The sequence below is a fragment of the Uranotaenia lowii genome, chromosome 3, assembly GCF_029784155.1.
Source record: "Uranotaenia lowii strain MFRU-FL chromosome 3, ASM2978415v1, whole genome shotgun sequence".
In the NCBI taxonomy this organism is placed as follows: Eukaryota; Metazoa; Arthropoda; class Insecta; order Diptera; family Culicidae; genus Uranotaenia; species Uranotaenia lowii.
Genome location: NC_073693.1, coordinates 176233286 through 176468499, shown reverse-complemented (window position 1 = coordinate 176468499; position 235214 = coordinate 176233286). Strand labels below are relative to the sequence as shown.

The 235214-nt window shown below is 34.8% G+C and overlaps 2 protein-coding genes across 3 annotated transcripts; both read left to right on the top strand.

Annotated features, from left to right (window-relative positions):
• Positions 1-3612: 3612 nt before the first annotated feature.
• On the top strand, positions 3613-231804 carry LOC129755719 (uncharacterized). 2 transcript variants are annotated; one of them, XM_055752341.1, is made up of 12 exons: positions 3613-5012; positions 31468-31659; positions 91160-91179; positions 139264-139908; positions 153003-153107; positions 153229-153327; positions 190720-190830; positions 201587-201838; positions 201901-201981; positions 219774-220294; positions 220352-220648; positions 220763-231804. In XM_055752341.1, exons 4-12 carry the CDS (start codon positions 139482-139484, stop codon positions 224573-224575), a joined length of 5706 nt encoding a protein of 1901 aa, XP_055608316.1. In that variant the 5' UTR covers positions 3613-5012; positions 31468-31659; positions 91160-91179; positions 139264-139481; the 3' UTR covers positions 224576-231804. The 2 variants fall into 2 exon arrangements, with proteins under 2 accessions (XP_055608316.1, XP_055608318.1); XM_055752343.1 differs by lacking the exon at positions 31468-31659.
• On the top strand, positions 33542-34909 carry LOC129752865 (uncharacterized). Its single transcript, XM_055748653.1, has 2 exons — positions 33542-33916; positions 34055-34909. Exons 1-2 carry the CDS (start codon positions 33542-33544, stop codon positions 34907-34909), a joined length of 1230 nt encoding a protein of 409 aa, XP_055604628.1.
• Positions 231805-235214: the final 3410 nt, after the last annotated feature.

Here is a 235214-nt window from a genome sequence, read left to right as displayed (position 1 = left end):
ACATTGCGTCATGCAAAAATCAACCGGTCAATGAAATTTATGTCACAAACAGTGTAAAGTTAGATCTGTTTGATTTAAAATTGAATGCAAATATTTAACTTCTGCCTTTTTATATTTCGTTAGTTTGCGCACAAAGTAAACAATTCGAAAAATTATTCGAAAACGAGTCGATCAAAGGCTACCTACAGCAGCACTTCTAGAGTCTTTTAAAGTCGTAAGTATAAGTGAAATGAAGAATGCGGTTGAAACTGACTAGTTTTTTCTCCATTACAGCAAGGTCAGATTTTTTCGCAGAGGCTGATATCCGGACAGTTTTTATCCGAATAAACTTTTGTCAGATCAATTCAAGTGTACAAGTGCTAAGCGAAAGATCATGATTTTCCGGAACCATTCGAGGATACTGATGATGCTGGAATGCAGTAAAAACATCCCCGTGCTGGGAATCCGGATGCAACAAGAATTCCAGCTTGACGCTTTCCGTGATGGTGTTTTAATTTTCAGTTTTGTAAATAAATGTGAATTAAAAATAATACATGTGGGCTAGACTGCTCCAAATGACCTGACTTTTGAAAAAGTTATACGCTGCAGGCTTAAATTGATCCTGGGCATAGTATAAGAACTCATGCCAATTTTGGGCCAGATCGGACCACGGGAAGGGGTCGCTCAACAGCCTGAAGTTTGTATGGGATTTTGAGACATTTTGTTCGAGAGGAACATGAAAAGCTAGTTTTTCATCAATAACTTTTGTCTCCTTCGACCGATTTCTTTCAAAAACAAGTTTTCTTAAAGCCTAAATAATGACAAATATTTCATCCGAAGATAGCATTTCAATTAAAGTTAAGATAAAATAGTTATTAAGTCCATTAAGCTCCAACTTTTTTAAGGGTGATATTCATCACTGTTTTAATGAGGCGACTAAATGTCCGGCCAGAACACTCAATGTGAAATGCATGCCGTTTCGTCAAATAATGACCGATTTTAAAAATTGTTGTTGCGCTCGATTGCAATTTTTAATGTTTTTCTGATATATGAGTTTGGATGATATTCACATGATAGTTCGAAAAAAAGTAGGGGCGGAAAAATGCTTGACAAATTAAAAAAATTGCATAACCACAGGGGCTTAGGAACATGACAGAACGATTTGTGATGCCAAAAAACCGTTTTTCATCAATAATTTTGGTTCCCATCGGCCGATTCCTTTCAAAAACGTTTTTCTAAAATTCAAATTATGAAAAATATTTCATCCGAAGACTGCAATTCGATAAGAGTTAAGATTAAAAGTAGGAACGACGTAGGAAGGATATACCACACCACAACACTTTACGCATAACAGTTTCTGCAAAATTTCTATAGTATCTAAAACACTTTTTGGCGAAAGGTGATAGAAAAACGTTGCTAAACAGTATTCACGCGTAAAACGCTCCTCTGCCACCACCTTTCGTATGTTCGAAACCTCGGTTTAGGGGAAAAAAGGACTTTTTGAGGAATTGCTCTTTTTGGATGGAAAATGTGAGAAAAATGTAAATGGACCTTTTTTCGAAAAATTTTCATTTTATCGGCATCATAAAGCGTTGGTCCATGTTTTTTTCGATCTAAAAAAATTGTTGGCTGTTGGGTCTGGAGTAACAACCATTCTGATTAGATTTTTTGAGAAAAAAAAGATCCCGATGTAGGTAGAAAAGATGAAACATAAACTCCGCCCAAAGGCGGAAATTTGTACAATAGACTGCCCCAAATTTTTATAGAAAATTCGAAACCTGCGAAATGTTATCCTAACTCTTATCGAAACGCAGCCTTCGGATGAAATATTTTTCATAATTTAGGCTTTTAGAAAAACCGTTATTGATGAAAAACGGTTTTTTTTGGCATCACAAATCATGTTCCTAAGCTTATGCAATTTTTTTAAATTGTCAAGCATTTTCCGCCCCTACTTTTTTTCCGAATTATCAAGTGAATATCATCCAAACTCAAATATCTTAAACACATTAAAAAATGCAATCGAGCGCAACAACAATGTTTAAAATCGGTCATTATTTGACGAAACGGCATGCATTTCACATTGAGTGTTCTGGTCGGACATTTAGTCGCCTCATTAAAACAGTGATGAATATCACCCTTAAAAAAGTTAGCCAATTTTTGGAGCTTAATAACTTTTTTTTATCTTAACTTTAATTGAAATGCTATCTTCGGATGAAATATTTGTCATTATTTAGGCTTTAAGAAAACGCCTTTTTGAAAGAAATCGGTCGAAGGAGACAAAAGTTATTGACAAAAAACTAGTTTTTCATGTGAGCGACCTCTCGAGCAAAATGTCTCAAAATCCCATACAAACTTCAGGCTCGTTGGGCGACTCCTTCCCGTGGTCCGATCTGGCCCAAATTTGGCATGAGATCTTGTACTAGGCCCAGGTTCAATTTAAGCCTGCAGCGTATAACATTTCACAGGTTTTAAATTTCCCATACAAATTTGGGGCAGTCTAATGTGGGCGTATTCATTCAAAGACAAAAGCAAAAACCTGAATATTTAGCAAAAATATCAATATTTACGCTAATAAATTTAAAAATTTACGTTCCAGTGTATTTTTACACGATGGCTTTTGTGATCCGATCTCGTGCATTGATTTCAATCTAAATTTACACGCCTCAAAAATTTCATCCTGGAAAAAAAATAAACCGTGATAGAATTTTACATCGAAATCGATGTTCCGTTTTCGTGCATCGTTTTCGATCTAAATTTACACGAATTTTTCTTGCTGTGTAGTAGTAATCGCAGTTTGTTAAGTAAATTTCACTTTTTGTTCAACTTACCAGTATGTTATAAAAATGCTATGAAACAAATTTCTTGTACAAAGTTCAGACTTTGGATCTCTAAATGACACAACCCTAAATTTCGGAATTATGTTTGGAGACCGAAATTCAAAACCCCTGAATGTAGGCAAAAAAATGATCTTGTTGAATGAAAGGGCTCCAGGAAGTCTGAATGTACAATTAACTAGTCTGACTCAAGGCAAATTATCTTCCTGTGTAAATTTTATGTTGATGTTTATTTTTTTAAATTGGTATAAGTTGGCTTGATGGCTTTTTTTCATAAAATTCTAAAATTAAAATTTAAAAACAATTTTGTGATATTAATTGCATTGGTTTTTCTCTACAATGATCTTGGAAGGAAAATAAATTGGTTTTGTTAAGTCAACACCAGGTCGGCTTAGAGCTCTAGTAGAACCTCAATCAGCTCACCCACCACCAGGAAAGCGAAAAGCACGTGGTCCGAAGAATCTCTTTCTCTCGACCTCGAAGAAGGAAGATCTCCTGTAAATTTTTCTCTCCACCTGTTCATGTTCTCTGATCGCGAGCAGCTGACTGGTGCTCGAATCGAGCAGCAGCCCTACGGACGGATAGACCCCAGCCACAGCTCCAAAGTAAAGCGAAGAAAACTTCCCAAGAGCACCGCTTCTCGGGGGAAAGAAATTGTTGCCACTTTACTTCGCCACCTCTTCGTCTTCGGCTGACGATTGTGGCTGGCCATCTGCTTCTGGCTTTTCTGCTCTGCTAGCTTGGTTGGTTGGTTAGTTGGTTTGATGAAGTATCAGGGGGTACTCACGGAATCATCACGCCAAGATGCTCGCATTCGCCGTTTGACCAGCGGCCTTGGCGGACTTTTCTTCGTCCTTCTGATCCGGTGTCGTCTTTTCTTAGATTCGAGTCTAGCTCGAGCTACAAATTACTGAACGGTAACTGTGAATCGGTGCCGTTGTCCGGAGGATTAATCCTTAAAGTGCAATTGCCGGTAATTTTCGGGTTTCCTGCTTCTACTAACGGTCAAGTCTCTGACTTAAAAATAGAAGAAAAAAAAACGTTGCATCTGAAAAGGTTGAGTGAGCACAGGAAATTAGTGTTTGAACTTTGCACAATTTTAGAGGCTATATTGGTGTAGTTTTTTTTTTGTTACTGGAAAATCAAAGCTATCAAGATATTAAGTGTTGCTAAGTGTTATCGATTACGAGTAGTAATGATGCGATAAGAGCGATTGCGCGGATAAAAAGAATCCAACAAACGAAAGCGACAAGAGATCTCGCAATTGAAAAAGTGAAAAGTGTAAGGCATTAGCAAAACGTAAACGGGCAGAAAAGATATATAGAACAAGAGTTGTGTGAAAAACTTCAACCTGCCGGGGGAGTTGCTTTGTTCCGACAGATAGATATTACTGACTTGCTGCTGCTACTGCTGCCGATGGTCGGTGACTTAAGTCGATCGCATCTGTTGCGCGAGCTCCGGAGACCAAGTCTTTTGTTCCGCAGACGGTTTTGGGCGTGAAACGACGACGACGTTCTGCTTTTTTCCCATTCACAAAGTGAAAACATGGGCAAAAGAAGTGAAAAGAAAGCAAATAAGGTGTGATTAGGTTAATAAAAGAGTACAATTAAATAAATGTGGCCTCCGTGAATGGAGTAATGAACAAGTGTAAAGCCATCAAGAAGCGAAGCGTAGCGTCAAAGTGTTTGCCTTGAAAAGCTGTGGATTGGCGAAATTTTCGGTTGTTTTTATTCGTTTCTTTCGTCTTGATCATGGGTGTTTTCTAACCGATGATCGTTAAATCAATTGTCGCGCCTAAACGCAACTCCGGCCGAGACTCCGGTAAATGACCAGAAAAGTCCAATAAACTTCCCCAGCAGCAACGGTGTGTCCAACGTGTGTCATTTCGTCGTGGTTAAGCCCATTTAATAAAGTCGATCTGGGCAAGGCTCAAGTGCTGCTCAAGACTTTGAGCTGTGGTTTAGCCGTTTGAAACTGCTCCGGCTCTGCGGTTGGAATATCAAGTGAAGTGTTGTGATCTAAGCTAATTGGTCGGAACAGAAGGAAGGAAGGAAACGTAAACCTAAACATTACATGAACCACACCATCATCAGGCATCAAGCAAAAGTGCGGGGAAGGATGGTTAATAGCTGGTCAAGCTGATGAAGTGGACTACATGAAGTGTTAAATTGTTTTCCCGTTGATGGTCGCTTTGATGAGGTAGGTTGAAATGGGTGATCTAGATGATTGAAGACAGCCCCCATGAAAAGAGTTTTTCAACTCCATACCCATCGTTTCGTGTAGGAAATCGATAAGATGTCAATAAGATAATTAGCTGCGTGTTTACATTTTCTATAAAAATTAAAACGTCATTCTCGATTGATGGAAAACAGGTAGTTATTTTCTGAGACGACCCAAAGCATGTGAATATTATCGTTACGAAAAGAGAATGAATAAAAATAACTGTTTTGCAAATCTGTTGAAATGAAAACAAAAAAAACTGGAGCCTATTGGTTATTTGCAAAAGCTCATAGAACAAAACTATGTTAATTTATGGCAAACACTGAGGAATTTATCAAAATGAAATTTCCTGCTTTAAAAATTTACAAAATTTTATTATTTGAAGTTTTAAGCCAGAAACAGCTGTCTTGATGACCTCATTCCCAATATGTTTAAAATGGAATGAGAAGTGAAAATATTGGGAAAATACTTTTTCAAGCATGGAATTTCCTTAAATTCAACTATGTCTGCGGAGAAAGGGGCTAGTACTACGCCTTCCAGGACCATCCAACGAAAACAGTGATGAGCCAAAACAAGTGGTTTGATCGGAGAGATGTTCAAGATAAGTCATTTTTGTTTATTTATACATTTAATTAACTAATTAGACAATTCTATTAATGACAAGTAGTTTCCGTGCCAATTTTGAAAATTCTAATGTTTTGAATATTCGGAGCAAGGATCGAAAAATGACGTTGGAAAATTTCACCGTCATCTTGTGTTAGAACTTCTACACAAGTCAGGTTGCATGTCGAAAGGTGTGTTTCCACACTACTCAAAGCCCAAAAAGCTTCCAATTGTTACCACATACTATCATTTACAAAGTGGCGTTAGTGTGACATCTCATTCTAAAATTTTTAAAACTGTTTTTATATGAATGCAATTTACAGTCCTAAAATAAGTTAAAATTCTTCGTTAAAATACTTCAACACAAATAATCAAATATTCCAACACAAACATTCAAATTTCAAAGTACAGGAATGGATCATTTTATTGTTGTTGTGTTAAAATGATGAAAGGCATAAACAAAGACAAGAAGAATAATAACGTACTCTTATTATTCTTTGGGACTCAGACATAAGTTCTGGCTGTGGAAGTACGATTAGTGATTAGTGAGAATCAGCTGTCTTGATGACCTCAAGTTTCTTTGGCTGAACAAGTTTTTTTAAGACTTAGTCTAAACGCATTGTTGCCTTCAACAAAGGTGATAATAAAATCAAATCTTTTTAAAAGAAGAAATGCCCTTCAGTGCTATAAAGATAGAATTGGCTAAAAACTCACAATTTTTTTTCAAGTGTTATTCCTTATTTTTCCTAATTTTATTTCGATTTGAATTTGGGCATATGTTTTGAATCCCAGTTCCAAGTGATTTAATTCATAATTGATGATTTTTTTTATCTTTTAAACGCCGTATCATCGAAGTAGAAGATCATTGGCAAAATATTAAAAGAAAAAAATTAAATGTACAAACAACTTAAACTATTGAAAAAAAGTTTCTTGGCATAAATATTTGAATAATAAGTGTTGGTTAACAAAGTTATTTTCACCCACAAAATTAATTTAACTTTGTTCTTAATTCATACAGTAGACGATTGAAACATTAAACGGTATATTATCGAAATCATTATTTGAAAGATAAATACAACAATCCTTAAATGCATAACCTTTTCTTGAAATTGGTGTAGCAAGCAATTTCCTTTTTCTGGTCTTTAGGGATTTAAAACAATGTTTGTTCATTCATTTTTTTTTTTGTAAATTCTTTATTTGAAACGGCTCATACCTTTAGGCTTTAAGGAGCCAAACTCTTTTTTTTTTTTACAATAGTTTGCTTACTTCTAGTTCACTTTTTTTTAAAATTTGTTCATTCATGTATTATATTTTTCTGCATTATTTTATTTTATTGCTTCAGCAATTGCTGATGCAGTAAATTAAAAAAAACTGTTTGTTTAAATAGCAGAAATTTAATTGTAACTACTTAATACTTAAAATATGGATTAATAACACAAAGTCTGTTAGTACTGAGTTTACGAAACAGATATCCTAAATGATGAATGTTGCAACATGAAGTATTCATTTCAATCCTTCTCATAGTGCTTCTTTATTGGAATTGCTTAGTCTTAAAGATGAATATCGTTTTTCACTTTTTAATCTTGGATAATCTACGAAATTTTTTTTTTGAAGTTCAATGTTTTGACCATTTTTAAGGGAAAAATATATTTGAGTCTAAACCATATATTAATATAGAACAATAATTTTGCTTACTGAGTCGACCAATTTTTCCAATTAATGTGGGATAATCGGGAATTCCTGAGATTTTTTAATCGATCGGAATTCCCGGGATTTTTTAATCGATCGGAATTCCCGGGATAAACTCTGTAATACTCTCTCGGTGCATTTCATGATTTTAGCATTTCTAAAATACAGCTACTTATTTGTTTAGTAATTATTTTTATTTATTTATTATGACAGCTTCATACACAGCATTTTTTTTTTTGGAGTCAGCAAAATGTTTCCCTTGTCCCGCTGACTTCCAGCAATGTGAATTGCTGAAAATGATCAGGAAACTCGATTGCTAGAAATCCAGCTATATTTAAAAAAATCGAACTTTGTTCATTTTTTAATTAGCAAATACAAAAACAAATTCGAGTTTGGCAGACCGATTGGTGGTTTTCAGCAATGCAGATCAAGTGCTGGAAAAATCAGCAAGACGACGGAGAATGTTTACTGGTTTCCAGCAAAATTTTGGATTGCTGAAAGTTTCCAACAATTTTTCGAGGCAAAAATTTACTGTGTAAGAGATACCTGCAGACATATTTTTTGTTTTCTGAATATCCTTTTTGACTACAAAACAATCTTCTGATAAGCATGTAGCAAAGCAAGATCTTTTGGTTTCTATATATTTTCTTACATCTGTTTAATAGTGCCAGTTGTCTGTGAAAAAAAAAAACGTGAAATTTGAGTACCATTTAACATCAACAATGCATTTATTTTCGCTTCAAACAATTTGAATGTAAATCAGCACGTTGTTTTTGCGCTTTGTACTCACCGTTTATTCCAAACAACACTTGTCACGGTATTTTCCAAGTTTTATGTATTAAAAATTTGAGCATCAAAATGAAAATTGAAATCATATCTGCTTTCACGCAAAGCATAAGGAACTTATTGGTCTTAAACTAAGGTTTCCAGTTTGTACGGTTTTATCCGGGTTTGCCCGGATATTTGACACAAAATTTAGAAACAGTTCAGCCCAGCCTGGTTGCCCGGATTTAATTGAAAATGCCCGGATTTTTTCAATTTATTTGGAAAATCATGCAAAAAAATGCGGTTAATTTTTTTTTATTTAGCCACCAAAACCAACATTTTTGAGAAGATTTTGCAAAAATAATCATAAAAAGTTTTTTTTTAAGCCTACAATACGATTTAAAATCTGTTTATGAACTTTGATTAAATAATTTTTTTTTCAATTTTTTTTTATCTTGATTTTTGTTGAGTAATTTCTGGGTTTGACAAAATTCGCCCAGATATTGCCCTGATCTTTGGTCATCAATTCAGAAATGAAATGCCCGGATACAACAAGGTTTTTATAGAAAATTGCCCGGTTTGTTCGGCCCGGATACGTGCTGAAAAAATTCTGGCAAACTTATCCAAAACGGAAAAGTAAAGTTTTCGTACATTCCTTGATACACGCATCATAAATCTCGGGTCTTGTCCCGCATTTTTCACTTTTTTTCGGCTTACACTGAGAAATAAAAGAAACAAAATTCAGCCTTAATTTGAAATCATTGTTTAAAACAGAAAAGCATTCAAATATGATTTTGTTTACTAGTTTATTCAAAACAAGCATAAGACACATTCGACGCACTTACGTCCTGAGATTCGGAACTTTCAAATAACTCCTACAGCAAAAAAATCTGTGTTTCCTGATGAGGATGATTCAACGCATTCGCATATTTTCATCATATCTGTTTGGAAAAATTTAGCCTCTCACCATCTTTTGCATTTTCTGACAGCGTGTAATTTCAAAATTAAATGCTCTAAAAGTTGGAACGATACATGAACTCGCAGATAAACAAGAAGCATTTTGTGAGACTAAAAAAAATTGTTATATTTTTTAAGTTACCGGAGACTTTATCCTTTACTAAAGGAGACTTGATCCTTAAAGCAGGGTGCCCTGAACCTAGGCAATATTCTAGTAAAATCCGAAGGTCCGTCAACTATTTTTTTCCATATTAGTTCTCATTTCACAGTTTTTAGGTATCAGACAAAGAGAATTCCAAAAGTTTGTCTACTACCATCATTGCATACTCTACTAAGGCGCAATTATCTGGTTTTTAGATAAATACAGTATTTTTAAGTCGTTTTTAACAGATAATTACTAGATAAACATTAGTTTCAGACATATATTAGTAATTTCGTGATAACCAATGATCACGATCCATTCAGAAGAAAAATATATCGCTTTGGACTCTAGGGATAAATTATACCCATAACATTCATTTCGAAAACCTTCATTCTCCAAAAAATTGAGGGTTTCCTATTGTTTTGAAAAGGCATTATGAAGTTCATATTATACTCTAACGATTGACATTTTGAAATAAGTATTTTTATTATAATTTTTTTATTTGAAAAACATTTTATAGTGATAAAAAAGATCTTCAAATCACATTTTGTTGAATTTTTCAAATAAATTTCAATACCTCAAAAAATAAATTTTTGAAATTTTTTGAAATAACCCCGATCAAAAGGGAATAACAAAATTATATCAAGATGAGATATTTTGATACTTTCTATCTGAATGAGTTATAATTCAATACTCGTAGGATGTTAAAATAACTTAAATTATATCAAAAAATCTATACGATCATAGCTAAATTATATCAGTTTTTGATATGCTCTTATCAAGATTATATCTCGTTCAAATAGCATAGTTTGATATTGGACAGAACAAATAATATCAAAATTATAACTTATCAAGATATGAGTGCTTAGAGAAAATTTTCTAGTGGAAGGTCAATAAACCACATTATTTGATAAAACCATGCCCCATTTTTGGCTTCCCAAAAATTTGATTCAATTTCGTTAATGTAAGGTTTGAACCGTTGACTTCGATGTCCGTGTTTCAGAAAAAGTTGTACGTATATCAAAATAAGATATAGTCATTTTATTCTAGGACAATCCGAAAAAAATCTTGATAATTGAATTTGAGCTCAACCCCATTCAAGTTTGTCAATCAGAATAAGATATTGTTGGGAACTGGGCACCCTGCCTGAGAGTACATACAGGCGCCTTCTCAGTGTACACCGACGGTTCTTGAAACTAATGAAGAGAGACGCAGAGGTAAACAAACAGACGCAACAACGACCGACATCCGTCGTTTCCATAGTTACTTGGTATAACATTTCGCTGTGACATAGAACGTGGTCTATCAAGAAGAGAACTTTTGTAACTACTTAATTTTTTCATGTTTAAAACATCTTATTTAATTTTCCCTTTACTATTAGTAGTTGCGCCTGAGAGTTTCCCGACCAGGAGGGAAAAACTAAATTATATCAAGACGAGATATTTTGATACTAATATTTTTCCTCTAAATGAGTTATTATTTAGTACTCGTAGGATGTTAAAATATCTCAAATTATATCAAAAAATCTATGCGATCATAGTAGAATTATATCAATTTAAGATATGCTCCTTACAAGATTATATCTCGTTCAGATAGCATAGTTTGATATTGGGCAGAACAAAACCTATCAAAATTATAACTTATCAAGATATGAGTGCTTCGAGAAAATTTTCTAGTGGAATGTCAATAAACCACATTATTTGCTAAAACCATGCCCCATTTTTGGTTTCCCAAAACTTGGATTCAATTTTATGAATCTGTTGAGCGAAACTCATAAACGTACGGTTTGGGCCGTTAACTTCGATGTCCGTGTTTCAGAAAAAGTTGTACGCATATCAAAATAAGATATAATCATTTTATTTAAGGACAATCCGAAAAAAATCTTGATCATTGAAAATGAGCTCAACCCCATTCAAGTCTGTCAATCAGAATAAGATATAATTCAGATTGGAAAAACTTAAAATCGAAAATTTAGTGTACTTAATTATAACTGAATCAGATGTAAATATCTTAGTGAGATACGTTTGAGTTATTATTTTGATATGCTCTCCTGATCGGGTTACGTGGGCCTAGCCATATAGTGCGATTACGAAGAAATCTATACTTATTGCGCAAGGTAGAATGTGAGGTTACATTTCCTAAACCCCTAAATACTTATTCTAAAAACTGTTTATCAGCCCCACAACATCGGCAGGAATAGCTAACCGAGAATAGTTGTTGGAAATAATTTAAGAGAAAACTATTAATGTAAGTTTGTTATTCCTTAAAACTATATCTGAACTTATCATGAATTCAATAAATTGTAGTTTGGAGCGTTTCGCTATCGGAATCAGTTTTTTCGTCTTTTCCCACCAACAACAATATAATTCAGATTGGAGAAACTTAAAATCGAAAATTTGGGGTACTTAATTATAACTGAATCTGATGTAAATATCTTTGTGAGATACGTTTGAGTTATTATTTTGATATGCTCTCCTGATCGGGACAGCATTGTTTTTTGTTCTATTTGACAAATTTGTCTAGAACATTTGATATTTGTAAGACATTCCTGTTGCGAGAGATAGCGAAGGAATCAAGTATCCTCATTCTCCTCTATAGTTTTCACATTTAATAATTAATTTAGCCACACTTTAGAAACACTTTAAATTCGAAGATAATAAATCCCCAATTTTCGCTGTTTTCAAAGAAAAAAGCTCATTATTGATTGCTAGTTATCTATCCAAAACTAATGTTAAATTTATCTATTATATAAAATTCTCTTGTAACGGTGTTTGTAGTACTACTCCTCCGGAATGACGATTCAAATGAAATTATTTTTAGAATATTCTTTAGGCATGCGAATCGGTTTATATCTAATAAAAATAACAAAAAGTCGCATCAATTGTCCGTAATAATTTTTTTTGTAGTTTTTTGAGTCAAATTAAAGTCATGACATCCATTTTTTTCGAGATTTTCTTTCCTTTGGCGGGGTTTGTTTTTCGTCTCCATGGTCGAGGCGTCGCGAGCAAACGTCGCGAGAGAATAGTAACCATGGCATAGCTTACTGGTTAGTAGGAACATTTGGGCGCGTATTTTTCAACCAAGCATAGTTTCAATGCAAGTGATGGCGCTTTGAAGCCTGGATGAGTTTTTTTTTCTTCTTCTTGATTCCTAGCTTATTTGTACAGTACATGGTAATGAATGCGCCTAAATGTGACCCAGATTGAAAGTTGGCCGAATGAATAAATCATATTACATTTTTTTTGCCAAAATCTGAAATTGAATAGTCATGGCATTTGTAGAGATTTTTTTTTATGGGTTTGTTTTTCGTCTCCATGGGCGAGGCGTTGCGAGCAAACGTCGTTGCAAGAGGATAGTAACCGAAGCATACTGTTCATTGATCACTGGAAAATTTTAACAATTAGGCGCCTGTTTCTCAACCAAGTACCTATATTGCTTATGCACGTGGGGGCGATATGCAACCTAGATGTGTTTTTTTCTTGCTTATTTGTACACAGCACATGGTTATGGATGACGCCTAGATGTGACACGGATTGATATTTTGACGATCGAATCATAACCATATTAACAATTTTAAATAATAAAATCATTTTTATTTCGTGTTAATTTAAGTAATAAATTTTTGTCCAAAAATATGAATTAGGTAATGATGCATATGAAATAATGGTATGACACTTAGCGAACGTTTGAAAAAGAAATTGGGAAGCTTTTCATTTCGTATAATCCAATACGCCTAGAACGTTACTTTTGATTTATATTGATAACAGAAAAAAGAATCAGATGTTGTTGATAGATATAGATCGAAAACATTTTTTGAACATGTACAACTGCACTTAACTGTAGATGTATAAAGCGCCATCAATTTTTCAGAAGAACAACTGAAATCCTTTGAAAAAATTAGATAGGATTGAAATATTTAAAGGCCGAATGCAGAGAACTTTTTGATTTTTTGCAAGCGTAAGTTGAAGTTATCAATAAAATAATCTATGTACTCTTTCATAACAAAAAGTGAGGATATGCATTTTCCTGGAAAAATTTTAAACCAAGAAGGTAAACTAGAGCAAAAGCAACTTTCAACTTTTACAAAAAAAAAGTGTAAATTATTTCTTCATCTAAAAATTGTTGGGCCCAAATAAACAATCTGACTAAATATACTCATCTTTTTTTTTAAATCATTCACCGAAAAACTGTTTACACGTTTACTGTTTGTTTACACACAATTCAAGTACGTACTTAACATGAAAAGTGTGTTTTTGTTTTACATATTTTGTCTAAATAGAAGAGACTTTTGATTCACTTTTCGGTTGAAAAGTTTTTTTGTGATTGATATTCCAGGGGCAGCATATTTTTATGATGAATTTTTAATGTAATCTAAAGGTGTTAAAAATAATATTAATTTCTGTCAGCCTGAACAGATTATTTCTTTTCGATCTATTAAATTTTTAAAAAATCTGCTTTTCAATTGAATGTTATTGAATCTTGAAAATATTACATAATCCTAAATGAAATCGCAGGGTACCACTAACAATGTTTAGGAAATTTTGAAATCAGAACATCCCAATGCTTCAATTAGAATCTTTAAAATAATAGGTTAAATTGGCACATAGGCGCTTTAAGATAAAAAAAAGAAAAAAAATGCTGTTATTCGGCTGAATAACAAAAACTCTAAACTTTTTTTCCTCCTTTCAAAACCAGTCGTTTCTTTGATTCATTGATTTGAAGTTCAAAGGAATTTAATTTTTCTCTCGAATAATTAAAACAAATAGGAACTGGCACTACACAAGATTTAATGTCATAACAAGTGCATTTGGGAACACTTTAAGTTGAAATGTGCTATTTCTATAAGTTTAGTAACAGGTAAAACATTTTTGAACATGATCTTGGTGAAAATATGGATTTTAATTCAAACTGCTTCGAAGAAAGAGGATAGTGAACAAAAAGTTGTTTGAAAATGGTTACTCTCTATTTTTGTTTATTTCTTCAGCTCTAAAAAATACACCTTCCAAAGCTAATTGGGAGCTGATAACGCTGCGTTAGTCATAATATTAGTCAAAAACTCCAAAAAATGTCCCGATATTAAAAGTTCTATTTTCATAAAGATTCATATGCAATATATTCCAATAAATAAGGAACTTTTGATTTCGATTTAAACCTTTACCCTTCATTTCATGATTTTTTATTTTCTTTCAAAAATCATTTCAAACAGTTGGAAATGATGTGTATATCAAGAAAAAAAATTAAAATAATATACGATTATTCCCTTTTTTCATACATTTATTGTTGCAAATTTGTTACTTTATGAAACGAAGGGTTAATGTGCACTTGAACAAAGCGGAATAAATCAACTGAATGGAATACAACAAATAAAACATACATAATATCAACATACCGTTATTTATGAAACCAGTTACAAAAAATGGATTTTTTTTTGCATGAGGCTTGCCAAGTTCGATAATTACGTCAAGTGCTGGAAAGAAATCGAATTTGCAACCATTTTAAAGAAAAGTAAATAAAAAAGTATTCATCTAAGATGTATGTAACATTTATTGAAGGTTATTTTTGGATAATTTAATTAGAGAGCCGTAGAATTGAGTTAAAATTCTTAGGTTTTATTCCGATAGAATTAAGCGGGACAATTCGAGTAAACGGAAAGGAGGGAAATATAAAGAAGCTAGGAAAAATGGAAAACTGACGCCAAGTTGAACATGGTAAGAAGAAGTTTACCGGGTCTGCTAGTATATCAATAGAAAGCTAATAACTGGACCAACAAAACCTACTCAAAAAATTATACGAACTCGTCCGAACTCTGAAGGTTATAACTTACTGAAAAAAGGCATAATGAAAAAAATCAGCAAATTATGCAAAAAAAAATCCTCTAAAAAGTCGTAACGTCACGCTGGAATGTATCATAAGCATTTTTATCAGAGTTTATATAAGACGGGATTAGATACTTCGTTTCTTTTTCAGCATTCCATTAAGATTCTGGTTCAGTTGAACGTTCTTTGAGCATATTCAACCGATTCAAATAACTTTGGATTGGAGCAAATATTCTTAAGTTGCTTTCTGATGATCACGGCTCCGAACTTTTCGCTGGAATCCTAGCAGAAACGCCTGAATTCATACATCACATTTAAGTTTTTCTTGAAATATGCCTGGGTGATCATGTCACACGGCAAAAATAGAAAACCTCTCCACTTCTGGCACATTTGCTTCTAAAATTATCAGAATGTAAATAGAAAAGCGATCTTCGTTTTATACAGAAGATAATAATTTTCAAGTGGATTTCGAAGCTCTCAACTCTTTTATTCTTTGATTGAGTTCAGCGGCTGGATTCAAACAATGCTGAACCATCTACTTCATTTCGATTATTTCAATTTTGGTAAACTCTTTCATTTTCACCAACAATGGGCTTGTTTTGCATATGTAGATACCTACTTTTAACCGCTCCACACACACTGGAATGAGCGCAAAATCTGATCCCAGTGTGGGTCAAATGTTAACACCTGCGGACCGCTCAAAGCAATGAGTCAATGGGTCTATTTGACAACATGATTACCCTCGGCTCGGCAATATTTTGGAGCTTGAAAGAAGAGTATGAGTGCTTTCGTTAGCCAAGCACTGAATTTACACCACCTGTCCGAACGAGAATGGATGGTTTGAATGCCAAATAGAGTTTCTGCTGACTCAGCGCGCCCGTCGATTGGATTGCCTGTTTATGTAGGTACCGGACTGGATAGAGAAGCATCCGCGGGAAAAACAACCTCACGAATGCAGATGATTCCCCAGATGGTGGCTCAGGTTAAGGGCCACTCGCCCATACCTTACTATGGGTCGATGAAATAGGTGAGGAGCTTGGGTACGGAATCAGGCCAACCTTGAGCAAAGGCATGTGAAGTCGAACGCAGGAGAGCAAAACCGTGCCTATAATTATGTGAGTCAAAGTATTTAAAACGGGTGGAACTTTACCAGCATGTCCTGCAATTAGCGCAGCGACGGCAAATAGGAATTATCCACTTTCCGACCAGAGCCAATCGTTTGGTGTAGTTCGGTAGGTCCTGAGAATAGGTATTAAGCTGGGCAGGTCGTTTGGTGATATGCGCTCTCCCTTTGCCACTTCTCAAGAAGCAATCACTTTAACAATTCACTGGAGCTTATTATCTCGATTCTAATTGCTAGCTCTAGCTTCTGTTCAAAATGTGGTGAAGTGAGAATGATACGATTTATCTCGAGTACGTTGACTGGTGAAAAATTGGAATATTTTTGGATCTTTCCTTTTTCGAGCTTTTAAAAATCAGACATGTTTCGCACGTTCGATGTAGGAAAATGTTGTATCCCATTGGATAAAATGGCTTTCGTAGAATAGGGTAAAATTGGAATAATTGTGCTGACGCAAGTTGACAACAATCTACAAATAATTCGTTTCAACTTTCGGGACTTAAAAGTTCACTGATTTATGGCGTCGAAGTTAAAACATAACGTTCTGTTGCACAATAAAAAATAATAAATGAAAAATTGTCAAATTTCATATCATGACAAGGGTGGTTTGGAAAAATTGAAAATTGTGATGTGCAATCATAGGGTTAATCAGGACATGAGCTTGAAAATGTCTCGCATGACTTAAGATATAGCTTTTAGCGCAGGAATTCTGGAAAAATTATTAAATTTCTTTGATTACACAAGGCAACAAAATTTATATTTATCCGAGGTGCAAAGCACTCTAGAATAGGGTTACCATACGTGCTCTTTTTTTCTGTGAGAGCTATTTAATCAGAAAAAATGAACTTGTTTGTTCAATATATGAAGTGAGTTTACCACATATTATACAAGAAATATGAAAGAAATACAACTTACAAAAATTTTCAATACTTAACCTAAATATCCCGTATTTATGAAGGCATCTTTGAATCGTATTTAACAGGGAGCGCAATAAGTGCCTTTGAGTATACAATAAACCTTTGAACATTTATCAAAGAGCACACAAGCAATATACGTTTCAATAATGTTTCGTAGCGCATAAATCTTACGCCTAAAATCTATTTTTGAAATCAACTATTTTATCGCATTTGGTGTGGTTTGTCAGCATAACATCAAAAATACCTTCCGTTCAAATAATCCAATAAGGAATATTGAGTCCCTGACTTTTCTCTTTTCATTAGTTGGAAAAAAATTATGAGAAAATGTATAATTATCAATTATGGGATATCTAAGCTTTCAAGAAATTTTTCTGAGGGTATTCGGGCCGTGCAAAATTTGGCAAACTCCAATTTCAAAATTTCAATTGAAGAACCGAGCAATATCCGGACAAATCTGACCAAAATCCAGGCTTTTCTCTTGACAATTCAAGAGAAAACGCGAAAAATCAACACATGAAAAATTATTATTTATTGAGTCACATCAGCAGTGTTCAATTCAAATTTTATATTTCTAATAAATGTTTGCCCGTGTATTCTGATGAAATAAGCTCAAAAAATCATACATAATGTAAAAAATTTAGTTATGGTTTAGATTTGGCTTAGAATTTTAATAAATCCGGGCAGTTTTCCTCGATATCTGGGAAACCGGGCCGGACCACATTCTAGAATGTTTAGGCATACGTCATTCCTTTTACTCACAAAAAGTTGACAGTATTTGAAAGTCTTTAAATAACTCAGATTTTTTAAATAAAGTTTTCCTTTCTGTTTTGGAATTTGTTTATTGTACTCTTTTTAGCACTGCGGGATATGGTAACCCTACTCTAGAACTGATTTAGACAAATTTAGGGGCGCTGGTCCCATATATGCAATAAGTTTACTAGGAAGCTCTTGCTTTCGAAATAACTTTGGAAGATGGTTAAAATTTCAAATAATCAATTTGTGCATTTTTTTTATTGGCATAACTGTAGAAAATTTCAAATATTTCTAAAACTGAGGTTTTGCTTCAATTATCAACTTTCTCGAAGATCGCGAGTAATTTTGACTTCTAAGAATAAAGTTTCAGAAGTTTTCATATACCATTTTTCTCAATTTCGCAAAAAAACGACAATTTTGACGAAAAAAAAAAAATACCCCAATTCGAATCCTAGACATTCCTTCAACCAGAAGTCAATTTTTTTTGCAGTCTTCAACAAAGTTCTTGATTGAATCCAAATCTTTAATACCAAATACTAGCAGACGTTTTTTAAGCGGTGTCATAAAAAGTTGTACTGTTATCTATTTAAATTACTAAAAATTGTAGAACTTATATTGTCTAAAGCTTGATATCTCTGAATCTTTAGGGGAGAATGAGGATACTTGATTCCTTAGCTATATCTCGAATCTGGAGTGACTTACAAAGATCAAATGTTCTAGAAAAATGTGCCAAATAGAGCAAAACAACAATGCTTCAAGCTAAAAAAATTTTCCAACCTTTTTTTCATAAAAAGTTTTCTAAACTGTTCATTATGGGTTCAATTGATCTCTAGAGTTAAAAAAAGTAAAATTTTTTTCTGCATATCCAAAAAACTGATTTTCTCTAATATTTAGAAAAAAGCGCCCTAAGTATGCGATGAAAGTCGAGTTGAGACCAAATTTTGGAATATTTTTCTTCTGGCATTAGACTATGGTGTAATGAGAACAAACATCACCAAAAAGTCAATTGGTATTCTATCTTGGTATTCTGTTTGATTTTTTTCTAAGGATTAGGGCCCCCAGAATAAAGGATGAAATCTCCTCCAACAAAGGATCAAGTTTCCTTTAACTTTTAAAATATCGCAATTTTTTCACTCCCACGAAAATGCTTCTAGTTTATTTACGGGTTAAAGTATTGTTCTTACTTTTGGAGCATAGCAATTTTGAGTTAGGCTAGGGACACCATACTTTCTTTTTAAGGAGTACATGTACTCTTTTTGATCGAGAAATGGGCGTATCTACTCTTTTTTGTGAAATTTTACCAAATGCACTCTTTTTTGTTGAAAGACATTTCATAAAAAAAAAACCAACTTATTTCCATTTTATGAAGTTGCAAAACCTATGCAAAACCTACGAAAGGAATACAGCTTACTATAAATTACTTTATTATTTTGTTTTAATAATTATACATTTTTAGTCGTCGCCCTTGAGTATGAAAACAATATCAATATGCACAAAATATACAAGACTATTTTGAAAGAAAATTTATGATTTTCATGTAAGTGACGTAACCACCAAGACATTAACAGTATTTGGTTAAATTGAAATATTAATCCGCCAGCAATAAATTTTACTTCGGAAGTCCGGACTTCCGACTCCCGACAAAGAAAAGTGAAGTACTAGATTGTCTGTGTTTTGTTGCCAGTTCACCAGCGACGTTTCTAAAAATTTCATTTAAATGGACAATATCTCGGTGCCATCTCAGATAGCACAAAATATGTACAGTAGAACTCCGCTTATCCGAGCTCTGGTTATCCGAGCTCACACGTTATCCGAGCCATAATTGTTGTTCAAAATCAGTGTAAAAATGTGTTTTATCATCGCGATATATTGCATAGCTTTAAAATTGACGTATTTAGAAAATTTAAAATCTAAACTTACCAGAGACGTCGATTAAAAAGAAAAGTAAAATCCATGTAAGAACCGAGCTATGCGCTTGGATGATATGCAATACCAGAGCAAAAAGATAGGTTTTATCAAAGTATTTCTTTTAATCCGACGTTTCACTATGGTCTATGGTTTCGATATGGTCTCTCCCCCCGGGGCAAATTGTGGTTTAACACACAATGAGTACATTTTACTCATGGCGTTTTACAGGACAATTTGTAACCAAAATACAATCTTTGAACAGCCATAACATTTTTGTTTTAAGTCCAATCGAGTTGCAGTCTTCAGGTGAAACGTTAGTCTTAATTGGAATTTTAATAAAATCTACATAATGAAGCAATCGATTGGTAAAGAAAAAAAATTTATGATGAAAAATCAGTGTTTATGCTTCTTTAGAACACTATGTCTCAGAATCCCTTTCACACTTGAGATTCAGTGCAACCCCTTCCTGTTGTCCGATTCTGCTCAAATTTGGCATATGGCCTTCTGATGACTCCCTTAAACCATCCAAGTCTTTTTTTGAAAGTATTTTGATTTGAAAGTGGGTATTTATTAAGGCAAATTTTATAAATTAAATAAAAAATATCCTTATTTGTGATTTTTATTAAGGAATAAACCGTGAATAGCTCTTCACTCAATGATACAAATAACATGTTTTGTTCAGCAAAGTTTAAGTACACAAAAATTCGCATCTCTTGATGGCGTTGGTATCAAACATATTTTACGCTTGGTACACATTTTTGTCAGTTGAATTCAAAATTTTTGGACCAAAAAATTTTTTTTTCTTGGAAATAGCTTGCTTGTTTTACATTTTTATACAAATTTGGTTAATTTTTCATTTTTTACATGTAGTATTTAACTCAAACAATATTAAATAAATATAAAATATATAAATTTTATGAAAATTTTTGGACCCAGAATTTATTTAAAATCAAATCTTTTGGAGGTGGACTTTTTTCAAAATCGCGCTTGCGCATGATTTTTTTTAGTCGGCCCCATACAAAAGTTTGTTTTGCACATCCAAATCTACCATTAGGAAGGTGAGTCCCCAAATTTCCAGAAGCTATGCAATTTTGGGACACCCTACTGCACATCCTTTTGCATACCATCCGGGCGCAAAGCTCGATACTTGTATTGATCTTGTGTCAATCTGATGGCTGGGTGAAATCAGGATAGCTAGATTCATAGTTATACTACTCCGTTGCTTGCATATGTATTAATAGGCCTGCCAAAAAATAGTTCTAGAAATTTCACAAAAATGTATGGTTTTTTTTAATATGAGTTTTCTTGCAAAACTATTGATTTTAAAATTCTGCAAAAAAATATAAAAATGTTCACCAAAGTATCTTCAATGCATTAAGCGCTTATGCGAATGAAAAACATATTGTTTACGAGAATTTTCTATCGAGTTAAAAAAATAGCATTTTGCTAAATTCCTTACTGTTGATTTATTTTTTTAAATTTTGTTGGATCTAAAATAAAGTAGCATTCATTACAATTTGTTATAAGTCATTTTTTAGCATATTTTTACAACTATATTTGAAAAAAATGCTTTCCGAAATTCGAATATTTTGCTGAAATACTGCTAAATTGCCAAAGAAAAGCTGTCTCGTAGTCAGAATATTGAACGCTTTTGATCAAAAATTTTACTAATTACTACACAAGTTATTCCAAAGTATGCGACTGATTACTTATTTTAGCAATAGGACCCCTCAATTTTCCATAAATTGTAATTTTGTTTCAAATCCCTACATATCATCCGAAATTTCATAACTATTTTTGACCCTGCATTTACACGGCTCTATTGATTGAAGTTAAGCGCAATGTAATACCTAATGATCTACCTATCTTGGGGTGAAATAACGCGGGAGCTCAGAACATTTAACGTTTATCCTGACTTTTAGGATAAATGATCCCAATGTACTCTTTTTGGTGTCTCGAGATATGGTAACCCTAAGTTAGGCGCTGTCAAAAAGTGCAAAAATCCGCGAATAGAGTTGTTTTTGACATTTCTTACGCACACTTGCTGAGCGTGTACAGATGAGACGGGACAATTAACCTCAAAAACTTTCGGTACAAAAAACGCGCAGCTGGTCGACACACATGGTCGTTTTTTGATATTAATTGTCCCAAAATTGAGAAGTGTTGGTGAAACAACCAGCATAATATCACGAACACTACCAGTGGCAAATAGGACTATTGCTAATTTTTTTTTTCCAAAAAGGTATGTTGAAAATAAGAAAATGGGATCTAGTATCCCCATTCTCCCAAAAAAAAATCTGAATCTTTGATTGAATAGAGGATAAAAAATAGATTCAAAATCAGTTTTAGTTTTTCAATAAGGTTTGTTGGTTCTTCAGTTATTAACCCTCATCCGCATTAGATTTCATTACCATAATCAGCACTAGGAGTGTCAATTTGACACCACAAGCTCAAATCGTCATAACTTTTGGCGTGTTAAACCGATTTAAACAAAATTTACATCAAAAGAAACCTTGTAATGTCAGTAAAATATGTTTGGAACATTATTTACAGCTAAAGTTACAAGTTTTCTCGTTATTTAGCATGAAAGAAAAAAAAATCCGAAAAAACAAGCCTCACGAAAACTGCTGTAGTTCATATATTACACGTCCAAAAAAATATTGGTCTTATGCATATGAAAGCTGAAGTTAATGCCTACATCATGAAGATAAGCAATATTTTTTTTAATTTTTTTTAATGAAATTGTCACAAAAAGTTCAAAAAAGTGGTCTAAAAACCTACTTTTCATTCGATTTTTAGATTGAGTTCACTCTCTGCCTTCGAGACGATCAGTCGTGTTTTCAACCGAGTGCTAGTTTCGAACAAAAAGGACAACTGTTTTTATTATTAGATGTGTAATACGGTGAGGCTGAAATGAGCCCTTCACCAGGAGATCATCCTGGTCGGACCGTTCCTGAATGGATGGACACGGAAAACTTGCAAGGAAGGCTTTACTATATGTTCCTTCGTGCTAAACCTGGTCACACACTCCCCAAAAACCCTTTCGTTATTGGGAGATCAGTTGAAGAATATGCCGGAAAGGTGGAAGGAGGTTTCTATGAAAAGCGAAAGTCATGGTACGTGGTAAAAATACGGAGCAAAGATCAAGGTAGGAAACTTTTCACTCTTACTGCTTTGAAAGATGGCACGCCAATTGAAATTGGTCGCCATCCGGAGCTTAACTCGCGGAAATTTGTCGTTTTTTGCAACGAAGTAGAAGACATGACCGATAAAGAATTGGAGGAAGAACTCGCTTCTCAAAAGATAACGAATGTCCGTCGCATTACGAAGAAAGTAGCTGGTAAAATTGTTAACACTCCAACTCTTGTGTTAACAATAAACTGTACTGTGATACCTGAGTTCATCAATTTTGGTTTGCTCAGAGTCAGAACTAGACCTTACTATCCGCAACCGATGCTGTGCCGTCGGTGTTTAACTTACGGCCACCCAAAAATACGATGCCAGAACGAAATAGCTTGTAACATTTGTTCCTCTAACCACGAAAGCCAAAATTGCACATCAAAAGCAAAATTCTGTCAGAATTGCAAACAAAACCATTCGCCGACTGATAGGGCTTGCCCTATATGGATGTTGGAATCTGCAGCACTTAAGCTTAAGACCGAGCAAAGAATTACATTAACAGCCGCACGCAAGCAAATCGAAGGAAACAGCACCAACTCTAGCTACGCCGACGTCGTAAAGCGACAAATTCAAACGCACAACAATAAAGCCCGCAAAAATCAACCAGTCAAGAAAGCACCACAACCAGAACATCCAGAGAAAAAAGAAGAACAACATCAACAGCAGCAACCAACAAAGCCAATTCCGAAAAGAGATCACCTCACCGCAGTTGCAAAAACACCAGTTCCTGTGCTGGAATCTGAGTCCCCCCCAAGAAAGAGAATCACTTCACAGCCAACCCCTCCCGTGCCGGTCGAAAATGTGGAAGATGAAAATCTACACACAGTTGATGACAACTGCACAATATTGACCCGTGCACGGACCGCTCGTATGAAAACCTATCCTCATTCCTCTTCCCTTCCCAAATCCTGACCTTCCGTCATTCCCCCCTCAATTTTTATATTATATAATTGACCCACGGCCCCTAAAAACTTGTAAAAGTAAGAGCCTAAATAAAAGTTATTTGAATTAAAAAAATTATTCGATTGCTAGTAAATACTGATTGAGCGATGGTAGAGTTTTAGAAAAAATATGACAACAAACTTTATAAAAATTCTAACATTTTGCTGTCTTTAGATTTTTGATGCAACAAAAATTGTAATTACTGGAATTTTTCAAAGTTCACTACTTTGCGCAATTTTTTACAAATTGAAATTTCATCTGTTTTTGTGGTCCACCGTCAGGTTGTACCCGGATTTTTAGTGTTTTTACTTTGTTTGGACCAATCAAAGGTATATTCATTGGAAAGCAAATTTAATCTACATTCTAGTGAGGTGCAACAAATCACGCTGTGAAATTTCACAAAAATATGAAAATTATAAACGTATAATCATTCCTGAATTTCTAGAACCACAAGCACACGTCCAGCAAAACGTGTTTGTTTGTGCTCTCCGAGTAGGTACGGTGGGTGGTGATTTGGGAAGAGAGCCAAGCCGAGAGCCGAAATAATGCCGAAATCCAACCAAGAAACGCACGACACGCATCATTATTTCGGCTCTCGGCTTCAGCTTTCATATGCATAAGGCAAATATTTTTTTGGACGTGTAACATATGAACAACAGCAGTTTTCGTGAGGCATGTTTTTTCGGATTTTTTTCTTTCATGCTGAATAACGAGAAAACTTGTAACTTTAGCTGTATAAAATGTTCTAAACATATTTTACTGACATTACAAGGTTTCTATTGATATAAGTTTTATATGAAGTTCATAATAATTCAAACGACATAGATTTTACTTTTGTGGTGTCAAAATGACACCCAAAGTCGGAAAAGGGAGTTTTTTTGTCCAGGCTTCCAGGGTTCGTCCATAAAAAAAGTAATGATGCAATATTGAAGAACTTTTGAATTCATTTAGGGTCCCCGAAGAAATTTTTGTATTTTGAAGCTTCTGAAAAAAGTTACAAGCCTTCAAACTTGCAATGGTGTCAAAATGACACTCTAATGCGGATGAGGGTTAAATAAATTAAGGGTTAATTTTCTTTCAACGAAGAACTGGCTTCATTTTTCGTCGTATTTCGATGAATCATCCTCGATTCGATTGGATAATTTCCAGGACCCGTTCTAATCGCCAAATTCGGCTGTTAACTCGTGAGCTCGTTCTGCCAACCTTGTTATTGGCGAAATGAAGAATCGATCTTAAATTCGATTTGTACAGGCGTCGTAGTAAATGTTCAGAACATTGTTTATATTTCACCACTTGAACGGGTTTCACTATTCACACATGAGCGGGCCAGTCAAAATAAATTATATCTAATAGCGATGTTTCAGTCTCAACCATACTGACACTTTTCATTCATTCGAGTGTGGAGATTTTTTATTTTTGTGTATGTATATCGACAGAAGACTGTCTCGGTTGTGCATACTTTTCATCATAGATCGCATCACACATCAACTTTTTTTTCATTTTTTTTTTGCTGCTAATTTAGTGTCCGTAAATTGAATACGCACGCAAAAACCAATTTTATTTTCTTTCTATCACTTTTTCTCCAAACGACTACTGTTGAAATCAGCTAAAGCCGTTGCGCGGTAAAGCGCCGAGGCAAATTTTCCGTTCGGATCTAGAGCGAAGAAAATTGCTTCATTATATTTTAATAATTATAAGCCAATCATTAGAGTGGCCGGCGGAAAAGAAGAGAAAAAAATAGCTACTGGTACGCGTCATGCGTCCATCTCATTGAACAAAAATCGTAGATTGTTTGAATAGTGCAAGCATTAGTTCGAGCAGCCCTGAAATCATTGTTGTTCCTATATCAAATCAAGTCCAAACCACCACCGGAGAGGAATGTCGAGTCGAGAGGGAAATTCATTCATTCCGGTATTCTCAGCTTGAAAACGTTTCCGTTGAAGAGTGGAATGAAAATTTCACACAACTTAATTAATAAAACAAACTTTACTTTTCAATTTCACATCGAATTCACACTATCGATACGAAGGTGAAAAAATAAACTAGAAAGAGGAAATCGATGTTTGGTGAGGGTACTGGGAAGTCAAGAGTATTCCCACTGTTATGTTAGTTCGGGGTTTGGTTTCGCTTGGTTTGTAGAGCAGTTGCATTTCCTAAGGCTGCTAACCTTAAATTTAGATCGTCGCTGGCATGGCAGGAGCACCCGAAATGCAAATCCAATTGCTCACTACGGGTGGCTTATACTGCCCACCTTCCTAAATTTTTAATTAAATCGAACGGGTGTTTTCAGTTGCCCTCCAACTCAACATGTGATCTTTCCAGAAACATACACTCAAATGGGGTAAATGGGGACAGTTTTCGAGCAGTTTACGTTTTATATAAGTACCCGGCTTATCCGAGCCTCCATTTTCATGTAAGATCCACATATTTACCGAGCAATGCAACCGGATGACAAGCTAAACCAGAGGGAAACGATATTGTTTTCTATTATTTTCGTGTTATTCGAGGTTTCACTTATCCGAGATTCTCCGACTACTTTGAATAAGCGGTGTTCTACTTTATTTATGTCTTATCAAACTCATATGGTCTAGATGGTGAATTTTGTAGGTATAAACATTACCGAAAAAGACGTTTCTGATCGCATTCGTGAATTATTTAACACGTTCGTCACCATGGGACCCATATTCGTGAGACGGGTGTACTTCCTGGGAGGCTCCGTCCCATCAAAAACGTGTGACGCTCCCTTACTCAAGTTAGCCACTCAGTTTAGTCACACGTTTCAAATGGTAGAGTTTTCGATCTTTTCATTTTCGCTCCTAGAATTTCTTTTGCCCGGCTAGTAAAACTATCAAAATGAGCGTGGCGACGAATGTGTTAAACTATATGGGCCCATCAGTCAATGAATTTAACGAAAATATTTAACTGGAATTCTAGCGAAGATTGAGAGCGAAAATCTTCTGTGAAAACGGTAGATTTTCTCCAGTTTATCATTACAGTATTATCCCGGTTATCTGAGATTGTCCTACCGCCGACGCCGGATTACACGATTGAAATTGTTAAATCCTTTCCTTTTGCTCTGGTTTTGCATACCATCCAGGCGCATAGCTCATGAATACATGAATTTTGTTATGCTGTATTTAAATGACGTTTTTGACAAGTTTAATAAAACACAACTTCACATGGATTTTGCACGGAAATGGTGGCTTGATAAACGTTGAAGCTCGGATATGCGAAGTTTTACTGTATTCAAAACGGTTGGTGAAAATCATGTACATAGTTAAGAAAATCTTTCTTTTCAACCCTCTTGATATTTTTTTTTGAGATTTTTCTCTTTGCTAGCCCCGTGATAAGTGAGCTTAGGAATGTTTCTTTTTTCATTAGGGGAGGGTGGGGATACTTGATTCCCTTTTCTTATTTTCACCATATCTTTTTGGAAAAATTTAGCAACCCGCCGTCTTTTACATTTCCTGACAGCTTGTAACTTCAAGTTTCTATGCTCCAAAAATTAGAACGACACTTGATCCCGTAGATGAACTAGAAGCATTTTCGTGGGAGTAAAAAAATGCGATATTTTTGAAGTTAGGGGAGACTTGATTCCCTATTCAAGGAGACTTGATCTTTTATTCGGGAAGCCCTATTACTTGTAAAAAATCAAACAAAACCCCAAGAAAGAATGTCAATTGACTATTTTGGTCATGTTTGTTCTCATTTCACAATTTATAGTTGACAGAAGAAGGAAATTCTATAACTTTGTCTCAACGCTAAAGACATTGCATACTTGAAGGCGCTCTTTTCTATAATTAAGAGAAAATTAATCATTTTAGCCCTTTTCTTCAGACAATTATTGGATAGATATAAGTTTTTGGATAAATATTAGTAAACTCGTAATCAGCTATGATAACGATCAATTCATAGAGAAAATGCCGTTTTTAACTCTAGGGATCAGTTGTACCCATAATCAACATTTTGGAATACTTTTTCTGAAAAAAGTTGAGAGTTTTCCATTGCATTGAAAATATGGTATTATTAATGTGGTATTACGCTCAAATGATTGATATATTAGAACAAATATTTTTTAATAATTTGTCCATGAAAGGAACATTTTAAAGTGATGAAAAAAGATCTTCATGTTACATTTTATGAAAGTTTTCAAACAAAGTTCAATTACTCAAACAATTATTTTGTTAAAATTTTTTGAACTGCAAGCATTGTTGTTTTGCTCATTTGGCACATTTTTCTAGAACATTTGATTCTCCCCTATTTAGAGAGTTTGCGACCTTTTTTCACCAAATTTGTCTTAAAAGGATTCTTCACTCTTCACAATATGTATTATACTTGAGACATGGTACATATACTATTTACAGTGTACGTACATTATTTAGTTTTTCAATTAACTACTAAATTAACCTAACCCTTAATTAACTAGAGGAGAGTGAGGTATTTTGGGTCACTTTTTTGTTTGCTTCATAACTTCTTTCAAAATAAAAAAAATCAATTACAACAACTTATGGCTGTTTCAAAAATATGATGTTTTTTTTTGTTTAGAAAATTTACGTGAATGGTAGGCCATCAAATTGAAACGGTTTTAAACAGATGCAAACTTTTGCAAGACTTTCAATTGAAGTATTATCACTATTCTGTTAGTTTTCTTCTGGATATATTGAAGAAAATAAAATAGAATTTTTTACGATCAAAATATTTCCATTCTTTCAAAGCAAACATTTTGAAAAAATTCTCCAAATATTTAGTAAGTGACCCATTACTTGCAATTTAATAGCTTTTGAGTGATTTGTTGATATTTCATGAAAAATAAATATGGGAAAGATTAATTAAGTAAGTAATTAACTTTTAGAAAGAATTAAAAATACTGTATTTATCTACAAACTAGAAAATTGCGCCATAAAGTATGCAATGACTCTAGGGTAGTAGACAAACTTTCAGAATACTTACAAACTGTTACATGAGCACTTATATGTCAAAAAATAGTCAACCTCGGATGTTTGCCTAGGGTAAGGGCACCCTCAAGTCTCCTTCACTTAAGGTCAAGTCTTCTTTAAAGACTTTAAAGCACAATTTTTTAGTCTCCTGAAATGATTCTAGTTCATCTACGAGTTCATGCATCATTCTAACTTTTGGAGCATATATACTTGAAATTACACTCTGTTAGAAAATGCAAAAGACGACGAGTTGCCAAATTGCCCCAAAAGGATATAATGAAAATAAGAAAAAGAGATCAAGTATCTCTATTCTCCCCTACCAAAAAAATCTAGAACATAAGTGGCGAAAATATTAAAGAGTGATTTTTATTCGATTTAGTGCATGAATAGAAAAATTTAGGGAGAAAAATCAAAATTAACAAAAGAAAGTTATTCAAAACTCATGAACCTGATTTCCAGAAATCAGACGAAATGCTCAAAAACAGACCGACATGACATTCATGTCATGTAGGAGTTATCGAAATCTAAGTGTTGTATTATTTGAAGTATATTTGCCCTCAATCACCATCGCACAGGATACGCAAAAACAGGGCCAATCAACAGCATGATGATCAACACTGTGAAGCCATTGACTTCACAACATCTCAGCATAAACTCAAAGAGTATTTTAAGTCATTGAACTCACAAACATAATTATTTTTACATTTTTGTATAGTTTGTAAGCCGAACCAACAATATTTATCGATTTTTAAAAACGAGTTATCTCCAAGCAGAATCACGTTGCATTCATGGAATCGATAATTTTGAAATTTTAATGTAAATTGTATTTTTTCGCCATAAGTGAGATTTAAAATAATTTTCTTTAACATTTTCTCAACTTTTGTTTATATTTGAAGGGCTCTTAATAAATTTGAACTCTCAAATGTGAATGCAAAGTTTCTAATTTACGTGTTGTTTTACTAGGAAATTATATTTCATCAAATTTCAGTTTCAGATTTCAGATTTCAGATAAAGATTTCCGATTCAGATTTTAGATTCAGATTTCAGATCAAGATTTCAGATTCAGATTTCAGATTCAGATTTCAGATTCAGATTTCAGATTCAGATTTCAGATTCAGATTTCAGATTCAGATTTCAGATTCAGATTTCAGATTCAGATTTCAGATTCAGATTTCAGATTCAGATTTCAGATTCAGATTTCAGATTCAGATTTCAGATTCAGATTTCAGATTCAGATTTCAGATTCAGATTTCAGATTCAGATTTCAGATTCAGATTTCAGATTCAGATTTCAGATTCAGATTTCAGATTCAGATTTCAGATTCAGATTTCAGATTCAGATTTCAGATTCAGATTTCAGATTCAGATTTCAGATTCAGATTCAGATTCAGATTTCAGATTCAGATTTCAGATTCAGATTTCAGATTCAGATTTCAGATTCAGATTTCAGATTCAGATTTCAGATTCAGATTTCAGATTCAGATTTCAGATTCAGATTTCAGATTCAGATTTCAGATTCAGATTTCAGATTCAGATTTCAGATTCAGATTTCAGATTCAGATTTCAGATTCAGATTTCAGATTCAGATTTCAGATTCAGATTTCAGATTCAGATTTCAGATTCAGATTTCAGATTCAGATTTCAGATTCAGATTTCAGATTCAGATTTCAGAGTCAGATTTCAGATTCAGATTTCAGATTCAGATTTCAGATTCAGATTTCAGATTCAGATTTCAGATTTCAGATTTCAGATTTCAGATTCAGATTTCAGATTCAGATTTCAGATTCAGATTTCAGATTCAGATTTCAGATTCAGATTTCAGATTTCAGATTCAGATTTCAGATTCAGATTTCAGATCTAGGTTTCAGATCTAGGTTTCAGATTTAGATTTTAAATTTATATTTCAGATCGAATATTTCAAAGATTTTTTTTTGTTTTAAGTTGATCTGTTAAGAATAAAAAAGTTTCGAAATTCCATTTGGTTTTCGTCACAAAAATCACGATTTATCTCTGGTAGCTTTCAAAATTAAAGGTTTTTTTCTGGGCACCTGCACTACTTTGAATCTTTTGCCCACTCATGTGACTAACAAGACTGTTTGCCATCATCAGGTTGTCAGTTTCACACCATTGCTTTTCCGAATCGAATAGCAGCAAAAATAAATTGTGCACTTGAAAGTCATTTCGTTTTATTTTGATTTCTATTTGTGTCTCGCTCGACACTTATCTCATTTTTTTTTTTCAAATAGAAATGAGATTGCCGTTGCTGGCTCATTAAGCATAAATTCACGGCTTCAGAAATGGTTGAGGAACCGCGAAGAGTGAAGATGTGTGCATATTCATCTATTGAGATGAAACAAACATCGACATGTAACAGAAGAAAAAATAACACAAAATAAATGGAAAGAGTTCACAACACTTTTGTTTTCCATCACAGAGCATCAAGTTTCTAGCAATTTGAATGTGTCGAATTGGGCTTTCAGTATGGCTTCGAAATAATACACTTCATTACTGAGTAGCGAGCTTACCTATATGTGGGCATTTTGAAATTCCATTCGGCTGCCCTGAAGAAGCTACTTTTGCGAATGCCCGAATTTCTATCGGATGAAGTGCAACAAGGGAGAGCTCCAGCTGCCCACAAGCTTATTAAACCTAAACCATGAACTTAATTTAAGATCGACCTTTTTTTGCTCCCCTCTCGTTCCAGAGATCGATCAACACTCGCCCAAAATCATCGATGCTTCATCAACTGAACACCTCCTCGGTCTCGGTATAACACAACTTCCGTGAGAATGATTTTATTTGCTAGCTGATCTTCTTCATTTTTCGACCCGCTTCTCGACGTTCCCCTGGTGCGCTATCCGCAATATTACGGAATTGGGGAGTGAAATCGGACTAACTGTAAGTCTTGTTGAATTTCGTTTCCTCTTGCAGTTTCAATTGCTTCAGCCAGCAGTTTTCGGCTTATTGAGGGCCACTCGATCAGTGAGCTCGCTCTGGCTTGGTTGAGTTTTTACGTTGAAAAATGATTGCACAACTAGCCATTAACGATGTTTACCAGAAGAAAACCTCGCGAAGCTTCTGTAACTGCATTCTTTTTTGTTATTTTGACTTTGATTGTTGATTCGTACTTAATCTCTTAAGACATTTGATTGTAGCTTTTGTGAATGATGTATAATTGACGCAAAATTTTTATTCTGTATTTGTTCTCAATATACACTTTCGTTTGAAGACCTTTCCAACTTTTCGAATGATTCCACCATTTTTTTAACCATAAAATTATCAACGACTTGTTTTCGATATTTTTTTTCTCGATTCATCTGAAAAGAATTTTTATCAAATTAATTGATTAGTGTTTCTTAACTAAGGTATGATTGAATCTGTGATTGGATCTTAATATTTTATTTAATTATTTAATGATTGAAAACATTCAATCGTAGTCTCCGACTTCAAAAGATCCAATTTTTGATAAGTAGGGAAGAATGAGGATACTTGATCCCTGGGGATACTCGTTGGAGTACAATATGAACTTCATTATGCCATATTTCCAAAGCAATAGTAAACTCTCAATTTTTTTAGGTAATATTTTCCAAAATCTCTCGTTCATCTACGGGTTTATGTATCGTTATTTCTTTTGTGCATATGAACATGATATTATTCGCCTTCAGAAGATGCAACAAATGGCTAGTTGCTAAATTTTTCCATAAAGATATGATGAACATAAGAAATGGAGATCAAGTATCCCCATTCTCCCTCACTGATTAAATTTTTTACTAGGATTAGGCGCTAAGTAGACTTTTTCGTTATGATTGAATTTACTTTTTGAAACAGAAGAGGTCTTTGATAATAATTCTCCATCTAACTTTATTCAATCATTATAAAAGGAAATTATTCAATATATGACGGTTATATTTTAAAATCCTTTTTGGAAATTTTCATATTTTAAATTTTTTTAACTAATATTGAACCAGCTAGTGATACACAGTTCCTCAATTTTGCTCGACTTCCTCTCAAATGTTGAAGCCCATATGGAGCTTTAAAATTTCTTCTCAGAATTGGAAACAACGTCACAGCTCATGTATTCCTGCAGGAGATAAAAAAAGCTGTTTACCAAACTTCACGCCTCGGAGCCCTCACTTGATGTGCTTTGGCGTCTCCTTTCTCCAATGCCGGCTGGCTATCTGGCTAGTTGGCTGAAGTCTCACGCAAAGTTCATCGGATGCGCTCGCTCACCACAGCACACTTGTTTTCATAATTAATTTAAACATGATTCATATTCATTATGAGTGTAGTTTTTGCGCTTCGAATATTGTTTGTAGTTTGAAGACAGTAGTGTGCGCGATATTTATTTTACGTTAAGTAAGCAATTCACCGCCTAAGCAAGATAGTAATTTAGGTCGTTGTTTACACAACTTATGTAGAAGAGGTCACATGAGCAAAGATATCAAAATGAAAAACGAGTTATTATTCTAGACGTTCAATTTTGATGAATCTTAAAGGGCGAACACGTAATTATTGCGACTCCGAAAATGTTATGCCAATTTTCTTAAAATGTTTAGAATCAAATTAATAATCATAATGATATCATGAATTATTAATCGCTTTGGAGTGTTTGTAAACAGTGACACTACGTCGAAGGATATTTATCATTATGAATTGGGACACGATCGGGAAAGCGACAAACATAAACCTGGATATTTTTATCGAAATGATAGAGCTCTGCTTGGAGAGCTGCTATTTCATTTTTGGTCAAAAATTCTACCGGCAAAAAGAAGGCACAGCGATGGGTAGCCCTACTTCACCAATCTTATGCGATTTGGTGATGGAAGGCCTTCTGCGAAATTGCACCAAAAAACTCGATTTCCCAGTACCCCTGCTGATCAAATATGTTGATGACTTATTACTAGCTTTGCCCAACAACCAACTAACCCACGTACTCCAGACGTTCAACTCCTATCATCCAAAAATGCAATTTACGATGGAAACAGCCAAAAACAACAGTATCGCTTTTCTAGATACTTTCATCACCATTAATGAAGACAGGACGTTGAGCACTGAATGGTACAGCAAAGACATTTCATCAGGCCGCCTATTGAACTACCACTCATTTCACCCGATTAGCGTCAAACTAAACGTAGCCCGAAACTTCGTCAAACGAGTGATAAAGTTCGATTCAAGAAACCAAAAATCAAAACAGCATATAACCATCCATAGTATCCTGCGCCAGAACAACTATCCAAAACAACTCATCAACCGCATAATAAACCGGGAAAATCATATCCATCAGTACGAATAGTCAACAACTCCAAACATCACCACCGAACAACATCCAACCGACCAGCATCCTACTGAACAGCATCCAATCGAACAGCATCCAATCGAACAGCATCCAACCCAACAGCAACCAGCCATCATACCACCCACCCAACAACAGCATAAACCAAACAACGAAGATCACCAATCAACTGCCGTAGAACAACAAACACAACACCACTCAGAAAGCAATCTCCAGACCGAGCAAACAACAACAGAATCCAGCATCAATCCTCTGCAAATCCGATATTTTCCGCTCACTTTCATCCCCAACCTATCAAGCCACATCTCAAAAATCCTGAAAACCGATTACGCTGAAATTCACATCGCTAATTGCATTCCAAAGCCGCTTGGAATGTTATTGCCACGAGCCAAAGACCCGATTGCTTCATCTGAAACACCAAACATCATCTATTCCATCCCGTGTAGCAGCTGCCCAAAACAGTACATCGGTATGAGTCGTAACAACTTGAAAACAAGACTCGTTGGACACAAGTCAAACATCAAGAAGTATGAACAGCTATCTACACGGGATTCCACCCAAACGAACACCGAGAAAGCGAGAATGAGAGAGAACTGTACCGCTCTTCTGGCTCATATCATTGATGAAGGCCACACGATGGATCTCAAGAAAGCCAGAGTCATTGATAGAACCAGAAGATCGAGCGCTCTCCCAATCCTGAAAATGTGTCACATCTACACAAACACGAACACATTAAACTTTAAAACCGACGTAAACAACCTCAGTTCCACATATGCAAACATCCTACAATGTACAACCTCACGAAAACAAAAAACAAATGTTAGTAACATAGCAATAACACGATCAAAACACTAACACACAAAATCCGAGTAGCCATTAGTAAACAAAGCGCTGCCGCACAGTTTATCTAATGGTGAAGCGTTGCGGTTCAATTTTCGACGCAGTGAGTTTAAAAAAATAGGAAACGTTCAATTTTTCAAACTAACATATTTAATACAGTATTCACAGACAAAATTCGAACTACAATATTTAATTACCACAAAAATTAGACTAAAAACGAACCTGACAATTAGTGAGTACAAAACATGATCACATAACACAAATTTAGACAATGTTACAAAATTACAATAAATTTACAGTTACCCACTGAAGAAGGCCACAATAAATGGCCGAAACGTTTGGACAATAATAAAAATAACTCGTTTTTATTCCCACAAATGACTGAATAAACCGTTTCAATCTCCAAAAATTAAAAATCATCCAGTCGAAAAACAATACCAAAATTAAAAATGCTGGTATGAGACTTGACTTCCCTGATGACCCTTAGACGAAGTTGTCGATCATATGCTTCACTCCAATGCTTGATTTGAACTTTGTGGACATTTTTGACAGTATTTGCATACTTTTCCACCACTCACACACAGTAATTTTTCGAATATTCAACGGTTTTGTCAGCTATCAACTTGATAATGATGGATTTTGAATGAAATTGTACAAATTTTTTTTTCTCTTGCTTCGTGAGCATCTCCAAAACGCGTGAATTTTAAAATTTGAAAAAATAGGTCGGGTAGTACCTTTTACAGCCAACAAAATGCTGTCAAAATTTTGAATTGTCGATTACTAGTAAACGAGCTATTAGCAAGAGAAAGTGTCCCATCCCATCTAAAAGAACTAAGCTTTAGATATCACGATTAATATTACGATAAATTTTCAAGTGATTTTTATACAACTTTCTACACAATCATAATTTGACATAATTAAATGATTTATTAGATCGATTTACAGGTTTGTTACATTTGCATGAATTATCGTACAGTAGAACCCTGCTTATCCGAGGTAGTCGGGGGAAAGACCACCTTGGATTACACGGAAGATATTGAAAACCTCTTTCCTTTTGCTCTGATTGCATATCATCCAGGTGCATAGTTCGCATGCGAAAGCAGGGTTAGATGCAACATTTGTATACCACAACACTCATTCAATTTTTAATTTCAATATACTGTAATACAGCTATCATTGAATGATAACAAATTGATGTTGACATAGTTTTTAACATCCTGAAAGAGTTTTTCAAAGTTTCTGATTCTCATAAAAAATTTAAAAAATCGAGCGATAAATGTACAAATTTTTAAATTTTTCGATGCCGTTAAAAACTTTACCCAGTTTGACGGGTTGGCTTAATGGCATCACCTACAAACTTTATATTGCTTTCATTATCCTATAACAACACTGTTGGAGTAAAAATAATTTTTGGACAATCACCATTTTTTTTTAAATAAATATTTTTATAATTCACTTAAAAGTCTGGGGTAAAAGGCAACAAAATGAAAATCAGAACTAAACCTCATAAATCTCGTTTGCATATGCTGGGATATGATTATTTTGCATTATGAGTTTGTTAACGTTCAAATTTCATCCATCCTAAGATTTATTTTCATGATTTAAGCTAATAGAATATTTGTAGTATTTTTTTACCCCTAAATGTATGCAGAAAATTTACACTTTTTCCTAAAAACCTTTTTGATAGAAAAATGGAAAATTTAATTCGAGCAAAACAAAAAAAAATACTGCAATTGGTGCTTTATGCGTTATGGCATCACAAATGTATCAAAAACTATAAATTTTTAAACGTTTTCATTAAAATTTTCATTAACCCTCATCCGCATTAGATTTCATTACCCAAATCAGCACTTGTGGTGTCAATTTGACACCACAAGCTCAAATCGTTATAACTTTTGGCGTGTTAGACCGATTTAAACAAAACTTACATCAAAAGAAACCTTGTAATGTCAGTAAAATATGTTTAGAACATTATATACAGCTAAAGTTACAAGTTTTCTCGTTATTCAGCATGAAAGAAAAAAAATCCGAAAAAACATGCCTCATGAAAACTTCTGTAGTTCATATATTACACGTCCAAAAAAATATTTGCCTTATGCATATGAAAGCTGAAGTTAATGCCTACATCATGAAGACAAGAAATATTTTTAAATTTTTTTTTAATGAAATGGTCACAAAAAGTTCAAAAAAGTGGTCTAAAAAACCTACTTTGCATTCGATTGCTAGTAAATACTGTTTGAGCGATGGTAGAGTTTTAGAAATATGACAACAAACTTTATTAAAATTCTAACATTTTGCTGTCTTTAGATTTTTGATGCAACAAAAATTGAATTTACTGGAATTTTTCAAAGTTCACTACATTGCGCATTTTTTTTACAAATTGAAATTTCATCTGTTTTTGTGGTCCACCGTCAGGTTGTACCCGGATTTTCAGTGCTTTTACTTTGTTTGGACCAATCAAAAGTATATTCATTGGAAAGCTAATTTAATCTACATTCTAGTGAGGTGCAACAAATCACGCTGTGAGATTTCACAAAAATATGAAAATTATAAACGTAAAATCATTCCTGAATTTCTAGAGCTAAAAGCACCGCGTCCAGCAAAAAGTGTTTGTTTGAACTCCGAGTAGGTACGGTGGGTGGTGATTCGGGCAGAGAGCGAAGCCGACAGACGAAATAACGATGCGTGTCGTGCATTTCTTCGTCTGTCGGCTTCGCTCTCTGCCCGAATCACCACCCACCGTACCTACTCGGAGTTCAAACAAACACTTTTTGCTGGACGCGGTGCTTTTAGCACTGACCATACTGACTGGACACTCGATTTCGTTTTCTGGATAATTTTTCCAAAAAAAAAAAACAAAAAAAATCATTTTTCCAACAGTACGCAATGTCGATTCCAGAGTGCGCATCGATCGATTTGAAGAAATGCTATCCCAGTTAGGAAATGCCACCCAACTTTAAAAATAAAACACGCAATTTCTACGATAAAATCGGGCTAAACAGGACCAATTTTCCTACAGGGCATTTTTTGTCAAATTTTTCAGGTTCGCCACCTGCCGTCGGTATTGCGAACCTGCAAAAGCTGACAACAAAAAATTAGACAGAAAATGGTTGAATTTTTGTTCTAAGAGTCAAGTCAGTGTGGTCAGTGCTTTTAGCTCTAGAAATTCAGGAATGATTTTACGTTTATAATTTTCATATTTTTGTGAAATCTCACAGCGGGATTTGTTGCACCTCACTAGAATGTAGATTAAATTAGCTTTCCAATGAATATACTTTTGATTGGTCCAAACAAAGTAAAAGCACTGAAAATCCGGGTACAACCTGACGGTGGACCACAAAAACAGATGAAATTGCAATTAGTAAAAAATTGCGCAAAGTAGTGAACTTTGAAAAATTCCAGTAAATTCAATTTTTGTTGCATCAAAAATCTAAAGACAGCAAAATGTTAGAATTTTTAGAAAAATTGTTGTCATATTTTTTCTAAAACTCTACCATCGCTCAAACAGTATTTACTAGCAATCGAATGAAAAGTAGGTTTTTTAGACCACTTTTTTGAACTTTTTGTGACCATTTCATTAAAAAAAATTTTAAAAAATATTTCTTGTCTTCATGATGTAGGCATTAACTTCAGCTTTCATATGCAAAAGGCAAATATTTTTTTGGACGTGGAACATATGAACTACAGCAGTTTTCGTGGGGCATGTTTTTTCGGATTTTTTTTCTTTCATGCTGAATAACGAGGAAACTTGTCACTTTAGCTGTATATAATGTTCTAAACATATTTTACTGACATTACAAGGTTTCTATTGATATAAGTTTTATATGAAGTTCATAATAATTCAAATGACTTAAATAGATTTTACTTTTGTGGTGTCAAAATGACACCAAAAGTCGGAAAAGGGAGTTTTTTTGTCCAGGCTTCCAGGGTTCGTCCATAAAAATAGTAAAGATGCAATATTGAAGAACTTTTGAATTCATTTAGGGTACCCGAAGAAATTTTTGTATTTTGAAGCTTCTGAAAAAAGTTACAAGCCTTCAAACTTGCAATGGTGTCAAAATGACACCCTAATGCGGATGAGGGTTAATAACTGAGTTTGTTGCAACTTACCCCTTTTTCTTAGTAGGGTGAAAATCGCATGTTTTTGAAAATAAAAAAAAACTGGTAAAACCAATATTTTTTCTGACTACATCAATTTGGTGTTCCATCAACCTCAAAACTGTGCTTAAAACTTTTTATGTACAAGAGGAATGATTATCTGTAGGCATTAAGATTTTAGAAGCCATTGAAGTTAAAAAATTTTGCGTGATGCCCCAGTTGACGGTACCTTTGTTGGGAAAACACAATTTCGATGTAAGATATGATCGGACCCGGATTATTTTCAAACCATTTGGTTTAGATCTAATTTGGAACATATTCGAGTTTTTTATGTGATGAGATTATTTGAAGTACATATTTATAGCGCTAACCGTTTTTGTAAAGGGGTTGCTATAAAAAATTATCAAAAATATTAAAGAATTTTCGTTTTTTACTGAAGAACATAAGCGTTTTGATATGATGAGATGATTTTTTGAATTGACAAACAAGTTTTGATAAACTTTGATGATGTATCGTATAGAAAAGCTCTTTCTAAATTTTTATATTTTTTTTTTAAAGTTTTGTACATTTTTTGACTAAGTGGAAGATTCACTGTATTGAAAGACTCCTCCCACCTCCCAGTCTTACAAAGTCAAAAAGTCGGCAGTACATATTTCAATTGCTTTTTAAAACCCCAAGATGCTACGCAGTTGTACCCTACTGTACAGTACGGATGAACCATATGCTGCGAGAGTTCTTTCACCATAACGCCCTCACCTCGCGTCATTTGGACGAGTCAGCAGCGCAGCCGTACGAATTCCGTCAAAGGGCGCCGCTTTCTTCTTCCGCTCCGCTACCATTCAGATAGTACAAATGAGTTCAGTTCAGTCTACTGACACGGCCTGGCAAAGCTAACCCTCGGGGATGGATGTTCCGGCTCCGGCTACAGGAACATGACGCGAATCGCGCGCGCGGGAGGGGATGTGTGCGATTTGATAATGCATTATACATGATCTCTCTAAAGTGAAACCGACCAGAGCGAAACAGAACACGGCCACCGGTTGTTGGCTGGTTGGCAAGGTGGAAGAATTGAAATGTACTTGTAATGAGAATACAAGCGCTGTGCTGCTGGCTGGAAGAATTGGAAGCCCCAGGAAAGTCGGCAGTAAATCAGTTTGAATGTGGTCGTTTGAGGTGTTATGAAAGATGATGCGCTGGAGTTGTTTGCTCGATGGCCAAGAGTAAGTGGTGCAGTAGAAGTGGAGGAAGAACGCATCTCTCTTGAGTGGTCACGCCAAAGTTCCTACTGTTATAATTATCTTGCTAGTGGTTATTTTTAATGGTCAGCCATGTGAGAAATGAATTATAGCACGTGCGGCCAGCGACGGATGGCTACTCCTGGCTGGCAAATGGACTTGGACTACATGCAGCGCTGCAAGTCTTCGCCGAAAACATTACGGTTGAAACTAGGGACCTAGGGAAGAGGGAGAGCTGGAGTGAACAAAAGAATTAAATTAAATTTCATAAACAATCTTTGAGGGTACGCATCATAATGAAGTTTACCTTGCTTCGTTTTGGAGTTTGAACATTATGGTACATTGCTGAGCACACTAGCTATAAATTATGCGTTTAAATATGTTGGCTAAAAAAGAAGTTAACTACGAATTGCAAAGATTGTTTGTGAGTTTGCGAATAAGCGTCGTGTTAATTAAGCATTGAACTTTATCAAATAAAGAATTCACAAAAAAACATTGAACTTTCAACTAAGAGCTCCATCTAAGGACTGTTCACGAAAAAAGTGCACACGGGTTATTTAATGTTATTAATGCTAGAAAAGCGCATTTTTTTCTAAAAAATAACCCAAAACATTGTTCATAGTCAAGAAATATAATAAAATTTATTCTTGTATTTAAAAGAGAACAATGTTTATACGAGCTGTCTATAACAAAAGAGAGAAAAATGGTGGCTTTTGGAGGACGTTGAAACGTTTACCGAATTTGACACGAGTTGGCATTTCAGTTAGTAATTTCGAAATATTGTTTAAATAGTGAATATCCCTGATGTAGGTCATCATGCATTGGATGAAAAATAAATCAATATAAATGTGAGTGGAATACAAAAAAAATATTTATGGTGTAAAGTGCACTGCATTTTTTTACATTGGTCACAAAAAAAGGAGAAACTTACTGGATGAATTATAATAACATATTTTTCTGGTTCATTTTTGTTACTGAGGAGTCTCTTATGGTATTTATCCGAATTTTGAACCAATCACTTTGTTACTTATACCGTTTATAGTAGGTTGCCAGAATATTTTCAGCTCGTGATCGGCAAACTTGGCAAAATCAGGGCATTTGGTTTTAAAATTGACCACCATCAATTCAGGCAATATCCGGGCAAATTTTGTCAAAAGCCAGAAATTACTTGACAAAAATTAGGAAAAAACTTAAAAAATTTCATCAAAACTCATTGACAGATTTTAAATCGTATTTCAGGCACCAAAAAAACTTTTCGTAATTATTTTTGCAAAACATGCTCAAAAAATTTCGTTTGGAGGCATAAACAAACGAAATTACAACACAATTTGTTTGTTTTTGTTTGATTTGACAAATAAAGAGAATAGAAAGCTTTCGACGTACAGTACCGTTCATAATTGTATAGAAATTGGAAGCTCGCGCTCTGTCCTTTGGACTTAGAACCTCCATATTTTTTTTTCTCTGATAATATTTTTTTATCAAATTTTCTGCGTAAGATAGATCAACTATAACACTATCATATCACGAAATTTGAGCTGTCTTAAGATTGTGTGGCCAGAGATAGAGTAAATCGACAAAAATCGGAGTTTTTGGACTTTTACCATTCAAACTGCAATATCGCAGAAACTACGCTACGTTTTTTTTATTGAAATTTGGCAGAGTGATTGTTGAAATATAAAGTTAACATGTCTGAAGTTTTTAAAAGTTCTATCGATGATATCAATATTCAATATTTCAGGCATGAACCTTAAAATGCGATTTCTATAGAATTTTGGACGAATGTTTCCATAGGAAAATCATATTTTATGTTGAACAACCAGTAATGTTGTTTCAATCAAAAACCTAAAACAATTTTGTGAGATTCTGATTTCAAAACACAAATGGATCATTTACTAAATTTTTCTTTTCTTTACTGCTTCTGTCCGACATTATTTGACTGATTTGTGGATGGAAAAGATATTGTTCTCATGAATCGTCCAAAATTCTATAGAAATCGCATTTTAAGGTTCATGCCTGAATTATAGTACATCACGTAACTATTGATCACATCGCTAGAACTTTTCAAAAACTTCAGACATGTTAACTTTATATTTCAACAATCACTCCGCAAAAATTCAATTAAAAGCGTAGCGTAGTTTCTGAGATATTGCAGTTTGAATGGTAAAAGTCCAAAAACTCCGATTTTCGTAGATGTATTGTATCGCTGGTCACACAATTTTAAGAAAGCTCAAATTTTGTAATATATTAAGTGTGATAGTTGATCTATCTTACGCAGAAAATTTGATCATAAAATATTATCAGAGTAAAAAGTTATGGAGTCAAAGTGACAGTAGCTGGCATTAATGAAATAAAGAGTAAATTGGACGCTTCATCAAGAATGGGGATTTGAGGTATTATTTTGAATTGGATAAAATCTCACCTGACGGACAGAAGCCAGTACTCAAATTATGCTAAAGTACCAAATATCAGCTACCTTGTTCATATGGTGACTGAGGCATTCGAAGACTTATCGGATGTGCAACGATTAAAAAAAAAAAACAAACTAATGGACAACCTTAGGAACAGCACAAATTGTTCGGGATTTGATTGATTTTTTTTAATTAAAGGTAGCTTTCAATCTTTTGAAATGTGTTTGCTAAATCTGAATATGAACGATCGATAATAACTATTTTGATTGGAATGACCAAAAAGGAGCAAAGAGCAGAATTACCAGTTCATTACTTTGGCTTAAATGTAGGAGTAGGGGTAAGAACTATGTATTTATAAAGCCACGCCGAGCTCTGATTGATTAAGTCTTAGGAACATTTTAAATTACCGTCAACCGGGGTATCATGCACTTTTCCACTTCAACGGCTTCTAAAAGCTTAATGTCTACAGATAATCATAGCGCTTATTCACAAACAGTTTTAAGATTGATGGGACATCAAATTGACGAAGTCAGAAAAACTACCAGTTATTTTTAAACAAAACATGCGATTTTTACCCTACTTAGAAAAGGGGGTAAGTTGCAACAAATTTTGTTTTTAATGGAAATTTGAAAGTTTATGATTTTTCATATATTTGTAATGTCATTACGAATGAAGCACCAATTGCAGTAATTTTCGGTTTGGTTCGAATCAAATTTTACATTTTTTCTGACAAAAATGTTTCTAAAGATAAAGCTAAAGGATACTGCATACATTTAGGGGTAAAAGATACTACAAAAAATGTAACTTGCTGAAATCATAAAAATTAATGTTTTATTATGTGAAATTTTGAAATTAACAAACACGTGACGCAAAACAATCATGTTTTAGCATATGGAAACGAAATTCAAATGGTGAATCTTTGATATGCATTTTGATGCATTTTAGGCCAGACTAATAACTGAATTATAAAAATATTTATAAAAAAATATTCGTCGATTGTCGAAAAATATTTTTACAACAACAGTGTTGGTATAGAATAATTAAAGCAATATAAAGTTTGTATGAAATATCATCAACAGTGCTGCAAATTTTCAGTGTCAGTGAGAAATTATCAGCTGACTTTATTGCAGTGTATCGGTCAGTTCAATTCCAACTAGATTCATACGAGAATGAACAGAAAGCTCAATCCCGAAAGCACTCTGCACACTCATTCACCAAACGGCAACATCGGTGGTCAGTATACATTCAGGCTCTTTGCAGGTTCATGAGGCTATCCAATCTTCATTTTCAGTTTCAAGCGAACATTGCTGAAAGTGAAAAAAGCTCCATTCTATTATCATTAAGTTTAGTTGAATGGTGACAAAGATTGTTCGACTCGCTAGACATGCGGCAATTTCATAATTACTGCGGAGATCGCTATTTTTGAAGGATTGTGATAAAAAATACGTCTTTTACAAATGGTCTATAAAGGTGGGAAGGTTTAGAAATGAGTGTTCGGGTTGGCGAGACGAACGCTGGCGAGGGAGCGCTTGGAACAAAACTATAACAAAATTGTGATACAAATATGACAAAAAGTTGGCAATAAAATTACAAAACAAGACAAATGTGGTAGAAGTATGACCAAATAATGACAAAAAAAGCTGACAAATATGACTGAAATTTAAATTACAATGAAAAAATATTTACTAACACAACACTGTCGAAAATATAACAAATATGATAAAAATATGACAATATTTTAACAAAAATATGACAAAAATGACAAAATCATGGCAAAAATATGACAAATGAAGTAAACTTATGACAAAAATATCAAAAAACTTGACAAATGTGGTGAAAAAATGACAATTTATGACAAAATGTGATAAATATGTTGGAAACATGATAATTAATAATTACCATAAATCCTCAAGAAATTCATATTCATCCATCCTCCTGTCCCCCCATTAAATAATCGTATAGTCTTAGCGATTTTCACTTCGCGTTTTCTTTTCGAACCCCAATTCACAATTTGCAAAAATGGCAAAACAAATGCTTGCTGAAATTATCAGCAACTTTCGCTGACACTGATTGAATGCTTAAGCTGCAGTCACTGATCAAATACAGTGAGTGACAGAGAGGCCTAATCGAAAGATGCTTTCATAGCTTTCGAGTGAAACAAGTTAGTTCGGGTTTACGAACGAGCTTTCTACTGACTGAAAGACACACTCACACAGCTTTCTGTAGGCACGAGGATGACCGAGCCGATCAGAAGCTTTTATATTTGTTGACTTTTCTATTCCGTTCATTTCAGTTAAAGCTTTTTACACTGATAGAAAATCACAGTCAGTATCATTTGTGCTTTAAGAAAATATGCAGCACTGATCATCAATCAAACCCGTAATACTGGATAAAGTTTTTTACGACATCGAAAAATGTTAAAATTTGTAAACTTAAAATAAACTATCTAACAATAATGTGAGAAATTATGTCATGATCATTTTGTTATCATTAAATGATAAGTTGATTATATTATATTAAAAAAAAATTGAATAAGTGTTGTGGTGTACAAGTGTTGCATCTAACCCTTCTGTTGCATGATGCGCCTTTTGGTGATATGTCATAAATTTTACAGAATTTTGCTAAATTTTGGCTATTCAATCAATCAAATTTTTTCCGACGAAAATTGTGTACATATACCTATAGTACTTGATATTTTAACAATTGACTGTAAAATAATAATTATTTTTTATAGGTTATTTCACGATCATATATCAGTTTCTCGTCCAGCGAATGTATTTTGGTCACTTAACGTTGAATTCGAGAAAATCATTTTTAAAACATGGTAGTTTGTACGTCTTGGTGGTCGAGTGATTAGCGTGGTAAGACGGTAATCGCTGGTACACTGAGGGCATGGGTTGGATTCCCATCTCGGTACTGGGTATTAAATGTTAATCTTTAGTTGTCCATGTCATTTATTCAGTCTGTATATGTCTTTTCAAAATATTCAAAAATGTTTTCTTTATTTTGAAAATTATACTGGCAAACCCTGGATTCAACTGGAGTTAGACTTTCGTTCAACCTCTTTTTAAACTTGATAAGAAATACAAGAATAATGAAATAAATCCTGAGCGACCAAGGAGAACCAGCTTGTCGTGTTCCGCGTCTGTTCTGTCTCTTATCACTGATGATCAGGACACCTGTTAAGGAACAAACGTCCAAAGCAAGCGTCAACACTAGAATGACCAGCTTAGCCAAGCTGCTTTCAAACGTGGTGTCATTTTTCTCTTTTTTAGAATGCTCTCTTTTCTTCCTTACCGTCTTCATAATTATTTCTCAATTTACATGAATATTCTCGCTCAATCCTGTATAGTTGATTTCAACTGCGTAACCTAAATCCATGTTCGAAACACTGATTCAAATGCTCATGTTTTTCTTTTAACATTTATTAGGGTAACTTTCTATGACACAATATTGATTTACTCATGCATTCCTTATTCACTACATTACTCCCCTTCTTTATTCTGCATGAAGTTTCATTCATTGGTTTTTTTTATACTTCTCTATTATGATTTTGCTATTTCTTAACATAAAAAATAGAAAGGTCTTATTTGAAAAAATATCTTTTACTCTCTGGTCCTATAGTTTAACACCATTATTCTAATAGAACAGTAATAAATTAATAATAGTGTGTTTCTTATATTATAAACAATTCAATATCTTATAAAATATTCATAAGACAATTATTTTTCATTCAACACACGTAATGAAACTTCCAGTTCAGCTGACTTTTATGTGACATTGATATGCTATTTATCTTTTTCGTCGACTCAATTCATCTTTCAGAAAAGTCTGAGAAAATTTTAATCCTGCTAGCTTTTCTGCTAGTATCTAGCTTTTGTTTAATTAAGACGGTGGTCACCCAAATTTTTGCTATTTACTACGATCGCTGTATTTTTTTTGTATTATTTCAAGTGATAGCTATCCTTCAACAAATGTTGTACCTAGTAAATTTTACAAAACATAGAGTGACTTGAAATCATAATACACTCTCTTCACTCTCACTGTAACATTTTCTCACTCTGGCATATAGAAAAAGGCATGTGGAATGTACAGGCAAGTTCAAAGCGAAACATTATTTCAATTTTGCTCATCAAAATTTACCTATCATTCATTGTGACCTTATCAATGTGATCACATGGTTTCTAAAAATTTACATACCATTTTGATGGCGAAGTTATAAGTTGCCGAAAATTCAAAGCTGCCTGCTATCCGAACCTTCGATTTTACAAAGTTCTTAATTTTTTTTTTTGTATTATTAGTTCAATATGAAACATGAACATTGTACTTCAAATTCCATCTTCAGTCAAATACTTCACAAATTATTTCAATTTCTTCCACTTAAGTTTAACTTCTTCAAGATTTCTTTTACCAATATCAAGCAAACGAAACAGATTTCTTGCCATTTTCACTCGACCAGATAGCCAGCAAACTCTTATACAAAACCAGATACCTCAAGTATCGACTTTTGAAGGTAATTCTTAGAAAACATTTTCATGAATATTTAAGTTTTCTATTCCTTCGTATAATCAACATTTTTGTGACAAGAATTTCCACCATTTCCAATTTTTATTATGTTTCTTGTCGATAAACATAATTCTCTCCCTCTTCTGCCAGTCATTTTTTTTTCCTTTGTTTTTCAGGCTTCAACCAGACGATAAAAGCGTTTTTTTGCTCAATACTATCTCAGGCTTTAAACCGAGACAATATCATTTTATTTAATCCTTTTCCAAAACGCTCTCGCTCTTTGATTCTCATCTCTCGATACGACAAGCACAAAGCCTCGATTCATGCGTTTCGTAATAACTTTGATCCAGACATTTGAATGTTTTTATCTAATGTTATAGCAAACATTTTTGTTACATAACAGTTCGCGCTTTCCTGTGCTTTCAAGAAATCTCTCAGAAAAAAAACACAATTTTTCCATTCTTCTCCAAAAAATCTTCAGGATTCAAACCGAAGATAAATACCGTTTCTAAAATAACACTCTCTCAGGATTTAAACCGAGATCAGTGTTTCAAGAGAATTTGAATGTATTGAAGAACTGAAGAAAGATTTTTTTTATTTACACCTACATGCTGAATGCTTTTCGAAGAGGCTCTCGCTCTTGGATTCTCAAGCAGCATGTCCACTCGCTTACTCAGAGTACTCTCGCTCTGCTTTCATTATCTGTCTGTCACTGGCTCAGAGTTCTCTCGCTCTGCCATTTTTTTGCCAACTGCCAGAGTCTCTCGCTCTGCTTCCACCTTTTTAAATTCCAGACAACATAGAGTAATCTCGCTCTATTATTGGTTTCAACTGTAAATATTATACTTCAAAACACTTTTCTTCAGTTCTTCATCATTCTCAATTCGACCAATTTTCCTTTCATCCAATAACTTACCAAGCGGTTCTTAACCGACTGCGCCATTGTCGTGTTCCGCGTCTGTTCTGTCTCTTATCACTGATGATCAGGACACCTGTTAAGGAACAAACGTCCAAAGCAAGCGTCAACACTAGAATGACCAGCTTAGCCAAGCTGCTTTCAAACGTGGTGTCATTTTTCTCTTTTTTAGAATGCTCTCTTTTCTTCCTTACCGTCTTCATAATTATTTCTCAATTTACATGAATATTCTCGCTCAATCCTGTATAGTTGATTTCAACTGCGTAACCTAAATCCATGTTCGAAACACTGATTCAAATGCTCATGTTTTTCTTTTAACATTTATTAGGGTAACTTTCTATGACACAATATTGATTTACTCATGCATTCCTTATTCACTACACAGCTTAAAACACTAAAATTGTTGGAACTTTTTGGAAAAACATTGTAGCCTGATTATCACCTGCTAAAGCCAGAGTTACGAAAATTCTATAAATAGATTCAATTTGAATGTTTCTTGTTTTGCTTGCTTTTATGATGTGTGATCACCTCTAATGATGATATTTGTGGGGTGCGCATCATTCATCGTCATCGTCATAAATCGCAAGTTGTGTTGACCTCCGAGAATGGCGGCTCAATATAATGATCTCACACTGAATTTGTTTTGTTATCCGCCACGGATCGATGATCAGCAAATGATTAACACACGTAGTTATATTTTATCGATGTGAGTACATCGAAACAACGTTTATTTCCAACATTTTCAAATTTGTTGAAACATATACGAATTTCTTTATTATATTCAAATAACTGTGATTTGAAAAAAATAAGGATAATTTTCAGATTTACTGTCCAAGTCATCTACGTTAAACGGCAATTATATTATATAAAGTTTTATTCTGTATACAAATATTGGGCCAATTTAAATAATTTTCCATCTTTTCCATTAATCATTGTAATGTTTTTCGTTCATCAGATGTTTCTGTTTTGATCAATTTAATTTATTCATCTTAACCTACCCCCCCTTTGTGAGCATACCGTCAAACGGGGCAACATGCAAAAGCAGGGTTAGATGCAACATTTGTATACCACAACACTCATTCAATTTTTATTTCAATATACTGTAATAAAGTTATCATTGAATGATAAAAAATTGATGATGAAATAGTTTTTAACATCTTGAAAGAGTTTTTTAAAGTTTTTGATTCTCATAAAAAATTTAAAAAATCGAGCAATGAATGTACAAATTTTTACATTTTTAGATGCCGTAAAAAACTTTACCTAGTATGGCGGATTGGCTTAATGATATCACCTACAAACTTTATATTGCTTCCATTATACTATAATAACACTGTTGGTGTTTAAATATTTTTCGGACAATCACCGAATTTTTTTAAATAAATATTTATATAATCCAGTTAGCTGTCTGGGGCAACATGCAACAAAATGCCAATCAGAACTAAATCTCACAAATCGCGTTTCCATATTAATGGATATGGTTGTTTTGCATTATGCGTTGGTTAACATTAAAATTTCATTCATCCTAAGATTTATTTACATGATTTAAGATAATAGAACATTTTGAGGTATTTTTTACCCCTAAATGTATGCAACAAAATAACACTTTTTTCTTAAAAACATTTTTGACAGAAAAAATGTAAAATTTAATTCGAACAAAACCAAAAATTACTGCAATTGGTGCATTATGCGTTATGATATCACAAATGTATCAAAAACTTTAAATTTTCAAACGTTTTCATTTGATTTTTTGTTAATTCCAGAGTTTGTTGCAACTTACCCCTTTTTGTTAGTAGAGTGAAAATCGCATGTTTTTGTAAATTTAAAAATAACTGGTAAAACCAATAATTTTTCTGACTACGTCAGTTTGGTGTCCCATCAACCTTAAAACTTTTGATGTACAAGAGGTATGATTATCTGTAAGCATTGAGATTTTAGAAGCCATTGAAGTTGAAAACTGTTGCATGTTGCCCCAGTTGACGGTAATGAAAGTTTTAAGCTACGACAAAAATTGAAGATAACTTATATTTTACCGTCTAGAACATTAAAACAATTGCAACATGTAAACAGTTGCATAACCACAGGGGCCAAAGAACTGACTTTCAGTACTTTTACGCTTGTAGTTTTTACACACCTCAACCATTTTTTTCCTAAATTTTGAAACATATGAAGACTGACTCATAGCTACATTTTTATATAACTTTTGTTAAAATTGTACAACAGAAGAAACTGAGATAACTTGATGACTTGACTTGAACTTGTTGAAAAGTAAATAGGTACCTATTAAAATTGATGTCGTTGTTTCCCAACCAAACCTTTCAACGGGGTTTATACTATCTAACTTAGGATTTTTTTTCTCTCAAAAAATCAATAAAGAATGGTTATAGCTCTTAGACCTAACTGCCAATCATTTTTTAGATCGAAAACACATGGACCAAGAATTTCCGAGGATTCCAAATTAATAATTTTTCGGTCGTATTTTCAATTTTCTCATGTTTTATAAACTTCTCTTAGCTGTGGCATTTGATAACTCCTAGCCATCAGTTTTCATTCAAATGAATTATTAGATCAAGATATTTTGAAATATTCAGCGCTATAATTAAGAAAAATTAATTATTGTCTTTGGTTTTGTGCCGATTTTAATAAACCCCGTCTAAAAAAAAACCCGTAAAAAGCTTGCAAATCCGATCACTCTGGTCGCATCAATGCTTTAATTCTTAATAATAAGAGCTTAATTGGTCATAAGTTCACATATGAGGATAGTGTTTAAAAGGTCTAAGGTTGGCATTGGCAGTAATCTAGATGCATCTAATGTAGAAGCTTTAACTATCTTACTAGAGGAAACCAAGAATTTTATATTCCAGTGTTACTCTATAATTAGGCTTCAATACTTATTATTGATGGGACCCATTCCTCTGGGCGACAAACACGTCAGAAAGTTACATGATGATCTAGGCTGGAGATGATAAATGTTTGAAAAGCATCTTCCAACATTTTCGCGTGTTCGCTTTAGTAACAGGCTTATCCGTCGATAAATGGATACCTTTCGGAAAGATGCCCTTTTCCGGTCGGGGAATCGGTGTAGTTTGTTATTATCGAAGCGAAGAGATTTTTATCGAATAAAAATTGTTTACAATCATTTTAAGTTGTAGCCTATACAAATTGGTGCCCCCAGGCGACGACTACGCACGCATTCGATCCAGCAGCGCATTTTTGTATAGGCAAGAAAGAATTCAACGCATGCAAGTGCACTGGCATGGTCACTTTTAATAAACCAATTATGTTGGCTGGCATGTTAGGCATCGGCAACTGACTGGCGGTGGTTCGACAAACATGCGAGTGAAACTCGAAGCGGGAAGAGTCACACTATGAGGCTACCGATAAAATAGGTTACAATCCAGATAATGTCCCCTTTTTCACCCGGGCAGGTTTCATTTGCTTCATTTAGGCCGTCCAACAGAGGGGGGAGATGGAGAAAGAGCATGAACTGGTCTATTAACTGTAAAAACCGGAAGTGCATGATGTATGTGCCGGGGCACTTTTATCGTTCGGATCTACACGTATCGTAGATCATTCCCCCCGCAAGCTCATCATACAATAAATAAGAGTTTAGAAAAATTCTAACGGTACCTGTGCGTTTCCCGATGGATAGATTTTTTGTTGTTTTTTTTTCACTATGGCTACTTCCCCAATTGTTCGGTAAATAGCTTAGCTTTGGAAGCAAAAAAAAAACCATTGTGCGAATTTTTTTCTCAGAGGCTTATTGAATTTGGATGATCGTTTGTTTGCAGAAAAATTGAACACTGAATGACAATAAAGCATAGAGGAAAATTTTCAACAACCATATGTAATTCGATTCATGATCAATCGTTGGATCAGAATCTTTTTCTTTATTATTTTCATTATTTATTATTAAGTTTATAGCTTTCCGTTTCACGATAAAACTTGATGAACCGAATTCCTAAAATTCACTCGATCCATGGCGGTCTTGAACATCCCAAATCACACTTCATTTGGTCTAACCACCTCGCTCGTTGTGCCTCTGCTCGTCTTGTTCCTATCGGATTCGTAGCGAACACCTAATTCGCAGGACAGTCGACCGGCATTCTCGCAACATGCCTGCCCAGCTTTCGCCACTGAAGGCCTCTGGATTCTGGGTTCGCTGCAGTCACGCTGCTGTCAAATTCTCAAAAAACCTTGCAAAATATATGTTTTTAACATTTTTAGATCTGAAACTTACTAAAATTGTTCAATTAACATAATTTGACTGAAAACAACTTATCTTCTCGTATTGTGCCGTCAAACGGGGCAAAATGCAACACTTTCCAACTTCGAAGGCTTCTAAAAAACTCACGTCCACAGATAATCAATCATACCCTTTATGCATCAAAAGTTTTAAGATAAGTAGGACATCAAATTGACCTAGTCAGAAAAGTTATTGATTTCTTCAGTTGTTTTTGCTTAATTAAAAAAAAAAAAAACATGCGATTTTCACAATATTTAGAAAAAGGGTAACTTTCAACAAACTTTGAATTTGATGAAAAATCTGTTGAAAACATATGTAAATGTATAGTTTTTGGTAAATTGTTGTTGCCATAAAAGCTATCACGCATAAAAACGCCAATGGCAGTAATTTCTGATTCCGTTGAAACTATTTTTTTCATTTATTCTGAACATAAATATATTACATACATTTAGGGGTAAAAAAATGCTACAAAAATTCTACTAGCTGAGACCATAAAAATAAATGTTTAATGAATAAAATATTTATGTTGACAAATGCGTGATGCAAAACAATCATATTCGAGCATACGGAAACGAGATTTACAAGGTGTCTCTTTGATTTGCATTTTGTAGCATTTTACCCCAGACAGGTAACTGAATTATAAAAATATTTATTTTAAAAAAAATTATGAATGTTTGAAAAATATTATTACACCAACAGTGTTGGAATAGGATAATTAATCCAGTAAAAAGTTTTTGGGTGATATCATTAAGCCAATCCGCCATACTTGGTAAAGTAAAAATGTAATGTGTTGATGTAAAAATTTGTACATTTATTGATGGATTTTTTAAATTATGAATGACTTTAAAATACTAGCTGTAAAAAAATTGTCATCATCATTTTGTATTCATTAGAGGATAACTCGATTACGTTAAATAAAATTAAAAATTTTATCAGTGCTGTGGTATACAAATGTTGCATGATTCTCCGTTTGACGGTATGTGACTTTTTTCACCATAAGATCTTGAATCATGTCAATAGCTCAGCAAGTGATTCTCTGTATTAAAATTTTACAACAGTTTTCTGCAAATTGTATCACATTCTATGAATGTTCATGGAATCTAATATATGCTTGAATTAACAATACACATATTATTAAATTATCACAGAAATTTTATGTTAGATGAAAATATTTTACAATTTCCCATAAACTGATCAATATTTTGAAATAAAGATAAAAGTATTGGTTTTCCTCTTAAGGGGGGAGCAGGGTCTAACGGGTAAAAAAAACACAATTTTCACGAATTTTTTTAGAGCTATCGTTCAAACAAATGTATTCAAGTTTTTTCATTATATAAAGCATTGTTAAAAGAACATTTAGTAATTTTTTCGTAGAAAAATATTGAAAGATGAGCTGGTGACGGAGAACTATCGAGGATGCCTTTTAGAAAACAGGATTTGCGGTGGACACTGTATCTCAGCACAGAATCATCTGAAGTCAAAAAATCAGAGCAAAATATTTTTAATAGATGTTTTTCTGAACCCCAACGATTTTATTTAACTTAAAAAAAATTTTAAGAAATTTTTGTGGCTGTTTGAAATAAAAACAACGATTTTTCACGAAAAAATCCGCCATTTTTTATCTGTAAAATCTTCCCAAAGTAAAAAAAAATCGTTGGGGTTTGGTATTTTATTTGCAGAAAATATGTTCCAAATTTGAAAAGAATCGGTGAAGTAGTTTTCAAATGACGATGTCCACTGACTTTAAAAATGTGCTTCCGAGAAAAACGCGTTTGAAGTTTCTGCTCTCTCTCTCTCTTGCAGTATTAAATAAGAGAAGATAAAGGCCTATAATTTCTACAGTTTTGCTTCGATTGACTTGAAAATTTGACACAACATTCTTGAAATGTTTTACAATAAGAAAATAAAAAAATAAAAAAAAATCTACTCCCCCCTTAAATTATCGTTTATTCTATGAATGGTTGTTTTTAACTCAAAACACTTCATTGAAATTTTTCACAAGAATAAGACACTTTATGCTTTAAATTTTCTTTAACCGTTTTTTTTTCTAATAAGATATGAAGTTACGGTCTTTTACAAAGCTGTTCAGCAAAAAAAAAATCCATTACAGAATTTATAAATTGACAAAAAAACTACAGAAAAACAGACAGGACGCTCTTAAGAAAATCATCTCAAATCTTCGCAAGAATCATTACACTGTCATCTGTAGGGGACATTGCCTACCACCTATTGGTTCGACATATGAAAATGAATTATGGTCACCTTTGATATTTTGACTTTTCTCGCAAAACCGTAAACAACCAAACAATCATTTGTTAAGAGATATTGTGTACATGATCAATCTTTTTTTTAACTTTATCAAGCTTGTATTTTAGAAATTATATAAGTTGATTTACTGCTGCTAACGAGTTTCATTTGTGTCCATAAAAAGAACCGAAAAGTGGAACTGATCCCTGAAATCCTCTTATAATACTGGAATTAATAGCGGTTCGTTATTTTCAGTCCATCTTCTCAAAATGCTCAACCATGGCTTTGAAGTCGATTTTCTCTTATTTTCTGCAAGTTTTTTACACGAAACGAATACACACCCACATATGATCTCAGCGAAACTTCATGTTTCTTTGAAGAGCTCTTCGTTCGTTAACTCTAAGCGCACATCTCTCGAAGTTATGATGGCTAGCATCTTACAAATGCTAAAATCACCAGACCACAGAAAGTGTACTATGTATGCCATGACCGGGATTCGATATCATAAACTTTGGCGTAGATGACTTGAACTCTAGCCACTATGCCAAAGCCGATGGCTAAATTATAAAAAGTTAATTTGTGAAGAATCAAAGCAGCACAATCGAAAAAGATATGCTCAATTTTTTTAATACTGCTGCGATTTCTCTCTCGATGTTTTCCATTCAAACACCCTTCAACATTCTTGAACCAAATTTCAAGATTTATCAATGGAAGTTGTCGAAGATACAGTTAATTTAGTGAAGCAATTCCAAATTTCCCTTTTTTACGGGAATAGCTGTATTTTTGTTTCCAGTCATTGTAAACACTACAAATTTTGTAGAACGTTTGTTGGATAGTTGAAATAAGTTGTGTGAAAGTTTCATGAAAAAAAATCAACCGAGAGAGATATGGCAGCTTGTCAAAGTTTATTTATTATTTCACCTCCGACTATGTCGCACAGATGTGTACTTATTAACTAATACTTTATCTAAACCAATCCTTAATCTAAATGAACACTTGCTTAGCTTAAAGTCGAAAAGGTGGTTAAAGATATTAAAATGCCGACAAGAATTTTCCAGAAGGTTATTAAGAGGGTGTCTTAGGAAATAGTAATTCTAGACGGCGCGCACTGATCTGTTATTTTTCGAGCAACTCCCTGCTATCTATGTTGCTCATCAGAAGATCATAAATAAACAAACGTTGTAGAAGAATTCTTCTTTTAGCGAGTGTCGGCAGTCCAATAAGCCTGCACCGCTGCTCGTATGACGATAAGTTGACAGGATCGTTCCAACGTAGCGTTCGTAAAAACTTTTCTGAACTCGCTCGATGCGGTTAACATGGACGTCATGGTTAGGGGCCCAGACTTGAACACAGTATCCTAACGCGGTCCGGACAAGAGAATTGAACAGCGTTCTCGAAAATAGATATCCGTTAAATCTTTCGTATTACGACGTATAAATCCTAGAGTAGCGTTCGCTACTTGCCTTTGCTGTGATTGTTCCAATGTGCGTTGTAAACTTCAGCTTACAGTCAAAAACGACTCGTAAATCCTTTATCTCGCTCTTCCGTTGAAGCGTAGTTTGATCCATTCTATAATCGAATAAGATTGGTAAATGATGCAGTATTGCATTTCCCTGCATTTACTTGCATCCAGTTTGTGTTGCACCATTTCAACAGAGTGTCGATATCGTTTTGCAGTACATAACAGTCTAACGGACATGTTATCGTTCTGAAAATTTTCTGGTCGTCAGGGTATAGCAGTTCCGATGAGTGTATTAGAGAGCATAAGTCGTTTATAAAAAGAACAAACAACAAGGGGCCAAGATGACTTCCTCGTGGCACACCTGAGGATATCTGAAAAGTTTCGGACACAACGGTGCCTATTTTAACGTAAGCTGTTCTATTCACTGAGTACGATTTTATCCATTTTGTGAGCCAACTAGGAAGACCCATCTTTTCCAATTTCTCTACTAACAGTTCATGTGGAACTCTATCGAACGCTTTTGTGAAATCGATGTGAAGAGCATCAACCTGTTGTCCTTTCTCTCTTTTATTTATCAACGTTGAAGCATAACACGTCAGGTTACTTAAAGTTGATAGTTTTTTTTTTTACAAAACCGTGCTGATCAGGTGATAAAACATGTTGTTTATCAAAGTGTTCAACAGCGAAGGCAGAATATCGTCTGGACCTGCTCTTTTGGATGTATCGAAGGAGCGTAAAGTCATGTAGATCTCGTTTTCCGAGAAATTCATCATTGGCATGAACATTTCATAACCAAGCCAACTATTCAAATATTCATGGTCTTTTAGAGGTGAACAAGTTCCCATAGCTTTTTCGAAAAAAAAGCAAACAAGTTAGCAGATTTTCGGGGAGACTTTGCAAAATTTCCATCCAGCTGAACCTGTTTGGGAACCCCATTCGATTTCTCACGATCTTTCATAAATTTCCAGAAATTTTTTGGATCACTTTTTACTTGTTCTTTAATTCTGCTGATGTAACTCCTGAAGCACTGGCTATTTACGGCGTTGTACACAACTTCTAAGTCGCGAAGATTTTTGTTTCTGGTGCCATCTTTATGCTTCAGAAAACCTTTTCGGGCTCTACGAACACGGTTCCTCAAATTACGCAGCGCAGCATTCTCTACCATGGTTGTCGATTGTTGCTCGTTCTGTTTTGTCTCTTTAATGGAACGTGGGTTTCAATAAGGTCAAAAAGTACGGAATAAAATGAGAAAACTGCTCCATCGAAACTCTCAGTAGCTGGCAGTGTTCATAGCTTCAAAGTCACAACGATTTCAGTCGAATTCACATTGATTAACGTCAGAGAGAAGCTCAAACTCCGTAACGAGTTGAGACGTCTAGAATTTTCATTTGCTAGATGGTTTATTTGTCGCATACCAAAAGATATCACAGCTTATATTAAAACTTGTTCCTGCTTAGATGATGCGTTCGAAGGCTGAAAACTATTCGTATCTTCATCGAACTCCCACCGTAAAAAGGGTAGATTGTAATCTCCTACAACGATCGATTTGTCAGTATTTTTCACACTATCGCAAGTTGAAAGAGAGTGCGCCGCTTCACGTGATGTCATTCTTTTTTTAACGCAGCTGTAGGTACGTATCCAAATAGAAAAATATTGAAAAAAAAAACCCTAAAATGACGAAAAACTCATTAATGTGAACAAAAGTTTTCAAAAGTATGTGAATCTAAGCTTAGTTTTTCTCTCACGAGATACTTTGATTCCTGTTTCCCACGTCAAATTTGAACATTTTCCGTCACTCCTGCTTGTATTCGAAAAATTAACACGGCATTGCATAAATTTAGGGGTAAAAACAATCCAAAATCTTTCCCGCAGTTTTTACTAGCATTTTAGTTGATGATAGTAGCAAAAAACTTCAAGTTACACTTTTGAAAATCACATTTATCAAGGTATGAGATTAAGCCTTTTTGACTCAATTCACTCCTTCTAATATTCGAAATTAATAATGTACTCTGAATTCAAGCATACTTTTGTGCGTTGAAAAAAGTAAGGAAGGGCGAAGAATTATGTGTCACCTTCTTAGGATAAAGAACTGACAAATGGTATGGTGCTGTATGTATGTATGTTGGTTATCCACCATGGGTGCACGGATTCACCACAGTTTCTGCCTAAGTATGTGCACTGTGCACACATGCATTCTTAGATTATTAGGTTCGACAAATCTCCAATGCAACCTGACACCATACCCGGATCCCATGGCTTCGTATGAACTTTTTTTTTTTTTTGTTTCGATTATAGTCGTTTTACCATCTTTATGGCATTCGCGACTTTATCAACGTTGCAGTTGACGGATCGTTATTGAAAAACTTATCCGGTACAACTGTGTTCGATGTTTTACTCTTGGGCTCGAACTCGCGGACATCGGCTCAGGAGACAACAGACTTGCCAACTGAGCTATATCACAAGCCCTTCGTATGAACTGTTATGGAGTGAATGTATTCGTGTGTTAATGTAGGTATATTTTGGAAGAACGAGTCAATCAGGTGGGCTAGTTTACTTACAGATATTCCGGCATCCTGGCCAGGTTGCAACTGATTGAACATTCTTATAATATAGTTAGTTATAAGAGGAAACAGCTCTTACCTGTCGGTCACTCATGGGATTCGAACCCAAAAGTTTTCTTGCCGATACCGGGAATCGAACCCAGTACGCCAGGCACACAAATAAAGCGTATGCGGAACACAAAAAAATTCGAAAATTTGCCTATGCTTATAGAAGACAAAGCCTCTTGTGTTAAAACAGTTCGCATCAAAAAAAAAAATCCAATTTTTGTCCCAGTTCATCCTTATTTCACCATCTACTCCATGTTACGCGTGTTCATTCATAAATAGTACGTTACTGTTGAACGATCTGATCTTTATATTTAGTTCCCGTTAGCATTCCCGTTGAAAACTGCCGAATGAGATTCTGAATTCTGAAATTTTAGTTCTGATTGTTTGGGTTTGTATTCAATGTTGTGAACAACTTTTGATTCGGAATCTTTCTCTGTTGTTTTGAATATTGTCAAAATACTGAACTGGCACGGATTTTGAAATCATGTTTTGGTTTTTAAAATTGTACGTTAGATCAGATATTTAGTCTGATTCTGAATGTCGTTTTGAAGTCATGAACTTTTTTCATCAGGTGAGATATGACTTGATGCATGCAACATTCTTACAGGCGAATTCCAATACAAAGTCGCAGTTGAAAACCGACAAGCCCTCGTGTTTTTTACAAATATTGGCCCGACCCGTGCGAGAGTCACTGATGAATGAATTAAAACAGATATCCCTTGCTTGCCAGCGCCGAAATGACAAAAAGCACCTGTCGTGCCATCCACTCGGTGACTTCTTAATTATTGAAGTGGACGCGCGCCTTGAGTCAACAACAAACGTTGCGGTTCAAAAGGCTAAGGGAAGCAGATTTTTCAATTTTCTGCCACACCTGAGGACCACACCATTCGCTAATGGTCCGATCGAGCTGAGCTCTCTCGGATTTTCTCCGGCAGCCGCAAAAGTATGTAATAAAGGCACACGGTGTTCTCACTCCAGGGTCGATTGAAAGCTATGAAGAATCGATTAGCGGCTATTTCTATTTGATGATCAATTTTGTTCGCCATGAACTAGGTAAAGCCAGCATAGCGTGGCAAACGGGTCTCGCTCAGTACTGGTCCTGCCTGGTCTGTGCACATCCGACCCAGGGCATAGTTAAGGCCTCTTTTTTGCGCTCGCGTACTGATTCGATTAGTACGGTTCTTCTTTCACCTGTACTCAGGCCAGGCCTCCCGGTTCATCAGTGGATAAATCTCTTGTGCCTGCTCCAGCAATGATCGGCTTGGAAAATTGATGAATGGAAAAAAACGTATCTAACCCTCCATGGACGGTGAATGGTTTGGAAGAATCTTATGGGAACAGAGTGTTTTCAACAAAAGAAAACGGTGTACCGTTGCTGTCGATTTGTCTATTTAACATCGAAACGATTGATTATGATAATGCACAACGGCAAAAGTGAGACACAAAACAAAATTGCTCCGAACGAATTCTGCCAGTTAGAGTAGAGCAATTTTTGAGTTTTCTGATCGTTTAGCTTCTCTCGAATGTCGATGCTCGGCTTGTGCGGGTCGCATATTAATGGGTGCACAACATGAACTACAAATGGAATTGTCTGTCGCTACTCAGGGGATGCACTTTCGATCTCCAATCAGAGCGCATAAGTGCAAACTCCCACGCGTGCCATTAATAATGTATTAAATCGTTATCGTGTGACCCGCATCTCTTGGGTGATCATCATATTGGATGATGGCGACGACGACGCTCGCGCTACCGTGATCTCGGTAAATGAAGATAAATGGTGATGGTCTTGCATGAAAGTGAAAACTGTAACGACGAAGCTACCTGTACTACGTACATATTTCACGTGATGCAATCGGTGGTCGATCGAACAATTCACATCTCGGTGCAGTCACCCGTGCCTATCACGATAGTGAAGGCTTGTATTGAGTTCATGGAACAGTCGAACTGATACAAGAGATTATGCAATTGGTATGATGTTCCATTTAGTCACTGTTTCATAATTGATCGAAAGGGGAGATTTAGGTTTTAATTGTGTAGCAAGTGATTGATTAATCATTTTTCGGACTGATATTAATAACAGTTTTGTGTGATAATTGACCCCAAGGCCGGGGGGGGTTTAGGGGTTTAACCCCCCCCCCCCCCCCCCCCATGAAGATTTTTTCCAAGTAAAATTTTCGAAGAAGTAAAGAGAAATCACTTAATCTTAAAAGGTGTTAAATAAGTGTTAACAAAAAGTCAGAAATTTTTCTTGAAATAAGTCTTGAATCACTCTAGGCTTGAGACATTTTATTTTACGACTGTACATACATATATGCCGTTCACGAATTGAAACTAGTTTTCAAGAGTAAATTTCGATTTGCATTTCATTCAACATTTAGTGTGGAAATTCTAAACTTGACATACAAAAACCCTACCTCGTCTTTACAATGGGTTTTTATTCCAGAAGTGTAACCAAACAAATTTAGAATTTGAAACATTTTAACTTCAAAATTAATTCACCGAATACTAATTTTATGCATCAACAAGTTGGGAGCCATGTATCATGACTCAGGATGGTCATCAGAATTAGCAAAATAAAATCAACAACCTAGTATTCTCTACTTTTTTACTTAAAATGTTGATTTACAAAAGAAATGTGCTGATAGGAAATATACTTTAACAACTCAATTTCAGTCTCAATTTAGTTTGTGTTTTTTGCTCTTCTTAGTGCTCAACATCACATTCAAAAACGTTTTGATAAATTACACAAGGCCCCGAAATAAACATCTTTCGAGGTGCAAAGAATTTAAAAGCTTATTTTAAACCAACTTTGGTGCCCTGGATCTAAAGATGCAGGTTTACTATCAGCTTTTGTTTTTTGAATAACTTTTGCAAGTATTTAAAAATCGTTTTAAAAATTTCTGCATTTTGACAAAACTTTAAAAGACTTTATAGAATTTATTTTTTTAGATTATGTATCATCATCTTTGAAATATTATTCCTTAATTCAATTAAATGGGTATAGTAAACAAATTCAGAATCAGATTTTTTTCTGTAGCCGTAGATATGTTACTTCATCAGTTATCAATGATTGATTTCGCTTTAAACTGATGCGTTTTAAAGCTTAAAACGCAAGGTGATAGACAAAATTTGAAAAAAGATTAGAGTTCAGGACGCATAAATCTACCAAATCAATCATTCAATCATGGGCATCAAAATATTTAATAATAATAATAATAATAATAATAATGATTGTATCCCATTTACCCGAAAACCATTGCCCAGAATGATTTTTTCCCAGAATGACAAGTACCCGAAATCAAACCCCAGAATGAACCATTTCCCAGAAAAAAATTCCCCAGAATGCACCATTTACCAGAAATTTTTTCCCCAGAATGGACCATTTCCCAGAATTTTTTTCCCCAGAATGGAACATTTACCAGAATGGCACAAATCCCAGATTTTTTCCCCTAGTATTTTTATTGGTTTTTTTTTTCTAATGAATTCTTGAATATTTCATACGATTCGAAATTAATTTTTTCAAAATGATTTTTTAAATGAAACAACGACTTTGAAATTTTCCAACTAAATTTATTTAAGAACCAATATTGTGCTTTGTTTATGGTTTGGGTACTTTAATTGATTCAATGCTTACCATGGTCCTTTAAAAACCGTTTTGGTATCCGACTCCTCACGCTGTGCGTTCGAACTTGAAAGACGTTTTGTCCTTCACGCTGTCGCGTGGCGGACAGGGCTAAGGGATCACCCCTAGCTTTCACGCAGACCTAGGAAGCCCCGGCAGACCTAGACCAATGTCTTAGGGACGCCGCTTCCGACGGCGGGTCGGCGGCCTCCTCGGATTTGGGAGCTTCGGCGGCTTGTGCCGCCTCAGCCCCTTCATCCTCGTTGGTTGCGGCCTTGCCGCAAAAGAATAAAGTTATGCAACCCCATTTTTTTGGTAACAATTCCTTTTTTTTTAAATAATTTCTAGTAAGGATAAATGTTTTCAATTTTCTGGGAAATGGTCCTTCTTGCGAAAAAATTTCTGGTGCATGGTTCATTCTGGTGGAAAAATTTCTGGGAAATGGTACATTCTGGCGAAAATTTTTCTGGGGAATGGTTCGTCTGGGGAAAAAAATCTGGGGAATGGTTCTTTCTGGCGATTGGAATTCTGGGGATTTTTCATTCTGGGCAATGGTTTTCGGGTAAATGGAGTACAACCAATAATAATAATTAAAAATCCTTCTAAAATTTTAAGAAATTTTTGATTTAATTTTCAAATAAACTTAACGAATTCTAAAGAAAAACTATTTACATTTTACGAAATATTTTTTATAAGTTTCTCTTTGTTTTTCAAATCTGAATTTTTGTGTTCTAAAAACATAATCTACTGCTTTTGAAACTAATTTTTTAATAAGAAAAACATAGTTTCTATCTCCTGTCTATTTCAGGACCCAATATTGTAAATGATTGCGACAAAGTATTCAGATCTTCAAATTTTAAACTTCGATTGAGAATTTGTTAAAAGTTTATCGAATTTTAATTATATTAAATAATGTTTTTTTAATCGATCATGAATTTTAATATATCTTATCTATAATTGATTTGATTCAAAGTACCAACTTTAAAGTAAAATTTTAATGCGCAACTTTAACTTAATTTGTATTATCTTTGTGGTTTAAATATTTACAAAAAAATTTGAAATTCATTATTTTTATTTTATCAGTTTCTAATGGATCGTTTCCCAATCTGTTATTTGTTAGTATAACTGAACATGTTGTATTCTAAATATATGTAAAAAGTTATTATTTTGAACTTCAGAACTTTTTTGCCTTTTGTTTGAATTACTAAATGAATTTAATAAAGAAAAGGGATTTATTTTTGGCTTTGATCAAAATTAAATATTTTCTTCTTTTCATCTTCAATTCAATTATCTACTATTGAAGTTCAAAATGTTTTTTTTCCTCATCAAGAATTCACATTGCTAATCGGGATAATTTTTTTTCCCAAATTCAAGACACCCACTACAGTGGATTTTTACATCAAATCTTCCATTAAAAATGAAGAAAAGAAGTGTGAAATAATATGAATTATCAATAAAAATCAATATAATTTTTTTTAACAATTTTTTATCCTGGTTAATTTTTAACGTTATCTGACATTTATTGAAAATTTTAATTTATTATATTTTGAGCTTGTGTGATATTTATAAGTAAGAAAATATTTCAGAAATGAATTTACCTATTTCTTTTGTATTTTTGGTATTGTTATTATTTTCGGCTGAATTTGAATTTCGAAAACCCCCCCCCCCATGGAAGAGTCCTTCGCACGGGCCTGATTGACCCCATTGTGAAAAAAGCATGAGAGTTTAAACCGTTATGGTCAATGTCTAAATATTAAGGCCTGTATTAGAGATACAAATGCAAAACTTTCATTTGTGAATAACTTTTGGGCGGATGTATGAAAATTTATGAAATTTCAGTGATACCTACTACTTTATAATGTTATATTGAACTGTGCAACGGTTTACTACATGAATATTGGTCACATTGTTGCTTTCCAGCTGTTAAGGGGGGGGCTTTCAAATGTTATTCTCAAGATCACCAAGTAGTTGAGCCGAACAGGCCGAATACTTATTACCGTAATCCGAGGTAATATTGATAACTTTTTTCAATATTTTTCAATTATTTTTTTCTGTTAAGGGGAATGTGGCATGTTTCAAATCAGTACTGGACTCCTATGAACGTAAAACATGGTTTCAGAAATTTATTAGATTATTTTAAATTTGATTTAAAAACCGATTTCGTCTCTGTTCAGAATTTGATGCTTTGGGGTTATATTGATCAGTCTTTATTTGGACGGTTTTAACGAGTTTTCTTGATCATAAAGGATTGTATAGACACCTTCATCATATTTGCAAATGCTAGTTTATCAATTTTACCTTGCTTTTTAAAGTTTTCTTTAAAAATAAATTTATAATTAAAAAACAGAAACTATGGTGCTGCATACATTCAGGGGCTAAAATTATAGCAATTGCTAAATAGTTTTAGCACAGAGAAACAGACGGGACACTCTTTTTTCATTCTTCGCAAAACTGTAATTACCAAGCTCCGAAGGTAGGCAAAGTCTGTGGTTTTAGCTTCAAAATACAAATAAAATTTTACCTTCACACATTCGCCTAGGACCTCCCATTATTTCCATTTTCATTTTTTCTTCAAAGTTAACCATTTGATAGGGTTCCAATCCATTAGTCCAATACGGACTTACTCTATAAAAATGTCCCTATTTTTAAAATATCAAAAATGTATCATTAAATGACTATAAAAGTAGCACTCTAACTATACATATACAAAGAAAAAAGGTTGTTATATCACATTCAACAACCCGTTTGCTTCTAAATGCTTTTTGGTATCATCAAAAGAGCTGTTTGTTTGCGAGCCCTGGAAAAATAGATATTTGAAGATTTTTAAATTACATTTTTACAAAAAGAAAAAAAAATTCAAATACAAACCAAATATTTCCTATTTGATACTCAATTTATAGGGTTTCAAACGTAGAAAACAGTTTTCAAAAATTCAAACTATTGACTGAGTTATTGATGATAATGTGGAAAAATTTATTGTTGGTCAAATTTACCCCGGTGATCAATGTTACCCCGTTTTACGGTACTAAAATTTATGTACAAATTTAGGTCAAATTTTTCAAATGATTTCGATTACCTTCAAACGGGAACACAGCAGGGTTAGATTCAACATTTGTGTACCACAACACTTATTCCATTTTTATTTTAATATAACGTAAAAAAGTGATCATTTAACGATAACAAACTGACATAGTTGCTCACATCGTGAGGTAGTTTTTTTGAAGTTTTTGATTCTCATAGAAAATTTAAAAAAATCCGGCAATAAATGTACCAAAATTTTCACATTTTGATGCCCTAAACACTTTTACTCAGTATGACGGATTGGCTTAATGATATTACATACACACTGATATTGCTTTTTTATCCTATACCAACGATGTTGGTGTTAAAATATTTTTCGGACTATCACCAAATTTTTTTAAATAATAATTTTTACAGTTCAGTCACTAGTAGTGAATCAAAGATTCACCTTATAAATCTAGTTTTCATATGCTGGAATGTGATTGTTTGGCATCACGCGTTTGTAAATTTCAAAATTTTATCCTTTGAAACATTAATTTTTATGATAGAAGTAGAATTTTTGCAGTATTTTTAACTCCTGAATGTATGCAGTATCTTTAAGCTTTTGAAAAATGTAAAATTGAAATTAGAACCAAATCAAATATTATATTAAATTATATTAAAAACTTTAAATTTTTTAACATTGTCATTTGGTTTTTCCGACAATTTTTCAATTTAAATGAAGAAAACGATACATCTGTGTTAAAGAATCGAAGTAGTCATCGTCAGAAGAATGACGTGTTTTTTTTCAAGGTGTTAAATTTTGAGTTAATTTCAAAAGTGAAAATTATAAAATATTAAGAATAATCAACATTATGCCGGTGCAGAATACCCTTAATAAAGAATCCCAATTAGTGTCCAAGGATTCTTCCGGGCTATAAGCACGGCCAACCGCCACGGTCAGTCCAATAAACAGTCAAATAGTGTTAGCTGTTCGAGCGGCTAATCTTTGTTTCTTCTCAACGAATTTTAGCAAAACGGTTCATCAGTCATTTGACATTTGATTAAAGAAATGATCAAAATTCAAATGTATTTTATGGGTAGAATAGGCGAACCAGTTGAAAAGTGGAAATATTCACGAAGCCATTTAAGGAGAAAAATAAGTACCCTTTCATTCAAGAAGTTCTAGTATCCTTTTAAAATGGTACGAAATAAGATGTTCAAAATGTGCAACTTTTTTTTATTAAACTTCAGCAATCAAAATAGCTTAACTCTATTATAGGGGATTGGTGGAGGGATGGACAGGGCATCAAACGATCCGAAAACTGATATAGGTACAATGGATTGTGGGTTCAAGCCAGCCGGAGTATCTCGGCAAATTTAGAATCATGAGTAGGTTACTTAAGTACCTTTTCAGAATTCTTAATTTGTTTCGAACAGCTGGATGCTAGTAAGATGACTCGAACCTGTCCTAAACCAATGTTCCGAAAATCAATCAAAACAAACACTCAGGATGCGTTTTCTGTTGGAAACATTCTGATTGTATAATGGGATAGCGCCTCTCGCAACTGCTTCGCCTGGCTGGTATGCAATCTCGATCAGCGCACCTATCAGCTATGCAAACCGAGTCGCATCATTCAGAATCATCGGTTTAGCAAACATCGCATATCGGAGACGAGTGAGATACAAACTGATTCATTCTGAATGTAGCTCACTCAGTATCTGCCTGAATTATCTTATATATAAAAATGGAGGCGTTTTCTTTGTAACAACATCACGTATGAATGGTCGGTCGAAATGAAGTGAAATTTGGTATCCGAGGGTTTTTTGGGTCAGAGATGGTTTGTATAATAGTTTCAAGAATCTCACTTTTTATGAAAGGGGGGTCCCCATACAAAATTATCTCTTCACATCTTATATATAAAAATGAAGGCGTTTTCTTTGTAACAACATCACGAATGAATGGTCGGTCGAAATGAAGTGAAATTTGGTATCCGAGGGTTTTTTGGGTCAGAGATGGTTTGTATAATAGTTTCAAGAATCTCACTTTTTATGAAAGGGGGGTCCCCATACAAAATTATCTCTTCACATCTTATATATAAAAATGGAGGCATTTTCTTGGTAACAACATCACGTATGAATAGTCGGTCGGAATGAAGTGAAATTTGGTATCCGAGGGTTTTTTGGGTCGGAGATGGTTTGTATAATAGTTTCAAGAATCTCACTTTTAATGAAAGGGGGGTCCCCATACAAAGTTATCTCATCTTCACATCTTCTTATATATAAAAATGGAGGCATTTTCTTTGTAACAACATCACGTATGAATGGTCGGTCGGAATGAAGTGCACGGTGCAGTTAAGGACGTGAAGATGAAATTAAACATTTATTATGATTTATACTTTAGAAGGTAAAACGAAGTTTACCGGGTCAGCTAGTATGAAATTAAAAATTATTTTTTGCAGGACGAAAAAATCAAACAGTTGTGCGGGACAACATAAATTCTCAGTAGTTTTAACGTGACGGACGACAGTTTAATAAGAGAACTTGTAAAAATTGAAAAACACGGCGAAAGTGAACATCTTTCCCTCATAAACACAACTACAATTTGATTTTGGTCATGCTGATGTTAAAAAACGTTATAACAACAAATAAATTTATTAATTTGCTATATATCAAATCAAACAAAATACGCTTATGATCGGCTTCATGTATCACTCACTCACTGCCTGATCCATTCACTCCTGATCGAAAACCAACAAGATTCGCCATATGCATTGCCATATGCATACGCGTGCGAGGTGATCTGTATTTTAGCGATGAATTGAACGATCGATGATCGGGTAGGTCCAGTAGCAATCAATAACGAAACCCGACCGCTGTACGTTCAGGTGCGAAGTGCAATCATAAACATTCATTGAAAATGAGTGATTTTCGGAACACTGTCCTAAACCAGTGGTAATGAAGCCCTTGGTAGTGCTGCAAATATTGTTGATGAGTTAATCATGAACAATGTCTGAATGTGAGATCGAGACTTCCCGTACCGACTCGGATCGAAAGACCTATCAGCCACTGGTGGGTTCAACTACATACATGCATACATACATTTTCAAACATTGTCATTTGATTTTTCACTTACAACAAAGTTTCTTGAAACTTACCTGTTTTTCTAACTAGGGTTAAAATCGCATGTTTTTGTAACTTTTGAATCCATTGAAGTTGAAAAGTGTAGCATGATGCCCAAGTTGACGATAATTTATAAAATATCCGTAAGTTACGTTGAAAAAGCTACACAATCATCACAAACTTATGGTTTCAGCAAAACATCAAAGTATACCCATGTATCTTTCACTGTAGACCGTACAGGAATATGCTAAAGAGTATCGCTTTATACTTGAATGATTTTGAATTTTCAATTGTCAATGAATTGACGGCTGCTGGGGTGTTTCAGATCTGTGATCTACCAAATGAAAACAATCGATTTCTCGATCTTGTTTTTGTCAATGACACTTCTGATTGTCAACTGAACCACTTCTTCGAAACGAGAAACATCACAGCGCCATGGAATTAACACTGGACGTAACGGAATCGATAAAACAGAAGGTAGGCGGTAGGGACAGTAAAACAAATCAATTGGAAATTAATTGACGAAAGCGCGGTTTGGCACGACCTGAGTAGAATCACGTGGCAAAATATTTATGTTACGGCCGATACTTTTACGAGAAATATGACCTGGCTAAATGTGTGATTGAAATGCATCAAATCGAAAGGTTTTTTTAAATCAATTGGTGTTTTTCAAAATTTGTCAATTGATTTTGCATTGACAATTGATTTTCACGAGTTCAATGTACTGCTTTTCTACAAAGTGTTGTATGAAATTTGCTGTGCGCATGCACCTCTTACAATATGGCGCACTTCTTCAGATATAGAATTTCCCGTGTAGTTCGATATGCATCTGAATGCTGTACATATGAAAAAAAAGAAAGCTTACAACCGTATGAAAAAAACTCGGCTGGTCAAGGATAAAGAAACTTATAAAGATATCCAAAGTATGTTCAAAGATGCACATCGTGAATCCTATTCGGTTTTTATTCCAAATACATATCGAAAGAAAAATCAAATCCAATCCGCCACAGTTCGGAAAATTCGTTAATTCGAAAAAGAAAAATAAAAGTTCGTAAACATAAAGTATAGAGACAGTACATCTACAGATTCACAAAGTCAAACCGGCTAAACGTACTAAAACCAGCATCTCGAGTTAAAGTAGGTAAGTAAACTTACGCCGCGAAAAAACATTGTGTTGCGGTCGGTAACGGGACTCGGTAACGCCTCAGTGTAAGGAATCTGACGTAATTGACCTCCGATATCTTTCAAAACAAATTTTTATCTAATTACCTCGAACCTTACAGCGGTCTAAGCGGACTAATTGAATAAATCTGCGAGAGATTTTAAAAATTGATAAGGTCACTACGTAATTGTAAGTAAATCGTGGTAAAACTATCATTAATTATTCGATTTATATCTTAAAACTCACATTCAATTTCTGCTTAACAGCATCGTCACAAAAACAGATTGAACTGCTAAAGAAAAGTGCCTCTTAATTACCCTCCGCGAACACATTACATCTGTTACACTTAGTTTCCGATGTAATTTCAGATCTGACTTGTAATATCAAATTCTACAAATATAATTTTACATTTTTTGTGACATAAATTTCATCGATCGTTTAAACTGTGCATTGCGGAATGTAAAATTAAACCAAAATAATTTATTTACATTTTATTTTTTTGAAAAAAAAAAAGACAAACATTGTATGATGTACATCATATGTACAAAGATAAATGTCCAAGGCTGCAAAGAGATTGGTTTAGAAGTTCATTTTTTTTATTTCACTTTTAGAGGCCATTCCATTTCCTGATGTTATGAAGTAAAACTTCTTCGAAGATACCTTGAATATAAAATGAAAAACGAAAAAGTTAATACCAAATGATCACTTTTTTTAAACATTTTCTATCATTGTAAGTACGATGGGAGAAGAATGAAGAATTATTTACTGCAAAATAAAACAATGAAACAATTTTGGCTTTTCAGAAAATTTACCTTCATTTCCTTGTTATAAAGCATTTCGATTGAACGAATCGCTTCAAAGACACGCGCCTTTATAAATGTCCATTTTCTAAACAAACTAAGCTTAAAGTTAACAAGGGGTTTCGCTGGTGAAACATCTTTATACTGATATTGCTGATCCACTCTTTTTTTCTATTTCTGCGATAGCTGATTTGGGCTCCCGTAGGGTACCACTGTAGAAAAAATTACAATATTCAAGAAAAAAATGAGCATTGTTCTACATTTATCGACTGAAATTAAATAGGATGAACAAGCGGAAAACATTGAAAGATGATTTAATAAAAAGTTGTCAAACAAACATGTATACCAAATATTATTATCGGATTATCTATTGTTTATAAAACAAAAAATTGTGTTTGCCTTGAGCTTGGTCAATCAGCGGTCAAAATCACGGAAAAATGAATAATAAAAAAAACCTGTTTGCGATGGGGTCATTCAGCGAAAAATTCACGAAAAAAAAAATGAAAACCTGTAGTTGTTTAAATAAGTTTAGAGTTCGACGACACGGTAGCGATCATTCATTGAATGTTGGATTTTGTGCTATGTTTTGCAGTCGGAGTTATCCGTATAAAGTTTAACTAAAAAGCGGTTAGCGTGTAGAAAACCGTCAGATTTTATACTGATTTGACAGCTCGCACAAATTTCGTAGTTATGAGTGCGCAGTCCAATTTTTTGCGATGCGAATGGTGTTATTTCCTATAATTCACCGTACACAACTCCTTTTTTTAACTTCTTATATACGATTTGTTACATTTTAACGACAACATAATTGAATTCGACCAGCATATCAAGTATCAAAGACGCATTTATCGCATCAAAAATCTTCGTCATGCCAAATTCGTTAATTCTCAGGTTATGGAAAATGTGTTTTCAATAATGTAGATTGTTTTTTGTTTTGTCTGGGATTTTAACGCTCGTGATTAATTCAATCTCAATGAATACTAAGAATAATAATATTTCATTCCGATGACTTCATGTTTTGTCATCTCTTGCAAAATAATGATTTGAAGATTGATTCAAGAATTTACTTCTTAACCTTTCAATGAAATTAGTGAGTAAGAGTGAATTTTTTAACTGTGTTTACTGCTCCGGCTAGCCTACCGCACGGAAGGCTACCGTCGCGCGAGTAGAAATTTTCCCAGTAACCGCAATACTTGCAATCCACGCCATGTTGTACAATTACACCAATGATGAACATTTCGCATTTTGTTCGTTTGATTTGTTTGTTGGTTCCAAAATTATATTGTTATATTAGAAAGACTCGTACGAGACCGTAACAAATTTTATATTCGATCATCAATGAGAAGTTTAAAGAATGTGGAAACTTTGTATCCACGGTAAAAATCGAGTTGATTTCAACTCCCAGCAGCAACAAAACGGTTGATTTAGTTCATCGACCTTGGGCGCGAGAGGTGCGATGCAGAGTTTACCAAAGCGCTCTGAAGCATCGAATTGCTGGCAGATTCACCAATCAGTTTCCTCCATCATTGATCAGATCAATGGTTAAACGGTTCATGTACTTCCGACGTATGTATAGATGTAGCTACCTAGCTATGCATCAAAGCTCGCTCGGAGAAAAGTAGAGAAAAAAAACTGTTCAATAAACATTCAATCAATGGAAAAAGTGGGCTTGATTTGGAGCACAATGATCGATACAGAATGCGGATGGAAGCGAACCGATTGATCTGTTGATTTTGCGAATAATGCGGAAATGCATCCCATGAAGGAAGCTAATCAGAATGCGTATGGGCAGCGATTAGGGGAAAAAAAGTTCATCTCTTTTGATGCTAATACCGTGACCATTAGATTTAATTGAATTGATGATTTAAACTATTTATGATCTACACGCACCCGTAAGTTATTGAAAGTAACACAATGTAGGTATACCTACTGTGGCCACTCGTTATACGGATGAAGTTTTCTGATAAAAGGCGCGTCCAAAATGACAGAACTTCACCGCCTCTCGGATGCTGAGACCTGATTTTTTTTTTCTCTAAGCGATCATATATATAGCCCAATGTAGAACGCCTATTACCTCGAAGCATTATCTGGACAGCATCTATCCGATCATTCGTTCGGTGACGACCAGTGCAGTGCAGTGCAGTGGTCGGTCTTTCGGCCTCACACTTGGACCAGGTCCAGTTCTATCTACAGTCGTATATCTTGTTACATCTTTGAAACGAACTCACATGATCGTTTTAGGATAAATACCCACCTCTATACCGACAGATGGAATGTAAACGTGAAGGTTGGCCGTTTTAAAACTTTTTCCCCATTCGAGATTCCCCATCCACTAGAGGAGGAACCACGCAGAGTTGTCTGTGGTCAGTTGCAATTTATAAATCTTTCACCCGCCACGACGCGACGCGGTGCGCCAGATCAAGTTGCATCCGTCTATTGCAGCTGCTAAGTATAAAGACCTGCTGAAGATGCGTTCAAATATCTGCTTCACAATGTCAGAGTCAGTTTTTCTCCCGTGTGTATGGGACTTGTTTGGCGGATTGGGTCTCGTGCTGTGGTTGGTTTTGCGGGTCTGTCGCCCGTTTTTCACGCGCCTAGCTAATGGCCATCCGCCAGCTCAGGACAGCGAAATCGTGGTCCCGATGGAAGTGCACTGGTCGATTCCGTTATAATAAATTACATTTTAGAACGATTGCAGGTTCATGCCGTGGAACACAGTTTATCTGGAGCATTTGGTTTTATTGGGTCATTCGATGTTTTATTGGTACTCCGGGGACTTGTTTTGTATTACAGTGTTGAAAGAAAGAGCTATCTCGTAACTTGGATTCATGATGGGTACGTGGTCCTATAATTAACCATAAAACTTTCGTTGCTAAAGTGTACACCTCTAAAACTACAAATGCAATGGACCCGACTCGATTAAAATGTATGTCTATAATGACCACAGTACACAGTGGTCTAAAAGGGCAAAAAAATGAACTTTTTTTTCCTAGCGCCTATGTCTTTCGTTTTTGCTCTAAAGTGTTTTCAGAACTCCTTCAACACTCCTTCAAACATGCTTCATAATTTGAAAACATAAAAAACTAGTCAAAGTCTACTATGAAAAACTTGAAAATTCTACCTTTTTTTTCAAGAGAAAGAGCTTTATTTTATTCTAGAAAGTTGTATGATAGGTACGTAAAAACATGAAACTAAAAACATCAAACTCTTGAACGCAGTTAAAATTATTGTTTCATGGAAACACGATTCATCACATATGTATATGCTTAAATATTGTGTTCAAATAAAGCGCGTGCACATAATTTGCGCAAACATACATTTGTTGAACTTTGTTAAAGCTTCAATTTGATCTATTATTTTTAAAAATCCACTTCCACGATTTAGCAATAACAGCTCGTGAAGTTGAGAGAAAAAAAAATAAATTTAAAGTTGCAATAGCTTTAAATGTTGAATTCTTGTGCTTGCAAATTGGTTGCGTTTGCTCGACTTATTGATGTTTCATCAAAAATTCCTTTTCCACGTGAGAGAAGATGACAAAACAAAGATCATGAGCGTATATGAGCATATTTTTGTTATGAACTTTAGCTTCCCCATCGATTCAATTAGAGGATGCTTGTTTAATTATGTAAGATATTTTTTTAGTTTTTCTAGGCTTGATAGATAAAAGAAGCATATGATGCGTATTTAAGTCAACAACATATAAGAAAATATGCTTACGCAAAGCGAAGGAGATGACAGTTGGATTGAGATTTTTATCTCAACACACATCTGAGATATTCAGAGAATTTCAGAGTGGCCCACGTTTCCCCATGGCCCATGTTACCCCCCTCTCTCATTCTAAATTTGAAATATTTGGTCCAGGGGTTTCTGAGATATAGTCTGCCGAATACTCGGTGTTTCCCGAATTAGACTTCTTTGCGGTCACCACACCCTCGTTCAAAAATTTTTAACAAAATAATATTATTTCTTGCCAAGCTTAATTCGAAAAACGAGATTTGCCACCTGCATGAAAGGTCTCACACATTTCAAAAAGAGAAGCCTGGATACAGCCAAACTTAAAGAACCATTATTAATAATCTTCGAAATAATATTTTTATGGCCCATTTGGAACTTTTACCTACTTCCTACATAAATTGTTTAAACTTATTGAATAAAAATTAAATAAATATATTTAAAAAAAATAGTATACCAAAATTTTGGGTCTACATATTAAGCGGAATGAATCGTGATAAAATAAACAACAAAATTATAAAAGTTATTCTCAAATTATAGTTTAAAACCATGAGAAACCAGATTTTTATCAACAACTTTGGTCCTCTTCAGCTGATTTCATTTGAATACGGTTTTATCAAAGCCTTTATTTTGATTAATATTTCATCTGGAGACCGCATTTCGATCAAAGTTAATATAAAAAAGTCATTTTTAAGGATGATTTTTTACTGTAAAATTCCCAGAAACATAGTTTCATGATAATAAACAACTTTTGTACAACGGTTGAAGAATAATTTTTGACATTTCATCAAGAGTTGCATAACCACAGGGGCTAAGGAACAAGTCCTTCAGTAATATTTCGTTTGTATTTTTTAGGAACCATCTTGGGCAAAGTTGTAGCCAAAGAATTTTCCAGTAAGTTACATATACTGGAATTCCATGCATTGCTTGAGAACAGAATTTTCAAACAAACCAAAAAAGTAACATTTTCGAACAAATTTCGTGTTTTCCATACAAAATTTCGAATTAAAACCCGGATACTTAAGTCTCATATTAAAAATCTGCAAAAAACTGTCATTCGTTTTGACCAAAAATGAAAGTTTTTAGGCCACACGGTTTTTTGAATTTGAGAAAAGTTGAAATTCGACACACCCTACGTAAAATATTCGATTTTCGTATACGATGAATTATATCAGTTATTTGTGAAATAATTTTATTATTTATTTATTTACATAGTATTCCGTCTCACGACATAACTTGACGAACATAATTCCTAAAATTCACTCGGTCCATGGCAACCGTTCTCCAATTTCGCGGGCACCCCACGTTCGCCAGATCACGCTCCACTTGGTCTAACCACCTCGCTCGTTGCACCCCTGCTCGTCTTGTTCCTACCAGATTCGTAGCGAACACCTGTTTTGCAGGACAGTCGTCCGGCATTCTCGCAACATGTCCCGCCCAGCGTATCCGGCCAGCCTTCACCACCTTCTGGATACTGGGTTCGCCGTAGAGTCGCGCGAGCTCGTGGTTCATCCTTCGCCTCCACACTCCGTTCTCCTGTACGCCGCCAAAGATGGTTTTTGCCACTCGTGTACGCAGGTCCTCCTCGAGCAATATCCATGTCTCGTGCCCGTAGAGAACAACCGGTCTAATTGTCGTTTTCCTTGACCATGTCCGGTTTTTCGGCACAAGTTTTTGTCTAGGGGTTTAGCTTTTCTCCGTTATTCCTATTTTCTTCAATTTACTTTCCTTCCTAGGCTAAACAGAACAGTCAGTGACTCAGCACAGTAAACTCTTTCAAAACTGTGAGAGTACCCCGAATGTTTTATTAGCTTCGAGGAGGAAGATTTCTTCGCCTTCTGACCTCTTGCAATATCTGTAAACGAATGACCACTTTTCGAAGCCGCCTCGGTATTTATCTCTTTTTTCAACCCTAGCACACGCATTCTGGTGCTCACGGCGACAGCAAAGAACCGAAAATACACCCGTAAAATTTATGAGTTGCAAATTTTGCAAATACGTTTTTTTTTAATTAGTTAATTTTATCTTTCATGACAGAATTTTATTGACATGATGTATAATCTTTTTATTTTTGTTTTTTTTTTGTATTTCCTTATCCATACTACACTAATGAGCGTCATATATAGGTTACACTTCGTGCGAGGGCAAAGTCTTCTCGACCGCAGTTGCTTGTGAAATCCATAGTGGGCACGACTTCCGCTGATAATTCGCCTCCGGATGTCACGGCTGGTGTCATTGTCTGCGGTCACCAGTGAGCCGAGATAGACAAAGTCTTCGACTATCTCCAGCTCGTCGCCGTCGATCGTGACCTTGTTATTACTGGACAAGCGGGTTAGGTCGGTCTCGGATCCGCAGGCCAGCATGTACTTCGTCTTGGACGTATTAATCATCAATGCAATCTTTCCTGCTTCGCGTTTCAGTTTGCGGTAGATGTCTTCCACCTCCGCAGATGATCTGCCGACTATATCAATGTCATCGGTAAAGCAGATAAGTTGACTGGATCTGTTGAAAATCGTGCCCCGCATTTCGCCCACCGCTCGTCGAATAACACCTTTTAGCGCCATGTTGAATATCATGCAGGATAGACCATCACCTTGTCGAAGCCCCCTGCGCGATTCGAATGAACTTGACAATTCACCCGAAATCCGCACACAACACTGCGTTCCATTCATCGTTGCCTTGATCAGTCTGATCAGCTTCCCGGAAAAGCCGTTACGGTCGATCGTGTCGTATGCGGCTTTGAAGTCGATGAATAGATGGTGCGTAGGGACTCGGTGTTCCCGGCATTTTTGGAGGATTTGCCGTAATGTGAATATCTGGTCCGTCGTTGACCGTCCCTCTATGAAGCCGGCTGATGACTTTATAACCTTATGGGTTGGTTAGCCTGCCCAACAGCACCAATGAGAACCCCCCTCTACAAGCCTCAGGGCCGGCTATCCGCGTTCTAGCTTGCAACAAGAAAACACTGTGCTTAGTAGAAACGAACTTTCCCGTTTATTGTAGTATTGTCGACAAATGGTTTCTCTCCCCGCACTTTCAATCAGACACTTTCAGGGATTTTTCGGTCCTACCTTGGTTGAAGCGGATAGGGACACCTTGGGCAGCTGACTCCGTACCTTCCTCGCTTCCGCTCTCCTTTCCGGACTGCACAGCGGCGCGGGGTAAGTTGTTCGGGCGGTCTTCAGCGCGACTACTTCTCCTACCCGGACGTTCCGCAACCTTCGGACCACACGGCGTTAACGGCTGCCTGGATGTGGTGAATATCGTATCCGGTCACGATGAGGCCTACCGGGGCTTGTCTTATGTAGCGGTAGGTTAGCCTCCGGATCCGTACCTCGTGCCTTACGTCCTCCAATCTCCAACGAACCAATCGGTAAACAAAAAGGGGTCCTGTTGGCGCAATGGGACAAAATACGAGCGGATTAGAATAATTCCGATGGGCCAGTCCATGGTTCTATGGATTCCGGGGCAGCGATCACTTCTCACCTGGTTACGATGTGCTTTGACACTACGTGTGCACTCATGCGAACTCAGTACCGTATCGTTTGGCTGTTCTTTGTGGAGTGATCGCATTAGCTGTCGGCCATTGCCCCGGATCCGGACTTTCGGCTCCATCCTGGAATTCCGCCCATTGCGCCTTTTTCGAAGCCCGCCTATGGCTGCCCATCTGTGCGTTTTAATCAGCGCCCTCTGTTGGTCAGCATATTGCCCGTCCATTACCTTGGCCATTATTTGTTTATGGCGTCGGTGGTGTAAGGTACGGTCCTCCTCCACTCCACACAGCGCTTCCTGTGCACATTTATAACTACTACGTTGATTCTCACTGATCTTGGGCTTCTCACACAACGCACTGGTTACAACTTCCCACGAATCTGTTTGCTTGTGGCGTTACGCGGCGGAGTAGGATTCGGGACAACACTTTGTAGGCGGCATTGAGGACAGTGATCGCTCGGTAGTTCTCACAGTCCAATTTGTCGCACAGTCCAATCTCTCCCCTTCTAGATGGGGTATATTACCCCCTCCTTCCACTCCTCCGGTAGCTGTTCTATGTCCCAGATCCGAACTATCAACCGGTGTAGGCAATCGGCCAACTTGTCCGGGCCCATTTTAATAAGTTCAGCTGCGATGCCGACTTGTTTCTATTCTGCTGGCGAATGGCTTCCTTAACCTCACTCATCGTTGGGAGTGGCTCCTCTACGTCGTTGGCTACGCCGGTGATGTACCTTCCCCCATCGTCTTGATCTCCTGCATGTGCGCCGTTCAGGTGTTCATCGAAGTGCTGGTTCCACCTTTTGATCACCTCACGATTGTCCGTCAGGATGCCCCCGTCCTTATACCGGCACATTTCGGCTTGCGGCACAAAGCCTTTGCGGGATGCGTTGAGTTTCTGATAGAACTTTCGTGTTTCTTGGGAACGATGCAGCTGCTCCAGATCCTCGAGCTCCACCTCCTCCAGGCGGCGCTTTTTCTCCTGGAAAATTCGGACTCGCTGCCTCTTATGCTGTCGGTGATTTTCCACATTTCGACGGGTGCCTCTTTGCACTACTGCCGCCCGCGCGGCATTCTCTTCGTCCATCACCCTCCTACACTCCTCGTCGAACCAGTCGTTCCGTCGAGTTCGCTCCACATTACCGATGACGTTCTCCGCAGCACTGTTTATGGCTGTCTTGATGGTATCCCAACAGTCCTCGAGAGGGGCTTCGTCAAGCTCGCCCCCTGCCGGCAGCGCTGCTTCGACCGATTGCGCGTAGTTTGCCGCGACCTCAGGTTGCTTCAGTCGCGCGATATTTAACAGAGGCGGGCGCCGGTTTCGTATGTTGTTCACTACGGAGAGTTTTGGGCGCATCTTCACCATCATCAGATAGTGGTCTGACTCGATGTTGGCGCCTCGACAGGATCTGACGTCGATGATGTCTGAGAAGTGCCGGCTGTCAATCAAAACGTGGTCGATCTGTGATTGCGTTTGGTACGGTGATCTCCAAGTGTACTTGTGTGGGAGGCGGTGCTGGAAAAAGGTACTACTGGTGCTGGTGCGCACTGAACCTTCCAATTGTCAGTTTGAATTCCTCCTCCTGACCGACCTGAGCATTGAAATCCCCGCTGACGATCTTGATATCATGTTTTGGGCAACGGTCGTATTCACGCTCCAGCTGCGCGTAAAATTCGTCTTTGTCGTCACCGGTACTTCGGAGGTGAGGGCTGTGCTTGTTGATGATGCTGATGTTGAAGAACCGGCCCTAGATTCTCAACCGGCACATTCGTGAGTTGATCGGCTACCACCCGATCACGCGCTTTTGCATCTTTCCCATCACTATAAAAGCTGTTCCAAGCTCGTGTGTATTGCCGCAGCTCTGGTAGATGGCACGACCATCTGGTTACGTTCGTACCGTGGAGCCCTTCCAGCATACCTCCTGCAGCGCTACGATGTCGAATTCGATTTCGATGTTCAATTCGTTGGAGAGCACGTGGGTACTGCCCACAAAATTTAGAGACCGGCAGTTCCATGTTCCAAGTTTCCAATCGCTAGTCCCTTTTCGTCGCGTGGGTTTTGCCGATTTCCATCCGAAATTTGTTGTTCGTTGCTTATGTTTTTTTGTACTCACGGGCTCGCAAGGCCCGCAGCTATCCCCACTATCTCGCAGGAGGACCATCGTGATGTTGCTGTTTTGGGTCCCGAACACCACCAGGACATTGTTGCACTCCGCACGCCGCCCCTGACATGGAGAACAGACGCGTACGAAGACCCCTAACTCAGTCTGCATGCGACCAAAGCATCCACCGGGGTTGGGTACCCGATCTCCGCTAAGATTGCTCGCACCCCAGCTAGCACCACGGGGAGGTAGAAAATCGGATTTGCATTGACGTAGTAAGGAAAATTATTGATTTCGTAGTAGTTTTTCAATTTTTGAAACATTCGATATTCACCCTGCTTGGAAAAAGCGGTAATTTGCAAAAAAAAATAATTTTCAATTAAAAATTTAATCAAAATGTTAAAAAACAACTGTCATTTTTGATAAATTTGTGTTGCCAAGAGGGACATAACGCATGAAAAACAAAGTAGTTTTTTCATTTTGTTCGCACATAATTTTGCATTTTTTGCTGCCAATGAAGCTGGTACATTGTGTGCATACATTTAGGGGTAAAAACTACAGACCCATTCGATTTTGGCAACATGCGTCCAAAACCGTTCGTTCTTGGCAACTTTGTATTTTTATTTCAAATTAATCAAAATTAAAGTTAAACATGATGATTAGTTTTAAACAGTTAAAAAATGATTTTTTTCCATTTTTTACTGCTTAAAACTCAAATAATTGAGCAACATTAAAAATTTTGGTGCTTATATTATATTCAACATTAATTTTGATTAATTAAAGACAAAAATAAAAAAAAATAGGTAAGGATCAAAACCGTCCGATCTTGGCTGCACTAAATTTACGGACGTGTTGCCAAAAACGAACGGGGTAAGTAATTTAAAAATTCTATTTGATTTGCATTTTATTTTTGCATTTTAGCCCAGACAGGTAACTGAATGATAAAAATATTTGTTTAAAAAAAAATTTGGTAATTTTCCGAAAAATATTTTTACACCTTCAGTGTTGGAATAGGATAATAAAACTTACATGATGTTTGTAGGTGATATCATAAGGTCAATCCGCCATACTGGGTTTCGTTTGTTATGGTAGCGAAAAATGTTAAAATTTTTAACATCTATTGATCGATTTTTTTGTTAATTTCCTTCAAGCATAAAAAAAATCAAAAAAACTAGCTTAAGATCTCTCTATAACATAATATTAAAAAATGTTGAATAAGTGCTGTCATATGTTGTACACACTTAGAAAAATCCACGTGAATTTACATGTTATGACATGGGTAGAAGGGAATCGGGTATTTACGTGTGATAGTACTGTTCATTTCATGTTGATTTACATGATATAAGCAGTTTTATCACACTAAAAGGCGATTTTTTTCTAGTCATGCTATTACATGTAAATTTGCTTTCGCGTCCAGTATGATTGTTTATAGTAGATTTACAATTTTTACTTCTTTTCAAAAATATGTGTGGGATTTTTTTTTCATTTCATAGAAACACACTTATTTTAATTAATTTAAATACCTTTATTTTCCATTAGATCCACTGTTTTTCACCTTCAATAATCACTGTTTATATTTTAACTTATCGATCTTCATAATGTTTGTTTTAAAGAGCAAATCCCAAAGTGGAATTCTTTTCGCTATCGAGAAAATCATGCTATTTGTTTTCATCAAGTTCCTCACAATCCGCCGAACGGGATCGTGTGCAAAGACTCGGTCACCACACAGCCAGCAGCAAGCGGTGAACGAAAACACCGGGGAAAATATGCCTTCTTCTTCACGCAGAAATCGGGAACAGCCAAACTCGAAAATATCCAGTGCAAAATATCCTTTACGAACTTTACATGATTCTTCTTAATCACAACGATCACACCACATCACGTGCACAACACACAATACATTTTTCTTCCACACCATAAAAATTTAGTTCAACATGACTGATCTATTCCCATTATATCCGGAACGTTCAAAGGTACGACACTTCTTCCAAGCATCTGATGACGGAAAAACTGGCTAGGGGGCAGTTTTCAATTTAGTCAAAATGTTCGATGGTCGGCGGGTCCTTCCAAAATGTTTTGAATCTGTAAAACGGGAAAAAATATATAATTTAAAAATCTGATTGGTGTTCCTTTGATTCGATAAGTTCAAGTTTACCTAAATAAATTATACGAAGCTATTCTCCAGTTGCTGACAAATCCGAAGCTTGTTGTGATCGACCAGCTGGCTTCCAAACATTAGTCGTGCGTGGGAGATTTGCTCGATGTCTTCGACTGTTAAAACACTAAAACGATGGGAAGGGAAAAATAAAACAAACTTTTTTAAAAACATACATACGATTTTCTATCTTCCGAACATTCCCTTAGTTCAACGATCGAAGCCAGAGAAAAACAATTAGATGTGATTTTTTTTCTATCGGATGTTACTTGTCCGGAACATGGCCTCAATGGAACAAAAATATTTTAAGTACATTCTTCGAACTCACCTTTTTGTAGCTTTTTAAAACATCCGAAGGTGTTGGGTCACTACCGGATCTATTTGAAAACAATTGCCTTGCTAGTTTTAGCGGTTTAGTGGAACATTCCGTCGGAGCAAAACAGGACTGTCGTTGTTTCGATGGCAGATGGTATGTTGCCCTGGATTTCACGACGTGTACTTTTGATTTCCTGTAAAATACCAATGGATGTTTTATTTGTTTCATGTTCTATCACAAGATATTTATTTGTTTTTTTCACTTACCTCTTATGCATTTTTCTGGGAATAAAAACTAAAAGTGAAACTCGTCGACACGAACAATCGTTCAAAAACAAAAATATTCTGGTACACATGACAAACGCTTGAGCTGTCATGTAACTTTTTAACCGTTTGTCTTGCATGCAGCTGCGTGTAACTCTCCTCGATAATGAATGTGGCGCATGTTCTTTTTTAAATCATTTGCATCATAATTCACGTAAAGGTCATTTTTAGAGTCAAAAAGTAAAATCCCGTGCAATGTACGATTACATTTTTGAACTGTGTAGATTTACAATACACAATAAAATGAAATGTGAACGGAGGTTTACATGAAACAAGTTTTACAATTACATGAAAACCCCCGATTCCTTTCTACCCATGTTCTTACGTGTAAGGGTACATGAATTTTCTAAGCTGTAAATATTTGTACGTGTTTTTACATGTCTTTTCGAGTGTGTTTTATTTTCGAGTTCAAAAATGCGAAATTCCGTGCAACGTAACATTACATTTTTTTTTCTGTGTATTTAACTCCGTTCTACGGTAATGAAAGACTCAATATGTTTGAGGCTTGTGATATACATAAATAGCTCAGTTGGCATGGCATTTGCTTCCTTAGCCGATTTCCGCGGGTTCGAGCTCAAGAGTGAACATGGAACACAGTTGTACTGGATAAGTATTTCAACAACTGTCCGTCAACTGCAACGTTGATATAAAGTCGCGAATGCCATAAAGATGGTTAAACTACTATAATCGAACCACAAATAAACTCAATATGTGTAGCTTTTTGACTTATAGATCCCAAGCCGAGACAGTAAATCTTTATTATTATCGTGAGTTTGACATCAAACGGTTAATGTGTCCATTTTTATGATATTACTGACGCTTTGATAATCGCAATGGCACAGGATACGAACTATTAAAGTCATACTCCATGAATGAGTTGCAAATATGTTGCGTTGCATGTGTATGCTCCTTTCTAGTTCATTGGAACTTATCTTACAGTAATATTCGGCCCAAGTAACCTCAGGGACTTTAAAATGGTAGGGGATAAAAAAAAAGGAATGAAATCACAAATGAGTATTTTAAAATACCTCTAAACGAAGATATCGCGAAGGTTATGTTTTAATTCAAACATAAATCCAACAGCCCGTGCAGGGAAACACTTAACAAATAAGAACTACTTACCGTCCAAGTCGCAACCGAATGATAGGCCTAACCTGTTCTTCGCCTGCGCTTCTGCGCCGCACCGCAAAACCATTGAAAAAAAACCGGGCAACATCCATCCGGGAGGAGGCGCGCAAAATCAACACAGATTACAAGGAAACTCCTCCCGGAGGGGAATGCAACTCATGAAATCAGATTATTTCAAACCGACATCATCAACTGGGAAACCTGCTGCAAGAAAGTAGGTAGGTACCTATGTGAAGGAGGAAAAACCTGTAGATATGTACCAACATGGAAGTGAGGATCATGCTCTCGTGAACCCTAGATCAGCTTTACAATTTAGTTCGGCAATCGGAAAACAAAAGTGGGCGGCTAACAGCTTTGGCTCAATTCTGCCGCACATTCATGTATGTTGGCCTACCTATAGTCTAATTCCCCAGATTGTGTCGATAATTTTATATTATTATTTAACGGTATGCAAATACTTGGTATACATTGAATCGACATGCGGCGGGTGTTCCAAATGAGGTTAGCTTGCATCGAATGCTTCTGGGTATTCGATTTATAAAAACGCCCCCACATATCCTCTCACGGACAACAGAAATCGCCAATTTCAATGCAAAGATGCAGCATCTAAAGCGATAATCGTGATGTGAGAGATGTTGATAAGATCTTGAGTGCTCAGAAGATGCAGGCGAAATTGAACAATTTCCTTTGGGATAATTGTTTAGCTTTTGCTTGTTTCACTTAATCTGATTAAGCACTGTAAAATATGATATTCAGGAAAGTTTCTCGAACATGGTAGTCAAAGTTTTTGGCAGTTATTTGTTTTTATACATATTATGAGCCTTTCTGCATTTACAGTCCCCCCACAATCATTAGTCACTTAACGTATCATTTCACCTCAAAATGTTTGTTCATTCGGGTGTTAGTGGACCAAACATCAGGCTTTGCATGAATTTCAGTCATTAAATATTCCCTCTTTGATTTCAAACATGATTTTGTTTCCAATTTGGTTGAAAAATAAAATAATTTACCGAAACAATCAAAGTTTTTCAAAACCACAATTATGGGTCAAAATTGAAGCTTGTAACAATTATTAGTCATATTGCCCACAATTATTAGTCACATAGAAGCCCATGGCAACACCCGAATATCAACATGAAAATCAACAAGTTTCTGGCAAACATTCAGGGGCATTCTTTGCTAGTATACGTTCAAGGGGCAATTGGGTTGAGCTAGCAACCAAGAAATGTTTTGTTTTGCTTGCGAAAAAGTGAGCCATGATTGTGTGGAACTTGGTGGATTCTGTAACAATTATGGGTCACTTTTATTTTGCTAAATATTATTGAATTTTCGCATTTCATTCGCTCAGTTTTATTTGGAAAATGTAAACTCTTCTTTTGTGCTTATATGGGACCAATTCATTTGGTTGGAATCTTTGAAATACCCGCATAAGGGGCTTAACGGTTGAAGATGTCAACCTTATAACATTGGAATTTTATGCGATAGTTCCACAGTTTATAGTCCACCTTTGATAAAAAGTATTCAAACAGCAATTTTACTGTTATAAAACGCACAAATAATATTTTAAATGCATTTTGATGATATTGTCGATTAACTAAAAATAATAATTTGATATAATTTCTTTTGGTTTAGACGATATCAGCAGTTCTAATGATCGGTGACTAATAATTGTGTGTGACCCATGATTGTGGGGGGACTGTAAACCTATTATTGTTCAATTTTAGTTGATTCCAAAAACTAATGTCCATAGATATTCCAACGGCTTGTGGCATGAACATTTGTAAGGTTGATGGGACATCACATTGGCGTAGTCAGAAATAAATTTTAGTTTGTTTAGTAACTTTTTCCCCTTACCCAAAGAAAGGGGCAACTTTTTTTAATGAACGTTTTTAATGAAAATCCAATAAGATCCTATCAATATTTATCAATAACTGTGCAATGAGGGTCAATATGTTTTTTAACGGTAATTCCAGTATTTTGTATTTTGTCCGAACCTTATTTTACACATTTTCTGTCACTAAAGCTGATACAGTAGAACCCCGCTTATCCAAGCTCCTGTTATCCGAGCCACCGTATTCATACACGATCTACACATTTATCGAGCTATGCGCCCGGGAGGTATGCAAAAATGAAGGGAAAAGATAGTGTTTTGAAAACAAAAAGTTTTCTATGTATTTCGTTTTATCCGAAGTTTCTTTTCCCTAACTACCTCAAATAAGCGGTATTCTAATTTATTAGAAAATTCATGAAAAAGCTGCATACATTTAGGAGTAAACATAATTAACTCTCTATTGCATGAACTATGAATCTGTTTAGAGTTTTTTTTTGTCAATGGATATAACTTAACTGACCTCCAACTAAGCAATTTATACAAAAACAACAATTTTTATTATAGTATGAATTGTTTGAAAAGTGTCAAAATGTGATAATTTTTTTAGGTTTTATAATTGCTTATCGATTTTTTTTCATTATAGATGATTCTGATAAACTTCGACTCCTATTTCCCATTGAAGTTCTGGAAGCACTGCGAGAGATTGGAATAGCTATGATAAACAGGGATCTAGCATACAAAACCTGGAAACGGACCAAATCCGAAGGCGACAAGTCATCATTTAAAAGGCTGCGCAATAATGTTAATTCCCTGATTTCAAGAGCGAAAGTTGCATATGATAAGCTCAAATTGAATACTAATCTACCTGCTTATAAATTTTGAAGTAATCTGAAAAGTTTTGGCCTGAGTAAAGCAGAAAAATCCACATTCGCTCCTACCTTTACCGCCTCAGAAGTTAACAATCATTTCTGTTCTAATTTTTATCTGATAGTTATGGAGGAATCATTGTCCCACAAAACGAGAATGGTTTTCATTTCCGACAGTTGAGGGATGACTGACATCCAGATGTTAAAATCCTAAGGACCGAATAAAAAAAAATTCCGACAGTTAAATGATTATGAAATTGTTAACGCAAGAAGCTAATTGAAAAATTAATTTATATATTTTCATTTTCTGGGCCCGCAGCCAAAATGATCAAGGCATACCTCCAAGGCCGTGTTCAATGCGTTTTCATTGATGGCTGCTCATTTGATATGTCGCATATTGAGTCAGGAAATCCACAAGGCTTCATTCTTGGCCCCATTCTTTTTTCCCTTTTCATTAGTGACCTTCCCTCAGTTCTCAAATTATCCAGATGTTTGCTGATGATGTTCCATTTTTTTTAATTGTTGTGACAAAACAATGGCAATGCATACATTCTGTGAATGAATAAATTATGATTTACAATAAGTAAACGAATGGTCCAACTACTACCTATTAACCCAACGAAAACTAAAGCTCTATTTTTTAATAAATGGCATAGAACTTCAGAATATCGAGAAATTAATTTCGCTAACAATGAAATCGTGTTCACTGATCATGCTAAAAGATTTGGCATTGTCTTTGACAAAACAGTCATTAATCTATTCTTGTGAGTGATAGACGTGTCTGAGTGAACCATGACAATGCTGAAAGTTTAGCAATAAAAAGCAATAAAAAGCAATGGTTAACATACAACTTTTTTTAGGAAAAGTTTTTTCAGAAGTTTGTTAAGGGTTTAATTGATTCCTGAGTTTAAACGCATATATTTTTCTTCTAAATAGATTGTTATCATTGCTTATCCAATAACTCACGTTTATATAGTAATTTTCTGATAATAAGACCCGATTAAATTTCAATCGTTTTTTGTCACTCGGAGTTGGATCATCGCCAGAGGGAGATAATAAATAATATTGCGAAAAACAAATAAATTGAAATTAATTGCACGAAATCTTGTATGCTACAAAATTGCATACAATATCATTGCACAAAACCTATAAATCAAGTAAATTTCTATCGAAAAATTCAATAAAATCATGTATACAAAAGGTGAAATAACTCTCATCTTTCACAATTAGTTTTTTTTTTGGTCTTGTAATCTTTTGGATATTTGAATTTTTATCCGAAATTAACATAAAATATTTCAAACTTTATTTTATCCCCCCTTTGGGGTTTTTGGAAGTTTCGATGGGGGGGGGGGGGGGGGGGGGGGGGGGGGGGGGGGGGGTTGAATAGAGGACCAAGTATTCTAATTGATTTACGGGATGAAATATTGTTTTTCATTTTTGAAGCATATGAACTTTGAATTACAAGCTGCCAGAAAATGCAAAAGACGGCGAGTTGATATATTTGTCCTAAAAAAATTAAAAACATTGGATCAAGTCTGGATCAAGTCTTGGATCAATAGATTGATTGAAAAATTTTTAAATTAAATAAAAAAAATCTTTAATCAGGAAATAAAACTTGTGCCCACATTCCGCTGGCTCTTTCTTTCTATAAAATCTATTGGTGTCAAATCTTCGCCTATATACATTGGAAAAAAAGTATTTTATTATCACCCAAACACATTCATTTGAACAAAGTGTGAAAAACGTTTAACATTATTCTTGCATCAATTGAATAAAAAAAAGCCCCACAGATAGATTATCCGATAGCAAAGTTGAAAGTCAATTTCAATTTGCCGCTAGGGGTAAACTGCACAAGGACGTAGGTAGATATGCGACTTAGGATCGAGGTTCGCTATCAAGGCCAAGTGTGCGTGTGTGGTATTGGAACGCAAGATTCTCCTATCCCGTTCATATCGTTTCAGCTTATGTGCAGTCAACATACCTTGCGGCATATTTGGGTTTCATTAAAATTATCCAGAATCCAAGGGCAAACAGAGGTGTCAGGAGTCAGAAGCTTATGAACATCCACCACATTACGCAGCTGAAGCTGCGGGGCTGCGTAAATAGATAAATTCGCCCAGTGGGGAAATCATACTTAAAGCACAAATCGCAGCATCTGTCATACAACAACCGGGTTGTGTGGTTGCATTTTCCCCTTCAAAGCTACTCAATAATTATTATTACAAATTTTTACCCATTAATAAAGACCGCATTTAAAAATGCAAGCAAACGAGTGCGAAAAACGTTACAAAACTGGTTCCTCACTGTGATGCTGCTGCTGCTGAGGTCCTACATAGGTCTGATGCACCTACAGATTACCGGAATCTTCACCGTTGACTTTGGCTAAGGAAGAAAAGTGGGATGGCCTATGTAAGCCCAGGTGGATTAACTTGCTAGGCTGATGACTTTTTTGCGTTCCTTTTCCTTGAAGCTTTAAAAAATGGCTAAAACCAACCCTAATATTGCGTCCAGGTACCCGTTCAGTATCGCATCTCCTAATCGTCGACCAGTTTTCCTGCTTTTCAGCATGTTCCAGTTAATAGCAGTAAATTCTCATTCTGGGCCATAAGATAAATCAAACCTTTTAGCGGGACCAAACGGAAGACCCACATATGGAAGGCCAGGATCACGTTTGGTCGTGTGATTGCAACCGGTGCGCTGTGGTGGCGTTCCTACATTCGGACCTTTGAGTTGGGAGTGGTTTCAAAGGGCCGGCCTAGTTTGATTTGCGATGATAGCTCCTCTCAAAGGTGTGTTGACAAATTCGTTTGATTGCAGCCTCGCGCGGTTTGATTTGAGTATATTTATTATAACTCTCAACTATATGAGTACCTACATTTATCTTTTATCAAAATTGATAACCCTTCAGAATGAAATTGATACTTTTTCTTGCTAATTAAAAATGTGAGTTACCTAATTACTAAATTTAAAGTCGTATGATTTGTCCAATCCTTTATTCTCCACTTGTAGATATACTGGAAAAATTGAATGTTGCAGCCAGTAAAAATGGCAAAATGTGGTAGCTTGTCATCCACCTTATGGGAAAAAGAAAAGCACGTTTAAATCAAGAACACTGTTTTCTTTCCTATGTATTCTAGCAAAACTCAACAAATCACCTTTTTTTCTGGATATATTTGGGATTGGAAATAGGCAAGACACCTTCTCTTGTCGACGACTAATACTGAAGAAGATACGTATATTATAGTCTTTGCAAAACGATTACAAGTTTTACTGTGCAAATCTTAGCAAATAAGCAATACACTTTGGTTCCTGGCAAGTTAAAACGAATCAAACAGATAGTATACATTCAGGCGTTTTCACTTACATCTCAGGGTGACCAATAGTCCTATTTGCCACTGATAGGGTTCGTGATATTATGTGTATGTTTCACCTACACTTTTCAGTTTTGGTACAATCAACCTCAAAAACTATCTCATCTGTACACGCTCAGCAAGTGTCCATAAGGAATGTCAAAAAGAACTCTATAGTGTTGAGATTCAACATACTGGCCATCTAAAACTACTGTTTGGGCAGACCATTTCGGGTGGGAATTAAAAAGACAATTTGCCTCGTATTTTTCGAACTTTAAAAAGAATGTTTTTATTACAACTTCATTCATAATTTCAATTCTTCCCGCGCATACGCAGAACAACAGTACATTGGAAAACATAGAACTAGCAATATTCAGCAAATAATTCCTTATCAAATTCTTTGCAAGATTGCATACAAACTTGTTCGTCTTTCGCTTCTAGAATGACCAATATTTTTGAGATCCAACATCACCATTAGATATGGTCCTCAGTAATGTGTGTATACGTAAACTGTACTAAAAAAAATTGTAATATGGTTGACTGAGACTTACGTTGAGACTATACCTATACAAAAATCTGAGCTTCAGAAACCTGACAAAAGATTCGTGTTCAGGATGCTAAAATCTACCAAAACAATCATTGCACCAAAATGCTGAATCTTGGATTATCATTCAATTTCGCTAAAGAAGTTTTATTTTAGAATGGTAAGACTTTAAGCTTAAAGCGCTAATAGCTAACTGTTGACCAACATAAAGGCCGGTAAAACTATCAAATTCTTCTATTGTTACGCCCTCTTCCAGTCCCTCTTCGATTTTTCTTACTTCCCTTGGAGGAATAAACGATCTTTCAAGTATTTCATTTAAATTTCGATAAGCTGGTCGTAATTTAAATTAAATATTTTCAATTGTAAGAGCAAGTTCACTGGTGTTGGGAAAAAGTGGTAGAAATTTTGACATTTTGAAAATTTTACCATGCAAAAATGTTTTCAACATCTTGAGGCAATGTATTTTTTTGCAACACTGTTTCTATTTCAGCCGTATGTGATAGAAATATTGTTATTTTTGCATCACAGCATGCGAAAATACAACACGTGTTGTAAAATACTTGAAGGCCACAGATCTTGAAAATGTTTTTGCATGGCAAAATTTTCAAAATGTGCCGTAAGTGTCAATATTTTTACCCCTATTTCCCAACACTAGTGAACTTGCTCTTAGTAGGCATTTTCGTTGCAAACAATCTTTTGTGCAATTCATTTTATTTTGTTGTGTTTTTTTTTTGCATAATTTGACATCATCCTCATTTAAAATCTATAACCAGTTTTCCACTGTTTCAAATTTGCAGGCACATTGTGAACGTGAAACGTGAACATTTATACATTATCTTTCTGAACTTAAAACGAATGCTACCATAAATTATTAAAAACTGAGTTCATTTGTGCAATTGAAAAATATTTTCGAAAAAAAAATTATTTTTCATACAATTGATGAATCTTCTGTTTAAAAAAACAACAACTAATTGTTTTCTTCTCACTTTTCCTTACAGATACTTGGAGCTATGTGCACGTAAGTTTAATTTTTTTTCTGGTTTCCTATACTTTATTTAAATAGATAGTTGTAATCAAAATCAACACGCTTCCTATATCACGATTGTTCTTATGAAAATTCCAGTTTTTTTTAAACTAAGCATTTCTTAAGATTCCTCTATTATGTGCACTAAAGCATAAACTAAATTTTTCAAGCTCTTAGCATTGCAAATAGATAAACTGTCAAAATGTAAATATTCTATTGGAATGTACCAATTTGAATTTAGAAAAAAAAACCTATGAATTATGAAAAATATAGCAAATAATATGCTTCAGAAAAGCTAAAAAGTCCTAATTCGATTTTTAACATATGAATTGGTTAATTACATTTTTTTTTAATATGTGTGCCATGTAGAAATTGAGTCTCTTATAATTATCTTTATTATCAAAAGCGTTTTTTCAAGTTGTTTTTTTACACATAAATGAATTTTTGCGAAATACAAATCGATTCAGACATATATATTGAGGCATAGTATCAAAACTAGATATGTGTTGAATAGTGGTATTGTGAATTTTAATAAAAATTTTAGAAACATCGCTGGTGAACTGGCAACAAAACACAGACTTCCGACAACTAGTACTTCACTTTTCTTTGTCGGAAGTCGGAAGTCCGGTTTTCAGAAGTAAAATTTATTGCGTGCGCTATTAGGTACCTATATTCTGCCAGCGTCCGAATAACGTAGGAGAAAACTGGACAGAAGGCCCACTTAAGCATTAACGCTATTTACAGTGCTAAAAATCATGTAATAATCGAATTGAACGTTTACGACGATTCAGGGATTTATTTCACGACTTACTAGAAAGGAAAATAACGATAAAAACTCAATTTAGATGATATTTTTGTTAAAAACTCAATCAGTTAGAGAACACACCGTGGGGTAGAACGCCGAAACTAGTGGACAGAACGCACCATACTGGAAGGATGGTCAGAGTTAGAATAATGATTATATGGAATATAATGATTGTTACATCAAATATTTAGTAACATGTTCATCACATTTTTTTAAAATAAGCATATTTTCGCAAAAACTCATTTGTTATTGCTAAACGTATCGAAAATTTCGCTTTTTGATATCCTTTCATGTGAAACGCCTTCATGTAGGCAACGAAATTCAATTTCTTGGCTGATATCGTGGCAAATATGTCGGTAGATGATTTTTTCGAATCAAATATTGGTGCACCTTTTAAACTTGAAAAAGGACGAAATTTGATATAATTATGAATTCTTATCGTTATTCAGGAGTCTGCAAATAAAAAGAATGACATTTCGCTTTGATATTTGGTTTTTCTCAAAAGTTAACAGCTTTATAAATAAGAGCGTAAAACACGTGGTCTGGCATGCATTCTGCACCAATTTTGATATGATTGTTTTAGTTAAAATTTACATGAAAATTTACAAGTTTTACACAGATTTGATTTTTGCTTCTGTTTCTAAGAGTTTAAGTTGTTTTTATGAAATTTTTACCTAAGAAACGATAGAGAACCTTGTTTGCCGCAACAAAAATGAAGATAAACATCATTCGTAGACATAAGTTGGCGTATTTTTTAAAAAATAATGGCATTGGCCATCTTACCCCGCTGGTGTGTCTTGTACAGTTTCCCCTACATTGACCTTCTCAACTATTCGGTGAAACAAATATTCAGTCGAATATTCCGTCAATTTCAGAGGAATTTTTATTTGATGTAGTAAATAATGCGAATAAACTCGGGCTAAACCCTGTAGGTATTTGTTTTACGATATCTAAGTATCCTGGCCAGATTTGAGTTAACTTTAATTCTTTATTGAAATTTATTGGCAAGCCCAGATATATCCAAAAAATCTGGAATAAACGATAATCAATATTAAATCGATACTACAGCATTCTCCAGCACGGTCTACAGTGAAAGATAACGGATACACCTGAGATTTTTTTCAGACACCCTAAGTTTTTGGTAATTATGTTTCTTGTTCAACATTACTGTAATGTATTTTATCAATTATCCACATCATTTATAAAAAAAACAAGTCAGTTATTGTATGAATTTATAAAAAATCGACAGATTCAGCCGAATATTTAGCTCAACTATCACGGTTTTGGGTGGTAATACGGCGCCGAATATATTCGTCCGGCAAAATGTTCAATACAGCTCTAAGAAAACCCCGAAAAGGAAAAAAAACAGTTGAGGCAAGAATTTTGTAAGTTGTACATCTTATTATCATTTGCTTAATTTGATTAGTGCTCTTGATTAAAATCTCCCAATATTATTCATAAATAAACCAGGCAAAAAGTTTTTAAACAGGCTTTTTATTAGAGAATATACGTTTAGAAATATACGTTTATTTTACTCAAGAATCAGATAGTTTACAATACGTGGATACTCTGTAAATAAGTATGCTATATTTTGGCAATCATTGAAGCAAATTATAAAAAAAATATTATTTTTGAGTACCATTGAATGTCGTGTTATGTTTGTAGAATTTTTGAAGTACAGACCCCGTTCGATTTTGGTAACACGCCCGTTAATGAAATTTTTATACAGGTTTTGTCAATTTTTAGTCATTTTCTATAATGTTTTTGTTGATTTCTTATTATGTTGTCTTTTTTCGTCAAATTTGATATTTTTGTCATTTTCCATCATTTTTTAGTTATTTTTTGTCGATATAAGTCATGTGTTTGTATTTTTTTTAACTTCAGACCCCGTTCGTTTTTAGCAACACGCCCATAAATTTTATGTTACCAAATCAAATGTTGCTCAAATCGGACGGTTTTTGTCCCTTTTTATTTTTGTTGTTTCAAGTTAATCAAAATTAATGTGAAACATAATAAAGCTTAGTTTTTTTAGAAACGGGACAGTTACGAATGGGTGTATCTCAAAAACCATTCGTTCGATTTAAATACTTTATATGAAGGAAACAAAGGTAGTCTTATGATAATCCACGAAAAAAAAATATTTTTCGTTTTTTGTAAGAAAAAATCCACTTCATTTTGGTACCTCCCGTTGGCCGGCACACACTTTTTTCTGTCATGATATTGATCAGTTTTTCAAACTTTTTCTTCGTATAGTCTGTATTTTAGGTAGCTGTTTCTTCCTTCTTAGTGGATACAGCAGTTATGAAATTAACAAAAATTGATTATTTTTGAGCCACTTTTAAGCGTTTTTAATGGATCGGTTAGTATAGATCGTAGATTACGAAGGGTACATACAAGATGACTCTTTAAGGCTTTTAAAAACAGCGGAAACCAACATTTTTGTTTTGAAAATTATTGCTTTTATCCACAGGAGCAGAATTTTGGCAAATCATTTTATTTATTATTATATTTTTTACAAAACAACCAGCAAATACACACTTTTATTTGCTCGGGATCTTGCCACGAGCAGACATGGTATAGGATTCAAACGCTGGAATTTGTTTGAAATTGGGTATTTCATAAGTTTTGTCGTACGAGCTCTGGAACTAGTAAAAAATTGTTGTTCGAGGTTAGGTTTAGATGATTCATTATTAGGCAAAACTTTCAGCTTATCGGAGAAAATTTTGCAGGACATTTAAGCGATCTACCCTAAGTTTTCCGCTTATTGAAAATTAAAAATGCTGGTATGAGACTTGACTTCCTTGATGACCCTTAACCGTAGTTGCCGATCATGTGCTTCACTCCAATGCTTGATTTGGACTTTGTGGACATTTATGACAGTGTTTGCATACTTTTGCACCACTCACACACAGTAATTCATTGAATAATCAACGGTTTTGTCAGTTATCAATTTGATAATGATGGATTTTGAAGAAACTGTAAAAAGTTATTTTTATTCACACCATTTGTGCTAAAAACTACAAGAAACCGGTTCGAGGTCACAATGATTGATTTTAACTGAATATTTTCAAAATTGTTTTGAAGATAGATCATAGTTTATAATATTTTTCTGAAGTTTGACGATTGATAGCTGTTTCGAAACTAAAATAAAGTTTGAGCAGTTTCTGTTGTGTTATTTAATTAATATAATTTATAAATTTTATTTGACTTCTCCAGATATTCTTATTTGAAACTCACTTGAAATCTTTCCATGTTCATGCATTGGAATACTAATATTAAAACTCTGTTTTTCTTTTTTTAATTTCTTCTAAATAGGTCTAAAGCGAAATAAATGCTTGATAACTCGTATTTAAACCTAAATCTACTGAAACAAACAAAAAGTACTCAGTAATAATTGGCCTTATTTTCTCTAAATTGTCATCAAAACCCCTCTTTTATGAAATGTGAGTTTTAGTTGAAATCACAAATTTTCACAAAAACATGTAAGACTATCATTATGAAGCCATTGCTGCGCACTTCAGATGCAAAAAAAAAGGTTCGTTACCTGACTTTCATTACGCATTGAAATCTATTGTTCGAATTATTTCATCAAGCTTAATTTCTGGCGTCATTAAAATTTTCCACCAGCGACGTAAGGCGTAAAATTTCCTCAACACCCCAAGCAATTTCATCGGTGTACGCGGTTATTAATTTCGCTTAATCAAAATGCAATATATTTTTTCGCCCCAGGTACATCGGCGCGCGTGGTATTGACCATCTCAAACACGTTCGGTAAAAGGAGGATGCGCGTTCGTTACTAGTTTCAGGGAACTTGTTTCTAACGTTTGGATTTTTTGTCGTAATGTCAACGGCCAGGCCAACGCATCCGACAGGAAAAAATGACAATCTCCTTTGACGGGGCTTTAGCAAAGATAACCCGTTTTGAGCAATGCCACTTGCTGTCATGCGAACGCCATGTACGCGAATTACAAGAAATCATCGAGTGCATGTTGTCGGCTGTAGGAAGTGAAATAAGTTGATCTTCAGCATCTCCAACTTTTTCTCATCGGCAGCAGTGATAAAACCAGCTGTAGGTATACGATGAGTCCGATCTTACAAGTTCAATGCTTTCCTAATGCATGCAATCGATTATTTTGTTTTATGGACAGACTTGGCCGGTCCATCATTTCCTTTTTTTTTCGCACATTGATGCCGACTGAGGACATTTGCCAGTGCTTAAGTGGAAAATCGATTCTATCAAATATGCGAAACACCATCTTTAGGTGGAATTATTCTTGTTTGGTGGTGTACCAATTACAGATGCTATCTTGTGATATCACGTAAATAATGTCATATTTCAACGAAAACATAGGTTTCAGTTTACTTTTTTTGTTCATAATCTTTAAGATCTCAAACTAACTTGATCATTAGGGCAAAATATTTATACTCCCCTTCAGACAGTTTCAAGAGAGATGCCTTACAATCATAAAAAAAATCCTATTCAGTCGTGTTGTTTCAATCCAATATTATTGCTTGACTTCAACGTTTAAACTTACATAACAAAGTTTAAGAATAAAGCTCTCGGAAATTGTGAGAAAATTAATAGTTATTTTGAAAACGGATTGAAAAAAAAAATCTTATACTCGTATTGAACATCTGACGTTACAAGGAATTACGTCTTCTTATTTATTTTATTATTATTATTATTTCATTATTTAAACTGTCTCTGTTCCAAAGCAAATAATTTTCGAAATGAGTTAATCGTTGATAGACAAATGCACGTCAAAAGCAGTAAATGAATATTTCAAATTGGATAATTATTAAAAATTGAAATAACTTCGATCACTTTTATTCCAAAGCAACCAAAAGTCCCATAAAACAGGCACGAAAAAGCTTTAATACTCAGTCCCATCATTGATCTAAAGTGGATTCCATGCAGCTCAAGATTTAGTTACTATTGATACTTTCAAGTTCCAAAACAAGTCTAAATGACTTTCTTTTCAGCTTCCAGTGGCCTTTCAGCTTCCAAAAAATCGAAAAATGAGCACAAAAAATTCTTTCTATATCTCAATTTCACCCCAGGCATCAGTTCATAGCACCTTCTTTTTATTATTTACTATGTTCAGTACATGGTGTCGCCATGATGCCACGCGATTCCAAACTTGACAAATTGCAGTTTGCCAAATTGCATCACTCTTCAAACGCTGTAGAAAATCACTCATTGGGAATTTTTGGATCGGAGGGACCAACATGAAGAATGTTCTGTAGGTTCACTTTTCGAAATAACGTTGGATCGGGAGGACCAACATGAAGAGTGTTCTGTAGGTTGACTTTACGAAATGACGTTGGATCGGGAGGACCAACATGAAGAGTGTTCTGTAAAGTAGGTTCACTTTACGAAATTACGTTGGATCGGGAGGACCAACATGAAAAGTGTGCTGAAGGTTCACTTTACGAAATTACGTTGGATCGGGAGGACCAACTTGAAGAGTGTGCTGAAGGTTCACTTTACGAAATTACGTTGGATCGGGAGGACCAACATGAAGAGTGTTCTGTAGGTTCGCTTTACGAAATTACGTAAGATCGGGAGGACCAACATGAAGAGTGTTCTGAAGGTTGACTATACGAAATTACGTTGGATCGGGAGGACTAACATGAAGAGTGTTCTGAATGTTCATTTTACAAAATGACGTTGGATCGGGAGGACCAACATGAAAAGTGTTCTGTAGGTTCACTTCACGAAATGACGTTGGATCGGGAGGACCAACATGAAGAGTGTTCTGTAGGTTCGCTTCACGAAATTACGTTGGATCGGGAGGACCAACATGAAGAGTGTGCTGAAGGTTCACTTTACGAAATTACGTTGGATCGGGAGGACTAACATGAAGAGTGTTCTGAATGTTCATTTTACAAAATTACGTTGGATCGGGAGGACCAACATGAAGAGTGTTCTGTAGGTTCGCTTCACGAAATTACGTTGGATCGGGAGGACCAACATGAAGAGTGTGCTGAAGGTTCACTTTACGAAATTACGTTAGATCGGGAGGACCAGCATGAAGAGTGTTCTGAAGGTTGACTATACGAAATGACCTTTGATCGGGAGGACCAACATGAAGAGTGTTCTGAATGTTCACTTTACGAAATGACGTTAGATCGGGAGGACCAACATGAAGAGTGTTCTGTAGGTTCACTTCACGAAATTACGTTAGATCGGGAGGACCAACATGAAGAGTGTTCTGAAGGTTGACTATACGAAATTACGTTGGATCGGGAGGACTAACATGAAGAGTGTTCTGAATGTTCATTTTACAAAATGACGTTGGATCGGGAGGACCAACATGAAGAGTGTTCTGTAGGTTCACTTCACGAAATGACGTTGGATCGGGAGGACCAACATGAAGAGTGTTCTGTAGGTTCGCTTCACGAAATTACGTTGGATCGGGAGGACTAACATGAAGAGTGTTCTGTAGGTTCGCTTTACGAAATTACGTTAGATCGGGAGGACCAACATGAAGAGTGTTCTGAAGGTTGACTTTACGAAATTACGTTGGATCGGGAGGACTAACATGAAGAGTGTTCTGAATGTTCATTTTACAAAATGACGTTGGATCGGGAGGACCAACATGAAGAGTGTTCTGTAGGTTCGCTTTACGAAATTACGTTAGATCGGGAGGACCAACATGAAGAGTGTTCTGAAGGTTGACTATACGAAATGACCTTTGATCGGGAGGACCAACATGAAGAGTGTTCTGAATGTTCACTTTACGAAATTACGTTGGATCGGGAGGACTAACATGAAGAGTGTTCTGTAGGTTCGCTTTACGAAATTACGTTAGATCGGGAGGACCAACATGAAGAGTGTTCTGAAGGTTGACTATACGAAATGACCTTTGATCGGGAGGACCAACATGAAGAGTGTTCTGAATGTTCACTTTACGAAATTACGTTGGATCGGGAGGACCAACATGAAGAGTGTTCTGTAGGTTCGCTTTACGAAATTACGTTAGATCGGGAGGACCAACATGAAGAGTGTTCTGAAGGTTGACTATACGAAATGACCTTTGATCGGGAGGACCAACATGAAGAGTGTTCTGAATGTTCACTTTACGAAATGACGTTAGATCGGGAGGACCAACATGAAGAGTGTTCTGTAGGTTCACTTCACGAAATGACGTTAGATCGGGAGGACCAACATGAAGAGTGTGCTGAAGGTTCACTTTACGCAATTAAGTTGGATCGGGAGGACCAACTTGAAGAGTGTGCTGAAGGTTCACTTTACGAAATTACGTTGGATCGGGAGGACAAACATGAAGAGTGTGCTGAAGGTTCACTTTACGAAATTACGTTGGATCGGGAGGATCAACATGAAGTGTGTTCTGTAGGTTCGCTTTACGAAATTACGTTGGATCGGGAGGACCAACTTGAAGAGTGTGCTGAAGGTTCACTTTACGAAATTACGTTGGATCGGGAGGATCAACATGAAGTGTGTTCTGTAGGTTCGCTTTACGAAATTACGTTGGATCGGGAGGACCAACATGAAGAGTGTTCTGTAGGTTCACTTCACGAAATGACGTTGGATCGGGAGGCCCAACATGAGAGTGTTCTGAATGTTCACTTTACGAAATAACGTTGGATCGGGAGGACCAACATGAAGAGTGTTCTGTAGGTTCACTTTACGAAATTACGTTGGATCGGGAGGACCAACATGAAGAGTGTGCTGAAGGTTCGCTTTACGAAACTACGTTAGATAGGGAGCACAAACATGAAGAGCGTCTCAAAGTTTTATTATTATCTGAAAGTTCCCTTTAAAAAAAATACGCTGGTTCGGGAGGACCAACATACATGTGGAGTCGAAATGACCAGTACTCATGAAGAAGGATATGTTCAGTTTAAACAAAAGGATATAATGAAGACCTAAATTATTTCTATTCGAACGTAAGGTCTTAAAAAAGTTGAGACGGAAGATCTTCATCCTCTAAACCGTTGGAACAGGAGGTCCAAAAAAAGTTAGGACAGAAGGTCTTAGAAGGAAGCGTTGGAACAGGAAGTCCTACTGTGAGTGTTGATTCGGAAGGCTTCCCAATTTGAAGGCATAGAGACGGAGGATCCAATATTTGTTTGTTTTGTTGTTTTATTTGGGATTTTCAGTCTTTTTTTAAATTATGGACAACTCATTAACTGGAATATTCTCAGAGCTACATTCCAGATCCAAAAAAAAGTGGTTTTACTTAAATTTTATTGTGTAGGGGGGAGATGTGTGGCCGATGATTGCAATTGTCGTCTCCTAGAGTAAACGTCGGCATTCAAGGCTCTCTCGGCACATTGGGATTGACTAATCGATCACATCCTCCTCTCTCTCATTACTCTTCCGCATTACTTCTCACAGACTTAAGCGAGAGGTGCTTCCAGTCAGTCTAGGTACAATCGTCCCCAAAACAGGATGTACAGAGTATTCCCCCCGTTCGATCGACTGGCTACAAAGTGGACCTACACACGACCTACGAGCGAGTCTTTACAATTTTAGGCAGAATATCTATGCTAGACTTAGGAAACTAAAATGATAATATACATAGAATGGATTGTTTTATAACTAGCCATTTAATGGATGACTTTTTTTTAAATGGGCATGGCCATATTGAAGCAGTTAAATTAAATCCTTCTATTTCAAAACATTCTATCCGTTCTTAAAACTCAACGTTTCAGCAATTGTGGCCATTATAACGCTTTCCTCCACATTTCGATCGGTAACCGTATCATCGTTGCCAGCAATCCTCAATGCAGCATCTAAAAGAAACGTAAATCAATATTAAATACAAAGTCATACTTTTTCTTTGATATTTGCTATCCTTGAATACTTACCAAGCAACATCTAAAAGTTGTCGAATTACTCCTTAGTAACTATTTGCCATGATGATAAACATGTTCTGCAGAAATCAACTTCAAAATTCTACACAAAAAACGCACTACGAAAATTAAATCGCCCTTTCGAAATTGTGTTTTGTTGATTCGCCTTTTGATCCGTGCACTGAAGGGCCAAAGAACACTTTGAATGTAAACAAAAATACCCCACCATTTCGCCCCTGCGAGCAAAAAGGCCTATTGAAATTTCGACGATATACACGCCAAAAAAATACTATTGGCCTTTTTTTTAACTTTCGAATAAAACACAATTTTCATGTAAAATTTAACCAATAATATATTTTGAAGGTAAAAAATCGACAGATTCCTAAGATTTATCAGAGAATCGTATTTGTTTACATCTGGCGTATTTACCCTATTCAAAATTCGATACCGAAATGTTATAGAAAAATGTGTCAAATAGAGCAAAACAAAAATACTTTATGCTCAAAAATTTTTAACAAAATAATTTTTTGAGTTGTTGCACTTGGTTTTTAAATTTATTACAAATGCAACTTGAAGATCTTTTTTTATCACTTTAAAATGTTTCTGACATGAAAAAAATGATAACCAAAATATTTATTCCAATATATCAATCGTTGGAGTGTAATATGAACTTCATTATACTATATTTTCAAACCAATGGTAAACTTTCAACATTCTTCAGACAAAGTTTTCTGGGTTCAATTGATTCCTAGAGTTCAAAAAGGTATATTTTTCTTGATCATTGCTGATTAAAAGGTGAAACGGTCAAAATTTGGTCAAGGGAAAACGCATGTAAATCGGTGAAATTGTTCATTTAAAAAATCAAATTAAATTTCTTTTTCAAGTTTAATTAGTATAAAATTCAGGAAAAATATTCAGTTAGGCTTTCGCTTTTCCAAATCCGAATTGCCGGGCCTTACGCTTAACCCCTGCCATCAGATTTTGTACAGCCACCTTGTCCACCTTCTTCGCCGCAGAAAGCCAGTTTGCCTTGAACTGCTGCTCGTCCTTGTGCAGATCAGCCAGTAGCTTTATGCGTCCACACGGTTCGGCGGCTGGAATACGAAAGAGGATGAACCACCTCGGAGCTCACGCTTGTTAGCTGTCATGACATACTTATACTGTCATGACGTATTTATACTGTTGATGCATGACACACGTCATCATCTACCCAGGGGTGTGCTGAGTACACACATCTCCCTTCCCGTCCCAAGAATGAAAAGATTTATATTAGAATACTTGTTTCGAAATCTCATAATTCATATCGATATTACACACTTTCATAATATTCGTAATTGATAAGTTACATCAAGACCCACTAACAGCTCACATGTAGTCTTGTAAATACTCTCACGATGCTTTTTTTTCTATACTTCATACGTCATCTACCGGGTTCTGTAGACCTTATCGTACATATCTGTCAATTTGCTTGCGAAAGGAAATCCCTCCTTTTTGTCCAGACTGACAATACTTTCTCACTCTTATTATGATCGTTAACAATACATTTAATTCATTTCCCATTCCAATTCCATTAAATGTTCTTCCAAAGTCACTGGCCCTTATCCCAAGCTGCCCGTGAAGCAGCTCAAGTAGAAGAAGAAGAAGAAGAATGTTCTTCCAAAATAGAATGCAACCTCAGGGCAATAATCGCATTTTCCTAGCTGTGCTGTCATCAAGATCCAATGGCAAGGGTTTTTTTTTGCACCTTTGGTACCACTGCACTTCAGATTATTACATATTCTTTTCACAAAAAAAAATCTCTAGGATCAACTTATAACTTTCTGAAGTTTGGTATTCAACAACTTGTGATTTTTTTTATAATGCAATCACAAATTTCAAATTCTACATTGTATCTATGCGTGTAGTTTTCTATTTCGTTCAGTCAAGAAATTCACTATGATTGATTCTAGACAGGACATGACCAAGTGGTCTCTCTTTTCGTTGCTTTCAACGCATGATGATAGCAATTCCGGTTGACACAACGAATTAATACAGTGAACTATATTTACAGGACAAACATATAAATTACTCTCACCAATAAATTCAAGCTGACTTCCGTTAGTGTTCTTTAAAACCTGTGCGGACTCCCGTCAGCGCCATCAAAACCATGCGGACTCCCGTCTTCGCACACATCAAAAACCATGCGGACTCCCGTCCACGCATGCAGCATAAATTCATGCGGACTCCGTCCACGCATGTAACAGAAACCATGCGGACTCCCGTCTGCGCCACTTTCAGTTAACTTCAGCAAAAGACTCACACTATGCGGACTCCCGTCAACACACATATATCTAGCGGACTCCCGTCTACGCGCTAGAGAAGGATTTTGATTCTTAATAGTATTCCATGCAGACTCCCGTCAATGCATGAAACAATGTGCGGACTCCCATCAGCGCCATCAAAACCATGCGGACTCCCGTCTACGCACGCAACATGCGCCACTTTCAGTGAACTTCAGCAAAAGATTCACTCTATGCGGACTCCCGTCAACACACAGATATCTAGCGGACTCCCGTCGACGCTCTAGAGAAGGATTTTGATTCTCAACAGTATGCCATGCAGACTCTCGTCGATGCATGTAACAACATGCGGACTCCCGTCAACGCTATCACCAAACAAATTCAAGCTTACCACAATAAATCATGCAGACTCCCGTCAATGCATGCCACAACCAAGCGGACTCCCGTCAACGCCATTTTTAAAACTAGTGTGGACTCCCGTCAACACACGTGGTCTTTTTAACCTCAAACAGCGAATAAACCTGATCGGAAAAAAAATCTCATTTTGTTAGTCGGTGAAGCTTGATCTTTGGTGTTTCAATTGCCCTCAGCTGTTTCTTCAAATTAAGGATTGTTTTTTTTTATCAAACAATCCTCCTGGCAGGTTCGCCAAATGTGCAGATCAGCCAGTAGCTTTATGCGTCCACACGGTTCGGCGGCTGGAATACGAAAGAGAATGAACCACCTCGGAGCTCACGCTTGTTAGCTGTCATGACATACTTATACTGTCATGACGTATTTATACTGTTGATGCATGACACACGTCATCATCTACCCAGGGGTGTGCTGAGTACACACAGTCCTAAGCAGTTTTTTTGGTCTTCTTTAGGTTCCGCTTGACAATAGCCCAGTATTTCTCAATTGGGCGGAGCTCTGGCGTGTTGGGAGGGTTCTTGTCCTTGGGAACCACCTGTACGTTGTTGGCGGCGTACCACTCTATGGCCTTTTTACCGTAATGGCAAGATGCCAACTCCGGCCAAAACAATACGGAACAACCGTGTTTCTTCAGGAAAGGCAGCAGACGTTTATTCAAACACTCTTTCACGTAAATTTCTTTGACAGTTTCATGTGCTTGAAAATATCTGCTACCTTTCCCCTTCATTTTGCCGTATAAAACTCCTGTCCCGGAAGCTGCTTGTAGTCGGCTTTGACGTAGGTTTCGTCGTCCATTACCGCTCCGGGATCGCGCTTTGGCCGTCGTATTTTGTTTATCATCGCGATTTGGAGTCACTACCTTCTTGTATTTAAGTCGATGGTCCGGCTCGTTTTTTGGCTCGATGCACGGTTGTAGACGATACACCCAGCTTATTTGCGGCAACTACCGGCAACTCTCTTTGTCGTCTCAGCGGCTTCCGGGTTTCGATTTCCCCACGATCCAGACATCCTGGTTGTCGACAAACGTTCCCCAAACACTTTAATTACATTTGTAACGGTGGATTTGGCAAATTTTAGCGATTTTGTCAGCTTTGCGTGCGAGAAGCTCAAAATTTTGATACGCTGCTCTTCTTCCTTGGACGGCATTTTGACAACTTAAGAGTGAATTCCAAAATCAAAATAGGGGTGCAAAATTGAAAGAAATACGTGAAGTTGATATTGACCAAATTTTGACCGTATCACCCTTTACGAGATTACTAATAATTATCCAATAACTTTTATTTACTCAATATTTGTCTGGCAAAAATAGCTATGAAAATTGATTTTCTTCTAAATTTAGAAAATAGCGCCTTTGAGTATGCAATGAATCTAGAGTTGAGACATATATTTCGAATTTTCTTCTTCTGACACTTATAAATTGTGAAATGAGGACCAACAAGACCAAAATAATCAGTTGATATTTTGAATTTTGTCTGATTTTTTTCCAAGGATTACGACCCCCTGAATGAAGGATCAAGTCTACTACAATAAAGGATTCCTTAACTTATCGCAATTTGGCAGATGACAGAGTCTGAATCTATAGTTATTTTTTTCTAACAGCACTTGTTTACTAGATAACTTTTGAAAATAGGAGAAAATTTTGGTTTTAATAGAATTATCAAACTTCCTGATGATGGCAAATAATTTTGCTTCTGTGGAAATTTTTTTAGAAATATTCTTTTTGTGGTTTTTTTCAACCATGCCAAATAAGGGAATTCTGACGAAATATAAAGTTGATTTCAATAATAAGTTGTTCATTGAGTTAAAATACCTATTTCAAAAACTCGAAAACTTTCTTGAATGATGTCAGAATGTATTCAAATTTCTTAAATTGTAGAATTTAAATTTTGCTAAGCACTATGATTCTGAAACTAAAATATTTAGGTTTATTGTTATGTATATCAGTTAAAAAGATCGATTATATACAGAACTGATCGATTTTAAAATCTACACACGCCATATCACTTAAACTAGAGATAAAATTTAAAGAATGATTCGAATTCAGGACACCGAAATTTCCTAAGCTCAGTTAACCCTCCAAAGCTGTTCGGGTCAATATGACCTGAAGCGCATATTTCAAACATCTTTATCATCATCCCAATATACTGAAGAACTGCGAATTTTAAAAGACTATGTATGTTCTATGAAAATAATGATCAAATTAACGACAATAAATTAAAATTTGAGTTTTGAAAACCGGTTCATTGAGAAATGAAATACAGCTAAGCAAAGACAAAATTGGATGTGGTTTTTTTAAAGTAAGATTTTTTTCTACCGAAAGATCGGATATAGCGGTCAAAACTTTCATTGGACTCCAACATATCTATACATTTTTGGAAAAATGGATTCTTGACAATTTCAAACATCAAAGAAACACTTAAATACAGCTTTTCTGTCAAAAGTTATGAGTATTTTAAAAATAAAATTGATTTTTCGGACTTTATACATTCTGAACCAGTTTCTGATAACCTGTTAATACATATCGACTTTATTTTAAAATCTTGAGTAATTAGAATAAATTACCTTCACAATGAATATAATATTATCAATATCGGTTAACATTTACAGCCACGAGAACGAAATCAAACCTCAACTAAAATTTCCCCAAAACGGATATTTAGCGAACGGCTTTGGAAGGTTAATTAAACATAAGGTGGAATGTGGTTTGGTTTAGGAACTCGAAACTAACCACCGAAGCTGCTCATCTCTAAAACTACAACAGCTTATGGATTTTTACTACCGAAGACCAGAGCTGCCAACATAGAAGATAAATTCTCGCTCAAAACACGTTCAAATTAAATAATAAATTGAGTGATTTATGATAATTGAGTAATGATAATTCTTCGATAACTTATTACCTTTCTTCGCTTCTCGACGATTCGACCTCGGACACTGGTAGGTACACTGGTCGATGGTACAAAACATGAAAATAGTTAGCTAAGCCGCTTGTCCTAAGTAAGAGCTCTAGTCTGTCCTCTCTTCCTCCATTATTGCCTTCATGTCGTCGTCGCTCGTCCGTCGTCTTCGTCGTCGAGACTGGGATAGCGGATTTAATCATCACTCTTTGGGTATCGGCATCGGCTTATCCATTTAGGACGCCTCGTGCCGACTCGACCCGCTTGCGACTTGGTGGATCGCGTCAACAGATTTCGACCGGACGGGTTGGGCCATAAATTGAGCCCATTTTAGATCAATTACTACTGTTTGGTCGCTTGTGGTTTGGGTCCTGAAAAAAATCTTGCTTATACTACAAGCTACTTACTACCCCATTAATCATAATCAGGTGCAGTTGAAAATATTTGCAGGTCGAAAAAACTGGCGCAATCGATTATTTCGCGTTGGTTTGAAAATCAAATCTTATATGCTTAAACCGTTATTTGTACTGGTAATTGAAGTAATAAATTAATCCACTTTCCACTAGATGTTTTGCCTAGAAAATCTCCAAAAATCTGTTATCAAATGAGTACAGCTGTAAAAATGTCTTGTTCTAGTTTTGTTAAGTCGTTAGCTTACAAGGCATTTTTTGCCCTTTGGAAGTTTTCTTGCAAATTTATTGTGTAATTAGTCGGATAGAAATGAGAAAAGGTTTATACGAGCCCCTTTCGTTTTTGACAACACACTCGAACGGTTTTTCATCAACTTTTTTTGTTATTCAAATTAGAGCTTTGATGCCTTCGACGTAGCTGTTTATCTGATCAAAATACATAAAATTGTCAAAAATGTCAAAGTCAAAAATGACTTAAAAAACAGTTTTTTGAATCTGACACTTTGTAGATTGGATAAAATGGTTCGTTTTCTTCGAAACAAAGTTGAAACAAGCCAAGATCTACAATTGTCTCATATATTTTGATGGTTTTAGAAGTTGCTGAAGCTGTATAGAAAGCCTTTAGTGTACATTATAAGTAATTTTGAAAGACTCGTCCATCAAAAAGTGCACATTTTTTCAGCACTATAATTTTTGTGATTATTTTTAATGATAAGCAGAACCATTTCCATTTAAGATGAACAGGAAAATTGGTGGAACTAACAGAGTTAAAAAAAAACGCATCTATTTTCTTTTTAAAAATCGCTATTCTTCCTAAAAATCCCTTCAAATTTTAAAAATAGCCTCGGAAAGCGGTTCTTAAATTAAGACACTTTTGTGAAATCTTCTAACGGAAAAAGAATGATTCAATGATTTTTTTTATTATAAGGGGAGAGTGGGGATACTTGATCCCCTTTTCTTATTTTCACCATATCTTTTTGGAAAAATTTAGCAACTCGCCGTCTTTTACATTTTCTGACAGCTTGTAACTTCAAGTTTCTATGCTCCAAAAATTAGAACGATACTTGAACCCGTTGATGAACTAGAAGCATTTTCGTGGGAGTAAAAAAATTGCGATTTTTCTGAAGTTAGGGGAGACTTGATCCCCTATTAAAGGAGACTTGATCTTTTATTCAGGAATCCCTAATCCTTGTATAAAAATCAAACAAAACCCCAAGATAGAATGTTAATTGACTATTTTGGTCATGTTTGTTCTCATTTCACAATTTATAGTCGACGTAAGAAGAAAATTCTATAACTTTGTCTCAACGCTAATAACATTGCATACTGAAAGGCGCTATTTTTTTTAGTTAAGAGAAAATTAATTAGTTTTGCTCTTTTCTTCAGACAATTGTTTAATAAATAATAGTTTTAGGATAAATATAAGTAATTTAGTAATCAGCAATCATAACGATCAATCCAGAAGAAGAATATGCCGTTTGTAAGGGGGATCAATTGTACCCATAATCAACATTTTAGAAAAGTTTTTCTGAAAAAAGTTGAGAGTTTTCCATTGCTTTGAAAATATGGCATTATGAAGTTCATTTTACGCTCGAACGATTGATACATTGGAACAATTATTTTTTTCATAATTTTACCGTGTAATTAACATTTTAAAGTGATGAAAAAAGATCTTCAAGTTACATTTTGTGAAATTTTTCAAACAAAGTTCAATTATTAAAACAATTATTTTGTTAAAAAATTTTAGAACACATGCATTGTTATTTTGCTCATTTTGGCATATTTTTCTAGAACATTTGATCTTTGATAATAGTTTTTACCGTTTTAACAGATACATACGTTTTTCAGTCATAATCTGGTAAATTAAGTTTTTTAGCTTAGCTTAGCTTAGCTTAATTGACTACTCACATCCACCCTAAACTATGAAACTCGAAAATGCTTCAAATTTAATTTTTAATCTATTTATTAACAAAAATTAGTTTATCTGGTATTCACCATTTTTTTTATTGTTGGAATCTCATTAACGCATGTCGAACTCCATAGTCGTAGGCGTGGCTCAGTAGAACGAATTCCACATCGCCAATGGTTGCTACTCCGTGATGGACCGAGGCCACCAATTTTGAACAAGGGTCAAAAGAATGGTTCTTGGGATTAGAAGCTCATTCTCAATGTACAAAACCGATGCTCTCTCTTTGAACATCAATAACGGCGCCGACCACGTCCTAGTAGTCAATGGATAGATTGGAAAAGGTAGAAAGGGATGAAAGATTAATTTTGCGCTTTAGGGCCGAGGTTACCTCTGCATCCTAGCAAATAAGTTTTATTGGGAAAATCGGAAAAAGGATACGATCGGGAGACACTTTTGACAGTGTTGTGATCTTTATATATAGCCTACTATAAACCTACTACTATCCTGTACTTGTATTGTTTGTGTAAAACGCAAACCAAATACTAATTCCTTAGTATTTTACCGAAATTTAAACTTATTTACAACTTTATTTTTAGACACTGAGAAAAAAATTGTTTCTAACAAATGGTTTGAGTATCAGAACTCAATGCTTTTATTTTATTTGCAACATTTTGTATCACTATGACGAAAAACAATACATGGAAAAGAAAAACGACAAAAAATGTGTGTATTCATCATCTCAATAATTAAAAAAAAACATTGAACTATCTAGAACCTCAATAAAAGTTCGGTTCCATTAAAAAAAAAACAAAAAGCTATGACTGTCATAAATGGAAACTTCAATCTTGATACGTAAATCCAATAAGAAAACAAAACAAAATGTATATAAGTTTCGTATATAAGTAACTAAATAAATTAAAGTTGCGGTTTCGAGTAAAAAAAATGAGATCGTCATTACACAACCATGCAGATTTGTAAAAAATTGAATGTGAAGGGACACTTGATCTTAAAATATTTCAATTGTGATTACAGATTTACATTATTTATCAAACTTTCATGTTCAAAGAACGAGATAACCAAATGTTTATCTTGTTTCCTTGAACTTAATCATCAAAAACGTTAGCCTGAATGTAATCATTGCAATTTTTTAAACCAATATGTTGGCTAAGAGATATTAAAAGAAATTAATTGGCTCGCGTTTGACATTTCAGATAAGCGTGCCATTTAGTCGCTTATGTCTCTGACGAAAAATGAAATTTTAATACTTAGCTTTTGAATCCGATGATCCTTGTAAAATTAGCTTGAAAGCTTCTTTCTACTCCTCTAAGAACATATTTGCATCAGGCATGCAAGGATCAACGAAAGACCGTTCTTACATGGTGTGCAGATTTGACCACCCGCTTGATTGGCCCGCTGGAAATTGCGGATCGCTTGTTTGTTTGGCCGACGGGCACTCTTGTGGCTCACGACCGTTGGCCTCTCCTGTAGGATCCATCCACAAACATCGGTTGCTCCAAATCGGCATTATAACGATAAAAACTCTTGAAATTATAAACTTTTTCTCTCAAACTACCTGCAGAAAATTAGGAGATGGGAAAAAACACGTCATTTTCCTGTCGTCGACTACTTCGATCTCTCATAATCTGGTAAATTAAGTTTTTTGTAGACTAAGTATTGTGCAGTTCACACTCTACTGGACTTCACACTTTTAAAGTGTGACGGTAGAAAACTGTGACCAAAAGTGTGATCTGTCATATTTTTGGGTTTGTTGTTGTTTTACTCAGTTTGTTGTTGTTTTGTTGGATGACAGTCAGTCGCTCGGACGATTCGCAGCTGCACCAAGGAAGTGTTGCTAGTAATCACGATAGAAAAACTGTTTTATTTGTTTTATAAAACATTTCGATTCTTCAATGTTTTTTTTACAGAAATTAATTGTTGTGTATGAATTTAATGTTTTCAATGTTTTATAATAAATAAAATACGTATTTTCAAGAGCTTTTAAATCCTGTTTTAAATGTTTTTATTTATGAATGCTCATATTCGATACAAAATAATTCCTGGCAACAAAACTTAACAGTTTTGAACTGTGATTGGAAAAGTGAGTCGAAAATCCAACTTCCAATGCAAAATACGATAACGCACAAAACAGATAATATTTAGGCTTCATGCCACACATTTGCCCCAATAGATTTGGTTGTAACTAGCCAAATTTCCGAAACAAGCGCAACGGCTTCGCTGCATAATGGCAACCTAACGAGCACCCAATCTTAGATGGAGATATACTCAATCAAAGCCTTTAGAGTCGACTGACTTTCTTTCAAATGACAATCAACTTCTGGTCCGTATCTCATTATTGCCCATCCTGTGCGGAAATCAACTGCACTACTTTCGCGACCAGGTATACCTGATTGTGATCAACTGCCCGATGTATGCAGAACCAGTTTTTTGCGAGCTACTCGGCAAAGTGGCCAATTCTATGCTTCCACCTGATTTCCGTTCATTTTCCACTGTTCTATTTCAATCGATCAAGATGAGCAAACCGGCTCTAGTTTTCCTTTAGGGGGAAGCACACCTTCCCGATACATATTGATACCGAAATTCGCTCCGAAGCGCCATAGCTCAACTTACCCAGCTTGCCATCCAGATTCTGGACCGACAATTTCAACCTGACAGTCGGGTGAAATTGAAAAACATTGCTCTGGAATGCTCATAGTTTTTGCCGCTTCGTCTTGATTTGAATTGACAATCGACAATTCCTTCAGGTCGGCTAGCAGGAACCTGAATGCATATTTGAATGCACGTAACTAGCAGAGGATCGTCAAAAGTACATGCAAAAGAGTTATTAAACGCTTGCTTCTGCCAGGTAGCGGGCGAGCTAGCGCTCTGATTGGAAAACCAGCCTTCAGGGGAAAAGTGAGATGCAGCAGCCAGCAGCTAGGCAACCAACGACTTCCATCAATGAATGATCCCGTGAGGGCCGCGTAGATGCGCGAAACGGTAGACCAGAAAAGGCAAGACAATAAAATTGTAACTACTCATAAATTATTAGATCCACCCTTTTGCCGGGATCTTCTTCCAGTGATTTTAGACAATGTGAAAATACTACCGTCTGTGCCGGAGGGTACTGGGTCTAGCTACATATCTACATAGGTACTAGTAGTGGAGTTTAGACGCAATCATTAGGTAAAACTGGACTGGATATCCATTCCAGTTGGTTTGAGTTAGCGGAGGATTCTTTCGGAAGCTTTGTCGAATTCATTATCGACACGCTTGGTGACATTGAGTAAGGGTTAATCTGGGTTTTCTCGCTTTCTGAAACTACAGATATTCAAATCATTTTTAAAGTTGATTGCTTTTTGTATCCAGAACACCGACGCCAGGTTTATTGGGTTTCAGTAGTTTAAACAGTAATATACGTTTGAGCTACTGATTTATAAAAAAATTAAACGTACTGTACTGTAAATATAATACTTATTAAATATTAAAATAGTATTTGTGATATGTAGTTTATCAATGAGTGCAACAAGAATAATTCTCCAACAAATGCATCATAACTATGCCAAAGAAAAGCTTGGATACATAGAAGGTAACTGCTCTGACTAGCCAAAATTCTGTTTTAAGTTGATGATAAATAATTGCATAGATGAAAAAAAATTAAGCATCAACGACATAGACATTTGATTCACGTGATATGCAAATCGCTTTTAGCTATGCGACTGTAAAACTACGTAAAAAGGGGTCAATAGAAACATTGACTAATAAGTTCCTATGTCCAAAGCGTAAAAGAATATAAATTTGATTAACATTATAATTTTAAGATGCATGGTTAAAGTTTCCAGAATTTTTAAGCACGTATCCGGGTAATTTTCTTTATAATCCTGGCAAAATCCGGGCATTTCATTTCTAAATTGACGATCAAAAATCCGGGCAATATCCCGGCTAATTTTGTCAAAACCCAGAAATTACTCAACAAAAATCAAGATAAATAATTGAAAAAAAATTTCATCGAAACTCATAAACAGATTTTGAATCGTATTTCTGGCTTCGAAGAATCTTTTCATGACTATTTTTGCAAAACCTGCTCAAAAATTTTTGTTTCGGTGGTTAAATAATAAAAATAACAACACAATTTATTTCTTTTGATCGATTGGTCCAAAAAAGTGAAAAAATCTGAGCATTTTTCAATGAAACCGGGTAATCTGGCAACCTTATGCATGGTGGTTGATATTATTATCATTTTCATGGATCTGTTCTAAATAATCGTTGAAAACAAAACGAAAAAAAATTAAAAAAATACAAACTTATACAGAAATTTTACTTACAAGTTCAAGGTTTAAAATCTGCAGTAATTCCGAAAAAATATTATTCACAAAATCTTTTCTTGTCAAGATAGCCCTGTTTATTGCCATTCATTTGATGTTTAAAATGTAACTTTCGCAAGAAAAGGAGCAAAGTTATTCAAATATTTATGCATCAGTTTAGTAAAAATATGTTTTTCTGATTTTCTGCAGATTTTAAACTCTCAACTTGTAAGTAAAATTTCTGTACACGTTGATGGTTTGTGATTTTTTTAAATTTTTTCGGTTTGTTTTGAACGATTATCTAAAACAAATCAATAAAAATGCTGATAATATCAACCACCATACATCTTAAAATTTTCGTTTTATTTTGACAGGGTCTTGCAAGAACTCTCATAAGAACATTTTCAAGAAAAATGGACTTTTTTTCACAAAAACTCATTGGGCAGAACAGAGATTAGTTCAATAGATCTCCAATTTGGCAGAAATACTGAAAAATGCATGAGGAACAAAGCATATAAGTCCGGCTTTGACTTGCAAAAAAAGCCGAAAAGTGAACTAGTCTAATGGTGACACATTTTACCAAAAGATTTTTGGCCCACTAATCGTGGTGTTAATCGGAATATGTACTAAATTTTTGTAGCACCCTCTTAGATCGTTGAAAATCATGTTATACTAAAAAAATACTTTAAAGTTACCCTATAAAATCTTTCAACTTTCGATGGAAATCTATATGTTTAAATTTCTTTTATCTTTTTTGCCCCTGAAGTTAGGCTCAGCCTTTTTGAATAGGAGATTTCTTAGAATTATAAATTACTGATTTTTGTTGTCAACTTAACGAAAAATAAAATGATTTATTATTATCAATTTTTATACAGCTTTTTTCGTACATTCCCGAGTAGGGACAATTGATTAATTATTGAAAATAATAAATAAGCCGTTTTTCCCTACTCGGAGATTTACAAAAATAGCTGTTTAATTATTGATAATAATCAAATCAATTATCTTGAGCGAAACTATTTACTTTTCCTAATATGTGGACAATCATTGTTTATGAATCTTTTTGAAATGTCGAAAAAACCCTTTTTCTAGATGTTTTCATGCAAGCTTTGTCATTTTTGCTAAAATTTATCAAATGAAATAATGCTACTAGAAGTTTTAAAAACGTACGTCTTTCCTGCTACAATTTTCACCAATTTATGCTGACTTTGAAAGTCAATTCACGTTTTTTAAGGTAAATATGATTTTGAGCGGAACTACTAACTTTCAAAATAAACCGCTAGGTGCGCTGCCTTATGCCTTAGATATGCCGCGCAATTTTTTTCCCCGTGAATGTATGCAGTACCTTTGTAACTTTCTTATTACCGAAAAACGGGGTAGCATTGATCACCGGGGTAGCTTTGATCAACATAAATATTTTCCACATAATCATCAATAACAAAGTCTAAAGATAAAATATCTCAAAACTTTTTCTACGTTTAAAAACCTTTAAGTTGAATTTCAAATTGGGAAAAACTTGGATTGGTTTTGAAAATGCAAATGTAAGTAAAAATATACTTTCAAAATCTTGAAATATCTAATTTTTCGAAGGCATTCAAACAAATACCCTTCCTGAAGAAATCAAAGCGTTTTGAAGAAGACGGTTGATTTATGTGCGAGTTAAACTTTTTTCTTTAGTAAATTTATAGTTTTGGTGTAGTTTTTGTTGTATTTTGAGTTAAATTTTCGAAATTTTAAAAATAGGGCCATTTTCCAAGAGTAAGCCAGTCTAGGACAAAAGGCTAGAAACCCTATCAAATGGTCAATTTTGAAGGAAAACATTAAAGGGAAAAAGTGCGAGGGCCTAGGGAGTTGAATGAAGGCAAAATTTAGATTTTTTAATTGTAATTAAAATTTTATAAATAATGTTAAAAAATTGGCCCCTAATTTATGCAGCATCACTTTCTATCTTTCGATTTTAATTGTTGTTCGGCCTTAAGAAATTAAGGATCGCGATGATGTTTTTTTTTGGACTGCGAAGAAATCTAAACCAAGAAAAACCGAAATTCAGCATTGTATATTTCAGAATTCACCGAATCTAAAATTACAAATTTGAGCCACCTGAGGTGTTGTGTTCAATTTTGTAGAGTATCATGATTAATTTTATATTTTTTTTATTTGAGTTTGTTGCAAACTGCCTTAGCAATTGATAAACCAGCATTTGTAAATAATATGAAGGTGTTTTGAATCCTTTATGATCAAGAAAACTCGTTAAAACCGTCAAAATAGAGACTGATCAATGTCAAAGCATCAAATTCTAAACAGGGGCGAAATCGATTTTAAAATCAAATCTGTAATTTGACCAAAGTTTTATCACAGCATCACTATATAATTGAATTTCTGAGATAAAAAAAAAACTGTTACTTGAGTTTAGAGATACAGCGAATCAAAGTGAAAATTTAATATCTCCTTTGAAGTAAGAAATAAATTTTGCCAACAACTTTGGAAGGCAAAGTTTCTGTGTTTACGTAGAAACATTAATTTTTGAACTTGAAAGTCTTTAAAGTTAAAATTTAATTGAAATTTTCACAGTTATAGGGGCCGTTCACTAATTACGTAAGCACATAGGGGGGTTGGGGGGGTATCACATTTTCTTACGATTTCTTACTAGGGGGGTAGGAGGGGTTTCCAAAAATCTTACGTAAGAAATGTTATATTGATAACTCATCAAAGCCATTCCACATCCATGGCCATTTTATTTTTTTTCTCAGTAGCTATTATTCTTTAAAAATTTTTGTAGTTTGTAATTTTATTATATTAAATTATTGAACATAACTTGATAAAATAAGCAAAAAATAAATAGTGTAATAGTAGGGGAGAGTGGGGATACTTGATCCCCTTTTCTTATTATCACCTTATCTTTTTGGAAAAATTTAGCAACTCGCCGTCTTTGACATTTTTTGAAAGCTTGTAAATTCAAGTTTCTATGCTCCAAAAATTAGAACGATACTTGAACCCGTTGATGAACTAGAAGCATTTTCGTGGGAGTAAAAAAATTGCGATTTTTCTGAAGTTAGGGGAGACTTGATCCCTTATTGAAGGAGGCTTGATCTTTTATTCAGGAAGCCCTAATCCTTGTTTAAAAATCTAACAAAACCCCAAGAAAGAATGTTATTTGACTATTTGGGTCATGTTTGTTCTCATTTCACAATTTATAGCAGACATAAGAAGAAAATTCTATAACTTGGTCTCAACGCTAATAACTTTGCATACTTAAAGGCGCTATTTTTTATAATTAAGAGATAATTAATTATTCTTGCTCTTTTCTTCAGACAATTGTTTGATAAATATTAGTTTTTGGATAAATATTAGTAATTTCGTAATCAGCAATCATAACGATCTATTCAGAAGAAGAATATGCCTTTTGGAAGGGGGATCAATTGTACCCAACTCTAGGGGATCAAATGTACCCATAATCAACATTTTAGAAAACTTTTTCTGAAAAAAGTGAAGAGTTTTCCATTGGTTTGAAAATATGGCATTATGAAGTTCATTTTACGCTCGAACGATTGATACATTGTAACAAATAATTTTTTCATAATTTTGCCATGTAAGGAACATTTTAAAGTGATGAAAAAAGATCTTCAAGTTACATTTTGTGAAATTTTTCAAGCAAAGTTCAGTTACTCAAACAATTATTTTGTTAAAAAATTTTTAACTACAAACATTGTTATTTTGCTCATTTTGGCACATTTTTCTAGAACATTTGATCTTTGTAAGACATTCCAGTTTCGAGATATAGCTAAGGAATCAAGTATCCCCAGGGATCAAGTATCCTCATTCTCCCCTAAATATAGTATAATGAATCTCTTCAAAGGAAATTATTTTCCATTGAGATTCATATTGTAGTCAATTAAGTTAAATAATACATTTCCTCGCACGACATTCAAAAATTTTTGTGTTCTCAGCATGATTGAAATTTGCTCGCGTTGACTTTTATTATCATTGCTGCCAGACATGCTGAGAACAGTAGCGTCCATTACCAGGGGGCTCAATTGAGCCTTTTGGTGTGGGGGAGTGTGCTGGGCCGCTACAAAAAAAAATAAAAAATCAATTCAAACCAACATGCCACCAAAAACACTTAGTCACATTATTAAAAAACCCGATTTAATACACTTTACAGTGGATGGTAGCCTTTCTTACAGCCTGTAAAATATATTTGGGTACATATAAAACAAAATGAACTATGAATGATGATTAATGAATTTCATACGCAATAAATCCAAAATGAATTTAGGAAATAAAGATTCATAGTTTTTATTAGGATAAAAGTATTTTTATATAATCATAATTTTCATATAAATTAACCTTTTTGAATGACTAGATTCTGGAATATCATGTATGATTCCGTTTCTATGACATTATAATCTAACTCAATTTACTCCTTTTGGAGTTACAGCATGCGATATCTTCAAAATGGAAGGGGTTTAAAAATTAAGAATACAATTTGAAAAAAGATGCCTGACCATGTATTTCAAATAATTCAACCTCTGAAGTATATGAAACAAATAAATAGATAAAGTTATTGGATAAAATTTCAAATGCTAGAGTAAAATACGATAACAAAATGAATAAAATCGGTACAATAAATTTTGAAAATTAAAAATATTGAAAGTTTTGAAAGCGTAGTATTTTTAATTTTGTTATTTTGAGATTTTTATTCTGTTTTGTTGATTTTGTCTATTTCATTAATTTTGTTAATTTGGTCATTTTTTAAATTTTGTCAATAATGTCAATTTTATCAATTTTCATGATTTTGTCAGCATTGTTAGTTCAGTAAATTTTGTCAATTTAACCAATTTTCTAGATTTTGTTTATTTGTCGATTTTAACAATTTTCATGATTTTGTCAACTTTTTCAAATTTGAAAATTCTGTCAATTTTGTCAAATTTGTCAATTTTGTCAAATTTGTCAATTTGGTCAGTTTTGTTAATTTTGTCAATTTTGTCAGTTTTATCAAATTAGTCAATTTTGTCAATCTTGTCAATGTTGTCAATTTTGACAGCTTTGCCAATTTTGTCAATTAAGTGCAGTTCGTCGATTTTGTCATTGTCAATTTGGCCAATTTTTTAAATTTTTTCAATTTCCTTCGATTCTGTGAAGTTTGTCAATTTTGTCAATTTGTCAATATTGTAAATTTGGTCAAAATTTAGTCAATTGGGTCAATTTTGTAAATTTCGCCAGTCAATTTTGTAAATCTTTTCAATTTTGTCAATTTTGTAAATAAGTTAATTATTGTAAAATTATAGTTATAACTTAATCTTTTAATTTTAATCTTTTAATTTTAGTATTACGTTTTATATAAATAATTAAAATTTTCTTAAAAATGAATCTCTTCAAAGGAAATCTCTTTCCATTGAGATTCAAAGTATAAATTAGTTTAACTTATATCGCCACATATCCTCGCATTAAACAATAAACTTTTGAGTTCTCAGCACGAGTAATGTTTTGCTTGCGTCGCGTATTAGATTTTTTATTGTTGTTTCTGCTGCCAGACGTGCTGAGAACAGTAGCGTCCATTACCAGGGGGCTCAATGGAGCCTTTTGGTGTGGGGGAGTGTGGTGGGCCGCTACATAAAAAAAAAAAAAAAAAAAAAGTGAATTTTGTCGATTTTGTCTTAGTCAATTTTGTGAATTTTGACAATTTGGTCAATTTTGTCACTTTTGTCGATTTTTGTCAGTTTTATCAATCTTGTCAATTTTGTCAATTCAGTGAATTTTGTCGATTTTGTCATAGTCAATTTTGTCAATTCTGCCAATTTTCTCGATTTTGTCGATTTTAAAAATATTATCAATTTTTATGATTTTTTCAGCTAAGTGAATTTTGTCAAATCAATGAATTAAGCCAAGTTTTCCAATTTGGTCAATTTGGTCAATTTTGTCAATATTGTCGATTTTTTTCAGTTTTATCAATCTTGTCAATTTTGTCAATTTAGTGAATTTTGTCGATTTTGTCATCGTTAATTTAGTCATTTTTTCAATTTTGTCGATTTTGTCAATTTTATCAATCTTGTCAATTTTGTCAATTTAATGAATTTTGTCGGTTTTGTCATCTCTTTTGTCAATATTGTTATTTTTGTCAATTTTGTCAATTTTTTCAATTTTATTAAATTTGTCAGTTTGATCAATCTTGTCAATTTTGTCAATTCAGTGAATTTTGTCCATTTTGTCATCGTCAATTTGGTCAATTCTGCCAATTTTCTCGATTTTGTCAATTTTATAAATTTTATCAATTTTATGATATTTTCAACTAAGTTAATTTTGTCAAATCAATGAATTATGTCAAGTTTGTCAATTTCGTCAATATAGTGAAATTGGTCTATTTAGTCAATTTTTTTCAATTTTGTCATTTTTGTATTTAGTCAACCTGGCGAAAATGGTTAATTCGGAGTTCTTTCCTGTTTCTTCAACTTTGTCAATAATGATTATAAGCTTTTTAGCATTATATGCATGTTCCAAAGAAAATCACAAATGCTTCAAACTCTACTATGGAGGGCTTGGTGGCGCTACTGTTTGGTTGTCATCTTCCATTGGCTTCAGCAAGTGAAAGTTCAGATTGACCTCCAAGCCGTCATCGTTTTTCTCTAGACACCAACCCCAACAACAACAACGCAACGTTAGATCTGAAGAGAGGAAGAGAAAAGGGAACAAAAAAACAAGCCCGAGAGCTTAAAGCTCGAGAGGATTCAGTAGCGTTTGTCTTATTGGATTTAATTTGCTTCCACGGGCGAAATACTCTCCTGTCGTTGCTGCTTAAGAAAAAGCTTCGTAAGCACGAACGGCACGTGAGAAGATGAGAGGATGTGCATACATCGTCCGCGTATCCGTGTTGTTTTCCCCTTCTCAGAGCAATCTGTGCCTGAATATAATGTTGAGCGAAGTTACTATCGCTTTCGTACCATGCAGTGTGGGCATCACGTACCCATCAACGACTTCATTAATTTCGGGGTCGTACCCCTTGGTGAAAACCATTTTTAAGTTTTAATAATTCGGGGCTTCGGTTCCGAAATTTTTGAAATGGTTCGGTTGCAAACTGAACCATTTATATGAAAAAATTAAACGATAGGCCGGGAGAATTTAAGTTGTTGTCTTCCTCCCACACGGTTCCTGTCACGATGACATCGAACCTGAGTGGGAGTGAAGCCTGTCTGTTCTCCCTTCCACACATCGACAGATCCATACTTTTAGATAGCAAGCGCGTATCAATCGTCATATATGCGATAATCTTGATTTTAGTGATTGCTGGTTGTGGCTAGCAAGCCAAATTGACACGTTTTTTTGAGAGATGATTTTTGATATTTACTATGAAAAAAATTTTTTCAAACTATTTTGTATTTTTTTCTTTCTTTTATAGGTTGAAGAAGAAAAAAAATCAAATTTTTCAAGATAAAAATCATTTTTATTGCACTGCTCAGTTTCACAAAAACGTCGAGAACAAAGTTTACAAAAATTCACACAAATACACAGACATCATCAGAACTCGTCGAGCTGATTAGATAGGTAGGTAAAGGTATATCTAAGACCCATAATTAATGATCTCCCAAATCGACCGATAACTATACCTTTCTGTAAGAAAGGCAAAAAAGATCGTCGCTTTTTGCTGTTCATCTTAACAATCTTTTGAATTCAGAAATTTATATTAACTTAAAGGAAAGTGGCGCGATGTGACACCACGATTTGAATCCATCATATTTCGAAAATGACTTCAACAAGAAAAATCTTTAAAAATCAATATAAGGCGCTTTAGATAATGAATTTCTAGACAGTTTTTTCATAGATAGGCACTACCAACTCTAAAGTTTACGAAATATTTACCAAAGAAATTCTTAAACATTATCGCATCCTGCTGAAATGAGTCTGAGCTTTTAGGTTAGTTGACAACGTAATTGTCGTTTAACATTTTCACACCAATTCTAGTAGTATGAATTTTATTTGATTTTTATGATTTTTAGGTCAAAAACATATCAATTTTTATGGTACCTTGTGCTAACCTGATCCTTCATCCTTTTTTTTTAATTGGAATTTAGATTCTGTATTGTTTATTCGATTGTGGAAATTTTTTGAAGATTATTTTTACCTCGACCATTCTATGTCTTAAATAATGTTCTCTATAATCGTTTATCACATTTCATCTGTTATTTTGTATAAATTGTGCTTTTCAAATGCAGTTGTTAAGTTTTCCTTAAAAAGTGCTTTGCTTAGTAGCATTTTTATTATTTTCAAGCTATTTTTGAAAAAACGTATCAATTTCTCACAGAATAAAAAAACGTAAGATCTTACTAGGGGGGGAGGGGGTGTTTTGAAAAATCTTACCTTGTCTTACCAGGGGGGAGGGAGGTTTAAAAATTACCAAAATCGTGCTTACGTAATTAGTGAACGGCCCCATACAAAGAATACGAATGAGAGTTATTGAAGAAAATGACAGTACAAAATGGTTCCGCCAAGATCATATTTAAGTTCCACTCAGGATCAGAACTATTTCTTCAGGAAAACAGCTCTAAACTTAAAAGGATTTACTCTAAAATATTCTACAAATCATCAATAGGAAGCAGAAACCATGATCTATCCGCTGAACTAAATACAGTTTGGCTAAAGTCCACAAAATACACCATTTATCAAAAGCAAATCGTGAGCTGGAAGATCTGAATTTGCTAATACATGAAAAAAATAGTAAGAAAACTGTCTAAATTAATCCCATTTTATGGTTCTTTAAGCAAATAAAAAGCAATAGTCCATTTATTTGCAACGAAACGATGCAATTTCATATGAGTGATTTTTCGCTGTGCGTCCAGGAATTTGCGGAAATAGGAGAAATGTCTAATTCCACAGAAATTTGAGAAAAAAATTTCACATCATCTGTATTCAGATCACAGATTTTAGAATATTTTCATTAAATTCATTCTCTTAATTTTGAACCCCTTTTCAAAAATCATCCATTTTGAAATCAACTTTGAATTCTGACCTTGATTCATGAAAATGCTATGGCATCAGTAATATTATTACATAGGTAGAGTTTATCTAGTAAATTTAAAGAAAAACCCAATTCATTTATATTTGACATGATTTGCATCAATAACATTCAGAGAAATAGCATCACAGAACACGGTTACAGAATTCTGGGATCAAATCACACTATAACACATTTTAATAAAGAAAAATCATCATCATTTTCCTCACAATGTATTTTTCATCTAATAAAGCTTTGCTTATTATACGAATGAATAGTAGAGAGCATTTTGCAATTTTCTTAAATCTTTGTTTTTCAGATTAAGACGAAAAACCATGTTACGTAAAAAAAGCCTTCAATTTGTTTTATTAGGTTAGAAAGTTTTAAGAAAAAAGAATGTCATTGTTACACGAACACTCAATTAAGTCGTAAAATTAGAAACAATACTTGACACACCGTTTTTTTTTCATGGCAGTACAGAGCGTTTTATTGAAGATAGCTCAATAGTGGATTTATTGCCGATACATTAGGGGAGAATGAGGATACTTGATCCCTGGGGATACTTGATTCCTTAGCTATATCTCGAAACTGGAATGTCTTACAAAGGTCAAATGTTCTAGAAAAATATGCCAAAATGAGCATAATAACAATGCTTGTAGTTTAAAATTTTTTAACAAAATAATTGTTTGAGTAATTGAACTTTGTTTGAAAAATTTCACAAAATGTAACTTGAAGATCTTTTTTCATCACTTTAAAATGTTCCTTACATGGGAAAATTATGAAAAAAATATTTGTTCCAATGTATCAATCGTTTGAACGTAAAATGAACTTCATAATGCCATATTTTCAAAGCAATGGAAAACTCTCAACTTTTTTCGGAAAAAGTTTTCTAAAATGTTGATTATGGGTACAATTGATCCCCTAGAGTTGGGTACAATTGATCCCCCTTCCAAAAGGCATATTCTTCTTCTGAATTGATCGTTATGATTGCTGATTACGAAATTACTAATATTTATCCAAAAACTAATATTTATCAAACAATTGTCCGAAGATAAGAGCAAAAATAATTAATTTTCTCTTAGTTATAAAAAATAGCGCCTTTAAGTATGCAATGTTATTAGCGTTGAGACAAAGTTATAGAATTTCCTTCTTATTTCTGCTATAAATTGTGAAATGCGATCAAACATGACCAAAAAGTCAATAAACATTCTATCCTGGGGTTTCGTTTGATTTTTATACAAGGATTAGGGCTTCCTGAATAAAAGATCAAGTCTCCTTCAATAAGGGATCAAGTCTCCCCTAACTTCAGAAAAATCGCATTTTTTTTACTCCCACGAAAATGCTTCTAGTTCATCGACGGGTTCAAGTATCATTCTAATTTTTGGAGCATAGAAACTTGAGGTTACAAGCTGTCAGAAAATGTCAAAGACGGCGAGTTGCTAAATTTTTCCAAAAAGATATGATGGAAATAAGAAAAGGGGATCAAGTATCCCCACTCTCCCCTACTTGTCGTACATAATTTAAGTTAAGGTTTAAATCGCCTTAATGTATGCAACGAACTAATAGACGAACCCGCTACATACTTTCAATTCTAGCAACAAACGGATTCCGGTTAAGGATACATAAACATTCAAAACGGACATGCTATCATAATTTTCGGCATCAATGGTAGGTTTCCGTCAAGACATAACTCTAATAATCTTTTCTTGTTGTTTGTTTTATCAACGAGCTGTCTCAACTTATTTTAACAGGGCATGAGTGTACTAATCGAAATACAAATTTTTATTACGCAAAACATAGATATTGAACGTTGAAGTTCATCAAGCACAAGAAAGTGATCTTTCGTAAAAATGTACTTATATTATTGAGTCCAAAGTTTAATATGGTTCATTACTTTGTTATGTCTTCTTGATACAAGGTCTGTAAACCACCATAAAGCCACTTCAGCTCGGCACTCTAGGCAATTTTTCAGTGTCTCGTATAAGGAATCATAAAGGTGCTGCAATGAAATAAAACAAACTGAGTGCATCGCTTTGCGTGTAGGTACCAACTCACTTCAAGTAGCTTCTTCAAAGCTTGGAAACTACTACAAACAATTGGGTAACTCATGTGCGCATGTACCAACTGCTCTGAAGAACCATCTTCGGGGAAAACGATAATAGGACACCATTTGTGGGCAACCCACTCCACCCACCACTCGGACTGAATGCGAAGATTCCACCCGGTGCCAATTTTAGATCGACAGGAAGAAGGGCGCATTCTTTCATAAATTAATTTTTCATGTTTTCAGACCAACTAATTGACCCACCATCAGCTCATAGACAGGGAGAACTAACATCGATTTGTGCCGAGGAGATGAGCAAAATTCAAGAGATGTCTTACACAGGACAAGACTGGCACAACTCTTCGAGCCCGTGTTTAAAAGAACAGGCTCTAAAGTTGTTTTCCCACTTTCCTTACGATCGCGCGGCGGATTCCAGTCTGTAATGAGGCCAATCAATGACTGACTTTGATAAGGTCTATCATTGATAGGAAAACAAGAACGAGGTGCTGTGCAAAGTTTTAATTATTGCAAATTGCTGTGCCATCGAGATATTTATTCCAGTCCTACCAGCACTAATCGTTACGCATGGTCCTATCTTACATATCATGAATCTTGAGCTTAACGATTCCAGCTGCTGGATGCTGCTGGCTGAACAACCAGTTTAGGTCTTGATTAGCCGAGAAGTGATTTTCACTAACCTATAATGGGTGTGAGGAAACTTTTTCTTATTTTCTTAGTTGGGTATTAATTTTATCCATCGATAAGCCAGCACTGGTGTTTATTCTGATCAGTTAATTTCCGGCCCTATTTTGCCATTTAATATTCAGAGTGAATTGCTTACGAATTTACATTGAACCTATCAACCGAAAACAATCTATCGAATTGCCGATGGTATAAATTTTGAGTGTTTATTTTTCAGCATTTCAGCTTCAATAAAAAGTAAGATTCAATTTATAGAAAATAGGTGTTCTGAAAAATATTCAATGATTGAGAACAATTGCTTCACATTTTAGTCGTAATTTGATCCCTTCCACTGATAGTTTGTTCATCAAATAATCTAAAAAATAATATAACCGATGATTTAATACCACAATCAAAAGCACTCGAAAAGGTAATTGAAACTTTTACTGCTGATATTCGAGACCCACTTCGAGGCAATATTTTCTTAAAAATAATAACAATTTACGGTTTTAGGTACCGTAAACTGGGGGAACTTTGATCACTTTTTTCATTCATTTTTCAATATTTTGGAAGGGGTTGCTTTTTCGTAATACCTTAAAACTTTAAAACCCTTACTGAGGTGAGGAGTATTAAACATGATCATTGAGGAAATTCAAACGACATTGGTGGTTATAATTAAATGTTTGTAGCAAAACCAGATTTCGAGTTTCGGGGTAACTTTGATCACTACGGTTTTTACGAATCTCAACATCTTCAAATTTATTGTTTTGATGGCATTAAGCACAGAAGGCTCAAAAAATCGATAACAGTATTTTTTGTTTGGACTCAATTGAATTTTTCAACGTTTTCTTTCAAAAACAAATATACTCAAAAGATGGATAATGTTTCCGCATACATTAAGGGGCAAAAATTATAAAAAATTCTCAATATTTTTTGGCCTCAAAAACAAATAAAATTTTACCTTCACGCAATTCCCAAGGTCCTCGTACTGTTCCCATGTTCTTTTTTTCTTCAAACTTAATCATTTGATATGGGTTTTAGCCATTTTTTCTATACGGGCTTTTTCATGGAAAATGACCGTTTTTTTCATTATCCAAAAATTATCATCAAATGACCATAAAAACAACACTTAAACTTAACCTAAACCAAGAAAAAAACTGAACTTTCACATTAAACAACCCATTTGCTCACAAATGCTTAAATTTGATCAGGAGAGTTGTTTGTTTGTGAGCCTTCAAAAAACCAGATATTTTAAGATTTAAAAATTATATTTTAAGAAATATAAAAAATCTCCTAATACAAACCAAATTTAGCTTATGTGTAACTCAACTTACAGGCTTTCAAACGTAGTCAACAGTTTTCAGATATTTTAACTTTATACTTAGTTAATGATGATTATTTGCAAAAATTTCATGTTGATCAAAGTTACCCCGCTGATTACCCCAGTTTACGGTACACGAAACCGTTTTAAATTTGGAACTGAATTTTAAGAAATTATAAAAAATTGTACCCATCACTTCCAATTTAAAATTTAAAACTCTGATAATCTGATGTCTTAATCTAACGTAAGAAATAAAAATCAAAATTTAGATTTTATAAGTTGAGTGTTCCAGGATTAAGAATTTGAGTATTTTAAAACTAACTAGAATGGAGGGCAACACTTTTTACCGTTAATGGCTTCTTAAAACTTAATGTCCACAGATAATCATACCGCTTGTTTATCAAAAGTATTGATGGGAGTGGGGTTGATGGGACATAAAATTGACGTAGCCAGAAACATTATTGGTCTCGCCACTTATTTTGAAATTCACAAAAAAATGCAATTTTCACCCTACTAAGAAAAAGGGGGAAGCTGCAATAAACTTTGTTAAATAAAAACATTTGAAAATTTATAGTTATTTATACATTTGTGATGTCATAAAGCATGAAGTACTTGCCAATTGCAGTATTTTTGGTTATGTTCGAATTAAATTTTACATTTTTTCTGTCAAAAATGTTTTTAAAGAAAAAGCATAAAGGTGCTGCATACGTTCAGGGGTAAAAAATACTACAAAAAATTCTACGTGACACAAAACGATCAACTGTCTCACGACAGAAGAAACTATGTCATGTATGTATGTTGTTAATCCACCATGGGTGCACGGATTCACCGCAGTTTCTGCCTAAGTATGCGCTCGCATGCGTTCTTTAGATGATTAAGTTCGACAAATCTCCAATGCAGCGCGCCACCATACCCGGACCCCATGGCTTCGTCAGAACCCGGCAACGTTACACGATTTGTCTATGTATCGTGTGACCAACATGTTTTAAATAAGTCTTGGCGAATCTCGTTTATAAGCTTTTTTTCCTCAGATTTAAGCTTTTTCTGCCTTGAGAGCATAGGAGATGAAAGCTCAAATCTGAAGAAAAAAGCCTAAATCTGTCAAAAAAGGGGAAATCTGAGAGGGCCGGGATGTGGGTTTTTATTATAAAATAAAAATTGAATAAGTTTTGTTGTAGACAAATGTTGCATCTAACCCTGCTGTTGCATGATGCCCCATTTGACGGTAATTTACAATAATAGTGTCATAACACGACCCTTTATTCGAATCTCTAATCAGGTAGACCTATAGACAATTCTGAATAATAAGCTCTGCTAAAAATCTACACATTAGCGGTATGTGCCAACCTATATAGATCTTTGCAATTTGGCTCCCATTTGAAAAATATATGTGACACTTAAAGTTTAAGAAATCCACATATAGATGTTATAAGTGTTCTACTAGCATGGTAAACGCCTAAAAGTAGGCACGGATATAATTTGAGGGACATGCAGGCGATTTTAATTCGACTCTGATCTTGGAATTAATAAATTTCTTTTGAAACAAGAAGTTTGTTCATTTAAAAATTGTTATTTATTAAAACTTAATATACTTTACATTTCGGATCATTTTGCACCAATTAATATTACTGTTGTCCATTGATGAAAACATTGATGCCTCAACGTCCGGTATTTTCATTCTATGGTCCAGTGCTGGAAACTAATGTTAGGACCTCCTATTAATGCATGAATCCAATACCATTGGAACGAAAAGTGGAAGTGTCTGACCGTTATTCGAGCTGTCTCCCGGAAGAAGGTGTTTATATGATGACAAAAAAACAATTATTGCATGTGCCAGAAAAAGAATTACAAACTCACCTTTACCTTTAGTTGTTGAATCCTTGTTTTATCAACTTCTAGCCATCAGCCTTGTTGCAAAGCATGACAATAATTTAATAAATATTCATAATGGTTGATCCGAATGAGAAATGCATGATTTTTTTCAGGGCTGCTTTATAATATAGGTACAACACATATGACTGAATTTGAAATGAAATCAAAAGTTACATGAAATGTAAAGCTCAGATTTTTTTTCTGTGTGGGATCAATACGTGATCCTTTGATATAAATAAATAAATGTAACTTTGATTGGCAAGCAAAGTTTTGAATTTGTATAAACGTATTTTCAACAGAAGACTTTCGACGAACAATTGCTTATTCTTCCAATTCCCCAGAAGAAATTATTAGGAGGAATCACTTTCAGAATTCCTATCTAAGCGAATCTTATTGCGACCAAAAAAGGACGATATCATCATAATCTTAATTCTTCTGTCAATAAAATTAATCCATTAATCTTGTTTGTTAATTGCGTTTTAACAATTCGAATTGACATATCTACCACCATATCTGCCGAACCTTCCGAAATCAAATCAGACAATCATCATCCGTCCGCTAGTTGTGTGTTTTTAAGCCCAGCTTTAGTTTTCTATTCGATGCCCTCGGCGTTGGCATCAAAGATAAGCTACCTTGAAACCGAAATGATATTCAGCATTCGCCAATTCAAATCAAATTTCCCACAACAATATGTGTCTACATTTTTGTTTCCTATTTATTCTGGTATTTTGCCCACAACATCGAGAGAAAGTAGTTAGTGATAAATCATTAGAAAACAATCTAAACTGGGTCAACATTTGTACACCAATTCTGATTGCCAGCTGAACGCGATCGACCAATTTGATTGGAACGATCATAAAATCATTAGCTGTTTGCACCAGTTCGCATTACCGGAGCTTGTTTTCGATTTCGCTCAAATAACTCATTCCTTCGGGATCATAAAATTTATTGGTTCTTTTATCTTTATTGTTGGGGGAACAGCAGCCGAACAAATCACTTGCAAGAATTGATACCTATGCAGCTAGGTATTGTCAATGAAGGTATTTTTTGTGTAGTTCGATTTGGGGATTTTATTTGGCTGACTAACCAGTTCGAGTGACAGCAGCATTTCACGTGCCTTGTCCGTCGTTTACGTGCTCTGTTTTTAAACCAATAAAATACTTCCACTTTCATTTCCAGCATCCATATCATAGGGGCCGTTCACTAATTACGTAAGCACGATTTTGGAAATTTTCAACCCTCCCTCCCCCCCCTGGTAAGACAAAGTAAGATTTTTCAAAATCCCTCCTCCCCCCCTAGTAAGATCTTACGTTTTTTATTCTTTGAGAAATTGACACTTTTTTTAGGTTTTTTTTGACACTTTACCAGCATTATGGCATTCGTGTTAGAGAAATAGACACGTTTTTTTCAAAAATAGCTTGAAAATATTAAAAACTAGCTGATTTTACCCGGCCTTGCTCGGGTTATCATAAAATATAAATCAAAATGAGTCGTTTGACATTTCAAAATTTTATTTATTTTATATTCATCATTATAAGACATTTTTTATTCTTTTCAAAGTTTTTATTGTTGTGTTTATCGTTTTAATTTAATTAAAAAAATATAGTTATGAGATTTTAATTAATAGATTTTAAAATATTTTCCAATGAATGCTTATTCATCGTATTGCGAAAAACATATCTTGACCCACCAATTTTAGGAAGCTTCAATAGATTTCGTTTTGAAATTTTCATCTTCAAATGATAAAATTTTTGAAATGACGATTTTCTCATCCCCCATCTAATAAAAATCTCTTCCGGAGATCATTTTATTTTTTAAGATTTCCTGTACATCCAAGTTTTATTTACTTTGAAATTTCTAAAAAGACTTCCGGATCTTGTTGAATCATTTGAAAAACTTACTTTTCTTGTTTTCAATTGCATGTTTGCTTTTTCGCTTTCTAATTTCACACTGATTTATGAGTACTTGTTCTTCAATGTTGAAGTTAGGTATCGAAAACAAATCATCTTAACCCAAGTTACCATTACAATGATATGAAAAAAGTCTATTTGAGTTTTAATTCAATGTTTCTATTCTTGGACACAATCATCCCATTAATTATTGTGAAGAGGAGTGATCAATGTTAAAATTTTAATAATTTGATTGAATTCGCAGTACTTAAAGGTTCTACAATAAGTCTTCTCAAAATTGGAGGATAGAATTGAACACATTGATGACCAATAATAATTCAAAAACTATAAATTGGAAACTGGAAATTGGAATTATAAGTTGAGACTAAAAATCTTAGATCCAATTATCTAATCAATTTTCTAATTCCTCGTTTAAATTCCCCGACAACTATCAAAGCGTTGAGATCGAAGCCTTCAACTTATAATTCTGAATTTTATTATTTTTGCTTCCTTTATGAGGGATTCTAAATATATGGAAATAGTTTGTTCTTATAACCTGGAATTTATAAAAATCTGTTCGATAGTTTTTCAGCATTCAGTCCAAATAGTAATTCATCTGAAGAAGTCAAATCACTTTTCACTTTCAGTTGATAGTATATTCTTATAGACTCTCAAAGCACCCCGCTTTGAAAACCACTACAATTCTAGTCAATATATACTTAACAGGTTGATCGTAATTTTCAATTCAAAATGTAGGCTCATTATTGCATTCAAATATCTCCTACCAGTACCACGTGCTTAGAACAGAAGAAGGAATAAAAATACCCGCCAAAATTCCCCCTTTCAAATTTTCAATGATCAGCAAGCTTTGATTTGCTTTCCAGTACACGTGAACTCTTGATAGTCGTTTCATACGCCCGGCCCATGGTGATGGTGAAAATAACCCGCCAAAGAAAACGAAAATCGGCTGCCAAATGGGTGCCATGACTTTTGATTTGTGGGAATAAAAACGAAAGTTGTATGGGAGGGTCCCTTTTCTTATGTAGGAGGGGCTCAGAACTATTACTAAAACCTTACCCTGGTTCAACTACATCTCTGTACCAAATTTTAGGCTGATCGGTTCAACGGTGTGGATTTGTATAAGGTGCATACAATCAAACAAACATATATAGTCCAATTCATCTTTATATATTAGATGTGACATACATACTTCAAAGCAAAGCACGTTTTGAGTAAAATAAAAAAAAAACTGTATTTGAAAAGCACAATCTATACAAAACAACAGATGAAAGTTCATAACGATTAAAGAAAACATTGATCAAGACATGTTTGGGGTAACAATAATTTTCAATAAATTTAGAATTGGTAGTGTCTATCACTGAAAAAACTGTTTTTTTTATGAATGGAGTCATTTTCGAAATATGATGGATTCAAATTGTGCTGTGACAACGCGCCATTTTCCTTGTTGTTTCTATAAATTTCTCAATTGAAAAGATTGTTATTATGAAAAGCGAAAAGCGACGATCTTTTTTAATAATGTGATTAAGAGTTTTTGGTTTGAATTGATTCTCTATAAATTTTATAGAACCTGCAATTTTTTATTTATCTAAAGACATTAAAAGATAAATAACACAACATCAAAATTAACCAACAAATAGGTAGTGAGTAAAATAAAACCTGAGTAATATGGTTTCGTATGGCTGTGGCTGTGATGAATTTTTAATGTGATATTACTTACGTAAGATTTTTGGAAACCCCCCCTACCCCCCTAGTAAGAGATCGTAAGCAAATGTGAAAACCCCCCCACCCCCCCTAAGTGCTTACGTAATTAGTGAACAGCCCCATATTCGACCTTTCCTTTTCGGGCATTTTTCAGTATTTATATCAAAAGTAAAATATTTGAAGGAGAAAAATGAAAAATATTTATTTCTTTACCATGTTTACTACACCATGAAAAGGAAAAATATAATAAAAAATAAAATAAATTTTGACAGCATTTTGTTGCCTTTAAAAATTACTATCCGCACTTTTTCTTCAAAATTTAAAATTAACGCGGTTTCAAGATATTTACGATGCAAGGGAAAAATTCTGCACAGTTTCCTTCATAATCCATCATCATCAAATCGATAGCTGGCAAAACAGTTGATTGTTAAAAAAAAATTCTGTGCGTGAGTAGTGGAAAAGTATACAAACACTGTCAAAAATATCCACAAAATTCAAATCATGAGTTGAAGCGAAGCACATGATCGGCAACTACGGTTAAGGGTCATCAGGAAAGTCAAGGCTCATTCTAGAATTTTTAATTATCATTAAGCGGAATAATAACTGTAGATAGCTGAAATATCCAGAAAAATTTTCTCCGATGAGCTAAAAGTGTTGCCTAGCTATGAGTCATTTAAACCTAACCTCAAACAACAAATGTTTTCTAGTTCCAGAGCTTGTAAGCAGTATAGCCGGTACCGCGGCAATGAAACAGGATGGACGACAAAACTCATGGAAAAACCTATGAAAACTTTGGTTTTCGCTGTTTTTAAAAGCTTAAAAAAGTACTCTTGTATGTATATTTCGCAACCTACGATCTCAACTAACCGATTATCCTTGAAATTTAATCTCATGATGGGTTCGCTTCGTTTTGTCAGATTTTGCCAGCAGAAATTCCAATTAAAACGTTTTAAAGTGGCACGAAAATAATTAAGTTTTGTTAACTTCGAAACAGCTGAATCCACCGTATTGGCCTCAGTTTCTTTCAAAAAATAAGCATTGGACCTAAAAAAAGCGAACATTTAAGCAGGAGGATGCAGCCACCCAAAATACAGATTTTACGAAGAATAAGTGGGAAAAGTTGATTAATAACATGACTGAAAAACGTGTGCGCCGGCCGATGGGAGATACCAAGAATAAAGTAGAAATATTTCTTTAAAAAATGATAAATTTCATTTTTATACTTTTTTCATGAATTATAATAAGATAGTCTTTATTTCCTTCAAAGAAAGCATTTCGATCAACCGAAGGGTTTTTTAGAAACACACATTCATAATTGTCCCATTTCTAAATGAACTAAGCTTTACTTCGTTCAAGGTAGCCAAAAGGGTTTATTTTAAAAGAAGTTTCAGTGATGGACCTTACCTATTTTTCATTCTATGTCACGGATCAACTAATCTCCATCTTTTTAAACTTTGGAACTATTTTCCAGCTTGTTAAAAATGCTGATTCTTCCTTATTCAAAAATACTGATTCAGTTTTTTTTTAATCACAGATTTATTCCTTATTCATTTGCTTGCACAACGCTCAAGAATGCCTCCTAATATAAATTTCGATCTTTGAGTTTTTCTTTTTCATTCACATTTTTCATCATGCAGGAAGTAAACTTAAGCAAAGTATTAATAAAAATTTCCTGACCTGATGAATTGCTACGAATACGTAAAATAGTTGACCCACAATTTGCATTGAGTACAATGCAAAACAGAAATCAGCCTCAGAGAAATTTTCATAATTAAAAAGCCTTTCTTTCATATGATTTAAAAAAATCTTATAAAATATTCAGCTCGTTCTTCTGTCAAAAAAAAACAATGATTCGGCTCTTTCAATTTCTGAAATTTTGAAAAAGGATCATTTTGGTAGCCTTGGTCAATGTGTTTTTCGATCTACAAATTAATTGACAGTTAGGTCAAAGAGCTACCACAGTTTTAAATTGATTTTTTAAGAAAAAAATTCAAGCTAGAAAGGAAAGATGAAAGTAAAATCCCATCTCAAGGCGGGGGTGGAGAAAGTACGAAAACAATTCGAAAAACATGCACAATATTTACTTTTCATACAGGAAATTGAAATATCTCAGATATTTGTGGGTCATTTTAACAAAAACTTAATATCATCAATGAAGTTTTTCGTAGAACAAAAGTTGTTTGTAGTCATAAAACTAAGCTTCTGCGAATAAAAAAATTCGGTTATAGATGGTTAACATTCTACCTTTTGTATCAGGAGGAAAGTTTCAGTAGGTGCTGTAGTGACGCACCCCTCGCGTGATCGGAAATGAATGAGCGCTGGAAAAGAGCGAAGACAATGTTCATCCCACACGAGAGAGGGACTCAAAAAGAAGACTCGGGATTCGGAGTTAGTTATGTGCGAGGCGCGAGATATGGAGGACGCGGGTTATGTTTAGCATATAAAATGGGTGTTGATTGAAGGAGTTTTATGGATTAATTGTTTTAAAGTCAGTTCACTGTGCGCGAGGATATCTCCCCTCTACATCTGGCGACGAAGATAACGGTAAAAAGTGTAAGTACTGTGAGGATTTAAGGCTGAAATTGTGTTGTCAACAAAACAAATCCGAAAATTTTATAAGGGGCGTAGTCTTGGTCCCATTTTCAAGGTAACTAATGTTATGTGACAGATGCAGTGAAAAAATTTGCTAAACGGAGAATAAAGTTTCACAGTTTTGTAAGGTTGCAAAAAGGATTATTCACTGGTGTATTTTGCAGATGGTCTGAGGACCACCATTTTATTTTATGGACTTCGAGAGGCCAGTGTTTTTGCATTGAGGAGGAATGTTTGGCGTTTCCGAGGAGCGCTGATAGTTCTGAGAAACTGTAGTTGACGTAGAATGACAAAGTGCGGGTAGTTCTGAGGAACTTAACTGTACGCTGAAAAGGAAATAAAACTTGAGTGACTTTGAGGAGTCAATTACTGTAAAGGCTTTGAGAAGCGCAAATGATTCTGAGGAATCTAATGACTTTGAGAAGTCGTTGTGAGAAATACAAAGAATAGTTGATTTTGAGAAATCAATTACTTTCTTTCACTTTTGCGAATCTGAGGAGCGCAGATGATTCTGAGGAATCTTATAAGTTTGAGAAGTTATTGTAGAAAACAAAGTACGTATGATTTTGAGAAATCGACCATTTGATTCTGAGGAATCTAATGACTTTGAGGAGTCATTGTATGAAATCACAGTATGAGTGATTTCGAGAAATCAAAACTTTGACTTGCGATTCTGAGGAATCTTATGCATGACTTTGAGGAGTCATTCTGTGTTAAAAAAAAAAGAGTTAGGTTGATTTCGAGAAATCAATAACATTCTTTTACTTGTGCGACTCTGAAGAGTGCAGACGATTCTGACTAATCCAATGACTTTGTGAATTCATTATAAGAGAACAAAGTACCTATGTGTTGTGTTGAGAAATAAACTACTTTAACTTGCGATTCTAAGGAATCTAATGACTTTGCGAAGTACTTGTATGAAAACAAAGTATTGGTGATTCTGTGATTTTCTGAGGAATTCTATGACTTAGAGGAATCACTTTCTGGAAAACACAGTGCCACGAGCCCAGTTTGACCCAACTACACGATCCTTTGCCCAAGAATACTACACGGCAAGGAATACCACTTAGGGGATTTCTTCCATAGGAGCACTGACTAAGTACAACCGTTTAGTTCCAAGTTCAAGTCCATACTGATTTATTGTTACCCTCAAAAAGACTGCTGGTGAGCAAGCATCTTCATAAAGCTTGTTTTCACCCTTACACAGAGTTTGGGTAATTTTGAGAAATCAACCACCTAAACCAAATTCTTAGAAGCTCAAATAGATGATTCTGAGGAATTTGGTGATTTTAAGAAGTCTTGTTTCGAAATACGAAATTCTTGTTTTTTGAAAATTTAATTTCTTGATTTTGAATCAACATTAATATTACTCTAAGGAGCGTGGACAGTTCTGAGGAACTTTGGTGACTTTGAGAAGTTGAATTCATTCGAATTAGTGTTTGAATTTAATTGTAATAACCTTTGAAAAGCATTGCTAACTATACGTGAAGATTCAAGATTAATTATTTCAATGACGTGATTGGTGGCAAATATGAACTAGTTTTCAGAGATCTTAATAAAAAAAAATCTTTTATATTAATTCTATATGATGAATGAGTAAAGAAGATTTACTTAATTCGTTTTGCAGATCGACAGCTATGGTAGCCTTGAGAATTGAGAGGTACTACATAAATATGTGATTAGTTTGGCATAATAAACCGATGGTTTTGGTGTTTAAATTGATCTCTAATTTTTGATAATTTTATCGATTAGGTACTGTATTTTTAACAAGTCAAAGCTTGGAACGGAAAAGAATCCCCCACAGATTTGGAGAAGGGAGTATTTGAAATTGTTTCCTACGATAGAATTTCAGGTTTGTGTAAGAAAAAAAAACTGATAGTGAAACCTCTTATTGTGGATGGAAGTCAAAAAAAAACTGTTCCTGTTCGATTCCTCTGGTATTGAATGGCTGAACGTTTGATGGGGTTTATGGTGTATAGTTGAGGTCGTTGAAGCATACGATCAAATACATTGTTGAAGAATTTTTTAGTTGCACTAGTGGTGCATAAGCATACTTGGCAATGGGACCGCTAGGAGGTTTTCTTTATAGTTACCTTAGATAGGGTGCCCATGTATTGAATTCATGTTATGAAGGGAACATGAATAGACATGACGAAGATATGGCTTTATTCCTCTAGAATTCCGCATTTTTTATCAGTTTCCTGGGACTTCTTTAAGTTATTTTTTTCGAATAAAATGACGGCAAGTTGAGTGTGTCATTCAGATAACACCATATTGCTAAATTGGTTTATATTCTTAGAGAAATTGGTTTTTACTCATAACAAAAGTTGTTACGAGAGTAGTTTTTTCGACTCTTCCAGTTTAAGTTCTTGTAGAGTTTTGAAGAATGCAAAAGCATCGAGAGGTACTGGGCGGGAGTTAGAAATCAATTTGGAAGCTCTCGGTACGACAAGGAGCTTTTAAAAAAAACCTTGTTATACGTTCGTTGTACAGATAGTAAGGAACAATGAGAGATAATGAGATGCTCCTGATGAAGCCTTGTGAAGATTTTTCAAATCGTGAAGGCATGTCAATGGTGTATAATCATAAACAAGTAGGTAAGTGTGATGATTGAAAATTTACAAATATTAACTATAACACACAACTAAAAAAAAAAGAAAAAGCGAGAAAGATATGATACGCTATTACTGATTAAAATTACAAACCTCGGTTATTAATTAATAAGAATAATAAAAAAAGTTTATTCATTTAGCGAAAGTTAAATTTCACCCAAAGTAGATATCTAACTTCTCTTGGGAAGAGAGTTTTGAGTTTTGATCAGGATAAAGGATAAAGTAAACACTAACAGTTTTTATTCAGAGTTGTTGTTTGTTCGATGGAATAAACTCCACTTTAGTTGTTAGTTATGAAAAATCGAATTATCTGTCACAGTAACTTTCTTCAAACAACTTCCACAAGTAGTTGAGAAATATCGATTCTTTCGATCAAAGTAACAGTAAACGAAAGCATGAATTGGAAAGCATTTAAAACCATAACCTTGATTACTGCTTTGTTCAAAGGCTGTGAACTTCTTCATTTCAAGAAGTTTTATGGGGGATGTAGTGACGCACCCCTCGCGTGATCGGAAATGAATGAGCGCTGGAAAAGAGCGAAGACAATGTTCATCCCACACGAGAGAGGGACTTAAAAAGAAGACTCGGGATCCGGAGTTAGTTATGTGCGAGGCGCGAGATATGGAGGACGCGGGTTATGTTTAGCATATAAAATGGGTGTTGATTGAAGGAGTTTTATGGATTAATTGTTTTAAAGTCAGTTCACTGTGCGCGAGGATATCTCCCCTCTACAGGTGCATAAACTCAGGGGAAAAATAAAAAAAAATTATGCTTTTTACTATGACTCCAATAAAAATTGAAGATCTTTTCTTCTGCCATCAATTTTTAAACATTTTTCAATGCTTAATCGGATACATAAGATTTTAAACAGGACTAATGGCGTAATAACGATCTATTATGACTTTAACCAAATCAACATTTGAAGGATTTAGCGTTCTTCATCTAGCGGAACTAAAGGTTAGCTGAGCTTTCTAATCCGCGTGCTCACTACAATTTTAGCAAGAAAATTGTTTCGCTAAGCCAAAAGTTAACGGAATAATTAAATTTTGTTCCTAACACTGGAACAATAAAAAAATTTTATATGCGTTTATTCTGAAATTGAATAAGATAAGTGCCGTCTACATCAAAAGATTTAAGATTTATAGATCATCTTATGATTCTACCAGTTATTTTTTAATTTGCAAAAACATGCGTTTTTCACCCTACCAAGAAAAAGGGGTAAGTTGCAGCAAACTTTGTTTTTTTAAACGAAAAATCAAACGAAAACGTTTGAAAATTTTTAATTATGATATATTTGTGATGTCATAACGCAAAAGCACCAATTGCAGTAATTGTTTTGGTTTTATTCCAATTTAATTCTACATTTTTTTTGTCAAACATGTTTTTAAGGAAAATGCTTAAGGGTGCTGCATACATTTAGGGGTAAAAGTTCTTCGAAAAATTCTACTAGCTGAAATCATTAAAGTTAATGTTTGGATGGATGAAATTTTGAAATTAATAAACGCGTGATGCAAAACAATCATAGTCAGTAATCCCATAGCACTCTCACGAAGATAACTTCTTCAGATGGAAATTCGAAGTAAAAGCCTCATTAAATGACAATAAATTTTCACTCGAATCGATTGCCCTTTTTTAGAATTTTCTCACTGTGCTCACAGGTGTGTAATATAAATGTACTTCCAGGAGGTATGTTAATTACGATCGGGACAGAACATCGGTAATTAAATTACATACGCAGCTACTGATACAGTTTTAATTGGAAATGCTATAACATGGTGGCAAATTTCAAAAGCCGACAAGTTATCACCAGACAGCTCCAGACAGATAACGATTCAATTTGTTCGACAAAAAGACACGAAAACCAGGGTAATTATTTGCTCTTTTCTTCCCATCCAAAACTGGATCACATCTCGAGTTTCCATACCATCTAAAGCTGTCTGCACACAGAGTCGTAAACGTTTTATGAATGGCGTTTTTAAAGTCTGCGCTTTCGTACGATTAAAGACCCCAAAAGCGCTTCGATTCGGAGGCTCTTCTTGTAGAAGTTGATTGAATTTTCCCAAACTGAATACATTAAGATGAGCAAGTCGAGCGTGTGATGATTATGACCGATAAATAGCCAGATTGGATATTTGTGTCGATCAAGCGTGACTGAACCTCAAACATGGTAGAAGATTTTGAATATTTTTTTTGAATAGTAGCAGTGACAGACAATAGGATCCAATTGATTCGTACCACTCAATCTAGGATGCATCATTATTCCGCAGTTGTTTTAGTTGAAAGTGTTATAATCAGATTGGTCGTATAGTTTGCTGAATGAGAGTTCATAAATTGGCCAGAAAACCCAACATACTATAAAAAAAAGTGTGAGGGAAAAAATATCATTGAACCATCAATCATTCCATTAGAGAACATCGTGGAAGCGCGTGATTTGAAAGAGCTGATTTAATGTTCCCAAATAATTTTGTCTGATCTTCCTGTGAATCAATATTTAATTTCTTTTTATCTCCGACTTTCGCTCTTTCAGATGTTGCCTTAGGGTCGTTACAGTTTGACGCCATCGCGGTAGAACAGGGGCTGCGAACATAAGATCGGACAACAAATGAAACAGCCAATCGTGTGTACAGCTGGATCGTCCACGCCATGCCAGCCGAATCCAGATTGCCTATTCAGTGGCCGCACCAATTTTATCTCAATCGGGGAAACCACCGAAAACACTTCGTCGCATGAGGTGTACCAATCAAAATGCTGAAACCTTTGGTTCTGCCGTCGAGAAACTTCAAGAAGAATAATTATAATGTATTAACGCCACAATTAGCACCAAATTCGGATCGATCCCCGTCAGCATCCAGCGTTCGTGTTACTCCCCCTCCCTTTGACACGACCTTACGATGGCTTCGAAGCAAGCTCCAGCGTTCGGCAGTTTTGGTGATCAGGTGGCGAAGAAGACGGCAAGGATTCAGCCTTCTGATTCATCTGCTAACCATCATTACGCTATTTTTGAGCGGCAATGGCGTGTTGCTTTGCAGTGGAGCCGCGGCCCCTACTCCAGTGGCCAAAGGCACCATACCGACGGCTTTTGGCGTACGCAGCGGCCATCCACGGATCGCGGAATCGACCAGGATTGCTAACCTCACCCGACAGCATAGTGGCGACCTTTTCTACACTTTTGGTAAGTCAACGGGTACATACCTACTGTCTGACTAAAATTTCGAGCCAGATCACGCAAACGAGACACATGCCTGGTTGAATTCCATTTTTTGGTCTTCCAAATCAGGGGGCGGTAACCTGCGTCTTTGGACGTGCAGATGATGCTTTTTACCTAGACCTAGAATTGCAGGATCGATAGAATTCCATCACGTTTTTCGGGGAAATTATTTTATAGTATACTAGCTTATCTAACCCCTGTGTGCGTTGCAACAACATATTTCGAAAAATATGGTGAAAACATTTTTTCAATCTTCCCTTCCTTCTTCCGTGAAACTGTTTATGAAACATAATTTTTTCTTGATATAAAGTGAAAACAAAACGTTGGAAATGTTTTCTTTTAATATTGACCACATACCCAAAATATCCACGCTCCGCTAACTATCTAAAGTTTAAAAATGCGATTTTTTCATCATTTTATTTTTCTTCTTCAAAACTTAATGTTTCTAAAGAGCTGAGGATAAATTAGTCTTTTATTAATGAAACCTTCGTTCTCAATAATCGGCATCGCTAACTGAAAAATTAACAACTCTAATTAAATCGCTAACTCATTCAAAGTTAGCGATCGCTTATTAGATACGCTAAATGTGCTGAAAAAGTTATCACTTCAAGTTTGAAGCGCTAATCGCTAACTGTTGACCAACAATTTGGCCGGAACAAACATCAAATTCTGCTTTTGTCACCCAATTTGTACCCATTGATTATGCATTATTTTTCATTATCACCTTACCCCCGCGTGATAATTCAACACCGAGCTACAAAAGAAGGGTTCCAAATTTTTTCCAGCCTAAATAATAGCTTTGTTCAACGGTTGGTAAAAATCGGTTCCAACTGGTTTCTGTCAACTGGTAGATGTTCAACTAGCCAATGTTTTGGTCGAAACTATTCAAGTCGTTGTTCAATGGAGCGAGTTGAAACTAGTCGAAACCAATTCAGCTCGACAGCAGGATTGGTTTCGGCCTGGTAGAAATCGGTCGAAGTCAATTGGAAAGAGACAGGTGATCCACTGCCATCCATTTCTACTTGTTTCGACCCGACTTCATTGAACAGACATAATATTTATCGATTTATGTTTATCGGAATATTGTTTTTTTCATGCCATGTTGTTTGGATTAACAGTACAGTTTTTAACTTATTCATTAACATTAGAAGCAGTAGAATTAATGAAAAAAACTATTGTCGAATGTCGCTACTTTAGAAAATTAAAATGCATATATTTCTAATAGCAACAAAAAAAATCTATATTCTGTTTTTTATTATGTTCAGTTCGATGGAAAATATTTAACCAGCGTTCACCTTATTCAAACTTCCAGGCGCATTGTCAAAAGTGAACATTTATACGATTTCTATTCGAATTTTGAACGAAGGTTAAAATGAACTATAATCACAACTCAACAATGTCATTTTATTCTGTAGTGATTTCTGTTAGACTGAGTCGATTTAGGGTCATTTTTTCATTCCCTAACCCTGGGGCTTGAGGCAGTTCAACTGTTTTTTTTTGTTTCGATTATAGTCGTTTTACCATGTTTATGGCATTCGCGACTTTTATCAACGTTGCAGTTGGCGGACAGTTATTGAAAAACTGATCCGGTACAACTGGGCACGACATTTATTCTTGGACTAGAACTCTCGGACATCTACTCAGGAGGCAGCTGACTTGCCAACTGAGCTATATCACAAGCCCGTATATTTGCAGTTCAACTGTGCACGGAATTTTTAAAACCAGTTTCGTTGACTACCACAATATAGTAAGTAGGTACTCAACTTTTTGACTGCAGTAAAATCGTTTAATATCAGCATTCCCGAGCTGGATCAGATGGTCTGCCCCGCTATTGATTAAACGATGCTGTAACTCTCTGGTACTTCGAGTAAGCATAATTTTTCATAAGTCCTTGGAATCATCAACCTTCCCAGGAAAACTGCTGAAACAACACCTATACACAAATCTGGGAATATTCACCTCATAGAGAATTACCGTGAAATTTCTATATTGAATTGCTCGGCGCAGGTTTCCGAACTGTTAATCATTAACGCAATGAGCACAGTTTCATCTCAAATCATTAATGAATGTCAGCACGGTTTTAGAAAAAAAAAAGAGATCAATTTTGTCAAACCTGATGGTTTATATCCCCTTCGTTAGTAATTTTTTTGGCAAATAAGACGCAATTGGATGCAACCTACGTTAACCTGGGTTAAATTCCTATAAAAAAGGAAAAAAAAGACCTTTGTGAACTGATCGATTCCGAATTAGTTTTTTTATGCAGAGATCTCAAAATGTACCGCTCAATAGTTTACTACACAGACTGCCTATGACTTCAGCAGGACCTCGATAAGCTTATGCTTTGATGCGAAGTGAATGCTATGGAAGTGAATCTGTAAGATGTTACTGTAGAGCTGTAGGGTCCAACCTGGTCGACGGTCCACGAGAAAAAATGACGATTCCACGCGGTTGGAAGATGACAGCTGTGCTGTCACAGTTGGTAGTTGTCGGTCCGTCAAAGCTGCAGTGTTGCCGAATGTTAGGAACTGATCCGTGTGCGTCACATTTCCATTCTACTTAAAAGGAATAAAAGGAGAAAAAATCGTTGCTCTATTCTTTGATTATGGATTTTCGCATTCTCTATAACAAATGAAAGAACATATAAGATGGATGAAATTAGAATGGTTTGCATTATATTTAAGCATCAATAATTTTGCTAAACAACTATTACGTAATGCTGCATACATAATCTCTGAGGAATGTTGGAGGTTTCTTATTGCTGTGTGGGCGATTTAGTATAGTGTCTCCTTAATCTACAAGAGGGATTGTCGGAGATTTTCGCCATTCGGTCACTTTCATGGTCATTGTAACATGACACTCGATAGTCTGTCCATTTTCTCCTTTGAGAAGAAGGTTGCCATTGTCCTCACCATAAACGCCATACCTCTGAGGACCACAGCGACTGTCCCCTTTAGACCGTATCTATCGTTCAACGGTAACTGTATCTCCAATTTGAACAGCACCTTCTCTCGCTCCTCTTTGCTTATCCTAAATTTCTTTGGATTTCAGTTTAACCTTGCGATCACGTTTATTCAGTAACGTTGCATCATGCGAAACGTTTCCGCATTCTAGTAGAGACAGGTATCTTTTAATTTTCCTCGCATACACCACTTCTTCAGGAGGCACTTTCGAGACGGATTGCGCCGCTGCGTTGTGTGACTGTACAGTTGCTTGCAGTTCTTTATTGTAGTCGTTACCTGTAGAAACTGCCGTTGCCTTAGCATTGTTGAACTTTTTCATATAGCGCTCAACTAGTCCATTTTGTTGAGAGAATAATGGAGTTGACGTATTCTTCTCCATTTGGATTCCTCTCCATTAAAAGGAGGTCCGTTGTCACTCTTTATGCTGTCTGGATATCCGTCTCGGGAGAAGATTTCCTCAAGAACTTTTCTTGTTGATTTGAAGCTAGTATACTTTTCTACCCGGGCTATCCAGTACAGTGAACGGTAAGGAACGATGACAAGTACGTAAATTCCGCCAAACCTTTGATATGATCCATCGAAATCTATCGCTAAGCTTTCCCAGGATAATTATGATGCCATTATGCGACGCATAATGGCTGTTGGTTAGCATGAAGTAACCCCTTTTCCCTGCGTCCGTTGACATTCAAGGCCACCATACACGCTCCCTTAGAATGGACTTTAGTTTTGCAGCCATTGGGTGGCCCTTATGATCGATTTCTAACGTTTTAGTACGCAAGGAAGAAAGTATGACAGTGCGACCTTGTTTCATAACTATTCCTTCCCTGCATGGAGGCTTTTTTCTATTGCTCGTTACCTATGTAGTTGTTGAGGCCATTCTCCTGATTCTAATTTAATTATTGCATTACTTGAATTAATACATCATCTTTATCAGTCTCTTCCCTTATTTCGCTTTTAATAAGAAACTGGGAACGGTTTATTTCTAGTCTAGCTATTTCCCGAGGACTGTTATCTTCTTCAAATGGTTTTTCTCTTCCGTTATAGAACCTCGAGGAAGGGTCTGCGATGTTGTCCCGCCCGCTTACGTATTCAAAATCATATCTATAAGGGCTGAGGCGTAGCGCCCAGCCATCCACTCTTCCCAGCAAACATGAAATCGTAATAGAAATGATATTCCAAATCGAATATTAAGACATTTTCAATAACTATCGTAAACACGTTGGTAGTGAGTGATTTTCTATCATTCATTTACGATAAGATTTGCCCAAAAAAAATTGAATCGTATAGCAGATTAGTTGGCATGGTGGTAAGATACCGGACTGCGAACTCGGAGGACTGGAGTTCAAATCTCGGTCGACGAAATTTTTTTTTCGTTTATTTTGCTTTTTGTTGGTAAATCGAATCGTTGGAATCTTGTCATTGTAGATATATCGCCTTCACTTTTGTAGCTATACGCTATTTTGGTAAGTTTAATACAATCTTTTTATCTGGTATATTTTATACCTTCATAAATGTTTGCTGGGTTGTTAGGGCACGTTTCGAATCTTCCCTTAAACGATCTAGAATAAATGCAACATCTGAAAAGTGTTCGACTGCCCAAACAGCACTCAACGCTTTTTGCTGATTTTGTGCATACTTTTGTTCAGTTGCTGTCAAAGATTTGGAAGCAAAGCTTATAACTCGGCTTTTTTGGTTGCTATTTTCTTGCAGCGCCCCCAGCGCAACAGGTTAAGCGTCAGTATGAGGTATTGTTCTATCTTGGTCTGAAAAGTATCCCAGCGCAACGATCGATTTTGAAATTTGTTCTTTAACTCGATCAAGCTTGTTCCTCTCCCCAAGACCAAGATTGATTAGACACCACGGCTCACAAAGAACTAGCGAGATCGGTGAAGTTATTAATGCAGGGCTTACAAAAGAAGCCAACCCAAGAAAGCTTCTAAGTTCTGATACGATACGTGGTTCCCTGATTGTTTGATGATCAGCTACTTTCTTTTCATCTACATAAGAAAACCATCCGCATCTAGTTCATGCCCCAACAATCGTATTCTGTACTTATCAAACTCGCATTTGTCTTTGTTCAGGGTCAAGTTATTTTGTCTTAGTATGCTCAGCACTATACTAATGCTTGGATAATTGGAAAATATCAGAATATCGTCGATGTAGAAAATAACGATTTCGACTTCCGAAAGGATCCGACTTATTTATCTTTAGAAAATCGCGGGACCGCAGTTTACTCCAAATATAAATCTTGTAAAACGATACAGTAGATCCGTAGTTAGCTCCTGGAAAGTTAAAGATGATAGTATACATTGCTAAGGTCGAGGTTAGAAAAGAATTTGGTTCCATGGAGTTTGATTCGCATTTCATTCAAAAGTGGACAGAACTCTTCTCGGCCTTTTGGCATGGCCGACACTCAGGTGCGGTCTTCACTTTTTCGATAATATTCTGGGCGTTCATCATTTCTAGCCTCCGCCTTGCCCCGTCCCTAGATGCAGCAAGTACATTAAAGTACGTGTTTCTAACGGGACCAACTGAATTGTCGATACAAAAATTGACCTTTAGACAAAGAGTTGTCAACATAAGCGTTGAGCCCATTTCCAATACATTCATGATGCAGGCTGTTTCTCGATCAACCAGCTATTTGGAATTATCTGGTATAACCAAACATTTCGCCCGTAATGTTGGTTTTCCTAGCTCCACAGTTTCCACACTGACTATAAATGATAATTTTACTCCCATCGGCCGTTTCGAGGCAATAGCTTTAACTACATACGATTCAGGAGGGTGACTGATGTCTAATTTGGCCAATCCTAGCTCGTATTCGTTTCTAAGGAATGCCCAATTGGTACCCCCTATAATGTTTACGTCTGATCCATAGTCAATGAGGACGGTAATCGGGTTTGAAGAACCCACTCGACGTTGTATATATGCATTATTCGAGTTGTGAGGCCTCATCTGAGGAGCCCTGATGCCGATATTTTTTCGGTTTTGTTTAATTTTTTTTTCACTTTTCCAAACTACGTGCTTTCACTTCTTTCAACACACATTTTAAAAATAATTACAAATCCGCTTACAATCGGACGATTCTCTCTCCACGGTTCTTAACTATGTTCTGAAAATGAACAATGGTAGTCATGCAGGGGTGCTGTTGGTCCGTCAAAGCTGCAGTGTTGCCGAATGCTAGGAACTGTTCCGTGTGCGTCACAATTACGTTCACCAGAAGTAGGGTAGTAATTTCGCATCACTAACAGCTGATAACAGAACTATTGAAAAAGTTGAGTCCATTCGAGATCTTGGTGTTATTGCAGATAAGTTATTAACCCTTCGTTTCATAAAGTAACAAATTTGCAACAATCAAAGTATGAAAAAAAGTGAAAAATTGTATTTAATGTTAATCTTTTTTCTTGATGTACACAAAATTTGCAACTGTTTGACATGATTTTTAACGAAAAATAAAAAATCATGAAATGTAGGGTTAACAACATTTAGCTGTAACGGTGGCAAGAGCAAACACTGCCTGGAGAGAGAAGTTGAGAACGAAAGTGGACACATCATATTATTGTTCCTTAATATGTTTATCTATACAGGGGAGAGTGGGGATACTTGATCCCATTTTCTTATTTTCACCATATCTTTCTGGAAAAAATTAGCAACTCGCACTCTTTTACATTTTCTGACAGCGTGTAACTTCAAGTTTCTATGCTCCTGAAATTAGAAGGATACTTGAACCCGTAGATGAACTAGAAGCATTTTCGTGGGAGTAAAGAAATTGCGATATTTTTGAAGTTAGGGAAGACTTGATCCTTTATTCAGGAAGCCCTAATCCATGGAAAAATCAAACAAAACCCCAAGATAGAATGTTAATTGACTATTTTGGTCATGTTTGTTCTCATTTCACAATCTATTATTGTCAGAAAAAAAAAATCTATAGCTTATTCTCAAACCTTATGACATTGCATACTTACAGGCGCAATTTTTTATAAACAAGAGAAAATCTATTGTTTTAGCCCTTTTCTTCAGATAATTGATGGATGAACATTAGCTATTGGATATTAGTAACTCGTAATCAGCAATGACCACGATCCATTGAGAAGAAGAATATACCGGGATCATACCTGCATATATTAGGGATCAATTGTACCCAAAATCAACATTTTAGAAAACTTTTTCTGAAAAAAGTTGGGAGTTTTCTATCGCTTTGAAAATATTGTATTTTGAAGTTCATTTTACACTTGAAAGATTGATGTATTGGAATAAATATTTTTGTTATAATATTTCCATGTTAGGAATATTTTAAAATGATGATAAAATATCTTCAAGTCACATTTTGTGAAATTTTTCAAACAAAGTTCAATAACCCAAAAACTTATTTTGCTAAAATTTTTTGAGCTTCAACCATTACTGTTTTGTTCCATTTGCGACATTCCAGTTTGGAGATATACATAGCTAAGGAATCAAGTATCCCCAGGGATCAAGTATCCTCATTCTCCCCTACCTTAAAGTATAAGTTTTTAAATCAAGTTAATATCAAGAAAAGTGTTTTTGAACCTTAAATATTCGCTTTTTTGTGAGTTATACGGTATATAGGGTTGAAAAACCATTACATTTTCCCAGATTTTTCTTTAAACATTGATGTCTCCGTCTTGTCACCAATTTGGTCATTCCCAACAGTGCGATACCTTGTCACCCGGAAGCGGGATCCACGTTTTGACCACGTCCTGAACGGATGCAGTTTTCTTACTGGCGTAAGCACGCATGACGTTGGTCGGAGTGGGACAAAACTCCCAGACCCGGTTTTCGCCCAGATTTTTCTAGACGAAAGCTGGTTCCCTCTCTATACTGCCGAATAGCAGTTTGGATCGCTTCAATGCATGATTCTTCCATTTTCGTTCATATGACTTAGCTAAATATTGAGGAAAAACCACATTAATGCACGGCACTTTCGCGCTTTTCCGGAAAAATGCTTTTCATTTTCTTGAAAGTTATGAAAACTGGAGCTCACGATGCACAGAAATTCAAGTTAAGCTATATACAACAATACCAGCAGAAATCAGCTATTTGAACGTCTTCATGAATGAGCCGAGTTGTATCTAAATCGTGCTTATACATAATGGGACACCCTATATTACAACAATTCAATTGGTTGTTACTGGAGAAAATATAGAAGTTGTTGTTGTCAATTTTCAATTTTTTTAATATTTATAAAGTATCTCCTTTTGTTGTTGCAAAAAACACGATTAAATGAGTCGGGTGATTCCTAACTATCAACTGGTTTTTAATCGTGAACTTTATTGACTGATCTTTATTTCTAGTATGATGTTAGCCATCATATCCTCGAAAGGTGTACGCTTAATGTTATGTGAATGGATTCGCTGCTCTTATTCAGGAATTAATCAAATCTATATATACGAGTTGGACGAAAATAAAATACCGAATTATGATAAGAGCTCGGTATTCCCTAACTCAGTTTTGAATCTTATTGTTTTCAGGATTACAAATTTTGATCTTCTTAAAAACTGGTTCAACAATAGATTTTTGAAAACACCAGATATTGGATAAAACAGGAGTTTCAACAATTGATGCTTTCCGAAAATTCCTTAAAGATTTGATGTTCTGGAAACGGGAAACAATTTTTTTTTTAATTTTTCTTCTATACCGCAACAAAGCGGCATCAATCGATCATTCCCACGACAAGTTGGGATAGCTAACCTATTTACTTTCATCATTCAATTAACTTGCACATTGTAGGAAAAATCTGAAAGTGTCGCGAAAATTTGCATACAGAGTAGAATTTATCACTCCCATAAATAACTCGAGTGTCGACACTCGGTCAAACAATGAACTCTAGAAGCACAAAGTACCTACAAATAAATATAAAAAAAAGTCAAAAACCGTGTCCAGTAGCGAACCATTAATGAAAAGCTGCCGAAGAAAAGCAATTAGCATAAAACTTTACACCGAATTTCGTCAACCGTGTGGTCGGAGGCCAGCAGCATGTCATGTCATACGGCCCGGTGGATGTTTTCTTTTTCATTGCGGTTTCCTGTGTACCGGACCAAGTTTGTATTATATTACTTGTTCATGAGGTTTTCTGGCTCGGGCCTTCATGCAACAGACTTTCAAGATCGGGCAGCTCAAGACAGCTCATAAAAACCACTGATTATCATATAATGATCATCATTTTGTTTTCCTTCGTGGATCATCATCATCATCACTCGTTAGCATCCCATCGCTTACGCATAGGCTTGGCGAACGTAATTCTATATTTCGATAGTATGTATTATTGCTCAACTAGGAGCTGATAAACCATAATTTCGATCGATTTATTGCCAGGATTGAGATGTAATTGAATCATTAAATAGCACAAATATGGACACTTGCAAAAGATTAAAGATAAAATGTATAATAACGTACAGGTTGATGCGTTTCTACGCAGATAAAAACAGTTCAACACCAGAGTAGCACATTGATCTTTAAGCAGGTGGAACAACCTAGATTGTAGTTTTTTGTTGTTGCTCATTGAAGGTTGCAAGCAGAACAATTATTAGGTCCAGTTTCCTCGAAGATTTTGAAGCTTGTTCTGATATATCGTTGCAGCAATAGAAGTGGATAGGTACATTGCCTTAAGTCAGCCGACTTCATGCTTGCTGGTCAAATGAGAGAAAAAACAAAAAATGGCAAAAGTTGCGTAAATAATCATATGAATGGAAGAGACGAATATCAAAAATTTAACAAAATTGATAAAAAAAAAAATGACAAAAATGACAAAAATGACAAAAATGACAAAAATGACAAAAATGACAAAAATGACAAAAATGACAAAAATGACAAAAATGACAAAAATGACAAAAATGACAAAAATGACAAAAATGACAAAAATGACAAAAATGACAAAAATGACAAAAATGACAAAAATGACAAAAATGACAAAAATGACAAAAATGACAAAAATGACAAAAATGACAAAAATGACAAAAATGACAAAAATGACAAAAATGACAAAAATGACAAAAATGACAAAAATGACAAAAATGACAAAAATGACAAAAATGACGAAAATGACAAAAATGACAAAAATGACAAAAATGACAAAAATGACAAAAATGACAAAAATGACAAAAATGACAAAAATGACAAAAATGACAAAAATGACAAACATGACAAAAATGACAAAAATGACAAAAATGTCAAAAATGTCAAAAATGTCAAATATGACAAAAATGACAAAAATGACAAAAATGACAAAAATGACAAAAATGACAAAAATGACAAAAATGACAAAAATGACAAAAATGACAAAAATGACAAAAATGACAAAAATGACAAAAATGACAAAAATGACAAAAATGACAAAAATGACAAAAATGACAAAAATGACAAAAATGACAAAAATGACAAAAATGACAAAAATGACAAAAATGACAAAAATGACAAAAATGACAAAAATGACAAAAATGACAAAAATGACAAAAATGACAAAAATGACAAAAATGACGAAAATGACAAAAATGACAAAAATGACAAAAATGACAAAAATGACAAAAATGACAAAAATGACAAAAATGACAAAAATGACAAAAATGACAAAAATGACAAAAATGACAAAAATGACAAAAATTACAAAAATTACAAAAATGACAAAAATGACAAATATGACAAAAATGACAAATATGACAAAAATGACAAAAATGACAAAAATGACAAAAATGACAAAAATGACAAAAATGACAAAAATGACAAAAATGACAAAAATGACAAAAATGACAAAAATGACAAAAATGACAAAAATGACAAAAATGACAAAAATGACAAAAATGACAAACATGACAAAAATGACAAAAATGTCAAAAATGACAAATATGACAAAAATGACAAAAATGACAAAAATGACAAAAATGACAAAAATGACAAAAATGACAAAAATGACAAAAATGACAAAAATGACAAAAATGACAAAAATGACAAAAATGACGAAAATGACGAAAATGACAAAAATGACAAAAATGACAAAAATGACAAAAATGACAAAAATGACAAAAATGACAAAAATGACAAAAATGACAAAAATGACAAAAATGACAAAAATGACAAAAATGACAAAAATGACAAAAATTACAAAAATGACAAAAATGACAAATATGACAAAAATGACAAATATGACAAAAATGACAAAAATGACAAAAATGACAAAAATGAGAAAATGACAAAAACGACAAAAATGAGAAAATGACAAAAATGACAAAAATGACAAAAATGACAAAAAATGACAAACATGACAAAAATGACAAAAATGATAAAAATGACAAAAATGACAAAAATGACAAAAATGTTTGTCATGGCGTAAATGACAAAAATGACAAAACTGACAAAAATGACAAAAATGACAAAAATGACAAAAATGACAAAAATGACAAAAATGACAAAAATGACAAAAATGACAAAAATGACAAAAATGACAAAAATGACAAAAATGACAAAAATGACAAAAATTACAAAAATGACAAAAATGACAAATATGACAAAAATGACAAATATGACAAAAATGACAAAAATGACAAAAATGACAAAAATGACAAAAATGACAAAAATGACAAAAATGACAAAAATGACAAAAATGACAAAAATGACAAAAATGACAAAAATGACAAAAATGACAAAAATGACAAAAATGACAAACATGACAAAAATGACAAAAATGTCAAAAATGTCAAAAATGACAAATATGACAAAAATGACAAAAATGACAAAAATGACAAAAATGACAAAAATGACAAAAATGACAAAAATGACAAAAATGACAAAAATGACAAAAATGACAAAAATGACAAAAATGACAAAAATGACAAAAATGACAAAAATGACAAAAATGACAAAAATGACAAAAATGACAAAAATGACAAAAATGACAAAAATGACAAAAATGACAAATATGACAAAAATGACAAAAATGACAAAAATGACAAAAATGACAAAAATGACAAAAATGACAAAAATGACAAAAATGACAAAAATGACAAAAATGACAAAAATGACAAAAATGACAAAAATGACAAAAATGACAAAAATGACAAAAATGACAAAAATGACAAAAATGACAAAAATGACAAAAATGACAAAAATGACAAAAATGACAAAAATGACAAAAATGACAAAAATGACAAAAATGACAAAAATGACAAATATGACAAAAATGACAAGAATGACAAAAATGACAAAAATGAGAAAATGACAAAAACGACAAAAATGAGAAAATGACAAAAATGACAAAAATGACAAAAAATGACAAACATGACAAAAATGACAAAAATGATAAAAATGACAAAAATGACAAAAATGTTTGTCATGGCGTAAATGACAAAAATGACAAAACTGACAAAAATGACAAAATATGACAAAAATGTCAAAAATGACAAAAATGACAAAAATGACAAAAATAACAATGAAAATTCAAACGAAAAACTACAAGTAGAAATGTTTATAATTTTTTCCCCTAGATGTATGCAGCAATATTATCCATCTTTTGATAATAAATGTTTTTGAATAAAAAAGGTGGAAAAATTATTGAATCCTAACAAAAATTACTGTTATTAATGTTTATGGCTTCTTTGCTAAATGGCACCATAAAAGTAATTTTGAAGATGTTGAGGTATGTAAAAACCATAGTGATCAAAGTTACCCCTAGACTCAAATCTGGTTTTGAAACAATCATTTAATTATAACCACCAATGTCGTTTGAACTTACTGCAATCAATGAAGATGTTTTATACTCCTCACTTCAGTAAGTGTTTTAAAATTTTTAGGTAATATGAAAAAGCAACCCCTTCCAAAATATTTAAAAATGAATGAAAAAAGTGATCAAAGTTCCTCCAGTTTACGGTATGACAAAAATTGATCAATATTAGGTAGTTTTTAGCGGAACGAACAAAATGTTCGATGTTGGTTTTTGTAATTCGAATGTCATAAAATTGCTGAGCTCACTACTGGTTGAACCATTTATCTGTCGAACATTCTTGAGAATATAATAACTTTTTGCAATTTTTAATGAGTCCATCTTATTTTTTTTTTAACTCTAATCCCTTCTCTTATTACAATTTACAGATAATGAAAAATGCGATACCGACACTTGTGTTGGTTTATCGAGTGGCACCGCTAACCTTTGGATCAGTTCTGGCAGCAATGGACAAAATGCTATCATCGGATCAGGTATGATTTTAGCTTCGCAAAGGCACTGTTTACTTAAGGCAAATATGTTAGTTTTTTTTTACAATTTGTTAGTTTTTGGCGCTCTAACTAACTTGCTTCTTACTTTGTAACAAATTCACAGAAATCTCATCCGTCTCGCCCATCGAATGCAAATGTCAGTGTTTGTCACACTTGACCACGTACCGAGAAGATCTGGGAATTTGCGTTGACGACGTTCGAGGTAAGTTGCAACGGATTTAATAAATCGTATTATATCAACAGTACAGGAAAAACTAACATCTATGGGTTAGATTTAAATATTTAGTATCAAGGACGGCTTGCGCTTCTCAATGCAAAGCCAGTCCTTAGTCCAAAGTGGTGCAGGACATCTAAACAAACCATCCCTTTTTATTAGTTTAACCAGGATTGAAAGGGCAATTCGGCAATCAGTGTTTTTCCCCCAAATTCAGGAAGCTTTGCAAAATACAATCAGGATGAATCAGATCAGGCTAACATGTAATGGTCGATCTCAGGATCTTGGTTTTGGTCACCGAGGCAAAATTTCGTGGTGCTGTCATGCATTTATATTTCTTGAAAAACTGGCTCCAAAAAGTGGCATTAAAAATTAAGATCAGGATAAGAGCGACGATGAGCATGACCTGAATTTCTTATGAATTACGAACGGAAAATTCAATTAACTAAATATTAGACTGAGTCGATTTGGGGTCATTTTTTAATTTCTCAAACCCTGGGGTCTGAAAAGGTTCGTCTTGATCCAAAACTCATCCATGATTTTTTGTAGAATTTTTAAGTAACGTTTACATGAGTAAATTTGAACTTTTAGGTTTGTATGGGAAAATTGAGTTTTTTGTACTGAAAAATCAACATCATTTTTGTTTCTTCTGTGGAACCGAGCCAGCTGACAGCTTTTGTGCCAATTTATGAAATTCCTAAAGGAAATTTTCCGCTGAACAACTTTGTCGTTGACCGTAACTTCGTAACTTATTTGGCAAAACAGTTATTAGCTGTTTAACAGAGGTATGTCTAACCGCATTGATAAACAATAAATTCAATTGACATCCCTGCAGGGTGCCTAGCGAGTGCATGGCTACTTTTCATGCAATAATCCGCGAGGCTCCAGCAGTGATGTCAATTGAATTTAATGTTTATCGATGCGAAAAGACAAACCTCTGTTAAACAGCTAATAACTGTTTTGCCTAAAAAGTTACCCAGTTACGATCTTGGACAATGTTGTTCAGCAGAAAATTTCCTTTGGGAATTTTATAAATTAACACAAAAGCTGTCAGCTGGCTCGGTTCCACAGTAGAAACAAAAATGGGGTTGATTTTTCAGTGCAAAATATTCAATTTTCCCATACAAACCTAAAAGTTCAAATTTACTCATGTAAACGTTACTTAAAAATTCTACAAAAAATCATGGATGAGTTTTGGATCAAGACGAAGCTTTTTAGACCCCAGGGTTTGAGAATTTCAAAAATGACCCCAAATCGACTCAGTCTACTAAACATGCATCTTTCCCTTAAAATAAAAAAAAACCGGGAAAATAAGAGTTGTTTGCTAAAATTTAGGAAAAAATCGATTCAATCAGGAACATCAAATTTTCTGCTTTAACTGTATGCTAGTATCAAACTGCGCCTGAATGTATGTGATAAATGTGCTTGTTAATACGAACATAACCTATGATAACAATGAAAAAAATCCAAACTACAGTAGTTTTTCGACTTTATCACAGTCGAAAAAAATTCCACCGTGAATATGGCGAAAGCGGGAATTTGGCGAACTAAAAATAAAAGTGGAAAAAAGTATTTCTATTGTCCTTCATCAATAATTTATATTATTTTCAGTGGTGGAAACGTTTTGTTTCAATAAATTTTGAACATGAGATGTAATTATCAAAGATTACTAAACACAAACGACCGATTTTATTTCAAACTATTCTTTTCTTTAAAGATTTAAAGATTTTTCTTGAAATAAAAACACGTAGAATGTAAATTTTATAGTCTACATCTTATTAAAATGAATTAAGTTTTTAAAGAAATTTAACAGCCGTTATCTCTTATGACGATTTTGAAAAAGAGTTCAAAGAAAAATGCATCAAAAAAAAATTCCTCTACAGATTTCAATTTTAACACTTTGAAATAACTTAAAAGTTCACCTTTTCGAAAAATATTTTGAAATTTGCTAAACTTGACTCTTAAAGGGTGTTACAATAATTGTTTTATGGACAGATAATCTTTGTTTTTCAATGCAGAAAAACAGAAATCTTAATCCTTTTTACACATTTTAAAGCAAACCTAGCAGAATTTCACTTTGATCTTCCAAAATTATCCATTCAGGCAATATTAATATCAGGATTGCGCACGCCACCCTTTCAAATAAAAAATCAAACAAAGAAATCAAAGATAATTTTTTTTTTCAAAAACGTTAAATTCACCCACATCTTTAGGTATATGTTTCGCATAATCACGTTAAAATACTTATGTCGATTATAACAAGTGTTTTTAAAATCCAAATGACGATTTTACAGTACAAAGCTAAAGTAAACAGTTCAATTGCATTTTCATATTAAGTATGAAATACCTATATAACATAACATAATCCATAAAAGAATATCATGATCAAAGACGCTCTACGCTTTTGAAAGGAAATTAAGGTCCTGGAAAAGGTTTCTGAATGATTTAAAAAAAAAAAAGGTGATAAAATCTTAACAATAACCGAGATATAATCAAGCGTGAATTTGACGAGTACCGTAAAACGGGTTAACTTTGACCAACAATGAATTAATCCACATTAACATCATTAACTCAGTCTATAAGGCTATGATCATTTAGTATCCGGGCAGTTACAAACGTGTGTATTTTAAAAACTATTCATTTGATCGAAAAACTTTCTATGGAGGAAATGAAGGTGTTAATATGACATTTAAACTAAAAATATAAAAAAAATATTTATCAATGATTTCAAGAAATACTCTAACTTTTTCATAAAATCTCTTTTTTATCTTTGCACACTTTTTTCAGTCATGTTTTGATTTATTTTTTTTACCACAGAACCAAAACCTTTGCAAAATCATGATATTTTACACAAACTCACCTGAAAAAAGCAATTGGAATCTGGTTGGAACCTTTTCATGAGTAGGCATCTCGAAGAAATTGATCTCTTAAATCCGGTTTTAACATAAATTTTTTGTCCATCAGAACACATCTGTCGTATTGCGTGGAAACCGGATGCACAGATTGCGATCTTTGGATCTGATCATTATTAGTTATTTACTTGGTGTCTACTAGTCAGGCAAAACTTTTTGCCTCTGCCGGAAATGGATTTTTTGCATTATGTAGGGAGTCTTCATTCAGTTATCCCAAATAACCATAAACTTTTCACCATATTTAAGATCAAGAGTTGCACTCCGATAGTTGATTTGAACTTCGTGTGGATCCTAGAGTGGCTCATTATACTTAATAACCATTTGGTACGAAAAAAAAATCAGAAAAAATCAACAGTTCATGAGCTTTCGAGTCAACAATGAAGAATTTTCGAGGCACAAAATGCGCAAAAGGAGCAAATTTGTGCAAAATTATTTTTATCATGTCTTTTTGCATAGTAAATATCTCATACACACGTAAACTTAAAAATCTATCAAAAATAGTAAAGATAGTCCTTTTTATAACCAACAAAACGCTACTAAATTTTTGCATATCCGAGCTCTATTAACGCAGCTATCACCAAAATAAAGTGCCCGGATACTAAATGATCATAGCCTTAGTTTGAATTCTTGAAAACTTTTTTCTGCGTTTAAAAGCCTATTTAATGAGTTTCAAATAGACAAATTTTGGATTGTATTTGAAGTTTTTTTTTTGTTAGTAAAAATGTAATTTCAAAATCTCAAAATATCTATTTTTTTCAAGGCTCGCAAACAAACAGCTCTCCTTATGATACCAAACAGAAATTAGAAGCAAACGGGTGGTTGAATGTGCAAGAACAACTTTTATTCATTGTATATGTATAGTTAAAGTGCTATTTTTAAAGTTATTCAATGATAAATTTTTGATATTAAAAAAGTAAGGATATTTTCCAAGAGTAAGCCCTTATTGGAAAAATGGATAGGAATCCCATAAAATGATTAAATTTGAAGAATAAATGAAAATGGAAATAGTGGGAAGGCTAAGGGAAATGTGTGAAGGTAAAATTTCATTTATATTTTAAAGTTAAAACTATTTAGCTTAGCAATTATTATAATTTTTGCCCCTAGATGTATGCAGCATCATTGTTTTTTTTTCGATCATAAATGTTTTTAAAAGAAAACGTTAAAAATCAAGGTAAAATTGATAAATTAGAATTTATAAACAATTATGAAGGTGTTTTGTATCCTTTATGATAAAAAAAACTCGATAAAACCGTTAAAATGGAAATTGATCAATGTAAACCAAAAGCATCAATTCGTGAACAGCAACAAAATCGATTTTTAAATCAAATTTAAAGTAGTCCAAAAATTTCTGCAACCATGTTTTAAGTTCGTAGGAGTCCAGTACTGGTTTAAATAAAAATGAAACATGCCACATTCCTTTTAACAGAAAAAATAATCGAAAAATATTGAAAAAAGTGATCAATATTACCCCGGATTACGGTACTTACAAATGCATTCATCATTTGAATTTTGATCAAGTTTCAAAGCCCATATTTCTCAGAGATGTCGTTTTATTGAAATCAACGGGTATTGAACCCGATTTGGAAAAGAGGTTCTCCAATTTTCACCCCAGTCGGTCGCCGATTTCCAAAACAACACACAATGTGTTGAACCTTGTTTCGGTTTCTGCTTTGCATCGGAATTCTTCGATTCAATGTGTTATAAGCTGTTGTAGCATGAATTTAATAGTTTTATTTTTCCTACCCTGGTGTGAAGAATTCTTTCCTCTCTTTTTCGAGACGTGTGGTAACTACCTTAATTTTTAGCACCCTCCTAAGCACAATCGTCCGCCCTGATTGGGCCAATTATTGTGCTGCTGTATTAATTCGAGATCAATTTACATTTTTTTTTTATAATTCACATCAAGCCGAACTTTGTTGTCGTCGCGCTGGGTTTCGCTATTGGAAAGCTCGTTTGGTCACCCTTTGTTCAGTTTTGTCCGCCCGGTGCGATCGGTATTTCCCGAATAAGTTCAATCGCGATGCCGAACTCGTTTCCCAACGCAACTAATCCCCAATCACAATGAGCTTACATATATGGAGCAATTTCAGGAAAGTAGAGCGCTCCACCATCCATTGTAACTGCCACTTTGAGGCAAGCGGTTTATGCTCATAAAAACGACATTATATGTATAGGATGGCAGAGAAGGCATCGCTGCATTGCATCTCGAATCCTGCCTATCCGGCCAAGATCGTAATGTGTAAGAACAAGTTTACGACTGAAAGATAAAATTTGAAGTGCGTGTTCCAAAGATGTTCTTTAAAATATCTTATCGTTAATTTCGTAAGTTTACTCCCAAGGCACCTTCTTATCGAATTGGCTTATACTTCTATAGTTTCTTCATCGAGGGAAGTAACAGTAGAACTTTTTGTATACAATTGGTTTTCTAACTTACGTTCAGAGCTTTAGGAATGTCTTAGGTAAAATCTCAAATGGTAACTTCTTTCAGTTATAGGTTTACAGTTATTTGGAAGTTTAAGGACCTGACTGAACTGGGACTTCAGGGGTATCTGAATTCCGGAGGACAGTTGTATTAATATTGGTTGAGTAAGGGCATAAAACATTGATAGTGTTCTCATGCCAATTGAACAGAATCTCCAATATTTTTTAATATCGGCCTGTATTTTTACCGTAGTATGGAACAGCATTGTTAAATATTACGTCACGACAAACATGAATTTCATGTAGCAACTCTCATAGCCAGATTCTCTTGCATGGTATTTCCTCCTAGATTCAGGTGCGTTTATACCTTAGGTCTTAATTGATTTAGGAAAATAAAAGAAAAACAGAATTGCCTTCAAGGAAAATAACTCCTCCTTCATTATTCAAGCCTTCGGATGTGTTTGAAAATTCCATCTCATCCGGGAATGGTGCGCAATTCAAAAAATAATTTTAATCGTCCAAAAATTTATCAAGAATGCAAAGAGAGAACAAATTATATTGTGTTAGGGCACCTGTATCCGTGATCCAAATCATTGGTTTAGTCTCAAATTCAGATTCAACTTCGAGCACCGGTGGTCAAAGATTTTCTAAAAATATCTAAACTGTAATTGAATTTATAGTTAAATTATCAGGATATCGAACAAATCTGCGAAAAAAAAAATTGATTAACAGATAATTATTTTTGGTTCGATGCTATTGAAACGGTGTTTTTCCATATAAATTGCAGGCCAGCAAAGATTCTGTTCACCTCGGTGCATAAATTTAGGCGTCTACAGTACCTGTATTGCGCCTTTATTTATAAAATTTTCGGTGTCCTAAAAATCACAATTTTTCTTCATGTTGTCCTGATTTTTGACAAAACGATCTGGCATCCCTGGTCTTAGCTTAGCAAACCAGGGCGTGTACAGCTTCGGGTGTGTTCTTATACCAATGCACGTAATCGTCCATCTTGTGACAGGCAATCGTAATCGTAGGCATGGTAGGCTAACAATTGGCTATCAAAAAGCGCTCCGTCTCCACCCCCCACCAATGAGAAACTTTTGGTACCTCTTGCCTACTTTTCCTCAATATACATCCACCCGTAGCTGGAGGCACTCTGCTCCAAACCGTTTGACAGCTATCTCACGGACATTTTTTTTTTGCATTTTTTCATACGAGTGCTTGTAGATTATTCAACAAAAGTAATTGGGAGTTTGGAAGAATATAAGTTCAATTTAATTTATATATCGGAATCAAGGTAATTTGAGTGGTTTGGGACACATCGCGAAACCTCCGGCTAGTTATTGGACGAGAAAAGTTGTACCGAATTGAACCATTTCGCGTTGAGAAGTTCAATTTGAATAAATTTCCCCGGATTATGTGTTGAGAAGTTTTATCAGTTTTTCTATCATCAGAATCTGGATTTGTCTGGTTAACTGGATGGTGATCTACGCTGCAAGAAATAATCTGAGATGGTTCTTTATCAACCGTAACAGCAGCAACGAGTAATTTTCCGGTTCAAAATTCGAGTTTGTGTGGTGGCTACTGCTGTCGCGAGTGCGATTTTTCGTGGTTCTTCCTCTGGTCTGGTGCAGAAATAATGTTTACCTGCACACCGATGCAATCTGAAGGAGCTGTACTATCTGGACGATGCTCGAAGATACTTAATTTTTTTCTGCTTTTGAAATACCGTTTCTTTGTGAGAAGCAGCGAAGACAAGTTGCACTAAAGACTTCGACTACGACCACAGCAACACCACCACCACCAAGCTTATAGATAGAAATAAAATAAGATAGAAAAAATTGAGAAAAGAAATTTAATTAAATTATTTTTTCATTCAGTAATATTATTTCTTTTTCTTCAACATTTGCAGGTTTACTTTTAGCATTATTTTTTAGAAGGAGATGCAATGGAACGTGGAAAAAATTGGACTGGTGAAGAAGACGAGACATTTTTTCATGCTTGGCCGATGGTATCAAGAGATGCTGTAAAACGAACGGATCAAAGTCAAGTCGTTACCAATTTCGGAAGTCTGTAAGCTTTCACGCTGCGACATTGGTAAAGTCCTTTGAAGGCCGACCTCCTAACGGACTACGCCAAGGGTTTGGTAATATCAGCCATCATGTGTCAAAGTTCATTGGCCACTTTGCGTTTGCCCGAAGAATCAATGCGAGCGGAAAAACGGAAGAGAAAAAAGGAGTAGGCTATGGTTGAAAAAGGACGTTGTTGACAGAAGCTCCGGAGAAAATTTAAAATTTGAAGAATTTTGAAATTCTTGAAGCATTATAAAGATAACTTTGTTTAACAAGCATGGAGGTGCCGCTTATCAAGAATATTCAAGCTTTGTATTTTGTATTGCATTGTATTGGATTGTATTGTATTGGAATTTCTCCAGAAACGACCCCAGATGGCCCGGGAATGGAAGATCTGGACTTACTGAACGATTCTCCAAGAACCTGACTTTTTATTGGTGAGTTCGTTTCACGTTGTCCTTCCATAAGATACAGCGGCTCAAGTCGAAAATAACTAAATCGTTTCAAATTTCTTGAACTGGTTGTACAGAACTTTGTTTCGTTTTTCGTTCATTAATAGTTTGAAGATATTTTCAAAAATTTTGATTAATTATAGTTTTGGTATTCGCGGAAGTCGAGCTAAGTTTTTACGTCAATTTTTTTGAGAACTTTTTGCTAGATAGCAAAATTATCAAAAAAATTGTTGGAAGACCATTAAAACACGATATAATAGAGTTGATTTAAAGTCAGTAAGCGTTAAGTGTAAATATTGAACTTTTATTTGGTTTTTGAAAATACATTGAAGGAAGTACTTTTTCATTTATATTTTTTTGTTTATTTTTTTGTTGTAGATATGTATAGCTCAGCTATGGATTTTTGTAATGATATAATACTAGATGGTTTGGAGGCTATTCCGCAAAGTTAATAGTAATCATATTTCAAAGTTAGACATAGAAGTAGGAGGTTCAGTTTAGTAATAAAGTGCCAAAAATGTAGCCAACCTTAGTTTTTCAGTACATTTCAATTCAAGCTTTTGTACTCTAAAATACTTTTAAAAATTATTAAATACTAATCCATAAATATTCGTTTTCACATTTGAGTTTGATCTTACCGATTTTATTTATCACAGTATCGAAATTATTCAAATCAAATTAAGAACAGCTAATAATATCAATATTGTATTGAATAAAAAAAGGATAAAAATGCTTTCAAGAGACCAGTGTAAGTACTTAACTCGTGCTTACTTAAGTTCAACATGTTTTTGGAGAGTCGTGCACTTGGTTCAATGAATCTTTTCGCCTGAGTTGCTCCCTCTGCTGTTCTCCAGTTGGAGACAATAGTGGTGCTTTCCCAGTTCTTGAGTTCCATATTCAAGGCACTCCTAGATACTCCGCAGAAAGGTTCAGGTCCAATTAACAGGCCCTGAGATCCTTCCCTAGCTAGCTGGTCTGCTTCTTCGTTCCCTAGGATACCGCAGTGGCCTGGAACCCAGAATAAAAATACTCTATTCCGTATGGCCAGGTTTCTTAGTGCAACAATACACTCCCATACTAGCTCGGAGTAACATGTGAAAGTACTTAGTGCTCGAAGAGCGGCCTGACTATCAGAGAATATATAGATACTTGTGTACCTATATCCTCTTTTCAAACAGGCTAAAGTGCATTCTTAAATGGCTTGAACTTCTGCTTGGAACACTGTTTGCCAGTTTCCCATAGGAATTGAGATCCTCAGTCTAGGTCCGAACACCCCTGCCCCAGTTCTTTTATCCATTTTTGACCCATCAGTAAAGAATTTTTTTTTGATTCGGAAGGAACCGCAGGCCCACCTGACTCCTATCAATTAGTTATTTCGTAAACCGCCAAGCATCCTGAAAAGTTTCTTCTGTAAAGAAGATCGTTTTCTCAGGTTTGAATCAATTAGTAAAAATCACTCAAACATTCAGATTTCCATGTGCATTCGAAAACGCTCCAAATCACTGAGCTATAAATTGCGGATAATTTGAATCATCGCATGTCACGCGCTTTATATCACAAGTTTATGATAAATCATCACACAATTATGTATTTAATATTTGTATTTAAATTTATGGTTTTATAAATCATCTCTTTGTAATATGTTTATCTGGTTTCACCTTCGATTGTCCAAAGATGGTCAATATATAATCATAATCAATCATAATTACGGTTTCAACCCCTCAAGTTTTCACGTTGGTAGTAGATCTCTGGAAATAACAAGAATGTTGTTTCATGACCAAGAGAGTTACTAGCATTACTTGTACTTGAGGGGTTCATCGGTTGAACACTCAATCGGTTTCTAAACTCAACACGCATGTTGTGTAAAATGATACACCTAAGAATAATATGGAAGACTTCCATGCCATTTGGAGGATTTGCCAGCCGGCTTGGAGTATTCCAAATGCTCGTTCGACATCCTATTTAACGGCCAACGGGCAGCTTCTTGGCATTTCTCATAACGCTTCTCTTTGGCGTTTGTGGTTGTGATATGGTTTTCAAAATTATCGGCCAATCCGGATATATTCCATTGGTCAACAAATATCCCGTCTGGAATGTTTTGCCAATAGAGGTCCATGTCCCTTGATAATATTGTTCTGCAAATGTTAAATTAAAATTATATAATCAAAAATCTATATGTATAAAAAAAAATTCTTTCTGGCTGTTCCTTATGGATTCGGAAAACTGCGGAATGATTTGAGTTCAACTTGGCAACTGAGGGTGAGGCCGGAAAAGGTTTATATTTAATGATTCAAGAACTCTGTTTCTTAGTGAGGTAAGGGTAGGGTTACCATATCCCGCTATGCTTAAAAGAGTACAATGAAAAAAAATCCAAAAAAGTAAAGAATTCTTTATGAAATAAAAAAAACAGAGCTTTTTAGAGTTACTCAAGTACTGCCAATTTATTGGGAGTAATAAGCATTCCAGATTGCCTGCTTTTTTAAAGAAAAAATAGGAAAAAACTCGGCCCGGTTGCCCAGATATCGGGAAAAATGCCCGGATTTATCCAAAATCTAAGCAAAATCTAAACCTCAACTACATTTTTTTTACACAATGTATGATTTTTTGAGCTTGTTTCATCGAAGAACACGTGCAAACATATTTTTTGAAAAGTAAAATTTAAATTGAATAATTTTTTATGTGATCATTTTTATCTCTTTAATTTTCATGGAAAAAGTCTGAATTTTTGTTTGATTTGCCCGAATATTGCCCGATTTTTTCACTGAAAATTTTAAAATCAAATGTCCGGATTCGCAAGATTTTTGGGTAACGATGTCCGAATTTTTGTGGCCCGAATACGCTCAGAAATATTTTTCGAAAGCTTATATGATGTTTTAAAATTTTCGCATATTTTTTTTCAACTAATGAAAAGAAAAAAGTCAGAGACCGAACATTACTATTATTCGAAGGAAAATTAGTGTTTGAAGTAATGCTGACAAACCACACCAAACCCGATAAAATACTAAATAAAAAAGAATATATAGACGCGTATTTGTAAGTTGTATGTCTTTCGTATTTCTTGTATAAGATGTGGTAAACACATACTAAAACAAACAAGTTCTTTTTTTGGATTAAATGGAACTCATAAAAAAATACATTTCGTAAAATTTTACAAAATGAAGAGTACACAAAATTCCCGATCAAAAAAGAGTACATGTACTCTTAAAAGAGTACGTATGGTAATCCTAGGTTAGGGGATTGGGGTTGTGAGCAAGGTTGCCGAAATCACAGAAAAATCTGCAATTTCACAGAATTTTGAGCAAATTTTCATCACAGAACCTGTGTTACAGAACACAGAATTTTGAAATATTCACAGATTTTTTTTTTAATTCTTAAAGGATTTTCGAAATTATAATTTTTTTGGCCAATATTCAATTTAGAATTTTTACCTTGAATTAGAAAATAATGATAACATTGGTAATGTAAATTAACTTTTCCCAACTAAAATGTTGAAAAGACCCAATTTATCATTAATTTTCAATGAAATTAAAGGAAATAGCATCACAGAAAACCATCACAGAATCTTTGGGTAAAATCACAGAAAGTCAGATTTTTTTTCTCATAAACACAGAATTATTTTCAGCAGCCTTGGTTGTGAGCTAGGGATACCAGACGTACTCTTTTAAGAGTACATGTACTCTTTTTTGATCGAAAATTGAGCGTACTCTTCTTTTTGCAAAATTTTACGAAATGTACTCTTTTTTTGTTAAAGGAATTAAAGGAAATTTTCTCATATAAATTAATTTATTTCTTCCGATAAATGAAGATTGTATTCTTATAAATACAAAAATACAAATTATTTTGCATTCGTTGCACAACACTTCAGTTTTGCTTCTTTTGTTAAATGTTTCAAAGGATGCCTTCCTATGGAAGGAATAACGAGTAAATTCACGATTTCAATCTAGATTTTTCGTTCAAAATTAGCGCCTTTGAGTACGCAATGATCTCCCGAACAGTAAGCAATATGCATAACAACAACTTGCATATAAGCATATTGCACAAATCAAAAACGCACAAATCAGGAATAATGTTTTTGATGGATGAAAAAAATACGCCTTTATAAAAACTCTCTTTTTAAATGCAGGGTTTCATCAACTTTGGTGTGCTTTCTCAGCATAAAATCAAAAACTTTGAATAAACAATTTAAAATGCTGAGCATTTGTGATGTAGGTCACATACCTTGCAACAAATTGGCGGTATTTGAATGACCTAAATCATCATGGTTTAGAATGAATGGCGTTTGTCTATACAATTTTGAAAATATTTTTCAATGTACTCTTTTTGGCGTTGCAGTATATGGTAACCCTATTGTGAGGGGGGTTTTTCAAACAAAAGAAACATGGAACCTGCAAAAGTAATTATCATCCTATAACAAAATTTAACATGGCATATATTTGAAAAGACTTACCTGCAGGATGTTACTTAGCAGTGGTGATTTGTCAAGCACATTTAAATCGTTGCATCCAAAAAAACTATGCCAGATGAAACCGTCTCTTGGTGCATCTACTTCCAACACAATCGTGGTCTTACCAGCCTTGCCTTGGTACCGTAAACTGGGGTATCTTTGATCACCGGGGTAACTTTGATCAACATGAAATGTTTGCAGATAATCATCATTAACTAAGTCTGAAATAAAAATAAAAATAATAATAAAAATCTGAAAACTGTTTTCTACGTTTGAAAGCCTATGAATTGAGTTCCAAATTGGCTAAATTTGGTTTGTAGTTGGAGATTTTTTTATATTAATAAAAATGTAGTTTTAAAGTTTGAAAATATCTGTTTTTTCGAAGACTCACAAACACACACTTCCCCTGATAAAATGATAGTATTTAAAAGCAAATGAGTTGTTTTATATTAAAGTTCAACATTTTTCTCTGTATAGGTATAGTTTTAGAGTTATTTTTATGTTCATTATATGATAATTTTTAGATATGTAAAAAACGGTCATTTTCTATGAGAAAGTCTGTACAGAACAAAAGGCTAAAAACCCTATCAAATCGTTTAGCTTCATTAAAAAAAGAACATAGGAACAGTGGGAGGACCGAGGGAATTGCATGAAGGTAAAATTTCAAATGTTTTTGATGCCAAGCAATATTTTTGCCCCTGAATGTATGCAGCAACATTGTCCATCTTTTGAGTATATTTGATTTTGAAAGAAAATGTTAAAAAATTCAATTGAGTCCAAACAAAAAAATACTGTTATTAAAGTTTTAAGCCTTCTGTGCTAATTAGCATCAAATCAATAATTTTAAATATGTTGAGATACGTTAAAACCATCGTGATCAAAGTTACCCCGAATCATGATATCTGGTTTTGTAACAAACATTTAGTTGATGTCATATGAATATTCTGCTATCAATGATCATGCTTTATACTCCTTACCTCAGTAAGTATTTAAAAAAAATAATGTTACAAAAAAGCAACCCCTTCCAAAATATTCGAAAATGAATTGAAAAAGATCCAATTCATTATTTCATTTACTCGCAAGATCTTACCAAAAACTAGTGGGGTTGCCAGTGTTTTCCTCAGCTTGGATCTAATTTTGGTGGTCCAATTCTTGTATGAAATAGACCCAAGAATAGACCACTGACACAGGTACTCTTACAAATCTTTCGAATTAACAGACATATTTTGAAAACAAACACAAGTAAGCCAACTGAGACTTTTCTTTAGAAATGTTATCATTTTTCTTTAGATTCAAACGAAAAGAAGAAATCTTAATAAATAACATTGCTAAAATACCACAGGACGTTTTACAGGACATGACACTTGACGTTCTTACTAACGGAGTTTATGTCAAGCGTCGTGTCTTGTAATGAGTCGTGTATTATTTGTGTAGTTAAAAGTGCTTACGTTGGCACACGTTTCACATTTTCCTATCAAAATTCTTCTCATCTGACAATTTATAAAGTTGTCAAAAAAAAGGCAATAACTTTAAATCATTATTCCGTGAACAGAAAAATCGAAACCAAATGCGCTCTGATTTGAAATTGTATAACCACATTTCTAAAAAATACCGCTCTGCTTGCGGAAAGTGTGAGCATACATTATGGAATGCATTATTGAAAAAATCCACATCTTTCGCCGTTACCGTATATCTGCTTAAGGCGTTCACACTGAGTTTTGTACCCGATCGGTGTGGTAGCCGCATGTAAATGTAATCAAATATGCATTCACTGGTCATTCGGAGGCGAACATCTCGACACTTTGTTGGCAACAAAACCGACCGCGATGACCGGACTTAACGATCAGCAAAACATCAAACAATTGAACGGTAAACTGTTTAGTTTGATACTTTACCTGTTGAGCGCGGTATTTAAGCTCCAAATGAAATCCCTCCGGTCTTGTTGAGGTCTCCCGCAGCATGGCTTTACCGTTTTTTTTTTCTATCTGTTTGTTTCCATTTACAGAAAAGCTCGCGACAAAGAAGTTTATTAGAAAATGATGCGTGTAAAGTAACTATTTTATTTGACTGCCATTTTTCTCCATTATCTCAATGTTTGTACTCTACTTTCGCCGTCGCTAATCGCACTCTGGTCTGTCACGACGAGGAGGGCGGATGTCTTCCTGAAACTCCCAATAAGGGGGTAAATTTAACACACAAGCTGTCGCTGCTGTAGCTGCTGCGCGGTCCAGAGCGTATAATCGAGCATATCGAAAGCAGTACCATGGATGTGCATAATGGGTAATAATATAATCAACACAGGTGGTAGGCAAATGACGGTACAGGAAAAAAAGCAGAGCGCACAGAGCCAATGGACCCAGATTCCAACTTTCTTGGTGGTTCGGGTCTGGGTCTCTGGGTCTTGTCATTGCAAATAACCGTTCTTTAGCCACCCGCTGAGAGATCATCATTTAAAAGTTTGTTTTTTGTTGCCTTCCATGGCTTCGGAAATCTGCCTATCGGTATTCGCGAACTGTTCATCTGCCTTTGCGGTTCATGTTTGCATTTGGAATATGTTATCATATACCGTGTGGGTCGGAAATTGAAGCAAACAGCCATCCGCAACTACAAGGCTTATGCTCTGCCGCTAACCTTGAGCTGTTGCTCACTTGCGCATCACAATTGCTCTGAGCACGCGCTTCATTCGTAGCGCCTTAAGCTATTTTAGTAGGGTCTACTTTATAAATGTAGCATTGTATCAGCTATTACACCCATCGAGGAACGATAGTTGGAAAGACGAACCCAAACTAAACTAGCGAGCGAAACATTGACAGCGGAATGGCGATACTAATGGTGTAGATAATTATGCTACATGCCCTATAAGTTGAAACGGATATCAATGATTGGCTTGGATTGAGTCGATATCGAATGTACAATTTGGTTAAGCTGGATCCAACGAGGAAACGCTTAGCCGGAGAAGCAGATGTGGTTTAGCGACCTTTAAATAGTTTTGATCTTGTTAAAAAAAAAACATCATTAAAGGTAGATGAGCTGGTTAGACTAAGGTTGCCAGATTGCCCGGTTTTATCCGGGTTTGCCCAGTTTTTTTTTTAAATTTTGAAAAATGTCCGGTCCGGACGGGTTGCCCGGATTTTATTGAAAAAGTCCGGATTTTGCCCAGGTTTATTCTCATTCTCAAATTAAACAAAAAAAAGGGTTTTACATTTTTTTCATTTATGCGTCCAAAACAAAATTTTTTGAGCAAGTTTCATAACAATAATCAGGAAAGGTTTTTTGCAAGGCTCAAATACGATTTAAAATATGCTGAAAAATTTTGATAAAAAATTTTTTTCTTCTTTTTTTTCTTAATTTTGTTGAGTAATTCCTGTGTTTTGAACAAATTTGCCCGGATATTGCCCGGATTTTCGATCGACAGTTTTGAAATTAAAAGCCCGAATTTTGCCAGGTTTTTAGATAAAACAACCCACATTTGTTTGGGCCAGATACGGACTGAAAAAATTCTGGCAACCTTAGGTTAGACCAATTTCTAAAAATGTTTAAACATTTAGAGACGCACCAGCGAGGTAAAATGTATCATACTATTATTAAAAAAAAAACGCTGACCTATGGCTTCGAATTATATTTTCCTTCATTTTTATTGTGGCACTTTTCATGGCTAAAAAATAAGTTTTTATGGTGAACCGTAATATATTTAAACTTATTTTACTAATTTTCAACAAATTGGACCTGAATTCAGTCGAAATTTAAATTGGAGCAGAAGTGCTTATTCGCCGACTCCCAAGTTACGATAAGAAAGCATGATTATAACAAATTTTATTTTGGATCAAGTCAAAAGTATGCACCAGTACCATCAAATGGGGCATCATGCAAAAGCAGGGTTAGATTCAACATTTGTATACCACAACAATCATTCAATTTTTATTTCAATATACTGTAATAAAGTTATCATTGAATGATAACGAATTGATGATAACATAGTTTTTAACATCGTGAATGAATTTTTAAAAAATTCTGATTCTCATAAAAAATTAAAAAATCGAGCAATAAATGTACAATTTTTTACATTTTTCGATGCTGTAAAAACTTTACCCAGTATGACGGATTGGCTTAATGGTATCACCAAAAAACTTCATATTGCTTTCATCATCCTGTCACCAACACTGTTAGTGTAAAATATTTTTCGGACAATCACCATTTTTTTTAAATAAATATTTGTATGATTCACTTACCTGTAGGGCAAAATGCAAGAAAATGAAAATCAGAACTAAACCTCATAAATCTCGTTTCCATATGCTGAGATATGATTGTTTTGCATTATGCGTTTGTTAACATTCGAATTTCATCCATCCTAAGATTTATTTTCATGATTTAAGCTAATAGAATATTTCGGTATCAAATTTTGAATACGGCGAATGCGCCAAGTGTAAACAAATCCAGATAATCAAATAAATTCGTTTGACTATTTATTTTACATCCGAAAATATGATCTTCTTTTAATTTTTCTTATTTTAGTGAAGTTAAATTTAATTTTATTAAATAAGGCTACCGTTGCTCTTTCCTATCCAACAGCTCTACACCTTAAGAGCCCATAACATTCTTCCATTAAAAGATCTTTGCGATTTACAAACTGTAATATATGTCTACGACAATTTACACACAAGTTTCAGTAATCAAAACATCCATTTTACAACGGGATTGCGTACTCATAACACTCGCCAGTCAGATTTTTTACAACGAAGCCGATCCGTGACATCCTTAGGTCAAAAAAGAATATCATTTATTGGTCCAACTAAGTACAATGCCTTGCCTAATGAAATAAAAACCATCAACAACCGTTCCACGTTCAAAATCAAAGTAATACAGCTATTAAAAGAAAAATTGAGTCGTTAAAAACCGATCGATCAGTGACCAGTTTTCTTCTTTTATAATTAATTTTTGTAGCAATTTAGTTTCTTTGTGTGTTCTTTTTTTTTTTTTTTTTTTATTAATTATTTAAATTATAATGTCTTATTTGATTAAATGTTTGCTTAGTAGTATTAATATCAAATAGTGGATCTCTTTAAAGGAAATCTGTTTTCCATTGAGATCCATGTAGTATTTAATTTAGTATTATCATTACATTTCCTCGCACTAAATTTAAACATTTCAGTTCTCAGCATGAGTAAAATTTTGCCCGCGTTTTTTATTAATTTTTGTTGCTGCCAGACATGCTGAGAACAGTAGCGTCCATTACCAGGGGGCTCTAATGAGCTTTTTGGTGTGGGGGAGTGTGGTGGGCCGCTACAAAAAAAAAAAAAAAAAAAAAAAAAAAAAAAAAAAAAAAAAAAAAAAAAAAAAAAAGGCGAATAACTTTTTTTATGGGTGTGTAATCCCACAGTTCATTCGCCCATTTCCCCTCAAAATTTCGTCGCGAACAAAAGGGCCAATAGTTATTTCGAGATGGAAAAAGGGCATTGAAGTTTTTGAAATTTGTTTTCTCAGGACGAGAAGAAGCACAAATCAGCATCTATAAGATCGTTGAATGTGCTAATGTGTTAATGTGATCATTTGGACCCGCTTTCAAGCCGAAATTTGCTTGAATATTGCTTCTTTAATGAGTGATCCAAAAGGCGAATAGTCATTCTGCAATTCAAAAGGGCGCTCCAATTTGGCGAATGAACAAAATGAGAACACCAGTCTGTGGTAAAAGGGCCCACAGTTAAATTTATTAATTTTTTGAAGTAATTAGTATGGAAAAGCAATATTTATCGATCGGGTGATGAAATTAAATCCATTTGAAAGCATTTTAGCGACTTATTTAGGAAAATGATTGTACGCAGCGAAATAGGAAATTGATTTTATTTTCTGAAACTTGGAATGCGTTTTTCTCAAAACAAAGGTCTTGGCGCATTCGCCGTATTCAAAATTCGATACCGATTTGTAGTATTTTTTACCCCTAAATGTATGCAGCAAATTTACACTTTTCCTTAAAGACATTTTCGATTAAAAAAAATGTAAAATTTAATTCGAACAAAACCAAAAATTACTGCAATTGATGCTGACATGACAAATGTATCATTAACTTTAAATCTTCATTAATAACAGAGTTTTTTGCAACTTACCCTTTTCCTTAGTAGGGTGAAAATCGAATGTTTTTTGAAAATTTAAAAATAACTGGTAAAACCAATATTTTTTTCTGACTGGGTCAATTTGGTGTCCCATCAACCTTAAAACTTTTGATGAACAGATTTTGCAAAAATAATCATGAAAGGATTTTTCAAAGACTAAAATACGATTTCAAATTTGTTTTTGAATTTTGATGAAAAATATTTTTTTTTTTCATATTTTTATTTTGGTTTTTGTACAGTAATTTCTGGGTTTTTGACAAAATATGCCTGGATATTGCCCGGATTTTTGGCCTCGATTAAGAAATGAAATGCCTGGATTTTGCCAGGTTTTTTTATAAAAAATTGCTCAGATTGTCCGGCTCGGATACGTGCTGAAAAAATTCTGGCAACCTTATGTATACGTATTTCAATAAGGACACTTTATATATATAAAAAAAGAAATTTCAATAAGTTGTGCATCAATAAATGGTAACAAGTAAACAAAGATACAATGAACGTTAGAGTGCCCAAAATGACCCGAATTTTGAAAAAGTTCTGCGCTGCAGGCTAAAATTTATCCTAGGCCTAATATAAGATCTCATGCCAAATTTGGACCAGGTCGGATCCCGGGAAGGGTCGCTCAACGAGTCTGATGTTTGTATGCGATTTTGAGACATTTTGTTCGAGAGGAACATTATAATCCAGTTTTTGATCAATAGCTTTGGTCCTTTTCGGCCGATTTCTTTTGAGTATGGTTTTTCTGAAACCTAAATTATGACAAATATTTTATCTGAAGACAATGCAATTTTATTTAGGGTAACCAAATTCTAAGGCTTCAAAAATGGGCTAACTTTTTTGAAGCCTCATAACTTTTTATTCCTATCTTGTACCCAAAAAATTTAATACACGTACTGAGGAAAAGAATATAAAACACGATCATTGATTGCAGAATATTCAATCGACATTGTTGACTACAATTCAACGTTTCTCACAAAACCAGACTACAAATTTCTAGTTAAAATTTGATTAGAACCTTTCGTGTATCACAACATCTTCAAAACTATTATTAAGAAAACATAAATAAAAGTATTTTTTTGTTAACTCCAGACTGAATTTTGTACGTTTTCTTTCAAAAACATTTTTCATCGAATGATGTAAAATGATGCTGCATAGATTTAGGGGCAAAAATTTCAAATGTTTCTGAATATTTCCCAGCTAAAATAGAAAAAAAAAATTACCTTCATGCAATTCTTTGAATGTATTTATTTATTTATTCCTTAAAACCATATTATTTAGGATCTTAAAATTTCAAAGCGGATGTCAGATCCAAAATTCTGTACCTTCGCTAGAATTCGTTACTAGTAGTTTTCCCTGACAGCAGCGCTTAATCCTTCCAAACTGCCTCTTTGCTGTTTCTCTACCTATTGGTCATTATGAATCTGGGGACGTCTCTTTGACATCCACATTTTTACATTCTTCACTCTCAAAACATTCAAAAGCTTGGAATTTTTGGGTACATGAACATAACTTAAATGTTAAAATTCACCCAGAAAAAAATCCGAGGATCAACGAGGATTTAAAAATGTCCAATAATTTTACAGACCTTACAGAATCTGGTGGAGATTTGCAAGAAAGTTTGCTAAAAACTCGATTTCAACGATTTAAAAAACGATTTAACAAGTCATTTTTGAGTCAGTGGCTTGTACCACTAAGAATCGGGTTGCACAAAATTTCCGATTGCTCGATGAGAAGATAACATACAAAATTCGAAAAAAAAAATATGTTTTTCTAGGGTATTTATTGAAGTTTTAGGGAAAAATACAAGAACATGTTTTTCTTCTTCTGTTGTGCTGAATTTTCAAACTTTTCGTCGAATGCTTCTCAAAAATTTCTGCACAGTTTCAAAATTATTCGTATAGTCTATTTTATCCACCACTTCGCCATATCAGAAGATGTTTTGATGGATTTGCCATCCTTTTACAATGTACGCTTGGCTTTTTCCAATATCTTTCGATGGGTCGGAACTCTGGGCAGTTTGATGGAATAAGACTTTATCAAAAACTTTTTCGATATTCTGCTGGTATCATTCCAATACATCGCGGGTAAGATGGCAGCTAGCAAACTGCGTCCTGAAGACACTTTTTTTGTAAACTTGTCCATTTATAGTTGCTCTAGTGATGAAAACTTTTGTCATCTTCCAACAGATACAGATGGCTTGCCAAATCATCAACTTGCGAGCAAATTTATCTGTGAAAACTAATTTGAACGTACCTAGAGTATTTCCCCTAAACGTAATTACAGTTATCAAGGTAAAACATTTGACCCGGGTCCGGGTTTTGCTAAAGTCCATGTTAACGTATGCTTTATTGTTGATCACAATAAAGTCGTTGTACTCTGTCAGGACTTGATCGTGTAGCTTTCTTGCTCGGATTTTGGCGACCAAGATCTTTTTCAACGCACTTTTGGGTTGTTTGCTAGCATGATACGACCGTTCTCCCAAGGTTCTTAGATACACTAGGTTCTCCGACTTTCACAGTAAGTAGGCGAGAAGTGAGCGGGGCTCTCAATGAGTTTGTTTATTTTTTGCTCAGCTTTTCTGTGGTTTGTTGGTAAACAAACTTCATGAGTTCCGTATAGTTGCATAGCCTACATAGCCAAAATGGCTGAATCGGGAATTTGTTATTCGGGAACACCTCCTGAATATATACCCACCTTGCGTTCTCCTTGACGCATACAGAATTGACAAATTGTACTATGTATCGCCTTGACCTTTCCGGAAAATTACGGAGAGAGACCCCAGGATCTAGGTCAGGCAAATAGAAATTTTGCTGCAACATTTTTGCAGCATTTTCTACATTTCGACTAAAAATCGTTTATGATAAAAATTCGTGCCGGAACCAAACAAAATCAAAGCTGTTGTTTTATAGATGAGGCATGCTCAGTTTGGTGAAACTTGTAACCTTATCCAATGCAAAACCCTCTCAACGACTTAAAAAAAAGTTTTAAGAATTGTCATTCTAATGAAACAAAATTTGATGCCTGCTCACTGGTCGGTGATTCAATCAGATCAGTTTGACATTTGAGCGCTTTTATTTTCTTCTGTTTTCCACCCCTGGCCCAGGATTATTCCGGGATGCTTTGATGACCTTTGCAAGAAGTTTCCGATCCAATTATCTACATCAAAGTTTGTTTTTTCAGCGCAACCTACCGCCAATGTATCCTTGTAACGTTTCAGCACGGTATTCACTGTCAATTTCGGAGGATCAGGATTCAAAGATTTTATTTTATTAGTCACAATCCGTTGCATCTCTTGAATAGTTTAACACTATTAAGACCAACTCCGGTTTTTACTTCTTGTAAATACATGATGCTATGGATAATTTTGGGCATCGCATTGATAAAAGCGTTTCCGGCGTTTTTCACAATGTCACAATTTCAGTTAAGCGGTTTTCCATTGAGATAAAATAGATCATCTGAATATAAAAAATGTTTCAATTTCTGGAATAAGTATGGTTTGAAAATCCTAATTAGTTGATATTTCAATGCGACACACAAACGTAAAATTTCAACGGCACATGCTTGTAAAACTAAATTCAATTAGTTTGAAAGATTATGGGTCAAATTTGATATCGTTATGGATGTAAACCAGTTGTAGGCAACAACCTGACTTCCGGTGTCTTTTTGTGGAAGCGAACAAATTAATTCTAACTAGCCCATTGCCGCCATAACTCGACAAACGGTAATACCTAGCTAGGCTCCCCATTTGATCCAGTTTTTATATGAATTATGAATGCACACCTCGGCAGTCTGTATGAGGGAGTCGTTCGAAGCATTCATTGTTCGCCGCGTTTTCCAGAGGATGAGTTCTTGTCCAAATCTAGTGGAATCAGGCTCCCCCGATGGATTTCTTCACGGCACCATATGGTTTTGCTCATTACCAGATGGTGTTTCTCCACCAAGAGAGGTTTATACTTTGACGAGCAATAAACGAGTAATCCATTATTTTGCTTGCTTTTTAGCTGCAATATCGTTTGGCCACTGTTGGTGCTAAAAATCTCAGCTCCATGAAAGCTAGCGGTACCTCAAAGATGTATTCATTAACTGAAAATGTTTTCTTTTTTACCCTTCTTTCGATTTGAACTTGACTGACTCCCGCTGCCGAGTTTGTTGCGATCGGTGAACAACAATCGCGAGCTGGACTCGATGCGATTCTATGCCGTATTGTCATTACGACGAAAACCTGGCAAACTTACAACACGATGATGATTGTTTGGAAAAGGAATTTGTTCATTAGCAGCCGATACAATCGCGCTTTTCTAAAACAAGCGACTCGATGCCAATTATTCAGCGGTATAAAACTTCTATGATCTGCTCATAATTTTGAAGATATTTTGCCTGAACAAAAACATAAGGAAAATCACCAGCATTCTGTGGATACTGGAGACAGCGCCAAAATTGACGGTATGGACATAGTAATGTACAACGAAACAGAGTATAAACGCCTTTGAATAGGCAATGGACTGAGAATAATGCAGAATTTTTGCTAAGGTTCAGTAAGGAAATCGATAATTTTTCATGTGTTTTTCGCACAAGCAAAGTCAATTGCTGGAAATCAGCTATCAGAAAAAAGGCTGAAATTTGAATAATCAAATCTTTTAACGTAGAAGCTTTTTTTAAAATATACACCTAGGTTTTTTTTTACACGGTTTTTTTACGCGGTTTTTTTTTACACGGCTTTTTTTACACGGTTTTCGGGAATTAACACGGTTTTTTTTACACGGTTTTCGCGAATTAACACGGTTTTTGAGAGAAAATATTCTAAGTCCTTTTCAAAGGAAACACTTTGAATCTTTTTGAAGTTGGGAAAATCTTATCTCTTACCCAAGCAACCAAAAGTTCGAATATCACTTAAGGAACGAACTAATAAGTTCATATATAGCTGTACAAAAGTTCTGTGGAACTTTTTTGCTGTTCAAAATGCTTTTTCGAGGTCCATGGAACTTCATTCTTCATCAAGTTCAGCCAATACTCAAAAAAAGCTTTAAAGTACTGTTTTGGTTTCTGTTTCTACTTTTTGGGAACTTTAAAGTTTGTATGAAGAAAAACAATCTACTTGTTACGTACTTCTAATTTTTTTCAAAATCAAGTAGCTATCAAAGGGTTGCAAGTCTTTTTGTACAGCTCAATAGTTCGTAAAAAGTCTCTGTTGTACTATTTTGTAAACTTGAAAGTTTTTAATTAGTTCCAACGGGCGTTGAAAAGCAACTTCGTATAATAGAAACTTTGAAGTAGATTTAAAGGCTTATTTCTACTTTTTTCGAACTTCAACACCTGTTTGCATAAATAAACACATCGTTACTTGGGAAACAACTATATGAAGTACACATTAAGTTCCGGAAGAACTTTTTAACAGCTTGAAAGTGGGAATTAAGTAGAAATAAAGAACCTGAAAGTCGTTTTAAAGAAAATCATCACATCGAGTAAAATCGTTGCCTACTCATGATGTTCATATCGGGCAACAAGTATGGATCTCAACTTTCAAGCGGTGAGCTCGGGTTCGAGGCTTGGTAAGAACATGTTTTTTAAATGTAATGTGAGTTAGTAACAAACATAGTTGATTAATACGAATCAAAATAGCAGACTTGAGAAGGCAATTGAAGGAGCGGAAGAGTAATTTTTTCGATTTTTTATGCTGCTTATAAAGTGGATTTTGAAGCTGGTTAGAAGTTATTTGACGATTTATGCGAGCTTTTTGTCAACTTTAAAGTTCGTTTAATTACTTAAAAATTGAGCTGAAAAGAAGTTGTATTAGCATACTCGATTAAGCTGCTCAGCCCTGGTAGAGGAATGTTATCCGAACTTTTGGTTGCTTGGGTAGACTAAGAACATGATACATGAGACCTAAGACCTGGGATCTGAGACCTGAGACCTGAGACTTGAGACCTGAGACCTGTGACCTGAGACCTGAGACATGAGACATGAGACATGAGACATGAGACATGAGACATGAGACATGAGACCTGAGACATGAAACATTAGAAATTAGACCTGAGACCTGGAAGCTGAGACAAGGGATATTAGACTTGAGACCTCAGCATGATACATGAGACCTGAGACCTGAGACCTGAGGCATGAGACAAGAGCCATGAAACATGAGACTTTAGACCTGAGACATGGGACATGAGACATGAGGCATGAGACATAAGACATGAGACCTGAGGCATGAGACAAGAGCCATGAAACATGAGACATGAGACCTGAGACCGGAGACAAGCTACTAGGATAAATACCGCGAGAAATTAGCTAAGCTCCGATTTCAACTTGCGATCCCTCTAGTGAAAGGGTTTGACTTGTAGATGACGAAAAATAGTGTCGCGACTTCGCTAGTACAAGCTACCAGTGTTAGTACCGCGAGAAATTAGTTTAGCTCCGATTTCAACTTTCGACCGGTCAAATGAAAGGGTTTGACTTGTAGGTGACGAAAAATAGTGTCGCGACTTCGCTAGTACAAGCTACTAGGATAAATACCGCGAGAAATTAGCTAAGCTCCGATTTCAACTTGCGATCCCTCTAGTGAAAGGGTTTGACTTGTAGATGACGAAAAATAGTGTCGCGACTTCGCTAGTACAAGCTACCAGTGTTAGTACCGCGAGAAATTAGTTTAGCTCCGATTTCAACTTTCGACCGGTCAAATGAAAGGGTTTGACTTGTAGGTGACGAAAAATAGTGTCGCGACTTCGCTAGTACAAGCTACTAGGATTAGTACCGCGAGAAATTAGTTAAGCTCCGATTTCAACTTGCGACCCCTCTAGTGAAAGGGTTTGACTTGTAGGCGATGAAAAATAGTGTCGCGACTTCGCTAGTACAAGCTACTAGTGTCAGTACAGCGAGAAATTAGTTTAGCTCTGATTTCAACTTTCGACCGGTCAAATGAAAGGGTTTGACATGTAGGTGACGAAAAATAGTGTCGCGACTTCGCTAGTACAAGCTACTAGTGTTAGTACAGCGAGAAATTAGTTAAGCTCCGATTTCAACTTTCGACCGGTCAAGTGAAAGGGTGTGACTTGTAGGTGACGAAAAATAGTGTCGCGACTTCGCTAGTACAAGCTACTAGTGTTAGTACAGCGAGAAATTAGTTTAGCTCTGATTTCAACTTGCGACCCCTCTAGTGAAAGGGTTTGACTTGTAGGCGATGAAAAATAGTGTCGCGACTTCGCTAGTACAAGTTACTAGTGTTAGTACAGCGAGAAATTAGTTTAGCTTCGATTTCAACTTTCGACCGGTCAAATGAAAGGGTTTGACTTTAAGGTGATGAAAAATAGTGTCGCGAGTTCGCTAGTACAAGCTACTAGTGTTATTACCGGTAGAAAGAAGTTTCATTACCGATTTCAATTTGCTAGTTATTAAAGCAAAACGTGATACAAAATATAAAAAATACACTTTAAATATTATTCAATTCCCCGGATTCTCAAGATTACCCCCTGTAATCAATATCACCAAGAAGTCAATCTCTTTCACTTGACGGGTCGAAAGTTGAAATCGGAGCTTAACTAATTTCTCGCGGTACTAACACTAATTGCTTGTACTAGCGAAATCGCAACACTATTTTTCATCATCTACAAGTCAAACACTTTTACTAGAGGGGTCGCAAGTCTAAATCGGAGCTTAACTAATTTCTCGCGCTACTAGCACTAGTAGCTTGTACTAGCGAAGTCGCGACACTATTTTTCGTCATCTACAAGTAAAACCCTTTCACTTGATCGGTCGAAAGTTGAAATCGAAGCTAATCTATTTTTTCGCGGTACTAACACTAGTAGCTTGGACTAGCGATTTCGCGACACTGTTTTTCGCCACCTACAAGTCAAACCCTTTCACTAGAGGGGTCGCAAGTTAAAATCGGAGCTTAACTAATTTCTCGCGGTACTAACACTAGCAGCTTGTACTAGCGAAATCGCCACACTATTTTTCGTCATCTACAAGTCAAACCCTTTCACTTGACTGGTCGAAAGTTGAAATTGGAGCTTAATTAATTTCTCGCTGTACTAACACTAGTAGCTTGTACTAGCGAAATCGCAACACTATTTTTCATCATCTACAAGTCAAACACTTTCACTAGAAGGGTCGCAAGTCTAAATCGGAGCTTAACTAATTTCTCGCGGTACTAACACTAGTGGCTTGTACTAGCGATTTCGCGACACTGTTTTCCGTCCCCTACAAGTCAAACCCTTTCACTAGAGGGGTCGTAAGTTGAAATCGAAGCTTATATAATTTTTCGCGGTAATAACACTAGTAGCTTGTCTCAGATCTAAAGTCTCATGTCTCAGGTCTAAGCTTTCATGGCTCTTGTCTCATACCTCAGGTCTCATATCTCATGTCTCATGCCCATTGTCTCATGTCTCATGTTTCAGGTCTCAGGTGTCATGTCTTAAGTCTCAAGTCTCATGTCTCAGGTCTCATGTCTCAGGTCTAGTGTTTTATGTCTTATGTTTCTAGTCTCAGGTGTCAGGTCTAATGTCCCATGTCTTTGGTTTCATTCTTCAAGTCTCAGGTCTCATGTCTCAGATCTCAGGTCCCTGGACTTAGGTCTCAGGTGTCATGTCTAAAGTCACAGGTCTCATGTCTCTAGTCTACATTTTCAAGTCCTGGTCTCATGTCTCAAGTCTCAGGTCTCAGGTCTCAGGTCTTAAGTGTCAGAACTTCAAAGCTGCAGAATTCGAATGGTCTTTTTTTACACGGTTTTCGGGAATTAACACGGTTTTTTTACACGGTTTTTTTTACGCGGTACGTATATCAGTGTAAAAAAAAACCTTACTGTATTCCTTTTGACTTACTCGACATTTTACGGATACTTATGCGTCGCCAGAAATTTTCAAAGGCAACTTTTCATAATTTTTTCATAAATTGCGTAACCACAGGGGATAAGGAACTTTATTTTCAGTACTTTTTCGGTTGTAGTTTTTACAAACTTCAACCATTCTTCCCTTTTTTTGAAACATATTCACCCTGACCCATAGCTATATTTTTATGTAGTTTATGTTTAAGTTGTTCCACAAATAACAGAGATATTTAAACTTATATGAAAAGCAAATATTGTGCATATTTTTCGAATTGTTGTCGTACTTTCCCAACCCATCTTTTAGACGGGGTTTATGTTTCATCTCTTCTACCAAATTTGGAAAAAAATAATCAAAAAATCAATCTAGAATGGTGGTAACTCTTTGACCTTACTTTCAATAATGTTTTTTTAGATCCGAAAACTCTTTGACCAAGGATTTCTGAGGCTACCAAATTGATCATTTAACGAAAAATAGGTTAATTTCCAATTTTATCATGTTTTTAAGTTTCTCTTAACTGTAGGTTTTGACAACTGCTTGCATAACAGTTTTACGTCTCGGTGGTCGAGTGGTTAGCGTGGTAAGACGATAATCGTTGGTTCACTGATGGCATGGGTTTGATTCCCATCTCGGTACTGGGTGTTAAATGTTAATCTTTAGTCATCATCGTCATTTATCCAGTCTCTAAAGCTTCAATCGTCTAAGATAGTGTATGTCTTTTCATTAATATGGATTGTTAGTTACTCACATTTTGAAAAATTTTGCGCAAAAAGTAATTAAAAATAATATTTGGCTTTGGTTTTTTGCCGATTTAGTAGACCTCGTTTAAAGACGATTAATATTCAAACGGTCAACTTGCCATCAAAAATAATTGAAAATTGAAACTCAAGTACATCAAACTATTTCGGCTCCATCATTGAACTTTGACAGATCAACTGCTGAATTTTCAGCAACAGGGATCATTTGCGGGAAAATCCTGAAAAACGACTCATGTTTTAGCGTTTCCAGAAATCAATTGTTATCATGAACGCTTCCAGCAATAACTTTTGCTGGAAATCGAATGAAAATCTTAGTGTGTAGACATAGTCCACCATGACGTGAATTCATTTTGTCAAATGGCATTACGCGAAATAGAAATGTGCAACATGGGAATGTACCAAAGATAATGCATCAATTGATTAAAAAAAATTCCCAAATCGAAAATGTACCGTCAAACAACTTGCAACAGCAGGGTTAGATGCAACATTTGTATACCACAAGTTGTGGTGACAAAACATATTCATTTTTTTTTCAAATAAAATGTTATAACGCTATTATTTAATGATAACCAAATGATCACGACATAGTTCCTCACAGCGTAAGATATTTTTTTAAAGTTTTTGATTGATTTTTGATGATGTACTGATGTACTGATGATCTACTTTTTTAACATTTTTCGATGCTGTAAAAAACTTTACTCAGTATGAAGTAGGGTGGTCTAACCGGTTTTACCGAAACCGATAAAACCGGTAAAACCGTCCATTTTCCAATACCGGAAATACCGGATTTTGAGACGGTAAAAACCGGTATTTTCGGTAAATTTTTCATTATTCTTTTGCATTGAAATAATATTGACACAGCTAAAGGTTTTTTTTTACCAAAAATGTATGAGTGCAAATACTCAAATTTTGTTCAATCAGCTTCAAAATCTAAGCTCAATAAACCTGCAAGGTTTATGTGAGATTTGATTGTTGCTAAAACTTGTCGACGTAATTTTTTTGATAAAAGCTATAGTGGCGTTCAAAAGAGTATTGACAAGCTGACATCTTTCTCTTAGAAGATATTTTTTCATGAAACTTTACACATTTCAGATCAGCTATCGAACTAACGCTCCACAACGTTCAAGTCGCAGACTGTTCAAGTGTACAACGACTGAAGAAAAGATACAGCTACAAGAAATTTTAGATTGCTTCACAATAATCACTGTATTTTTCATTGAAAAACTGGAATTTGGTCAAAAGATGAAAAATTATTTATCTATAAACAGGCCAAGTATATCAAAATTGTTCTAAGCGGTGTCGGGCTTCCACAAATTAAAAATTTAAAACCAAAAATGTTGAAAACTTATTAGAAACTCCCTACTTTGTTTTATGTAAATACTTTGTTTTAAAATTTCAATTCAGAGTCAGCAATTAAACACATGTTCAAATGTTTGTAAGGAATTTATTCATCAAGATTTTCAAGGTAATTGATGGAATTCTGTTGTTTTTATTTTTAACGCTGTTGAAGCATTTTTTCTCCAGACAAAGCAATAACAAAGTTTACAGGGCCGTAGGAAGAACCGACTCAGGGGGGGGGGGGGTGTCGGGGGGGGGGGGGGTTTGGTGACTAAGTTTTTTTCTATCATTTTTTGTCTAACAACACACGAATAAAAAAAATTAAAAACAAATTATGTTTGTAACTATATGATTATTCATTTATAAGTACTCTTTGATAGTTTTCGTATGAAATTGTAACTTAATAGAAGACAAGAATGCCACAAGGATGGTAAAATGTCATTAATAAAACCTTAAAAAAGTAACTTTAAAAAAGTGGTCCTTAGCCTAAAGGGTGAGCTAAAAATTTTTTAATGAAACCTCTAGAAACAATATATGAAATTTGCTTTCATCGACGCGATGGTTAAAATTTTTGAATTTGTTTAAAAGTCTGGTAGATCAAAGTTATTTGGTTTGAGCATAAAATAAGTTCTTTTTAGGGTAGCCTTCAATTTCTCAAAAAAAAAACTTATTCTATACTCAAATCAAACAAGCCCAATCTTCTAAACTCTTTTGCGAATTCCAAGATTCTATCCTTTGATGAAAATAAATAGAATTTAAAAAAAAAAGAAAAACCATAAGAGATGAAAACATTTTCTTATTAAATTAGCTTGATGCAAACTTGAACTAAACTTATGATTTTAGTTTCAAATTTGGCTTTAAAAAAAAGCTGCAATATTAATAATGTTGAGTAATACACCTAAAAACTAAACAAAAATGTGCAGATTTTTTAGGTGAAGAACAGGTACATGTTTCTTAAACAGGAAATATTTTTCATAAAGAATCAGTTTTATACTAAAAATCTTGTAGATGATTTTTTTTTTAATTTAATTTGGGATATTTTGCATGAATCAAAACTTAAAAAGTTAACTCAAATTCTACTTTATATTTGTGATATTCAGCTGAATTGTGTGTACAAACTTATTCTGGTTAAAAACTTTGAAATTTGGAAATTGAATTGACAAGCAAATTTTTAAGTTTATGTTCTCTTGAATTTCTCAACAATTTTATGTTGATTGAAAAACTCATTCACAAGCTAAATCTATTTCTGAATTTTAAATCTGAATTCTAAACTTGAATTCAAAATTGAACTTTGAATCTGTTTCCGAATTCCTTTACGATTTCCGAAATGTACAAAAAATACGATTACCGAATCTCAATTCCAGATTTTATTTTCATGAATCATTTATTTAAAATATGCAGTGCTGGTTTAATCTAAATTCATTATATCAATTATTTATTTTTAATATGTTTTGTGAATCCGATTTAAAATGTGAATTTCGAATGGTGAATCAGAATCTGGTTTTCAATTTTGGATCGCCACTTAGAAGCTTTAAATGTTTAAATTTTGTGTTAGAATAAAGTTTAAGAACTTCGAATTTGAATATAAAACAAATTTCTTCTTTTCCCTATTCGGCAAACTATTATCAAAATATTGAAAATGCTTTGATTTTCGAAAAACATGAGGGCTTATTCTGCGACTCACGAAATTTCATGTCTTCGTCCGGACTCCAGAAAATGCTTCAGAATAGAAATTTGTGTATTGATGAGCTCTGTAGACCAAAAACAGCTCATCCGAACGAAAATTTCGAGGCAAGAAAGGCTATTTAAGCCTGCAAAACCATATGAAATTTCGTAAGTCACGTCACTCGAGTCGCAGAATAAGCCCAATGATTCAACAAGGATTTCAAAGCAGCTTTCCATTCCTAATTTCTTATGATTATTCGAACTGAAAATCAAGAATCCTAAACTTCATACAAAATCAGAAATACGAAAATATGTAGAAATACAATTTTGGTAATAGAAATATGGAACCAGAACCTCCTAAATGGGTTTAATTTAAAATAGAATATTCAGACCTAAATTTCTATGATAAGGTTGACAAATTGCCCGGTTTTAACTGGATTGGCCCGGATGTTCAATTTAAAATTTGGGAAAAGTCTGGTCCGACCCGTTTGCCCAGATTTCATTGGAAAAGCTCGGATTTTGCCCGGGTTTGTTCTCATTCTTATTCTCAAATGAAATTTATGTTGTAATTTTTTTTTATGTATGCGTCCAAAATTTTGGCAGCAAGTATAAAAAAATTATCATGAAAGGTTTTTTAAGTTTTTTTTCTAGATTTTTGATGAGCAATTCCTAGGATTTGGCCAAAATTGCCCGGTTTTGCCTGGATTTGATCGACAATTTTGAAATACCCGGATTTCGTCATGTTTTTATATAAAACAGCGCAGATAAGTGCCGAAAAAAAATTTGACAACCTTATTCTATGAACAAGTGAGAAAATTTTGAGAAACTGTAGCAGAATTTTGAACTTGAAATGGGTTTTTGATGTTTTTGTTTTAGTTTTTAATTCACATAGTTACTCTTGAATATCTTTGCTCTATTAATTATTATAAATTTATTATGAATTTAAAATTTTGAGTGTAGAGTAGAATACCTCGCTTCCTTTTTTGAACCCTCATGGGGGGGGGGGTGTTTAACCACCAAACCCCCCCCCCCCCCATGAAAGTTTATATAAATTTGCAAAAGTATTACTATAAAACACGTATGGATCAGATCAAAACAACTATATTTATTGCTGAATTTTTACTGGAATTTGAATACATTTTTATTTCTATTTGTTCGTTTTAATGTTAGAAAGGCAAACTGAATGCGATCACGACCTAAGTTGCGGGGAAAACTTTCCTATTTTGGACAACATTAAATCTGAAATTATGTGAGTCAACCAGAAGCTTTGTCACAGAGATTTGTATTTTGCCTTATTTTTTATTTTTTATTTTTTTTTGTATATCAAAATATATATATTTTGTATATCATTTTCACGAAAGACGTTTTTAAACTTTTACTATATCTGTAAAATCTGTTCTTAAATCTGAATACTGTATTACAGAGAACAGGACCAAAATTCGTTGAGAATTATATGAAACTTCTTTAATTTCTGCAATTTTACAGCGAAATTATAATTATGAAATGAAGATGATAAATAGGTATTATGATTATCATGAGGATGATGATAGATTTATACAAAGGGATAAATTAAATTGTGTCTTGACTTTATTTTTCCATATTTTTTCAATCGAAAATAATTCTTAATCTATTGCGTTATAAATTCTAAGCATCTTATGCCATTATTACTGCAATTAGACGAAACTTTTTCATGAATTCGATATGCTTTAAAAAATGCCGGTTTTACCGGTTTTATCGGTTTTATAAATTAAGAATATCGAAATACCGGATTTGAAAAAAAACCCGGTAAATCCGACCACCCTAGTATGAAGGGATTGGCTTAATGACAAACTTTATATTGCTTTTATTATCCTACACCAACACTGTTGATGTAAAAATATTTTTCCGACAGTTTCCATTTTTTTTTTTAAATTAATATTTTTATAATTCAGTTACCAGTCTTGGCTAAAATCTTTATCCATCCAAACGACAATTTTTATGATTTCAGCTGGTACAATTTTTTGAACAAATTTTTACCCCTGAATGTATGCAGCACCCCTATGCATTTCTTAAAAACTTTTTTTACAGAAAAAATAAAAGATTTAATTCGTCGAAAACCAAAAATAACTGCAATTGGTGCCATATGCATAATGACATCACATCAAATAATATAAATTTTCTATAGTTTTCGTTTGATTTTCATTAAAAACAAAGTTTGTTGCAACTTTCCAATTTTTTTATTTTCTTATGGTGAAAATAGCAACACAATTATGTCTCAAATGCTTGTATGTAACACCAAATGATATAATAAGAAAGATGAGAATTTCCATTAGTTCATTTTTCGGCACGGTTCTGCTTTTTTTACTGTGAATGGAATAATTAGTTAAAATATAACATTTTTAAACTCATCAAACCCAGTAAGAAAAGTGATCAAAGTTCGAATTATGGAAGGGAATTCATTAGCACTAAAAATCGAAAAGATTTTAGAAATTAAATTTCCCTATATTCTTAGCATTGGCTGCATCACCATCATTTTCAACAAACAGCATTTTCAACAGTTTTTATGTATTCTCATGTTGGTAAAATAACACAAAAATAACAATAAAACATAAAGCAAAATACAGTCTAAAAAATTTATTTTTAGGTCTAAATGAATGACAGATTTGCATATTTTAATAATGAAATTAAGATATTCGGGGGCCTTTCAAATATTATGTAACGCAATTTTCGATCATTTTCGTCCGCCTACGCAACACATACGCAATAAATCGTAACAAGTTTTTATACCAACCCCACCTCTTGAATGCTTTATGTATATTTGAATGGTCCCTCGGGTTTTGGTTTGAAATTTTGTATGGAGAAACGTTGAAAAAATTGTTCAGAAAATGTCGCTTTTTGCGTATTCTAGAATATTTATTCTCACACGATGCAAACGAGATTCCAATATATGGAGTTCACTGGAAAATTCTCTGGCTACAACTTTGTCGAAGATAGCTAAGTGGTAGGAGTATCGAAATAATACACCCAAAATAATTTTCACTTAAAAAATAAGTGACATCTGTAGTAAATTCTCGCCATACGTAATTTCATTTGAATTTTAAGTGATGGGTCAAGTGAATTCACTTAAGTGACCGGTCAAGTGAATTACACTATGACGATCGAGTGAAATTTATCTGAGTTTCTAAGTAAGTTTCTAGTTAATTATCTCTCGCGTTTTTTAATAAAAGAACATTTATAGAACAGCACTACGATTTCAAATACTTACATTACGCTTTCGCCATAAATTTATGGCGGAAGGAAAATTCCATCGTAATCCCAAGGCAGATCGGTTACTGCGGATAGTGCGACTTCTAAATCTTCCCCGCTGCAAACCAGAAAATCTGTCCCGTTCAACCCACAAGCTGAAACATGATAACACCTTTAAATAACTTTTTCTTACATCACGTTTAACACAAACTACCGCCAAAATCGCCTATTAAAGAATTGGGAAAATCCAAATCCAGCATAAGCTTTAAACGCTGCTCTTTAGAATTTGCCATTTTAAACTCTGAAAATAAACACAATTACAACCTGACATTCACTTGAAATTCAAGTGATGGGGAAGTGAATATTTTTTCTCACTTCAAATTCAAGTGACGACTGAAGTGAATGTGGATGAATTCACTTGGAATTTAAGTGACTGCCAAGTGAAATGTATATGTCGCACTTGAATGGAAGAAAATCACTGGATCCTTGCTTTTAAGTGAAAAATTATGTGTATTTTAAGAGTGAATTTGGGTTCAGTGTAGTAATAACGTCTCAAACAGAGCATTATTTTTGCATGAAAAGAATGCAGCAACGCTGCCAAATTTTGTGTCATATTAAAAAAAAAATTATACAGAAAGTTATTGGTTCTAGAATGTTAAAATGGTTTAATAAAACGATCTATACGTTAAATTCTCAAGACATGATTTTTTTTCTAATTATAGAGGACTCTCTCATAGCCAGGCTGTCTTTTGAAGAGGTTCAGATCTTTAAATTTTTGAGGTTTTCAAATATTCAGAATCATTACAGTCTTAAGTCTTCAAGACAAGATCAATTCTTGTATTTCTCATTCAAATGACCGTTCGTGAGAAATTTTCAATTTTAGACTATGAGTTCACAAAACAAAAATATAAAAAAAAATCGTCTGTAAACGGGTGTTTGGCATGGTATTATTTCTCGATCAAGTTTTAATAGAAAGATTCTGCGATTTAAACCTTTAAATTGATATATTCAAAATAAATATTAAATAAACTAAGTCAAAGTAATTAAAAAAGTTAATATTTTCTAGATTCCATTTAATAATTAGGATCAAGTTCATTGTTTTACACTTTTTCAATTACTTCACTGTTTACTTCTTCAATTTTTATGTTGTATACATCAATGGAAAGGTTTGAATCACAGACTATTTCTTTTAAAAATTTTATCGTAAAAAAATATGCCCTGAATTGCCAGCAGATCGTGGCCTAGAGGATAGCATACTTGTCTTCTAAGCCAACGTTCATGAGATCGAATCCCGGCCGTGACATAACCTGGCACACATAGTATGATGAAGGTTGGCGGTTTTAGCATTAGTGAAATGCTAGCCGTGTATACCTTGGAATTGTACGCCTCCATTGAGCAGCACATGCATGTGGATGGATCTTTTCAAGGGAACTTAGATTGCACTTGGAGATCCTACCTAGCTATGTGTGTGCTCGTAGTGCTACCGGTAAACAACTGCAACTTCAACCAATAGTGCAGGTGTGTCAAGTAGCATAGCAAAGTAAAAATTATAACGCGGGGTAATACCACAATAGATCAACTTAATGGTCGCAGTGGACTCTCTCCCCAACAGGAAATAAATGCCCTGAATTATTGCTAATTTTTAAGGAAATGTACAAAACTTATGACCGGAAGCTTTTCGATTTAGCTCAAGTTTGGTATGAGTATTAGAAATTGCATAAAAAATCATCCCTACAAGTTTGGTTGTTCTTCGAAGAAAAATGAAGAATTGAAACCAGGCAGCACCAGTGTACGTACGATTTTTGACTTTATGTTATGGACTCGTAGTCTGAAATTGAATATTTCATACGAATGTTCATTTGTATAAGAAATACAAGAATTGATCTTGTAAGAGGAAGGATTAATGCTCAAATTGAAGATGCTGTCATTTTAGCTTAAAAAGTGTCCGTTGAATAACTAGTGAAACTAGTGCTATGTACCTATAATAAAATTAATCAATGATCATAAATAGCGTGACACATCAAAAACAGAAAGAAATTAAAAGAAGCTGAAAAAATTTTCTGAGGGGTGTGCCAGATTGTTTAATAATTTGATGATTTGCAACAATTTCAGACACTTATTTTCAAATCGATTTTCTTTGATGCATGATTATGTTAAGATTGTTTTTTTCAGTAGGTAGGGGAGAATGAGGATACTTGATCCCTGGGGATACTCGATTCTTTAGCTATATCTTGAAATTGGAATGTCTTACAAAGATCAAATGTTCTAGAAAAATGTGCCAAAAAAATTTAACAGAATAATTGTTTGAGTAATTGAACTTTGTTTGAAAAATTTCACAAAATGTAACTTGAAGATCTTTTTTTATCACTTTAAAATGTTCCTTACATAGGAAAATTATGAAAAAATATTTGTTCCAATGTATCAATCGTTCGAACGTACAATGAACTTCAAAATGCCATATTTTCAAAGCAATGGAAAACTCTCAACTTTTTTCAGAAAAAGTTTTCTAAAATGTTGATTATGGGTACAATTGATCCCCTAGAGTTGGGTACAATTGATCCCCCTTCCAAACGGCATATTCTTCTTCTGAATTGATCGTTATGAATGTTATGATTGCTGATTACGAAATAACTAATATTTATCCAAAAACTAATATTTATCAAACAATTGTCTGAAGAAAAGAGCAAAAATAATTAATTTTCTCTTAATTATAAAAAATAGCGCCTTTAAGTATGCAAAGTTATTAGCGTAGAGACAAAGTTATAGAATTTTCTTCTTATGTCTGCTATAAATTGTGAAATGAGAACAAACATGACCAAAACAGTCAATTAACATTCTATCTTGGGGTTTTTGTTTGATTTTAATACAAGGATTAGGGCTTCCTGAATAAAAGATCAAGTCTCCTTCAATAGGGGATCAAGTCTCCCCTAAGTTCAGAAAAATCGCAATTTTTTACTCCCACGAAAATGCTTCTAGTTCATCAACGGGTTTAAGTATCATTCTAATTTTTGGAGCATAGAAACTTGAAGTTACAAGCTGTCAGAAAATGTCAAAGACGGCGAGTTGCTAAATTTTTCCAGAAAGATATGGCGAAAATAAGAAAAGGGGATCAAGTATCCCCACTCTCCCATATAGTCACATATCAATTGTTTTTTTGTTTTGTATTTTTTCAGAATGCACCCTGGCACCGTTTATGAGTGGTTTAACGTTGGAAAAAATACCGTTCGTATTTTTGCCCCATCGCGGTCAGATTGTGTATCCCAGCAAGGAGATTGGTTTCCCGGGTAAGTACTTAGAGGCCTGTCATTAACTGTTCACTTCTTTATTGAATCGGTTAGTAAACTTCCTTCCCAATATGACGATGACCGGTATCCGTTAAGCATAATTTAGCGCCGTACCACAATTAACTAACCACACCAGTTCGGATTGCTTTCAGTCATGCAGCTCTTTCGGTGGCAAATATTTGATTGGGTAAGGAAGGAAAAAACGTTTTCACACAAGAACAACTTTTCCGTAAACTGGGTTTTCGTCGCTTTCCAATAATAGTTGTGATTCATAGCTTATCTAGCGATTTTGACCTATTCTAAACACTTTTTATTTTAATGCATTTTGAAGTTTCAGTCAAAGAAATATTTATGCTGATGTTCAGAGGGAGAATGACTACGAAGGTTTAAATTCTCTTCTAACAAATTAAAAAGGAATAGAATGTTTTTTTTATATTTGACAAAGTAAAAAGTTTGGCGAAACGACGTGTTTTTTTCGAGCTCTTCATTTCAAGCTTGTGAAAAAAGATTCGAAAATCATTGAAAATCAAGTGTAAATCGTTTTTTTTTTCGGGCAAAATACCCCAGTTGAAGACAGCACACAAATGGAGACATCGAAAAGGGAGAAAGACTCTCCTGATTTTATGAACTAATCACGGAGTGCAACCATAATGCCATTGGCCTGGAAGGGCCGCGGTAGGTGGATCGTTGATACCAAGCAAAAGTTCAAGGTGTGAAAAGTACCCGAGCTAATTTATTTGAAAATAGTGAAAATTTGGAGAAAAAGGTGTTATTCAATGTGCGTGGATTGGCCTTAGTTTTTCGAAAGGTGGTCAGTAGGTTCCACATCTCAGAAAGGCGCCAATGAAGCCTGAGTACATAACAAAATCGGTGAGCTCGTTCCATTGTTTTTGTATTTATTTGTTAAGTTTTGTATTTATTTGTAAATCATGACATTATTTTTCATCAATCCTATTTGCCAAATAGGATTTCCGTAAACATAAAAAAAACCATCCCTTCTCCTGTCTGAAAACAGCATCTGTATGTAGGGTCGTATGAGTTCTCTGCACCTGAAAAGTTTATTTAGCTGTTTCAGACCATCCCTTCTATGATTACATTGACTTGCCGCGGTGTGCATTTTGGTACCACACTAATACTCAATATCAGCACTTGAAACGAGTATTGAGTCCAGATACTTGTTTTGGCATCTCGTGTCGTGATTGATCTTTAGTTGTACCTCGTGTATCAGCCAATGCAAGATGTGTGTAGTCACCCTATGCTATGCTATGCTATGCTATGCTTGACAAAGTAAAAAGTTTGGCTCAAGTTTCATAAAAAAAATGTAAACACTTATTTAAAATTCTAAGATGCAGTTTTAGGGAAAGCCATGATTTTTTTTAGAATTAGATACTCTGTCGATTTCAGGTTTCTAGAGGCGTCCAAACTTTTATTTTTAACTGCACTGATTCCACGTCAATTAAAATGAACCACCGACGACGATTTGCCGCAACTTAACTATTCTTTTTCATATAGGCATACTTTCTTTGCTGAGCGTATCCACTTAACCTGACAGCTAACAAATGCCTCCGAGGTGGTTGGTAGCACTTCATCAGCAATGTAGGAACCTGCCTACGGTTTGAACAGTAAACACTCTTGTAACTGTTTGTTTTCACTGAGCTTGGCACAGTTCAGTTCAAGAGTAATTATCTACGTTTTCATAAACCGTATATCTACTGTAAGTTCATTAGAAGACCTAAGATGCATCGTGGATTCTTCATACTGAAAACATACTGCAAAAGGCTAGACGTGGTTTGTGTTGTTGAAGGTCAAACTTTTTTTTGTTTATTTTACAGCCATCTCATGATCTTTTCAAATTTTTTTTAAGGCTCTAACACCCAATCCTTTGTAAAAAACTATCATAAAGAATTTAATTGAAAATTACTTTGTAATATTTTTTCAAGGGTCATGACAAAATAATATCCTACAAAATTAGTGAAGGCCTGTACTGCCCCTACTCGCATAACAGTCCCATATGAATTTTCGCCATTTTTCATCTAACCTGACAGTTCGTCATTTGGAACAAAGGGCTTCAATATAAAACAATAAAAAAAGAGATTTTGTTCTAGAAATTTCGAGAAAAATATCAACTCGTGGCTGCCATATGAAATATACCCGCATAACAGACCCATATGTGAAAAACCACGAATTTCGTTACTTTTTAATGTTTCTTTCGGCGAAATAGTTTTTGATTTATTGCTTTGAATCATTTAATAAAGATTCAATTCACTTGATGTCGAATTATGCACACTAGTTTTCGAAGGCAAACCAGTAAGAAGGAAGGAATGCCTTCCTCAGCGAAAAACTATCAGATGCAATCAAAATCCTAAAAAGATTGAACTTCCATTGAGGAATTCACGATATTTTTCCAAAAATATGTTTGTTTTTCTGATAACTGCGTTTAGAAGTTCTGAAATGATCAAATTTAATTCTTAGGAAGTATGTTGGTTAGCAAAACATATTCTGTGTGGGACTGTTATGCGAGTAGATTTGAAAAAGGTCTCAAATATGCTCGCATAACAGTCCCATAACGAATAAAAATGGTGCTCCCGACCTTATCAATGTCCCAATTTCGAAAATTTCAGGTCTTACGATTTATTATGTCAACCTAGAACACCTTCCATCAAACGATTTTCGTTTATACTGAACATTGTGGTCACAATTCAAAAATATATTCCAAAACAGAAAAAGCTGATTTTCTCGCTTGCTTGTTTTTGCATATGGGACTGTTATGAAAGTAGGGGCAGTGTATAAAGGAGTTTAAAATAAATCTACAATATACATTTTTCGAATTGTAAGAACAGAATTTAAACCACATACATCAAAATATACCTAAAGCCAATGTCTCACGCAAAAAGTATTGACATTGAATTCATCCATTGATTAAATTTTAATATCATTCAACCAAAGTAGTTTATTTCTGATAGTTTTTTGAAAATGTTGTTTATCCACACCAAGTTTCACTACCTGCAAAAACGACCCGTAGGGAAAATGTACCGTAAAGTTGTAACGATTGAGTAATATTGATCTCCGCAGTAGCTTTCATCAACATGAAATTTTTCCAGATAATCAACAATAACTGAGTTGAATTATCTCAAAACTTTTTTCTACGTTTGAAAACCTATGAGTAGAGTTTCAAATTGGGAAACACTTGGTTTGTTTTTGAATATTTCAAATGTAAGTAAAAATGTAATTTCAAAATCTTGAATTATCTATTTTTTTGAAGGCTCGCAAACAAACACCTTTCCTGATGAAATCAAAGCGTTTCGAAACAAACAGGTTAATTTATGTGAGAGTTCAACTTTTTTCCCTTAGTTAATTTATAGTTTAGATTTTGTGGTATTTTGAGGTAAAATTTTGATATTTAAAAAAACTGGGACATTTTCCAAGAGTAAGCCAGTCTAGGATAAAAGGCTAGAAACCCTATCAAATGGTAAAGTTTGAAGGAAAAACTAAAAAAGGACTAGTGCGAGGGCGTAGGTAATTGAATGAAGGTAAAATTTCATTTGTTTTTGTAGTTAACATTTTATTAGTAGGGGAGAATGAGGATACTTGATCCCTGGGGATACTTGATTCCTTAGCTGTATCTCAAAACTGGAATGTCTTACAAAGATCAAATGTTCTAGAAAAATGTGCCAAAATGAGCAAAATAACAATGCTTGTAGTTTAAAAAAATTTAACAAAATAATTGTTTGAGTAATTGAACTTTGTTTGAAAAATTTCACAAAATGTAACTTGAAGATCTTTTTTCATCACTTTAAAATGTTCCTTACATGGGAAAATTATGAAAAAAATATTTGTTCTAATGTATCAATTGTTTGAGCGTAAAATGAACTTCATAATGCCATATTTTCAAAGTAAAGAAAAACTCTCAACTTTTTTCAGAAAAAGTTTTCTAAAATGTTGATTATGGGTACAATTGATCCCCCTTCCAAACGGCATATTCTTCTTCTGAATTGATCGTTATGATTGCTGATTACGAAATTACTAATGTTTATCCAAAAACTAAAGTTTATCAAACAATTGTCTGAACAAAAGAGCAAAAATAATTAATTTTCTCTTAATTATAAAAAATAGCGCCTTTAAGTATGCAAAGTTATTAGCGTTGAGACAAAGTTCTAGAATTTTCTTCTTATGTCTGCTATAAATTGTGAAATGAGAACAAACATGACCAAAATAGTCAATTAACATTCTATCTTGGGGTTTTGTTTGATTTTAATACAAGGATTAGGGCTTCCTGAATAAAAGATCAAGTCTCTTCAATAGGGGATCAAGTCTCCCCTAACTTCATAAAAATCGCAATTTTTTTACTCCCACGAAAATGCTTCTAGTTCATCAACGAGTTCAAGTATCGTTTTAATTTTTGGAGCATAGAAACTTGAAGTTACAAGCTGTCAGAAAATGTCAAAAAAGGCGAGTTGCTAAATTTTTCCAAAAAGATATGGTGAAAATAAGAAAAGGGGATCAAGTATCCCCACTCTCCCCTAATGTTAAAAAATTTAGCCCCTTACAGTGATGGTAAATTTCGCCCGTCACGCTTGACCCGACTAGTTTTGTTTCATCAAACGACTGGCACTGTTCTCAATTGACGGAGCCTCACTACTCGCATGACGGATAAAGCACGACAACAATCAACATTTCTCCATTATCGACTGGCGAAGCTCCTACACAAGGTCAAAATTTCTCCTGAGAGTGACTGGCAAATCTCTTCACACTTCGATCGGCTGCTGACGGCAGGTACAACGTACAACTAATTGAACGACTTGCTGGCAGAGAGCAACAATAGCAATAAAAAACCGAAAACGGGCTTGCTGGCAGAAGCAACAATAATATTAAATTCTTTCTTTTCGTCTTCGGTCGTCATCGGCTTGCTGGCAGGAGCAACAATAATAATAAATGCGTTCCTTTTTCGTCACCGGTCGTTTGAATGCGATTGCTTGGCTAGGTCATTCTTTTAGCTTCAAATGACTGGGAAATGAATGACTGGCAAACGAAGTGACTGGTCGTTAAGGAACAGTCAATTGAGTTTGACGGACCAAGAGGCTTCACAGACACAGCTTCACGCCTCATGACGATGACTTTTGCCAAGCCTGGCCCCTTTATTTATGCATCATCCTTGTCCATCTTTCGATTTCTATTATATTTTGGCCTTGACACATTAAGGACCGCGATGTTGTATTTTTTAACTGCGAAGAAGACTAAACCAATTAAAATTTAGAAGGTATTTTGTATCCTTATTGATCAAAATAACTCGTTAAAACCGTCAAAATAGAGACTGATCAATGTTACCCCAAAGCATCAAATTCTAAACAGAGACGAAATCGATATTAAAATCAAATTTAAAGTAGTCTTATAAATTTCTGCAACCATGTTTTACGTTCACAGGAGTCCAGTACTGGTTTTAAAAATATAAAACACGCCACAGAAAAATAAATTAAAAAAAATATTTTTTTAAAAGTGATCAATCTTACCCCGGTACCTGTTTAGTCCGATTGTATCTTAAAAATTGTCATTTTTTAATGTTGGGTGGCACTTTCTAACTGGAATAGCATTTCTTCAAATCGATCGATGCGCACTTGTAAACATAGTTTACTTTTCTACTTTACTACTACCTTTTCAACGTGGATGAATGGCCACCTTAAGGAAAACGCTTATTTAACCATAGAGAACAGCTATAATATGTGAATTACATCTTTGTTTCGTGTTCAGACACTCAAATAGTCTATTGCCTAATTGGATGAAACTTGAAAAAGTAGATAAAATTTTTGCCGAAAGCTGAAAACCAGTCACTGTAGAGGCATAATGAGAACCCCCCCTGGGGCAGTATAAGCACCATTAATCAGGGCACGATGAGCGTTGTCTGCCGGGGAATCTAGCAGCGAATCCGACTAGATGAAGTCAACTGAATAATAGAGCTACAGCTTGACTTGTTTCATCTGACGATTTGGGCTATTGGTAAGGTGTTGGAGAGGTAATCAGTAGACTCGAGTTCGATTCCTGGTCAAGGTGATTTTTTTTTCTTTTATCATTTCTGATCCATGCATTTCGCACTAAACGGTGAGGCGATAATCTATGTCGGTTTGCAGAATTCAAAGAATTAACACATGCTCATACATTATGTTTCTGGTGTTATGTTTGACGGATGATGCTACTAGCCATATAATGTAACAATCAAAAAAATCAATCATGAATGGTATCACTAATCACTAATCACTAATCGTACTTCCACAACCAGAACTTATGTCTGAGTCCCAAAGAATAATAAAAGTGAGTTACTATTCTTCTTGTCTTTGTTCATGCTTTTTATCATTTTAACATAAAAACATTAAAATGATGAAAAACATAAAATGGTTGGGCCTACCATGGAGCAGAGAACGCAGAGACATCTGGAACACAGGAACAGAAGAAACGTGGACCACCAGTACCATACGTTTCAAATGGGCAGTATCGTTGGAAGCATGCTAAGAAAAATGCTCCTTGATGGAAAAACCACGCGTTGTTTGAAGTAATTCCACAAATCGCAGGAGTTCCTCTTCAGTGGCTGGAAATGATCCATTTTGTACAAAGAAATCACAAAACCTAAGAATATATGCATTTTGTAGAAGTGATTTAATAGATATAACGATTTTAAAATTCTAAGATTTTTTATTTTCATTCAATTATTTTGGATTTCGATGTACAATCATTTCTGGTCATCGACCAAGGATAAAGCGCCTTTACTCGCTCTTGAAAATAAAAAAGAAAATAGGAAAATATTAATAGAACACAAAACCCTTCGAGGTCTGTTACGAACTCGAAAGGTTTTTTTGAAAATTAACCTTTTTAATAGAAGGAAATAAACTATAATAATAATCTCCAAATTCAAAACTTTAAATGGTTCAATTGTGTCCTGGTTACCAAAGCTAAAACTTCTTGCGAAAATGTTTTACACAAAAAAACAATCCGTAAAAATGAAACATATAATATAACACACTCAACCATGAATGAACAAAATTCTGGAAATTTCTGTACCACAAAATTTCTAGAATCGATTCCCTGCAGTCGATAATATTCAAATAAAGCCTAAATCTGAAGAATTAAGGGTTGAAACACTCTTAATCTAACCCTTATTTAATTTCATGTAAGTAAATTAAACATCATGGAACGAACTCACCAAATAAAAGTAAAACATCTGGCCTGTGTTAAATGATGGTGAATTCCTCTTTCCAGTCTGCTCGCTATGATTTCCAGTTCCGTGCAGCGCTTTAGCGGAACGCGGCTCGAAATATTCGTCCTGCCACTCTTGACGATCCCACTCAACTATTAATGATTCACACATAAAATCTAAAACTTAGTACAGTTTTATGCCATTTTCAGCACTTGAACATTGATTATCAAATGTCACTGGCTCAAATTCAATTATTCATCAAAATAACTCCAAGCACTCACAAAATGTGTACCTTTAATTAATTCAAAACTTACGATCGTTCTTTTGTAACAAATGAATAGGAAATACATTAAATAGAAACACAACATTAAGCTTTGGGGGCTTTGGGTGCCTAACATCGTAAAATAGCAAATACATCCCATCATAGCAATCCGGCTAGCTAGCTGACAGCGACGGGACAGCACAAAGGAGAAATACGATTCCAGCTTGTAAAATTTCTTCAAGATTGGATAAAAAAAAACTAATTTCCTCATTCTCTCGACACAAAGAGCTACAATTTTATAGTTTATGGATTAAAAATACTTTTCCGAACACTTCCCGAACACTTTAATCTCGATTTCGAATATAATTCAATAATCAGAACACAAGCTCTCGGAAACAAACGAACCGCTTTGATCCTCATCTCGCGCCCGACCGTGAGTTTGAAATAAATATTTCTTGCTAATAATTCTGCGACCAGACGAAAATCTTCCGAATACACTAGCTTTCATTTCCACAACCAATTATTATCTAAATTTTCATTTTTCTCGGAAACTTAAACGCGAAATATTTGTACGAGCGAAAAAAACACGACCGCACTCGACCAAGGCTTACTTCGATCTCCCCAAAAAAATCAATCATGAATGGTATGTGAAAAAAAATCCCCTCGGAACAGGAATCGAACTCGAGTCTATTGATTACCTCTCCGACACCTTCCAGCAAACATGAAAACGCATTAAAAATAATAACTCAAGTCATTAAAAACGTTACTGCGAATCGTAATTCCAACTAATGCTAGTAAAAGGTCGTAAAAATCGTTACTCGAAGTCGGATTGAATGGTGTAAATCGGATATGATTTTGAAGACGATTTCGTTCCTTTGCTTTCTCCCGCGTGGGTCAAGTGAGAGAACAGCTATGTTGTTCTCTCTGCGACCAGCAGTGCAACCAGATTGCTAAAAATCAGATGGCGCATTTGCATGAATTGCCCAATGACAGAGGCAGCAAATATTGACGCTGGCAAATCTTCGCATGCGTTGAGAGAAAAAAACTTGTGCTCTCTTGCATTCTTTCAGTATGTATGAATATGGTGTCGAATATCGTCCTAATCGTATCGCTTAAGCCAGAAGTTGAAAATATGTATGTATATTGCCTCCACTTTGGTAGATAAATGCTATTTTTTCGAGTTTCATACGATCATTTTATAATGTATTTGAAACGTATAACAAAGTTGTTGAGAAATATACCTACAAAAATGTTTGCTGGGCTTACCAATAGGCCAAATCGACAGATGAAACAAGTTAAGCTGTAGCTCTATTATTCAGTTGACTTCATCGAGTTGAATTCGCTGCTAGATTCCCCGGCAGAAAACGCTCATCTTGTCCTGATTAAAAGTGCTCTGTTAGCCCCTGGTCAACAAATTTAAGTAAAATCGCGTTTTGAAATTGATTAAAGTGAAAAATCAAAAATTTTATGATGGTGAAAATTGAGAAACAATGTTTAAATCTTGTTGCAGTGCGTACATTTCAGATCAAATGATTTAAAGGTCATAAAAGCTTATTTGGTGGTGCTCAAAAATTCTAATATTTTCGTCAATTGATAACCTTGCCTTTTATTATTTAATATTTCCGAAAAGATGAAAAGGATATTTCATTTTTAGTGAAAAACTTGTATAGGTAGTACAAAACAAATCCTCATGAAAATTTGTTTGTGAATATACGTAGTTTTGTTGAAAAAAGGAGTGCTTATTATGCCCTGGGTGCTCGTTATGCCTTTATCTCCCCTACCTGTTTTTTATGGTTAAAGTCAAATTTTTGAAAAAATAGGAATTCAGTTTGAAATATCGTAAAAAAGGTGTTCATTTTATCAGATGCTTGAGAAATTGGAGCCTTACGCCTTGTCTTTAGAGCGGAAGTGAATATTTTTTAAATAGATTTTGTAAAATTTTGCACAACTTTAAGTGCCATTTTTTACTAGGTAATTTACTCAAGTTTTCCATAGTGTTGGCTTCTGTACCATATTTCTTTAGGCGTATAGATTACAGCCCAGTACCTATTGATATGTCGCTGTTTGAGTCATTTTGACAAATTTCGGTATTTCTCGATAATGTTTACTTTTCTTGGTTTAGCCGTTGAACGGTATAAGTATAAAGTGGTTAGACCACATATCGGACAAATGCAATAAGAGATTCCTCAGTTAACAATAATGAGCCAGAAATAATATGCTATATTAATATTTGCAGTACGTCTCGTGATCAATGTTAAAAATTCAGAGCGTTTCATGCCGTAAAAACTTTTCCTGTATATCACTCACACTATTTTTAATATTAATGCATTGTACAGGTAGGTCATCAGGAACGTCCTATTTTTAAACAACGTAAAAAATTGCGAACTGGAATGCCAACTCAAATCAAATTTGGCAAAAATTTAATGGTCCAGCCTCATTTTCGCTTGTGATCTTAGTTTTGTTATGCTCTTTCATGTGGAATAGTAATTTTTGATGAAACATAATTAAAACACACAAACGCAACCAATTTGCAAATCAGCTTGTGGGGACATGTGGGCCACATTTTGTGGGGCCACCTTTATTTTTATGTTTTTATACACATTCAGAACTTAAAATACGTTTTTCCAATATGTAATGTTTTCTTATGTCAAATGAAGAGTTATGAAAAATATTTTGTTCATCCTATATAAGAAATTTTGCCCAAACGTTCGTGAGCCAGGTTTTCGAAACTATTCGATCATACACAACTCTCTTTTTAATTTCATCATTTGAAATTACTTTAAAATAACGAAATGAATTATAAACTTTGCAAATTATTTGGTCAATTTGGATTTGGTGGCGCACGAGTCTCACCATTTTCAAAATCCTAAAAATATTCCTATTTTTTAAACAGTCAGAACCTGGGGTAAATAACTTATTAAAAATTAAAAAAAAATGCCTTATGATACTTTAGAAATGTAAAAAACCAAACCATTTATTTTATTCATTTTATCTTTTATAATAAAGAAATAATGGAGCATAGAAAAAAGTGGTCCATGATTCCCCACTCTCCCATACAATAACTTAATAATGCATTCAACTCATTGTGAAACAACATTACTATTATAATACAGACTTTTGCCCTTTTAAAATGCAAATCTGTGCTTGATAATCGCTTAGCAGACCTGTTATGTACAATCTCAATTTTACAGTTTACTAATGTTAAACGAAAACGAAATCTTACCTTAGTTATTAACAGTAATTAGAGAATCGTGAAATAAGTGCTTCAAGTTCTTAATTTTCTGACGATTGTTCCATCCGTCCCATTATAGGTGTCAAGATGCCCATGTGCGCGGTGTCCGGATCGCAATATCTAACGCACACCGGCTGGGCCGAGCTGCGCAATCCCATCGATACGGATGTTCCGTTCCGGCTGTTCCGAGACGAAGGTCGCATCTACCTCCAGTGGCTCGGGGAACCGGACCTCCGGCAGCGAATGCAGGGCCGGCTCATTCTGGTGCATCTCATGTGTCGCGATATGTCACCACGATTGATACTGAAGGACGGCCGAACTCGTACATTGGGTAAGTTTAAGTTGTTAAAGTTGTCCAAATGTCTAAGAATATTTTCGATTTCGTCTTTGCAGATGACGTTCTCCCAAATCAGAACATTTTCACACCGTGCATTGCGTTTCGTGTTGTTGGTACTCCGATCAAATATGTCAATAGTAAGTATTTTCAATTTAATCGAAGCAATAATTATAAGCTAAAATTCAACATTTAATCCTTTGTTCTGAGAAATTATTATAAAATATTCCTCAGAATCCGTATCTTAATTAGTTGATTTGTTTGATTTAGTGACAGTATTCATTAATCAAATGTGTAGTATCCAAGAGCTGGATCAGTCTCAAAAATAATTATGTTTATTTCAATAAATTAGGACTAGGTACGAGCGTGTAAAACAAAAGTTTGAAGTTGACAGAATCCAGTTGAAACCGACTTTTACCAACGATTGAACGAAGCTAATGAATATAGAGTTAATGAAATGAGAGCGAGATAAGTTTAGATGACACCGTATTCACTCTCAGAGAATGCAAAGGTGTAAACGAATAGGCATGTTTTAGGAAACGACGAGTCCGATGCATTCATTCTGTTTCGTCATTCAGTTAACGATTTTTGGGAATGAAAGTTGCGCGTCCTGTTCGCGGAAAAAATAAAAATTTAAAATAAGTTACGACAATGGCGCAGTGGGTAGTGGAACATTACCGGGTGTAAGGATAAAATGTATCTGAAGTGTGCATGCTGCAAGTGGATAAATAAATGAACGGAATCAGAAAAGAAATCGAAAAAAACTTATCCCAACAGTGTCATTAAAGGTGGTTCTAGAAAAAACCAAATAGGGTTGTTTGTTGAGCATATTGTGTTGTGGCAATTACAAGGAAGAAACGGGATGATTTTTTTTAAGATTCTGGTTTGAAATGGTTTGTGTTAAAAAAGGGAGTCACAGTGATGGAGAACGGAATCACTGGTAAGTTTTGGATATGGTGTTGGCTAAAGAGGAATCTTTTCTTTGATTGAAGAAAAGCAAATGCTGGTGATAATCGGTAAGTGAACTTTATTAATTTGAATAACTTTTGGATAAAAAAATTTATAAACAATTTTATGGAGAGAAAGTTATGTTTCGAAAAAGAAGTTTGAATAGGTTCTTGATGAATGAATGTTGAGTCGATAGAAACGATTGAAAAAAGTGAGTTGGATTTCTGTCCGATCAGAATATTTTGGCTATCAAGTGGTAAAAGATCTGTTCAATGAAATAATTTTGCAAAGATACAACATTAAGAACCGGAAATATAATTTCGATTATAGAATCAACCTGAACGAAATTTGAGTTGATACGGTCCTGTTATGTGTTACGAAGATGATTGTCGATGCTAAAGAAAAGTTGAATGTCGATTAAAGTCATGATTCATTATCAACTTGTTTTATATGGTAAGGTATATTGTCCACTGGACAAGTCCAGTTTGATTTGTGCGAAGGTCACAAACCAAATTTGATGTTAATGAAAAGTTGTTGAAATGGAAGTGAATCAAAAGAAGACTTGCAAGAGGTCAAGTCCAGTTTGATTTGTGCGAAGGTCACAAACCAAATTTGATGTTAATGAAAAAATTGTTGAAATGGAAGTGAATCAAAAGAAGACTTGCGAGAGGTCAAGTCCGGTTTGATTTGTGCGAAGGTCACAAACCAAATTTGATGTTAATGAAAAGTTGTTGAAATGGAAGTGAATCAAAAGAAGACTTGCGAGAGGACAAGTCCAGTTTGATTTGTGCGAAGGTCACAAACCAAATTTGATGTTAATGAAAAGTTGTTGAAATGGAAGTGAATCAAAAGAAGACTTGCGAGAGGTCAAGTCCAATTTGATTTGTGCGAAGGTCACAAACCAAATTTGATGTTAATGAAAAGTTGTTGAAATGGAAGTGAATCAAAAGAAGACTTGCGAGAGGTCAAGTCCAGTTTGATTTGTGCGAAGGTCACAAACCAAATTTGATGTTAATGAAAAGTTGTTGAAATGGAAGTGAATCAAAAGAAGACTTGCAAGAGGTCAAGTCCAATTTGATTTGTGCGAAGGTCACAAACCAAATTTGATGTTAATGAAAAATTGTTGGAATGGAAGTGAATCAAAAGAAGACTTGCGAGAGGTCAAGTCCAGTTTGATTTGTGCGAAGGTCACAAACCAAATTTGATGTTAATGAAAAGTTGTTGAAATGGAAGTGAATCAAAAGAAGACTTGCAAGAGGTCAAGTCCAATTTGATTTGTGCGAAGGTCACAAACCAAATTTGATGTTAATGAAAAATTGTTGGAATGGAAGTGAATCAAAAGAAGACTTGCGAGAGGTCAAGTCCAGTTTGATTTGTGCGAAGGTCACAAACCAAATTTGATGTTAATGAAAAGTTGTTGAACTGACGATCAATCAAAAGAAGACTTGCGAGAGGTCAAGTCCAGTTTCATTTGTGCGAAGGTCACAAACCTAATTCGATATCAATGAAAATGCATTGAAATGGAAGTGAATCAAAAAAAGACTTGCGAGAGGACAAGTCAAGTTTTATTTGTGCGAAGGTCACAAACCAAATTTGATGTTAATGAAAAGTTGTTGAAATGGAAGTGAATCAAAAGAAGACTTGCGAGAGGTCAAGTCCAGTTTCATTTGTGCGAAGGTCACAAACCTAATTCGATATCAATAAAAATGCATTGAAATGGAAGTGAATCAAAAGAAGACTTGCGAGAGGTCAAGTCCAGTTTCATTTGTGCGAAGGTCACAAACCTAATTCGATATCAATGAAAATGCATTGAAATGGAAGTGAATCAAAAAAAGACTTGCGAGAGGACAAGTCAAGTTTTATTTGTGCGAAGGTCACAAACCAAATTTGATGTTAATGAAAAGTTGTTGAAATGGAAGTGAATCAAAAGAAGACTTGCGAGAGGTCAAGTCCAGTTTCATTTGTGCGAAGGTCACAAACCTAATTCGATATCAATAAAAATGCATTGAAATGGAAGTGAATCAAAAGAAGACTTGCGAGAGGTCAAGTCCAGTTTGATTTGTGCGAAGGTCACAAACCAAATTTGATGTTAATGAAAAGTTGTTGAAATGGAAGTGAATTAAAAGAAGACTTGCGAGAGGTCAAGTCCAGTTTGATTTTTGCAAAGGTCACAAACCAAATTATGATGTTAATCAAAAGTTGTTGAACTGACGCTCAATCAAAAGAAGACTTGCGAGAGGTCAGGTCCGATTTGATTTGTGCGAAGGTCATAAACCAAATTTGATGTTAATGAAAAGTTGTTGAATTGGCGATCAATAAAAAGAAGACAAGCGAGAGGTCAAGTCCAGCTTGATTTGTGCGAAGGTCACAAACCAAATTTGATATCAATGAGAAGTTGTTGAAATGAAAGTGAATCAAAAGAAGACTTGCAAGAGGTCAAGTCCAGTTTCATTTGTGCGAAGGTCACAAACTACATTTGATATCAATAAGAAATGCTTTGTAATGGAAGGGAATCAAAAGAAGACTTGCGAGAGGTCAAGTCCAGTTTGATTTGTGCGAAGGTCACAAACCAAATTTGATGTTAATGAAAAGTTGTTGAAATGGAAGTGAATCAAAAGAAGACTTGCGAGAGATCAAGTCCAGTTTGATTTGTGCGAAGGTCACAAACCAAATTTGATATCAATAAGAAATGCATTGAAATGGAAGTGAATCAAAAGAGGACTTGCGAGAGGTCAAGTCCAGTTTAATTTGTGGGGAAGTCACAACCCAAATTTGATGTTAATGAAAAGTTGTTGAATTCACGATTAATCAAAAGAAGATTTGCGAGAAGTCAAGTCTAGTTTGATTTGTGCGAAGGTCACAAACCAAATTTGATGTTAATGAAAAGTTGTTGAATTGACGATCAAGCAAAAGAAGACTTGCGAGAAGTCAAGTCCAGTTTGATTTATGCGAAGGTCACAAATCAAATTCGATATCAATGAGAAATGCATTAAATGGAAGTGAATCAAAAGAAGATTTGCGAGAGGTCAAGTCCAGTTTGATTTGTACGAAGGTCACAAACCAAATTTGATGTTAATGAAAAGTTGTTGAAATGGAAGTGAATCGAACGAAGACTTGCGAAAGTCAAGCCCAGTTCGATTTGTGCGAAGGTCACAAACTACATTTGATATAAATGAGAAATGTATTGAAATGGAAGTGAATCAAAAGAAGACTTGCGAGAAGTCAAGTTTAGTTTGATTTGTGCAAAAATCAATCATTAAATTTGATATAAATGAAAAATTTATTGAAATGGAAGTGAATCAAAAGAAGACTCGCGAGATGTCAAGTCCAGTCTGATGTTTGCAAAGGTCACAAACCAAATTTGATATCAATGAGAAAATATTGGAATGGAAATTTTTATTCACTTTAGAAGACTTGTGAGAAATCATGTCCATGTCATGTCGGTTGGAATGAAGTGAAATTTGGTACCCGATGGTTTTTCGGATCAGAGTCAACTTGAAATTGATTTGATTTTTTTTATTTTGATTTTTTGATATAATTAGAAAAATTAAATATTGGGATTAGGATAAATCAAAAGAAGAATTGCGAGAGGTCAAGTCTAATTTTAACAGTGCGAAGGTCACAAACCAAATTTGATATTACTGAAAAATTGTTAAATTGACGATCAATCTAAAGAATACTTGCGAGAGGTCAAATCTAGTTTGATTTGTACGAAGGTCACAAACCAAATTTTATATGGATAAGAAATGTATTGGAATAGAAGTTATAGATAAAAGGAAGACTTGCGAGAGGACAAGTCCAGTTTTATTTGTTCGTGATGTTACATAATAAAACATATTATATGATATAGATATGTATATGAACAAGTTTATTTGATGATCAATTAAAAGTTGACTTGCTAGAGTTCTAGTTCAGTTTCATAGCTGCGAAAATCACAAACCAAATCTGAAATAAATTGATAATCTTTCAAACCTTGGTTGACACAAGTGAACGTAAAAAAATTGATGTAAATGATCAGTAAAGTTTTTCAAGTTCAGTTTTTAAGATATTTTTTAAAGGTTCTGAAAAGAAGAACATTTTAAAGGTGATTTTTGACAAGTCAAAGAAATTTGTTTGACTCGAGAGGTTAAAAAATATATCTTAAATGATCAAGACAAAGACTTCTAGCGAAAAGTCTAGTAAGGTACGGTTTGAGCGAGGGTCGAATAACAAATGAAATGAATGCACAATAATAATGAAAATTGGCATATCAAGCGCAAGACTTGTAACAGATCAAGTCTAGTTAAGTTTTAGTTTTAGGTCATTAATGATATTTTATGGAAATTTGAAGCATTTTTGTCTTCTATTGTTATTTTTGAGCCTTCTTGCTTAATGAATAGGAGATGGCTGATTTGCTTAGTTAGATGCGTATTAAAGCTCTCTTTTAAATACAAAAATATATGTTGAATAGAACAAACGGGTACGCGGGTTTTAAATAAAAAGAGGAAATCTGAATCCACAAATGAGCATTAAAATGAATTAAGCCTATAAATGATAAGGCGAGCCTCGTTCATGGCTCAAACAGCAGTGAAATATTTTTGTTGTCCTAGTTTTAGTCGTTTAAACATGTTTGTATGGTTTACGATATCCCGAAATTTCAGTAGAGTATGATTTTTTTTATCTCATGAGTTTGTTAGAGTAGAGATAGAAGCGAATGTAGTATCCAAGAGCTGGATCAGTCTCAAAAATAATTATGTTTATTTCAATAAATTAGGACTAGGTACGAGCGTGTAAAACAAAAGTTTGAAGTTGACAGAATCCAGTTGAAACCGACTTTTACCAACGATTGAACGAAGCTAATGAATATAGAGTTAATGAAATGAGAGCGAGATAAGTTTAGATGACACCGTATTCACTCTCAGAGAATGCAAAGGTGTAAACGAATAGGCATGTTTTAGGAAACGACGAGTCCGATGCATTCATTCTGTTTCGTCATTCAGTTAACGATTTTTGGGAATGAAAGTTGCGCGTCCTGTTCGCGGAAAAAATAAAAATTTAAAATAAGTTACGACAAAATGAAACTAGTAATTTTATTGAAACACATTGATTTGATTGTCAACTTTCTGGCTCAAATGAATGTGTTACATTGTTTATGCCATTGATTTGACAATTAAAAGAAAACATTGTTCAAGAGGGTAGTTAAACAACTTAATTTACAATCCTGCAAAGCTCGGAAAGTAAAAGTGGCTTCAACGCAAAAACCTAACAAGATGTACGTCACTTTTCCTCTCGATGGTGATGTTTTTGTGCGCCAAATAAAGAAATAAAAACAGCCCTCATAGCTTAGCCCCATCGTTTGAATTATGATTATGCTAATTGCGTGAAGGCACAAACTAAGTCGAACGAAACCACACAAACAAGCCAACCCACTCCTCCTGCAGCTTCCTCTCTCAAGTGCCGTCTGATGACAAGTTCCCATGGTAATTCATTCTTAAACGACTCCAACTGCCACAAAAGGAGCTGCAGTGAGTTGACCGCAAAGAAAGAATACACGAAAGCAAAACCATAGAAAGAAAAGTGATGCTGTTTTACTAGCCGCTGACATCACAGCGTAAAAGACCACAATCGAATAAATAAAATTGTCTTTTGGAGGTGTGTTTTTTCTTACGTGTCACTTCCTTATCATCTTCAGAGGTCTCATAATGACCATAAATAAAAGCAAAAGTGGCTGACTTGTTTCTCCGCTGCCCCACGATGGCCGGGTTTGGTTGGGTTGGATGGCATCTGTCCAGTCGAGCGGCGATTTTTGGTTCACAGCCAGAAAGAAAATGTTCCCATCTATCTGCCCCAGTTGTGTCATTTTCCATGCATTTTCATTAGAAACTTATTATCACACAATCGCGCGATGCCGGCTGATGTAACTCCACCGCGATAGCCACGGTGCGGCGGATCTTGAGTCTAGCTTGACACCTTTCCGGTAAAGATTACTTTCACCTTGATTTGGAATCATACACCACCATCATCATCTAGTGTGTACTTTTAATTGCGGAACACCATAACACTCGGATGATGGGGGAGTCTTCTCGTCGATCACATTCAAATGTTAACATCTCTCAGGAAGTTCCAGAAATTTCAAAAATTGAACAACGTACTATCTTTGATTGATTGTAATTTTATGTATGGATTTTCAACCTTCATATATCATATTCATTTCTAAATAAAAGAAATAACAGACAAGAAAATACAAAAACTTTGTGTACAATACAGAAAAACTTTAGTGCTTTACGGGCATTTTTTTAATCACATTATGTGCGACATATTTATTCGACAGTGAAATTAAAGAAATAAAATAAATTTATATGTTCTGTGGTCCTCAATTCAACTCAGAACTGTTTTTAATTTTTGAAAGCGTTCATATTGCGATAGAAATATTCAAAATTTGGTTTGTATCAATTCATGTAGTTGTCGAAAAAATAAAATTTCATAAGCATAAAATATGTACATATTATTCGAAGGTCCACAAATGAAATTGTTACCTGCTATTTTATCCCAGGCTGCCACGGGATGTCGCTCCAGGACCTCCACACCTTCAGAGCAGACTTCGGCCTCTAACATACTCCAAACAGCGAAGTCCATAGGGTTCAGGTCTGGCGAGCTCGCCGGCCACTCGAAGCTCGAAATGAACCCTCGAAAATGTTGCGCAATCCAAAGTTGTGTTTTCTTCGCTTTGTGAGCAGGCGTCGAGTCCTGTTGGAAAACCGAATCCCTGGAACCAAAATATCGACGTGCCCACGGTTCGACGACATTCTGTAGAATTAGTTCCCGATATGTATTTTGGTTGATCTTCACTCCTTCAGGGACAAAAACCAGCGGAGTCCAGCCATCACGAGTGATTCCGGCCCAAACCATCACCGATGCTGGTTTCTGTCGCCGGGTGGGCGTCAGCAAGTCGGCATGGCTTCGTAATCTGTCTGCTTTTTTTTTTCCTGTTGGGGAGAGAGTCCACTGCGACCATTAAGTTGATCTATTGTGGTTTACCCCGCGTTATTATTTTTACTTTGCTATGCTACTTGACACCCCTGCACTATTGGTTGAAGTTGCAGTTGTTTACCGGTAGCACTACGAGCACACACATCACTAGGTTGGATCTCCAAGTGCAATCTAAGTTCCCTTGAAAAGATCCATCCACATGCATGTGCTGCTCAATGGAGGCGTACAATTCCAAGGTAGACACGGCTAGCATTTCACTAATGCTAAAACCGCCAACCTTCATCATACTATGTGTGCCAGGTTATGTCACGACCGGGATTCGATCTCATGAACGTTGGCTTAGAAGACAAGTATGCTATCCTCTAGGCCACGATCTGTCTGCTTACTCACGAACTGCTGTACGGTGAAGAGTTTCTCGTCGGTAAACACGATATTTTTCAACCTTCCTTCCGCGGCCCTCTTCAGCAGCGCCTTCGCTTTTTTTACCCGTTCTTGTTCCTGCTTCACCGTGTAAGGTCTTGAACCTTTTGGATTTTGTAGGGCTTGGTCTGAAGTTTATCTTTCAGGATCCGACGGAGACTTCGGTCCGATATGTTGAGATCCTCTGCAAATTTATTGGCACAACGACGAGGATTTCTCGTAAGGCAAGAAGCGCCTTACGAGATCTTCACCATGGCAGGTAGGTAGGTCGGCGTCCCCCACCATGCCGTTTTTTGGCACTTCCGGTCTTCAGGTATCTTTTAACTGTACGGTATACAATACTTCTGCACACACTTATATCGGACAGCTCACGAACTATGTCCTTCTGCCGTTTGCCAGCTAGGAACATGGCAACCGCAGCGTTACGTTTCTGTTCGAGATCCTTTTTTCCGGATAACACCTGATTACAAAGGTAACACTTACATCCAATGATAGCTAAGACTTAATGTAAACAAATCGACGAGGGGTCGTTCAATACTGTTTCGTGTGCAACGAAATAATTACTGTTTAAGTAATGTAGCATTTCAATTGCCGGACCTTGTTTAGGTAGGGGAGAGTGAGGATACTTGATCCCAAGGGATACTTGATTGCTTAGCTATATTTCGAAATTGGAATATCCTACAAAGATCAAATGTTCTAGAAAAAATGTGCCAAATGGAGCAAAACAACTATGCTTAAAGCTCAAAAAATTTGAAAAAAAAATTGTTTGAGTAATTTAGCTTTGTTTGAAAAACTTCACGAAATGTGACTTCAAGATATTTTTTCATTACTTTAAAATGTTCCTTACATGGAAAAATTATAACCAATGTATTTGTTCCAATACATCAATCGTTCGAGCGTAATATGAACTTCACTATACCATTTTTTTTAAAGTAATGGAAAACTCTCAACTTTATTAAGAAGAAGTTTTCTAAAATGTTGATTATGGGTATAACTGATCCCTAGAATTAAAAACAGTATATTCTTCTTCTGAATTGATCGTGATCATTGCTGATTACGAGCTCACTAATATTTATCCAATAACTAATATTTATCCAAAAATTTTCTGAAGAAAAGGGCTAACATAATTAATTTTCTCTTAATTATAAAAAATAGCGCCTTTAAGTATGCAATGTAATTAGCGTTGAGACAAAGTTATAGAAATTTCTTCTTCTGTCAGTTACAAATTGTGATATGAGACCAAACATGACTAAAATAGTCAATTGAAATTCTATGTTGAGGCTCTGTTTGATTTTTTTTTCCAAGGATTAGGGCTTCCTGAATAAAGGATCAAGTCTTCATCAATAGAGGGTCAAATCTACCTTAACTTCAAAAATATCGCAATTTTTTTACTTGAAAATGCTTCTAGTTCATCTACGGCTTCAAGTATCGTTCTAATTTTTGGAGCATAGAAACTTGAAGTTACACGCTGTCAGAAAATGTTGAAGGGTGCGAGTTGTTAATTTTTTCCAAAAAGATATAGTGAAAATAAGAAAAGGGGATCTAGTATCTCCACTCTCCCCTATAGTTCCTGCTGCGTACAACGAGATTAAGATCATAAAAGACAGTGGCAGATTTGAATAAAATTTTTGTTAGAGCAAGTTCACTGGTGTTAGGAAAATGTGGTAGAAATTTTGACATTTTGGAAATTTGACCATGCAAAAATGTTTTCAAGAACTTTGGGCGTTGTATTTTTTTACATCACTGTTTCTAAGAGCAAGTTCACTGGTGTTGGGAAAAAAAGGTAGAAATTTTGACATTTTGAAAATTTTACCATGCGAAAATGTTTTCAAGAGCTTTGCGCGTTGTATTTTTTTTTACAGCACTGCTTCTATATCAGCCGCATGTGACAGAAATATTGCTATTTTTGCATCACAGCATGCGAAACTACAACGCGTGTTGTTAAAAAACTTGAAGGCCACTGATCTTGAAAACGTTTTGGCATGGCAAAAATTTCCAAATGTGCAAAAAGTGACCAAATTTCTACCACTGTTTCCCAACACCAGTGAACTTGCCCTAAAATTTCAGCCGAATGTGATAGAAATATTGCTATTTTTGCATCACAGCATGCAAAACTACAACACGTGTTGTTTAAAAACTTGAAGGCCACAGATCTTGAAAATGTTTTGGCATGGCAAAATTTTCAAAATTTGCTTAAAGTGACAAAATTTCTACCACTTTTGCCCAACACCAGTGAACTCGCTCTTAGTACGTCAGACAGAAGAAAATTTACACGTGTTTTTGCTTGTACCAATAAATCGAGGAATTCTTTTTCAATAAACTACTTTTCCTATCACGGTCCGAAATTTGAACTTACCCCAGCGGAAACCTCCGGAAGCGGCAGGTAAACCCGTTAGATTGCTCGGCCAGTAGAGTCCGATTTTGAATATTTGGTCCTTCCCACCAGTAGGTAAAACCCGTAGATTGAGGTTTAATAGCTACTGTATTATCTTCACTGTCGTTTTGTGATCAGGCATGGAAAAAATCGGATCGAAGTACATTCAATCTGCAATCCGTGGTGAACTCATTCAGTTCTAACTGCCAATCGAAGCAATCGGGAAAGGAAAAAGTTCACACACCAGAATGAACACTAACGATTGCAATCCCGAATGCATGAACTTTGGATGGGGGTTTGGGTGAACGACACGAAGCCCGAAACATTCGCCGCGTTCAATTGGATCGTTTTTTATTTTCACCACGACGTTCGTTGGATGAATTGATTCACAAGCGAATGTCAAAACACATTCGCCAAACGATTGTATTAAGGATTGCATTCGCGAATGTTTCCGTAATCGGTAAAGGATTGCGCCATCAGGTGCTTGTTTTTCGGCTTATTTTGTGCATGTTTTAGCCCCCGCGCTCGCTGATGGTTTGTTTTCTCATGATGTTATTCCAATTTATATTCGAATAAGATCTTTCAGCATTTATGTAGTTAGTAAAAAAGTGAACTTTTGCACATTGCACTAGAACAATATTTTTGTTGAAATCTAAATTCAAATTTCTAAACCTCAATTCGAAATTTTAATTAATGAATTCTGAATTCTTACTTCTTAGTTATCAATTCTTAATTTTTAATTCTAGGTTTTAAAATATAAATTCTTTATTCTAAATTCTATATTCTCAATTCTTAATTCTGAATTCCTAATTCTAAATTCTATATTCGTATTTTTAAATTCTAAATTCAAAGTTTTAAATTATAAATTCTTTATTCTAAATTCTAACTTCTCAATACTTGATTCCTTGATTCTAAATTCTTAATTCCAATATCTAGATTAATACTTCTTAATTCTAAATCTTACTTTTAAATTCTAAATTCTAAATTCTAAATTCTGAATTCTGAATCCTAAATTCTAAATTCTAAATTCTTAATTCTAAATTCTAAATTCTAAATTCTAAATTCTAAATTCTAAATTCTAAATTTAAATTCTAAATTCTAAATTCTAAATTCTAAATTCTAAATTCTAAATTCTAAATTCTAAATTCTAAATTCTAAATTCTAAATTCTAAATTCTAAATTCTAAATTCTAAATTCTAAATTCTAAATTCTAAATTCTAAATTCTAAATTCTAAATTCTAAATTCTAAATTCTAAATTCTAAATTCTAAATTCTAAATTCTAAATTCTAAATTCTAAATTCTAAATTCTAAATTCTAAATTCTAAATTCTAAATTCTAAATTCTAAATTCTTAATTCTTAATTCTTAATTCTAAATTCTGAATTCTAAATTCTAAATTCTAAGTTCAAAATTCTAAATTCTTAATTCATAATTCTAAATTCTAAATTCTAAATTCGAAGTTCGAAATTCGAAATTCTAAATTCTAAATTCTTAATTCTAAATTCTTAATTCTTAATTCTTAATTCTTTATTCTTAATTCGAAATTCGAAATTCAAAATTTGAAATTCTTAATTCTAATCTCTAAATTCTGAATTCTGAATTCTTAATTCTTAGTTCTAAATTCTACATTCTGAATTATAAATTCTAATTCTCAAATTCTTAATTCTAAATTCTAAATCAGATGCTAAATTTTTATTCTAAATTATCAATTCTTAATTCTGAATTTAAAATTCTAAATTCATATTTCTTGATTCTAGAATTTAGAATTTAGAATTAAGAATTTAGAATTTAGAATTTAGAATTTAGAATTTAGAATTTAGAATTTAGAATTTAGAATTAAGAATTTAGAATTTAGAATTTAGAATTTAGAATTTAGAATTTAGAATTTAGAATTTAGAATTTAGAATTTAGAATTTAGAATTTAGAATTTAGAATTTAGAATTTAGAATTTGGAATTTAGAATTTAGAATTTAGAATTTAGAATTTAGAATTTAGAATTTAGAATTTAGAATTTAGAATTTAGAATTTAGAATTTAGAATTTAGAATTTAGAATTTAGAATTAAGAATTTAGAATTTAGAATTTAGAATTTAGAATTTAGAATTTAGAATTTAGAATTTAGAATTTAGAATTTAGAATTTAGAATTTAGAATTTAGAATTTAGAATTTAGAATTTAGAATTTAGAATTAAGAATTTAGAATTTAGAATTTAGAATTTAGAATTTAGAATTTAGAATTTAGAATTTAGAATTTAGAATTTAGATTTTAGAATTTAGAATTTAGAATTTAGAATTTAGAATTTAGAATTTAGAATTTAGAATTTAGAATTTAGAATTTAGAATTTAGAATTTAGAATTTAGAATTTAGAATTTAGAATTTAGAATTTAGAATTTAGAATTTAGAATTTAGAATTTAGAATTTAGAATTTAGAATTTAGAATTTAGAAGAAGGAATTTAAAATTTAGAATTAAGAATTTATAATTTAGAATTTATATTTAATTTATATTTAGAATATAGAATTTATTATTTAAAATATAGAATTTAGAATTAAGAATTTAGAATTATTAATTTTAAATTTAGATTGAAGGATCTGTTGCTGAGTATGCAATAACATTTATGAAACTATGGGATAAGTACAACTTCATTACGAACTTTGAAATTTCGCAACATTTTTTGAGCTTGATTTAGGAATAAAGCATTGTCCTTTTTCCTATTCAGGATGTTTAAACTAGTCAAATTGTTAAATAGCTTTGCGATCTCAACATATTTTAATTATTATTTGGCAATATTGGTTACAAAAAGTGTCCCAGTAGACAAAGACTAAATCCCTTCGCTTCATGAGCAAGAGTGGGCATTTACAAACCTCCTCTTTGTCCATTTAGTTATTTAAGCAAAATGCAAAAGTCCATTTTTTTCTAACTATATGCAGACTGTTTTCATTCGAATATAAATTGGAATAACATCATGAGAAAGCAAACCATCAGCGAGCGCAGGAGCTAAAACACGCACAAAATTAGCCGAAAAACAAGCACCTGATGGCGCAATCCTTTACCAGTTACGGAAACATTCGCGAATGCAATCTTACAATCGTTTGGCGATTGTGTTTCGACATTCACTTGCGAATTAATTCATCCAACGAACGTCGTGGTGAAAATAAAAAACGATCCAATTGAACGCGGCGAATGTTTCGGGCCTCGTGTCGTTCATCCAAACGTATTCAAAGTTCATTCATTCGGATTGCCAATCCGACCAATCGGCGATCGTCTGTTCACGCTCGCATCGCTGATGCTACCATCGTAAACGGAGCGGAGATTGAGAATCATTAGCGTTCATGCTGGTGAATGAATTTTTCCATCCTTGTTTGTGATCATCTTTTGATATTGAAAAAAGTAAATCTTCCTAGATTAAGCATGTAAATGCAAATGGCTGAGAGCTACATATATAAAATTGTAAAAATAAACCAGAAAAGATAAAGATAAAGATAGTGTGTGACCCCGTGGACTTAGAAAACAAGATTTTCGATTGTATGTTTCCATTCGATTGAACAAAATATTGTGCTATATGTTATCACCTATTGATTTTTCTCGGCGAATAAAACATCAATTTAATTATTTTTACGTAACGTTTCGGGTTACTTCTCTTCACCCATCATCAGACGTCTTAAAATATTTTCATTTCATTAAAAATTTTAAACATTTTAAATAAAATTACATTTCATAAAATTACAAAAAAATCTTCATGTCACTTACAAAAACAGTAAGACAGGGTTGCTTGTTGGTTTGTTTACTGTCTCTCCTCTCAGCTTCGCTATGAGACCGTTGTAGGCGTTGTAGGTAGCTAGTTTTCCGATATTGGTTTGTTGGTTTGCTGTTCGTTCCTTTCCCCTGATTTGTATGCGAAGGTTTTCGGCTGCCTCTCTCGTTTCCCGAACTCTCTAGTTCCTTTCGAGAACGCTCTATTTTTTTTTAAATCGAAGCAGTGTTGCGCTTCTTTTGTGTGTTGTGCTAATCCAAATTTTGGTTCGTTTTTTGCTATCAATTTTCCATGTTCATGCAATCTTCTCCCAAGCATTCTACCTGTTTGGCCAATGTATACTAGATCTGCTAGATCTTGGCAATATTTGCAAGGATAGAATAGACCACGTTGCGTTGTTCTTCCTTCATTTTTGAGAAAACTTCGTGTATTATTTTTTCGTTTGGTTTGACAGCTAGAGTCATATCATGTTTGATTAGTATTTTTTGTAGTTTTTCGCTCAAACATGGTACGTATGGTGTCGAAATATATCATTTGAAACCAATTTCTTTATTGTTTTGTAATGTGTTATAATATTTATGATCCTTGATGATTGAATCAAGAATGTTTTTTGCTTTTTCAATCATCTCCGGCCTATTCCTTGCACCTGTTTATTTAATAGCGCGATCAATTAAAGCAATGGCCGTATTGCGTTTATGGGTGTGTGGACCTTCTTGCTCGAAATCCAGATATCGACCACAATTTTGTTTTGGGAGCCAAGTTTTATCTATTTTTCCATTAATTCTTATTAGTAGCATGTCAAGAAACTTCATTTTTCCATCAGTTTCTAACTCGATAGTGAACTGGAGTTTTTTATGGAAATTTTTGAAAGTTTCTTGAAACGCTGCTATGTGATCATTCAGACAAACGCAGAAACAATCAACTACACACCTACGATAGAGTATCATTTCGATTTGCCTTTCCTTTAGTTTTTGTATGCACTCGTTCTCCAGTTTCTCCAAAGTAGTTCCGAAAGGATTCCCAAAAGAGGCGCATACTATTTAAGAGTTATCGAAATTGGATAACTTACTTACTTACTTAATGTTCCCGCGTCGATCCTCCGGTGCATAGGGCCGTGGTAAAAGACCTCCACTGTTGACGAAACGGAGCCAGCGTCTTCACCTGGTCCCAGTCAAGATTCTCGTCGACAGTTCGGATTACAGCGGTAGGCTTCGCTGCCACGAGTTTATGGGTATGCCTTTTCTTCGATGTCCTTCTGGATTCCAATCTCTCTGCAAATCTCGTTTACATCTTTTCGCAGCGTGTGCCCAATCCATCTCCACTTACGTTCCCGAATCTCGATTTCTAGCGGCCTTTGATGACACCGGCGATGTAGTTCCTCATTCGAGATCCATTTGCCAGGCCACCAAGCGCGGATGATATTCCGCAGGCAGCGGTTTACAAATACCTGCAGTTTTCGCGTCGTTACCGCATATGTGCACCACGTTTCGCACCCGTACAACAATATGGATTTGACGTTTGAGTTGAAGATTCGGATTTTCGTTCGTAGAGAGATTTGGCGTGACCGCCAGATGTTTCGGAGACTCGCAAATGCGAAACGGGTCTTTCTGATCCGGGTTTCGATGTCTTTTCTGGTACCACCATCAGGCGTTATCTGGCTACCAAGATACTGGAAGCACTCCACTTTCTCAACTTGTTGCCCAGCTACCATGAAACTGGAGGGATTTCCTGTGTTGATCTCCATCGACTTGGTCTTTTCGACATTGACTTTGAGACCTGCTGCCTTGGAGCTTTCGGAGAAGTCGTCGAGTTTGCTCTGCATATCCGGTCGTGTTTTGGCGAGCAAATCAATATCGTCAGCCAGGTCAAGGTCGTTAAGTTGCTCCATTGTTGAAGGATTCCACGGCAATCCTCGGTTCGGTGCACAGTCGACCGATCCAGTCAGAATCTCATCCATTACGATTATAAAAAGTAGCGGTGAAAAGATACATCCCTGTCTCACTCCAGCAGTTACCGGGATTGGTTCAAACACCATCGTGCAAGACCTCGCACGAAAATGCCTCGTATTGTGCTTCGATGAGATGTACTAATTTCTCTGGGACTCCTCGTCGCCTTAAAGCCGCCCAGATGTTTTCATGGTTAAGTCGGTCGGATGCTTTTTTTGAAATCAACTAAGCAGGAGAGAGTCCTGGAATTCCTTGATTTGTTCCTGTATGATTCGTAGCGTTTTGATATGGTCCACTCATGATCGTCTGGATCGGAATCCAGCTTGCTGCCGTCGGAGTGAAGCGTCGATTTTCTCCTGGTTCCTGTTCAGGATCACTTTGCAAAGTACTTTGAGGGTTGTACAGATCAACGTTATTCCTCGCCGGTTACCGCACTCTGTCAGGTCTCCTTTCTTCGGGACCTTTACAAGGATACCCTGCATCCAGTCGGCCAGAACTATTGCAGTATCCCAAATGTCAGCGAATAGACGGTGCAACATTTGTGCTGACAAGGCAGGGTCGGCTTTCAGCATTTCAGCAGAGATGCAACCGATCCCAGGTGCTTTGTTGGATTTCATGGCTTTGATTGCCGCTACTATTTCAGCCAGCAAGGGCGCTTCTGAGTTGACGCCATTTATGCGGCTTACTGTTGGCGCCTCGAGCGGCGGGTTCTGTTGGCTATCGCTATTCGTGACTCGGAAGAGTTGTTCGAAGTGCTCAGTCCATCGTTTGAACTGATCTGTTCGATCGGTTAATAATTGACCTGCTCGGTCTTTTAGCGGCATTCTTGCATTAGTCCATGCGCCTCTGAGGCTGCCAGAATAAAGGCATTCTTGATTCAACACCACTGTTCTTCGACTGTTTCGTCTGTAGGCAGGCTCGGGGTTCAAGCTGTTCAGCGTATGCCCTTTTCACCTAAATTGGACGTTATAATCAAATCTAATGTTGTGAGTTCGTCTTGGTTCATCTTCGTACCTGAAATTAATCACATTTTCAAAGTTTCTGAAAATGATCAAATTTTCAAAGGTAATGGAAAGTATAAGAGAAACATGAGATATCAAAGAAAGAAAGAACGTAAGCCGTAAATATCATGGATTTATCGTACTGAAGCGGAAATTGCGAGGTTCAAGTCCAGTCGGTGAGCCGTTGTATGTTTTTCGAAAAATCCATGATATATACGGCTTGCGTTCTTTCATTCTTTGATACCTCATGTTTATCTTATACTTTCCATCACCTTTGAGAATGTGATAACGATATACTAAACAGCTCAAATCAAAATCAGCGGATTAAAACTCTGTCCTTAGTTTCCCGGTGCACCAACTAGCGGCGCTGCAGTAAATAAAGGAAAACGGCCCGATACTAATTGGGCAAACCTTATGCTGAAATACTGCAATTATTTTCCAACTGTTTGTGTTATATACCAATTACATCTTAAAAATAAACAATAACATTAATCAACATTATATTTTTCTGTTCCTATTTAGACGTAACGGAAGTAAGCTTTTCGTCTGAGACGCACGTGGACAATCAATCTGGGATGAGCACGAAAGAGTACGTTGTGATTGCCATATGTAGCCTTTGTCTGGGACTGATCTACATCGCTTCGGTTTTCCTGTACATTCACATGAAAAAACGGAAGCGGAACTCCAGTGATGACGATGATGGGAACACTATCAAAAATGAGTATTCATCGTATCAGCAAAACGATCAGGTAACATTCGGCGTCGGACTGGGATCGCAGGTCGGCGCCTTCGGAGGCCAAACGAGGAACAGTTTCATCGGGCGGGGTAACATTCAAAGGCAGAGTGGGACGGCTCCAGTTGGCCATCGAGGTCTGTCGTCGTCCTTAAACGTTGGAATTCATGCCGAGGAAATGGGAATCGTAAAAAATAACCCTCTTCTGAAGCACTTTCCAAATCTGAGCGACAACTCAGGGTTTATCAGCGATAACTCGAACTCGGTGTCCGAATTCGAGGATGAGCGAATTTTAGATGCTGAAAAAATGGTAAGAACTCTAGTTGAATCTAAAAGTGCTAGATTTGATTCGATTTTCGTTTTTCAGATGCAAACGACTGTGAATGTTCATCAGCCAAAAAACTACTTAGGGCATACCGACATGGATGGCGGACATCACCAACAACAGTTGCTCGGCCAACAGCATCCGAATTCCCACCAGAACTTGGATGGGTTGAACAACCCGAACGGCCAAGATACCGAGTGTCTGCCCGAGGAAAATGTGTCCATTGTCGAAGATATCAACAACGACGAAAAGCTCGAAAATATGAAGTCTATCGTCAACGGAACTATGCGCAGAAAGCTGTACTTCAACCCAGCTTATTTTGAGCCCCATCTGTTGGTGGTAAGTTTTCTTCAGTTTGGATGGAGTTTTCGTATAGATTTCCTGATAATATGCAATAAGGTACTGATCAAAGCAATGAATAAAATACTAATCTATGTTCCTTTCGAATTTCAGACACCACCTCCAGCTGCGATTGAGTTTTTGAACAAAATTCGAGAAGTCATCACCATTGCCAAGTACAAAATGTCAGCGAAACGTTTTCAGCCATCTCTCAACATCATCCCAGAAGAATTACAGCAGACGCAGGGTTCGGAAACGTACGCCGCGGCACACACGGCTCCTCCTAGTCGTCGAAGCAGTCTGATCAGTTCGAAAAAAGATAGTTCTAAGAAGAGTATCTGCTCCGGGTGTCCGGGATGCGAAAAGAAAGGAAACTCCGACTTGGTCGTTCCATCTAGTAACTGTAAGAACTGCGGTGACAAACAAAACAGCATCCGTAAATGGTTGGAAGAAGTTTCGTCCAATCACGGAGAAAATGCAGGCGGCGAGTCGGATACTTATGATGGTGTGAAGGCTCATTCGTTGAACAATTTTGCTGAAAATTCTGAATCATTGAAATCTTTGGACGATCGCTCAACGTACGAGTCTTTGCCTATCAATCCAGATGCTAAGACCCAGCCGAAATCATTAAGGTCTCGCCATGGAAGCGACAGTTCTTCAGCTTCGGACAATGAAACGATCATTGCCAGCAGCGTCAAAGAACGGGGATCAGTTACTCGAACGCCTTCGCGATCCAAGTCCATTCGTTCGGATTCCAGTTCAGCTCCGAAAATTGTGTCTCACAGTCTTAAGTCCGATGTTATGAAGTTGGCCAAATTCAGCAACGATGATGGCTCGTTGATGAAGAACAACAACTTTATATACGATCGTGCTGCAAGCGAAAGTCATGCTAAGAAACAGGAAATTTACATGAGGAACATAAACAACTCACTGGTCAATCTGGACTCTAATAAAGTTTATGACAAACGGGATATCTATAACATAACTGGGAATGAGCTGTACAACAATCCTCAATTTGAATCTTCCCCGAGGATGCATCATAGGGCTTTTAATCCCAATCAACGACACCATCATCATTCGCATGGAAGAAAGCAATTGGTTCCTCACATGGCTCCAGGGGTTTCTGCCAAAAGACATTTCGAGGTGCAGGATCAATTTTCTAATCGAAGCTATCCTAAAATGCGAAATATCAACCACATGCCCGATATGGTGTACGAAGCAATGGCCATAGATCAAAGACACAACACTTGGAGATCACGCCACGATCCACCACCAATCCACGAGTCTTACTTGTACGAACAGAATGACAGCCGCTACAATAGTATAGATCGGACAGAAAAATATCGTAACGAAAAGTTCTTTCATGACTTTATCAACTCCGATGATAGTAACACGCTTGGCAACCGATCAGGCAAGAACTCATTCAACAAATATCAACCGGATTCGCCGATCTATTCGCGAAAATCGCCCCACTACTTGATCGTGGATTACGAAACAGATAGTTTGGAAAGAGTGACATCGAAGACGCAAAACAGCTTCAACACATCGACCACCAACAGCAGTGATCTTAGCTCACAGCCATCTCCTTCGCATAGCACTGCACTGCCTTTGGAGGAAGAGGTCGAAATTCGAAATGCAATCTATGATCGTGTCGAGGGGTTTAGGAAAGACATTGATACCATTAAAACTGAACGCGAAGCCGCAAGCTTGGAGCAAGACGATTATGAAGATATGCCGATGAATTCTCTAGCCGAAACGGTTATTCAAGTGCCGTCAAAAAAGGGACCGAAAATAAAATGCGACACGCCTTTCCAGGGCAGCATAACCATAGAGGTGGAACATAGTCCCGATGATTGCGAACTTTCCACCGATAGCGATCAGTTCGAGCCCGATACGTTGGATAGGAAACCGAAGAAGAACAGCAATATAGTGGGAAGGCACAGAAGCAATGTGTGGGCACAAGACAGACTCAGTAGCAAAGAAACGAATTTGACATCACTGCCGGCAGACCTGAACAATCATTTCGTATTGAAAAATTCCCAATCATTCAGAGAAACATCGTTTGGCAGCTTACGTGAAATCTATGAATCGAGAAATCTCAAAAATTTTAATCAAAATCAGATGCACAGTTTGGAAGAGTTTGATGTCACCTCGGGAAAACTGCTGTCTCTTGAATTGCGCCATTCGAAAAGGCAACGTTCCAACGTTTTGTGTACAGAAACACCTAAACTCATGCCACCAGATCTGATCCCTCCGGATGTTTCTGCTATGAAAAACTTGTATGATCACCCCCGGCAACACCTAAAGAAGGTCGAAGATTATGGAATATCTCCCAAAAATCTTGCATGTTGGAATAACGATAAATTCATGAAGCAACCGAACGGACCTGCTCCTAAACCTTCTTTTAGCAAAATTGATAAGTACGAATCAATCAAAAACCTTGCAACTGATAGCGATTCCAGCAAAGTAACGGGACTGTCTGATGGGGAACATAAATCACCCAACAACCAGAAAAAGATAGCCAATTACAGCCAGGTGAATAAGCCATCACGCGATCGAACCCCGTCAGTTGAAAGGGAAGGTTTTCGGCTCAAGAGTGAACCCTCATCTTTGGTCGATGATTATACGAGCGTTAGTGAGATGAAGGAGTTTGACTTTTTGGACCAAACAGACGAAAGCATCTATGACTTGAATGGGAAGTCTCAATCCATAGCTAATAGGGCAAAATTCATTGAAGATATTGATAAGATTGAAGTTTTGTCTACTAAAACACTTTCCAACTATGACTACCCTGTGCAATCGAATGATCTATCGAACATAAACCCCAAGGAAAATGAGAGTGATAAATCGAGTTTTGAAATCAATCCAATAACGACAACCAAAGTCTACAGGGTTGAGATCAGTCCACCGTCTAATGGAATGCAGATAGCGATGGGTCTTCGAGACAGGGTGAAAAAATCGAAAGATATCAAGAATGCATGGAAAAAGTTTATAGGGATAGCAGCGTCAAAATTTAATGGTAAGAGTGATTCGGACAACGAGAAGAATTCGGAATCCTCGGATACGTTGGAGAAAGATGAAGGCATATCTTCACTAATCGATGACACAAGTGGTGCGTATGATTGTTCGGATAAGGCAGCTCATCACCATCATCGCCGCCATCACCATCATCGCAAATCTCCGCCATCATCGTCTGGAGGACCACCTGTCGTCAATAGACAGATCACCGTTATTCGCAGCAATTCGAGATCGAGTGCTAAGGATGACAGTGGCTACATGAGTGCAGATTCCAGTGAATCGAGACTAAATAGCAAGAAAAAGTATGAACGTTTCAATTTCACTGCCAAATCCATTGATTCATCTGACTCCATCCAGGAAGAGAATAAGTATGAAATTTGTGCCCTACCAGAAAACACTGGAACCGGTAAAAGTGACACGTCTACAGCTTCATCAGAGGGAAGCTCACGATCCGAAAAACTTCTAGCCCGTCCAAAAGCTCCACCGCCTCCATTGCCGCCTCCCAATCCTCCACCGCCTCCACCACCAACAACTACCATCCCAACCAAAAAATCACCAAACATCCCTTACAAAAGCCGGATAGGAAAACCACAAACGAAGCCTCCACCACCGCCGCCGAGTCATCCGGCACCGAAAATTCCGAGACCGGAGGAAAACTTCCTCTTCAATACAGCGGACTCGATCAGCGTTCGGGTATACTCGTCCGATGATGAAAATGTGGCCAGCAGCGACAACGTGAGTTGCGTCTCGGACAACAACAACGAGGATGACGAAGACGACGGCACGAGCTGCGCCACCGATGACGTGTGTGAATCGGGCGCCGAAAGTGTCGAAACACATTCGGTATTTTTCAAAAACATTAGAAGACGGCCTGCGGAAACATGCAACATTGCTGCATTGGCTCATTGACAACTGCAAACATTGTTTATGATAGTAAGTTTTTAAAACTATGTTGGTAGTATTATCGAAAGCAACATGTGCAATCAAATTAGTACTCAGCCCTGTGGCAAGTGTTTAAGTAGATCACGATTAACGAATTTAAATTGAAAATTACATAGTAAAAATATCCAAAGGAAGTGTTTTTGAAAAGAAACGAAACTACAAGTGCAATAAATCTACACTGGTTATGCTTAAATGTGACAAGAATGGAAAAAAATCTAGTTAGGTTCCAAATAAGTGCTCTTTTTCGATCGAAAAATTGACGTACTCTTCTTTTTGTGAAATTTTACCAAATGAACTCTTTTTTTGTTAAATGACATTGGATCAGAAAAATCGACATTTTTCTTCAATTTAATAAATTTGTTTTACATCTTATACAAAAACTACGAAAGAAATACAGCTTACAACAAATTGCTTTAACATTTTGTTATAAAGCAAACATTTTTAGTCGTTATAAACATTAAATTCCTTAAAAAAAACGGTCCATTAGCTCAGCTAAGTGAGGTTCTACTGTACATCCTTTTGCATACCATCCGGGCGCAAAGCTCGATAAATATTAGGATCTTAGGTCAACGTGATGGCTGGGATAACGCGGGAGCTCAGAAAATTGGAGTTCGGGTGAACGGGGTTCTACTGTTCAACGTTTCTCCTGACTTTTGGATAAATGCACTCTTTTTGGTGTCGTGGGATATGGTAACCCTACACTAGACATCGGTAAAAACAGAGTTGAATACATAAAACAACCCGATTGGTTCTTTAAACGCCTTCAGTTATGCTACGGTTGTCTTTGGCTTGTGATTCCAAACATTTGGCAGGAATTGTCCAATAAGTTTCATGGTAATTTATCGTAAAAAGGTGATAAAAGAAGCTATGTAAGAAATTAATTGCTCAGGTGCTGTACTCTTTTTTCAGAATTCAATTAAAATGCATAATTTGCATTGTTATGCTACGGATTAGGTGGGAAATTTTCTTGAAGGCTTTAACTGATCATCTAAACAACCCTTTCAATCTGAGTCTTTTCCAACTATCACAGTTCTGTAAAAATTCTGTGATGAAAAATATCGATGGAATCCAAATAAAAACTACGTTGTTTGATTAAAAAAATTTAAAATCCCTATGGCCTAAGCTAGCTTTTTTTCTTCAATACTTTGACATGGTGGAGAATGTTTTTCGAACAAGTCAACCATTCAATATCAACATAACAAACCAAGTTTGTTACTTAAACGTTGCTCATATGATTTCAAAATAAAATTAGATCTGAATTATTGAAAGAAGTAATATTCTTCGTGCCCATACATAAGTTTCAGTTATTTATTGACAGGTTACCTTTTCCAGGGTATCACAAATTTAAGAGTTGATTTTAATACATTTGGAGACACTGATTCCAAATACGTCATTTGTTTTTTTTTTATCTAACAGCATTAGATTTTGAGATGCAAAGAATAACTTTAAAAAAAAGTTACATGAAAATATTGAAAGGTTTAAACTTGTTTGCAAAACTGTAGAATTAACTATACTCAGATAAACAAAACAATACGAAATAAGATTAAATTTTTAAGGATAATTTTTATCTTTAAATCAATCAAGTCAAAACGCTTTACAGCTTCCAAAAAGTTATCCATATACAAACTTCAAAAACTCACGTCAGTAATGCCAGAAATTGTTGGGACATTTACTATTAATCCTACGCAAACTGGATGTTTACTTTTCTTCAAAGCATCAACGAAACTACACGCAGCGAATTTGATGCTAAAGAAAAGTGCCGCAACAACAATGGCTTTATTCCTTTGATTTTGGGATAAATAAAAATTCCTTTGGTTTAAAGGCATTTTCTCTTGTATCTTTTGAAAATTTTTCAATCAAAATCTTAAGGGGGGAGTAGGGTCTAACACTTTAAAAAAATCTATTTTTTTATTTTTTTTTATTTTCTTATTGTAAAACATTTCAAGAATGTTGTGTCAAATTTTCAAGTCAATTGAAGCAAAACTGTAGAAATTATAGGCTTTTTTCTCCTCTTATCTAATACTGCAAGTGAGAGAGCAGAAACTTCAAACGCGTTTTTCTCGAAAGCACATTTTTAAAGTCAGTGGACATCGTCATTTGAAAACTACTTCACCGGTTCTTTTCAAATTTGGAACATATTTTCTACATACAGTAGTTTCTCGATTTTATCACTGTTCGATTTTATCAATACTCGCCAAATTCACGCTCGATTTTATCACGGTTATTATTTCGATTTTATCACGCTTTTTAAGAAATCGTTCAGAAACCATTTCCCAGACCTTAATTTTCGTTCAAAAGCGTAGAGCGTCTTTGTTGATGATATTTTTTGTGGTTTATGTATTGAAATATAGGTATTCAATTATATGAAAATGCCATATAACTGCTTATTTTAGCTGTATAGTGTTTAAAATCACTATTTTGATTTTTAAAAGACTTGTTATAGTCGAAATTAGTATTTTAACGCAAAGCTAATGCTAGTGTTGTTATTTGTGCTTGGTTAGCCGCTCGAAAAAAGTTAACTTTTTCGGTTATGCGAATTATATAAAGATGTGGGTGAATTTAAGCGTTTTTGAAAAGAGATAATTGTCTCTGATTTCTTTGTTGAATTTGATAATTTGAAAGGGTGGCGTGCGCATTCTCGATTAGACAGCCTTTAGTGTTGTTTGAATAGATAATTTTGAAAATCAAAAGCAATCAAATCAAAATCTGCAAGCTTTGCCTTAAAATATGTAAAAAGAATTAAAATTTCTGTTTTTCTACATATGAAAAACAAAGGATTATCTGCCCATAGAGCAAATATCGAGAAACACAATTTTAAAAGTCTAAGTTATACAAATTTCAAAATATTTTTCAAAGAGGTAAACTTTTTAGTTAATCAAAGGTGTGAAGATTAAAATATTGAAATTTGAAATTTGCAGAAGAAAATTTTTAATGCATTTTTCTTTGAACTCTTTTTTTAGAATTAAGAGAGAACGACTGTTAAATTTCCATAAAAACTAAATAATCAACTTTAATCAGATGAAGAATATCAAATGTTATTATATCAAATGAATATTCTTCATCTGATTTAAGTTAAATGGTTTTATTTGAAGAAAAAAATCTTATATTTGCAATAGAGAAGAGTATTTTGAACTGAAATCGATCCTTTGTGTTTAGTAATCTTTGATAATCACATCTTATGATCAAAATTTATTGATAAAAAACGTTTCCACTACTGAAAACATTATAAATTATCGATTAAAGACAAAAAAAAACTTTTTTCCACTTAAATTTTTAGTTTCGCCAAATTCACGGTTTCGCCATATTCACGGTAAAAATTTTTTTGACCGTGATAAAATCGAAAAACTACTGTATAAAATACCAAACCAACCCCAACGATTTTCTTTTTTTTTTGTTTTTAATTTGGGAAGATTTTACAGATGAAAAATGGCGGATTTTTTTGTGAAAAATCGTAGTTTTTACTTCAAACAGCCACAAAAATTTCATAAAAAGTTTTTTAAGTTAAATAAAATCGTTGGGGTCCAGAAAAACATCTATTAAAAATATGTTGCTCTGATTTTTTTTACTTCAGATGATTCTGTACTGAGATACAGTGTCCAAAGCAAATCCTGTTTTCTAAAAGGCATCCTCGAAAGTGCTCCGTCACCGGCTCATTTTTCAATATTTTTCTACGAAAAAAATAATAAATGTTCTTTCAACAATGCTTTGTATAATGCAAAAAATTTGAATACATTTGTTTGAACGATAGGTCTAAAAAAATTCGTCAAAATGATTATTTTTTTTTACCCGTTAGACCCTACTCCCCACTTAATGCTTTGAAACAAAAACAGAATTATTTGATGGAAAGTTGTTGCCGTTTCCTACAATGTTATTTAAATTTTGATTTAAAAGCATTTATTCAGAATTCATTATTATTTACAAACTTAACACAAACACTGGTTCACTATGCTGGCATCATATAGCCGTGGTCCTGTAACAATGCAATAGTTTATAAAAAAAATCTTAAAGATCCACTTTTTAATTAACGAATTATGATAAATGTATGACCGGGATTCAGGATTCATCATCCTGAATCCTTTTAGCTAACTCTTATTCACTGGTTGTGTTTTTTAACACGACCGGACAAACTTAATTCGGTTTTTTGGTTTCAAGTTCATGTTCAATCCAAAATATCGTCTTAGTTAGAATTTTTTTTTTCAAAGAAATTATTCTTTTCTGTTGAAAACATTTATCTTTGGATGAAAGATAATAACTTTTTTTTCAATAAAAATATGCAATTGAACAAATTTCTTTTGAATCAAAGAATTTGTTTAAAATCAAAGTTCAAGATTATTCAAAAGAAAAAAAATTCCTTCTTTCTCTAAAATATTATTCATTTGAATCAGAACGATAATTCATTGATTCAGAGAAAACAAGAGTATGATTAAAAAAAAATAAATGTTTTGAATCAAAGTCTGTTTTGATTTGTTTCAAAATCCAAGTCTTCTCTGCGTGTAGAACATTTAGTAACAATATGAATGCTTTGAATCATCATTTGATTCGGAAACAGTTTTTGTAAATGTTGGACTATCACTACCAATGATTGGATTCACTCGAAAACTGATAAGTTTTAGAATTTCGAAAAGCCTTGAAGAAACCAAAACTAGAGGTGATAAACAAGAGATACCGAACGATTTGAATTCTCTCCACATGTTCTTCTGCGTTACGAAAGGCAATTCGATTTTATAAATACATTGCCTAACTCCAGGCTATTTAGTACCAGTGCTATGAATATTCATAGCATACTATTCGAAAGGTGGCTTCAAGAGTAAAATGCATGTTTTCGTACTTTTTTTTTGAGATTTTTATCCTTTGGGATGATTTAACCTGACTAATTGCTTTTCGACATGTGATAAAGCTCAGTTGACAAGTCCGTTGCTTCCTGTGCCGATGCTCTTGAGTTCAAGTCTAAGAGTAAACATCGACCAAAGTTGTACCGGATAAATTTTCCAACAACTGTCCGCCAACCGTAACGTTGATGTAAAGTCGTGTTAAAACGATTGCTTAAAACAAAAAAGTTAAAAGTTAAAAGTTTAAATTATTAATTTTCAAATTTGAACGTAGACATTCTTAAATTCATATGTCGATTGATTTCATATGTTGACTGAATGCATCATTTCTTTATCATAACTACAACTGTCATTCTTCTAAATATCGACAACATATTACTACAAAAATAAACAGAGAACAGCCGAATGATTTCTACACCATCCTAATATTAGATAAACTGTTTCATGAAAGCTCAAACTTGTCTTTTAAGTGATATGTAGTCACTTTGTGTACGCCGGTGTGTAGTTTCATTAGTCATTCAAGTATTTTAAACATATCCATTGAGTTTAATCATCTGCAGTGTCTGACATTCTAAAAAAATCATTTTCTTGTCACATTTTTACATAATTTGTCATATCGTCTTAAACTAATAAAAGATAGAAGTTGGTTTCGATAAACCAATAAACATCAAACGATTATCGGAATGCGAAACTGTGACTTCAATGTCGAAGCTGACAATTGATTAACGACTTGTGTTATTCTTAAGTTTTAGAGAACAGTTATTCTGTTTTTGAAAGATAGTTTATGAGTTATGGTAGGTTGTCGTAAATGAAGAAGAACTACATTGCATAAAGCAAAATAATTGTACATACATTAAAAAAATGAGTTAAAGTACCTTTTTCCGGAGAGTACGAATGATTGAAAAAGGAAAAACGTTGAAGCTAAGACTGTCATTCGCATTGTGCAATCAAATTGATTCTCAGATTCGAACCTTTGTGCAATGATTATACAACAGCTTAAATTTATTAGAAAATTGTAAGATCAATCAACGCTAAGATAAATTTAATGTTTCTCTAAAAAAATAAATAAATCGATTATAGGCTGTAAAGGAATTTTTGAGATTTTTATTTACTCTCAGAAGTAACATAACTCTAGAAAAAAACTGACAATTACCTTTGTACTTCTCCCTAGGAACCCCTATTTAATAAAGCGAACAAATAAAAAGAGAAGCTATGAATAGTAAAGGTTTAGTACCGGATCTACTTAAGTTGAAATGAAGTGCAATTGAATTCAATTTTTCCAAATAGGCCACCATTTTCATTCGTACTCATGCTTATGCATTTATCGCAAATCTACTTATTAGCCCTAGATAAATGTTTTACGTTCAGTTAGTTAGATATCAATAATATCAGTTTATTTATGGCTAGACAAATGTTTAGGAGAAAATGTTCGAGGGCCGGACGTGCAATAACTAGTGTAAGAGAACTAAGCGTTAATTTCGTAACCCGCAATAGCATCGTGGCTGTTGATATTCTCGTAGAAAGCTTAAAGGCAGCTGTAATACCAAAAACAGTTTGGTATATATTTATTTAATAACTAATAAGAACGAATAACGATAATATTTTTTGTTTTGTTTTTATTTTTGTTGTTATTTCATTTTATGAAAAACAGAACAAACACGCCTAGCTTCGTAAGTACCTGCCAAATACATAGGTTTAAATATCTGGAACATCCCAACTGATGGCAAAACAGAGCATAACTTAATAATGGAAGTTTTATTATCCTGAACGAATTTTCTTAGAAAATCATGATATCTTGAAAGAACATTGTATTAGATTTTCACCGATCAGATTATCCAAATACTCTACTGAAACCCACTTCTATTGAGTAGTTAATTAAACAAGAACACAATAAAATAAACTCTTCTGTAAATTTATCGAACTAGTATTTAGCTATATATTTTTTCCCAATAGATACAGTTAAGTCAAATATCTTAAATCTGTTGAATGTTGACTAGATTTTTTTTTAATTTATTCAGTAACGATGACAACTGCCTGTTGTTAATATTAAAGAGATTTTAACAAAAAGAATAAACTAGTAAACTCATAATTTTTAAGCGTGGTCTAGTACGGTTTAAAGCCGAGGAAGAAATGGTGAAATCAGCTTTAGATGATTGTTATATATTTTCAACGATTAAATATTGTTTGTTTTTTTTTTTCACCCACGTATGCCTGTAATTGCTCAGTTATAAAATCATTTTATTTTCTGCAATATTATGCAACGAAATAAGAATAATTTAGCATGTAAGATAATTACTATTGTGAGCAGTGCAATGTAATCTATAATTGTCTCTTCGAATTAATTCTTGAATAAAGTTTTTAAAATAACACAGTTTAGTCTTGATAAATTCTTCCGAAATTTCCGAGTTTATGGAGAACATAATAATCTGTCTGCGATAACTGATTCCGCGCGACAAATCTTTACCATTGAATAAGGTTTCTGTTTTGATAATTGTTGAAATCCCCATATCCTTAAGTCATCAACAAGGTAAAAAAAGGTAAAAAACATTGATTTTTTTTAAGTAGGCAAATATTTTGAACTCGAAAATTTTCAGACAAAAAATTTTTTTTTTTTCGATTTTTTCTAGTCGGGGGTTGCGCGAAAAACCTTGAATTTTTTGAATCATGAATAACCTTGAATTTTTTGAATCTTTGCAAAATTTTAAACTTGAAAATGTTTCGGCAAAAAATCATTTGTTAAATTTTTTCTTGTCGGGGGTCGCGCTAAAACCCTTGAATTTTTTGAATCTTGCAAAATTTTAAACTCGATATTATTTCGGCAAAAAATCATTTTTTTCGATTTTTTTTCTGGTCGGAAGTCGCGCGAAAAACCTTGAATTTTTTTAATCTTTCGAAATTTTAAACTAGGAAATTTTTTGACAAAAAATCATTTTTTTCGATTTTTTCTGGTCGGGGGTCGCGTGAAAAACCTTGAATTTTTTGAATCTTGCAAAATTTCAAACTCGAAAATTATTCGGCAAAAAATCATTTTTTTCGATTTTTCCGGTCGGGGGTCGCATAAAAAACCTTGAATCTTTTGAATCTTGCAAAATTTTAAACTCGAAAATTTTTCGGCAAAAAATCATTTTTTTCGATTTTTTCTGGTCGGGGGTCGTGCGAAAAACCTTGAATTTTTTTAATCTTGCAAAATTTTAAACTCGAAAATTTTTCGGCAAAAAATCATTTTTTTCGATTTTTTCTGGTTGGGGGTCGCGCGAAAAACCTTGAATTTTTTTAATCTTGCAGAAAATTTAAACTCGAAAATTTTTCAGCAAAAAAATCATTTTTTTCGATTTTTTCTGGTCGGGGGTCGCGCGAAAAACCTTGAATTTTTTGAATCTTGCAAAATTTTAAACTCGAAATTATTTCGGCAAAAAAACATTTTTTCGATTTTTTTTCTGGTCGGAAGTCGCGCGAAAAACCTTGAATTTTTTTAATCTTTCGAAATTTTAAACTAGGAAATTATTCGACAAAAAATCATTTTTTTCGATTTTTTCTGGTCGGGGGTCGCGTGAAAAACCTTGAATTTTTTGAATCTTGCAAAATTTCAAACTCGAAAATTATTCGGCAAAAAATCATTTTTTTCGATTTTTTCTGGTCGGGGGTTTTGCGAAAAACCTTGAATTTTTTGAATCTTGCAAAATTTTAAACTCGAAAATTTTTCGGCAAAAAATCATTTTTTTCGATTTTTTCTGGTCGGGGGTCGCGCGAAAAACCTTGAATTTTTTGAATCTTGCAAAATTTTAAACTCGAAAATTTTTCAGCAAAAAATCATTTTTTTCGATTTTTTCTGGCTGGGGGTCGTGCGAAAAACCTTGAATTTTTTGAATCTTGCAAAATTTTAAACTCGAAATTTTTTCGGCAAAAAATAATTTTTTTCGATTTTTTCCGGTCGGGGGTCGTGCGAAAAGCCTTGATTTTTTTTAATCTTGCAAAATTTTAAACTCGAAAATTTTTCAGCAAAAAATCATTTTTTTCGATTTTTTCTGGTCGGGGGTCGTGCGAAAAACCTTGAATTTTTTGAATCTTGCAAAATTTCAAACTCGGAAATTTTTCGTCAAAAAATCATTTTTTTCTATTTTTTCTTTTCGGGGGTCGTGCGAAAAACCTTGAATTTTTTTAATCTTGCAAAATTTTAAACTCGAAAATTTTTCGGCAAAAAATCTTTTTTTTCGATTTTTTCTGGTCGGGAGTCGTGCGAAAAACCTTGAATTTTTTGAATCTTGCAAAATTTTAAACTCGAAAATTTTTCGGCAAAAAATCATTTTTTTCGATTTTTTCTGGTCGGGGGTCGTGCGAAAAACCTTGAATTTTTTGAATCTTGCAAAATTTTAAACTCGAAAATTTTTCGGCAAAAAATCATTTTTTTCGATTTTTTCTGGTCGGGGGTCGTGCGAAAAACCTTGAAAATTTTTCGGCAAAAAATCATTTTTTTCGATTTTTTCTGGTCGGGGGTCGTGCGAAAAACCTTGAATTTTTTAAATCTTGCAAAATTTTAAACTCGAAAATTTTTCGGCAAAAAATCATTTTTTTCGATTTTTTCTGGTCGGGGGTCGCGCGAAAAACCTTGAATTTTTTGAATCTTGCAAAATTTTAAACTCGAAAATTTTTCGGCAAAAAATCATTTTTTTCGATTTTTTCTGGTCGGGGGTCGTGCGAAAAACCTTGAATTTTTTGAATCTTGAAAAATTTTAAACTCGAAAATTTTTCGGCAAAAAATTATTTTTTTCGATTTTTTCTGGTCGGGGGTCGTGCGAAAAACCTTGAATTTTTTGAATCTTGCAAAATTTTAAACTCGAAAATTTTTCGTCAAAAAATCATTTTTTTCGATTTTTTCTGGTCGGAGGTCGTGCGAAAAACCTTGAATTTTTTGAATCTTGCAAAATTTTAAACTCGAAAATTTTTCCGCAAAAAATCATTTTTTTTGATTTTTTCTGGTCGGGGGTTGTTCGGACGTCGGAATGGAAACACCAAATTTTAACAGCAATAAGCTTTAAAGCTAAAATATAATTGAGTTCATTATTGTAATTATTAGTTCAATAGAATGATCATTAACTAAGCCTACGTTTTAGTGTCCACAGTCTGTCAATCGGTAGTATAAACTGGCTTCAAAATTCCTGGGCAATGCTTGCGAGCTAAGTATGATATAGATTTGTGGTTAGGTGTATATCGAGCAAATTCTATTTGTAACTTACAAAGGTCTGATTTTGGTGGTATTTTGATTCCTGGGTGATATTTTCAACACTGCGAATAATGGTAATTCGCAATCCTACGCTCGCTTCGACTGGCTACAATATCAATGCTGGTAAACGGATCAGTCACGCCGGTTCTAGGTTTGCCTGCACCTAAGTATTTTGATCAGGTATCATAATGTTAGCAGTTAGCTTGTGTTTAAATGATGCTACTAACCGTTCTAAGGTAATCCCTATACGAATTTATCCTCACTAAAAAAGAACCTTGCGACTTTTATCTAATCCGGACTTATAATCAACTCAACTAAATCTTAAGCTGCTACACAACAGTTCCACGTTCCTTCTACTCCGCGTGACAGACTTTTGTTATTGTAGGTATCAGTTTTGATATCGTCGTAAATCACTCCTTTATATCACACATTGGTTTTGTTAGCGGTACACTGTAAACTGCGTGAACATTCCCCTTCCCGTGGATTTCCGACGAATCTGGAACGTTGTCTCTCTGTAATGTCGTACTCTCTGGAGCCACCTTAACGTCTAGCAATG

Bases quoted from the DNA above. Each gene is read 5' to 3' on its own strand.
- LOC129752865 (XM_055748653.1), top strand. From the start codon at position 33,542: ATGGGTAGCCCTACTTCACCAATCTTATGCGATTTGGTGATGGAAGGC. The intron at 33,917-34,054 runs GTGATAAAGTTC...CAGTACGAATAG, and splicing joins CCCGAAACTTCGTCAAACGA to TCAACAACTCCAAACATCAC.
- LOC129755719 (XM_055752343.1), top strand. From the start codon at position 139,482: ATGCTGAAACCTTTGGTTCTGCCGTCGAGAAACTTCAAGAAGAATAAT. The intron at 139,909-153,002 runs GTAAGTCAACGG...TACAATTTACAG, and splicing joins CGACCTTTTCTACACTTTTG to ATAATGAAAAATGCGATACC. The intron at 201,982-219,773 runs GTAAGTATTTTC...GTTCCTATTTAG, and splicing joins TCCGATCAAATATGTCAATA to ACGTAACGGAAGTAAGCTTT.